At 38.5% G+C, this 272,749-nt stretch overlaps 41 protein-coding genes, 1 long non-coding RNA gene and 1 pseudogene across 54 annotated transcripts in view; 25 read left to right on the forward strand and 18 right to left on the reverse strand.

Moving 5' to 3' along the window:
- Nucleotides 1-1,707: 1,707 nt before the first annotated feature.
- Nucleotides 1,708-7,044, forward strand: LOC126785378 (glycine dehydrogenase (decarboxylating), mitochondrial). The gene is made up of 15 exons (XM_050511048.1): nt 1,708-3,057; nt 3,252-3,497; nt 3,600-3,677; nt 3,768-3,868; nt 3,948-4,143; nt 4,252-4,377; nt 4,529-4,714; nt 4,800-4,913; nt 5,142-5,294; nt 5,479-5,667; nt 5,783-5,860; nt 5,944-6,069; nt 6,139-6,237; nt 6,378-6,495; nt 6,614-7,044. The coding sequence occupies exons 1-15, from the start codon at nt 1,810-1,812 to the stop codon at nt 6,700-6,702; spliced, it is 3,147 nt and encodes a 1,048-aa protein (XP_050367005.1). The 5' UTR covers nt 1,708-1,809; the 3' UTR covers nt 6,703-7,044.
- Nucleotides 7,045-11,004: 3,960 nt separating this feature from the next.
- Nucleotides 11,005-16,854, forward strand: LOC126782291 (serine/threonine-protein kinase EDR1). 3 transcript variants are annotated; one of them, XM_050507511.1, is made up of 14 exons: nt 11,007-11,708; nt 12,162-12,602; nt 12,813-12,922; nt 13,226-13,761; nt 13,876-14,250; nt 14,330-14,370; nt 14,747-14,815; nt 14,934-15,034; nt 15,225-15,303; nt 15,399-15,497; nt 15,638-15,706; nt 15,845-15,894; nt 15,976-16,152; nt 16,281-16,854. In XM_050507511.1, the coding sequence occupies exons 1-14, from the start codon at nt 11,265-11,267 to the stop codon at nt 16,381-16,383; spliced, it is 2,694 nt and encodes an 897-aa protein (XP_050363468.1). In that variant the 5' UTR covers nt 11,007-11,264; the 3' UTR covers nt 16,384-16,854. The 3 variants fall into 3 exon arrangements, with proteins under 3 accessions (XP_050363469.1, XP_050363468.1, XP_050363467.1); XM_050507510.1 differs by having other exon boundaries at nt 13,226-14,250; XM_050507512.1 differs by lacking the exon at nt 16,281-16,854 and having other exon boundaries at nt 11,005-11,708; nt 13,226-14,250; nt 15,960-16,113.
- A 5,799-nt stretch (nt 16,855-22,653) lies between these two features.
- LOC126784251 (uncharacterized) lies at nt 22,654-26,352 on the reverse strand. The gene has a single exon (XM_050509730.1). The coding sequence runs from the start codon at nt 26,350-26,352 to the stop codon at nt 22,654-22,656; it is 3,699 nt and encodes a 1,232-aa protein (XP_050365687.1).
- A 2,906-nt stretch (nt 26,353-29,258) lies between these two features.
- On the forward strand, nt 29,259-30,555 carry LOC126783716 (uncharacterized protein ycf36). The gene is made up of 4 exons (XM_050509231.1): nt 29,259-29,736; nt 29,819-29,847; nt 29,958-30,014; nt 30,221-30,555. Exons 1-4 carry the CDS (start codon nt 29,274-29,276, stop codon nt 30,425-30,427), a joined length of 756 nt encoding a protein of 251 aa, XP_050365188.1. The 5' UTR covers nt 29,259-29,273; the 3' UTR covers nt 30,428-30,555.
- An 879-nt stretch (nt 30,556-31,434) lies between these two features.
- Nucleotides 31,435-33,189, forward strand: LOC126783578 (protein REVERSION-TO-ETHYLENE SENSITIVITY1). 2 transcript variants are annotated; one of them, XM_050509071.1, is made up of 3 exons: nt 31,435-31,646; nt 32,118-32,499; nt 32,661-33,189. In XM_050509071.1, the coding sequence occupies exons 2-3, from the start codon at nt 32,191-32,193 to the stop codon at nt 33,081-33,083; spliced, it is 732 nt and encodes a 243-aa protein (XP_050365028.1). In that variant the 5' UTR covers nt 31,435-31,646; nt 32,118-32,190; the 3' UTR covers nt 33,084-33,189. The 2 variants fall into 2 exon arrangements, with proteins under 2 accessions (XP_050365028.1, XP_050365029.1); XM_050509072.1 differs by lacking the exon at nt 31,435-31,646 and adding an exon at nt 31,800-31,985.
- A 309-nt stretch (nt 33,190-33,498) lies between these two features.
- On the reverse strand, nt 33,499-36,739 carry LOC126782124 (uncharacterized). 2 transcript variants are annotated; one of them, XM_050507293.1, is made up of 7 exons: nt 36,611-36,739; nt 36,237-36,503; nt 36,079-36,156; nt 35,934-35,986; nt 35,328-35,832; nt 35,156-35,248; nt 33,499-33,833 (listed from the first exon to the last, which is right to left on the reverse strand). In XM_050507293.1, exons 2-7 carry the CDS (start codon nt 36,486-36,488, stop codon nt 33,747-33,749), a joined length of 1,068 nt encoding a protein of 355 aa, XP_050363250.1. In that variant the 5' UTR covers nt 36,489-36,503; nt 36,611-36,739; the 3' UTR covers nt 33,499-33,746. The 2 variants fall into 2 exon arrangements, with proteins under 2 accessions (XP_050363250.1, XP_050363249.1); XM_050507292.1 differs by lacking the exon at nt 36,611-36,739 and having other exon boundaries at nt 36,079-36,149; nt 36,347-36,579.
- A 61-nt stretch (nt 36,740-36,800) lies between these two features.
- On the forward strand, nt 36,801-42,070 carry LOC126782123 (glutamate receptor 2.8-like). Of its 2 annotated transcripts, XM_050507291.1 has the most exons (6): nt 36,801-36,896; nt 38,588-38,796; nt 39,018-40,336; nt 40,467-40,782; nt 40,922-41,328; nt 41,422-42,070. In XM_050507291.1, the coding sequence occupies exons 2-6, from the start codon at nt 38,694-38,696 to the stop codon at nt 41,914-41,916; spliced, it is 2,640 nt and encodes an 879-aa protein (XP_050363248.1). In that variant the 5' UTR covers nt 36,801-36,896; nt 38,588-38,693; the 3' UTR covers nt 41,917-42,070. The 2 variants fall into 2 exon arrangements, with proteins under 2 accessions (XP_050363248.1, XP_050363247.1); XM_050507290.1 differs by lacking the exon at nt 36,801-36,896 and having other exon boundaries at nt 38,021-38,796.
- Nucleotides 42,071-43,736: 1,666 nt separating this feature from the next.
- LOC126782122 (glutamate receptor 2.8-like) lies at nt 43,737-48,957 on the forward strand. The gene is made up of 5 exons (XM_050507288.1): nt 43,737-43,992; nt 45,585-46,918; nt 47,008-47,323; nt 47,635-48,041; nt 48,125-48,957. The coding sequence occupies exons 1-5, from the start codon at nt 43,737-43,739 to the stop codon at nt 48,668-48,670; spliced, it is 2,859 nt and encodes a 952-aa protein (XP_050363245.1). The 3' UTR covers nt 48,671-48,957.
- Nucleotides 48,958-49,472: 515 nt separating this feature from the next.
- Nucleotides 49,473-51,686, reverse strand: LOC126785196 (calcineurin B-like protein 10). The gene is made up of 9 exons (XM_050510810.1): nt 51,254-51,686; nt 50,996-51,167; nt 50,812-50,894; nt 50,669-50,728; nt 50,474-50,582; nt 50,335-50,387; nt 50,151-50,231; nt 49,943-50,055; nt 49,473-49,814 (listed from the first exon to the last, which is right to left on the reverse strand). The coding sequence occupies exons 1-9, from the start codon at nt 51,266-51,268 to the stop codon at nt 49,760-49,762; spliced, it is 741 nt and encodes a 246-aa protein (XP_050366767.1). The 5' UTR covers nt 51,269-51,686; the 3' UTR covers nt 49,473-49,759.
- A 1,992-nt stretch (nt 51,687-53,678) lies between these two features.
- LOC126784252 (histone deacetylase 2) lies at nt 53,679-54,508 on the forward strand (the record flags this gene model as incomplete). The annotated part of the gene is made up of 4 exons (XM_050509731.1): nt 53,679-53,756; nt 53,866-53,952; nt 54,090-54,177; nt 54,398-54,508. Coding segments are annotated over 4 exons (354 nt in total), but the record flags the coding sequence as incomplete, so codon positions are not given.
- A 1,446-nt stretch (nt 54,509-55,954) lies between these two features.
- On the forward strand, nt 55,955-62,559 carry LOC126785195 (K(+) efflux antiporter 6). Its single transcript, XM_050510809.1, has 20 exons — nt 55,955-56,308; nt 56,482-56,525; nt 56,819-56,877; nt 57,026-57,113; nt 57,197-57,258; nt 57,348-57,423; nt 57,532-57,606; nt 58,083-58,154; nt 58,239-58,322; nt 59,204-59,272; nt 59,394-59,471; nt 59,569-59,657; nt 60,026-60,122; nt 60,245-60,298; nt 60,607-60,702; nt 61,169-61,357; nt 61,439-61,516; nt 61,657-61,701; nt 61,804-61,893; nt 61,996-62,559. Exons 1-20 carry the CDS (start codon nt 56,086-56,088, stop codon nt 62,077-62,079), a joined length of 1,752 nt encoding a protein of 583 aa, XP_050366766.1. The 5' UTR covers nt 55,955-56,085; the 3' UTR covers nt 62,080-62,559.
- A 5,964-nt stretch (nt 62,560-68,523) lies between these two features.
- On the forward strand, nt 68,524-69,096 carry LOC126783770 (abscisic acid receptor PYL2). The gene has a single exon (XM_050509302.1). The coding sequence runs from the start codon at nt 68,524-68,526 to the stop codon at nt 69,094-69,096; it is 573 nt and encodes a 190-aa protein (XP_050365259.1).
- A 4,502-nt stretch (nt 69,097-73,598) lies between these two features.
- On the forward strand, nt 73,599-75,928 carry LOC126784553 (homeobox protein ATH1). The gene is made up of 4 exons (XM_050510017.1): nt 73,599-74,820; nt 74,991-75,340; nt 75,441-75,501; nt 75,598-75,928. The coding sequence occupies exons 1-4, from the start codon at nt 73,702-73,704 to the stop codon at nt 75,763-75,765; spliced, it is 1,698 nt and encodes a 565-aa protein (XP_050365974.1). The 5' UTR covers nt 73,599-73,701; the 3' UTR covers nt 75,766-75,928.
- Nucleotides 75,929-76,848: 920 nt separating this feature from the next.
- LOC126782716 (inorganic pyrophosphatase 2-like) lies at nt 76,849-78,379 on the forward strand. The gene is made up of 4 exons (XM_050508011.1): nt 76,849-77,150; nt 77,258-77,379; nt 77,454-77,655; nt 77,774-78,379. The coding sequence occupies exons 1-4, from the start codon at nt 77,013-77,015 to the stop codon at nt 78,155-78,157; spliced, it is 846 nt and encodes a 281-aa protein (XP_050363968.1). The 5' UTR covers nt 76,849-77,012; the 3' UTR covers nt 78,158-78,379.
- A 273-nt stretch (nt 78,380-78,652) lies between these two features.
- On the reverse strand, nt 78,653-82,123 carry LOC126782715 (protein NDL2). The gene is given in 12 exon segments (XM_050508010.1): nt 78,653-79,152; nt 79,154-79,179; nt 79,284-79,419; nt 79,666-79,721; nt 79,839-79,895; nt 79,981-80,058; nt 80,147-80,233; nt 80,325-80,385; nt 80,722-80,810; nt 80,932-81,029; nt 81,284-81,383; nt 81,947-82,123. Coding segments are annotated over 12 exon segments (1,050 nt in total). The 5' UTR covers nt 82,010-82,123; the 3' UTR covers nt 78,653-78,953.
- Nucleotides 82,124-89,330: 7,207 nt separating this feature from the next.
- LOC126785083 (serine/threonine protein phosphatase 2A 55 kDa regulatory subunit B beta isoform-like) lies at nt 89,331-94,993 on the forward strand. 3 transcript variants are annotated; one of them, XM_050510669.1, is made up of 14 exons: nt 89,331-89,691; nt 90,260-90,363; nt 90,481-90,579; nt 90,705-90,824; nt 91,117-91,317; nt 91,573-91,664; nt 91,964-92,082; nt 92,411-92,534; nt 92,688-92,811; nt 93,076-93,144; nt 93,260-93,351; nt 93,457-93,534; nt 93,648-93,715; nt 93,980-94,993. In XM_050510669.1, exons 1-14 carry the CDS (start codon nt 89,595-89,597, stop codon nt 94,114-94,116), a joined length of 1,524 nt encoding a protein of 507 aa, XP_050366626.1. In that variant the 5' UTR covers nt 89,331-89,594; the 3' UTR covers nt 94,117-94,993. The 3 variants fall into 3 exon arrangements, with proteins under 3 accessions (XP_050366626.1, XP_050366628.1, XP_050366627.1); XM_050510671.1 differs by having other exon boundaries at nt 93,986-94,993; XM_050510670.1 differs by having other exon boundaries at nt 91,117-91,314.
- A 544-nt stretch (nt 94,994-95,537) lies between these two features.
- On the forward strand, nt 95,538-97,513 carry LOC126782842 (NADH dehydrogenase [ubiquinone] iron-sulfur protein 7, mitochondrial). Its single transcript, XM_050508169.1, has 2 exons — nt 95,538-95,987; nt 96,836-97,513. The coding sequence occupies exons 1-2, from the start codon at nt 95,599-95,601 to the stop codon at nt 97,068-97,070; spliced, it is 624 nt and encodes a 207-aa protein (XP_050364126.1). The 5' UTR covers nt 95,538-95,598; the 3' UTR covers nt 97,071-97,513.
- Nucleotides 97,514-99,488: 1,975 nt separating this feature from the next.
- LOC126782418 (uncharacterized) lies at nt 99,489-104,177 on the reverse strand. The gene is made up of 6 exons (XM_050507659.1): nt 103,795-104,177; nt 103,431-103,708; nt 103,186-103,275; nt 103,039-103,110; nt 102,832-102,948; nt 99,489-100,872 (listed from the first exon to the last, which is right to left on the reverse strand). Exons 1-6 carry the CDS (start codon nt 104,120-104,122, stop codon nt 99,703-99,705), a joined length of 2,055 nt encoding a protein of 684 aa, XP_050363616.1. The 5' UTR covers nt 104,123-104,177; the 3' UTR covers nt 99,489-99,702.
- Nucleotides 104,178-104,541: 364 nt separating this feature from the next.
- On the reverse strand, nt 104,542-107,143 carry LOC126784253 (ferrochelatase-1, chloroplastic/mitochondrial-like; annotated as a pseudogene).
- LOC126785424 (ferrochelatase-1, chloroplastic/mitochondrial-like) lies at nt 106,842-110,802 on the reverse strand. Of its 3 annotated transcripts, XR_007671043.1 has the most exons (10): nt 110,596-110,798; nt 110,131-110,467; nt 109,885-110,028; nt 109,602-109,703; nt 109,338-109,441; nt 109,129-109,255; nt 108,843-108,995; nt 108,586-108,686; nt 107,436-108,462; nt 106,843-107,368 (listed from the first exon to the last, which is right to left on the reverse strand). XR_007671043.1 is itself a non-coding variant. In XM_050511117.1 (9 exons), exons 1-9 carry the CDS (start codon nt 110,667-110,669, stop codon nt 108,150-108,152), a joined length of 1,449 nt encoding a protein of 482 aa, XP_050367074.1. In that variant the 5' UTR covers nt 110,670-110,802; the 3' UTR covers nt 106,842-108,149. The 3 variants fall into 3 exon arrangements, 2 of the variants coding, with proteins under 2 accessions (XP_050367074.1, XP_050367073.1); XM_050511117.1 differs by having other exon boundaries at nt 106,842-108,462; nt 110,131-110,461; nt 110,596-110,802; XM_050511116.1 differs by having other exon boundaries at nt 106,843-108,462.
- A 2,059-nt stretch (nt 110,803-112,861) lies between these two features.
- On the reverse strand, nt 112,862-113,820 carry LOC126784686 (uncharacterized protein C6G9.01c). The gene is made up of 2 exons (XM_050510168.1): nt 113,730-113,820; nt 112,862-113,355 (listed from the first exon to the last, which is right to left on the reverse strand). The coding sequence occupies exon 2, from the start codon at nt 113,335-113,337 to the stop codon at nt 112,927-112,929; it is 411 nt and encodes a 136-aa protein (XP_050366125.1). The 5' UTR covers nt 113,338-113,355; nt 113,730-113,820; the 3' UTR covers nt 112,862-112,926.
- Nucleotides 113,821-114,033: 213 nt separating this feature from the next.
- LOC126783369 (uncharacterized) lies at nt 114,034-116,947 on the reverse strand. Its single transcript, XM_050508827.1, has 9 exons — nt 116,785-116,947; nt 116,280-116,360; nt 115,914-115,963; nt 115,341-115,418; nt 114,971-115,028; nt 114,835-114,884; nt 114,550-114,658; nt 114,412-114,473; nt 114,034-114,302 (listed from the first exon to the last, which is right to left on the reverse strand). Exons 1-9 carry the CDS (start codon nt 116,866-116,868, stop codon nt 114,263-114,265), a joined length of 612 nt encoding a protein of 203 aa, XP_050364784.1. The 5' UTR covers nt 116,869-116,947; the 3' UTR covers nt 114,034-114,262.
- A 3,158-nt stretch (nt 116,948-120,105) lies between these two features.
- Nucleotides 120,106-121,778, forward strand: LOC126783537 (uncharacterized). Its single transcript, XM_050509019.1, has 3 exons — nt 120,106-120,392; nt 120,972-121,130; nt 121,290-121,778. The coding sequence occupies exons 1-3, from the start codon at nt 120,135-120,137 to the stop codon at nt 121,641-121,643; spliced, it is 771 nt and encodes a 256-aa protein (XP_050364976.1). The 5' UTR covers nt 120,106-120,134; the 3' UTR covers nt 121,644-121,778.
- A 1,451-nt stretch (nt 121,779-123,229) lies between these two features.
- Nucleotides 123,230-124,684, forward strand: LOC126782341 (probable protein phosphatase 2C 72). Its single transcript, XM_050507565.1, has 4 exons — nt 123,230-123,440; nt 123,565-123,894; nt 123,976-124,090; nt 124,173-124,684. Exons 1-4 carry the CDS (start codon nt 123,270-123,272, stop codon nt 124,568-124,570), a joined length of 1,014 nt encoding a protein of 337 aa, XP_050363522.1. The 5' UTR covers nt 123,230-123,269; the 3' UTR covers nt 124,571-124,684.
- Nucleotides 124,685-124,818: 134 nt separating this feature from the next.
- LOC126782342 (uncharacterized) lies at nt 124,819-127,775 on the reverse strand. The gene is made up of 5 exons (XM_050507566.1): nt 127,682-127,775; nt 127,178-127,510; nt 126,968-127,073; nt 125,479-125,622; nt 124,819-125,281 (listed from the first exon to the last, which is right to left on the reverse strand). The coding sequence occupies exons 2-5, from the start codon at nt 127,474-127,476 to the stop codon at nt 125,006-125,008; spliced, it is 825 nt and encodes a 274-aa protein (XP_050363523.1). The 5' UTR covers nt 127,477-127,510; nt 127,682-127,775; the 3' UTR covers nt 124,819-125,005.
- Nucleotides 127,776-128,853: 1,078 nt separating this feature from the next.
- On the forward strand, nt 128,854-132,675 carry LOC126782340 (vacuolar-processing enzyme-like). Its single transcript, XM_050507564.1, has 9 exons — nt 128,854-129,103; nt 129,190-129,354; nt 129,449-129,605; nt 129,904-129,989; nt 130,061-130,260; nt 130,579-130,627; nt 130,879-131,088; nt 131,892-132,098; nt 132,238-132,675. The coding sequence occupies exons 1-9, from the start codon at nt 128,888-128,890 to the stop codon at nt 132,418-132,420; spliced, it is 1,473 nt and encodes a 490-aa protein (XP_050363521.1). The 5' UTR covers nt 128,854-128,887; the 3' UTR covers nt 132,421-132,675.
- A 2,282-nt stretch (nt 132,676-134,957) lies between these two features.
- LOC126782485 (uncharacterized) lies at nt 134,958-139,956 on the forward strand. The gene is made up of 7 exons (XM_050507744.1): nt 134,958-135,200; nt 135,286-135,411; nt 135,497-135,708; nt 136,631-136,976; nt 138,369-138,717; nt 139,556-139,633; nt 139,726-139,956. Exons 4-7 carry the CDS (start codon nt 136,645-136,647, stop codon nt 139,777-139,779), a joined length of 813 nt encoding a protein of 270 aa, XP_050363701.1. The 5' UTR covers nt 134,958-135,200; nt 135,286-135,411; nt 135,497-135,708; nt 136,631-136,644; the 3' UTR covers nt 139,780-139,956.
- Nucleotides 139,957-144,341: 4,385 nt separating this feature from the next.
- Nucleotides 144,342-147,499, reverse strand: LOC126782725 (glycosyltransferase BC10). The gene is made up of 2 exons (XM_050508032.1): nt 146,246-147,499; nt 144,342-145,140 (listed from the first exon to the last, which is right to left on the reverse strand). Exons 1-2 carry the CDS (start codon nt 146,774-146,776, stop codon nt 144,502-144,504), a joined length of 1,170 nt encoding a protein of 389 aa, XP_050363989.1. The 5' UTR covers nt 146,777-147,499; the 3' UTR covers nt 144,342-144,501.
- A 596-nt stretch (nt 147,500-148,095) lies between these two features.
- On the reverse strand, nt 148,096-150,267 carry LOC126783461 (uncharacterized). The gene is made up of 4 exons (XM_050508936.1): nt 150,134-150,267; nt 149,951-150,058; nt 149,564-149,731; nt 148,096-148,523 (listed from the first exon to the last, which is right to left on the reverse strand). Exons 1-4 carry the CDS (start codon nt 150,233-150,235, stop codon nt 148,398-148,400), a joined length of 504 nt encoding a protein of 167 aa, XP_050364893.1. The 5' UTR covers nt 150,236-150,267; the 3' UTR covers nt 148,096-148,397.
- Nucleotides 150,268-151,243: 976 nt separating this feature from the next.
- Nucleotides 151,244-153,085, forward strand: LOC126784254 (uncharacterized). Its single transcript, XM_050509733.1, has 6 exons — nt 151,244-151,408; nt 151,530-151,616; nt 151,735-152,070; nt 152,164-152,379; nt 152,467-152,613; nt 152,693-153,085. Exons 1-6 carry the CDS (start codon nt 151,244-151,246, stop codon nt 153,083-153,085), a joined length of 1,344 nt encoding a protein of 447 aa, XP_050365690.1.
- A 120-nt stretch (nt 153,086-153,205) lies between these two features.
- LOC126781979 (protein EARLY FLOWERING 3) lies at nt 153,206-157,303 on the reverse strand. The gene is made up of 4 exons (XM_050507117.1): nt 156,510-157,303; nt 155,378-156,234; nt 154,504-154,555; nt 153,206-154,390 (listed from the first exon to the last, which is right to left on the reverse strand). The coding sequence occupies exons 1-4, from the start codon at nt 156,726-156,728 to the stop codon at nt 153,398-153,400; spliced, it is 2,121 nt and encodes a 706-aa protein (XP_050363074.1). The 5' UTR covers nt 156,729-157,303; the 3' UTR covers nt 153,206-153,397.
- A 737-nt stretch (nt 157,304-158,040) lies between these two features.
- LOC126782797 (uncharacterized) lies at nt 158,041-161,210 on the forward strand. The gene is made up of 10 exons (XM_050508113.1): nt 158,041-158,149; nt 158,294-158,469; nt 158,789-158,920; nt 159,005-159,055; nt 159,234-159,330; nt 159,597-159,643; nt 159,928-160,144; nt 160,494-160,623; nt 160,737-160,779; nt 160,920-161,210. The coding sequence occupies exons 1-10, from the start codon at nt 158,113-158,115 to the stop codon at nt 160,995-160,997; spliced, it is 1,008 nt and encodes a 335-aa protein (XP_050364070.1). The 5' UTR covers nt 158,041-158,112; the 3' UTR covers nt 160,998-161,210.
- Nucleotides 161,211-161,308: 98 nt separating this feature from the next.
- LOC126782796 (clathrin interactor EPSIN 1) lies at nt 161,309-165,351 on the reverse strand. Its single transcript, XM_050508112.1, has 12 exons — nt 165,232-165,351; nt 165,093-165,141; nt 164,949-165,000; nt 164,428-164,507; nt 164,198-164,276; nt 163,999-164,082; nt 163,736-163,881; nt 163,401-163,661; nt 162,965-163,116; nt 162,574-162,872; nt 161,817-162,207; nt 161,309-161,707 (listed from the first exon to the last, which is right to left on the reverse strand). Exons 2-12 carry the CDS (start codon nt 165,131-165,133, stop codon nt 161,493-161,495), a joined length of 1,800 nt encoding a protein of 599 aa, XP_050364069.1. The 5' UTR covers nt 165,134-165,141; nt 165,232-165,351; the 3' UTR covers nt 161,309-161,492.
- A 2,610-nt stretch (nt 165,352-167,961) lies between these two features.
- On the forward strand, nt 167,962-170,771 carry LOC126782923 (vacuolar protein sorting-associated protein 32 homolog 2-like). Its single transcript, XM_050508277.1, has 8 exons — nt 167,962-168,063; nt 168,198-168,321; nt 168,532-168,631; nt 168,982-169,067; nt 169,152-169,243; nt 169,491-169,605; nt 169,725-169,941; nt 170,405-170,771. Exons 2-7 carry the CDS (start codon nt 168,250-168,252, stop codon nt 169,920-169,922), a joined length of 663 nt encoding a protein of 220 aa, XP_050364234.1. The 5' UTR covers nt 167,962-168,063; nt 168,198-168,249; the 3' UTR covers nt 169,923-169,941; nt 170,405-170,771.
- Nucleotides 170,772-171,166: 395 nt separating this feature from the next.
- On the reverse strand, nt 171,167-172,264 carry LOC126784255 (F-box protein At2g26160-like). Its single transcript, XM_050509734.1, has one exon. It carries the CDS (start codon nt 172,262-172,264, stop codon nt 171,167-171,169), a length of 1,098 nt encoding a protein of 365 aa, XP_050365691.1.
- Nucleotides 172,265-178,143: 5,879 nt separating this feature from the next.
- Nucleotides 178,144-179,400, reverse strand: LOC126783624 (transcription factor RAX3-like). Its single transcript, XM_050509128.1, has 3 exons — nt 179,218-179,400; nt 178,983-179,112; nt 178,144-178,890 (listed from the first exon to the last, which is right to left on the reverse strand). The coding sequence occupies exons 1-3, from the start codon at nt 179,351-179,353 to the stop codon at nt 178,335-178,337; spliced, it is 822 nt and encodes a 273-aa protein (XP_050365085.1). The 5' UTR covers nt 179,354-179,400; the 3' UTR covers nt 178,144-178,334.
- Nucleotides 179,401-196,705: 17,305 nt separating this feature from the next.
- Nucleotides 196,706-198,107, reverse strand: LOC126782054 (zinc finger CCCH domain-containing protein 20-like). 2 transcript variants are annotated; one of them, XM_050507207.1, is made up of 2 exons: nt 197,083-198,107; nt 196,706-196,973 (listed from the first exon to the last, which is right to left on the reverse strand). In XM_050507207.1, the coding sequence occupies exons 1-2, from the start codon at nt 198,043-198,045 to the stop codon at nt 196,929-196,931; spliced, it is 1,008 nt and encodes a 335-aa protein (XP_050363164.1). In that variant the 5' UTR covers nt 198,046-198,107; the 3' UTR covers nt 196,706-196,928. The 2 variants fall into 2 exon arrangements, with proteins under 2 accessions (XP_050363164.1, XP_050363165.1); XM_050507208.1 differs by having other exon boundaries at nt 197,052-198,106.
- A 7,948-nt stretch (nt 198,108-206,055) lies between these two features.
- On the forward strand, nt 206,056-210,059 carry LOC126782187 (endo-1,4-beta-xylanase 1-like). Of its 2 annotated transcripts, none has more exons than XM_050507384.1 (8): nt 206,056-206,297; nt 206,401-206,457; nt 206,602-206,957; nt 207,043-207,202; nt 207,426-207,769; nt 207,897-208,074; nt 208,164-208,700; nt 208,807-210,059. In XM_050507384.1, the coding sequence occupies exons 1-8, from the start codon at nt 206,220-206,222 to the stop codon at nt 209,920-209,922; spliced, it is 2,826 nt and encodes a 941-aa protein (XP_050363341.1). In that variant the 5' UTR covers nt 206,056-206,219; the 3' UTR covers nt 209,923-210,059. The 2 variants fall into 2 exon arrangements, with proteins under 2 accessions (XP_050363341.1, XP_050363342.1); XM_050507385.1 differs by having other exon boundaries at nt 207,429-207,769.
- A 6,761-nt stretch (nt 210,060-216,820) lies between these two features.
- Nucleotides 216,821-221,524, forward strand: LOC126782359 (homeobox protein knotted-1-like 2). The gene is made up of 5 exons (XM_050507588.1): nt 216,821-217,763; nt 217,867-217,992; nt 218,090-218,246; nt 220,675-220,925; nt 221,018-221,524. The coding sequence occupies exons 1-5, from the start codon at nt 217,332-217,334 to the stop codon at nt 221,222-221,224; spliced, it is 1,173 nt and encodes a 390-aa protein (XP_050363545.1). The 5' UTR covers nt 216,821-217,331; the 3' UTR covers nt 221,225-221,524.
- Nucleotides 221,525-237,183: 15,659 nt separating this feature from the next.
- On the reverse strand, nt 237,184-238,333 carry LOC126782260 (homeobox-leucine zipper protein HAT9-like). Its single transcript, XM_050507476.1, has 3 exons — nt 237,819-238,333; nt 237,661-237,740; nt 237,184-237,578 (listed from the first exon to the last, which is right to left on the reverse strand). Exons 1-3 carry the CDS (start codon nt 238,212-238,214, stop codon nt 237,287-237,289), a joined length of 768 nt encoding a protein of 255 aa, XP_050363433.1. The 5' UTR covers nt 238,215-238,333; the 3' UTR covers nt 237,184-237,286.
- Nucleotides 238,334-242,583: 4,250 nt separating this feature from the next.
- Nucleotides 242,584-247,770, forward strand: LOC126784256 (branched-chain-amino-acid aminotransferase 5, chloroplastic-like). Its single transcript, XM_050509735.1, has 9 exons — nt 242,584-242,706; nt 242,967-242,989; nt 243,031-243,151; nt 243,248-243,379; nt 244,058-244,174; nt 246,880-246,988; nt 247,089-247,141; nt 247,471-247,583; nt 247,653-247,770. Exons 1-9 carry the CDS (start codon nt 242,584-242,586, stop codon nt 247,768-247,770), a joined length of 909 nt encoding a protein of 302 aa, XP_050365692.1.
- A 15,891-nt stretch (nt 247,771-263,661) lies between these two features.
- On the forward strand, nt 263,662-266,411 carry LOC126784380 (uncharacterized). Of its 2 annotated transcripts, XR_007670913.1 has the most exons (7): nt 263,662-263,822; nt 263,928-264,172; nt 264,424-264,556; nt 264,708-264,811; nt 265,047-265,142; nt 266,010-266,157; nt 266,300-266,411. It is a non-coding gene; the product is annotated as an uncharacterized LOC126784380 (long non-coding RNA). The 2 variants fall into 2 exon arrangements; XR_007670914.1 differs by lacking the exon at nt 263,928-264,172.
- Nucleotides 266,412-271,698: 5,287 nt separating this feature from the next.
- The window catches only part of LOC126784374 (transcription factor MYB87-like), a 1,648-nt gene continuing 597 nt past the window's right edge, over nt 271,699-272,749 (forward strand). The window contains exons 1-3 of the mRNA XM_050509835.1: nt 271,699-271,886; nt 271,996-272,125; nt 272,241-272,749. The exon at nt 272,241-272,749 is cut by the window's right edge and continues 597 nt beyond it. Of these exons, the coding sequence (XP_050365792.1) occupies nt 271,751-271,886; nt 271,996-272,125; nt 272,241-272,749 (775 nt within the window). The 5' untranslated portion in view covers nt 271,699-271,750. The remainder of the gene's footprint in view (nt 271,887-271,995; nt 272,126-272,240) is intronic.

A 272,749-nucleotide genomic window follows, 5' to 3' on the forward strand; every position in this document is an offset into this window, starting at 1 on the left:
GCTTGCATGAGAAGAAACTGAGCTCGCACCAAGCCCGTGAATATCAGTGAAACTTGGTGCGCAGTTTCTTTCTTCTTGGTTAATTCACTTAATTGTATGACTTTATCACTGTCATGGACTATAGAACGTCATGGCCCATGAGAGTATGAGAGTGACTTTCTAGTTTTTCTGAGGAGTTTATTAAACTCGAGCTAACATTTTAATAAAATCATATGATGGATGCTCTATGTTCTTAGTTTCGATCCTTAAATTTTCTCTCGAGGACACCTTTATGATAACGTGGAATTCTTTAGCATCAAAAAGGACATATATTATGATAAAGTAGTTTCATATTAGCATTGGGTTAACAACAAAAAAACCATCGTAGTTCTCGACTTAAATCTTAATCTAAACTCATCTTTCCTCTTATCCCGAATGACTAAATAACCAGCTAATCTTGAATTTGAGATACAATAACATCGTTGGTGCCAAATGTGAAGCAAACCTTCATTGGCAATGATGGTGTCACCACGGGTCTTCTAAAGATCTCAAGGCGGAAAAGCCTAATGGTAAAGTGATTCCTTAGAGACTCATGGTTATGTCGCCTAAAATCGACCTCAATCTTCTCGTAATATGCTCGTTTTCCAATCATTTTGATCTAATTTGAGAAAACAAACATCTGGAGTATACATAAGTGTGTGGCATCCAAAGTTCCAAACTCCAAAGGCATTTTAGACTATAGTCCTATACCTAAATTGAAGTCACCATACTCGTAGAAATGTAGAATCAAATAAAAGATTTTGTCACCCCCTTTTCTCTCAAAAGTTATTGCCTTTCCATTCTGGATTCCCGGTCATCAAGTCACCTCTAGTCTCCTTGATTGGTGCCCCAAAAAACTGTGGTCAATCACTAACCGTTTATTCTACTTGATCAAAATAGTTTGACATATCCTTTTTTTTTTTTTGACAAATTCTTCAGTCATAATATAGTTCCTCCAGGTCAAAACCCAGAAACAACCTCAGCCTGACAAACGCCAGCTGCTGAGTCATAACCATATCATTATGTCAGCCACAGCACATCTCATCTCTCAAGGACGATCCTTCCCACTCTTCCCCAGATTTACCACACCAACTATGGAAACCTAAATCAATCACTACCCTAATTTCCCAATGTGATCTAGAATTCTAAGATCTGGCTCTCTGAGTTCTATCCCACTTTTGTCACAAATATCAACCCTCAAGAAGAATTATTTTCTCTCTTCTTTGTACTTATTGTCTTTGAGGTGAGACATGGAGGTAAGCATATTGTGATAGAGAATCTGCCACCAAAATTAAGAAAAGATTCTCACTACTACTATAAAATCAACAAACCAGATAATTCAAGAGCCTCATTTCCCTCCCTTGAATGAGATTTCAGAAGCCATTCAGATCCACTGAAACTCAATCCCCTTTGCTTCAACACCTTCCATACATTCATGATTCATAAACACCCCAAAACTTGCAAATAGCCTCTAAAACCCAACAAAAAAAACCTGTCTTTTTCTCTCTTGGTGCGCAGAGACACCCACCACCCACCTCCAGATCTTGAATCTGCTTCACTGTTATATAATTATCTTCACACTTATATATAGACAAATCCGCATTTGAGGTTAGTGCGTGCTATCACAAACCCACCACCCCAACTCTCTCTCTCTCTCTCTCACTCCAATGGAATAGCTCGCTCAAAAAAAGAACCAACCTTTCATAAAAAAGAACACATCTTTGAGTTCTTTCACCAACCTCTCTCTGTTTTCACCAAAACAGAGTCCGGTTGTCTTCTCCAACTATTCCAATGGAGCGTGCTCGGAGATTGGCCAACCGGGCTTTCGTGAAGCGCTTGGTTTCAGAAGCCAAGCAGTTTCGCCAGAATGAACCCTCCTCTGCTCTGCTGGGTTCCTCCTCCCCTGTTATGTTCACACCTTCAAGGTACGTTTCTTCATTGTCTTCATTCATCCGCACAAATCCCAGATCAGATTCATTGCTCGTCAACAAACCCGGCATTTCCGGGTCTCAACAGACCCGGTCCATTGCCGTTGAGGCCTTGAAGAACAGTGACACCTTCGCTCGCCGACATAACTCGGCCACCCCAGAAGAGCAGACCAAAATGGCTGAGCTTTGTGGGTTCGACAGCCTCGACTCTCTTATCGACGCCACCGTGCCCAAATCGATTCGTCTGGAGTCGATGAAGTTCTCCAAGTTCGATGAGGGGCTGACAGAGAGCCAAATGCTTGAGCACATGAAGATGTTGGATTCCAAGAACAAGGTGTTTAAGTCTCACATTGGGATGGGGTACTACAACACTTATGTTCCTCCTGTTATTTTGAGGAACATAATGGAGAATCCAGCTTGGTATACCCAGTACACTCCTTACCAGGCTGAGATTTCTCAGGGGAGGCTTGAGTCTTTGCTCAACTTCCAGACACTGATCACTGACCTCACTGGTCTTCCCATGTCTAATGCTTCATTACTTGACGAGGGAACTGCTGCTGCTGAGGCAATGGCCATGTGTAACAATATTCAAAAGGGGAAGAAGAAGACTTTTGTTATTGCTAACAACTGTCATCCCCAGACTATTGATATTTGCAAGACGAGAGCTGATGGTTTCGATCTTAAGGTGGTGACTGCTGATCTTAAGGACATTGATTACAAGGGTGGAGATGTTTGTGGTGTGCTTGTTCAGTATCCGGGGACTGAGGGGGAGGTGTTGGACTATGGGGAGTTCATTAAGAATGCTCATGCTAATGGTGTGAAGGTTGTGATGGCGTCTGATTTGTTGGCATTGACACTTTTGAAGCCGCCGGGGGAGTTGGGGGCCGATATTGTGGTGGGTTCTGCTCAGAGGTTTGGCGTGCCGATGGGGTATGGAGGTCCTCATGCAGCATTCCTGGCCACTTCTCAGGAGTACAAGAGGATGATGCCTGGAAGAATTATTGGTGTTAGTGTTGATTCTTCGGGGAAGCCTGCGCTGCGTATGGCTATGCAGACAAGGGAGCAACATATCCGAAGGGACAAGGCTACCAGCAACATTTGCACTGCTCAGGTACAATATTACTTTGGCTCGAACTTGTTTTATTGATCTTTTATTAGTAATGAGTTGATTTGGAGTATACAATTAGGCAATAAGCTAGTAGAATTCTTAGCATGAGTTTTGTGTTATTTGTTGTAAGCTCACTAATGTTATTGGCAACAGTTTAGCATTTTGTATTTATATTGGAATATTTGTGTATTTTATAGGCGTTACTTGCAAACATGGCTGCTATGTATGCTGTTTATCATGGACCTGAAGGCCTTAAGACCATCTCCCAAAGGGTGCATGGTCTTGCTGGGGCCTTTGCTGTTGGATTGAAGAAACTTGGGACAGTGGAAGTTCAGAGCCTTCCCTTCTTTGACACTGTAAAGGTGACGGTTGGTGATGCACATGCAATTGCTGATGCTGCTGCTAAGAATGGAATGAACTTGAGAGTAGTAGACTCGAAAACTGTAAGTTTGTTTGTACTTTTTGCATCATATAATTAGTTGAGAGGTCTCCAGGGTTTAATAGTCTTCTGGATGAGATTGCTGAAATACTTAACTGCCTTTCAGATCACTGTTTCATTTGATGAAACAACTACCTTGGAGGATGTCGATCAACTTTTCAAAGTTTTTGCTTTGGGAAAGCCTGTGAGTATATTCAGGCTATTATAGACAGAAGGTCTTTGCTATGGTTATAACCTGCATCTATTGAAGTAATAACGTCCTTTGTACTATCAGGTCTCTTTTAGTGCCGCATCTCTTGCACCAGAAGTTCAGACCGCTATCCCTTCTGGGCTAGCAAGGGAGACCCCATATCTCACTCACCCAATTTTCAACTCGTATGTTCCTTACCAGCTATCTGAATTCTCAGAATTTACTATTTGTAAACTCCCCTGATTTTCAATTGCTCTCTATCAGGTATCATACTGAGCATGAGTTGCTACGATACATTCACAAGCTGCAGTCCAAGGATCTTTCATTGTGCCACAGTATGATTCCATTGGGTTCCTGTACGATGAAATTGAATGCAACAACTGAAATGATGCCAGTTACATGGCCTAACTTCACAGACCTTCATCCTTTTGCCCCCACAGAACAAGCTGAGGGTTATCAGGTGGTTAACAGTATTTACTTGCTAAGACGCAACTACTTATATTGTGTTAAATTCTTTCATGCAATTAAATTATTGATATTGTATCTTGTCCAACGATAAAACACACAGGAAATGTTCAAAAATTTGGGTGATCTCTTGTGTATCATCACTGGCTTTGACTCCTTCTCGTTGCAACCTAATGCCGGAGCTGCTGGAGAGTATGCTGGACTGATGGTTATCCGGGCATATCATTTTGTAGGGGATACTGTTCCTTCATATTTCCCTCTTTCTAATATCTATCAGCAAGCATGTGTTATCAAGTAAAATAAGCTCTTTAACTTAAGGGCTTTGAGGCTATGGCCTAAAGTTTATTCTCCTAACTAATCACCCACTAATACTGCTGTAGGCAAGAGGAGATCACCACCGCAATGTGTGTATCATACCTGTTTCTGCACACGGTACAAATCCTGCTAGTGCTGCCATGTGTGGAATGAAAATTGTCACTATTGGAACTGATGCTAAGGGAAACATCAACATTGCTGAGCTGAAGAAGGCTGCTGAAGCAAACAAGGACAACCTATCAGCTCTTATGGTAAGTATCCTAGTCAGCAAGAGGTTTATAAGGATAGAAAAATTATGTAACGTCAACAGGTGTTTGATCATAATTCAAATTCCAGGTGACGTATCCTTCAACTCATGGAGTGTATGAAGAAGGCATTGATGAGATCTGTAAGATAATTCATGACAATGGAGGTCAAGTATACATGGATGGAGCTAACATGAATGCACAGGTCTGTATGCATCTAGTTCTCTCTAAATGTTATTTTGTGGTTGATTTTAGTCAGCTAAGTGAAAATCTTTTGGTGTAAAATGTATGACACATGGTTGGACTAGACCTTGCAGATCTAAATACACATAGCTAAACACATACAAGAACTTTCTCCACGCAACAATTGTTGTATTAGACTGAATTTTTGACATTGTTTATGGTTAATTAAGCAGTGATTTCGTTGTTATAGGTGGGACTGACAAGCCCAGGTTTTATTGGAGCTGATGTCTGCCATCTCAACCTCCACAAGACATTCTGCATTCCACACGGAGGCGGTGGTCCTGGCATGGGTCCTATTGGTGTGAAGGCTCACTTGGCACCATACTTGCCCTCTCATCCTGTGGTATAATTCTCTTTACATATAAAATATTTCATGCAATTCATCCTCACGATGTGTTCATGAATTTATGGGGCATATTACCTGCATTCCTTTCGCAAGTTCATGCACACATCTGGTTGTTGTTGTTGGCTGGGAATGTTCATCGGTGAATAATTATATTTCTAACCGCTCTGCAATGATAATGAAGGTATCTACTGGTGGAATTCCTGCCCCTGCAAATGCTCAGCCACTTGGTACCATCGCCGCAGCACCTTGGGGATCTGCACTTATTTTGCCAATTTCATATACTTATATTGCTATGATGGGCTCCAAGGGACTCACTGATGCATCAAAGATAGCAATTCTGAGTGCAAATTACATGGCAAAGCGCTTGGAGGTACATGCTTGTTACTTCACAATTTTTTTTCTAGTATTTGAAGGCCAAAAAGAGAACTTCTAGCTGGGTTATGTTTGTCCTGCTTGCTCATTTTGTATCTTTTATTTACTTACAGAACTATTACCCCATTCTTTTCCGTGGTGTCAATGGAACCGTTGCCCATGAGTTCATTGTTGACTTGAGAGGCTTTAAGGTATGTATAATATTAAGGTATGCTTCAATTCGCTCATGCAATTCATCTTTCATGTATCTGAACTTTGCCTTTTTCATTTGCAGAACACTGCTGGAATAGAGCCTGAAGATATTGCCAAGCGTCTGATGGACTACGGGTTTCATGGACCAACAATGTCATGGCCAGTTCCTGGCACTCTCATGATTGAACCAACAGAAAGTGAAAGCAAGGTATACGCCAGAAGATAGAGATTCTCTGCTTATTCTTATGGATTATTCTAACTTGAATGTTACTTGCAGGCTGAGTTGGATAGGTTTTGCGATGCTCTTATCTCCATCAGAGAAGAAATCCGCCAGATTGAGAAAGGGCAAGCTGATGTTAACAACAACGTCCTGAAGGTGAGAAATTAACACTCATTTCTTCTACAAGGCTATGTACATATTGGAAACTACATTTTGACTTAGGCTGAACAGCCTGAACTGGTACCACATTGGTGCTTCAACATATAAAGCAAAAACACTAAAACGTTTGAATGCAGGGAGCTCCACACCCTCCATCGCTCCTCATGGGAGACATATGGTCGAAGCCATATACCCGGGAATATGCCGCCTTCCCAGCTTCATGGCTCCGTTCTTCCAAGTTCTGGCCAACCACAGGTATGCATTTTATACAGAAAAAACTTCTAAGCTTGTATGGAAGCTAGCAACCATGAACTTTTATTTTGCCTTGACCCACAATCCGAATGACGCTGAATCTTGTTGACTATCATATCAGGACGCGTTGACAATGTGTATGGTGACCGCAACCTCATCTGCACTCTTCAACCAGAGCCTGTGGAGGAAGCAAAAGCAGCCACTGCTTAGTGTTCAGCTCGATCCATTGCTCGTCGTCGCCACCAAAGTCTGGTCATGGATAGCACCAAATGAATTCCACATCTTCCCTTCCCTTTACAAAGAAAAGAAATCATCGTCTCCTTCTTCCACATATTCTCACATTGTATATACTTTTCTCCATATCTAAATACACAAACAGCTCGCCATAGCTGGTGACATTCATTTCGTTATTATGATGATGACGATTACCTTTTCTAATAACAGCTGCTGTTGCTATTTTGGAACTCAGATGTTGTAACTATAATTTCGCTTATTTTTGTTTCGTCAAAAAGAAAAAGAAAAAAGAAAGACAGATACACATCTTACCTATGATTTTCAACTTTTCATAACCTTGGAATAATCTGCAAGCCTTTGTTTTGGATCATCAAGTTGGTCTCGGATAAGAGAGAATAGTCCCACCTGCACCACTAGGATTAACTAACAATTTTTTTTGAGAAGTATGATTAATTAACAATTGAGAAATTTTATATACACTCTACTAATCATCTTAATTTTATATATGATAATTTAAATACGTGAAATGTATTAAGAGATTAGTGGAGTGTATATAAAATTTCTCTTAAGAATTTAAGAGAAATTTTAAATACATACCACAAATCTCTTAATACACATTCATACTTAATACGCTACCTATTTCAATTATCATTCCAATATTTTTACTAAATACACTACATAAAAAACCTAAAATACCCTTGAATTAAAAAAAATCACAAAATACATCATTATTTGGATGTATAAGGCTACTTTTTACAGTGATTAGTATATTAATATATATATATATATATATATTAACATCTTATAGATGTTTATATCGATTCTTATTTGTTCTTACAAATTATTATAGATTGCAATTGTTTTTTTTTCAAATTATTTAACCATAACAAATATATATATATATATATATATATATACAGTCCCTATCCAGAGTGAAGCTTCACTCTGAAATTTCAGAGTGAAGTTCCAATTTTAGCACACTTTTTGGTCAAATTTTTTCAGCATAATCGATTTAATATTTAGGTATGCTATTCAAGATCATCTCTACAAAATTTCATCTAATTCGGACATCGTTAAGGTATTGAAATTAGATTAAATCAATGAATGAATTAAAACTGTTCAACGTGAACCGTTCGTGTAAATATCAATTTTGAAAGCTCAAATCACTGTCAAATTTGATGAAATTTTGTATATATGATCTTGAATAACATACCTAAATATTGAATCACTTATGTTGAAAACATTTGACCGAAAAATGTGCCAAAATTGGAACTTCACTCTTAAATTTCAGAGTGAAGCTTCACTCTGGATATATATAAGAGAAAGGGATGAATTGATTGTTTGAAGAAGATGGACATTTCTTTGTTAAGAATGTATGAAGATGAAATTTAATGAAGGATAAAAAATCATAATTTTTTTTTCATGAATTACCTTGTTTGGGACTCTAAAAATATAAATGATATTTTTCGGTGAAAATTAAGGAATGAATTGATTGTGTGAATCTCCCACTTAATTTTCCATCAAAATATATACTGATTTAAATTTCCCTGTAAATTTTCTTATTTTAGTTGTTTCTAAAAATAAATTCTTAGTTTTGATAATTTAATTTGTTTTTAATTTTCTGAATTATTACATGTACCTATTTTAGTCATTCAATATACATGCAAAATGTTATTTGATTTAATGAATGATAGAGGTGTGTATCAAGAGTTTATGGGTGTGTATTTAAAACTTCTCCAATTTAATTAGTTAAAGATGATGTACTATAATTACAACTAAGTTTGTGTAAAATTTTAAAGGCATAAATGCCGATTTGCACTTCAAATTTGGCTGAAATTGTCAATTTACACCCCGAACTTGCATTTGAGTCAATTTACCTCCTAAACTTGGTAAAAATTGCCGATTTACACCCCGAACTTGTATTTGAGTCAATTTACCTCCTAAACTTGGTAAAAATTGCCGATTTGCACCACATCCGTTAAATTGAATTGTTTTTATCCAATTTTGCGCCACATGTCATGCACATGAGAGGTAATGTTGTCATTTTATATTTATGTTTTTCTTAAAAATAAATAAAAATATTCTTTAAAATGAGGATTATTTTGTTAATCAAATTATTTATTTACATCTTTTTTTTCTACCTACTTAACCCTACTTTGAATTATATATTCAATATACTCACCCATTCAGATATAGTGTGTTGTGTATAAATATATTTTTATATGTACACATTGTTAGAAGATGAACAAACGAGAATAATAACGACGTAATAGAACATAACGTAACCGGTTATTGATTGATAATGAGACCAATATATAGGCATTACATAACCACAATCCCTAGGATTCAGAGTCTTAATCTATTACAAAGATGCGAATCTATCTCTAACAGGAAACCTAATAAGGCTAAGACACACACAATGGTAGAATAATAATTCTCTCGGAACACACATTTATTTTTAATTTTCAATGTATTTATTTATTTATATTTTTTCTAATATCTTTTAACATACCATATCACATAAAATAATAAATATATAAATCAATAACATGTTTAAAAAAAAACAAACATTGTAGCAAGTGTTCATCTTAAGTAATTTTATTAATTTATTTCATTATTCAGTATGAATAAATATATAATGACAATATTACCCCTTAACATGCATGACATGTGACGCACAATTGGATAGAAACAGTTAAATTTAACGGATGAGGTGCAAATTGGCAATTTTTACCAAATTTAGGAGGTAAATTGACTCAAATACAAGTTCGGGGTGTAAATCGGCAATTTTTATCAAGTTTAGGTGTTAAATTGACTCAAATACAAATTCGAGGTGTAAATTGACAATTTCAGCCAAATTTGAGGTGCAAATCGGCATTTATGCCAATTTTAAAAGACGTATGGAGGAGGAATCTATGGTGAAAGTCAATTTTAAACTTTTAAGTTGTTTTTCTATAATTTACAAAAAGGGGGAAATATAGTGTCTATCATAAATTACTTATGATAAATTATTTATCATTTATGAGCATGGGATACATAGGAAATTAGGTAGTGGTCCACTACAACAGGAGTAAAGTCTTATGATGCACCCTGCTTCCCATTTCCCTACATTGTGTATGAATTTCAACATCAGGGTTTGACTATGTCATTGCTCCATAATCCATGTGGTGACTTTGGGACATACCATGGATCACAATCATCGCACAGCGACGTATTTACGAATATTAGCATTCTACTTGTGTCCTCTTTCTATCCGTCTTACTCTACTAATGGTTATTAATTAGGGATTAAAAATGAACAAGGATAAGATGGGTGACTAGGTTCAAAGGAGAAGTTAATCGTGTATACTGCCACTAGTAACTAAGAAGTCACCAAGTGACTCATATTTTATCATTTATGAAGTACAGTTTATCTGATCATTTATAAATTAGCATGTGTTATTGTTATCTAACATTGAATCTTACCGTATAAGAGTTGCGTCATTCATTTTTTTATATTTTGAATCTAATCATATATGTATTATCGTTTTTTTCGTATTTATTACATATTTCACCAACATGTATAAGTACTATTGTCATCGAACATTTAATCTCATCATAAAAAAGTTGTGTGATTATCAATTTTATTATGAATCACATCACTATATGCATTGTCCATCTTTAAATTTCATAGGTCATTGTCATTGAACATTGAATCAAAAGTTAAAGAATGACCAAATCCTCAATGCATTACAATCGCATCGCATACACCTTCTTCATTTTCATGACTTTTCATTGTAATTTTAGGTAGAACATTCATAATTAAGAATCAAAAGCTTGACGAATCAACTCTTTGATTTACTCATGTCACACCTCATCTTCACTAAAACGCTCAAAACTTCAATTACGTGCTACCATTGACAAACTAACTTTCCGATTGTCGACTTTCAAAATCTCCCTGCCATCTCATCGTATCCACATACCATAACTACAACATCAACACACTAAACCCCATCCAAAATCTTCCTGTCCCTATAAATCACACTAAAAAAACCCATTCAAAATGAAGCATCGAGCCTCCTCTAGTTCGCCTAGGCAACAAGCTAGCCCCCAACCACTCGATCATCCCCATCACATCACCCACAGCGGTCCACGATCCAAAAGTGTCCAGGAGCCCACGGGAAGAGAGTGAGGAGGAGCACAGCAGAGTAGAGGGTAGTGGGAGAGAGGAGAGAGTCCTTGACTTGTAGGGGCATTAGTTTAATGGCTTAAATCACAGGGGGTGGTTTTATACCGAGAGAGAAACAGAGTTCGGGTTGGAGGGAATGGGCAAACGGAAAGAGAGAAGAGTTTAATTTAACCCAAGTCCTCTGTTCTCTCTCTCTCTCTCTCTAAAGTGGTGTGGGAGTAGCTTGACGAAGAAGGGTGCGCAGGTTAAGCGAATCTGCTTTGTTTCTTGTGGGCACCGCTTAAGCGCTCAAGTTTAATCACACACAAAATATTCACACCAAGTTTTTCAGTTTTTTTTTTTTCAATTTTCTAAAAGATTGATGATCTTCGATGTCGAAGATGAAGCACCTGCTAAGAAAGCTCCACATCGGCGGTGGTCTCAACGAGCACCAGCGCCTGCCGGAGACCGCCGCCGCCGCCTCGGCGCCGAGTCCTGTAGCGAATCTCAACCGGACCGCGTCGTCTCCGGCGTCTTCTTCGTCGGGGTCCGCGACAATGGGGAGAATCGCTGCGGCGGTGGAGTCGATGAGTGATCGGGCGTCTGGCGATGGAGGTGGCAGCGGAGGAGGAGGAGGAGGGGTGGATTTCAATTTCTTGGAGGAGGAGTTTCAGGTACAGTTGGCCCTGGCTATTAGCGCCTCCGATCCAGATTCCCGCGACGACCCCGAGACAGCTCAGATCAACGCCGCCAAGCGGATTAGCCTCGGCTGCGCCGCCACGTCGTCCCGAGCCGACGCTCAAGCTCCTTTTCAGATGCTTTCGCTTCGCTACTGGGTACGCTCTTCTCCGATGAATCCAATTTTTCAGGGTTCGTGTATTTGATGCATTTCACGACTTCATATTTGACAATTGGAGTGGATTAGGTTTTGATCATCAACTTTCTTTACTATTTATTTGTATTTCGTAGGCTTAGTTAACAATGGTGTTAGGATTCTGTCGCAATGGAGTTGCATACCTGAATTGTGGATATAGGTTCTATTTTTAGCTATGAATATACTGATTCAAACATTTAGGTGTGTGCATGGTGTTAATTTCGGCATCTATGTTGTTAGAAAGTCGAAAATGAGTCTTGTGGATAGAAGATAATTGCATTGCAGACCAGTACAACCGAGGAGGTTCATTAATCGTGGAAGGTTTAGAGTGTGTTTGTGATGTCTCCTGTTATTTAGTGTTTTGTTAATTATGTGGCAGAAGGGCTGTTGATTTCATTTATGTGTTATGATGCAGAGCCATAATGTAGTCGACTATAATGAAAAAGTGGTGGATGGATTTTACGATGTGTATGGAATTACCTCAGATTCGTTTAGACAAGGGAAGATGCCGTTGTTGGAGGAATTTAAAGCCGTGTCGGTTTCAGATAATGTCGACTACGATGTCATAGTAGTTAACCGGTCGGTTGATGCTGAACTGCAGCAGCTTGAGAATCGAGCATATACTGCATCTCTAGAGTCGGGAATTTCTCAGCATGGTCTACTTTTAAGTGGCTTGATTCAGAAGATTGCTGATATTGTTGTTGATAGAATGGGTGGCCCAGTTGGAGATGCGGATGAAATTCTAAGAAGGTGGAAGGTAAGGAGGCATGAGTTACGGAGTTCGATGAACACTATCATTCTTCCCCTCGGACTAATTGATGTTGGACTTTCACGCCACAGGGCCCTGCTCTTTAAGGTTGTGGCAGTTTCTAAACTTAACTATATGCCGTGCAATTTATGTAGCATGTTGACTGCGTTTTGTCAAATCAAAATCTGATTACAGTCTCATTGTGTTCCATTAGCTAATATGGTCATTGCCATGTGCTCTAGAAGAATTTTATGAAGGATTTTTAAGCCATTGCAAGAAGTTTTTCTGTAGTTAATATTTTCTTACCTCTGATTTTAGGTACTAGCTGATAAGATAAATCTTCCATGTATGCTGGTCAAAGGAAGCTACTACACTGGTACTGATGATGGAGCTGTGAACTTGATTAAAATTGATGGTGGAATTGGAAGGTAATGTTTAACTCTAAATATCTCTTTTATGCAAAATTTTCTAGTATGTTTGGATTCTGTAGTTTTCTGGTATACTTTGTATTCTCTGCATTATTGTTCACATTAACTCCGAATCTCCTATGTAGTTAGAAGCTATTAAGATTTACTATCTATCATGTTAAAGGATATTAGAATCGAAGGTGCTTGCACTTTGTTTCTGCCTTGCTTGTACGATTCCATTTACATTTCCATTAGATTAAGGTGATTGTTGCATGCTTTAAGATTTTCTGTACAAGGTGTGAACGTGTTTGCCATACTATGCAGTGAATACATCATTGATCTGATGGGTGCTCCTGGAACACTAATTCCTGCTGAGGTACCTACTAGTCAGCTCCCAAATTCTTTTTTTGCTATAAGGAGCTTTCAAGATCCCACAGAAATGCCCACAGAGATTCCCAAAGATATGTATTTACTACAAGCTGAGGGAACTGGAACATTGGCAGCTCCACCCGGTCTCAAAAGAGCAGCCACATTTGGCAGCTCCAGATCAGAAGAAGCATCATATGCAGGTGGTCACACGAAGGATGACCAAAGAAGCGTCACAGAAGAAAATCAAATTGAGATTTTGAAAAGTGACCTTGAGGTTCCTCCTAAAAGTAAATCATGTGAAAGTTCATCAGGGGCATCTGGGAAAGCTACATCTGCACAGAAAAGGAAAGTGAAAAATGTATCCAAGTATGTAATCAGTGCCGCAAAGAATCCAGAATTTGCACAGAAATTACATGCTGTCTTGTTGGAGAGTGGTGCTTCACCTCCTCCCGACTTATTTTCAGATATGAATCCTCAATATCTAAATGAAGGTAAATTGCTTGGACAAATAAATGCAAATGGGGAGCTTGTAGGTGATGGGGTTCATGATTACCTGGTTAAACTATTATCAAGCAGTGACCAATCTTCTGCCGTGGATGTTACAGAGCAACGAAATCAGTGGCAGACCAATTCTATTCCCTCTGATAATGTTGATGAGAGCTTTGTGATGGTTTCTGGCAGAAATAGTGAAAGAACTCAGATCGGTGCTATTGATCCAGATCATGCTCTTGGTAATCCCCCAAGGATGAATTTAGAAGCTTTTTATCAGGAGAAAATTAATGATCTATCTATGATCTCTGGAACAACTTCTGCTAATACTCAATTTGGCAAAGAATCTGTTGCTCAATCAACAGAAACTGCAAATAGCAGGCTGTGTGCTGCTTGGGATAGTCACGTTGATAGGTACCCACCACTGGGAGAAGTTGCTGAGTGGGAAATACTATGGGAGGATCTTCAGATTGGAGAGCGCATTGGAATTGGTAAGAACCCCCGTGCAATTGTGCATAAATCTCAGAATCGTTCTAAGAAATGGGCTCACATGAATTTCTTGTTGTATAGGTTCATACGGTGAGGTTTATCATGCGGATTGGAATGGCACTGTAAGTATTCTTTCTAATGCTCTTTTTAAATCTTATTCCTTGTTACTGGTTACACGAGGTACATTAACGGGGCAATATTATGTTAACTCTTTGATCACAACACAAATGCTCAAAATTTGCAACACTCTTTTTTTCCGAATATTAACAATAATAGTAATAGTAATAGCAATAATTATAATAATAATATCCAAAGAAAAGAAATTTTTATAGTGGTAGTAATGCCGAACTTTTTTATTCATAGTTTGCTTGCTAGTTTTCTTTTTGAACAAGAACTGGTGTTGGCATTACCACATGGGCTCGGTTTTTTTTTAGCATATGGCAATTGTTCTTTTATTTGATACTTGTTTATGGTTCTGTGTTGACTTTTGAATTACAGGAAGTAGCTGTGAAGAAATTTTTGGATCAAGATTTTTCGGGCGATGCATTGGTTCAGTTTAGATGTGAAGTAAGCAACAGCCCTAAAATAAAAGCAGCAAACCTTGACATTTTCTATATCATATTGATTTATATGAATCTAAGATAGAAGTCAATTTCATGTCAGTGTTTCCTACTTGTTTCTGCAGGTCGAGATCATGTTAAGACTTAGACATCCAAATGTTGTCCTTTTCATGGGTGCTGTTACACGCCCACCCCATTTCTCCATCTTGACAGAGTTTCTTCCCAGGTTGTTTTTTAATTTTGATATATATATATATATATATATATTTATTTAAACTAAAAGGAAAATACTATTGACATGTAAGATAATTCTAACTTATTTTTTTTTACTATGAGCATGAGAATCGTTGCCGAGTCCCTTCAATACTTGAATTGTCTATTCTCTTGTCTTTACGCTTAAATATCTACTGGTGCAGGGGCAGTTTATACAGATTACTGCATCGCCCGAATTCTCAACTTGATGAAAGGAGGCGAATGCGAATGGCTCATGATGTGGTAAATACCTTCATTTGTTTATCTATTTGTCATTAGTTTTCATTATTCTGGTCTGGTTATGATTTCTTAAGCAAATCCCCCTATATGTATGGCAGGCCAAGGGAATGAATTACCTCCACACCAGCAATCCTACTGTTGTGCATCGAGACCTGAAGTCTCCAAATCTTCTTGTTGATAAGAATTGGAATGTGAAGGTCAATGTCAAAACAAATGCTTACATTCTCAAGTTTTTTCAGTTTCTATGCTTTCTTCTTTCAATCTAGATAGAATTAAATATCTACCTACAGCACAATAGTTCACCTCACTCCTAAATATCTTGTTTCTTTCACTGCAGGTTTGTGATTTTGGGTTGTCACGTACGAAGCACCACACTTATCTTTCCTCAAAGTCCACTGCTGGAACGGTAATAATTGTTAAAAGTGAACATTAAACAATATCCATATTCTAACCCCCCACATGTAGGCATAACCATTTTGATGGTCTCTCTGGTTATAGATGCATTTTTGTTTTATATGCTGATTGTGTACTGTTGGGAGTGCAGCCGGAATGGATGGCACCAGAAGTTCTAAGGAATGAACGAGCTAATGAGAAGTAAGTTGCTTGAAGATGGTTTAGCTGGACATTTTATAATCTTCAACCCTCATAATTACAATCAGCTTTGCTTGTTTGCAGGTGTGATGTGTACAGTTTTGGTGTGATACTATGGGAATTGACTACTTGCAGTATCCCATGGAAAGGATTGAACCCAATGCAGGTTGTTGGAGCTGTTGGATTCCAAAATAGGCGTCTTGAAATTCCTGATGATGTTGACCCAATGGTTGCTGAGATAATACGTGATTGTTGGCATACGTAAGTTATACAAAATATATATACAAATAATGGGGTTGGGAAAGACTGGATCTCTGGCCAACTTATAAGTCATGGACATCAAAAACCGTGTGAAGTCTAATTACCTGTTTTGCATTTTTTTTTTGCAGAGAGCCAAATCTACGGCCTTCTTTCTCGCAGCTCATGGTCCGACTCAAGCGTCTTCAACAGCTTGTTGGAAGAACAAACTCTGCAAATCAAGTGACTCAATAACCCAAAAAAAAAAAATTACTTGTGAAAATAATTGAAATTGTTCCTTGTCTCGAAGAGCCAGGGCAGTAGGAGTTTTTTTCTCTTCGATGCAATGGTAAAAGAGAATGCTGGATTGGGGAAGTGTTGGCTCAGTCGAAGTGGGGGCTCAGCACAGCGAAGAAGAAGATCAGTCTTTATTGAACAGAGTGGATATCCTCCTAATTGAAACTGCATAAGGGCAGTGGAGGGTGTGCCATTGAAGACCAGTCTTCTTCGGTAGTGTTAGTAAGGTCTGTATCTGCCAAATTGTAAGAAATTTCCTGAAAAAAAAAAGTAGGAGGAAACCAACTTAAAAGAAAGTAAGAAAGAAATTAATAATTCTTAATTGTATTACTGTAGAGATCCTATCTCTGCATGTTATTGTCAAAAGAGCAAGTACATTCGGAAAAAGAGAAAAAAAAATAGAAGTATATATGTGCACTGTTATTGTTCCGGTTCAAGGTGTTGGGAATCATCAATCGATGTATGAAGTATTACTTTGATTCAGAAGTAACAGATTTGTCAAATAGACTAGACACGCCTATACTCTAAATTGTTGGAAATCATCAAATGGTTTATCAATGTATGAAGCATATCGATTCGATCTATAAATAGACCGATTGTAATGAAACATACTAGCACGATCTAAAGTTAAAAGATATATCAAAGAGACTAGTTATTCGATGTGGCAAACTAGTTTGATTGATAAATAGAGTATTAGCCACCACAAATAGTCGAGTTGTTAAGAGTTTCCGGTACAATTTAATTTTAGTTTGATGTTGAATTTTACTTATTAGTTTTGTCGATATCTATTTTGAAATTGTGACATTCTATTATGGGAGAATTTAACAAACATTATTTCAATATTTGTCATTTTAACTTTTAGTATTTCACATTTGAAAATTATTACATTGGTACCTCAAGTTTCTATTTTACCCTAATTTTAGTTCATTATGTCAATTAACACAGTTAGTGGCTTCATCTCCCACCAATTTTTAGGGGCATTTTGTCACTTCATTTCCCTCTAATTTCATTTTTCATTTTCCTCCAATTTCTATTTCTATTTAAAAAGTTGATTAATTCATATCATTTAATTATAAAATTAATAAGCATCCTTCATTTATAACAACTATTACAAATAAGCTAAAATTCACAATTATAAAATAAACTAGCATATACTTTGTTGATGCTGTGATTATACTTGATTCAGTACGCCGTGCTTCCCGCGTACGTAGTACGCCGTACTCCTGGTCACTTCTCTGTCACAGGCAACACACGTCGTTAGAGCAGAGACCACGGCGGCGTGGTCTTCGACTCTCCGACGCTCAAGTCAGGGTAATGATAATTTGTGCAGAGTGATGGTAGGAAGTTCAGTGTACTTACCTTGTAAGGTCAAGAGTTTGACCTTTTATTGTTGAGTTGAAGTGGATCGTTTACTTGCCATTCGATGTGGGACGACGTCCGATTAAGGTGCTCTCTGGAGCCTTCTTTGAGATGCGCGTGAGGGCACGTCCGTAGTCGGTTTGGGCCGTGGGGAGGCCCGTTGTGTAGTTAGCGCGGCTGACTTGCTGTTAGTGTTGTAGGATTGTGCTATACGTTAGCTTTAATGCGCTGGTAGTTGTGCTGATTATGGCGGGCATAAGCCTATGCCAACAAGTCCCCCCAAGTTCCCAGTCTAGGGAGGTAATTTCTTGACTGGGGAGTTAATAATTGAGCGTCTTGCCATGATCAGCAATGGGTCTTGCGGACCCTCTCGTAGTCCCCCCACTCCCCGGTTAAGGAATGCCGAGTTTTTGTTTAGTATGTTTGATCGCTTCTCTCTGTTGGGGACTTCTTATATCGCTACTTTTGAGCATAGTGCGTCTTTCATGGCGTAGTAAGTTCTTACGCGTAGGACGTCTTATCGCTGTCTTTGAGCGTAGTGCGTCCGTCATAGCGTAGTAAGTTCTTACGCGTAGGATGTCTTACCGCTGTCTTTGAGCGTAGTGCGTCCGTCATAGCGTAGTAAGTTCTTACGCGTAGGACGTCTTACCGCTGTCTTTGAGCGTAGTGCGTCCGTCATAGCGTAGTAAGTTCTTACGCGTGGGACGTCTTATCGCTGTCTTTGAGCGTAGTGCGTCCGTCATAGCGTAGTAAGTTCTTACGCGTGGGACGTCTTATCGCTGTCTTTGAGCGTAGTGCGTCCGTCATAGCGTAGTAAGTTCTTACGCGTGGGACGTCTTATCGCTGTCTTTGAGCGTAGTGCGTCCGTCATAGCGTAGTAAGTTCTTACGCGTGGGACGTCTTATCGCTGTCTTTGAGCGTAGTGCGTCCGTCATAGCGTAGTAAGTTCTTACGCGTGGGACGTCTTATCGCTGTCTTTGAGCGTGGTGTGTGTAGGTTGGGATCAGCGCCATTCTTGCTGTGGGGGGCACGTGTCATACATGCATTGGGTGGATGTTTCGTGAACGTTTTGAATTCGTGGGGTGACGTTATCCGAGAAGACAGTTATTGCGTGTAATTAAGGCGTGTGTAACCGAAACGTTGCCTCGGTAACTCAGGCCACGTGGCGAGATCTGGAGCGATGCCTCTTGGGTCGACGACTAGGATGCGAGTAACGGTTTCCTGAATCTGACGGTTAAGGATCGCTGCTGAAGGATCAACGGGCAGGATGTGAGGTGGAGTTTACTACAAAAGGGTGAAAGGGACAGAATGGCTGTCATTATCGACAGACCCAAGTTTTCGAAATCCAAATTCTCTCATTCCCTCTCTTTTGCTCTTGTCTGTTTCCTTTCCTTCCAAGCGTAAACTCATCGGGATTTTGGCGTGAATCGGCTTTTTGAGGTATGTTTTCTGGTCGGATCCTTCTTTATTCGGTTTGTGGCTTGTTGTTTGTTGGTAGATTTGTGTTCGTAGGGTAAATCGGTGGCCTTGGGTTTTGGGTCTTTCCGGCAGATATGTGGGTTTTGGGTCCCTTTGATCTTTAGATGATTATTTTCCGGCAAGGTGGGGTGTTTATATGGGCGGTGCGGATGGGTTTTCGCCGTTAACTGGGCTTGGTGTTTTTCATGTTCTTCGTGTTCTTCGTGTTCTTCATATTCTTCAAACTTGTTCTTGCGAGGTTCGTAGGATAGATCTGACTTTACTTTTTGACTTCTAGTTTTAGGTTGTTCGCCTTTGACTTCGGTGTTGCTTGCTGCGGCGTAATGTCTAGGATAATTATACTAACTGATAGCGATTCCGCGTCTGCAGAAGGAAGTTGGTCCGCGTCGTCATCCGCTTGGTCGTGGACAAGTGAATTAGAGACCAACTACTTGGACTTGGTGCGGCGTAGTGGTGGAAACGATTTGCATCGCGAAGATCGTTCTACTGTCTTTGCTAGGGTGTTAGCGAACTGGGATACGAGTGAGTCGTCAAGCACCATGGAGTCGCAACGTGAAGAGACTGGAGAAAGTGAAGGAGTATCTGAGCGGATTATAAGTGCTTCGGGGACTAGCACTTCAGGCCCAACGCTGAGCCCAGCGCCTGTAAGGCGCTGGTTAGATGGTGGTGTGCAGAGGTCGGAAGTGGAGGAGGCATATGGAGCCGACTCTGCCGCAGTGAGTGGTTATGTCGAGGAATTTAAGTTACCTGGGACTATCCTCGCCCGTGCGATTCGGCGTGATGAATTTGGTTCAATGTTGCCAAACGGGCATGCGTTGGTGAGCCCCTCCGTATTACGACTTGGGGTGGAGTTGCCGTTAGACCCTCGTCTGCAATGTCTTGTGGCGGAGTTCGGCTTGGCCTTTGGCCAGGTGAGTTATAACATGTGGCGGGTTCTTCTCGGTCTCTGTTCATTATTCTACCTGTCGGGGTGTTCGGCTCCTACTGCGGCGGAGGTTCTCCATTTCTTCAAAGTGGATTACAACCAGCGTAATGGTAATGGGGGGACCGCGCGGTTTGTGAGGCGGGATGAGCGCAGTGAGTACCAGGTTTTAGAGAACTGGCCCACCTCGGAGGCGAACTGGAGAAAAAACAGCTTCGTGGTGGAGGACGGGTGGGAGTATGGGCGCATTAACGGGGTGGAGTACATCCCAAGAAAACGTATTCCCTCGCGGTTCCGGGCTATTAACTGTAGGTTTCAATGCTTTACTAACTTTTGTTACTACAGAATGATTGTTTGCTGATGCCACCTTCGCTCTGTTTTTGTTTATGTAGCTGGAAGGAGATTGGTTTTGTCCGAGCGAGAGGTTGAACGGGTGAATCGTGTAACTTATCTTTGGAGGTGTCAAGGTGAAGACTTGGTTCACGATTTAAAGGTATTGACGAACCCGTACCTCCTGTTCGAGCAAGGATTACTCCGCCGTCATCGTAAGTAGAAGTGCTCTGTTTTTTTTTTTTTTTTTTTTTTTTTTTTTTTGTGGCGTATTAATCTGTTGTTATATGTGCAGCTACTACACTCTCGGTGAACAGGAATTTCGAAAAGTCAGAGCGCGTCTGCTACGCCCGGTTTCTGCAGCAGGAAGATCCTGACGTTACGCCGGATACTGAAGGGCTAGCTATCACGATGTTGCGACGCGTCATGTCTAAGAAGGCGGCAGCCTCTACAAAGAAAGTAAACGTCGCAGCGCAGCGAGTCGAGGATTCGTCCGCGGTTGTGGACCTGTCCATTCCCCTGCACGCGAACCTGCCGAATGAGCAGGGATTACCACGCCGCAGTGATGCGGAAGGAGTTGGCCGTATCGATGCCGATCCGCATCTGGCTGATCCGGCGGTGTCGCTTGAGACTGGTAGGAAGAAGAAGCCGCAGAAGGCGAGCGCGTCTTCGAAAAGAGCAAAGTCATCTGCTGCCCCCGAGGATGTGGAGGATGCGGCAGTGGAGGCTCCGCCTCCTAAAAGACAGAGGACTACGCAGCTGGCGCCACTCACCTTCACGGAGTCTCGGGTTTTCGAGGATCTGTCCGCCTTGGACCGCAGTCCTCTGAGTCAGCTAGGAGCTCCGGAACTGGAGAAGCTGGTGTTGTTAAGCCAGCGCGCCGGGCTCGGGGGTTTGAGGCGACCTGAAGGATCTGGTCTGGACCTGCGGAGTCCCCTCGGTCTTGCTGCCACGAGGGCAGCGAAGATGGTTTTTAATTTGCTTGATGCGGAGCGGGATGCTCTGGAGGCACAGCGCCACCTCGCCGAAGTGGTTGAACGAGACAGCACCCGTGAGACAAGGGTGTTGCTGCTGGAAAATGACTTGGCCAATGCTAGGGCCAAGTTGGAAAATGCGGCGAACCTCCAGGAGGACCTTCGGCAGGAGGTTGCCCGTCGAGAGGTAGCGGAGTCACTTGCCCGAGAAACGGCGGCGGAGAGGGATGCGGCGCAGTCTGCCCTTGCGGATGCAGAGGAGCTTGTTAGGAGGATGAGCGAGGAGGCAGAAGCTGAGAAGGCCCGCGTAGCAGAGGAGGCTGCGTCTAGCGCCGTGACTGCCTTCAAATCATCTATGGAGATGACTAAGTACTTGGAAGGGTACTATGTCACGGCTGTGGGTGACATGATAGCGCAGTTCCAGGAGCTGGAGATGCTGGATCCTGCGGACTACGAGGTCCGTCTGTCGGAGAAGGGTTTGGAACCGCCGCCCATGCCACATGAAGTGACTCCGCCCTTTTCGCAGCCTACTTCTACTGCGGAGGCTGAAGGTGGTAAGGAAATTTCTAACTCTTCTTCGTCTGGTTTTTCTTGTGATAATGACAGGTCTGATTCTAATCCGGAGACTCCCTCTCCTACTCCTCCTTCTCAGAGCATCAGGATGCACAACCGCCGCAAGGCGAATCGGGGGAAGCGGCGGGGCTAGAAGCTGCGAGTACCGACGATGCGGTCTGAGCAATGCTGGCGTACTAAGTTGCGGGGGAGGAGTAGGATAGGGTGATAAGATCGTTGTAATGCGTCCCCTGTCGCTGTAGTCTTTATGTTTCTGTAATTTTTGTAACGGCCTTTGTGCCGAACTTGCTATCTTTTGATGAATAGAAGTTCTTTTGAGCCGTGTTTTTTTTTTATATTATTGCCGTAGTAATATTGTGATTGTTGTTTTGTGCTTTTGGCTGTATGCTTAATTCTATCTTCGTTGTGCGCACAATGAAATTGTCTGTCGAAGGAATTTAATTGCCATAGTACGCTAGCGTAGTAAGGATCAATGGTTTGAAAAATTCCTCATTTCATTGATAGCCTGGCCGTAGCCATTTTGTACAAAGATAGCTAAAGCAGCGCGCCAAAAGCACTCAAACAGTTGGTCCTTGTGCTACGGATGGACTCTTACTTGTAATAGTACTTGAGTTGTTCCATGTTCCAAGGATGGGCTAATTTTTCTCCGTACTTGTCTTCTAGGCAGTACGTGTTTGGGGCTATGATTTGGACGACTTTATATGGTCCATCCCATTTCGGGCGTAGTCCAGTGACCTTTGTTTGGATCCTCTTTAGAACCCAGTCGCCTACTTGTAGTGTCCTGCTTTTGACCCTCGAGTTATAGAAGCGTGCCACGCGCTGTTTGTTCTGGATGTTATGGCGATGCGCTGTGATGCGTTTCTCTTCCAAGAGATCTTTATCAAGGTGTATACTGTCCGAATTGGTTTCGGGGTCAAATAGTGAAACCCGTTGTGTTGGCTGAATTACTTCGATGGGTAGAACTGCTTCCGTGCCATACATTAAGCAAAAAGGAGTTTCGCCTGTGGCTTCTGTTGGTGTGGTACGGATTGCCCATACTACCTCGTCAAGTTTTTCTGGCCAAAGTCCTTTAGCTTCACCCAGCTTTTTCCGAAGAAGGCTTTTAATCAATTTGTTGGCGGCTTCTACTTGCCCATTGGTTTTTGGATGTGCTACGGATGCGAATTTGAGCTTAGTTCCTCTTGCCTTGCACCAGGTGATGAGGTACTCGTTGTTGAACTGCGTGCCGTTATCTGTGATGATAGACTCCGGCGTACCGTGGCGGTAGAAGATGTTGCGTTGCAGGAAGTTTTGAACCTTCTCGGTTGTTATGGCCGTCAGGGGCGCAGCTTCAATCCATTTGGAATGATAATCGATACATACAATGACCCATTTGAATTGACATTTCCCGACGGGTAATGGGCCAATCAGATCCATTCCCCAAAGGCAGTTGATCCACGGGCTGACTATGTAGGATAGTGGTTCGGAGGGTAGGCGTGGTATGGGTCCATGGATTTGACATTTGTGGCAAGACCTGGCGAGCTCCTGTGCATCGGAGGCTAATGTGGGCCAATAATATCCTGTGCGGAGTGTTTTTGCGGCCAATGCGCGGCTGCCGTAATGGTTGCCACAATCACCGCTGTGGATTTCGTTCAAGATCTGCTTGCCTTCTTTGGTTGTGACGCACTTGAGGTCAGCATTCAGCAGACCTTGGCGATAGAGTGTGTTGTTCCGCAGGTAATATCTTACCGCCCGTCTCCTTAGTTGTTTTGCCATGGTCTCGTCCTCTGGTAGTTTGCCGTTGCACTTGAATGCTACTATCTCATCCATCCATGAGGCTTGGTCGCGCTCTATCTGGCATATCTGTTGCAAGGTCTGGTGAATGGAGGGATGGTGGAGAATTTCGACCCTGGTATCCTTGTGGCATTGGTGGGGTTGCGCCGTGGCGAGTCGTGCTAAGGAGTCCGCTCTTGCGTTGTTGGCCCTCGGTATTTGATTGATGTGGTAGAATTCGAACCGCTTTAATAATGTTGTGGCATACGCCAGGTAGGCTGCTAGTTGCTCATCCTTAGCAGTGAAGGACCCGGTGATTTGATTGACTACGAGCTGAGAATCACTGAACACATTAATGCTAGTGGCGCCCGTGCTTAGGGCTAATTGTAGTCCTGCAATCAGTGCTTCGTACTCCGCTACATTGTTGGAGGCAGCAAAGTTGAATTTTAAAGCATACTCGAGTTCGAGTCCCCCCGGTCCGCTCAAGATGATCCCCGCTCCGCTAGATTTTGCGCAGCTAGAGCCATCTACGTGCAAATTCCATGGTGAAATACTGACGGGGTTGATGACATTATCTGGTTCCACTTCCGCCGTATCTCGGGGAATCATTTCTGCTATGAAATCGGCTACAGCCTGTCCTTTTATGGCGGGTCGTGGCCTGTATTCGATGTCGAATTCTGTCAGCTCGATAGCCCATTTGCTGAGTCGCCCGGAGTGTTCTGGATTCTGTAGTACTTGTTTGAGAGGTTGATTTGTGAGTACGTGGATGCTGTGGGCTTGGAAATAGTGGCGCAGTCGTCTGGCTGCTACGATGAGCGCGAGGGCTAATTGCTCCAATGTTGGGTATCTTGTCTCTGGGCCGTTCATAGCTCGTCCTGCGTAAAAAACTGGTAGCTCTTTAGTTCCATCACGGCGAACTAAGGCACTGCTGACCGCAGTTGTGGATACTGCGAGGTAAAGGTACAGGGGTTCACCCGGCTGCGGGGTTGACAGTAATGGTACTGCGGCGATGTAATCTTTTAATCCCTGAAAGGCCACTTGGCAGTCTGGTGTCCATTCGATCAGTTTACTCTTAGAACGTCTCAACAATCTGAAGAACGGCTCACACTTGTCAGTCAGTCTTGATATGAATCTAGATAATGCCACGAGCCTGCCTTGGAGGGCTTCTACATCCTTCTTGAGTGTTGGCTGCGCCATATCTAGGATGGCCTGTATCTTTTCGGGATTCGCCTCTATGCCGCGTTGACTGACGATGTAGCCCAGGAACTTGCTTGTTGTTACGCCGAAAAAACATTTCTCCGGGTTTAATCTCATCTTGTACTTTTTGAGCACATTGAAGATGGTTCGGAGGTTGGTTACATGGTCTTCTGCTTTTATGCTTTTGGCCAGCATGTCATCGACGTACACCTCGATTTCCCGACCGATGTGTTGGTCAAACATTTGTGTGACGCACCGCACATACGTAGCACCCGCATTTTTTAATCCGAAGGGCATTACGTTGTAGCAGTACATGCCCCTATCAGTGACGAAGGTCGTAGCTTCTTGATCCGCCGGGTTCATGCGTATCTGATTGTACCCGGAGTAGGCGTCCATCATACTGAGCAACTCGTGACCTGCCGTGGCATCGATGAGCTGGTCAATTCTGGGTAGGGGGAAACTGTCTTTTGGGCATGCTTTGTTTACGTTCTTGTAATCCACACACATACGCCATTTACCGTTGGCTTTGCGTACCATAACACAGTTTGAGATCCACTCAGGGTACTGTACTTCCCGGACGAACTTCATGCCTCTTAATTTGTCAACTTCCTGGCGTATTGCCGTGCTTTTTTCGTCGTCGAAGCTTCGGCGCTTTTGCTTAATTGGGTGTGCGGAAGGTTTGATGTGCAATTCATGCATGATGATGTTGGGCGAGATGCCAGGCATGTCTTCATAAGACCATGCGAAGACTTCCATGTTGTCGCCCAAGAAACTTGTTAAATCTCTCTCAACAGTGGGATTGAGAGTTGCCCCGATTTTGATCCTGCGCTCCGGATGACTTGCGAATGGCGTAATGCTTTTCAATGAGGATTCGGGGTTTGCCGGGATTTTTGTCTCGTATGGCGTAGCCTTCTGCTTGCTCTTTCCCTTCGACGTTTCGTCATCTCGTGCGTCGACAACTTTGTCAGTTAAGTTTACTGTGGCGTGTACTGCCAGGATTTCGTGTCGGTTGCGCGTTTGTCGAATTGCACGTGTCTGGCAATCTTTTGCCACGGACTGTGAACCCCGGACCTGTCCTGTTCCGTGCGGAGTTGGGAATTTTATGATCATCATGTGTCCTGCGATAAAGGTTCTCATCCGGTTAAGTGTAGGTCGGCCGATGATCCCGTTGTATGAGCTGTAGGCATCGACTATGATGAATTCAGCTTCGACGCAAACTGTGCATGGTGCAGTCCCAATACACACCGTCATATAATCCGAACCTAGGGGTTGGGTTATGTCACCAGAGAAGCTGACTAGCGGTTCGTGGTCTTGTACCAATTTCTTGCCGCTACGCTCCATTTTTTCGTAGCAGCCCTTAAATAGGACGTTGACTGCAGATCCCGTGTCGATCATCATCTTCCCTACATCCCATTGTCCGCCCAGGATTGCGTCTATGAGGAAAGCGTCGTCATTGGGTAAGGAGATGCCAATTTCCTCGTCCTCAGTGAAGGTGATCGGTTTCCATCCTTCTCTGTCGTTTAACGTTTCCTCCTGTGATGGCATACACCTGTCTTGGGTGATTATTGCGGTCGAGGCGCTTTTTTGCTCGGTTGGACAAGTTGGTCTTCGGGGCTCCTCCCTCTATAACGTTGATGCGGCGTAGGGTCTCGACTGCGGCAACCACATTCTGTTGTACCCTCTGTTGCGCCGGGCGAATTCCCGTGTCGCCATTGGTTCTTAATATGCGGAGGGTGCGGCAATCGTTCGTGTTATGACTTCCATTTTCGTGGAATCTGCACCATTTACCAGTTTCCGCTTCGGTTTGGGGGCGTAGCGGTCTTGCTGGTTTCCTCAACGTGTCCTGATGTGCGTGAAAAAAGTCCTCCAGGGTCTCTTCCCTAGGCAGTGTGTGGTCACTACGGCGTCCCATCGCGTTAACTTGGCGGGGGTCTCTGTTGTCGCGACGTTCCTGGTCAAGTCTTCTGTTCCTGTCCCGGCCCCTGTGCCGATCGTTGTTACGCGCATCACGGTGATTGGCTTGATGCCACTCTCTCTTCCTGCCTTTGCTATGGTCTGCTGTGTTTGGGAAGAGCTCGCGCTGGAGGGGGACTGTGTGTACAGATGTCTGCGGCGTAGTAGTTTTGTCTGATGGTACTGGGGTTCGCTTCTCTCCGTATGTGACGTATTCTGCCTGAGCGTATCGTACTGCTTCAGTCATGATGTCATCGTATGTGGCGCCGCGCATTCGAGGGTCCACATTAATGTGGAACAAGAAGTTCTCTGACCGTAGTCCTTCCTTAAAAGCAGCCAGGGCGAGCGTTTTGTTCAGGTTCCGGCATCTGGATGCTGCCGTCTGCCATCGCATGACGAAGGTGCCCAATGTTTCCCTGCTCTCTTGTTTTACTTGAAATAGGCCATCAGTTGTGTGGGCGGCCCCGGCCATGAGTATAAACCGATTCAGAAATGCTGTGGTTAACTGCGCGAAGGAATCCATGGAGTTCGCTGGTTGTTCAAAGAACCAATTCATGGCGTCCCCATCTAAGGTTTCGCTGAATAGGTGGCATAAGGTGGCGTCGTCGAATTCTCTACTGGCAGTGACTTTTTTGAAGTTATCAATGTGCCGGAATGGATCGCCTTCACCTGTGTACGGCGTGATTTTTGGGCTCTTGGATTGAGAAGGACGCACGGTGTTCATTATCCTCGTAGTGAATGGGCCTGGCCTGGCGGCGAACACTGGTTGGCACCGTGGATTGGCATCCCGTTGTTCTATCGCTGTTAGCCGCTGCAAGATCAGGGCTAGCGTGGCAGACTCGCTGTTGTGAGCAGCTGTGGGGGGTCTGGAGCGAGAGGTGACGCTTGTGCTTCCTTCCTCACGGTTATGGATACGCCGTGGTGATGGTGGCCGTTTCTTGGCGAGTTCGGAGGGGGTCAAGCTGATACTTAAGCGAACTTGTTCTCGTCCTCTTGTTTGCGCGCTGCCCTCGCGATTTGACTCCTCATGTAAATGACTGCGCTCAGCCCGTTCAAGCTGTGTCCGTATCCTGTCAAGTTCGCTCTGGAGAGCTGCTGCTTTCTCACGTTCCAGTACCTCGCGCTGCTGGCACTCGGCTAGGTCGCGAGCCATGCTTTCCATTCTTGCGGCGGTTGCCGGATCTGTAGTCGCATTGGTACTAACGACTGTTCCGGGTGTGGGTGTGAGGATGAAAGGGTCGTTGGCGGAGGGTAGAGGGTGGTTGAGGCTAAGGTCTGTGACGTCTCCGATGTGACCACCTGCCGGAGTAGAGGGGGACGGATTCGTAGTGCTCATGTCGAAGTGTAGTTGTTTGGCTAGGTGTTGCATGGGATGTTTTTTTTTTGTTTGACTTTTTGTTGCGGTTTCCCACAGACGGCGCCAATGTTGATGCTGTGATTATACTTGATTCAGTACGCCGTGCTTCCCGCGTACGTAGTACGCCGTACTCCTGGTCACTTCTCTGTCACAGGCAACACACGTCGTTAGAGCAGAGACCACGGCGGCGTGGTCTTCGACTCTCCGACGCTCAAGTCAGGGTAATGATAATTTGTGCAGAGTGATGGTAGGAAGTTCAGTGTACTTACCTTGTAAGGTCAAGAGTTTGACCTTTTATTGTTGAGTTGAAGTGGATCGTTTACTTGCCATTCGATGTGGGACGACGTCCGATTAAGGTGCTCTCTGGAGCCTTCTTTGAGATGCGCGTGAGGGCACGTCCGTAGTCGGTTTGGGCCGTGGGGAGGCCCGTTGTGTAGTTAGCGCGGCTGACTTGCTGTTAGTGTTGTAGGATTGTGCTATACGTTAGCTTTAATGCGCTGGTAGTTGTGCTGATTATGGCGGGCATAAGCCTATGCCAACATACTTCATATTGTATATGTCCATCAACTAACGACCATATTGTTATAATAATATGCTTTAAAACTCTATCATAGACATTTAAATGTTTTAAAAGTAAAAAACAGTATATATATATATATATAACAATTGGTTTGAATAGTAGAAAATGCATATAAACTAAGTGATATCCGTGAGAAATAAAATGATGAAAATATCTTTAAAAATTGGTGGAAAATAAAGTCACTAATTATGTTAATTGACAGAGGAACTAAAATTAACTTGAAATATAAACTTTAGATACAATGTGATAATTTTTAAATATGAGAAATCACCGATTGTTAGGGACTCGTCCGGCGTTTTATTATCAGAACAAGTTGCTAAAAATATCTGAAAATTGGATAAAGATAGAGAACAAGTGGAGAATGAGGCCAACATGGCCACTACACTTCTACACACAACCCCAACTTTCCTCTCCCCAATTCCTCCGACACCAACCCCTCTACTCCGCCGCCGCCGCCGCTACCGAAGCAGAATACTTAAAGCACCCTTATCGTCTTCATTCCGTAACGGTGGGCCAGCAGAGACAGAGTGCCCTGTTCCAGTGGAGCAGCAGCCCATAAACGAGTACCAGAACCTGTCCACGTCCTTCCCCTTCTCGTGGGCCTCCGGCGACCTCGTGGAGTACTGCTCTCGCCTGATCGCCACCGGCGCCTCCTTCTCTCTGTTTGTGGGCCTCCCCGTCGCCTCCTTCGGCGTCTTCGGCGCCCAGTCGGAGCCCCTCAAGCAGTCTCTCTACGCTGTTTCCAGTGGCTTTTTGGTCGTCACTCTCGCCGTCGTCAGGATGTACCTCGGTTGGGCTTACGTCGGCAACCGCCTGCTTAGTGCCACTGTTGAATGTAATCCTTTAATTACTTTGCTCCTGTTAATTTCGATTATGCGATCATGAATTATATAATTGATTTGCTTATTGAATTACAGACGAAGAGACTGGGTGGTATGACGGTCAGGTGCGTAGACGTCACGAGTTTAGCTTTCCTCTTTGGCTTGGGAAAGCTTGTTATATTTTTTTAGAATTAAAATTTCTTTCGAGAAGGCCTGATTATAGATTTGTTAGCAGATATGGGTCAAGACTGCTGAGGTTTTGGCGCGCGATCGGCTTCTTGGTTCATTTTCTGTGAGTGACAGATAATTTCATACCCAACAGTTGCATAATTCGCATTTCTTGCAATACAAATGAGCCCCATACTTAGAGTCGCCTTCAATTGAGAAAATGATGAAAAATGAAATAGTGTTATTTCACAAATAGCTGCTTGTTATGTATGGATTTTGTTTGGATCATCACAGGGATCGATTGTTTCTTATTTGAATTTGGTTGAACAGGTGAAGCCGGTACTGAGCAGATTGAAGGTAACGCTGGTGACCCTTGCAGCATCAATACTTGTATGTGTTGTTGTCCTCCTGTACATCGATGGAGGCCAAATTCAAGAAGCTGAGAATCGGGTTATACGTGGAGTTTACAACGATGATTCTGCAAGATCATTCGAGCCAGATGCGTTTTGTGGGGGTGATTCTGGTCCTCCCCAATAACAATGTCTCAGGCAATGTGCCTAAGTACTAGTATATAACCCTCTGGCTGTACATGAAATATAAATGGCTTCCTCAAGTTGTACTTTTGATTCATATTCTAATGATAAAAAGATTCATACATTATGAAATGAGAGTTTTCCCATGTGGTATTCTAGCTTCAAGCGTTTATTGTGCCCAGCTAGGTATATATTAAACTAAAAAGAGGTATAGATTAAGTCATTAAACGCAACGCTTCGATACACACACCAGCAAAGAAAGCAAGGCGTTCAAGGCGTTCATGGTTCAATGGATTGGTCATCAGTGTATGGATAATTGACATGGGTTTTCGTCACTTAAAGTGAAATATGCAGATTGGCTTCCAAAAGTTCACAAGAATCAAATTTTATGGTAGATTTGAGTTTTGACCATCACAATCTCAACATTGTTGCTCAAGAATGCTCCTTTCCCCTTTATGTGATGTTTTGCAACTCATTATCACTGATTCATCACTCTATTTGGGTGTAATATGTAAATCAAATTATTTCAATGACTTAAATCTCGAGATTTAAAACAAGAATCTCTAAATAAAGAACATTAATTAAGGATGCGACTATGAGTGTATGACTAAACCGCCAATCCTCTTTCAATTTCTTTTTTGAGAAGAAAATCTTTCATTCAATTAAAATCGTCGTATTTTTGATATTTTTTTCAAACTGAAATGAACAAAAGAGTCATTCGCATGAGTTTATAAACTTAAATGTACAGTAGTAAAGAAGTTTTGGACTCATGATTCACATGAACTCTATCTTCTCAAAGAGAAACACAGTACTTCTAGTTCTAGGTGAGCTTGATGTAACAAGCAACAAAAGCAAAACAAATTTGGAAGAGGAAATGAGAGGGAAGAAGAAAAAAATTAAAGGCAAAGAAAATTAATTAAAGGCAATGGTTGGCCCACCGGGGGTCTGAATCTCTGAGAGGTTCATGCACCTTCTCCCTTTTCCTTCTCACCCTGATTCAGTTCCGAAACCAGAAAAAGAAAAAACCTCCAGAAAAAAAATTAAAGCTTTTAAAGGAATCAAATTCATTGAATTTTTCAGTCAAAATATATATAAATTAACCAGCTTGACTAGGATGAATAACAACAAGACTTGGCTTCTTGTCCTCTTTTCTCCTTCCTTAAACCAACATTTACTTCAGTTGTTCCTCTCAAAATCTGATCAGCTATCACCAATCTGTACAGGTCAGTAGCCTTCGAATCTTTTCTTAAAGCATCAATCTTTGATTGCCCAAATGCCTTTACTTATGGTTTTGATCTTGTTTCTCTTTACTGTATCTGATAAATTACATGGTAAACTCATTTGAGGTATTGTTTTGGTTGGCAAAATGAACTTTGTAAATGCATCAAAATTGAAAGTTTAAGCCTCCCATTTGCTGTATTCAAGCATGGTTGATGTCATTGATGTTTCCCAGCTTAAATTTACATTGCTGGAAGCTGGTTTCTTATGCTCAGTTAAATTCCAATACTTGGCAAATTTGGGGGACGCAATGCACTGCTAAAGATCGAACCTTCAATATTGATGTTAGATTTTGAACAGTTTCCATACCCTCTTTGAAATTGTTGTGCTCTAGTACCTTCTGATTTGGTTTTCGTGCATACTAGATTAAGATTTTTGTGTTGGTTTGATAAGCATTTGTATTATGTTTATGGCAGAATGAACGGAGTTGCTTATTGTTCAGTGTGAGTCACATTGTGATGTTTCTCCAGAAAAGATTAGGGAAAGCTTATGCATCATAGTAGAGTTCCTGTAATGGAGATCAATAAAGCTTATGATGCTGAACAAATGCGCTCGGCGCAGAATATTCGGCATGAGTTGTGGCCTCTTGATGACATTGATACAAAGAAGGGAAAGTTCCCCTGTTGTTTGGTTTGGACTCCACTCCCTGTCGTCTCTTGGTTGGCACCTTTCATTGGACATGTTGGCATTTGCAGAGAGGATGGTGCTATTTTAGATTTTGCAGGCTCCAATTTTGTGAATGTGGATGATTTTGCATTTGGTGCTGTTGCTAGATATCTTCAACTTGATAGAAAACAGGTATTGTCTGATATGCCACTTCGTTACAAATATTAAGTACAATTAATTGAAGATGGCAGAAAATCATGCATATGTTTCAGAATACATGTGCTTGTTGTGGAAGAGAGAATTAGGATTCGACTTGCTAACCAAATGTTTCTTTTTGTCCATACTGAAAACAGTGCTGTTTTACTCCAAATCTGGGTGGCCATACTTGCAAGCATGGCTACAAGCATGCAGAGTTTGGGACTGCAATCACCTGGGACGATGCCTTGCAATCGAGCACGCGCTACATTGAGCACAAAACCTACAACCTTTTTACTTGCAACTGCCACTCATTTGTAGCAAACTTTCTGAATCGGATATGCTATGGTGGATCAATGCATTGGAACATGGTAAATGTGGCGGCTTTAGTACTGCTAAAGGGGCACTGGGTTGATGTCTTGTCTGTCTTGAAGTCATTCCTCCCTTTTTTACTTGTGCTCTCTGTTGGTGTTTTCATGGTTGGGTGGCCATTTGCAGTGGCGCTTTTCTCCTTCTCTTCTCTCCTTTTGCTGTGGTTTGTACTTGGCTCTTATTGTTTTAAGAACTTGTTAGAGTGCTAGTTCCTACAATGTTGGATTCATTCAACTCAAAAGAAATGTATATGACAGATGAATTAGACATTGGCTTTGGACTATTTCTAGTTATGATTATGAACTTTGGTTTGGATCTTGCAGCTAGCCACATCAGGTTTAAAAATGAGTACACTTTTTTTTGAATAAAAGAGTACACCTTCAATCCGACGATTTTTCTAAAGACGTAGAAATAAGTCAGAATCATATGGTCCGGACCTTTGGTTATCTTGTTCATTTCTCGTTTGGGAGTTCAGTTTTAGCATTTACTTTTGCTATAATTAATGAAGATGCATCAAGTCATGGAAAACGGAGTGTTGCAAGTAAACCGTCCATATGATGTAACTGAAGAACAGAATCTACAAACTTTTTTAATGGACAGAAGCTACAAACTTGTCCGCTCAGCAACCCAGATAAACAAAATGTTATATCAACGCTGGAGAGAAAGAAAATATATCAAAAGAACACATTCCATCAAAATTGTACACTGTCAAGCATGTACTGTAATTATAATGTTATGGGAAAGTTAAGTTTTACATTGAAAAGCTTTAGTACAGCATATTAGATCAGCAAAGAGCAGCTCTGCCCTTCGCGTTTATCTCCAGTGTTCATATTGAGTATTCATGCACACCATGGTCTGTAAGAAATTTATAATTATGCTCCATATTTAGGGGCCTTCCAAAGTTTGAAGGCTACTTCGTGCAAAAATCTATCCGCCGGTATTACAAGATTTCCGCCATGCTGCATACAAAAGAACAAAAGTTTCACACATAAAGATGGATCAAGCTTTTGTTACTTCAGTGAATCCAAAATGTTTAACTTATTTCCAGAAGTGAAAGCACACATACATTTACATTCTACATTAAGCAATCTTATGATTCAGAGTAATCTTTCTTTTTAACATGTAAAGTGCAGGTTGATTTTTGCACACAGGAAATAACTAGATTATGAACTTTGATAGAAACCGATCATTTTATTCATTCTTAACTATTACATTCATAAAAGTGAGCAATGAAGATAGAAGAAGCAAACTAGACGCTAAAACATAGCAAGAACCAGACAAAGCTTTATTATGTATCAGGAGGCACGTCCATGATGATTTAGAAATAAAACCAAATTCCTCAAGGAATCCACTTCTCCAAAGGAAGTTCTCGACCAGTGGGTGGTGATGGAGTATTTTGAACTTGTTCAGCTCCATTGCAATATCCTTTCAGTATATCAGTCTCTTGTGTGGTAAACCCAAGAGAACCTAGCAAGGCAGGCCAACACTGGCGCTCAATTGTCTTAATGGCTTCACAACAGCCATGACCTAAGTACGTCTCACCATTGACGAAGAACAATATAACCTCACCAGTACATGCTTGGAGCTGAAACAACGAGTCCCAGCAGTTGAATGAAGAATCATCCAACTTTAACCTCGCGGCGAAGTTCGAGTTTGAGAGAATTGGGTAATTAATTACAGGTCGAGCTGTGGCCTTGAAAGGCATGGTCAAAGCTAGAAGAGCTGTGAGAAGGAAGATAGTAGAAGTGTAAGCCATTTTCTGATTGTAAATGTGTGGGAAAAGGAGAAAGCTACTGTTTATATAGAGGATAAGGCTTTAAAGGTAAGTAACTGTTACAACATGGGAGGTGAAGAGGCTCCTGACAATAATATGGATATAAATAATCTGTTAACAACGAGAAGTTGATGGGTTTCCCGCAGAGATTATCAGGTAGAAATTAGTGGTAGTTAATAAATAAGTAATTCCACCACTTACACAAATTCTACAACTAGATAAAATATAATTGATAGTCATCTGATGTTTTGTTTGCTTACTGGAGTTATTTCTTTTATCATAGTTTTAAATCATTTTGAATTATTCAAAACATAGATTTGCATAAAACCCACAAGACTTGTCCTTCTGGAAAGGGTGGCAACACATGTACAAGCTCCTAGCCTGGTAAGTTTAGTTTGTGGCAAATTATATTTATATTACTTTATCTTTTTTGCTTATCATTTTCCAAATCAGTTGTTGACATGATATGCTAAAACATGAAAAAATTCAGGAAACTACTAAAAATACCTCCTTGATATCTTTGAAAGCGAATGTCTCAACCATGTCCTTGCGGGTCACAGCATGCTGCCACTGGGCCAGTAACATTGGAGAATGGTGCCTGTTCACCAAAGTATACCTAAATTATATACTTTATATAAGGTCTTTGGACGCGGTACAGCAAATTACCAAGTTCTCACTAAACATCCTTCCGAGGAAGTTCTCCTTTCATGGTATAACTTTGATGAGGAACGAGCTTTGAAAGTTTAGAGTTGTTACTATCTTTACTGACTGAAAATGAAAAGTTGACATCATCTTCTTCTGAAGTACCCCCATAGCTCATCACAGCAGACAAGTGCAAACGAAGACTGATTTCAGTTCCAGGTTTGGCTATGTTCATTATAGCACCAAACAAAGCATTGGGATATTCCACATCATCAGCAATAGCCTTGTCATTCTTAACATTCACCTCACCAGCCCCAACATGCACAAACACTAAATCATATTGACTCGACTCCAGTGTCTTTCCTTCTTGGAATCCAAGCAACTTGAGCAATTCTGATGCCATATAATCAACTGAAAGCTCGCCTTGGGGCTCACTGCTTTTGCTAAAACCATCATTTGGCAACACGCTGAAACCAAGTTTGGTACCAAAAGACTTCAAGCTGGCATTGTTTGTAACCAAAGCAGCTTTCATCCCCATGAACCTGAAGCATTCAATAAGGGCAACTCAGTTGTGTCGAATTCAGCTACTAGCATTTTTCTACCAATTGAAATCACAACTAGCAAAACCCGAAATTAATTTTACCTTTTAGATATGTTAGTTTCCTCCCCACTATCTTCTTTAGTGGTACTACCACTCTGCCAAACCAATTCAGAAAACCTGCTTAGTATGTGCATACTATAAAATATGAACTAGACCTTTGTAAGAGTATAAAGAAAGTGGTTCTCACTGTATTAGTGTGAGCTTCAAATGCATCAACCAGTACTGCAAACTCCCTAACTATTCTTTCATCCTCGCTTTCTGCAATCTAAACCCAAGTCAATCCCAATGCTAATAATTTTACTAAAAGCAAGCAAATTTTGATTATCAACAAAACAAACTTCATACCAAGAATATTATTTCATCACGTTGAGCATGATAAAAAAGAAAACTTGATTGAACCCACAAGCTAGAATTGGAAGCCACAATCAGAAAGAGAATAAGGAGAGAAAAATAACCAGAGGGAGGAGCATTGGGGAGGCTCAAGAATCCGCAGGAAGCTTTGGAAGCGAGAGAGTGGAAATGGGTGTTTGACGGATTGACGAAACGAGCCAACCCATCTCCGTACAAAACCAGAGCTCGGCTTGGCCTCTCCGCCATTCTATGAATCAAAGCCTGCAGCTTTCGGATAGAGAAAATAGTTCTGGGCTTCAGAAAAGCGTAGTGGAGTGTGAGATGAGATGTTGTGCACGTGGCATGCTTTGGAGATAGATAGACAATACCAACAGCAACTCAGCAAGTGACTCCCAAGTTCAAGTGGAGATTGTGAACGACAATCAAAACGTTTAACGACAATAAATAAACTCAAGGTTTCAGAGTTCACCCAAATTCTGAGTTCTCACCCTAAAGTTCGTCTCTGAAAATGGGGAAGTCTTGTCTGCATGTTTTGGATGCCCAAAAGAATCGGAGAAATCTTCAACGAGTCTTTCACTTTGAGTTTGGGTAAGCTCTTTAAGATTCGCTGCGGAATCAACAAAGTCCATATCTTTGGGTGATTTGTGTATAGAGGTACGCACTGAAATATCCCAGTTTGATTGTGGCTTTGATGTGGTTGTCTTTTCAACCATTCATACTGTATATTGTGTGGTGGACATTGAATAGGAATCACTTTGTTAATACTCTATTGCTTCATAACATGTTGTGTTAGATTCAAATGCCAAGTATGGTAGATTGTAGAACTTTTGCATTCCAGTTTGATTCGAACTTTGACCTGGCTTTCAAGTCTTCATATTCTGTTGGGTGCAAACTGTAATTGAAATTGAAATTAAATGAGAGAAATAGCTTAAATTTCAAATAATTCATTTCATGCCTCTCAAAGACCGACTGTGTTGAATGTAGTAGCTGAAGAAAATATCTATTATTTACTCTTTTAATTCATAGTCACGGTTACTTTACTTCTCTATAATAATCCGGATGAGCATTTCCTGTGTATAAAGTAGTATTCTTTTGAAAGTCTACCACCCATCATGATATGAATAAGCTTGTTTTTCCTAGCTCCTGTCCAAGAGGCTCAGACACTAGGCAAACCATCTTTGCCATTATGAAGCTTATGAATGCATCCAGTTTTATTAAAGCTTTGAAGTTGTTGTCATCTCATCTTTTCAACTTGTGTATTGAAATGGGAACTTAGTTGCCATGAACATTCCTAAACAAGTAATGCATATTAAATGGCTGTGGACTTGTGGCTTATTAGTTTTTTTTTATTGAAGTAGAAAGTCTTGATTCATTCCTAACCTATGTAGCACCGACACTGACATGGCAAATCTAAAAAAAACTAGATTCCGACACGGCGATTTATATATAATTTAATATATTTATTAATGCAAAAAAAATATAACACATAAAATAATGCATAAAAGATTCAAATTCATTCAATTGCATAACAATTCAAAAGAAATAAATCTAAGAAAGAATAAAGGAAAAACGATGGGGCTGAAATAAAATTTGGGTTAATTCTGTTTTTTTTAATGTTTTTTTAATCTAAAATGATGATGTGGCGTGTTGGTCAATGTATTGGAGAAGTGTTGGAAAAGTCAATATTATTGACACGCCACGTGGCGTGTCGGAGTGTCGGGAAGTATCGGACACTCCGACACTCTGGCCTTAGAAGTGTCGGTGCTACATAGTTCCCAAGTCTCCTTTTAGAATAGATCTAATGGTATTCAAAGTCAAAGCGTGACCGTCATGTATGAATCGCTAGTCAGGAATCTATTCAAGAAAAGAAGATTAAGTAGTGAAACAAAGAAGTTGAGATGTTACTGATCTTGAGAGCTGCATTTCTGAGCAAGACTATATATGTAGGTGGCTCAGTACTTTGTCAAACCAGTACTTAGCAAAAACCAGACTTATTTCTATCATTTAATAAGGTGCATGAAATCTAATATGCTGATTCCTTTCCTAAATCCCAAAGAACCAAGCAAAGCTTATTTTTTTTAGGAATGAAAAGGAAAGTTACTTCTAGTATCCACATAAGAAGTCAGCAGTTAGGGGAAACTTCTTCCTTGCTCCAGTGAAGAGGAACAGGAAACTTCCTCTTTTCTCCTCACGGCTGGGTTGCCAAGAATTCTTCAATTTGAAAACTCATCTGACATCATATATAAGGACCATCTTGATGCCATGCAATGGGAACATTTAACTTTAATCATGATCAGGAATAATCCTACCAATCGTGTTTTTCTGCTCTTTTTCCTGTTCTTCAGGATTAATTTCTTGGCCACGACACAAATTACTACTATTCCAATAAATGTGGGAGTAATTCTTGACTTGGATACCTGGTATGGGAAATTGGGGCTGAGCTGCATCGACATGGCCCTTTCCGACTTTTATGCCTCTCATGCTTACTACCATACCAGGCTGGTTCTACACAAAAGGGACTCTGCAAATGATGTTGTTGATGCAGCTGGTGCAGGTTCTTTCACCATCTCTCTTCCTCGATCTTTTTTTCTATTAATTTATTTCTATTAACTGTGATATCTTAAGACAAGCCAGCTTGATTTTTGCTTTCCCATTTTTATCCGGTTTTGTTCTGACTGTCAGACTTTAACTGAGGCTAATAACTATAGAATTGTGGTTTATAGGCTTTTCATATATGACCCTTTAATTTCATGATTTCATGCACCTTTGAAACAGCTCTAGACTTGATAAACAATGTTAAAGTGCAAGCCATCATAGGGCCAGATTCATCAATGCAAGCAACTTTTGTGATTGAACTTGGAAATAAAGCTGAGGTTCCCATAATCTCGTTTTCAGCAACAAGCCCTTCCCTTGGGAATTCGTACTTTATCCGAATAGCACAAATTGACACATCTCAGGTGAAAGTCATAAGTGCCATCATCCAGGCCTTTCATTGGAGTGAAGCAGTTCCCATCAGCGTTAACGACGAGTTTGGAAAGGGAGTAATACCATATCTGACTACTGCTTTGCAAGCGATTGGGGCTCGCATCCCTTACTGGGTTGTGATTCCTTCCACGGCAACTGATAATCAAATAGATGTAGAGCTGGCCAAGCTGATGAAAATGAAAACCAGGGTCTTCATAGTACACATGTTACCTTCTCTTGGCTCTCGACTTTTTTCTAGGGCAAATGCAATGGGAATGATGGAAAAAGGCTTTTCTTGGATAGTGACAAATGGCATGACTAGCTTCTTTAGTTCCTTAAATTATTCTGTCATAGATGACATGCAAGGGGTGTTGGGTTTAAGAACCTATGTTCCAAATACAGAGCGGCTTAAAATTTTTACAGGTAGATGGCGAAGGAAATTCCAACAAGACAATCCAACTCTCCTCGATGTTAAATTGGATATTTTCGGACTGTGGGCTTATGATGCGGCCTGGGCACTTGCCATGGCAGTTGAGAATGTACAGACTACAAACTCCCGTTCCAGCACGATGAACATCTCTGGTAGTTCCACTGGTTTACAAGGGTTGGAGATCTCTCAGAGTGGTCCTGAACTTGTCCGAGAACTACGGGATATGAGATTTTCTGGACTTTCAGGAGATATCAGTCTTATTGATGGAGAACTACAATCATCAACTTTCCAGGTTGTTAATGTGAATGATAATGGGGAAAGAGGGGTAGGATATTGGACACCCCAGAATGGACTTGTAAGAAACTTAGACTTAAAAAACACACGCAGGTATGCTAATTCTAATGCCAGTCTTGGAACTATCATATGGCCTGGTGACACCACCTCAGATCCGCAGGGTTGGCAGATTCCTATGAGTGGAACAAAACTAAAAGTTCTAGTCCCAGTGAAGAGTATTTTTAAAGAATTTGTAGATATATCATATGATAGTATCACTAACACGAGTGATGCCACTGGATACTGTATAGACGTCTTTAAAGCTGTAATAGAATCATTGCCGTATACAGTCCCTTACGAGTTTTATCCCTTTGCAAGATCTGAGGCCGAGACTTACAATAATTTGATTGACCAAGTGTTTCTTGGGGTAAATTCTTTTCCCAGCTCTCTTCTTTATGACTTGTTCCCTGTATAAAAGTCTTTGTTTTCTTTCTGATTTCACATTATATTGTAGCAAAAGTATACAATCTACTTACTGTGGCATTTTTACTTGACAGAACTATGATGCTGCAGTTGGCGATATTACCATTAGAGCAAATAGATCCTTGTATGTCGACTTCACATTGCCATACACAGAATCTGGTTTATCAATGATCGTGCCTATCAGAGATAAAAATGATGCTAAAAGCACATGGGTGTTCTTAAAGCCTTTGACTTGGGATCTTTGGGTAGCAATTGGTTGTTTTTTTGTATTCACGGGCTTGGTGGTCTTGGTTCTTGAGCATCCGATAAATAAAGACTTCCGAGGACCTCCATTGCATCAAATTGGCACAAGCTTATGGTTCTCATTCTCAACCATGGTTTTTGCACAAAGTAAGTTCTGTATTGCTTAACTATTCTACAGTGTCAATGACTCCTCACCCTCTCTCATGAATCATAGAATGTTAAATATATGAGCTTTCTTTGCGGATTCTATGGCTGACCTTCCATTTCTGTCTAATGTTTGTAACAGGGGAGCGAGTACTGACAAACTTGGCTAGGTTTGTTGTGATAGTATGGTGCTTTGTTGTTCTCATACTAACTCAAAGTTATACTGCTAGTTTTAGTTCAATATTAACAGTTCAACAGCTTCAACCAGTCATTACTGATGTAAACCTGTTATTGAAAAACGGGGACAATGTTGGCTATCAGGCAGGTTCTTTTATCTATTGGATACTAAAGCAAGCAGGATTTCAAGACGCAAATCTTTGGACATACGAGTCTCCAGAAGAAATGAATGAACTCCTTCAAAATGGGAACAAAAATCATGGCATTTCTGCTGCTTTTGATGAAACCCCGTACATGAAACTTTTTCTTGCAACTTATTGTTCAAAATATACCATGGTTGAGCCGACATTTAAAACTGATGGTTTTGCCTTTGTGAGTTCAGTTTTCCTTTTTCTTCTTGCCTCTGGTTTTCTCTCACGTACAAATTTCTCACTTGGGATTTTCTTTTTGGGTGATCACTTGCAGGTCTTTCAAAAAGGCTCAATTCTTACTCGTGATGTTTCAATGGCAATCACTAGTTTCCATGAGGGAGCTGAGATGGAGAAAATCGACCAGAAGTGGTTCAAGAACAAAAAAACTTGTTCAGACTCCAGCACCACAAGTTCTTCCAATGATCTGACTCTTAGCCTTGATAACTTTCGCGGCCTCTTCATTGTTGCTGGGGTTGCTTCATCATTAGCTCTCCTCATATGTGCAGCCATTTTCTTCCATGAACACAGGCACACTTTCAGGAGCTTTGATCCAGGAACCTCATTATGGAGTAGAATTCGTGTCATATTGAGATTATATGACCAAAAGGACCCCAAATGGGATACCTATAACGGAAGACAGCAGCAATGTTCAGTTCATGGTATTATAGGCGGCATTGAAGGCTCACCAAGCACCAACTCTCCCCCAATGCCATCAAGCGACGACACTGAGTTAGGTTCCCCCAATGAAGAGAGACCGACAACTCATTAGAATACCCAAGAAAGCTATGGCCTTTGGCTGTGTGGTAGTACTACAATGCAAAGTATATGGTTTTGTTGGAAACACATAAGTTCTTGTGATATTCAAATGTGAATCCTATGTTCGTAATCTTTCAATCACTCACTGAATCTATGGCATGAACCATCCAATATTTGATCTTTGGTCTACTAGTAATTCTATTTTTTTTATTGGATAGATAACTCAGATATTACAGTAAATGGACCTTATAATGAGTTGACCTCACAACCTTCACGTATGTCTATACTACCGGTAAATCAGTAATCCTGAACTCAAAATCCTATGACATGCATTCTGAAATTGGAGCCCAGTATATTGGTATATTCGGGAGCTGATCTTCTATGACAATATTCATATATGATTCTTCTACCATGAGCAATACAGAAAACAACACACAAGGGCTTGTTGTAGATGAGTCATCAGTCGAGTCGAGGTTCCATATAGATCTATTATGGCCTCACGAGAGCTAGGATGGAAATGCAGAAGCATCTGCTTTTAATTTTTTTAATTTTTTAGCACAGTTTATTATTAACTTGCAGAAATGTTGACGGAGTCAAAGTAGCTGTTAGGTTGCTTGGGCGGCAGACCGCATGTTAAAAATTGATTAGGAAACATGGAAGAGAATAGGAAAATGGGAATAGAGGATTTTTTAGCACAGTATATTCTGCCATTTTTCTTCATTTTGATTTTGTTGTTGTGTATGTGGCGTGCTTTGATAGTGATGCTTCTGATTGTCGTTGGAAGTCCTAAACGACAACAATACAAGGATATCAACCCAAGTTCATCACCACGCAGTCGCAGCCGGAAGCTCCATCTGGGAGATGGGAAAGACTGCTAGTACTCTGCATGCTTTGGATGCCCGACAAAATCAGATGAATCTTCTACAATCCTTTCACTTTGAGTCTGGGTAGACTCTCATTAACCACTTCTGAATCAGTTTCAACTATTGGCCTCCCAAAGTTCATGTCTTTAGGATAATCATCTACTTCTGATTTCTGATCTAAGCATTTCATTCTGTCTTGAATAGATATCGTTTTCAGAGTATGTTTAGACAATCGATGAATTCATTTAGATGTTGCGCTGGCTTTATTTGTTGTTTACAGTAAGTAGAATTAAGAATTCTTTAGACCAAGTCTTCTGCTTCAGAGTTAAGACTTAAGAAGAGAGTTTACTGAATTAGAAGTCTAGGTTTGAATTCTGAAACTCCCACTTAAAAATTTAGTTTTGACTGTCCCCAGGTCTTCATTTTTGTTCTCTTATATCTATAATTCTTTTATTGAATATTTTCCATGACTACTTCAACAATCGATAGATGTTTGATGTTGCAAGCGGGATTTTGTACTCCTTTCATTGTAAGTACAAGGCTAATATATTTCGCGCTTTGACAGGAGTACTTATTGACATAATGCATGACGTACAGTGGCTCTTAGAATGCTGAGGTCTTAGTGATCTTGACAGTTTTAGTGGTAGCGTTGTAGCTTTGGCAAAAATACTACTATGGACTCACTGTGTCAACTATTAACTCATTTTCATTACTATACAGGTAGAGAAAATGATGCATTATTTCTCGTATAGTTTACTAGTTTTGCAATGAGGAGGAAACTTACTTACTTGTTACTGTTCCCTTCTCCACAGTCAGAGGACGGACGAAACCTCCTCGTTTCTTCTCCTCAGTTCTCCTCACTACAGAGAAGTATACTTCTTTCCAAATCCTATATCCTAGTTTCATATAAATAAGTTTCTGATTTGTCGATTCAATGCATAATTTTTGGAGCCATCCAAGAGACTTAAACATGATTAAGAATCCTACCAGCCCTGTTTTCCTTCTCTTATTTCTTAGAATCAATATCTTTGTCATGTCACAAAACACAACACTCCCGATAAATGTGGGTTTGATCCTTGATTTAGATACTATCTTTGGAAAAAGAGCCCTCAGCTGCATCGACATGTCTTTATCTGACTTCTATGCCTCACACGCTAACTATAATACTAGGCTGGTTCTGCACACAAGGGACTCCAGGGAAGATATTGTTGTTGCAGCTGGTGCAGGTTCTCTCTCTCTCTCTCTCTCTCATCCTTGTCATGTTTCATTTTTGTGTTTTCACCTATTGTTGGTGAATTATCAATTTTGTTTTTTGAGATAATTAGACATAAACCCAATTTTGAAACCCTCACTTAAATTTAAGCTCACACTCAAATTTTTTTTCAATCTAAAACCCAAATTAATTATTTTAACCTAATATTCTTATAACATATATTTTTCATTTATAATAGATTCACTTTTTTACCCTCTAAGTTGAGAAATTGAAACTTCTCCTTAAAATTAGCTTTGATCAACTTTCTAATTTAGTTAACATTTAATTGTATTTATCATAAATGAAAATTGCAATTTCATTTTAGAGAAATTTGAGAAAATCGGGCATCAACATTAATTTAAAGAAATTATAAAATATATATAAGAGTGAAACAGAGGTATGATTGAATGAATTTTGATTTTTTTTCTTATTTAAGTCGATTAATTGTTTGAATTTGTCATAATGAGCCTTAAATTTTGTCTTAGTTTATGTTTCTCCATCTCTTGACGTCTATTTAGCCTTCTATCACTTTATGTTATCAAAAAATTTTTTTCATATACTTGGAATATACTTTTTATTCTCCTACCTATTCAGCAGATTGAAAGCACCTATCATAAACCAAAACAACCATACACACTATAAACATTATGAAATCCCCATAATTGCCTAATTCTAACACTATGGATGCAGATCTCACTACCTACTAAACAATTATGCATTTTACGTATACATGTTAAACATATGCAAATCATGTTACCTACTAAGTAGATTTTAATGCTCTATAGAATAGAACTTCTTACCTCAACCTTAGATGCACAACAAAACCACACATACTCTACAGATACAAATCCAAACCAAATTGTGAAACTCACCTACTTAAAAAAATTATGAAACCTACAAATCTCAACCAATACACAAGTAACCATATGAATTCTCTCACATATTTAGCAGACTTAAGGAAAGACATACATATTTCATAGAATCACGTACTCCACTGAACAATAAGGATTATGCTTTTTACCAATTATATAGATTCTTCAGATTTAGCAAACACACACACACACTGAAAACATATAATAACAAAAATACATACTCTAAGGTAGTACTTGGGTAAGAGATTTGGTGGTGCCAATGAATTTCAAAAATGAAAGAATTTCAAAAAATGAAAGATTTTCAAAAATGAAGAGATTTCAAGATGAATGGATTATTATAAAGTGATGGGATATTTTAAATTTGAAGCTACAATTAAGCAATTCAAAAAACATATCAAATGTATTTGTACCAGTGGCAAAGAAAGTAATTTTCATCAAAAATAAGTTTTATTTCTTATGGCAAATAATTCTTTTTTTATTTGTTCAACCTAACTTAAAGAGTTTTAAGGGTGAGTTTAGATTAAAAAGGGTGTTGATTTTTGGGTCTATAATCAATTACCATTTTTTTAAATATAAGCTAGTAGTTTGAAGGTGCCTTATTGAATTTTTTTCAGTTTGGAAGTATGGAATTATAGATTATTAAGTTTTCTTCACTATATAAGCATTTAATTTCTGGTTTTCATCTTTGAAACAGCTCTAGACTTGATAAACAATGTTAAAGTGCAAGCTATCATAGGGCCGGAATCATCACTGCAAGCCAACTTTGTACTTGAAGTTGGAACTAAAGCTAAGGTGCCTATAATCTCATTTTCTGCAACAAGCCCTTTCCTTCAGGGTTCATACTTTTTCCGAATTGCACAGAATGATTCAACTCAAATCAAGGCATTAGCCTCTATAATTCAAGCCTTTGGTTGGCATGACGCAGTTCCCATCACCGTGAATAACGAGTTGGGGGCAGGAATAATACCTTACATGACTACTGCCATGCACGCGATTGGTGTTGGTATACCCTATTGGAGTGCCATTAATCCAATGGCCTCTGATGACCAACTTGCTGAAGAGCTTTACAAGCTAATGACAATGCAAACCAGGGTCTTCATACTTCACGTGTTACCTTCTCTTGGCTCTCGGATTTTCGCAAAAGCAAAAGAGCTTGGGATGATGAATGCAGGCTATGTTTGGATAATGACAAATTCAGTAACAAACTACATCAGTTCCTCAAATTCTAATGTCATACATAGTATGCAAGGGGTGTTGGGTTTAAAGACATACGTTCCGAACACAAAAGAGCTTGAAAAGTTTAGAAATAGATGGCAAAGGAAATTCCAACAAGACAACCCACCTCTCCTTAATGCTAAATTGGATGCCTTTGGGCTGTGGGCTTATGATGCTGCATGGGCACTAGCGATGGCAGCGGAGAAGGTTGGAACTTCAAACTTCAGGTTGCAAGAGGTAAACATTTCTCATGATTCCTCTGATTTAGTAAGATTAGAGGTCTCTCAGATTGGTCCTCAACTTGCTCGAGAACTATCAGGTATAAAATTTAGAGGTCTTTCGGGAGACTTCAGTCTTGTCAATGGACAACTGCAATCATCAACTTATCAGGTGATCAATATGAACGAAAATGGGCAGAGAGGGATTGGCTATTGGAGACCCCAAGATGGACTTTTAAGGGAGTTAAGTTTGAGCAACAAAAGCACATATTCTACTTCTAATGCCAGCCTTGGACCTGTAATATGGCCCGGAGACACAACCTCCACCCCAAAAGGTTGGGAGATTCCTTCTACAACTGGAGGAAGGTTGAAGATTTTAGTTCCGGTGAATCCAGGGTTTAAAGAATTTGTAAATGTGACGCATGATCCTCGCACCAACACAAGCAAAGTCTCCGGTGGATACTGCATCGAAGTATTTGAGGCTGCAATAAAAGCATTACCATACCCTGTTCCATATGACTTTTATCCCTATGCAAAGCCTGATGGTGAGGTGGCCGGGAGTTACAATGATTTGGTTAATCAAGTGTTTCTTCAGGTAGAGCTCGTCGATCTCCTCTTTTATATCTCTTAGCTTGTTGACTTTCTCTTATTGCTTGCTGAAAAGTTGGCATTGTTACTTGACAGAATTATGATGCTGCAGTTGGAGATATAACCATTAGAGCAAACAGATCCTTGTATGTTGACTTTACGCTGCCATACACAGAATCTGGAATATCAGTAATTGTACATGTGAAAGACAACAATAGTACTAGAAACACATGGGTGTTCTTGAAGCCTTTGACCTGGGACCTTTGGATAACAAGTGCTTGTTTTTTCATTTTCATTGGTTTTGTGGTCTGGGTTCTTGAACATCGGATAAATGAAGACTTTCGTGGACCTCCACATCATCAAATTGGCACCAGTTTTTGGTTCTCCTTTTCAACTATGATCTTTGCACACCGTAAGTTATCTTCATGTTTCCGTATAGTGATCATTGATGCTTTGTGTAAACATTGATAGATTTTATCTGGAATCTAGTGCGGCAGACTATCAATTGCTAACCATAACCAAAAGATAGAAATGTGTTGTGAAAGAAAAGCAACTTAAATGCATCATGCTCCCATAAGAAAAAAAATGTGAAAAAATATATATATATCTCCCATCGCATTGTGCCTCTGAAAAGTATATTTGTCCGGTGTTGGAGAATCGAGGTGTGGAAGGATAGCTCACTCTGCAACTAATTTGTTTCCCTCCTCTGATTTTCTGTTACAGGTGAACGAGTGATGAGCAACTTGGCTAGGTTTGTAGTGATCATATGGTGCTTTGTTGTCCTCATACTGATTCAAAGTTATACAGCCAGTTTGACATCATTTTTAACAGTTCAACAACTCCAACCAACTGTTACTGATATAAGCTTGCTCGTGAAGAATGGGGACACTGTTGGCTACCAAGCAGGGTCTTTTGTTTATGGACTCTTGAAGAATCTAGGATTTCAAGATGAAAAACTCAAAACCTATAGTTCCACTGATGAATTGTATGAACTTTTTCAAAATAGCAGAGAAAATAATGGTATTTCTGCTGCTTTTGATGAAGCACCCTACATGAAACTTTTCCTTGCAAAGTATTGCTCAAACTATATCATGGTTGAGCCTACATTTAAAGCTGATGGCTTTGCCTTTGTAAGTAGACTAATTGCTATATGTCTCTGCTGTCTCTGATGCATGTATTTATTCTCATGTGTGCTTTCTTTGGTGATATATAGGTTTTCCATAAAGGTTCGCTTCTGGCGCGTGATGTTTCAAGGGCAATCACTTCTGTGCACGAGGGAGCTGACATGAAAAATATAGAGGACAAGTGGTTCAAAAAGGAAGCAAGTTGTTCAAGCCGCAGCACCACGGGTTCTACCCGTAGTCTAACTCTTAGCCTCTACAGCTTTTGGGGCCTCTTCCTCATTGCTGGTGTTGCTTCTTCATTAGCTCTGCTCATATTTGCAGCTGTGTTCCTCTATGAGCATAGGCACACGTTGACGAGCTTTGATCCAGAAACCTCATTTTGGAGAAGAATTTGTATCCTGTTTAGTATCTATGATCGAAGAGACATTACTCCTTATACCAGGAGACAACTACAAGATTCTGTTCATGGTAAATCAGATGCCGTTGAGTCTTTATCAAATGCCAACTCTTCCCCAAGGCCATCAAGCGAAGACAACAGTGAATCACACATTGTTATCCAGGAGCTGGGAACACCTTCTGACACCGATCAACTGGATTTGAATATCTGTGATCCGGCAACCCAAGAGATTGAATAGCAACTGGGTAGACTTCCCAAGTGAGGAGAGGCCAGTAACTCATTAGATTGTCCAAGGATCTAGAGTCACGTTATGCTATGCATAGGATTACTACGATTATGCAATGTGGTATTGAACTCATTAGATTGCCAGTGAGTTCAGTAACTCATTAGACTGCCCCCAAAAGCTACCGCTTTTCTGTATGTAATGTGCTTGTAGACCAGATGGCAACACCGTTCTTAGGTGGTTGTATTTTAGCCTTTCTTACTGCCTCACAAAGTTAAAAGATGAATATCGAAACAGGTCATTTTGCATCAATATTCTTGCTTAGACAACTGATGTCATCTCTCAAAGATTGGATTGCAGCTTTGGAATCTTTGGACTTGAAATGAGTTCTTGGCTATTTCAATTTGAGTCTTATGGGATTGCATGAAGATAGAAAAGAACAAAAATTGGAGTTGTGGCCTAGTTTCGCTAATTCGATACCAATAAAAAGGAAGAAGGGACATGACAAATTGGTTTCTTATGAGCTGGGTAAATGCCATCCTACTTAGGGTGGGCAGCAATTCTGTTTCCCCTTTGTTCTTGTATCTGATGCCTTTATATATTAGGCTTTGCTCTTTATGGCAGGTTGTAGTTACATGTGAAGAAATAAAAAGCAATGTTTTTCCATTTCTCAGTTCAATTTTTTCATGCAACATTAAATCCATGTCTCTTCCTTATCCAAAGAAGACAGCACCCACCACCTTATTACCATGGCTTTGTTTCTTCATTTTAGTTGATGATTATAATGTATCTATGGACAAGAAGCAGATCTAAAATATTTCACTTAATGAAATTCACTACAAAAATGATAACTATTCACTGTACAACAATGTATTTGAATCGATGGAGAGATACTGAACTAATTTTATGATACAACAGCAGCAGCAGCATACATAGCCTAGCCTAAATTCAGGTGCCTCCTATTTTCAGAAATGCTGCATTGTATCTACCAAAAGGTCATTCAAATGGCAATTGGTTGATTCTACCAAAAGGTCATTGTAGCAGGATAGTGAAGCTCCAGATTTTCTGTTAATGATCCTTTGAGGGAAAAGGGCCTTCAAATTTTCAATCTTCGACTTCTGAGTGAAAAATGAAACTCGGGAATACTGTAGTGATGTCCCTAGAGAATTTAATTGACGAAAAACGGTCAGTCAAACTCACCAATATTATTAAGGTAAAATTAGTGTTGCAGGTTGCAGAATAATGGAAATATAAATAAAGACAAGTCAAGAAGAGCAAGAAGAGTACTTGAGGTAAGGAAGAGTCATGTTTTTCAGTAGGGTTGGATGTCGAATTACAAAAGCCTTCCATTCTTCCTTATTGATTCTCCCATCCTTGTCAGCATCAGCATCAGCAAATGTCTGCGAGATATATAAAAGTTGTCATTAGTGCTATACTCTCACTGGCTTTGATTGATATCAATCAGCTCAGACCTGAGTAGCAGTTTCGTGCTTACCTTATCAATGATAGACTCCAGAAGATCATCTGATAGTTTCATATCAGACTCCAGCAATATGGCAATCACCATCTGCTTAACCTGAAAAAAAAATCAGAAGAACATGATCAAGTACCTCAAAGAACAGGTAGAAATTAGAAACTGCCTAGGAGGAGGTTTTGACATGGATAAAGTCAGTACTCACTTCTTCACGCTCAATGAAGCCAGTTTGTCTCAGATCATACAGCCTAAATGCAACTGCAAGAAATGAACAAGATGTCTTACACAGATATATGACCTTGTAATTGCACAAATTAACCACGTCGCTTGTAGCAGTCACTTACAATCAATCTTATCCTGTATAGGAGCATACGGATGAAACACATTGAGCGCGTGAATGAACTCATCGAATTCAATGACACCATTCTTCTTCTCATCAAACAAATCAAAAACCTACACAACAACGATGCAAAAATGTGACAGAGGGTTCCAAACAGCCGGTAATGAGTTCAAAACTGTTCCGAAGTAAACATACTTACTCGGTCAAGGAACAGATTTTCGCCATGGCGAGTTTGGAATAGTGCTAATTGAAGCTCCTCCTGCAACATAATCAGACTCCATTACATCAACTCTAGAAGAACATCGATCTCACAGTAATTCAAATTCATAACATCATTCTAACCTTGTGAATCAACCCGTCGTCGATAATTGAGCTACTCAACTTCTTAAACAGCTCATACAACGCCTCCAACTCATTAATACTAACTGCATCAAATCCAAATTCTCAGTTTCCACCTAATTTTCAATTCTCCAACAACCAAAATAACATAGGCCGGCCAATTGAGAATGTAATTAAGCTTACATACATCTGGTTTCCTCGGCCAGCTGGGTCATGTCGCCGAAAGCATAACCACGGTTGATGGGGCGAGGCCGGTAAGTGAAACAATCCGTCACGGCCAAAACCAACACCTCAATAATTGCCACAAACGGTATAAACGCCGCGCACAGCTTCTCCCCCAATGTCAAAGAGCTCGATCTCTTCTCCAATACACTCATTTTTATCAGCAGCAACAACAAAAAACAGAACAAATGGAATCACAATCACGATATGCTAATTGTTATACCGAGGGGTTGTCCATGGTTGAATGCAGCGGCGACGGCGAGGACTCATCAGAGACTGGGTTTGTGTTTCTCGATGCAATGCCTCCTCTTCCGCGATGTTGGTGACGTTGCTTTCTCTCTGTGCTGGCCTTGAAGTACACATGTATCTGTGATCTGGTTTAATAACTGCAGAGTTTTCAGGTACAGGACGCCGTGGTTGTTTTTGTCTTGAGCTGACCTGCCTGTGACAGGAGAGTAGGGTAATGCTGTGCTGTGATTGGTTTGTTCTCACCACCTTTCGCCAACGACATGTCAACCATGATATTAAACATCATGTGACCTCTGTTATGTGGACGGCGCGTTGTAATCCTGAAACGAACTATGAGACTCTCATAGTTCTTGCTATCCAAATCTCCTTTGCCGTCGCGCGTTCGATCTTATCTTCTCTTCTCTTCTCCTCTTCTTTCTCTGGTAAGTGATCCAAGAGAATTTTGAGAATTGATCAAATTCTTGACTTGATTGACCATACATATATCATACAAATATTCTTCATTTCACGCGTTTATCTTCATTTTGTCGTCTTTAAATAACTTGGGCCAACGAGTTACTTCATCTATAAGTTTTAATACTCAATTAAGATCACGTTTACCTCAAATAAAACGAGACGAGAAGAAACTAACCTAACAATTTACTCACTCAACCAACAAGTATTTATATTCAATGAATGTGGAATTCAAACATTATGAAACTCTTGAGTGTTTACAAAGACAACAAGCTGGAGCTATGAAAACGTCCTTCCGCTAAACAGCATCAAAGAAAGCAACTACTTGCATACAAAACTATGGTCATATGATTACTCAGTGTATAATTTATCTAAAGCTTATTGGCATGCATTTGAATATACGAAGTGACAAGGGAAATGAGCAACTCGTGTAGGATCGATTGATATGATTGATGTACGTTATTCTAAAGTTTTATTTGTGTCCTCTCAATAAATAAAGAAAAAAACAAAATTATCATGTGGACTGGGCTTTTGAGCTTGTTTGTCTGTCTCTCTGCTTGATCATAACCCACCCAATCCACTCTACCCATTTTGTAGATAGTGATTGTTTTGCCGAAAAACAAAGACCAACCAAACCGCCAAAAACATCATAGCCTCCACACGGGACACGTGTAGGTTTGTACCGCGTTTAAAACCTACCCGCCCAAATCGTGCCAAATTTACCATCCCCCAGCCGTCCGATCATGATCACTTCCTCAACTGTCCCTTAGCAATTTCTGCACCCAATCCCTCCTCTCCTTCCCAAGTTCCAAACGCATATGATATGAACATTTCAGTGTGGACCGCCGGTTCCCAATCTCTCAGCATTGTTTGACACTGGTTCTATAAGTTCTCAACCATTTTATTTTTAAATAACAGGCTCAGTCTATATCCTAAAAAATGTTCTAAATATCATATATATCGGTGATATATCAGTAATATTTAGAAAACGATACGATATCGGTTGAATATATCGGTTAACGGCCAAATATCAGTCAAATTCCGATATATCAGTCAAATTTTGATTTTTTTAAAAAAATTAATTTTTCAAATTTTTTTTAATTTTTAAATATTTCTTTCCTCTTTCTTTGAAAAACTTATATTTTTATTTTCATTTTCCATATATATTTTCAATATATATATATATATATATATATTTAAATATATATGATGAATTTTAAGTCTAAATAATTCTTCTTAAATAACTATTTTTATTATTAGTATCGTTCGTGTACTTTAATTGTCACAAAATCAAGTATTTATTTTCTTTAATTTACTTTGTACCGTTTTTTTAATTTATTTAGTACATATTGAAAAGTATAATTTTATAAATTTTATTGAAAATAAACAAATATGATGAAACTGATATATATATCGATATATCCTCGATATATCCTCGATATATCGGAGATATATCGTTTTACCGCTCAACCGATACGATACCGATAAGCGATATTTAGACCATTGATTCTAGATATGTACAACCCTAGCGTATATCCATTTGTAAGTTTTATGCCTTGAGCATCATACAATGGGTTTCCTTAAGAAACTCTTGATTTTATTCTGGTCTGTTATGAGATGCAAGTTGGTAATAGCTAAGTAGCTAGCTCTGCTGGTGCTAAGGTCTATGATGACAGGCCCATGTCTCCCGTTGTCGCCCTTTCTGTACATATTTAGTTCTAGCTCTTTTTTATTAATGAGCCTCAGTCTATAGTGTTTTATTTTGCATGTTTTATTAATGAACACACCTTTTCTCCCTTGATGGTCTCTTCTCTAGGATTATGAAGCAAGGAAATACATTGATCACAGGGTTGAAGTAATGAAGTAAAGGTGACCTTCAGTATCCCATCATTATATCAGTTTGTAGTTGTTTTGTCCATGGCTTTGTGTAACATATACATATTTTTAATATAAATATATACAAATTTGAACAGAGTGGCACTACAACAGCCGAGTACTTGAGAAAATTAGATGAAGCTCTTGAGGTATATATTTCCAAGTCAAGTTAACAGTTTTTCCATGAGAAACTATTTAGGTTGTTTGCTTATTTTGCAGTACTTCCATTTGGACTTAAGAACTTGATGTGCATGTTAGGTTGCTGCTCATAGTTTTGATCCTGAGTTAATAGTCTACAATGCTGGAACTGATATTCTGGATGGAGATCCTCTGGGCAGGTTGAAGGTAACATCTTTCTCTACGTTTTTCAGTCTTGGAGAATATCACTTGCAGTCATCATTATGATCTATGAATTGCAAATGGAGGCGTTACTTTTACTAGCTCTTTTGTGATACGTGTGTTTATGTGGCTTACTCATGTAGATCAGTCCTGATGGGATAACCCGTAGAGATGAGAAAGTCTTCAGGTTTGATCGCGAGAGGAATATTCCCATTTTCATGCTCACATCAGGTGCGATCATTTTGTCTCTGCTGTTAATACACCAACCAGTATTGGTCAATGATGATAATCACACAATGCAATTTGAAAGTGATCACGATAGCTATGGCATAATTTATAAGTTAATGCAGACTGAATGTTGTGACAACTCTAGATGACTGTAGCTGTGGTAAACTAGGTTGCATCATTTTCTATCTTACATATTACTTAATCCAAACACTTTATCTCTCAGGTGGTTGCATGAAGTCTAGTGCAAGAGTTATTGCAGACTCGATAACCAATCTCTCAAACAAATCCCTGATTGATACAGGGAGAAACACGGCTTCTACATGAGATGTCCCTCAACCTCTACCCCAGAGTCCGTGCCTTTGAAGAGATGGTCATCGGGGTTACTATATGCAACACCTTAAAATGACTACGCTGCTTCAGGTTGTAATTGATGTTGTATGATAGTAAATGTAATATTAGCAAGGATGTAGAGTAACTACATGAAGCGGGCAGAGATGGAACATTTTGCAGCCTGTGAGGATTCTCTGTTAAAAATGTACCATGGGTGCCAGCCGGTTAACTATAGAGAGCTCGAAATACAGGTAATCCTCTTGATGAAGTGACAGGATGGAAATGCTGCAAATGATCAAGCATGGGGTTAACTATTGAGGTAGTGTACGAGTACAGGACTATATTTCATAAATATGTGACTACGACTACACCCAAAGTGAATTGGGTACAAACCTGGATGGGGCTCATAGAAATAATAGAATGAGAGGCATCTCAGTCGAGGAAATCGACGAGAGTTGGATTCTACTTAAACTCTGTTGATTATCATTGTCCAGATTTATCGTACTTATGTCAAAGTGCAGTTGCTGGAACTAGAGGGCTGGGTTTACTTGGTCAACTACGGATGGCTTCGGCCTTCTAGATCATGTGATATCTTGCCTTCAGGTAACACGAGAACTTTCCACTGTCATTTTTAATGGGAGAGACCTATAACGTGTTCTTACTTTGACATATATGTTTGTTTTGTTTTACTTGGAAAGTAGCGTATCAACATATCTGACATAGTTTTTCATTTGGCCAAATAATAAGACTAAAGAATTAACCATGATGGGGTTCTTTCTTGAATTCTTCTCTCTGTGGTCGTCATGGCTGTTGTAATCACCTCAATAGTGGTTCTGGTAGCAAGTTGCGCATGGGGTCTATCTCAAACGGAGGAGAATTTTAGGCGTGCTTGCAATAATATAAGGTCATTGTCCTATGACAAATTGGCCATTGCAATGACTATTGAACTTAATTAGGAAGCAAATGACATAATTCATAGAGTTATGTTCCCGGTGTTCCATAAGAAAATTTGTTCGTACTACTCCCGCTTCCGTTTGGGACAATAGAATCTTCATTTCTTTCCAAATTTTTATCAAGGGTGCAAGTAATTTGACGCAAATGGTTTTTTGCTACGAATCAATCAAGATAACAAGTTCTAACTTTTTTTTATTGTTGCAAGAAAACTATCACTAATCAATCAAAACAAAATAAATGTCTTTTACCATAAAATACATATTCTTCATGTGTTCATGTTGTCATTGCTAATCTACCAGACAAAGTGTTTAATATATAAATTCCACAACGGTGCATTACCTAATTCACCAAAATCAGTCTGAATATTCGCCGCCGGCGACCGTTTCTAGATTCCCACCGACTTCCGGCGCGAATCCCACTCATAAACATATATTTGTTTTTTTGTATTATTTTGTTTAATTTTAGGCCACACTGTATGACTCCAAGTTGACCACAGTACCCCTAACTCTGGTTACTCCCTCTTCTTCTTCACTACTCCCACTCCCACCAAATTTCGATTCGCCAATCCGCCACCGTCGGCCTCCCGTCGCCATTTTCACCGTCTAATTCTCGCGGCGGGTTCCTGAAATGTTGAGAATAAGAAGACGAAGCCCTCTCGTGGTTCTGGTCTCAACTCTGGTACTGCTTCTGAGCTCCGATTTGGTCCTCGCCGCCGACTCAGATCCCCTACTGCTCAATCTCAACGCCACCGAGTCCAATGTCTCGCTCTCCAAGCCTAAAGAAGGCAGCTTTGCTGACATGATCGACAAGGCTCTCGAGAACGAGTTCAAGGAGAACGATCAGAACGAAGGTCCCTAGATCCCATTCCTTCTCTCTTCTCTTCTTTTTTTGAGGGCTGAGCTGATTCAGCTGAAGAGAATTTCAGTTGCTATAAGTACAGATCAAGGATGATGCTTGTGGTTGTGAATTTCGATTCTAGTCATAGTAATGTATGGTTTTGATTTGCTTGGTTTTTACTTGTAGCTACTGATCCTGGAAGCTTCAACAACAGCGTAGCCGGCCAGCAGGTTGGTGTTAATTTCATTTCTATAGTGGTTTACAACAGTAAGCAGTCATAAAATGGAGATCTGATTTAGTTTTATTAGCAAAGTTAGAGCATTTATTTGTTAAGATCTTTTACTAGAACCTTTATGGTATAATCTGTTTGGCTTGCATTGGTGTACATACTTGATTCAGTTTTCAAATTTGATGTGATTATAGTTCTTTTTACGTTCGAAGTTCGTGTTGATAAGGAATCTCTGTTGGCTGGAGTGTATGCTAAATGAATCTATACTTCCTTTTTTTTTTTTGTCTGGAACAGGCAACACTGGAAACAGTGGCCAGAGTTAAGTCGAAGAAAAATGAGACGAAAGAGGAGAAGTATATGCTTCTTTCTCATTTATGTTTCTGTACATCTCTTCTGATTGGTTGAAATTTCTGCCTGTTAGAGTAATGCGCTTCACTTTACCATAACCGTCTCTGTTATCTGGCGTGTGATTCTGGTTATTCCTTCTTCTTCTTTTTGTAGCTTAAATAGGTCGTTTCAGCTACATGATGTTTTTAATCTGGATAATGATAATGGAGCGGAAGAGACCCCGACACTGATAGATCGCAAGGTAAGATTGCTTCATAACTACTGCAGATATTTGTCACCGTGGGGTTATAAGTGAGTTGACTCCTTTTGTATTTATACTTTCAGGACAATGTCTTTATTATATCGAACTTTAAATCAAAATATCCAGTGCTGCAGCTAGACTTGAGGTAACTTTACTGTTGTGTGACAGTTCTATTGAATTCGTTGGTCATTCATTAAAAATGCTGATTTGAATATTCTGCTTGTTGGTTTGTAGACTGATATCAGATCTGGTTGTCGTTATTGTATCTGCAACCTGTGGTGGCATTGCTTTTGCTTGTGCTGGGCAACCGGTCTGTACATACACATAAACAGAAATAAATTTATATACTAATATATATAGAAATGTGACTATCATACTTAATGTTTCTTCTGTGGTACTTTGGTTTATGACTATGCAGGTCATATCCGGATACTTGCTAGCTGGATCTATAATTGGACCTGGAGGTTTCAACTTCGTCAGTGAAATGGTTCAAGTATGTTTACTGCACAAATTTGCCATTCGGAACTTTTTACTCGTTGTAGTGTGCTCTATATTCATATACAGTGGTGTCTATGTTATGAGATTCTAAGCCTAAATGTTTTGGTCCAATTGATCTAGTCACGTGTAAAGGTGATTGATAATTTGGAGGACAAAAAGTATTCAAAGTCATTTCATATTGGACTTCATTTACACTATTGAAAGAAAGCAAGAAACAACATTGCTCGTACTCTTTTGTGATAATACTAGAACTTTTCAAGCGCTCAGATACTGTATGTTGTCTTTTAGTATACTTGGTAAGGCATATTTGAGTATGCCTCATGTAAAAAACACTAACTGGGACTAAATCGTTCTATATGCAGAGATATAATTTGTTTGTCTTTTTTAGAATTTAGGTTGATAACAGGTCCCTCTTATTTAAGTTCGTTTTATGTGTCGTATTCATTTTTTCATTCTGGGTTATGGATGCAGGTTGAAACTGTAGCACAGTTTGGGGTGATTTTTCTTCTTTTTGCTTTGGGCTTAGAGTTCTCTACAACAAAGGTCTCTCTCTCTCTCTCTCTCTCTCCATTTTTGATGCTTTTATTATTAAATGCAAGTAGTGAAATTGATCCTTATTTATTTTAGCTTCGAGTTGTTCGAGCGGTTGCTGTTCCAGGAGGCCTGCTACAAATTTTCCTATTTATGTGCCTGTGCGGTATTACAGCCTCAGTATGTCTACTAATACTTAAAAGAACCGTCCTTGAAATGGATGCTTTCGTATTTTTATTTTACATTAGCAGCCTTTCTTCACCTGAAGTTTTGGCCATTGTGTGATATTGCAGGAATAGATTTTGCAATACATTAAAAAGTACCAGTTAGGATATAAGGCCTGGCATAGTAACATTGAAAAGAAATGAGTGAAAATTATCGGATGCGCTTTGAAATGAGTGTTGCAAGATTATACAGCTTCCGTTCTTTACGAACGAGTTTAATTTGGCACTTTAGTGTTTTCCTCTTAGTTCTTTATTCCTCCAACTACATTGACTCTGTGGGTTTACACTGAGTGACATTTAGAACATGCCACTGTAGGAAGTAGCATCTGAGTCCCTAAAACTGATGGGGTGAGAGTACCACTAGCTATTATTCTGTGTTGGAGGGTAACAGGTGCAATATTTGTTGTAGACATACGCTATCCACTATCCCGAGTCACCCTTTAATACATAGGCCTTAACTGAAGTTTATGGTAGTAGTGGAACTTCCACATAAAATTGGACTACTTTAGGCCAATTTGCCTTCTGCATGCATCCTTACCTTCTGAGTCTTTCTACGTCGTATCCTATTGTTCATTTGTATGTAGCCAGGAATAATATCAAATGAGTCGACTGGTATAGGACTATAGGCCTCTATTCTGCTCTTACATCTTGACATTTAGTTCTTCTAGTTGTGCACCCATGGGTACTTGGTTTTTATATGTTCAATTATTGGACTGGTGTGCTTAGGATAAATATTATTGACTTTGACTGTGAAGCCATAGCTTTTGCTAATGTAGACTGGATTATACAATGTTTCTTAATCTCAATGCTGCAGTTCTGATTGGATGCTGTTTGCAGTTATGTGGTGGTAAAATTTCTGAGGGCGTATTTGTTGGCGTGTTTCTTTCTATGTCTTCAACAGCAGTGGTAAACTAACATAACCATATCTACATCCATGAAGATTTGCACCCACATTTACTCTTTGTTTTTTGGAAGCATGTTGTTTTCACGCTAAGTCTTCTTTTTATTTTTTATTTTTTGGCTCCAGGTGTTAAAATTTTTGATGGAGAAAAACTCCACTAATGCACTTCATGGTCAAGTCACCATTGGCATCCTTATTCTGCAGGTCTGTTAGTTTTAAATATTCTTTATGTGGTCAACCGCTACTTTTTAGCACTTGCATATCACAACTGTATATTCATTGACAAGATTTTGCTTTGCAGGATTGTGCTGTGGGTTTACTGTTTGCTTTGCTTCCAGTTCTGGGAGGGACTTCTGGCATCCTTCAAGGAGTGATGTCTATGGCTAAGCTGTGAGTCTGTGTCTGTCTATTCAAGTTCTCTTCATCCTCATCCATATGTAATAGTATTGAAGTTCAATGTTATATATTTGTTTCATATGAGTGGTAATTTATTTGTTACAAAGCATTTTCGACCAGTTGAAATCTCCCCATGCACAAAAATAAACTTATAGTTTTGCCTTCCGTTATGCTTCCTCATACAGAAGTGGTTGGACACCTTTTCATTTTGTGAACATTCCATCTTTCCCTATAAATGGAGTGGATAGTAACTAAGCTCTTCGTAGAATTATGATATTTGCAAAGTTTCCTGTTATTTTCTATAGAATAACGAAATTCTGGTGACCATGAGTTTTTGACATCTTATTTCTTCATTTATCCAGGATGGTGATGTTGATCACATTTTTGGCTGTTCTTTCTATATCATCTCGTACTTGTGTTCCCTGGTTACTTAAACTGATGATAAGTTTATCTTCACAGGTACCATTGTCTTTTCTTTGATCTAGAGGCCTGCTGGATGTGTTTAAAGTTATTAGATCTTTTCTTTGTTCTAGAGGCCTGCTGGATGTGTTCTAGAGTCTAATTTAAGTTTATATTTGCAGACCAATGAACTCTACCAGTTGGCATCAGTCGCATTCTGCTTGCTTGTAGCCTGGGTATGTTTCCCCTGATATAGTATCTGGCTTTAGTCCTCCACTTGAGAGCTGTATGCATCTTTCATTACTGCCAAGTTTAAATTGTTCGGAAAGATCTTCAACTTTAACCTGTATATCTTGTTATACTCATACCCAGCAGTGCATCATCAAACATAAATCTGTCCATTCACATTTGCTTATGAACAGTTATCAAGCATTTGGTTAACAGTTATGTCCTCATGCATCTCATCACTCGGTCAAATTGATGTGAAATACAATTTGCAGGCATGCATGTCTGATGCTAGTCCTGAATCTTTTTAAAATTTCAGTGTAGTGACAAGCTGGGGTTAAGTCTGGAACTGGGTTCCTTTGCCGCAGGAGTTATGATATCAACAACTGATCTTGCTCAACATACACTAGAACAAGTAAGGCTCTGTACTCTATAAGTTCATGCAGATGATGGAATATGTACCTAATTAAAGCTCAAGAAACATGCATGTGACCAGAAGAGTTTATTATTTTTTTACTTGTGTTAGATATCTTCAGCTACAGACTTTTATTTAGGGAGAAGGCATTTTTTTACAAGTGTAATTTTAGAAAATTTGGTGGTTTTTAGTTGATTTTGTTGGTGGAATTCAACCAGATAAGCTGTTATCAATTTTACACTAGAATGTCCCAAGACAATATTATAAATTTAGAACAATATTGAACCCTGTCTCTTTGTGCTCCATTTGATTTTATGATTCGACATAGATATAGTTAATTCTACCATTGGATGTTGTTCAATCTAAAGTATCAGAATGATTACATCAAATCACTTTTCTCGTTCTTGTATGCATGGTATATTCTTTCTAAAAAAGTTGAAAGTACTCAAGTTTGTTAGTTTTGCAGATTGAACCCATTCGCAACCTTTTTGCCGCTCTTTTCCTTGCCAGCATCGGGATGCTGATCCATGTTCAATTTCTCTGGAATCATGTTGACATACTACTTGCTTCTGTCATCTTAGTTATCACCATAAAAACGATTATAATAGCCATGGTTGTCAAGGGATTCGGATACAACAACAAAACAGCATTCCTAGTAAGTTGGATTTGCAGTCGCACTGATATCACTTATTTTTAGTAATTCAATTGTTGACTTGTTAATTGTGTATATCTATAGGTTGGAATATCTCTAGCACAGATAGGCGAATTCGCTTTTGTTCTTTTAAGTCGTGCCTCTAATCTCCACCTAGTCGAGGTTAGTGCTACCATATAAGTTTTTGACTTATTCTCCTACAGTTTATGGTCACAGTATCTCCAAAATTTTCAATTATCTACCTTGGAGCAGCATATAAGATTATTATGACAAGTTGTACTGAAACTTTAGACTGCTTTCAGGGGAAATTATATCTTCTGCTGCTCGGGACCACAGCACTCAGTCTGGTATAATAAAATCTTCCATTCATTAGCCTGTGTGTGTTCTGTTATGTACCCATCTCTCCTGACGTTTTCAAGCTGAAACATTAACTGAATTTGTTTTTGCAGGTGACGACTCCTTTTCTATTTAAGCTAATCCCTGGTTTAGTGCATCTTGGCGTACTATTAAGGTGGTTTCCTCTGGACGGTGCTGTTGAGGTAAATAATTTAGGATGTTCTCATTGAGATTAGGAACCCCTTTGCTACCCTTGTATTGCTGGCCTTGCCTTGAGTTATCTAATATATATCTATTGACTACAGATTGGATTTAAGGGAGACACCCTGCGTACAGATAGTGGCAAACAGCGAGTTATTTTGATGGTCCGGGAATCACATGATTCATGATCCATGTATAAAGCTGTAGAGGCGATCTCCAGCTTACCCAACATCTAAGCCACGTTTGGGAGTGTGGTGCTACTGGCATTGATAAAAGGAGTAAACTATTTTCTCTACTTCTCACACAAAGCTATTCCGGAGTGATTTGTGTCTAACATTACTGACCTAATCAACAGTTCCAATCGATTCTCAGTAATGGAAGATCAGGAAAGAGGTCATCTAATTGCGGAAAGAAGTGACATGATGCTTTACCTATAAGAACCCCATTCTTTGCCACTGTGACTTGATTCTTTGGAGTTGTATCATAGTTTTCTGTTTTGTAGTTTGAACTGAGATTGTAATTCGTGTTGTCTGTTCAACTCGTGAAGTGTATAATTTTGAGTATATCAGGTAATGCCCTGTATTATATATACCCCGCCTCCTCGCCTTTTACTCAGAATGCTCAAATTGTAAAGATTCAGCACATACCAAGTAGGTTTTCTTTCAAAAGATCTCTTCATGGCAATTTACAGTATCTCTTGATTCTCTTCATTCTTTCATTCAAATGATGAAATGATAACAAAGATAAAGCCAATGGTGATGGTCACTTGTGAAGCAGCAGCTTCATTTTGTTTTTATCCTTTTTATGAGAATTTTGTTACTCTCTTTCTTTTGAACAAGCACAATGGTTATAATGAATTGGTAAGTCATCAGCTAATCAAGAATGCGTGTTAGTCAGGTCGGTTTCTTCGCTCCCACCGCGGAACCCTTACCGGTTTGTAATTGAGAGGAAGCTAATCAAGAATGCATTAATGCAGAATTCAGAAATAATTACATATTAGCATAGATCGATGCTCATCAAGTAGCTAGCCAGCTAATTAGAAGACCTCTGGTTTAGTCTCCAGGTAGAACGGTAGATCCCCTGGATTCTCCGAAGTGGTAGTATACTTGACCTATAGCAACTTGCTTGAAGGAAATTTGATTAGTGCAAGAATAATTAATTATCGAGTTAAGCTAATTGACTATTGGACACTTAAGCTTGAGTTATCCCAACCACATGCATACTCTCTGGTTCAGTGGTTCTCCTAATGAATTGAAATGAACAGTACTTCAGAATCACTAATGTAGTAATTAATCAGAAATAATACATCAGTGCATTAATTAATTGAAACACCTGCATCACGTACTAGCTAAAGTAGCAGTCGACGTACGGTTGCTTATCAAGTAAAGTAGATAGCTAGCGAAATTAAAGGTCTGCTGGTTTAGTCGATCTGCTAGCTAGGGCATGGTTTAGCCCGTTGATCATTGGTCTGACCCCAACGGCATTATGCTCGCTGTAAGCTTTAGTTCTAAGTCAAGTACGGTCCTAGCTTCTCCTTCTCTTGCTGATGCTGCCGCGCGCAGTCGGAGATGATGAGTTCTTCAAATTAACTCGGAGTCTCAGAGAATGATATTCTATCTATATGGGGAAAGGGTAAGATGTTTGAAAAAACCTCTATCCAGCCAAGTACGTATATTGCTGGGTCTGTTATACGTACTTGTCAACTTCATGGATCATGTATCTAATGCCCGAGTCGCTCTCCCATCACAGACTCACAGTTAACAATTCAGTCTCCCAGAAACCATAGACTCGATTAATCTTCGATAAAGTAATAACTTGCGGTTCAATGGTGCCGCAGTGTTGCCTTGTTTTGATTTCATATATATATGATATGCATATGTATAGCTAAGGCCAATCTCACAAGTCACAAGTACGATAGAGCTCTCAACCAATCTCGAGATATAAAATATCAGAAGTACGTACGGTAGCTACAACCAATCTCAACCACTCATTAAGCTAGAAAAGATTTCAAATGGAAGATATCAATACCAATAACATTTCAGGTTATTGACAACAATAAACATGATCGATGACATATATAATTGTGTATATACATGTATACAGGGTCTTCCACTAAGGGATTTCTTTTTTGAGTTTTTTAAAATAATAGGTTTCGTGACTAACTCCTCTGAACATCTCCTTTCAACATTTAGATTCTAATGTATAGATCATTCTGTAAAATTTCAGCCAAAATGGAGGTGTTTAAGAATTCAAAACTAAGATTTAAACTTATAAGCATGAACGATTCTGGTTTGACAGATTTGGTGCGTCCATTGCTTTCACCAAATTTGATACCTCAACGGTCACCATTTTGGTTAAAATTTTACAAATGTGATCTACACATAAAACCATAAAAGTTTAGCGATGTAGATGTGAAAAAGTCAATGAAAAGTTGATGAATAAACTATCCCTTTAAAATACCAAAAAAAATCATTTAGTAGAAGGGCTCTCTATGTATATTAGGTATATGTATATACCAGACATTCAACGACGCCATACGTAGGTATTATACAGCGAGCTAGCCATGCAGTATACAATATAGTCATAGAGATTTAGTGATATATATATATATATATAAACTTTCTTGGCTGCGGAGGTCCGCACAAATGGTTTTGATGCGGATTTTTATTTTTTCACTACTTTTTGATTAAATTTCATCATCTCCACCGTTTAATATCTAGATAATATTGTGTAGATCATCTTTGCAAATTTTCAACCAATTCGGTAATCGTTAAGGCTCTCAAAATTAAAATTTTTCTATTAAAAACATGAACGGTTCATGTTTGACATAATTCAGTCCGTCCATTTGTTTTTTGAGTTTTAAAGTCTTAACGATTACCAAATTGGCTTAAATTTTGCATAAATGATCTACACAATATTATCTAAATACTAGACGGTGTAGATAAGAAAATTCGATCAAAAAGTGATGCAAAAATGGAAATCCACACTTGAGAAAAATTATATATATATATATGAGAGGATCGAGAGCGAACGTCCGCAAGTGCAGACGATGGCGATTTTCGGGGACCGGCGACGCGCAACGACAGTGCGGATAGTGCCAGCCCTGCTCCCCCCCTCCCAACACTCTTGTCTGTGCCGGCCAGAGCTCCAGCGTCGACCCATAGCGACCGAAATTGGTAAATTTATGTAAATTTCAAGTTTTCTAAAAATTTACCGATTCTGGCCGCCGTGGACTGTGATGAAACTCCGGTCGGTACATACATAAGCACCGGGAGGAGGGAGCACAGTCGACACCATTCACACCATGGTTGCGGGTCGCCGGAATCGCTGACATCCGCACTTTTGGAGAGTTGCAGACGTCCATTCTTGATATATATATATATATATATATATATATATATATATATATATATATATACAGTCCCTATCCAGAGTGAAACTTCACTCTGAAATTACATAGTGAAGTTCCAATTTTGGCACATTTCTCGGTCAATTTTTTTCACCATAAGCTATTTAATATTTAGGTATGCTATTCAAGATCATCTATACAAAATTTCACATAATTCGGACATTGTTAAGGTATTGAAATTAGATTAAATCAATGAATGAATCAAAACTGTTAAACGTGAACCGTTCGCGTAAATCTCAATTTTGAAAGCTCAAACCATTGTCAAATTGGATGAAACTTTGTAAAGATGATCTTGAATAACATACTTAAATATTGAATCGCTTATGGTGAAAAAATTTGATCGAAAAGTGTGTCAAAATTGAAACTTCACTATGTAATTTTCAGAGTGAAGTTTCACTATGGATAGAAACTATGGAGCTTTTCAGGTGCGGAGGTCCGTACCTTAAGCTAAGGTACGGATTTTCATTTTTTATCAACTTTTCGATCGATTTTTCACATCTCCACCGTCAAATATCTAGGTTATAATGTATAGATCATCTCCACAAAATTTCAGCCGATTTCATGATCGTAAGGTATCAAACTAATCAAAACCAATGGACGGATTAAATTTGCCGAACTTGAACCGTTCATATTTTGAGTAGAAAATCGAAGTTATGAGTACCTTAACGGTGATGGAATCATGTGAAATTTTGTAGAGATGATCTATACGTTATAGCCTAGATATTGGACGGTGGGAGGCTTTTCAGGTAAGGAGGCCCTTATCTTAGCTTAAGGTACGGATTTTCAATTTTTACCAACTTTTCGATCGAGTTTTCACATCTGGACCTCCGCACCTGAAAAGCTCCGCGTGTGTGTGTATATATATAGCTGTGTATTATCTGTTTCTTGCTGCTCTTTTTCTCAACTTTGCGTGAAACCAAAGACCCATATAAACAGGACGACCTAGCTAGGCACCTAGCTTAGCTGAAACTGCATGGCCAATCCTTTGAATAATGATTCAGTAGGAGTAGTTCGTTGAACCAAATTGTATTATTCAGCAGCCATGTATATGGATAAATTAAATAAATGTATAAGTTGAATCAAGATTTCAGAACAATATCACGTAGGTGATATCGCTTTTAGAATGAAACAAATCCAGAACCACACGATTGGATCATAATTCTGGCACCACACGAGAAGCTAATAGCTTCTAAAGACCAAAGCAAAAAGTGTGCGATCCTTTTCTACAAATGCAAAAATGTGGCTAGGGCTGAATATTCACCATTGCTTTATTTCACATCAAATTTTATCACGCAATTGTATGATGGGGTTGAGTTTCAGAGACTGGAGATATTGGAGATGAATGATGTATGGCAAAATCATGTCAATTCACGCGGGAGTTTGTTAGAGTTAATGAGTTATCACATGAATTATCCACGAATCGAACTCCAGCTTTTCAAGGATTGCGACTACTCCTTTCATACACATTACTAGCTTCCTCAGTTCCTCCTTTTTAGTCTTCTCCGGCCTCTTTCCTCTTTCACACTCTCTAGTCTCTACCCCTCTCATTTCTCGGTTTGATTACCATCCATATCCCTCGATCTTGGTTAATTAGTTCATCAAGATTATCACATTTATACTAGCTCATTCATACGCTGTCTTAGGATTTGAGATATAAACAAATGAAATTCCATAAAATATATCGAGGATGTGGGATTTTCTCCTTCTCATTTTCATGTCTCATATTAGTACATACGCTATTGTGAATCAGCTATTATGAAATTTAATAGTATGTATTGGTATACGTACTTATAGATAAATTAATAATATAATTAATAATTGTACTCATCATGTAATGTATTTCAAACGTTTGCATGTTCGCTATTTTAATATTGTTGCCAAATAAACTGACAATATATACAGTCATCATATAACATACTTGACCACAAATTTAACATAATATATGGAGCAAACCGATAGTTTATGCAATCATCATGTAACATATTTCAAAGTTTGTGTGATCATTATTTTAGTATAATTTTTTGACAAAAAAAACCAATAATATCTTGTAACGTACATATTTCAAATGCTTGCACATTTTCAAAATTAAGAATAATAGGCTTAAAAATCATTAAGATGGCAAGGTCGATGATCACGCTTAAACCTTTGGAAGAGAATACAAATTACTTGTTTTCTTTTTTCGTTTTTCCAAATGGAACAAATACCTACTAGCCTCACGTTACCTGATGACCTTGGGATTTTATTCTAGCTTTAACAACTCACTCATCATTAAGCAATATATATGTGTGTGGTCAACTTGTATGAGAAACATGATCACTCTGGACTCGCCTATGCAACTTGTGTTTGTTTCCTAATAATATTGTAACCACTTTGGATAAAAGTATTCACTCATTATATATATATATATATATAATTCATAATCATAATGAAGTTTCACTCTAAAATTAAAGAATGAAGTTCCAACTTTAGCACACTTTTCGGTCAAATTTTTTCACTATAAGCAATTCAATATTTAGGTATATTATTCAAGATCATCTCTACAAAATTTCATCCAATTCGGACATCGTCAAGTTATTGAAATAAGATTAAATCAATGAATGAATTAAAACTGTTCAACATGAACCGTTCGTGTAAATCTCAATTTCAAAAACTCAAACCATTTTATAATTAGATGAAACTGTGTAGAGATGATTTTAAATAGCATATCTAAATATTAAATCACTTATAGTGAAAAAAAATTTACCGAAAAATGTGCCAAAATTAAAATTTTATTATGTAATTTTAAAGTGAAGTTTTGGACATGAACTATATATATAAACAATCACGAAAAAAGCACCTCACATTCATCTCCTTTCCAACACTGGCTAGCTATTTGTGACATCCACTTTTCGTCTCTGCGCATTTGCTTTTGTCGCATTGCCACAACAAGATTGAGCTAAAGAATTAAGACCTTCCCAAAATAGTTAAGATATGCTCCACCACTCTAATTCCCTCAATTTGGAACTAAGCACACTTCTTAATCATAAACGGACTTGTACAATAAAATGTCCCAGGGGTATGATTGTCATGATCATAATATGTCTAGGAATATTAACCCTCATGCGCGCGTATTCATATATAACATCAAAGATACAAGCAACTGAAGCAAGGACCAAAGCCAGAGCCAGTGCCAGCCTCGTTCTTATTCTTGTTCCTTTTGTTCTTGCTCTAGTTCAAGTTTTCGATGGAGTTGAGCCGAAGTGAACCTCCTCAGGGGCTAACCTCCGAGGAACTTTCCGAGCTTGAGCCCCTTATTGGCACCTACCACAAATTCGAGCCGTCCCCCAGCAAATGCACGTCGCTAATTACGCAACGAATCGAAGCTCCGACCGGGCTCGTCTGGCCCTTAGTCCGGAGCTTCGACAACCCCCAAAGGTACAAGCATTTCATCAAGAGCTGCAACATGACCGGGGATGGTAGCGTCGGTAGCATAAGGGAGGTCACCGTGGTCTCGGGCCTCCCGGCGTCCACGAGCACTGAGAGGCTAGAGATATTGGACGACGAGAAGCACGTGCTGAGCTTTCGGGTCGTCGGAGGCGAGCACAGGCTCAACAACTACAAGTCGGTTACTTCGGTGAACGAGTTCGAGAAAGAGGGCAAGGTTTACTCGGTGGTTTTGGAGTCGTATGTGGTTGATATACCGGAAGGGAATACCGTAGAGGATACGAAGATGTTTGTGGACACTGTGATCAAATTGAACCTGCAAAAGCTTTCTGTGGTGGCCATGGCTAATCTGCATGGGGGTGGACAAGAATAGTTTGATGCCAATAGTGGTCAACTTTTAGTGGTTACTTTGCAAGTTTGATTTCTCATTTCTGTTTCTTCTTTCTTTTTTCTTCTTCCATCTTTTCTTATTTCACTTATTGATACAGTTGGGAATTGATTAATACATTGGGACATTGGGTGTCGAGTTGTCGACCCAGACTATTTTCAAGTTAATAATATTGTCATTGAGCAATGGTTTTATATATGTGTTGCAACTTGTCATTCAATTTCTCTTCAATAAAACGGAGAAAAGAAAAGGCTTCCATTTGGTTTTAATGGTTTAATACGTATGAACTATGGGAAACGGATTGTATGCACCACGCACCCTCAAATCTCAACCGTCCGTACGTCCCCGTCAAATCTCAAATCTCAACCGTACTTTTGTACCCTATCAAATCTCAACCGTATATTTGCACGTCAACAACCGTCTCGTTCAAGTTTGTGAGTTACGTGAGTAAAGAAAAAACAACAACGATAGTCAGATTTTTCAGTTCTTTACTCCTCATCTTTTTTGCAGTTGTTTTGTAAAATAACATCAATTGAACTTTTAGTATGGATGATCGAGTTTATGATGATTATACATAAGTTATTGTTTTTTTCATCATTTATCTGTGTTTTTTTATTTGATTGTTAATTACTTCACACTTTATCATTTTATAATTTCGACAGTTTTATCCTCTGACATATCATCAACATGATTATGAGATCGAAACTGAGAAAATATATGTTTCTTTCATGAGTAATTAAGATCGTCTGCATATTTGCTTACTAGTACAGTAGTCTAGTACTATAACTAAACTCTATGTTCATTGGATATCCATGTTCATTTATTCTTATAGTTTATGTACAATATTACAAATTCAACAATGTACGCACCCTATTTTTTGCAATTCACGGTTTGAGTGTCAAAAATTCTCACTAAGCAAAGTATGCACTGATTTGAGTAATTAATTTCTAAATTTAATATAGGTGCGTCACCTCTTCTTCAACATTATGTAAATTTCTCACAAAATTCGTTACAACTCATAACGTAATTATTCATCCAATCACATTAGTAAACTCTTGTTACGATGATGACAACATGACTCCATTCATCATTGTTTAATTGTTAGACCGACTGCTCAAGTGAGCAGCCGTAGCAACATTAAAATGGAAATACCACTGATCAAGTAAAAAACATTTTGAATTTAGCATGAATTTGATCTAACCTTGTTTCGTACACTAGTCATCATTGAGTATTTATAGTTTTATATGGTTCTGCAATCTAAATAATGCATATACCATTAAGAACAGCATATGGTTTCAATCATCTATTCATTGCCCTATGCTTGTAGTGGTTCGCCCACACCCGAAATGAACTCGAACATATACACTGTCTTTCAATGTTTGCCCTATGTATGCGTTTAATCTGTAACACAATTAGTCCCCATCTATTATCGGTATTTTGTCAAACAGTTTTCGTGCACTCTTGCAAATAAAATGGACGTAGTCATAGAGCTCTAATCCGGCAGATAAATTGATGGGTTTTGCCTTGTGTCCGTCACAATTTAAGTTGTATTGGAGGAAAGAATGCCATCGAGATCGAATTAATCAAAAAGAGTGGCTAGCTAGCTACTTACTCACTATCCACTCTTTGATTAAATTGGTGATGATTTTTTTCGTGTGGCTAAAATACCAACCCTGATTTTAAGGGCAAAGGCACAAGAAAAGGAAGTTCAATTGTTCATGGTGACTTTTGAGCAAACCTAATTAGGGCACATGTGATCATCACGAACCAGTCTTCGGTGGCCTAGTATACATCTCCAAATTTTATTTTGATCGACATTGATCTACCTCATGGGAAGGAGCTCTCTCCATAAATGCTTTAGGGCTCATGTGATAGAGTCTAGAGAGTAACACAAATAAGTGAATCTCTTCACGATTCTTACAATCGAAGAATGTGGTACATAAAAGTTTGAAGACTTGAGAAAATTGTGACCTAGAAAACTAGAATTCTAGAAAGTTTGGACATTTAGTGCAAGGGAAGAAGCTAAGAACTTATCTATTATAACCATGGATCCCTATACTATAAGAGAAGGTTTTCATTGACAAATGTAGTTTAGTTTGCTACATTTAGTACTTTAGATTGATGCTTAGGTTAATCTAGGTGAATTATTCATCGACAGAATGACAGTTGTGCATCCATATGGGCTTTCTGGGATTTAACTAACAAGCTTGGCCCAATAACTGTTCAGGACATTGGCCCAATAACTGTTCAGGACATTGATTGATGCAATGGGAAGTTGGGAACGACCGGGTCTTGCAATGAAACCCGATCCGGATCCAAACAAAAGCTTCTTTGTTTCGGTCGACCTACGGACTTGTCTTTACTTCAGACAGACATGCATTAGCAGCATTACTGATGAATACCTTTCAAAAGCCAATGATTTGATGGCAATCCCAAATTGCACACTGTAAATTAATTTTCCAAAAGAAAATAATAAAAGGGCAAGTCTGTGAGCGGTTCTGTTCTTAAGTTTTGTTGGTTTGTTTTTGCTGTACAAAAAACACAGAAAATTATTGAAGACTTGGCTTGCTTCACATGGTTGCTCTCTACTCGTCTACTTGCTGAGTTGCAGTGGCTGATGACTTGTATTTATTTGGTTTTCAAATCATGCAATGTACTGCCACAAATGGCCACAAAATCTGCAAAAGAGAGGCATTGCAGTTTGCATGTACTGTCACATCAGAAACCAAAATTTTTTGCTTCATCTACTGTAAAAACCCTTATTTAATTTGCCATGAAATCATTGATCCCAAGAATTAAACTTAGAGGAAGATCACTAAGTAGATTGCCTCTGTTTCATCATTATTTTTGAACCTGACCTTATTCTCACGCTAACCCTCTAATACCTAATGCAACCTATAATCTTTACTCTCTTTAGCCAACACAGACAAGTAGTTAGAGGTTTCTTAATTGCATGTCCTCATAAATTGTGAGAGATCTCCCCACAAGATTTTCTGAATCAAATTTTGGGGGTTCTCTTCTGCTTGCATCATCATTGTAATGAGTACACTGCTGCAACAGTGCCTCTCTTTTCACCTTTTAATTTCAATAAGGGTTGGTGTAGCTTCAAAAGTTTGAGACCCTCTCCGCTACATTTAACTCTGATCTTTCTCAATCAAGCTTGACTAATTAGGGTAAAAAAAGAAATGGCAAGAAAGCAGAGGTCTTTTTCACTCATCACTGAGCAAAAATGGGGTTTGAAGGGACCGGGCAGCTGCAACAGTGAGAGAGAATCCAGATTTTTAGAGAGTGCAGAGACTGAAGCAGAAGATAATGAGAGGAGGACAAAAGAGATCAGAGAAATATCAATGGGCCCTTCAAAGCCTGTAAGAAAAATGAGTGCCACACTGCCACTGGCGCCATTTCAGTAATGTGTTTTCTTCTCTCTTCTCTCTGTGTGTGGTTCTCCTCTAGAGCTCTGCTCTTTTATCTTGGATTTTAATTATTGGGTCCTATTCATATTCAAGCATTCTCATTTCTGTGATGAACGTGTTTTGATTTTTCTTGTCTTTGTATTTATACATAAACTCTCTCTTTCTTCCCTTTATTGGGTTCTCTGAGACTTGGCTGCCTTTAAACTTGTGGCTATGGCAAGAGAAGAAAGGAAAGAGTAAATGATGAAACTTGATGGGTCCCCATTATTGCTGAAGCTCTGAATCTCAGTTTCTTGGGGTTTGGTTTCTTATAAAGAACCAACCTTTTCTGGTCATTCTTCATAAAAATACAAACTTTATGTGTGTGCTTTAAGTTCATGGGTGGATGCATGAGAGCTCATCGTTTAGCTTTTTCTCTTTGTTAAAAAGAAAAGGAACAAACAATTTTACCGCGGCATTCTGGCTTCACTGTGCTCCTTTAAGGGACAAGTGAGAATCATAGCTTGTGAACTTTCACTTCATTGGCTTGTTTCTCTGGGAATTTATACATATATAGGTTCAATCCTTATCTCAGGTACAGGAAATTCTATCTTTCAACTTAATGTAGATTTATATTTCGATTTGGGGAATCCCATGAATCTCCTCTAAATTTTCTGATACCATTTTTTTTTGCCATGTAGAAGCTTTGCTGCTGCATTCTCGGTAGAAGTGTTTGCTGGAGGGTTATATATGCTCTTCAAGTTAAGAATTAGGTTGGTGACCTTACCATTTGCCTTTGTTAGTTGTGATAATTCACATTTCTGTTCAATGTTTGCATTTCTGTAATCCTATTTATGTATTATCATGCTGATTTCCCTTTGTCATTTTCTTGCTTTACTAGTGTGATATTTTGTTCAATCATAATGCTAGGCTGATGTTTTGCTTTACTTCCTACCTCTGCATTTTCCCAGAAATTAGAATGCTAAAAGTTGTGTCTTTCAGTGCTCTTGTGTCTTTGAATTAAAGATATTAACTTCAGGTTTGAATTTATTCAGGCTGAGGTAGTAGATATTGGTAATCAGTTCATCAGAGCTGAGAAAGTGACTGTTCATCTCGCCTGATTTTGAAGTTTCTTAATGTCCTTTTGTCCAAACCTCTTGTTGATGTCCAATGCAATCTGAGATTTGTGTCCTGAGATATGATGGATAATCAGATGTTCAATGTCCCCACGGATGCGACCGCCCGAAATGCTGCTGTGGAAGATGGGATTGGACCACATAACACCATGAACTCTTTTGTTCAGTCGTATAACCTCAACGACCAAAATCATTTCATTTCTGTACTGCCTATGCTTCCAGCCATTGATGGGAATTCTGTCCTTGGATGCCATTCTGATTATCTTCGTGACACAAATAGTGCTGAATCATATGCATTTGATACATCTCAAAGAAGGAACAATCTGAGGGAACCCTCATTTGGTAGTTCAAGTTTCTATGATCATTCTGTGTTTCATGGAATACCAAACACTGCTGCTTCTTTTTCTACCCTTTTCCCTGCAAGTTGTAATCTTCAAGAAGATCTCAACAACTTGGCAATCTCAGCAACTCCCCTGCATTCTTCGGAAATTTATGTTTCAAATGCCTGCCCTGGCATACCATTGTCTTTGTTGGAAACCAACGTAAATTATGGATATGATGAAATACTTGGTAGCATAAATAGTCAACAATGGGAGCTCAACAAGTATGCGGCAGCTCCGTCTGAACCTGGAGAGAAATCTTCAGTAGGAACAACAGGGGTTCAATCATATTCACCGTCTTTAGGAAGTCTGGATCCAAATGGATGGTCATCATCAAATGGAGCTAGTTATGAGATGACATATCCTTCTTACAGTTCCACTAAGTCAAGCAACGATCTTGCTTTAACTCTTGCTACATCGAGGCCTTTAAATGGGATGAATATCCGGGATCAGTGTTCAGACATCGATTGTTCTGGGACTGTTCAGCCTTGTCTGAATCAAACAAGGTTTGGATCAGATCAGCAGGCTTCTTGCAGTAGTGAGGAGCCTTCTCCAAGTTTTGGCTCTAGCAAACCACCCCGATTATCCCAAATAATATGTGGATCAAGATACTTTCATGTGATTCAAGAAATACTTACCCAGATTGCAAGCTATTCACTAGAAAATCTAGACCGGTCAAGTTTTTCATCTGTGGGGTTCAATGCTGCTTCAGATAGTAGATTTGAAGTGAAAAACGAGCCTGCACTGCAAAGACGAGAAATCGAAACAAAGAAAGCCAGTCTTCTGGCCTTATTGCAAATGGTATGCCCTTCCTTTCTGCTGTTAATTACTCTTAAATTATCGGCTTTGGTCAGAGTTGATCGAGTACATGTTGCACAAGCTGCAGATGAAATAATGTTAATTTTGAAGTGCGACTTTAATTAACTGTCTTTCTAGACTCTAGAAACTGATTTATGATGTGCACAATGCAGCTTGATGACTGCTACAACCAATGTGTGGATGAGATTCATACAGTTGTATCGGCATTCCATGCTGCTACAGATACAGATCCTTCTATACATGCTCGTTTTGCTCTTAAAACGATCTCCATGTTTTACAAAAGTCTGAGGGAAAGAATTAGCACCTATTGCCTTTCAATGAGTGAACAATTCAACCCTGAAAGTCCCAGTGAGAGTGAAACCCCTTTTGATGAAATCCAAAAGCAGTTGGCTCTTCAGCATATGAAAAAAAAAGAACATCAAATCTGGAGACCACAGAGAGGCTTGCCGGAAAAATCTGTCTCAGTTTTGAGGGCTTGGATGTTTCAAAACTTCCTTCATCCGTAAGCTCTCTGACTTACGTCTTGATTTGAAATTTAGTGCTTTAGAGAAATGAGATATCAACAATTCTAAAGAATGTACCATCTGTTTGATTGATTTCAGGTACCCAAAAGATGCAGAAAAGCATCTCCTTGCAGTAAAAAGTGGATTAACAAGAAGCCAGGTATATGATCAATCGGTTTATAAACCTCAACTTCATTTAACTATAATTTGATTTGCAATTAATTTAGAAGTAGTTCTCATTTTGTCTTTATATCAGGTATCGAATTGGTTCATAAATGCTAGGGTTCGGCTATGGAAACCTATGATTGAGGAGATGTACGCGGATATGAACAGAAGAAAGGCTAGGCAAAATGAGAACACTGAGAGATCTCACAGAAGCCTTCACCACATAGGCATCAACGGTAAAAAATTTCATGTGAACTGAAGGTTTTGGAGGGTACATAAAAGACGGAAATGTGCATTTGTGGATGATTCTGTGGGAAAAAGAATACGCTCCCATCCACAACATTGTTACAATTAAGCTGTATATAGTCCTCTCATCTGTTGAAGCTTAAAAATTGAGTACCTCTCTGCAACTACCAATGCATGCCTAGCCCTTGTGAACTTCTCTCATGATGCAGAATCTGATATGGCAATATTGCAGCTAGCTAGCTAGCTTTTGTTCTTGTAATCACTACAATTTGCAATCAATTTGGTACAACATTTTTCACAAATAAAATTGCGCCCCACATTATCCAAGACACACAGTGGCTTTGATTCCTTCAAGACGCTGATAATTCCATCCAACATTGACAAGAGTCACTCGATGATCAACGATATCCACAAGAACCATCGTGGAGAGTTGGAATCAAACTATCAATCAACCATGACCCATGTCGATGAGACTCTTCGACGAAGGTGACCCGTCCAAGTAGAGTTGCGGGGAGCATTACATGGACAATCCAAATTCCATTGCAATATCTTTGTTTGCTGGCAATCTACTTGCTATTGCAAATGAAGAAATTGCCACTTTTTCGGATCATATGATCATGCATTACGGCACGCACTTAAACATGACCTTGGATTTTAGTGAGTTTAAAGTATAAAAATGCTCCTAATTTGATACAAACCCGAGACATTGCGAAAATCAACTATGCGTCCACACGCGTGTTGGTTTGTAATTGTAAGATAGTTCAATCCTATTGTACAATTACAAACCACCATGCATCTTTATTTGGGCTAATTTAAATATTTAATCGAATCCCATAGTACATGTTTTTTTCTACAATATTCCATTTTCGCCTATCGTTGAACTTGAACCAAAATTAACCATCATAAACAACAAAAAATTAAATTACCACAAAAAAATGTCAAAACCCTTGAAACGGTGGCTTAATAGTCCTTAATTATCGAGGTTTAACGCATTTCAAACGGTCGCACCTTGTTAACAACTGTCAAGGAGTAATGGACACCGAATATGCCTATACGTTTCTATATAGTTGTTCACCGTGTGACGCAAGTCATCCAAAAGTACCCACTAGATCACGTACATTATCCCCTAAACCCTTTTCCTCCCATGAGTGCTTGCTACGCTGTTATCGATTTGCTTCCACAAACAAACCCCTATACATATTATACTCGATCAGCCAACCTCTGTAAACTGGAGTCTCTCTAGCTCTCTAATTCTTATCAATGGCGAAGGTCGTCGTCATTTTCGATTTCGACAAGACGATCATCGACTGTGACAGCGACAACTGGGTTGTGGAAGAGTTGGGTATGAACCATTTGTTCACTCAGCTCCTCCAAAATTTGCCTTGGAACTCTCTTATGGTTAGTCGACATTATAAGTTCCATTGTTCATTTGTTCTGGTTGTTTGAGTTTGGTTTTATATCATTCTGAACTGATGCTTTTGATCATGTATATGGCTATTTTTCAGGATAGGATGATGACAGAACTTCACAATAGGGGAAAGAAGATTGAGGACATTGAAGAGTGTTTGAAGAAGGTTCCACTGCATCCCAGCATTGCCTCCGCAATCAAATCAGCCCATGCTTTTGGGTATTTCATGTCCACATGTTCTCTGATCACTAATTCATCGTTATGGTTCTAATCGATCATGCATGTATATGTAGGTGTGATTTGAGGGTTGTGAGTGATGCAAATATGTTTTTCATAGAGACAGTCTTGAAACATCATGGACTACTGGACTATTTTTCGGAAATCAACACCAACCCTAGCCTTGTTGATGAACAAGGCAGGCTCAGAATCTTCCCCTACCATGATTTCAACTCGTCATCTCATGGCTGCAGGATATGCCCTTCCAATATGTGCAAGGTGATTTAGTTAGAGAACGGTGTTGTGTTGTCAGATTGTCTGACTTGTTCTTATTACAATAACGTACTAGATATCAGACAAGAGAACATTACATCTTTCTGGGTTTATTTTCTTACAGGGGCTGGTGATGGAGAAGATCCGAGCTTTGGTTTTGGCAGAAAAGAAGCAGTTGATCTATGTTGGCGATGGAGCTCCTGATTTTTGTGCAGGCCTGAAACTTAACGAAGGGGATGTCCTGATGCCAAGGAAGAACTTTCCCATCTATGATTTAATATCTGCCAATCCATTGCTTATCGAGGCAAAAATTCATGAATGGAGCGACTGGGACGAGCTTGGTACTAATTTGCTAAACACACTGAACAATTCCCTTATTGATAAGTCTAGCAATGCGGAAACTGATCAGTTGGTTCCACTCGACTGCAAGCACCAAAACACTTCGATATCTGCTAGTAGTGCCCATGAAGCGCCTAAAAAAGCTCTCCCAGTCTCACCTCCCCACTAGTTGAGATTTTTATCTCAGCTAAGTTGAGCAATGGATTTCCCTGCTCATTGGCTGCAATGGTTGTCGTTACCATTAGTGCTCGATAATAGTTACATCTGCACTATGATAGTATGACGAATGAAATCGTATTGCCGTTGTCATTTGCTAAACTCTTCAACTAATAGCAATACTTGACAGAGTTAAATATGTACTAGGATGAATCTCACTTGCTGTTTAACACCTTATCGTGCAAGTCATGCCAGGCTCCACCAATCGATCCTTGGCTGCCGGGAGATGATCTATTGAACTATACTGGTGTGCCATCATCATCAACAAAAGAAGCAGAAAGTAGTAGAATAAGATTGCACTTTCACTTGGTCTATAATCAACTGAGAAAGACTAAACTCTGCTGACACATGAGCCACCATGAAAGTTGAAAACTGAGTTTCTTTTCCCACAAGAAAGTATAGAATATCTAAATTGATAGATATAGGTCATCTAATTTGAAACAGAAGAAATCAAATCATCATGCAACTTTATATCATTATTTCTAATCGTCCTTTGTTTATACTTGAATAATTCTGAAAATATACAAACTACCATCCCTTTCCCTTCTCAACAAACATTACAGACAACAATTGAAAGAATGATATCTGCTGCTTTCCTTATGAACTTTTACCTCGTATCTTTCACTCTCTTTCTATATCTACAGAACCGCTAACAATGCCCTCTACCTTTTTAATCCCCCAACCAATCAAGAGAAAATTTCAAGCCCATCAAGTAGATTACAAGAGGCGAATTTTCATACCCTTTGGTCTCAACAACTTCTATCATAAGGAATCCGAGTCTTTATTGGTTTCAACTTCAACCCCATGCTTTCTGGTGAAAGAAGCTCTGGTGCAATGCATGACGGACTCAAGGGGCTTCTCGGGCTGACATTTGACTGAGAGGGCCTGTATAAGCCATAACCCATGAGGAAGTACTCCAACGGTATCAACATTGCATGAGGCTGCTCCTGTCACCATTGATCCACATGCCTGAACCTGCAGGTCCCCCACACCAGTAATAAGCTTGCGTAACATTCATATAAAGATGCAACAAACACATGGTACGATACTGTCATAGGTTCCAGGCCTGTATCACATACCTCTACCAAGGCACTATATCGCCTATCTAATTTTGATGTCATGTAGAGAGCTTCTGAGTGAAAGGGTGAGTTCTCGCCAATAAATATTAAGGAACGACATTGTAACTTACGCAATCCATCAGAAATGTCGGGTCTCCTGAAAGAAGATATGGCTAGTCAGGGTTCAAATAGAGATTCCAAAAGTACAAAGGTGTTCCAATTTATGCGGCAGTACCCTTGATTATCTATTTTTATATTGGTTGCACTATCACACTTTTGCAATGCAAGTGAACATGATTCCAAAAACAAGGGGAACCAGTACATGCATCACTATTCACTTTAATAGATAGTGGTGAATGAGAGTAAACTGCAAAGAGAAACTAATATTGGGAACAGAATATACCCATTGATTGCTTCAAGAAACCGCCAAACATTTGAACTCCGCCTTTCATCAAGCGACTGTCATAAGCGAGAAACCAAACATGCAATCAGCACTCTAAAACATCATTTTGGATGTACACGACTCAGGAACATAGTATAAGTAACAGACAGAATGACAAAGGTTGGATGACTAACTCTTCTGCAAGCCTGAACTATATCTGATTCTGGTACTTGAACACCGCCACGAACTTCCTGCCACCAGGATTTAAAATGTTAACATGAAACTAGATACGTAGAAAGATGGATATTAGTGCCTCCAACAAGAAAAACGGCAGACCTTGCTGAAGTAGCGCTTAAGCAATATCTCCTTTACCACACCACACATGCCATAGAAGTAAAGTAAGTTTGACATCACCTGAAAAGAATATAAAAAGTTAAAACATGCAACCATTTGCACAATATTTGAAACAGAAGAGTTGATAGGAGGGGGAAAAAGGTCAAACCTTATTATACAACCATTCTGTCCAGCATGGTGCTTTGCATATTGGAGAAACGAGTATCAACCCCATGACACGGGATCTGTATTTCATCTGTTCCCAAGATTATGGAAAGATAATCAGTAAAAGTCTGCCATATGGCAACAAGTAGTACTAAAGTGTTCACTGAGGATAGAGATCTTACAGCAAATTGGGTAAGAACGTAAGCTCCAGCTGTAACCCCCATGCACATCACTGCACCAAGTCTACGGGAGAAAGATAAAGAAATCAGGAACTTGTACTTCCCTTATATTCTCAATCCATCAATTACAGAATAATGATCTCTTAACGAGAAAACAAAAGGCTTAACTAGCCTTGTGTATATTATGTATTACTTGAGTTGAGATCCCATCCCGATCATTATTTTTAACATCAATTCGTATCTAGAGTGGGTAAGTGCATCAAGAAACCTTTTCCAGACAATAAAAACATTAAAACGAGAAGCCTTATAACCCCTAGAAAATTTGATTGTAGAAAATATCTGATAATTCTAAGAAAGCTGCTGATTAACATCAATTAATGCGTCATCAAAATTTGATTACCCAAAAAAGTTGAGAACCTCGTCAATCTGATCAACTAAATCATCAGTGGAATATGCAGTATCATCAAGGCTAATCGCAGAAGCTCCAAACTGAAATTGTTCTTGAAGAAAGCATAACATAAGATTAATGTGAATAAAAGAAAACTGCGACAATATACGCATGAAGATCAAGCAGTAACAATAAACGTAGTTAAGTTATTGAATCACAGACCTCGTGGCCGGGAGGACTAATATGGTATATGCAAAAGTTGTGGAGCAGCAAGGAACATGCATCTGGACAAAAGAATAATCCTTGAAAGCAGGACATATCTGAAAATCCACATAACAAGACAAACGTTAAGTTGGAAAATACAAGTACATGGCAGTATCATAAAAGATTGGCCAAAGTCAGTAAGTCACCATTCTCTAATATACCACATGTTATTCATTTTCACTAGATACAAATATATTTAGCTGAAACAAAGTTCCATTAGAATTTTCAAAGAATCATTTGGTACAATGGCATCTTGGATCCGAGTGGGGAAATCAATCAAGCTGCCGATATTTCTTCCGGAAATACTTACAATTTAACCCTAAATCAGGATAAGTGACAAGAGCTGGTTTGTCCTGATCTCCCAATACGGAGACAGACACATAACCATGCCTAGTTTGTACAAGATGCTCCTGCAAACAGATTCCATCATAAGATACAAATTAGTCCCACTAAATCAAATTGCGAAACTAACAGCACAGTTCTGAAAACAGAATACTGACTAAAAGCTTGTAATAATTGCAAGAACATAAGCATTCAACCGGGCACTAACAAGTCGAACCACTTTTTCGAGCCATTAACCCAAGGAAATGAGACTACCAACCAACAGTACCATACCAAAGTACACCATCAAACACAACGTGAACGCTTTCTAATAAGATTAACACTAAAGTAGAGACCAAACTATTTGTGGAGCAAATTTTCAAAAACTCAACAATAGCTGAAGTTTCATCCTTGATTCCAATACACAATCAAATAGCAATAACAGACTTAATTTGCTAACGAAATCAACTAGCTTAAGCGTTTGACGTGATAAAATCAATTCATATATTTTACACAAGCTGCATTCAGCAAAGAAACCAATGGCAGACCGCGTAATTCAAAGGCCAATTAGAACACCAAAAAATCAGCTTCATTTCGAAGCAGCATTGACCGCAAAATCAACAAACCGACGGCGGAGAATAACAGACAGTACCTTTCCGCAGAGAGAAGCCCCCTCCATATCCACCGACACTGAATCGCCACTAGAATCCCCCATTTGTGAGTTTTTCCCTCTCTAAATCTATATTTGGTTTTGAAATGGGGTGAGGAGGGCAATGGGGTTGGCTTCCATGGCGGTTTTAAATACAATGCTCTTCTCTCTCTCTCTCTCTCTCTCTCTCTCTCTCTCTCTCTCTCTCTCTCTCTCTCCGGTTCTTATAAATGTTGACTCGCTCTGAACTCGTGTAAAACGAGTCACCGACGCTTAATCGCAGAGGAGGGGCTTACGAGCGGTCCGTATATACCAACGCCCTCCACTTCTAACCCCACACCCTGGTTTCGTTTAACCACGGTTATGCCACACGAGCCGACAGTTTTTGCTGATTTTACTAAACTACCCCCTCAGTTTCATACGAACTTGGAACTCATTCGGTCAAAAAAAAAAGTATTAATTTGTCTGTAATTAGCTTCTGTATTTGGATTTCAGGGTGAGTTTGTTACCAACTGCAGATTGTTGGGTGCAATATGAAATGAGCAAATAAATAAACATATCACGTACATCATGAACTTGCATTTCAACCTTGTAGTATTCTAGTATTTCTATGATCAACGATTCAACATTCATACATGAATATTATGTGTATATATATATATATATGGTGTGTGAATATGATACATACATAACTGAAATGCGTATCTAAATAACTGAAATTTGATCATATGCATGGATTCTATAGTTGATACGGAGAAGATACAAAAAGATTGGGACAAGAAAATTTGATTTTTGGCTTGCACGGTAGGCTCACGCTATCAACAAGATGATTGTGTAGTTGAAACATCATATATATGACTTATAAAATAGTCCAACAAGCGATACGTACCTTACCACTACTAAACAGTCTAAACCTGTTATAAGTTGGTATATGTCATCAGCACTCGCCAGGCCTCAATTATAAATGTTAGATTTTGATTTTGACAAACCTCATTTCGATCAGTCCTTTTAATAGAAACATTTTTTTAAAAAAAAGTGGAGGATAGATAATTAGTGATATTTGAATTGGCAGACAAACTGAACGAGACAGGCTTTGAATGCATCTATTTCACAATTCTCAAACGAAAACATTTTCTTCTCAATTAGTTTTGCTTATAATTTTAAGCATAATTAATTACCAAATTTAACAACTGATTGTCATGCCGTTTGTTTTCTCTCGTATAAATCCAATCGATTACTTAAAGTAATTAGATTTTTTTATGAAAGTTAAGCAATGATTATCACCGAATCACATATGATGGTGATGATCAACCTATAGAAAATTTTCAAACTACAAACATGCACACATACAACTTTAATTACATTTCCTCTCTCTATCTCCCAAAACTGTACCTATATCCTCTCCATGCATAGTTGCATACGTTATGACGTTCATGCATGCTGATATAGGTTGATCGATTATTAATCCACACGAACAATTCGCTATTCACAGTAGCTGACAAGGTATCTATGAGAGGCTCCTGTCAAATTAAAATATAGCTCTATCGGCCGTCCATAGCGATCTATGACATTTTACCAACTCCACACTATGCCTTGTCTTCAATAGCATTCAAACCAATCAACTAGCAAATGGTATGACGCCCAATGTGTAATCTATATTGTTTTTGGAACTACTTATCCTTAAGTTATACTCTTGTAAAAAGGTTATATATTAATCCAGAATCTTTGATCTGTAACGTAACTCTTAGATTGTTCCTAAACAATTTCCTACCACCAAACTGGTATTGCATGTAGCTAGCTATTGGCACTGTAAATTGGTCACATTATTTTCATCGCAGGGGATTATATTGTCGAGCAGTTTAACTTACATCCAGCTGCTGGATTCCAGCATATACATAGACAATATAATAAACAATACCGATCGATGTACTCGATCATGTACATTAGTCATTGCCAAGTGTAGTTGTGAGACCACCGACACCTCCAAAAATCTAGCTCCTATTGAGTTGGGGTTCTCTATTAGTTTTCAACAAGATCCAGAAGTTGTGTCGGTCACAGGTCACCTCGCAGCTTCTGAAACCCAGGGAGATGATTATTTCTATGGCCCCAGAGTAATATTTTAATTCGTAATGAAACCCTTAATTTTAGGTATACTAATTCGTACTTAATTAGATCTATGTTATCAGTAGTATGTATCGAGCTTATGAAGTTACATCACTTACATGTGAGGGAAAAGTTCTGGTTGTTGAGATTTCATCATCTATGATTTCACATCAATGTTATGACCTTCCGTCTCTCTCAATCAATTAATCTCTATACCCCTTGCTGTAATTGGTTCTATTTTTCCTTGTGCTAATCCCAAATAAGGATTTGCATCAACTTTGACAGTGATATGCGTCTTGTGCCAAGCAGAGTGTTATTAATGCGCTCGTTGCTTATTGATTAGCCTTAACAATTGCCCAAACCAATACCTAATCGAACACGGTTTGTGAATGTTCTATTATTACCAGAACTTTATTACGTGTATAAACTTCACACTAATTTAGTAAATATTGAGGATTGTAACACTTACGTACGAAATATCATTCTCATCTAATTTTTGTTCTTTCAAGAAAATGAAGCATTCTTCGTATGCGATTGGTTTTTAAATTTGCTGATGATTGATATTTTTTTGCAAATGAGGCAAAATTATGACAAAGTGTGTGATGAAATGGTTCGAGCAAATATATATAAGCAACTTAATGTCGATGTATAGAATGGACACACCCTTTTTAATGCGAGGAAAGCTGGAGTGCATGGTAGACTTGTGACTTATTCTTGTCGCTAGATTTATTGGATCATTGACCTAACACCAATAAATTACACGTGACCAATGAAGTGTCACCACTACTCACTCCTTGTCACTCTATCTCACTCCCATACTATCCAATGACTAAAATATGGAGGTGTTTTTAGCAGGCTGTTATTCCATTTTGGGCCCAAGGGTCACAAGCCGCTGTATTTGGAAGCCCTTATAAGTCTCCAGCGCATGCAAGCTCAGCGTGTCTAATGGGCTTTACACAGGGTTGTGTGCCGATTTGTACGACCAGGCGACCCGTCCGACTCACTAATCGAAAATATAAACTTCCATATCGAGATGTTTAGAAAGCCACCTTCAACATCCTTTGTATTTTAGTATCGGTGCACTTGTCGCCACCCGATTATAAGCTTGGAGAATCTAAGTGATTGGATAACCACACGCAACAATCTGCCTAGAGTATGATTTATATGATTGCATGAATTTTCAGAGCATGTAGATACTGGATTCAAAATAATGTGAATTAATAGTAGTTGTTTCCTTTTGCGATTAAAGAGTGATTAAAGAGGGCGATATTTAAGGAGGAGTTTTTGAATATTTTTTTAAAAAAAAACTATCGTGAAACCTAGCCGCTCTGTTAGGTTCCACGACCAAAATTCCCAAAATTTCCACATATCCGACCTCCCTTTCCGATGGCTCATCGTCAGAGCTTCTCCAGCGCCCTGCGATCCGGCCAGACGGGTGCTTCGTCGTTGGCTTCTTTTTCTAGAATGCGACTTGGGGTGGCGGGGCAGGCATATCTATGTGATCCCTTCTACTACCTAGTTGGGCGTCTCCTTGGCCTGAGAAACAGATTCCCAGGATTCAAGGGAACCATCCCAACGATTTGGCGAACGAGGAAGGGTTTGTCAATCCATGATGCAAGTGACCGATTTCTTTTTCAATTCTCCTCTTAGGGTGATCGTATGCAAGCCCTAAATGGAGGTCCTTGGTATTACAAAAATACTATGTTGGTTATGAATGAATATGATGGTGCAAGTCCGGTGGAGGAAGTGTCATTGTTCTTGATGGAAACTTGGGTAGGTGTTCGCGGCTTACCGTTTAATCTCCGGAACAAAGCGACTTTGCATGCTATCGAAGCCACGCTAGGTCGGGTCGTGGATTTGGACCATGCTGCTATATATCGTAAGGAGATGGATCAGCATATTCTCCTAGTCTTTGATGTTCGTCATCAGGTACGTACATGGATGATTTTCGATTTTTTTGATACTGTGTCTATTGAAATTGATTTGGTGTATGCGAATGTTAAAGGATTTTGTCGGGAGTGTGGTATGTTCATGCATGAAGCGAGAGATTGTGATGAACTTTTGGTACATAAGAAAAGATATCTGCTTAATGGTTCCAATTTTGCAAATCTTTTGATCTCGAATATGGGAACGGAGGTAGTTGTGCCATCGAGTCGACCCTCGTCACCATCAGTTGTGGTGGGTGGATCCAGTTCTAGTACTAGAATTATTGACTGTATGGTGGACGATACCCTATACACTATGGTTTTTACCGGTGATTGGTGAGATGGTCTCATATGAGCCTGCTTCTGCCCAGCGCTCGGCTTCTTTGGATGAGACATGTACCTTGGTTGTTACAAAACCAGTGTTGCATCTTGCTTCTATGGGGTCAGCATTGGCAAAATTGCTTGCTTCAGGTCCAAAAGCGACTGATCAGTTTGGCTTTCTCTCTGCGGCTAAACCATTTGTGAACCATTTGAAATGAAAGGCCACAATTGATCTCAAAAGGCCTTGGAATAAGTATATTCAAGGTTTCTCTCCATCTAAGGGAGAATTTACTATGGTGGTGCAACATAAGGATGGGAAGGTGATTATATCTCCTACTAAGAAAAAGTTTGGTGATCCCAAGGGTAGTAAGAACAAACAAAGGACTCATTGACTGTTGAAAGGCCTAAAAAGACTAAAATAGCTTGTATAAGAAACCAGTCTATGGGGAGAAAAAGTAAGGGAAATGAAAGAAGGGTGAGCCTGGTAAGGATATAGTGGTTGCTGCTCCTAGGGAGGAGTTGGTAGAAACAACTATTGTGCTAGATGAGGTGAGGCTTGATAACCCACATGTCAACTTGACTTGATTGAGTTCGGTCACGGTGCTTATAAGATATGGTTGGACCCTTTATTTAGCTTTTATGTCTTACTAAGTACCAAATCCTTTGTGATATAAACGGTTCTTAAAATGTGTGCATTATTGACACTTTAAGTCTAGTTCTCTAGGTTTGAAGAGTCATAGAGATAACTCTTATTATCGGCATGATTAGGGTGTGTATTCTTTTTGTTGCTTACTGAATAAAATCTTGCATGGCTTCGTACTAAAAAAAAAGAGGGCGATATTTTATTTTAGAGTTATGTTATTAACACACCTCAAATTGCTATTCACACCCCCATTTCATTATTCTATCACTGGAAATTAGTTGAATTATAAATTGATCCATAAAATGAGTTATATGATTGACTCTTATCACAAAAGAGGTGTGTGAATAATAATTTAGAGTGTGTTAATAGCACAACTCATATTTTAAACTAAATGACATGTAACAATGACCTCAACTATTGAAAATTGAGCTTCTATTCATACTTTTAAAAACGGTATTTAGTTCTCTTTACTCAGTAGACATTCATTTTGCTTTTATAAATACCTAAAATACTATTTAGACCTCCAATTTTTTTCTAAAATGCTAATTATCTAATTTGATATATCAAATCATACTACTATCTATTAATTTATTTCATACTCCATTTCAAATTTATTTATTATATGCAACTCGAAAAATGCATAATAATCAAACAAATATTTTCAAATTAATTCGATCACACAAATTAAAGTTTATACATTAAATTGTCCACATTAAATTTGTATCAACTATAGTAAATTTTTGACTAATGATGTTTATCAAAAAGGAAGGTAATCAATTAAATCATTTAATATAATTTGATATCCCATTTTGAATTGTCTACCAATAAATATAAAAGATAATTATCTACATTTGTATTTTATAATAGATAAATAAGGAATTATTTCACTTCTTGTATTTTTATTGTTATATGTTTTTTTAACAAATTACTAAAAAGTACCAAACAACAGTTTAGTTTACAAATAACTCACTACTTAATTTGATAAAATAAATAAGGACCAAATGATGACAAATTGCCACATGTCATAAAATATTTTACTTTTTTTTACCCCTTTGACCCATAGTGTTTCAATGAAGATGTTATCTGCTATTGTCGACTATAAAAACTAACTGTTATTGTCGAGTTAAAAACTAACTGCTATTGTCGACTTGAAAGACACCTGCTACTGTCGACTTGGAAGATACATGCTACTGTCGACTTGGAAGATACATGTTACTGTCGACTATGAATCTAACTGCTACTGTCGACTTGAAAAGTACTTGCTATTGTCGACTATAAGTCTAGCTGCTACTGTCGACTGAGAAACTAACTGCTACTGTGGTTTTTGGCGAGCAAAATTCAAAATTTTAAAATTTCTCAAAACATATGCAATATAGTACTTAAATGAAATCACATGACACACGAAATAACTTTGTTTATTAGCTCACCTCCAAATTGCCAGTGGTTTGGCCGAAAAACTTAAATTTATCGGAAAAAAACTAAAAAATGAGGAGAGAGAAATTTGTTAGATCTAGGAGTGACATTTGGTAATTTTCACGAAAATAAAGGTATTTTGGAGATTTTTGCATTAATTAATTAATTAGTTTTGTTTTACTTATTTTTTAGGCTTGAGCTTGTGTCATAATTTGTATAAGAAATATGAAAAGTGAGTTTTTAGTTAATTCAAATGTGATCTAGTATTACTAAGTAATTTTATATATGTTTTTTTGATAATTTCATATGCATTGACTAAGTCAAAATTATCAAAGAAAAAAATTAAAGTCCAAATGTCATTTTATGAAATATGAATAGAAACTCCCATTAAAAAAAGAAAGAAAATAACAAAAATGTGGAGGCAAAGTCAGCAACACGTACCCAACACCAACTTTGGTATGAAACACACACACAAGGGACACAACATCTTAAAAACACCTAAAGTAGTCCTCAAGCACACTGATGGAGTAGTGATGGATCAGGCAGCTCCTCCCACCACCGTTAAACTCTCTAACGTCGGCCAACCGCCGCCGTCGGATGAAGGAAACCCAGTGCATTGTAATCTACGCCGAGAGGCAGTCGACCACATCCCAAAAGCCGAGTGAGAGCACGCAAATTACACAAAACGCATCTCAACTATATATAAAATATATTAGGGGTCCCTTTCAGTAGTTATCACATCTGAAATTCTAACATATCACCACCACCTTTTCTCCCCTCTAATTATTCCTCTTCTTTTTACCAGGATCAAATATTCAATTATATAAATAAAAAAATTTAAAACCATAACATAAAAGAGAGTCGGGCCATAATTTAGATGTTCACGACAAAACGAGCTCAAAAGCTACGTTCCGCTGCGTCATTCTCTTCCCCTCTATTTTCAGCAACCCAAACCCAAAAAAAAAAAAAAAGGTAAAAAGAAGGGATCAGAGAGAGAGAGAGAGAGAGAGAGAGAGAGAGAGAGTGGAAATTCCAATCCGTACGCGTCAGGCTTGGAATGGAAGAAGAACAAGGAAGAGACACTCTTGCATTGAAGATTGCTCCCTAAATCCATCCACCGTGAGATTCACGCTACAATCCCCCCCCCTCTTCCCCTGACTTTTCACCGTTTTCAGATCGACGGCGCATGATTGATTTCTGATTTTCACGATTCGGCCAATTCGACTGTGGTAGCGGTGGTGGAGAAATGAACGGCGGCGGAGAGGAGCGCGCGGCGACGCCGCTCGACTGGAAGTTTTCTCAGGTTTTCGGAGAACGCACTGCCGGCGAGGAAGTACAGGAAGGTACTGTATTCTGTTCTGGATTATATCTGCTTTCGTTTTCGGTGATTTCACTCCTGCTTGTCACTCTCGTTCTCATTAATACTAGCAATCTCAATTATTATTGGATTATTAGATTTAAAATTGATTTAGTTGAGTAGTTATTCATGTGTTAAGAAGTGTAGTACTGCAATTGAAATTAAGATGAATTAGAGTACGGTTTAGGTAGTTTGATTATCGACGGAAACACTAGGAGCTGTAGTCTGCAGGGTTTATCACGAGGATGGCTTAGTTAGCTTAAATCATCGATGGACATTTGGAGTATTTTACTTGTGTTTGTGTCTGGTGCATGCCTATCTGCTTAGGAAGAAAACGCAGCTGCATTTTGATTGATAAGTGCGGTAAAGGAACTAAATTCCTGATAAATTAATTGATATAGCGATTAGGATATCTCCTTGAAGCAATGGTTTCACCTGAATGGCTAGTTTTTAATGCTAGGGAAAGTGAGTTAAGGCGTTTGAGGCAAGTGTGTGTTGCTTACATTACAAATGCTAATAGACTTACTTTAGCTACCTTCTGACTGGTTTTGCAGTTGATATAATATCTGCAATAGAATTCGATAGAACCGGAGACCACCTCGCCACTGGAGATCGTGGAGGGCGAGTGGTATTATTTGAAAGGACTGATGCCAGGGAGGTAAGGACTTCTGATGGGGGTGGATGTGTGCTTTCTTTATATTCATTTGATTCAGTTTCTCTTTCTGCCACACTGTTTTGACTGTTCTATTTCTATGGTCTGAACTTATGAACATAGAATGGCGCACAACGGATAGATCTGGAGAGAATGGATTATACCATGAGTAAGCATCCTGAGTTTCGATACAAAACTGAGTTTCAGAGTCATGAACCTGAGGTATCACTTTCCATCTGTTTTGTTCATGATTTGTGAAAAGTTTCATATTAACTTGCTAGGATTTCGTCTTTGCCGGCTTCTGAATTTTGTCTAACTTTCTATCTTCTTGGTCATATTAATCTCAGTTTGATTATCTAAAGAGCTTGGAAATCGAGGAAAAAATCAATAAAATTCGATGGTGTCAGACAGCTAATGGTGCACTGTTCCTTCTCTCGACTAATGACAAAACCATCAAATTCTGGAAGGTACCAATGACCACAACCATTTACAACTTTTCGATAGTTTTCTTCCACATATTCCTTCAATTACTTTAAGGGCATTAGTTGCGCCTTCTAAAGTTGTAGCTTGTTTAGAACAAAAGATGACAAATGTCCTACCATTTCACTTCTATTCCTCATTCTCTTCTCGAACTCTGTGTCCAGTGTAGTGACGTACTTATCATATCTTCCTATAGGTCGTTCAAGTTGAAATGTAATTCTTCTTACATTGTTCTCATAATGTAAGACACTTCCTAATTTATACTTTAATGCTGAGCAGGTCCGAGAGAAGAAGGTAAAGAAATTATCTGAGATGAATGTGGATCAGTCTAAATCTCTGAGCAATGGTCCAGTTGTTGACAATACGCCAGAAATTTCAAAACCGTATCTTGCAAATGGAGTATGCAAAGATAAAGGATTTCCAAGCAATGATATTTCAATTCCATCAGGATGTTTCCCATCTCTGCGAATGCCTGTGGTAGTTGTACTCAACCTTATTTGTTTGTTTTCTGAAAGCATATGGTTCTAGTGCGAAAAAAATTATGTTCAACTCGCCTGTGAAACTTGTTCTCAACCTTATCTGTTTGTTTTCTGAAAGCATATGGTTTAGTGCGAAAAAATATTTTGTTTTCAACTTTCTACTTTTGCTTAAACAATCAGCACTTGCATATGTAAATGTTTGCGATAGAATTTACTGTTATTCAGCTCTAACACTGAAAAAATCTGTTGCATTCAGGTGACCAGTCTTGAGACGAGTCTTCTGGCGAGATGTCGAAGAGTCTATGCCCATGCCCACGATTATCATATTAATTCCATTTCAAATAACAGGTACATTTGCTTTTTAAATTTTGAATTGTATACCTCCTCCTTACTTTTTAATCTTGAAACAATTGTGTATATTCATTGTCTTGGTGTTTTTAATTGAAGTTGCACTTACTTTAGTATCTTGATCATAGAAGAGAACAATGTACTTGTTTACCTTTCCCATTTCCCCCTCAGAGCAAAAGATTGATTCACAGTTTTGAGTTTAAATTTTTTCTTATACACACTTTGGTATTGTTTTTCTGGCTATTATTGTGCCCAGTATTTGCTATCCACTAATATTACCTTTATTTTTGGTCTTGTAGTGATGGTGAAACTTTTATATCGGCCGATGATTTGCGTATTAACCTATGGAACTTGGAGATCAGCAGTCAAAGTTTTAATATTGTTGATGTAAAACCAACAAACATGGAAGATCTAACTGGTAGAACCCTGAGACACTACATTAAAATTTTCTTACCAATAGATTTCACTTGCTTTTATTGTTTGTCTTTGTGTAAAGATACTTTTTATAAAGGAATAGGTTGATGAGTAGATCCTTTCCAGAATCAGGGTAGCTTGCATGAATTCGGGTCTTTCATTCTGTCATATTGCCAGACATTTTTCCACTCAAGAAACATGTTGTCTTATCTTCCACTGATGACTGAGATTTATGTATAAAACTAAATCTAAAATGAAGCCTTAGTTCTGATGTTTCTCTTATGCTTGCTTGTAACCTTTCTCATTGATGTACATGTGGTTAATGTGTGCAGAGGTGATAACTTCAGCAGAATTCCACCCTACTCACTGTAACACGTTGGCATACAGTAGCTCAAAAGGCTCAATTCGTCTTATTGATCTGCGGCAGTCAGCTTTATGTGACAATCATAGCAAATTGTGAGTCATCGTTCATTTTCTTGCTTATGGTTAGTTAGTTTTTTCTACTTCTGCATCTATCAAAGATAAATTTAGTATGGCATCCTTTTACCAAATTAGCCTTCCTGGTTCTTTTCTTTCCTTTTGTGCTAATTATGTTTTATAATCGTACAGGTTTGAAGAACAAGAAGCACCCGGTTCAAGATCATTTTTTACTGAGATAATAGCCTCAATTTCAGATATCAAGTTTGCTAAGAATGGAAGACATATGCTTAGTCGTGATTATATGACTCTCAAGGTTCATATATCTTAATTTCATATGTTAAGCTTCAGATATCCTCATTCTAGGAACTCGTTGTCCTTCCCAAATTAAAACTTGTGTTTTCTTGTAGAAGGTGGATATAAGAGTTGTCCCATACCCCTATGAGTATATGGGTCATGCAAATCATACTAGTCAATATTGTGCTTGCATGGATTTTGGGGCATTATAGCCTGTGGGCTTCTTAGTTTCTTATTCTTTACTTTGACTTCACTTATTGTTTTGTTCTTTCTGGGGTCTCAGCTGTGGGACATCAATATGGATTCTGGCCCAGTGGCGAGTTATCAGGTTCATGAATATCTAAGACCTAAGGTGATGTATTCTTTAAAAAAGCCATATGTAATATTGATGACTTTAAACAAAGATATTTCGAGTTTAAGGATAGTACCATAACCTGCAATCTATTTTTGTATGTTGCCTTCCTCAGCTGTGTGATTTGTATGAGAATGATTCTATCTTTGATAAATTTGAGTGCTGTCTAAGTGGAGATGGAGCTAGAGTGGCAACAGGGTCTTACAGGTTAGTTTATGGCTTTGTGCGTACTTGCTTGGTGTTTAGTTAAATTCCGGAACTATACTGCTGTGTGGCTTAACTTGAGAATCAATGTATGTTTGGTGATTCCAGCAATCTGTTTCGAGTCTTTGGATGTTCTGAAGGGAGCACAGAGGCAACGACATTAGAAGCCAGCAAAAATCCTATGAGGTAAATTAAAAGATGTATATGTGCTTGATACGTGTGCGATCTAATGAGTAAAATAAACTATCTTTTTCACCATTATTTCTGTCGGATGCTTACTTATATATCTTGGAATTTAGGAGACAAGTCCAAACACCATCCAGGCCTGCTAGATCTTTGGGAAATCTTCCCCGTGTTCTGAGGCGAGGTATTTTGTTTACTTACAATGTGATTCTTGTATGTTCGTAGTTGGATATCTGAAACTTTCGGGTGGTAGAGTTTATAGATCACATTATTTGTTTTAACTCAGTCTTAAGTAAACTTATTCTGGGCATAGGCTTTGACATTTGATCAAGTTAGTTTTGATGTGTTATTACTCAAGTAAGTCGGCATATAATTTGTATTAATGTTTCCGTTGTTGTCTTTTTGACAATTTGACTAACCAGTGACTCTTTCCTTTAAATTATGAAAGGCGCAGATAACTCTGGGGCTGATGCAAATGGAAATGGATTTGATTTCACGACAAAGTTGCTACATCTTGCATGGCATCCTACTGAGAATTCACTTGCTTGTGCTGCTTCAAATAGCCTTTACATGTATTATGCGTAAAAATGGTATGGGGAGTTGTACTTATTGGCGAGCACGGTCTTCTGATTGCTATTGACAAAGGCTGACAAAGGTTGACAAAGGTTGCTTTCCCTTCTTTCCCAGCTAGTGATGTGGAGCTGCACCCTTACTTATAACATCTGCAAACCATTACCTAATTGTGCGACATCAGAAAACCTTTCTGTTGATACAAAAAATTTCAAGAAGAAATAGTCTCTCAAACTAGGTGGACACTGCTGTTAATGCGATATCATAAAGCCGATGGTTTGTCCAAATTGTGTATCGTTAGTGGAAGAGATGTGACATTAGCTCATCTGCCTACTGTGAAAAAGCACCGGGTTGATATTTTGTTGCTACAGTGGAAAGCAATCAGGTCCTATAGTGAAGCTATGATGGTTGTGTTGCATCAATGTCTCATTGATACCTTGGCCCCCAATCTGTATTATTTAAATTAGAGTAAAAAAAAGGCTTGTGAATTTCATCCTCGTTTTTTCTCCTAACCATTCTTTCCCCTTTCAGAATCTGCTGATTTTCTGATATCTTTAGCAAGTATTCCACCTTTGGATTGAAGCCCCCCATGCAAGACATTGTTTCAGCAGTTTCACTTGGATTAGCAGTTGTGTGGGTCTCAATTTATCTGGTTTTTCTGGTGTTATTGTTTAGGTTATGTTTCTACTGTACTCAACTGATCATCTTCATAAAAAAGAAGTGTCAGAGAATATTGAATCATCAAGTAACAGAATATTACTTTTGTTGAATTAGGTTGCTTTGCTTATGTAGATTTGTGCTGAAAGTAGGACTCCTCGAGTCCTTGTGGCTAGGAACTGTAACCAATCTTTTGTTTTTCCCTTTTACTATTTATAAAGTACAATTTAGTAAATACCCTTGATCCTCGGTTTTGAATCATTTTCGTATATAGTTTTCTGATATGAATGGTTAGCTCCTCTAAATACTACACATTACGTTCCTGTGAAGACATGATGGGACACCTACCTGCCTCTAGATGAACTAAAAAGCTTTTATTGCGCGACGCATTGTGGCCATGGCAATGAACTTTCTTCTGATGGTCGTAATCTTGCCACATTCCCCATTTATATTTTCATTTAGTTGGTTCTACAACTTTTACTCTACATGAAGTTTTTCTTGGCTTTAAGTATTTTACATCATGTACTTGTAATATTGTACATATAAGAGTTTGGAACTACTAAACGTAAATGTTATCGATCGATGTTCTATTTTCCGACGACGGTAAAAGAAAAGACAAAAAAGCAAAAAATCAAATTCTGAAAAACAAATTGTAGGAAAACCAACTAAACCGGCACTTCATGTAGATCGGGACAGGTGGAGTGAGCATGGAGCGCTACGCCGACCTATAATGGTCATTTACCCAGCTGATGCAAAAAAATTGGAGAGTAACGAACGAACGAACGAACCTCGGGGCCTTTAGAGACGCTCCTCTGCTTCTTCTCTGTCTCTCTCAGAGCCATGGCTTTGCTGACTCGCGTCCCGCGCGTGCCGCTCCAGCTCGGCGCCCTCGCCCTCCACACCACCCCATCTCTCTACTCCTCCGCCACCTCCTCCCCCGCCACCTACGACCGCCCTCCCCCGCCGTCCACCTCTTCACCGGCCGGGCTCTCCAAGGCGGCGGAGTTCGTGATCTCCAAAGTCGACGATCTGATGAACTGGGCCCGGCGCGGCTCCATCTGGCCCATGACCTTCGGCCTGGCTTGCTGCGCCGTGGAGATGATGCACACCGGAGCTGCCCGCTACGATTTGGACCGCTTCGGTATCATTTTCCGGCCCAGTCCACGTCAGTCGGATTGTATGATCGTCGCCGGTACTCTCACCAATAAGATGGCCCCCGCTCTCCGCAAGTAAGCCTTCTCCTTCCTCCCTCTTTCCAGTTGTTGCTTCAGTTTCAATTTCCGGATGTTAGGGTTTTAAATTGGATCTAGAAACCGGTGTATGAGATTGGGAAGAAAATTGGACTCTGTTTAGGTTTGTGCTCAAATTGACTTTACATATTCTGCTACTTATAGAATCGTCAACTTATAATTGAGTGGTTTTCACAGTGGATGGCAAGCACTAGCTAGGATTTATTCACAATTGTGTTTTGGAATTTTGAGGGTCTGTAGTTTCCTTAATCTTGGGAAGCTCTTAGCTCTTCCATCCGAGTCGGCTTGAGACAGGGAGTAATGAGCAATTGTTATTATCTGAGGAAGCCTTTTATTATTATGTTGAACACCAGTTGAACATAAGCTAAACATTCCTGCATTATAATGGTAACTGCGCTTGTATAAGCTCAACTCAATTTGACTAAACAGGATTGGTTTCCTAGGGTTTTGTGAATCCCACTCTAGGGAAAGAACATGTCAACCCTGATCTGATAAGTGCAAAACTTCAGTTATGCTGATTGTCCACCCTAGGGCCTAGGTGTTGGCTGTTAGTTAATATTACACATGATCGCTGACTCAAGCTTGTTGCCGTGCCTACTTTTCATGTATTAATATCCTAAACTCTCGCCTTCCCATGCCAAGCATGTATTAATACATTTGTTCCTCGCTTTTATTCTCAATGTTTCTTCGTTTAATAAAATTATAACTTGTTCCTATCTCTCTGGCTCTTCCACTTGTTCAGTCGTTTTGCTTTTCCAGTCGTTTTGCTTTGCACAAGTAAACAAGGGAATAGTGGTTTTGATCTCTATATTGGAATTTTCGTGCAGGGTTTATGACCAAATGCCTGAACCAAGATGGGTCATCTCTATGGGTAGCTGTGCCAATGGGGGTGGTTACTACCATTACTCGTATTCTGTTGTTAGGGGATGTGACCGGATTGTCCCTGTTGATATCTATGTTCCGGGCTGCCCTCCCACTGCTGAGGCCCTACTCTATGGCCTTCTCCAGTTGCAGAAGAAAATCAACCGGCGCAAAGATTTCCTACTTTGGTGGACCAAGTGAAGGGTGTTCATGTTGCGAGTTGGGCAGCTTTGGTTATATCCTATCAAATAAAAAGTCAATTGGGGATGGTCTCGCCTGGCCAAGCACCATGTAAAGGGATATATTGCATTGGCCTGTCTCAGGATGTCCATTGTTGTGCTTTGCTACTTTTTCTTTTGGCAGAACCTTCTTTCTGTTTCTAAACTTGTTTCCTGACCTATCTGCCCTTCTTCATCTACTTGAATGATTGTTGAACGTTGCATACAGTTTTCGCTTAACCTGGGATTGAGTAAGCCCGTATTTTGTAGGCGGTGTTGTTTGTTCAAGACTTTAATGTTGCGTTGTAGTTGCTGGTTGCGACTATGTTTCAATACGTTTGTCCACCTTGCTCCTTGACCGTGCATAAGTCCTGAATGTGTAGCACCTAAACAAAATAATGAGTGTCACCTTGCTTTTTTCGTGTTTCTTCTTTCTTTTCATACATAAATGGCAGTTCGGGTGAAGGTTCGGAATGTTCCGAACCTTGTGTTTGTACTCTCACTGAAGATTGCTTTGAAGTAGATCATGATCACCAATTACGAAAGGTTGTTCCTTTTGTTAAGCAATTGACGAGTTAGTGAAATAGTGAAGGGTTATGCTTACTGTTAAAGTTTGGGACAACAGGATATATAGGATTTTCGATATTTGATCAACCTATGATATCAACAATAATGTAACCGTATCTCATAAAAATTCTGAAATTAAGCTCGTGCTTGGTCGAGTACGTTTAGTATGATGGGTGAGCTTTCTATACATCGTGTTCCTCTCTTTCTTTTAAGCCATTCACACAATTTAGGCGCTATTTTCAGGTCTAAAGAGTGGCACACGTGACGGCCAATTTGGTAAAGAATGGCAACGGAATTGCGTTGAAGAAGAAGAAGATCCAAGGCGTTCATTGTGTTCTTCTCCTCCACTCATGTTCACCGTGCAGAAAACGACACTGAAATTGTTGACGATCCGGTCAACACCGACTTTATGGTGGATACAAACACCTTCCAATGTTTTAAAAGATTAAGGCGCAGCCGAAGTGTTTTTGGATGAGCCTCACCAAGAACCGTGCTCGCTCGTGTATATAGTTTTCTCGCTTACTATAGCTGCGGCAATGTTCTTAATTAATTCTATTACTAATTATGAGTCACACATTAAACATATACACATGACAGTTTACCATACAATCTTTGTATAAATACAGGTATACACAAATGTGTGCAATTTCCAAGTGTCCTCATCAAATAAATGAAATTCATCATTATAGTAAACGTATTAATCATCTAATGTAAGAGCTCGAATGAGTCATTAACTCATTTTGTGCATTTTCATACTGCGGTTGTGATGGTTACAGAGAGATACAATTGAATAGAATATTCAGTAATTTATTCAATTAAGATGGGCAAAAACACTCACTGTTCTTCGTTTTTTTGTTCCACTCTTTTAGAATAAGTTTCCTTAGATCATTGCCAAGCCGGTGTAGAAAGTGAGGCACAATGTTTTTTACGTAATTGTCATTCCGATAGCTCTCGAGGGAATGAAAGTAAAAAGAGTTTTCTTGTCAGTTCGTAATTTGATGATACTATTCCGCAACCAGTTAGTTCTAATGGAGTCACAAAATACGACCTCGCAACCTTTAGGTCCGTGGTAACCCCCCTCCAGTTTCTCCAAAATCATCACCCTTAGTGTGTCTTGGTTCCAAAATTTGGCGTCATATATTGAAGAGCTTCTATTATCATATGAAAGTAAAATGGACCAGATGGAGCAACATCATCTCAGATTTTAGCTTCAATGGTGGAGAAGACCCGTTTTGCAAAATTGCTACCGCATTATTTCAAACAACATATGTAAATAAAACTAAGAATGTTCGTCCACAGCATTGAACTAGAAATTCTGTGTTCCATGATTGCCTCGATCATCAAGTCTACTTCGAATGCTAAAGCAATGATGTGAATTTTTATGCTTGTCACATGCTATTCACAGGATTGAATCTACCAACAAGAGCCACAGGAAGCAATTCTAAAACCCAAAAGATGGTTAAGAGCAGCATACCATAACTTACCCTTATATACCATGAATTGTTTAGGGGCTGATCATCTAGGCTGAAAGGAAAGACTGAAAGTGAGCGTTGGGGTCAAATCGAATGGGGAGGAAGAGCGTGGTTAATGATGAAAAAATGATTACAGGAGAACTCGACTAAAACATCGTTAGATTCTATAGAACAAGTTTATTAGATTCAGAACAAGCGTCACAGCAAACTATTTAACGCGGGCGTCAAACGATAAAGTAGCTGTGTTCTTTAGAAATTGTTACATCTTAGACAATTTGTTGTACAAGTACGGTTTATGGACGAGTCACGCCACGAAACAACCTCATCAAGCATATATATATCCATAAATCAAACATTTCCAATAAAAAGAGAAACAAGAAATTTAAGAACATGTATCAAATTATTCCAATCTATAGGATTCATAGGCATTAAAAGAAGCATAGCAAACACGAAATTAAAGAACTAACAGTAACAGATAGTTGTAATCATACAAACCCAAACAAAGTCCCATAAAACACTAACCTAACTAAGCCTTACTACAGAAATACAATAAAACACGACCAAAAGTACCCACACTTAACTCTGTGGGGAAGTTTTGGCAACTCCACTTTGTGGGGCAGCCTGTGGAGCAGGAGCTCCAGCACCAGCAGCATCATAAGCTCCACGAGTGTTTCCATTCGCTCCTTCAGCAGAAAATGCAGGAGGCTGTGTGTATCCCGCACCCCCATAAGATGTATTGTAGGGAGGCGCCTGCCCATAACCTGGCTGACTGGATGGCGGTGCACCATAAGATGGGGGGCCACCATAGCCTGCCTGAGCTGCTGTGGAACCATAACCGGATGGTGGGACACGTGCACCAGAATCAGGCTGAGCATATCCAGAAGGTGGAGGCTGAGAATGGGGATAGCCTGGATGCGCAGCTGGTGGTTGACCATAGCCACTAGGAGTGGTGGGTGACTGAGCAGGAGGTTTTTGCGCTTGAGGTGGTGCTCCATATCCAGGTCCATATGCAGATTGAGCAGGTGGTTGAGTCCCATAACCAGTTTGAGAAGTTGGGGGCATTCCATAACCTTGTTGAGTAGACACTTGCGGAGGGTAACTTGCAGGGCTCGGGCTAGGCTGTTGACTGGCAGTGTATGCTTGCTGACCCCCTGGAGCAGGCTGCACAGGAGGTGCTTGTGCCGAATCCCCCTGAGATCCATACGAGGAAGTATGGCTATCTGGAGCTGGGTTGCTCGCATTACCATAATTAGCTGCAGGATAACCATGTTGATCATAAGCTGGTGGCTGGCCATACCCAGATTGAGCCGGTGCCTGATATCCACCATAACCATCTTGAGGATAACCTTGTCCTTGCTGATTATAGCCTGAAACAGGTGGCTGGCCATAATTGTAACCAGCATTATCAGCTGGCACGGCAGGACCACCAGGGTTTTGCTGTTGGTGTGCGGGTTGCTGGGAATAGTAATCGTAGCTACCTGCCTGGGAGGTCTGCTGAGCTGGTGCAGCAGCTGATTGATCCCAATTGGTGGGATATCCGCCAGATGCCGGTTGAGGGGGGTAGCCAGGATAAGAAGGCTGAGATGCATTATATTGAGGTGTTGCACCAGAATATGCTCCAGACTGTCCATATCCATAACCAGGTTGTTGCATTGGAGGACCACTTGGAGCCCAGCCAGTGGGAGGACGTGATTGATAACCTTGCTGTGAATATCCTCCAGCCATTGCTGGATTTCTAACACGATTCTGCAACAAAATTTATCTCACAAATAACCATGGCGAACTTTCCATGATGCTGGATATGGAGGAATATATATACATATACATGCAAACTATGTATGATAGCAAACATTGAAAAGATACAGAAATGTCTAATGATATAACGAACACATATATAGAAAAGAGAAAATAATTTATCCATACAGCGGATAACATGTTTCACATTGTATTAGGAAGAGGTGTAAACGCCTACATACCGTACTGATGGTTGTAATAATTTGAGTTACTCCAGCAGAAGCACCCTCTCCCTATTTGAAGCGAATAGGTACAGAAAAACACAATACTATACAAGTTTTCCAAAGCAAACAAGCATACAGGCCCTAATTTGCATAGCAACGTGCATTTTTATGTTGTAGCCTTGTAGGTACCTACACCATACTGGTCGTTGTATTACTTGAGTTCTCCAGAAGAAGCCCACACCATATTGAAGCAAAAAAGGAAAAACGGTGCAGCACCAATACTACTGTAAAAGCTTCTAAAGCAAATAAACATACATGAACCTAAGAGTTTTCAACAGGTAAGATGGACTACGTTCTAAGAGCATAGGGTCAAGAGTAGACCACACTAAGAGTAGAATCACTTCAAAAATAATATCAAGAAGATCCAAATAAAGAACCTTCAACATAAGTGAACCAAAGTATTCAGTAGAGAACAGTATCAGTCTCATTGAATTAAAACAGAATCTGCGTACGTGATTATAGAAAAGGACTCAAAAGTTTTATAGTTATTAGCCTTCAAACTATCATCAGAAAGCTTCTCTCTGATATATCATTACTAAACACCGGAAAATGGGATTTAGAACCATACCAGAGTTATGCTGAGGGAACACCAACATAAAGAATTCCATGTTGGTGTCACCAATGGTCCAATACAATCTAACCCTACAATAGTCTCAATAAGAATATCAGTCATGGTACAAGAGTAATAAGCATATTTGATGGTAGAACAAGCTGATATCCCGATAATATTTGCTCACTGAACAACTGACAACATGACTAAATGACCTACGATCGATTTATAACACCTCTCTCCACAGGCTAAATTTTTCAATGAGCTGTTACGATAGTTCAAACAATCTAACCCTACACACTGTCTGCATCTTAAAGTCAAGTTAACACTATCTGCATCAACAGAAACTAATTGCAGATATGTATGATATCTATTTAACAATACAAAAGAGTTGCAGTTTCTATATATAAATATTTTAGAGCTTAATCCAGATAAGATCCAAATGGGTTTTTGGCAATGATTACCATGCCAGTGAGTTCCTCAACTGATATTATAAACCAGTATAGGATTTGATATTCAATGCAGCCTGCTCCGTCCTGTGTTAACATTTTAGACTAGACCGCTTGGCCATATACACTGCAACTACATCGGGGAATACACGACTTCTGGATCACACGCAGAGGCCCTTCAGGACCATGAACTTGTCCAATCTTCATAACCACATAACCATTGACTCCGAAAGAAATTCAACACAATGTTGTGCATCAACAAAGTAAAGGAAGTCATGTAGCTCAAGTGACATTGATAACTACACCTTTTACTATTCAAAGCATAGAAAGCACAAAGGAGCAGAAAACTATGCTAGACTAGGACATACAAGATCTTTTATGTTTGGTAAGAATATCACATCATAAAAACCCAAAACATTCCATGCACAGTATTGAATATATGTATATATAATGAATAAAAAATTACAGCAACCACACTTTAATGCACCATCAAAAGACAAAGGGAATCCAAAAGCAAGTTATATGCGTGTGAATACACATAGTTATATATGATTTAAAAAAAAAACTTATGGCAAGAAAATAGCTTCTACTTAAGAAAGACATCTACCATCCTACTCTAGCTTCTTAAAGTACCAAGAATACAAAGCACACAGTACCCAATATGCAGATAAATACCAAGTAGACATACCTCGCTAGTAACTTCATTCACCAACTGTTTAGCAGCTTCAATTTGTTCACTAGTTCCATCAATTTGTACTGTCCTTTCAAGTGAGGTGTCACCAGGGGGAAGATGCAGAGGAATCACCTACATATAACAGGAAATTTAAATTCCAATACCAATTGTTAAATATGGGCAATAAACAGGAAAAAGCAACATAAAGAGGCAAAAACAAACCTGAATACGAGCACCAGTACTAGCTTGCATATTTTTAATAGTCTCCCCTCTTTTACCAATTACAAGACCAACCTGAAAATTACAAGAGTCACAAACTGTTGAAAACCAAAACACCACAGTGTTGATGATGTAGAAAGACAAATCTACCTTGTTGTTGGGAATTTTCATTGAAAAAGTTTCCGCTCCAGCTTGTCCAGTTGATCTTCGAGAAACAACGGCGGGACCGCCTGATTCAGCCTGGTATAAGCACACATTTGTAAGTCCCAAGTTTCATTACCATTACTGACAATTTCAAACTTAAAAAAAGATAGACCTACTACCAGAGCCCAATATATCACTACAACTAGTATTTCAGATATAAATACCAACATACATGATACTCAGATCATTACCTCGGCAAGAACCTCATTGATCAAGTGCTCAGCTTTTGAGATTTGCTCCGGAGTTCCCATGATCTCCACCTCCCTAGTGGGACAATTGAGGTCGGCGTCGGCGTCTCGAGTAACTTGAATCTTGGCTCCTCCAGATTGAGCCTGCAGATACTTAATAGTCTCTCCCAGCTTGCCAATAATCACACCAACCCTGCCATTGGGAACAGCAATCTTCTTGCTCCCTCCCTGGAATCCATACGAAACCGGAATCGATGAAGGAGCCGAGTAAGGCTTCGCATCTGTATCACACAATCAAAACTCTCAGTGAATCGTATCAAATCGAACATCAACCAAAGAGAGTAGAGAGTCAAATAGAAAGACGAACCAGATGGAACAGAGCTGAAGCCTCTGTCACCGGAATCGAAGCCACCGCCGTTGTCGACTCTAGGGCGCTTGGTTTCGAGGCCACCGGCGCCGGCGCCGCTGGCGTTGTTGAACAAGCGAGCGGCGATCTCCTGGGCGCGCTGCTTGGCGAGCTGGATGTCGTCGACGGGAGGAGGGACGCTGCTGTAGGAGGTGGGGACAGAGTCGGGGGAGGAGGAAGCGAGGATGGGGGCGGAGAAGCCGGTGACACGGCGGGTGGTAGGCTCCTCGTATTTACGCTTATTGCTGCCGGAATCGGGGCCGGAGGAGTATTGGGCTTCGTCGGCCATCGTCTTAGCTCCAACAGAAACAAACCCTAGAAGAAGAGGAGGAGGAAGAAGAAGAGAGATAGAGAACGAGTGAGTGAGATGAGGCACGGGTGGGCAAGAATTATATACGGGACTTTTACGTCTGCACGTGGGAACTAATTTTTGTTTTTCTTTTTCCAATTTTACCCACCAAGCCCCTATTTATTTTATTTTTACAGAAAACACTCCAGCTTGTATGGCATTGGTAGTGAACTATTGTAATGTAAAATGTAGAGAGGCAATCTTAAGTTCATCTATAACAATGGTCCATGACTAAATAGCCATACAGAAGTCAATAGGGAGTGGCTGTGGAAATGTTGATAATGGAAATGTATATTGGCTTGTTCAAAAGAAAAAAAGAAGACAAGCATTTTTCCTTAAACCAGGCTCAATATTGCCTACTAAATCAATTAACATTATTTGAAAAGGGGAAAAACATACACATTTTTGAAACCATGCTTAAATACAAAACTTCTCCCCCAAGGGCTGCAATCATGTACTGTGTATGTCAAACGGTCAAGTGCAGTACTCTTCTACACTGATTCACCTGTAGTTATTTGCAGGAGCAGCTTCTATGATAATTGGTAGTAGATGTACTATTGTAACGTTCCCTCAAATCAGGTTGTTCCTGAATGCCACCAGCATCTTTGATGAAAAGAAGAAAATAATGTAGCAATGAACCAAAGAACACATTGATAGTCCATCTCAATGGGTCATGATCAAGTGCCGACAGTCTCTGGGGTAGCAGTGGCTGCTATTATTGGTAGAGCTTCTATAACTGGATCAGCCAGAGTTGTTATACATGAAGGGGTAAGGCTGAGGGCAGGGACTCGACCCAAAATTCTCAATGCCGGATTCGAGGGCCAACTCCTTGTACTCCATATCTATCTCTTCAAGACCTTCAATGTGCTCACTCACATATCTGGTTGGAAAGAAATGCAAAGACAATGCAGAATTGTAAGAATTTTGAAACTGTTCAACATACTGCATAGCTCTACAACAGACTAGGACAAAGCAGACATTTTTTACGTGACAGGGTGGATACCTGACTGGAACAGCAAGGAGACGTTGAGCTCCCTTCTTGCCGAGCTCAACAAGAACTTCATCAGTGTATGGCTTCAACCATTGCACAGGACCAACTCAGCTCAGTTCACCAGACAAACAGAAATGAAGGGAAAACAAGACATCAGAACCATAAGAACTAGACATTACCAAATTTAGTGCCGTGAGCAAAAACACAAAATTTATAACTAAGACTCATATAATAAGGTTTTCATTATTTATTTATCTTAGCTTTTAAATCTTTCATTTAGAATTTACACCCCTCTTATTCTTTGTATCTTTCACATAACTGAGTGGTACCCCACGAGCACTGAAGAATATCATGACCTAATGTGCATACAATATATATGTAAAGTTCATTGACTTACCATACCAACATATTTTTATATTACATATGTTAATCTTGTTGTCTGATCAGACAAGAAGAGTCAATCGCATCTAAATAGCATTTCAAAGATCATCCACAATTAAATCAAACAAACCGGTGCAGGCTCGGAAAAACTCTCTAGCTCTTTTGAGATCAAGTCAGCCATTGAGTCACGTTGATACCATGACTTTATGACTGAAACAGGTAACCTTGATAGATTGTATCGTTCCCAAAATGTGCTAGTGTTCAGAACAATTGACCTATGCAAACCAAACATAACGGTTTATATGAACTTGCAACAAACTGAAACCTGACATTCTTTTGGAGAACTCGAACGCTTGATCCAGTTGTAGGGATAGAGAATTGAGGATTTATGCAGGAGAGGAAGACAGGCCTGGTTATTTTGTCCCTCTTAATCTGGCCAAAAAAGTTGAGCAAAATATTAATCATTTCATTCAAGTTGACAAAATACAGATAGAATGACTATTTTTTCACATCCTTCACATAAACAGGACCTCAGAACACTGCTGAATTTCCTTCCTCAGTGTGGCATGTCTTAAATTCCAAATCCAGTTTTAGTGCATTTTCCTGTAATATCACACAGTAAACAAGATTTATGCGAAATTTCATGACGAAACCAGCAAAAAACCTATCCAAATATATTCATTATTGTAGAACAATACAGACCAGGAAAACAAAAGTTAACTGAATCATTTGAACAATATCTACCAGCTCATCTGTTATCTTACACAGCGGCAGATCAACTATTATAGAGGAATACCCTTCTTTGCTCTTAGCAGCTAGAAGCACAGAAACCAACTTCACGAGTGGAATCTGAAGAAATTGAAACAGCCTCGGTAGACGTATGATATCTTATCAAACAGCATTGCAATTTTATAGAAAAAAAGGAAAATGCACATATAAATGAATTCCTAATATTTGCTTCTGAAGTTGCTTCATTCATTGAGCTTATTGAGTTAGCTTATCCAATTAGAAAATCAAATGAAATCCATTTTGACTGAGAATTTGCAGGTCACAGCTGGACGGCCAAACCACCTCGACCCAACTACTAATGTATGAACCAAAGAACTTGTAGAGCAAGAATCCAAGTTTTATTCTCACAAAAACAACAACAACAAAATCTGGAAAATCAACCGGCCAAAACATCAAGACCATAAATTTACAGATCATAAAGGAAGTAGACAAGTAGTAGAAATAAAAATAGTGTAGTTTCATATATCATAGAAATTTTGCAGAGTTAAGAGTACATTTCCATCACCAAAACACAAAAAAAAAAAAAAAAAACCAACAGAGTAAAAGGCAGGCCATGGAATCCCAATGGGCGGCACATGACCTTGTGGGCTGAGAAGAAGTAACATTGCGTCTGCGCGCCGGCTCTCTGACGTCGTACTCCTTCCCTCACGGCCCATGCGAGCTGATTGAGGTTGGGGTCGACGACAATCCTGATCAGGATGCTGTGCACAGCTTTGAATCCCACCAAGAGGCGAGGCGGCAGTAGGTAGTACTGATATGTAATGCAGCGTCAGGGGGCTACGCAGACACAAATACTCCATTTCCAACTTTCAAATTCCTTGATACACACCCTGCAGTTGAGGTATTTGGTTGGCAAATTTACTCACAAACATCTCCAACAACTGACTTTCAACACCACCCGACGCAAGCTGGGGTTCTCCTCGTCTCCGATGATTTTTGGGCGGCCAAATTGAAGAAGAGCACTAAACCTTGGGCCGGGGTTGGGGGCTCAGCCACCGTCCTCATTTGCTAGGGTTAAAATTTACCTGGGTAATGGCCAGGGTAAGAAATAGGTTAAATAGAAAAATGTTACTATGTCTTTTTCAAGTTCACCTCTCCGTAAATTGCTGTTTCATTTTTCATCTGAATCATAAAATCGAATAATCGCCGACTAATGAGTACTTGAGTAGTGACGATCAGGCACCATGAGGTGTGAAGCTACAAAATTATAGATCAAAGCAAAGGTGTTAAACATTGTGATTTCGGTGAATGTATTGAACCACATGAGTTCTAATTAAATTTCACTCGAACTCCAAGATCTTCGTAATTTCTAGCCTATTTTCATTATCAAAACACGAAACAATAGTTCTGTTTATCCAAAATTGATTGTGTCTGAGACTCTGAGTAAGTTGAATTCTCGTATTAATTTTTTTTGTTTTTTATCATTCTTTATCACCAAAGGCAGTTTTTGCTTTGCAGAGCGATAGTTAGACAGAAAGATGCCAGACATGTATCCTATTCCGGCCGTTCCCAAACTTGTGCCATGTTTCAGGGAACGGCCAGGCCATACAGAGAACTGGTGTGGTTGACATGATAGGTTTCCAGTGGGATGTACTGAACAACTAAAGTGAGTGAGCAACTGAAACTTCTATAAAGCCAATAAAAATTGTCGAGCACGCTCTGCTAAAATCAGTTCGAAATAATTCAACTGTAGCCATGTATCTTGTCTGAGTCACCTGGATGCGGTATTCTTTAGTGGTGATCACCTATTGTAATATGTTGGAGCAGCTTATATGACATTTGGTAGTATGCTATTGTAATGTTCCCTCAGATCAGGTTGTTCCTAAATGCCACTAGCATCTTTGGTGAAAAGAAAAAAATGAATGCTAGAAACGAGCCAAAGAACATTTTGATAACCCATCTCATTGGGTTGTGATCAACTCTTGGGGCAGTCTTTGGGGTTGCAGTAGCTGCTGCCAGTGGTAGAGCTTCTATAACTGCATCTGCCAGGTCAGTTATAAATGACGGGGTAAGGCCGAGGGCAGGGACTCGGCCCCAATTCTCAATGCCAGATTCGAGGGCCAACTCTTTGTACTCGATATCAATTTCTTCAAGAGTTTCTATGTGCTCACTCACAAAGCTGGTATGGAAAGAAATGCAACAACAATGCATTATTGTAAGAAACTAGACGCTATTCTACATACTGCATAATTCTATAAAAGACATAAACATAATCGAGTTTTTACATGACAGAGAAAAATACCTGACTGGAACAGCTAGGAGACTTTTTACTCCTTTCTTGCCAAGGTCAACAAGAACTTCATCAGTGTATGGCTTCAACCATTGTACAGGACCAACTCGGCTCTGTTCACCAGCCAACAGAGACGAAGGGAAAAATATTTCAGAAACCTTATCAAAGTTGTAGCCATAAACACTAGCCAGCAAGCATTTTCAGTTCCAGGAGCCAAGGAAATCACAAAATTGATAGCCTCGACTTTAGAAGGCATAGTTTTAACTCACCTGGTAGGCAAGAGTATGTTCATTACTGATTCCTCTAGCTTTCAACTCTTTCATTATTAAGTAGATACACTCCTCCATTTGATCCCTGTACGGATCACCAGAGTCCTTCACATAACTGAGTGGTACTCCGTGGGCACTGAAGAATATCATAACCTACAGTGCATACAAGATACAAGACAATGAGTTACCCTACGGTCTATACCAACAGATTTTAAATGACCAAATGGAAGATTAAATGGCATCAAAATAACATTTTCAGATCAGTTCACGAATCAAACAAACACACCTGTGCAGGCTCAGAAAACTTCTCTAGCTCTTTTGAGATCAAGTCAGCCATGGACTTAATATACCCTTCACGTTGATACCATGAATTTATAACTGAAACAGGCAACATTGATAGATATGGATCGTTCCTGCAAGGCACGCTCAAGTTCAGAACAATTGAACTATGCACAGAAAAAATAGCATTTACATGAACTTGCAATAAACTGTAACCTGAAAATATTCTGGAGCACACGGACACTTGATCCAGTTGTAGAGATAGAGAACTGAGGATACAGAGGCAAGACAACAAGCCTGGTTATTCTGTCCCTCTTAATCTGGCACACATAATTGAGATGAATAAAAATAATTATTTAAATCATTCAAGTTGACAGAAAACATAAACAGTGACATTCTAATTTCTCACATCCGCACATAGACAGGAACAACCACCCTAGCTATTACACATAATGTCTACAAGGATCTTAGAACACTCACCTGCTGAACTGCTTCCTCAGTGAATGGGAACCAGTACCGCATTCCCACATAGACATTCACTGGCATGTCCTTTGATTCCAAAGCCATTTTCAGTGCATTGGCCTGTAATATCACACGGTAAATACTCTTTTTTCCCCAAAGTTTATGAACAGAATAAAACTAGAAAACCAGCATTAATTGTATACAAGTACATTCATTATTGTAGAACAATCTGTCTATGCAAAAGTTGCGAACAAAAGTTCAATGAACAAATTCAACAAGAATAAAGCTGCACTATCTCTACCTGCTCATCCGTTATCTTACGCAACGGCGAACCACCTCCTATAGAAGCGTACCCTTCTTTGCTCTTAGGAGCTCGAACCACAGAAATCAACTTGGCCAGTGGCTTCTGGAGAAACCGAAACAGCCTCGGTAGACGTATGATATCCTAGCAAACAGCATTGTAATTCATCATCAGCTAAAGTGCCAAACCACACGAAAACAACAGAATTACACACAGACTCATCCAAGGCATAAAGACAAAACATACCGGGTCAGCAAACAGATTAAACAGAAAGGGCTGCACATCATCAAGCGTTTCGGGCCCTCCAAGATTCAGGAGCAGCACTCCAACCTTGTCTTCCGCCGCGTGCGAGTAATGTGACTCCTCAGAAGTCCCACCATAAGTGCATACACCCGCAACAGCGCACAATCTCTTCCCAGAAAGGCTTCTCTTCTCACAATGTGAGCCCCCAAACACCATTTCACTCCTCGCATCATCCCTCAACGCAGTGCAAAGGAATTCAAGCCTTTTCGGAACGATTCGCAATCCCTTGTTGCAAGAGAGAGCCCCAATCGCCCTAGAGTAAGAGCACGACGACCTACCACTAACACAATCCCAACATGAACATCCATTTTCTCTTAAAAATATTAGACGTCACCCTATATTAATATGCAACAGTCAACAGTCAGCTTTACCGATCGGGCATCTAAAATCCACGATCGGAATACTTACATCGGGAATCCATGATTCGAGCGGGAGAAGTTCAGTTTGGGAAGGACACCGGAGCTTGAGACGGCGGCGTCCATGGCGGTCTTGATTCGTTAAGCTTGAAATCTTCAACCACTTTTTGTATAGAGAGATTGACTTTCTCTCTGCCCCAACCCAACAACTACGACGAGCTGCTTTATTCTATTCCAAATTTTGATTTTGAAGACTTCAACCGCTACGTCGGCAGTTTCAGAGAAAGGGCGGTTTCCGCTGCCATTCTTTACCAACTTTCGCGGAACACGTGCTCGTCACGCGCGTCGCTCAGTTGGGAATATTTTTGGGCCTGAGGCCCAATTTTTATGGACTCGCGCCGTACATTAGGGTTAGGTTTCAGCAGCTATAAAAACGCAAACCAAACCAGCTGCTTGCTCAGATGCTCTGCTCCTCTGTTAGAGACTGGAAGGCCGGGCACGCCTCCTGATCATGAAACCCGTGGATCTGAACCAGAGGGGGTTCCTGATCAGGACGCTGTTCTTCGTCTTCAGCTTCTTGTCGACCTTGGCGAACATGAACACACAAATGCTACTTATCATTAGCGTAACTCTGTTCCTTCTATTTTCTTGCAGCTTTCACCTAAGAGCTTGAAGCTTGGTGTTTCGCATTTGAATCTGCATTTCAGTCTTGATAATTAGTCTCGTATAGATTTTTTTGTGTGTTTGTTTTTCGGATTTGGGATCTGAGGCATTTATCTCTGGGTTTTCTGGGTTTTTTTTTTTTTTTAGAGTAGAGGCTAGGATATAGTGTCAATAGAAGGCTCTATATACACGAGTCAACAGCAGGCGCCTGATTTGTGGTGACCCGACTGCCGCTTAGAGCCAATATTGAGTTTAGTGGGTGAAGATCCTTGAAACTAATATGACCATTTGTTTCGAGACACAATATCCACTCTACATTTTCCCCATGTTCTGACTTAATATTTGGATCTTTCAATTTATAATTGGATTTTTCATTGTTGGATTGGCACTCCAGTCAGACACGGGTGTTTGTTGATCAATCCCATAACAAGCCACCTTTTGCATGGTGCCTAGACATAGCTACTATCACGATTGGAGTGAGCTATTTTCTAGCTTTCCTCCAAATTCTAAGCAGCTAAATCACTCAAATTTTAGTCTGGACTTTCCGAAGTTTGAATCTTTTTAAGCAACAAAAGGATTGAATCTCTGTTATGTTTGTTTACTTGTGTGTACATTGGAATTGGGTTAAATGCTTTTGAATTTAAAGAGAATGTTGATAACTTTAAATATGTGATGCTTATTTGTAAAATTGACTGGATCATGATCTTGGAAGAAACCCTGAATTGAATATTGTGATTGATGAGACTGGAAATGTTTTATGGCTCTATACATACGAGTCAACAGCAGGAGCCATTTCAGTGGTGCCTTGACTGCCGCTTGGAGCCAATATTGATTTGCTAATAGAAGATAGCTTGAAATGACATATGGTTTCATGCTACAATATTTGGCTACATTTTACTACGCCACCACCCCTATTTCAAAATGTTTAATGAAATTGTGGTTGTTTCGGAACTGTTGCAATTTGAAGGACAAAGTTTGCATTGGAAGGTTGAGTTTAAGTTCAGCTTCTGTAATTTCAGGGACATGGTTGTGAATTTATTGGACTTTAACTTGACAGACTGCATATGTGGTGAAGACTTGAAGAACATTCTCTTCCGGACTGAACTTGAGAGCATTCTCTACCGTTCCAGACTGATTTTGACATAAGAACTCTATGCAAACAACGAATCTGGTTAAAAAGTATTGACATGCAAAATCGATTGGACAATTTGAGCTTCAATCTTTGTTTCTCTTAGATTGATTTGAATACTTGATCGAGTTTGTCTTGATAATGCGGTCTGCCAGTTCCAGAACATGAAATTGAGCTGTACGTGAGGGTGCATATCAAATTGTATGACAATATCAAACTAAAGGAAGGCTCAGGGATATGCAGTTTTGTATTTGCTTATGGGAATTGAACATCCATCATCATAGCATCATACCCCATATATTTCCCATTACACAGCTAATGTTAACATGAACAACTGAACAAGAATTGACCAGATTTGCTCACAAGACTGACTATAGCATATAATCACATCATACCAAGTCAGCTGCAGGCGAATGAGAATAGTGAGAAACCAAAAGGAATTTCTTTCATAAGATACACTGACTCAAATAACCATGAGCCCTGTAGTCAGGTTCTAGAGAACATGAAAACCAAACCTCCACACTCAGCTATCCTGGAATCATCGGAACAACAAAATCTTTAAGCATAATCTTCAGTGAGTTGTAAGGAGCCTCAGAAGCAACAATCGCAATCAAATGGACAAAGAGGAGTGCTTCCAGCATCGGCTTTGTTAATACCCAACTCTTCTTCTGTGTAGATAGCAAGGCCCTCGTTTGTTCTCTTTTTTGGTCCAGAAGCATCATCCACAAATGCACCATCTTTAAATCCTAAATCTCTTTTCTTCTTTCTCTTAGGCTTGTTTGATTTTTCACTCGCCTCTTCATCTTTCTTTTTGGCCTTTTCGCCTTCGGCTTTCTTCCTCTTCTGTCCGGCGAATATCTCATCAATCACAGAAGCAGGCTTCTTTGCAGAAGTAGCCTTTTTTGCAGAAGATGTAGGCTTCTCTTCTTCCACAACCGGCTTCCGTACAACACTATTTTCTTTAACCTCTTTAGGAGACTTTGATTTACTCTTCTTGCCCATCTTATGGGGATTCAAAATCTGCACCATTCAAATTACATCACTAACAATCCACAACAGCAAATTTGAAAATGAAAAATGGAATGCAAAGCTCAAACAATAAGACTCAAGAACTGGTTATGCATAATGAAGCTTGATACAAATATTAAACTAAACTAAGTGAATCGTAATATGAAAGATGCAGAAGAACACAAAAACCAAATTGAATTACAACACCCATTTCCTTTAGGAGTTTTAGTAAGGTGAAGGAAGAATTTATCCAAAGCAATAAGGCCCCAACACACTTTGGGAGCTTCAGCACTTGTAAACCATTTCCAAACGAACTCAAAGGAACAAAAACTGCAAATTGAAAGATATACGGAGAGCAAAGAGAACTGGCGATTGAAAGACTTAACCTTTTGGATTGGCAGTAGACTGCGGAGGCTTAAACCCTAGTTGATGTGTCTGCAGAATTCGGGTTGAGTCTGTTTAACTAGCTGGATTAACTTCCAGAGTAGAGCACTAGAGTGAGTAGAGTCGGGAGTTTAAACTTTTGTCGGGAGTATTGAACTTTACTCTCATTCGCTTCAATTTTCAACTTTTCACTCTCATGAGCAATTGATGTAGGCCTCAGATAAAAGTAAAATTCATTATTACTGCATTTGTTAAGTATTTGTCATTTGCCTTCGATATTTATCAACAAAACCAACATCTTCCATATTGTCTGAAGTACATGCAAGGCGAAACATCTTCCATATTGTCTAAACATCAAAATAGAGTATGGAATGCTGTCCCGTAAAAGGATTGCAGCACTGCCTGAAGTATTTTCTGGTGCTTCTCTATCACTATACAAGAGTAAATTAGTTCTTAAAGAAGCGCTGAAGGTTACATTAAGCATGATATCTATTCTTTTTCCAACTCCAGCTCTAGTACAGCAAGCACTGCTGTCTCATTCCACATGTGAAAGCCCCCCACCTTCAGCCTTTGTCCTACAAACAACCACAATATCGCTTATCAGCAGACATACATTACATCAGTTCATTTTAACACTGCCACAGTGGGCTGTTTTATTATTCTACAAGGATAAAGAAAGCTTACTTGTGATCAGACGGATTTGGCCTCAGTTCATATACAATGGTAGCAACAACATCCCTCTTCAACTGTTCATCATATTAACAGTCATCAGTTATTTGCGGAATTAAAGCAGCAAAATCTACTATAAATGTTCAAAATTACCTGTGTAGCTTCGCCTTTAAAGCCAATATACTCAATCTTGGTTATATCGCCGCCAAAACTATCAGGGAAGTGCAGTGTGATACTGCCCACGTTTTGAAATTTGGAGTATCTGATTGTGTGGTGAATAAATAAAATTAGAAAAAAATGATAGCAGATACAACTACTTCTAAATATAAGACTTAAGCTCTGTCGATTCATATAAATAAAATACCACTTATAAAGATTTCATCTTCTCGAACAGTATGCAACATATATGAAGTGGTGTGGAGGGTAAGGAATAAGTACCTTGTCTGGTACTCCAGCACTCCTTGGAAATTTTCCACCAAATCCCACTCCTTGATTCAACAAAAGCACATGTTTAGAAAAGTAAATTTTGAATTCATCAACTAACTCTCTGACAGACTTGATATGAAAGCAGTACCTGAATGGCTTGCATTCCTTGAGCATCTGAAAAGTCGATGCCTTCTCGGTTAATGAACCTACAGTAAGCAAAGAAGTCTTGTTATTACATTTTCGAAGTGTAAATGAAGTGGGAATGACCAAGAGAAAAAGGAAGTCTTGTTATCAGAGACTAGTTTATGATGAAAAAGAAAGAAACTTATAAATGCTTATAGAAGGAGACCCCTAATCATGATTGGTCAATGCAATGACAGGTACTACATAATTGGACGCCCCTGAGTTTATTTGAATAAATCATTCTCCTCATTTCCCCAAAAGCTTCTTGCCTTAATGGCTCAATGTCAATTACACAGTATATGAATCCCAAAGAAGATCTGAAAGGTTAAACTTACGCCCTCATCTTGGAAGGACTTGTTCCGTCAGCACCACCCACAATTGATATGCTCCTGATCTTCACATCTGATGTGAACCTATCATAAACAAAACATCCCACTCAGTTCAAATGCAAAGTACTGGCATAAAGAGAAGACCTTTATTTTATATAATGGTTCCAAATGATAGATCCTAAGATGCAATCATCTCTGAAGATGCCAACATACAGTAGATAGTATATACAGATCTGTTAAAAATCAAATATTACCAAAAACAAGCAATGCAGATCAATCTGCTTCATACGTAAACTCAACTATGTTCATAGAGAATAGGATAAGAGACAAAGCAATCACTATTAATGCACAAATTAAAAGTAACGTTATAGGTGAGACCCAAGATACTACTACAGTTGAACAGACCATAAAAATCTACTGAATTGTAACATAATTCCCATTGAAAACTGAATGAAAGATGGGGGATTGGAGAAACTAAGGCAATGATTCTACAAGTCTTTAAGAATGGACTCTGCATGTGCCATTTTACGTTCCTTGTTTATGAGAATATTATGGACAACTCGTGCTATTGCCACTTACGGAATGAAAATAAGTAATTCAGGATCACCCTCATTGCTCTCCAGATGTCCCTGTTGAAGAGAAGAAGATGAAATAAGGTTTCATATGCTTCACAGCTAAAATATAAATTACAATAAAAACATTTGGTATATACTTGAACTAAATCTCAATTATAAACCCTATGTGCTGCCCTGATCTCTTAAACTAGCGCCGATGCATTATTCATCCAATGTTATTTATTTACAAATTTTGGCTTATAACTTCAACAGTACAGTCACTAGCATTGTTGATTGCCAAATATCTATGTTTCACTTGAAGAAAATTGTTGAACAAACCACTCGTCATATCAAAAAAGTAAAACAGAAAAGTGAACGAAGGGAACATTACCCCAGATGAATTCAGCCGCTCCTCCCAGGCTTTGAACACAGACTTAACACTCCCTGCAACTGCCTCATTTAAAGCAGAAACCTACAAACACAAAATAGCATTCTCTAAATAACAAAGATATATGGATCACAAGATATTTCAATGGAGGTAGAATCAAGTAGATTATACAATATAGGCCTATACATTCCGTTCAAGCATAGCAATAGAATCAATCACCCCACATCAAAAATAACCAGTTCCACCTCATATACCAAAACGACAACCAAAGTTCCAATACCACAATCCACCAACACTCAGCGACAAAATGCGTGTGAAAATAAACATCTGAACTGAAGGGTTTAAGTGGATCACTCAGTTTCATCTGGGCACTCTCAGAAAAACCCAACAACATCAAAAGTCAAACTGTACTCTAAGTAAACAAACGAAACAAACTACCAGTAGCTTAATAACAAACACAGCAAGAACAAAACCAAACTCAGCCAAGCAGAAAAAAAAATTGAAAAACCTTGGGGAGGTCAATATGCTTGTAGAGAGACCAATCAGATGAGCAATCATGTTCTTCGCAGCTATGATCATGCAAGCAAGCCATCACCTTTTTTCCCAGTCTAATTTCCAAAGCACAAGATCAATGGAAGCCACCAGAATTTAGGGAGCCCCTTTACACTCTCTACTACTAGGGCTCGTCAACGGGCCGGGCTCGGCCCGGCCCGGCCCATGAGTGACGGGTCCGGACCGGGCCGGGCCGGGCCTTAATAAATTTAAATAAGTGGCGGGCCGGGCCGGACCGGGTATTTTTAAAAATACGAAAATCCAAGCCCACCCACCTAAGGCGGGCCTTGCGGGCTTTTGCGGGCCGGGCCTTGCGGGCTTTTACGGGCTGGGCCTTACGGGCTTGTATTAGAAAAACAATATAATACTCTAATTTAAAGGTTTGAAATAATAAAAGAATTGTTAGAAAACATTCTAAAATAAAAGTCACAAATAAATTCTAGTTTCGAAATATTGTCGATCGACACCAATAGATGTGATCGATATATATATTTAGGAACCGTGTAAAAATTTCATCCAATTCGGACCTCGTTTAACCGTCGGAATTTTCGGTTAACAACAAAAAGTGGCGTTTTCACATAATAAAATCTCATTGACCGGGGCTTTACCAAATAGATTTTTTCAATTCGACCGCGCACGATAGGTAACAAAAATTAGATGATTTTAAATATGTAAACAAATTTCCACATTCGCATCTTGGTAATTGGTCCCCCCTTAGGGCATATTAGTGTTGTTTTTGGTTTACCGGAAATTCCGACGGTTAAACGAGGTCCGAATTGCATGAAATTTTAAAATGATCATTAAATATATATATTGATCACATCGGATGGTGTCGATCAATTCCGATAAGTTTTATTCATATAGTCGCTTCATAATGTGATAGTTTTATTATAAACCTAATATAAGGTTATAATACATTAGTGGACACTTCGGCGATCGACAACTCAAATTCAAAATATGGTCGATCGACACCAGTAGATGTTATCAGTATATATATTTAGGGAACCCGTAAAAATTTCGTCCGTTTTGAACATGGTTTGACCGTTCGTACAAACGGTCAACTAAAAAAGAGGCGTTTTGACATATTTAAACCTCATTGACCGGGACTTTGCCAACTAGATTTCTTCAGTTTGACCGCGCACGATAGGTAACAAAAATTAGGTGATTTTAAATATGTAAACAAATTTCCACATTCGCATCTTGGTAATTGGTCCCCCCTTAGGGCATATTAGTGTTGTTTTTGGTTTACCGGAAATTCCGACGGTTAAACGAGGTCCGAATTGCATGAAATTTTAAAATGATCATTAAATATATATATTGATCACATCGGATGGTGTCGATCGATTCCGAGAAGTTTTATTCATATAGTCGCTTCATAATGTGATAGTTTTATTATAAACCTAATATAAGGTTATAATACATTAGTGGACACTTCGGCGATCGACAACTCAAATTCAAAATATGGTCGATCGACACCAGTAGATGTTATCAGTATATATATTTAGGGAACCCGTAAAAATTTCGTCCGTTTTGAACATGGTTTGACCGTTCGTACAAACGGTCAACTAAAAAAGAGGCGTTTTGACATATTTAAACCTCATTGACCGGGACTTTGCCAACTATATTTCTTCAGTTCGACCGCGCACGATAGGTAACAAAAATTAGGTGATTTTAAATATGTAAACAAATTTCCACATTCGCATCTTGGTAATTGGTCCCCCCTTAGGGCATATTAGTGTTGTTTTGGTTTACCGGAAATTCGGACGGTTAAACGAGGTCCGAATTGCATGAAATTTTAAAATGATCATTAAATATATATATTGATCACATCGGATGGTGTCGATCGATTCCGAGAAGTTTCCTTCATATAGTCGCTTCATAATGTGATAGTTTTATTATAAACCTAATATAAGGTTATAATACATTAGTGGACACTTCGGGAATCGACAACTCAAATTCAAAATATGGTCGATCGACACCAGTAGATGTGATCGGTATATATATTTAGGGAAACCGTAAAAATTTCGTCCGTTTTGGACATGGTTTGACCGTTCGTACTAACGGTCAACTAAAAAAGAGGCGTTTTGACATATTTAAACCTCATTGACCGGGACTTTGCCAACTAGATTTCTTCAGTTCGACCGCGCATGATAGGTAACAAAAATTAGGTGATTTTAAATATGTAAACAAATTTCCACATTCGCATCTTGGTAATTGGTCCCCCCTTAGGGCATATTAGTGTTGTTTTGGTTTACCGGAAATTCCGACGGTTAAACGAGGTCCGAATTGCATGAAATTTTAAAATGATCATTAAATATATATATTGATCACATCGGATGGTGTCGATCGATTCCGAGAAGTTTCCTTCATATAGTCGCTTCATAATGTGATAGTTTTATTATAAACCTAATATAATGTTATAATACATTAGTGGACACTTCGGGGATCGACAACTCAAATTCAAAATATGGTCGATCGACACCAGTAGATGTGATCGGTATATATATTTAGGGAAACCGTAAAAATTTCGTCCGTTTTGGACATGGTTTGACCGTTCGTACTAACGGTCAACTAAAAAAGAGGCGTTTTGACATATTTAAACCTCATTGACCGGGGCTTTGCCAAATAGATTTCTTCAGTTTGACCGTGCACGATAGGTAACAAAAATTAGGTGATTTCAAATATGTAAACAAATTTCCACATTCGCATCTTGGTAATTGGTCCCCCTTAGGGCATATTAGTGTTGTTTTTGGTTTACCGGAAATTCCGACGGTTAAACGAGGTCCGAATTGCATGAAATTTTAAAATGATCATTAAATATATATATTGATCACATCGGATGGTGTCGATCGATTCCGAGAAGTTTTATTCATATAGTCGCTTCATAATGCAATAGTTTTATTCTAAACCTAATAAAATATGTATGTATAATATTTTATTATTTGGCGGGCTTTCACGGGCCGGGCCTTGCGGGCTTTTGGCGGGCTGGGCCTCACGGGCCTTGCGGGCTTTTGGCGGGCCGGGCCCACGGGCCGGGCCGGGTTTCACACCTCTAATTTAAGCCCGGCCCTCTACCCACGGAAGCGGGCTTTGGCGGGCTTTCTCGCGGGCCGGGCCGGGTAAAAGCCCGTCGGGCTTACGGGCCTCCGCGGGCTTTTCGGGTCCGCGGGCTAAATGATGAGGCCTATCTACTACCACCCCCCCCAAAAGACCAAACTGCCCCGTTTATCAAAACGCACCGTTTTATGAAACTACTGAAAGCTTTTAGTTCTGTAACAAAGGTGGGAGCTTTGTAGAGTGAGAGAGATGGAGGGAGGTGAGAGGGAGGGATCGGGTGGGGCGAGGTACACGCTAAGGCCGGAGAGGATAGCCAACGAGGACATACTGTTCTGCGTGGATGTCGACCCGGAGTGTATGTCGGAGATGAAACCCGGCCCAAATGGCCGAGCTTTGACCCGATTGGACGCTATCAAGCAAGCCATTCTTATCTTCATCCACGCCAAGCTCACCATCAATCCTGAACACCGCTTCGCCTTCTCCGTTCTCGGCAAGTCTGCTTCTTGGGTCTGTTTCTCAGTCTCTTGTTACTTTTGGGCTTCTGTTTTCTCACTCAAGATTCAATTTTTAGTTGTGATTTGCGAGTTGGCTGAGGAAATGTGTGAAGTTTTGATTACAAAGTGTGAAAGGTTGTTCCTTTTGTTAAGCAGTGGAACAGTTGGTGAAAAACTGAAGGGTTTTAGTTAATGTTGAAGAAGTTTGGGACCTTGATTTGATTAGATACTAGACTATAGGATAGGATATTCGATATTGGATCAGCCTAGCATTGTGTTGAGTTTCGTGTGATGCAATTACTTCATTGGATGGAAGCATAATGAATTCGAAATTAATAATCGGCTGTTGTGACTATGAAATGTTTTTCTCTTTTTTCTTAGGCGTATTTTGTTTGGTGCTGCTCTACTAATCTATAGTGTGTTGTAATATAGTGTTTCTGATGGACAGCACTGTTAATCAGTCTGCCAAGTATGAATATGAAAGCATTGTGAACGATGTGCTGTTGTTATCACTTGATTTTCTCTTTTGTCTGATTTTTGATACTTTGGTTTAGCTGTATAGATTGGTATGATACTGTTATCCTCTGTGTAGATTCGTAAAGAGTTTAGCAGTGATGTTGAGTCTGCTAAGGCTGCATTTCGAACGCTGTATGCTACTTCATCATCTGGGAATGCAGATCTAACGAGTCTATTTCGAATAGCAGCTCATGAAGCAAGGAAATCTCGCGAGCAGAAAAGAATATTGAGGGTGGTGAGTAGTTGAGTATTATGTTTTACATGTTTTCATAGACCTATACCATAATGCAAATTTGGAAAACTACCATATGAGAAATATTATCTTGTTGTTTCCATATATTCAAGTTTCTTTTGTGATTGGACAACGTTTGAAACCTGACTTGCTTGCCGTCAGATTCTTATCTACTGCCGATCATCGATTCAACCACATCATCAGTGGCCTGTTAATCAGAAAATCTTCACTATGGATGTGGTTTACCTTCATGACAAGCCTGGACCTGAAAACTGCCCCCAGCTGGTGTATGATAAACTTGTGGAAGCCCTTGAACATGTTACTGAATTTGAGGGCTACATCTTGGAGAGCGGTCAGGGGTTATCACGAACTCTTTTCCGTCTCCTCTGTATCCTGCTGTCACAACCTCAGCAGCGTTGCTCGCAAGATTACCTGGACATTCCCAAGTCTCTCGCAAAAAGGTTACCATCAGACTTGGCTCCCGGCGATGATAGTATAACTGTATCCAGCCAATAAGAACATCAGCAATCAGGTTTCTGAGGTCTTGTAGCTTCCCAAGTCATAAGTCTTAATGTGTGTAGTTGCACTGAAACATTTTTGAACATCTTGTATGTATCTGACAGTTTGTAATGAATTTTTCTTATGAGTCTATATTCTTATATTTCTGTCATAAGTTGTAGAATTACAATTTTAAACAAGTTCAGGTATGACAATTCTACTATATTAACTAAGTTTATGAGATTTCTCATATAAACAACCTAATATGAGCCATGCAAGTGGATACAAAAAATAAGTGTAGGAACTAATTCTTGAGAACTGTTTTTTTTTCTTTTTCCAGTCTGGAATTTGAGGATAGGCAGCTGGACCTCATATAGCTGCCAAATTCTTGATATGCAGCTACTCTCACCTTGTGACATTTGGCCTAATTGTAAGCCTTATCATTTTGGAATTGCTACTAGAATGCAACAGAGAAATGGAAGACACTTGATGACAGTATACAGATTAGATAAATGTTTCCGATTACAATTCAGATTAGATAATGGTTTCATTTGCGTAGTGATAAGTTTAGAAGTTCCTGCCCTTTGGAGCGTGGCTAAAGTTTTTTCCCTTATAAAACTAGTCAGGGGATTACCATTCGCCACCTCCCAAGCCTCTGGAGTCAACAAATTGGATATGCACAGCAAAAGAAAAAATAGAAGAGGGGTGGAAGTCAAAATACTGGTTTTGCTAAATGAACTGCAGAATCCCCAGAATTTGGAATAGGAACCCAAATCCATCATCAGCCATGCATGAATTAAGTAGAAGTCAACTAGAAAATGGATGATCACAATCACCCTATTTCTTTTTATTATCTCTAGAATTTTCTTTTGGTGGAATTATGTGTCTATGATTAGTTTCATACTGATAATAAACTCTTCAGCTGAAGAAACCTTAAAGAACTCTGCCGGCATGAGGTATTACGTGGGTCCTTTTCCACTTGTGCATCTTGAACAATTATAAAGTATAAATCATGATTCCAACTCTATACAACTTCATACTAAATTATTTTGCTTATTGTCTTCTTTGTAATGTTTGACCCCCAACTGTCTTGATCTTCATCAAAAATGAAACTGTCTTGAACTCTTGATCTTCCTTTTATCAACTTTTTACTACTTTAGGTTCATCTCTAAAGTATCAAGTTGGCCTGAGTGAAATCTTCATTCTATCTTTTTTACTGTTGATGGTGCACAAAAGATGGTTAAAAACTTTGCTTCTGTGATCTCCTCCTCCTTACCTAGCATTGCGTCTGTGCCTTGTGAGTCAAGCATGACTCATCTGAGAAGGACCATGTAAAAGCAAAGTAAAACCCTATAACCCACCGTGATAGGACGATAGGTTATCCAAAAGTCTAATCCAAACGGTGTATGAACAAGCAACCAATAAGATATAGTTGGTAGTTATTCTTGAATCTCCTTTCAGCTCTCTGATGAGGCGCTTTGAATATGCTCCAATAATTATAATATAGTAAAATCATTGTTTTGCAAACACGCTCCTCCATATTCTGGTCCTTTATATATATGGTGAAAGAGGCGACTTGAATGATATTCGGTTTAATATAGAAGAGTAGCTTGAAGAAATAAGAGAACCTCATTTCTAGGGTCAATGGGAATCTGCATATCCTGCTCTGCTTCAGCTCGAAAGATTCAAGATGGCAATGAAAATGCAATGTTCTTTGGAAAGAACATCGATCTCTCTGGGGTTCAGAGCTTTGGTTCTCTTTATTCCAAGGCAGGAAGCAAAGGACTAAACCAAGACAGTGCCATTCTTTACCAGGTATATTTTTGTGGTGGTTCACCAAAGCATGATATCTTTCTCTTGTTTTATTTATAATCTTCATGTCCTGTCCTATATAGCATGTTGATTATACCTAACACATTTGTTCTTATCATTTCAATAGGGCTATGGAGTCGGAGATGCATCTCTCTGTGGAGTTTTTGACGGGCATGGAAAGAATGGTCACATAGTGAGTGAGATGGTGAAGAATCACCTACCAGCACTACTACAAAGCCAAATGCAAGCTCTCGAACAATTCACTCTAGTAACAAAATCAGATGGTGAGAAGAATTACGACGACAAAACTGATACAGAATCAAAACCAAGCAAGAATTTTAAGAAGTGGGAAGATGCACTTTGTAATGCCTTCAGAGTCATGGACAAGGAAATTAAGCTGCAACAGGATTTGGACTGCTCTTGTAGTGGAACCACTGCTGTTATTGCTTTAAGACAGGTAAAAAAGAATACTACAACTCAACACAAAATTGTTATTCTTTCTTATTTTTCTTGGGACTTATTCTTATGGATCAAACAGGGGAAGGACCTTTATATAGCTAATCTGGGTGACTCAAGAGCCATCCTGGGAACAATGACTGAGAATGGAATTAAAGGCATTCAATTAACCACTGATCTAAAGCCTGGTGTACCAAGTAAGAAGTTAATCCTATCTAGCCTGGTTTACTCCAACATATTTATAAGTTGTTATGTGACTAATTCTCCCTTTTAATGCAGGTGAATCTGAACGAATAAGAGCATGCAATGGTCGAGTGTTTGCACTGGAGCAAGAAAAGCACATCCAGAGAGTGTGGTTGCCCCATGAACTCCTTCCAGGTCTAGCCATGTCACGAGCTTTCGGGGACTTTGTGCTCAAAGATCATGGCATCATTGCCGTCCCGGATGTCTCCCATCGCTGCCTGACCTCCGAAGATCAGTTCATTGTTCTTGCAACTGATGGGGTATGGGATGTGCTTACCAACAATGAAGTTGCATCTATTGTGTGGGAAGCCAAGACTGCAGAGGAAGCTGCTAGGACAGTGACTGAGACGGCTATAGCAACATGGAAAACGAAGTACCCAGCTTCTAAGATAGACGACTGCACTGTGGTCTGTCTCTTTTTTAGTTCATTGTAATACTGTATAGACCTTGAAGAAGTTGGCGAGCCTCTTTTGAGCAAGCCATTTTGATCCAGTCGATCTGTAACTGTAACTCACACACGTTTAATACAGCACTTAAAGATTTGAGAAGACCACCTCCAAGTTCTTGTTATACAAGTTGCAGAAATTGCATCCAAATTTGGGCAATAAAATATCAAAGAGCATAACTAATTCTTAACTAAAAGAGTTTTGAATCATTTAGAATCCAATGAACTTCTGGACATTTCCCATGGATAATCAATTGAAATAAGACTGCCCATAGTGGCAAAAGTACTTCTATATTCATCGAAATTTCTCATTAAACACAAGTTCATAATCCCGACATACTCCCTATATGTAAAAACAAAAAACAATTAAACTCCATCGATGAATAAAGTCAATGCCGACCCTCTGATCAAACATTTAGGAAGATCAAAGTGCATTTTCTTTGTGTTCTTCTGCTAGCAGCTCATCATCATATGAAACAGGTACCCTCAACCTATCACGAACAGAAACGTGTTTACTTTGAGGATTTGACTGATTGTCTCGAGTCTGCTCAGGAATTTTAGTCATTTCAGTTACATGCTGCAAATCATTTGAAACTTTGACTGGAGTCCCATCCTTTGATGAAGGGTCAACTACTTGGGATAATTCTACTTTACTTTGGCTTGTCGGTGCCTGTCTACTATAAGGTCCCTTGAATTGCTTCTGCAGAAAGATAGAAAAGATAAAGAAGAGTGATTAAGAAAGAATACTATATCTGGGCAATTAGATAACAGAATTTATGTAGATCAGTAGCCTAATTTAAACACCAAGGAAAGACAAGTAAAAGCAAATTATGCTGCAGCTCAAGTATAAGGCCGAACTTTTTTTCCTTTATGATAAAATATAGGTTCATAACACACCTCAAATTCCTTTGCTTTCTTCATGATCTCTTTATAGGCCTTTGGATCTCGTGCTTTGATGATATTCCACAGCAGACCACCACCCGTCTTCAAACGTCTGCCATTAGCAGTCATCTGACCTCCACATGCCTGGATTGCATTCACCTGAAAAATGGTCCTTGTTTCAGTATGGATGTTTCTAGACGATAGTTACTATTCCCTAAATCCTCTCTGGATTACAAGAATGAATAAACTCATAAACAAGATATATAGGAACACATATAACAAGAACACAATAAATTCAGACATTAAGAAGGAGATAATTGATGGAAGGCCATATATTTATCACAGAATTTTCTCTCAACATCTTGGAACAGAGCTTCAGGTAATCCAAAATGCCCAGGGCTTATGGCTTTTGCATTTGAATCATGGATGACTTTTTTTTACCACTATTTGTGCCTATTAAATCTGAACTAATCTCACTAGTGTTAAGATGCAAGTACTCGGCTATTGAATCTCATAGGCAAAAAATATCAACATACATGAGTATCACATAAACAAGTTTTCAGCAAATACATGAAAGCTCAAAGCACAGTTTGGGAAGGAGCTTAATGGCTTCAACAAGATAAATCTGAAGTGGTAGGAAACAACACCGAGAATCAGAAACAATGAAAGGTGGCGTTGCCAAATTCACGGATGAGAAATGTCAGCTAGTTGATAAGGACTATTTTACCAAGAATCTCACAATCATTTGTAAAAAAAAAAAAAGTTGAATCCTTCAAGTTCACTGTCCAAACAGGATATCCCTACTTCCCTTAAAGCTATATTATGGAAGGGTCTAAAATCGAGACAGATGGCTATGGATAAAGAAAACCTTAATTGTAACCGCAAAGCACTTCCAAGTACATAATCCATAACTTTTTCCAAATAAAATGAGTGTTCAAGAAGGTAGATGATTGAAATAAGAGTGGTCTAATATTAATATGGAGTTATGGACAATGCTAAAGGCAGTTTTTCTGCACTAGCAGCAAGGTTAGATCATCTTAAAGCTAAGAGGTGAAGGGGACTAAAGAGGAGACATATGTCTCAGTAGGTAAAGGCAACCTTAAGAGAAACCATAAAGCACATCCATGAACATAACTCATTGACCTGATAACAGGATTCCCATTAGCAAAAAAAACCAAGAGTTCTCAAAGAAGGTATAGAATAGAATTGATTGACATACATTATAGATGATCTTCAATTGAGAAAATCACTGATATTCCAGCTCAAAGGTATTGAGTGCAAAGTGCATCATAACACTAGCAGCATGGTCGGATCATCTCAAATAAGGCACACATTAATGAAGATAAACATGTACCATATTTTACGACCAGTTGCTAATGGTATCTGTCAAGGAGGAAGATCATTACAATACAAACAGTATAAGAAGAAAACAATCCAAAGTTGTATAAGATACTCTCACACCCTTTTACACAATGAAAAAAAATCTACCAGTTCTATAAATTACCTCTTTGATGAGATCACACAATGCAGCAACTCCCAGACAAGCAACAGCAGTGTACACCATGTAGGATTTATTCTCTCCCAGATTTCTACACGTCTGCGAAACAAACCTGGCAATAAGGAAAGTCAAAATAGTGTCAGAAACTGCAATGGAACCCTGAAAATCCAGAATACAAGTAATTAGTTTCAATTTGCAAACGAGACAGGATGTAACCTGTCTAAGTCAAATACATTAGTCCTCGGGCCGGCGGCGCTGTTCTTTCTCCTATTTCTCCTCTTCTTCCTCTTATTCTTGCTACCCTTGCTCTGATGCTCTTGGTTTGCTCCACTCTCATCATTCCCACCGCTTCCCTGTACCGAGCCATTCTGTGATTCAAGATCCACACCACTCCCCTTTACGGTTCCATTTAGTGATTCAAGCTCCACAAGCTCTCCTTCTTCGACATCGAGCATTTCGACATCCTCACCATCATCATCATATAGTGAATCCAATATGCTATCTTCTCCTTCCATATAAACTCTCTCTAACCACAAATTTTCCCACTACCTACAGAAACCAAAACCAGAACTCCACAATAAGTCTTATAAAACCCTAACTTTTATCGTAAGTCGGAGTAAAATTTCAAAACCCTAGATGATGAAGAAGGTAGATATAGAGTATACAACCGTATGAATTGCGGTGTGTAAAGTTACTGAATTAGTTTTGGGAGATGAGAACCTGCAAAGAGAGCGATGGCGACTCTGAGATGAGCTTCCTGTGATTTCGAAGCTTTGATAACGGTGGCGTTTCGGGTTTACCTCCGAGGGCCATGGCGCCTGGTTAACTTTTAAGGGTGCCCTTTGGGCTCCCTCGATCACAGACGGCCCAACAATATTTTGAGAAACCACTCCGAAGTCCAAACCTATTAGCCCAATGTCTAGTCTACAACTCAAAAGCCGCAGACATTAAAAATAATTTATATTCGTGACTTACTATGTATGTATATGATTTTCTCTAATTTATATTATTCACATGGTACGTGAAAATGCACGTCGTGTACTAAAAATACTATTTGTTTTATGCTTCGTATAATCACAAATCGTTCAATTCATCGACAATCCAACATGATAACATATCAAATTCATTCATGAGAAGCCTAAAGCATGAACACCCTCTGGTTATACAATGAAAATGTCATAGAATCTCATAGTCGCACATATTGGCGGTAGATTCATTGAATCTGTTGACAATCGATGATAGATGTACGAACAAAATCTAGAACAACGTAAACTGATGTGCTAGTTTTGAGTCTGAAAACAAGAGCAAGCAAGAGCAAGAAAGATTGTCACTCCAAAAAACCCCCCACAATCAAACATATTAATTATGTAGGAGCCCCTTCATCATGACAGCATCACTTGTCTGGCACGGAACCACGCCATTTTGTCATGCAATCCATAACCTCCAAATGCAATTACCTATTGTGAAATAATTTTTTTGATTTACGAGTTTGAATTCGAAGATCCTATTTACAATAATTGGTTAACGTGATAGAATCATTTGAAGAACTCAACTGTTCTACAAAACTAGAAGGAAAAGAATCTGAGATTGGGATGTTTTAACCGTATACTTCAAAATAGAAGGTTTCTCGTTAGACCGAATTCACATCCGTAGTAAAATCCAGATGAAACACTCGTAATTCCAGCAATATTTACTGCGCTGCTGACCCGCGAAAAATAAAGCGGGTACCCACCATCATCATCCTACGTGTTCACCCCACATTGAACGCTCTCCTTCGTAGCGGGACCCACAGATCTATCATGAGTGTCGTAACGAAAAAGAAACCCATGTGATCCGCCACCAATAAATATACACCAACACTTCGCGACCTTCTTCACAATCACAGCTACCAATCAAATTTCAATTCCCAGTTCGCCGGAAACTGCCATGACTCGCTTGGCCGCCGTCCTCCTCCTCTTCCTCGTCTCCCTCTCTTCTTCCGCCACCAGCACCCGCGACCTCACCGGAGGCGTCTTGCGTTTGCCGTCGGAAACCTCGAGATTTTTCCGGCCCGGCGACGATCAGCAGGGCGAAGGCACCGTCGGCACGCGGTGGGCCGTTTTGATCGCCGGTTCCAATGGATACTGGAATTACAGGCATCAGGTGATCAATTTCTCCCTGGCTTAATTAAATTACGAGGTCGAATTAGCGATCGAGGCTTGTAATTGCTCGTAATCTGAAATTTGCAGGCTGATATATGCCACGCGTATCAATTATTGAAGAAAGGTGGGCTGAAAGATGAGAATATAATTGTGTTTATGTATGATGATATTGCTTACAATGAAGAAAACCCTAGGCAAGGAGTCATCATCAACAGTCCTCATGGTGATGATGTTTATAAAGGAGTCCCCAAGGTCTGTGATCCTTTACTTTGAGGTGTTGACTTAATCTTGAAAGGTTGGATTTGTAGGTCTTTCTTATGCGGTTTAATTTTGATTGTGGCTGCAGGATTACACTGGTGAAGAGGTTACTGTTAATAACTTCTTTGCTGCAATTCTTGGAAATAAAAGTGCTATTGCAGGGGGTAGTGGGAAGGTCGTGGACAGTGGTCCGAATGATCATATCTTCATATATTATTCCGATCATGGCGGTCCTGGAGTTCTTGGTGAGTAGCTCTTGAGTAGTAACTTACACGAATCGATTTGTTCTTGTTTAGTTGTTGTGTAAGAGTTAAATTGGTTGAATGGTTATTGCCATTCGAGTTGAGCAAATGGTGATATATATGTTGTGAATAGTGGTTTTGAATGATGGTAGTAATATATGGAATTTGAGAAATAGGTAAAATTCTTTGTTGTTCTCGAGTCTTTCTGTGTTATTTCGTTGATATATCAAGTTTGTATGTTATGGTATTGGAAAGTTGTTGCCTTATTCTTCGTAACCAAACTTTTTGCTTTTCTCTCCAGGGATGCCTACCAGTCCTTATATTTATGCTGACAGCCTCATAGAAGTCCTGAAGAAGAAGCATGCTGCAGGAACATATGAAAGCTTGGTAAGTTTTTAGTTGAACTGTGCATGCATCATGCATACACCAATGGAGTTGGGCTAATTATTGAAGTGCAGGTATTTTATCTTGAAGCTTGTGAATCCGGAAGTATCTTTGAGGGTCTTCTTCCTGAAGGTTTGAATATCTTTGCAACCACAGCATCAAATGCAGAAGAGAGCAGTTGGGGGACTTACTGCCCAGGAGAGTATCCTAGTCCTCCCCCAGAATATGAAACCTGTTTGGGTGACTTGTATAGTGTTGCTTGGATGGAAGATAGGTATGCATAATATTTCCCTACAGTTTAGCTATCCTATTCAAGTATACTATTTCTTGATTACATTTTCAGATCTTAATTTCTTTTAAAATAGGAGAATATATGATTAAATAGAAACATCAAATTATGATGCATATCCAAAACAAGTTAAATTCTTTATCATTTCCCGCCTTTTTTCCTTTTTTTTTTTTTTGATCTTGTTCTGCTTGTGTGTGCTTGGATTGTCTTAATCTTTATGAAAAAAAATGTAATCAGTCTTTCTGTCTCTCTCTCTCTCACATTGAAGATAGATTCTTATTTTTCATTTTTATCTTGTGACAGTGACATTCACAACCTGAGGTCAGAGACTTTACACCAGCAGTATGAATTGGTAAGAACCTGTTGCACTGCTTTGTTATAGGAAAAGTAACCTCAACAAAAAAAACAAGGATCAGTTAGGTAGAATAATTGTTTATGGTACAATTTAAGGAAATGATAAAGAGTGTTTGTACTCTAAGAAAGGTGGGGCACAATCATTAAAGTATATTGAGGTCTGATCGATATATATTTAGATTACCCTACTTTAGATGTCTTCCTTTCGGTCTCTAATGACAATTATATGATCTCGTGATGCTGGCCCAGGTCAAATCAAGGACTGCAAGTGAGAATTCTGCTTATGGATCTCATGTCATGCAATATGGTGATATACCGCTTAGCAAGAACAACCTCTTTGTGTATATGGGGACAAATCCTGCAAATGATAACTACACTTTCATGCCTCAGAACTTCCTGAGGCCATCTTCAAAAGCTGTCAACCAGAGGGATGCTGATCTTGTCCACTTCTGGCATAAGGTTTATATCTTATATTTCTCTCTTCCATAATACTCTTCTGTTGGGTTTTCTTAAATTCATGTTAATCATCTTGTTGTATACATATAGCAATGTTCTAAAAATCCCCGCCTCGGACCACCTAGGCGGCGCCTAGGCGCCCGGAGACCCTTGGCCGCCTCGATTTTAGGCCGATTAATCCCCAATTAATCCGATTAATCCCCAATTAATCATCTGGGCGCTGGTTTTTAGCTCTCCGCCCGATTAACGCCTAGCGTTTTTTAGAACCTTGACATATAGTTGGAAGTTTGTCTTTTTATATCTATAAGTTATATGATTAAGGGTTAAAAAGTGGGGAAGGATATCACTAATGGTGAAGCAAAACACATCATCTATATCACATACTTTGAAAAGGTTTGGAACGGTTAGGGAAGTTTGAAACTATCCTAGATCTGTGCTATCTTATTAAGCTCCAAAAGAGGCGGTTTAAACCTCTGCCTGGTAATAATAATTTTGGAGTGCTAATATGTACTGAATAAAAACTATAAAATTTGGTTGGTAATTTGGGAGGTGTAACAAGTTTAAGTTTATATAATTGACATGATCAGGGAAAGTTAGATCTACAGGAGTTGACTGCTAAGTAGAGAGAGTATACATAGTCTGATGCCTTGAAAGTTGAAACATGGTTCTTTATTTGATATAATTAATAATTGCCTTTCTTTATATGAGATTCTAGTGGTGTACTCTAAATAAAAAAAATATCATTCTTTGAAGATCCAAGCCTCTTTGGCATCTTTTCTTATTTTTCCTTTCCTTTATATATGCAGTATCGCAAGGCTCCTGAAGGCTCACCAAGGAAAGCTCAAGCCCAAAAAGAATTTCTCGAAGCAATGTCTCACAGAATGCATATAGATGAAAGCATGAAACTTATTGGAAAACTTCTGTTTGGAATAAAAAAAGGTCCAGAGGTCCTCAGCGCTGTACGACCTGCTGGACAGCCACTTGTTGATGACTGGGACTGCCTTAAGACAATGGTAATTCTCCTTCTGTTCAATGTGTCCTTGGTTCTGCTAATAACTGAAAATTTTCTGACGCTGATTTGTGGATGGTATGGACTTGAAGAGAAGTGTTTTCTCCAGGTACATGAATCCTAATGTATGAACATTTGTGCAGGTGAGGAATTTTGAGACATATTGCGGATCTTTATCTCAATACGGGATGAAACACATGCGGTCATTGGCAAACATCTGCAATGCTGGAATGACAAAGGAGCAGATGACCGAGGCTTCAGCACAAGCCTGTGTCAATGTTCCTTCTGGCCGATGGAGCTCTCTGCACAGGGGATTCAGTGCATAATTTCATCCAAAATCTGGAATACGAATTACCAGTATCTGGTGGTCGTTCTATATACAAACCTGTCTCGGGACGCAGTTCCAATGATTGTGATTGCGATTACATGGTGAAGTCTCTGTGAATATGACTCAAGCTCCAGTCCTAATTCCTAAAGGCATTGTATATATGAAGCTTGCCTACAATTAGAACTTCTGTTTGTGTATGAAAATCACCGTATGTCCCAGTATTTGGTTATAAAAGTTTGGCTTGTTGATTCCATTTCTTTTGTCCGCCTCATTTCTTGTCTTTTAATTTGAATAGTTGCTTACACAAAGCGGAAGCAATTTGCATTGTGTGGGTCCAATTTATCTTTCAATCGTGTGATATATATTATGTATATTATATAGTTCATACGCAACACGTTACCAATAATTGATCGCATCTCACCAACATATGATTATTTAAGATGCTAGTTTTAAAACTTTGATGAAAACAAATTGGATTATAATTTCAAAACAAAATGCTGCTCTAAAAAATGTGATTAAGCAGATATGGTGCGATATGATTGATGTTACTATCGATTTATATTCCCTTTGGATTACAAACATTGGGTGCTAACTTTGGTTTATGTCACTAACACAACGTACTTGGATGATAACAAGATTCGTGAGACATGAATGGAGCCAGTTTGTGGGACGGTATGGCCCGATTGTGCGCAACTGCGCATAGATGTTTTGCCACTTAAGCTCGGACTGATCTTAGCAGAGGTTGCTAAAGCCCACAGCCACGTGTAGTTAGGGTTGGATCCGGTCGAAATGTCTTGCGCAACTACGACTAACCACTTTAAAACAGATGGTTGTCGTTTACATCAAAATCTCCCCTAATTGATTGGAACATATTAATGATCGGGCTAGATCAAAACAATGAACTTTGATCGTTACGCTCTAGTTTAGATCGAATATAAGTCTCTCTTTATAAAATATCTTAAACTCCATATGTGACGATATAGCATTCTTAGGGGGTGTATTCAACTTTGATTTCAAATGATTATGATTGATTTATTATAATCAATGGATTCTGAAAATCCATAGATTATTTCAACTCCACATAGATTCAGCCAGATTTCATTGTATTGTATTTACCAGATTTGTCTTGATTTGCTTGGATTTAACAAGTGCATGTATGATTTTTATATTATTATTAAATAATAAAATATAGAACATGGAGAATTAATAAGTTGGTTTTCTTTTTTAACAGTCTGCATACTCATCCATTCCAACCTCATTGTCATCATAGTCTTCATGATCCCTCTCATTCGCATTGTCCTCATTACTTTCATTCGCATTGTCCTCATTACTTTCATTCGCATTGCCTTCAATATCATTGTTATCTTTTTGACTTTCATTATCACCATTTTGTGGTCTATCTTCCCACATAGCTTCAGCAATATTAAGTCTCCAAGTATTAGCCTCTGCTCTTTGTTGTAGTTGACTTTGAGAAAGTAGTTCAAGATTCTCGTCTTCCATATCAAGTTCTTCATCATTTTCTATTTCATGAGCAAATTCATCGGAACGACATTCTTTATGCATACATGTTAAGCAATAACAAACATTCCTATGTATTGATTTGAGCAATTAAAATATAAAACACATGATTAAGAACATAAAAATTTTCGGTCTTATTAAGAGAGAGAGAGAATACATCAAAATCTCATGTCTAGATGCTTGATTTCTAACAAGCATGATATAGTGTAAAAATACTTCAAAATCCAACAAAATCAACTAATAAATGAAATCATTCAAAATCAATTGATTTTTGAATACCACCATAATTCATAGGAGTTTTTGAAATCTTAATTGAATACCTTGAGATTTCAATGGATTGTTTAAAATCTTAATTAAATACCACAAGATTTCAAAAAATTCTTCAAATACAAGAAAATCATATAGAATCCTAATTGAATACACCCCCCTTAGAGTAAAAATCACTCTAAGTTGTAACTCGTCGTCCCAACTTTAAATGACATAAATTTCACTATTTATTGCTCGCAACTGTGGTCAACAATGAACAATCAATCTGGTCAGCCCGGTGCTCGCAGAATTTAAGCTTCTTTTTCATACCGGTGAATAATTGATCAGACAAATCACACACTAATAAATTTATTTGATAACGTTAAACCCAAGAGGCTGGTTTAAGCTTACCATAGTTAGTTCACACAATGACTACATGAACTAATGAACCTGACGCCATCGAACCGGTTCACCAGAAAATGCTAAATAAAAAAAAATTAATCAGGTTAATGCAAATAATTGGATCTTAACGCCGTAGAAGATTCTGTTAGATTCATGAACGGCGTGAAGGGATTAGAACGCAGTAAGTCGTAACTGGGGTACAAAGAAACGGAGCTGACAGTTAAGGAGCAGAAGGCTTGATGACCGTTTGATTAGAAATCATAGGTCGAGAATGCTCGGTGTTACGGTTAGAAGTTACGGAGACTAGGGAGGGGTGGTATAAAGCCTGGGTTTGAAAGGTGATACTGCATTTCGTTTCCATTAGAAACATCAAGAAGAGAAGGAAGAATAAGAAGAAAAGGAGAAAGAGAAAGCTTTCTCTCTCTCTCGCTCTCTAGTCTTGGCCTTCGTCTTTGAGGCCTCTACGATTTTTCTTCTGCTCTGTTTGTGTTTGGAATTGAAAAGGCATTTAAGGCAAAGGATTCATAGAGTTTAACTGTGTGTAATGTCAAGGATCTAATCCCAAACTTCCTCTCTCTGTTCGTGTTTAGACAAAACTCGAAGCTCGGAAAGGTTCTTAACATAGATTCCAGCTTGATTTGTGTTGTTTTCGTTCTTAAAAATTATGTTTCATTTGACATGGGCTTCGGTTTTGCAGATACATTCGAGGAGTTACGGAACGTGTTCAAACTGGAATCAGCTCGATTGACTCTGATAATTGCGGTTTCCGATCTCAATTGTCTGAAATTTAAAAGAGAGCTGGTCAAAAATTTGAAGCTTAGAGGTGAGGGTAGTTGGATTTGCTGCGTTTTGTGAACGATTTGTGTCTTGTGCTGATTCATCGGTTTGGTTTGATCTTGGTTCCACAGGCACTTATCGACAGATTTCATCGGTTTGTTGAAGAATCCGTAGTGATTCAACCATTGCTGATTCATGAGTGTCAGGCGCGTCCGCTCTGAATTGGATACATTTGGTTGTTTTTCGGCCGCAGATTTGCGTTCTGTATAGTTCTGGTGCCCAGCCGACCAGGTTTTGTGACAGGACGGAGTTGGCTCTGCGAGTTTAATCTCAGTTTATACAGGTGAGGATTCGTGATTCCGACTCACAGATCGGAAAAAACAGCTGCCCTTTGCTGCTGGATTTGGTTTCATTTTCTTGTTCTGATTCTTTAAACTTGACATCGTTTTACTCCCTTTGTTTCAAAAGGACTCAATTTCCCTTTTTCTTTTCTTTGTTCTGGTGAAATTGGGGCAAGGCAGACCAAACTGTTTTGTGGTCTTGATGTTCGGTTTTGATTTTCAAAGGGGGCCAGTTTTTTCTCAGAGGCAATGCGCTGATTGCCTTCACTTGGGTCTGAGGCGGCGCAGGATATGGATCCATCGTTGGCCTGAAATCTTTGTTCCTTTCATGTTAGTTTCAGATTTGTGAACTGGACCTTCATTTTGGGGAAAACTCTCTTTTCTTCTTCTTTCTTCTCTATCCTCTTTTAGTTTTTCTGCATTATTTCAGGTCCAGCATTTGAAAATAGTAGTCTATGTTCTTGACAACATCTCCTTTTTTTTATATGAATTATATATATGTTTGGATTGGAGCTATTTGCTCGAAAGTTCGTATTGTTTTTATTAGTTCTTCTGGAATTTGAAAACACCGCCACCAACCGTGTTGTGTTTGGTTTCCCAAATTCTGAAGGAGGAACAAGAATAATGATGGATTCGAACTCACCGAGTTTCTCTGCTCTTTCGTCTCTGTGTAATTTTCCAGAAGCAGAAGTCAAAATTTTCAATCCTCATCTTCTTCCTCTATCTGGATAGACCTTTGCTTTTTTAGTTGAATTCTGTTCGGGCGACTTTGCTGTTGCAGAGACCCACAATTTAATCTCCAGATTCTCCTTTTTTTTTCATCTTCTTCATCTTCCGGACTTTTTTACTCTAATTGCGGGAGTTAATCTCGGTTAAAAATGTCAAATTCTGTTTAACCAACCCGCTGTGATTTCTGGTGGACAGGTGTACAAAAGGAGATGGAAAAAGACTGTTTGAGGCACACCAATATTAACGACCCCAAGAATATTAGAGAGAGAACCGGAGGGGATAGCTCACTTCTGTTGAGATCTAGTCCTGATAAAACGACGACGTCCGAGTTCGTTTTGCAGTGGGGGAATCGTAAGCGGCTCCGGTGCATGAAGATTCAGGTTAAGGATGACTCCAGCGGTGTCCCGGTTACCCGAACCACTGTTCGGGTCGACCGCCGGGTCATCCGATCCGACAAGGACTCGTCAACCACCAACGGGTATTTAAATCTCCGTCAACGACCGTCATCGCCGCAACAACCGCCACTTCAGCGTGTCCTCAGGTGACCACTTGCTCTTCCCTGCCCTTTTGCTTTTGTCTGTACGCGATTTTAGCCGCGTTTGAAATTGACGCTCCGCTTAAACGGAGTCATGTTTGGTGCGTTTTCTCTTCTTTTTCATTTTCGATGGTAGTTGTGGTTGGTGTTGCGTTTAAATTAGTGGCGCGTGAGCGTGGTTCTCTTGTCGTTTTGTTTTGGGGATAATGTGCCTTACTAATTTGTGATGGTCCACATTTGATCGGATATTAGGTTCAGAGTATGAATAAATTTGTATCACAAAAGAAAAAGGAAACAAGTTTGTTAGTTGCTATCTGATTTACTCTGTTTATTAAGTTTAATCAACTTTAGTATAGTGTTTCCATCAAAAAAAACTTTACTAGTGTTTTTGGGAATTGGTGGTTATGTAATGATTTTGGGCTTGAACATCTACACCTCTCAATTGGCAAGTGGATGCTAATGATAGGGTACAAAGGCAAGTATAATTGAAGTAGGTTGTAAGGCAAGTATAAAACAGTACGGTATTTTCATCGTAAATGAAAAACCGTATCTACGGTGAAAGTCCATGCCGTGTGTATGATACCGATGAACAATAGAAGCTCTCCGGTGACATAGAAAATCGCGGTAGGCGTCCTAAAAGTCACTTGGGTTCTTCAGCTGAACCTTTGCATCTTTGCGCTTATATTTCTTACCTTATTGAGCGTTGCAATTTCTTCATTACATTGAGCCATTTTTTGTTTGGAAGGAGAATGTGTATCTTTTATAGGCCCTTGAGCACACCCGATTGAAGCTCTCCTATAATGCATGTTGGGCATGATGTTAGCATCTGATCCATAAAGACCCGATTCCATGCTCCTGTTGTAAAACATGGACCTGGACCTACCACGTGTCCACTTAAATCCTACTTTCTACCGTCTGATACCTGATGCATTAGGCCACCGGGCCCACATGTCCCTATTAGATCTGGACACGTACCCGAGCAGCCGTAGAAACAGCTGTCACCTTATACAGTGTACCACATCCACATCGCAACATCCCCTTCTGCTTAATATCTTTCCAATAAAGAACAAGAAATAAACAGACTTGCTTCTCCTCCTTAAAAAACCGAGAGAGTACAAAGGTCCCCCAAAGAAGCCAAAATCCACGCTCATTTTCTACGCAGAGCCCCTAGTTGTTACAATCCCTGATCTCCTCTCTCTCTCTCTCTCTCTCTCTCTCTCTCTCTCTCTTCCTACACACGCTGATCTAGATCGCCCGGAGGTCAAACCCGTAAATTCCACACCAGAATAGAGACTTTATTCTAAAAATTTTAATTAAATTACAGCTTTTCATTTGAGATTTGATTCGATGATTATGTGTTGGTTCCTCATCTCTGTGTTGGTTATTATTGCTCTGCAGAAACTCGGAGACTTCAAGTGCAGCTATGAGAGCCCATCAGAGCAACGGAGGAGCTGTTAGGGGAATTGCTTCGCCTGACAGGGCCGGTGATAAGAAAGGTACAGCTAACAACCACCACAACTATCACCATAATGACAATCACCACAAGTCGGCCGCGTCTTCCGATAGCAAGAAGGGTGGCTCGTCATCGGGGAGCGGCGACGCGGCTGCACCGCCGGTGGTGTGGCCGCCCAAGTTCGTGATTGCCTTGACCAACAAAGAGAAGGAAGAGGATTTCATGGCCATTAAGGGATCCAAGCTTCCTCAGAGACCCAAAAAGAGAGCAAAGTTCATCCAACGCACTGTCAATGTAAGCTGATCAAATTAACCTCTTCCTTCATTTTGTTACTGGCTTTCATAATTTAAATTACTAAGGTCAACTTGTCACAGTGAGCTAGAACTACACGAAAGGGTCTAGTTCCAATTCCTTTTTGGATCTCATATGTTGCATTACATGAAAGAATTGAACGTTGTTTTGTATTTACGTAATTGTGGTTGTCACAAAATGTGGCTTGGCTTATGGATTAGACTGAAGAAATTAGATGCTGGGGTTAAACTTCTAGTAGCTGTAGTTGGTGGGGTTTGAAATAAACTCGGGTATTATTCTGGCTTTTAAGCCAAAGAAGAGGGTGTTACAGTGACAGCCAGGCCGAACATACACGTGTCCGCCAAAACTACCCAATATTTTTTTGAAATAACTACCCAATAATTTATGCCTAAAAGTTTGTTCGCTGTCTCGAGCGAACGACATCGTTTTTGGTTCCACGGGTTTTTTTTTAACTCGGTGGGCCTTTTACTGTGGCTTAACCATATAAAAGAGCATGTAAGGTCCACCGTTACTGGGCCTTTGATTACCCGATTCTGTAATATCTTTCTATCTTGGGGGTATAATAGGGGATTTAAGTTATGATAACGTTGATGGTAGCTGCGTGGACGTGACTGGTGTCTGGCTTGGACCGCACTGGCAACTAAAGAGGACAAACCAAAAGCACATGGCTTTGGGATTATTTGCTCTTTATTTTCCCATTTTCTATAACCATCTTGCCTTATATTATTATCTTGCTTTACTTCCAAGTTATACAAATTTGCATTAAAAAAAAACATATTTGAAGTTGAAAATGTGACTGATATAAGCTTGTTGATTATAGCTGGTAACCCCGGGTGCATGGTTGTGTGATCTGACTCTAGAACGGTACGAGGTCAGAGAGAAGAAGATCTCCAAGAAGGTACTGAATGCTACTTCAATTTATATGTTTGTTGGGTTTCCTTTGATTTTATTTTTATTATCGAGGGGTTTAGACAATTTTGTGTGATGCAGAGACCGAGAGGATTGAAGGCGATGGGTACCATGGTTGAGTCGGACTCGGAATAGAGGCGGCTGTTAGTGTAAGTAGAGTGTTATAGTGTATTATAGGATTGTCTTGATGAGGACAAAAGAACTTCTGATCTGATGGATCTAGTTTTGTTTAGGGTTTTTTATCATAAAAACTCGCAGAAGTGTGTAAATTCTTTCAATAACGAACCGATTCGTTTTTGGTCTTGTATACAAGTTTTCCTTACTAATTTGTTTGACGTTAGATCATTTCAAACCATTTGACAGTCATATGAGACTCCCTGCTAATTAAGAACTCAATTCGACGCCTCCCATTGTGTATACACGGAACTACTTCAGGTTGATGTAACTTAATTCTGTACGTTCAGTGACATAATTTGAATAGGTTGTCCCTGGGAGTGATCGACGTGCTTTCTGAATTGCTTTGCAGTATAGAGTTTGAGCTAGGTTTAGTGTTTGGTATCGATGGAATTGACAATAGTGCATGCTCTACTGGCGGATAAGCAAATTGGTTGTCATGCGTATGATTGTTTACTACTCTGGAGTCATGGAAATGGCATTTTACATCACACCCATGACATTTTAATATCTTATTATTGCCGAGTCAATAATTAATCTCCTTGAAAGATGCAGGCGTAGCTAGGCTTGCACAAATGATCTCATTTGGACCTGTGATTGCTCGTGAAAATAGACCAGATCAGTGGCGCTGAGAATGTACAATACCAACAACGAAGGCTTAGCACCAGTTGATAGTTAAAACTTCCTTCGTCAAATTAAATCATTGAACTTTGTTATAAGTCTTTGCTCAGAGCATTTCGAAAATAAGAATCGAAGTTAGAACTTGGAACCATATAAACGAACAATTTGGATAGTAGTAAGTTTTGACCACAAGCGGAAGGCAAACACAAGGTCGAGAAAGACGGTAAGAAAGAACAGATCAATTTATCGAATGAATGAACTATTTATTGATCTTACTCATAGTAATAATCAATTTCACGTTAAACAAGTAGCAATTCAAGATACGACGTACCACAGAGACTCATATATCACATAAACCCCCATATAGATTCATCCATAACAGTTATTATAAAACGTAACAGAAAAGCAAACCCTCCACACAACCCGTAGGAGCACCCATGCCAGTTCAAACCATGAGAGCAGATCCGAAGACGAGAGCAACTGCAGCGGCGATGAACGCAGAAACGAACGACGGAGATATGGTGGCTGCAAACGATTGAGATTCGGGGGAGCTAGCTGGAGCATGAACATGGCCTTCGTGGGCCTGAGCGACGCCGGCGAGAGAGATGACCATGATGAGCACTGCCGCAAGAGCCATCAATGGAGCTTTAGTGCCTGCCATTGTCTTTGTTGATAATGAAAATGCTAACTGATGCTAGCTGCAGAGAGACTGAATTTTACAACTGATATTGGGAAGTGACCATCGTGAAGGTATTTATAGCAAGCTAGCTCGATGGAGTTTGGACAACAGGTAAGGGCAGCTGCCCGCTTCTACCAGCTGACTTAGGGTTCATGAACTGGCATGATCTAGGTCAGAGAGAAGAAAGGTTCCACGAAGGTAGGCGTAGTTTTGTATAAAATTATGTGATAAATAGCTAGTACAACTCTCTAAAGTTGTATACAATTATACAATAAATAGCTAGTACAACTCTCTAAAGCTTGTATGTACTATTGTACGTACGTTGAAATCTTCCATCTAGATATACATTTTCGTCCTTCTATTATGTTTGCTTAGTTGGAAAAACACGAATCAAAATAATTTCGAATTCGTTGACGAAGTATTATAACACTGTTCATCCATCTTCCCCAATACAGGTCACTTCTTAAGATTAGTATAACAAAATAAGGGAACCTTGTCGGATTCGATTAGTGTTTCTTTGCCATCAATTAATTGACAATAATGAAACGAACCCGGAAGTATGAGACCCTAAAATAGTGCTCCATGTGAGATGACTTGCCTCCTCAGCTCTTTAAGGTATAGGTTTAAGTTTTGAGAGTCGAATAGAGACAATATCGACATTCTAAAATGGTGTGGATCATATCAAAGCTTTGGTGGAATCATATTGGAAATTATGATGGATCGTTCTATGACTTATGAGTCATGGACGATCAGGAAGGGAAAACTTAGTGGGACTCCATGGCTAAGATGTGGAAGCTGAAAACTACAAGTAACTATATTGACTCCTTAAATGAGACTATAGTTTAGGCCGTGACTACTAACGATAAACAAACCAGGACCCCTCTTTAGCTGACGCACCATTGACAAATTCTTCATCTTCGTAGTCGTGGTAGTTTTAGTTTCTCTTTTTATCTCATTGCGGCTGTTGAGATTGAGAATATGACAAGTAAAATATCAAACTTTTATACACCCAAAGCAAATTGAAAAGGGCCACGTTTAAGTTTAATTCCCCCAATGGCCGATATTTGATGTGATGCGCGTGTAACATGATAAATATATTGTTCCTCAACGTCATTGCCGTTACAATGTGAACGTTGCATCGCATCAACTTAAGACTAAAGTCACTAAACTATTGCAATTTGCAAAGAAGAAAACGCATGAGTCCAGCAGCTGGATGACAAAACAGAATTGAAATGCATAATGTGTCGATTTCAAAAGACCCTCATCATTGACAATTTGAGGTCTACTAACTATGGTTTAATCGAAATCCAAGCTTACAAGAAGGTTCGCCATACGAATGTTGTAGGCTGATTAGATGGAGAATGAAAAACACACTTAAAAAACGTCTCTTTGGTTAAAATTTCGACTTCAAGAGGTTCAGAAGTTGCTTAATGGTGATGAAAATGGTCGGCATCAAAGTTACAATTTCGATTACAAGAGGTGCATTGATGTCGCTGTTTATTTCAATGGGTTCGAGAATGTGCATTTTAACCTAAAATTCCTTGTAATACAATTTTCCCCAACCAAGTGGGGTTGCTCTCATTAAGCAAATCTATCAAACGCGAAGAGAAGAGCAAAAGAAGCCACAAAAGGGTAGCAAATTGTATAATGCAGTGATGGACATATTCGTCATACAGCACTCAAATGATGAGCTGGGATTTCATAAACCACATGCTCCGGTCGGTGATAATCACCTTCGTATCAAAACTAAAACCAACTTTCGTATTCTGCAAATGTTACTTTGGTTTCCGAGTTCAATTACCGGTTGGAATTTCAGATCTGAATGAATTTGACAATTTGGATAGCAAGAATTGTTACCATATACTAAACACAAAAATTAGAGATAGAAAGAACACAAGAGATTAAAATGAATGAAGTATTTACTCATAATAATAGTGAAAATCCACATAAAGCCAGTAGTACTAGTAGTGCATTATAGAAGTGTATGCACCACAGAAACTAGAATAATCTCTCAAATCCCTATAGATCCAAACCGTCACAAACTCCTAATAATCAAACCGCTAATAAATTAAAATGAACCAGTAAGAAAAATCCAAACCCCTCTACAGCACCCCCATCAGCTGAGCCGAGAACTCAAACCCTCAGAGCAGATCCGAACACAAGAGCGACGGCTGCGGCAACGAGTCCGGACACAAATGACGGCGAGATGGATGCGGCGGGGGCGTCCGGGCTGGGAGCAGGGGCCTCAGCAGCCTGAGCCACTCCGAGGGAGACGACGACTGCGAACACAGCCATGAGAGCCATCACTGAAGCTTTTGAGGCGGCCATTGTCTTCGCGGAGGTGAATAGGTTTGAGATCTGTGAGTCTAGGGTTTTTGATTCGCAGAGGCTGAGGGAGATTCGGAAATGATAAGAGAGGTACTGTGAATCTGGCCGCAGTGATGCTATTTATAGCCCCAGCTCAGGGTTTCTTCGGGCAGCACGGGCAGCTGCCCGGGGCCACAGGCTGCCTATTGGTTCGCTAACAGCTCACAAGCTGTACCAGTTTTGCGGCGGGGACCACCCGGACTTTGGGGTAACAAACGCTCGCTTGCTCAACGATGCCGTTTTAGAGACGTGCCTTAACAAGAGGGGTTTTGCTGTTTGAGAATAAAAAATTATTCCGCGGGAATTTAGCTCCGGACGCGCTTTAATTTTACGCGCGAATCAGAATCCGTGGATACACGCCGTGGAAGCCACGCGGTTGGTGTTTTCGGGGTTCTTGGTTATCCTTTTGCATTAAACAATATTAAAAGAAAAGACCCGCCTACAATGGGCAATCAGGGGTGGCTACAGCGCACCAGAACCAGCGGGGTTGCGTGACTTTTTGTGATTATGGGCTTAGGGCCCAAAGGGAGGTAGACACGTGGAGAGTGGGAATAGGACAGGCTGTTTAATTTTGTCTGATATTTCCTCTCTCTCTCGTTGTTGGTTCCAGAACATTCGCTTTGGCATCCTCTGTTGTTGGGTCTTCGAACCAAAACATGAGTTTGAGGGGCGCACATGCATCACTCCATGTTACCATAATGCCCTAATGTGGCGCTATATATTACTATTGTAAGTCTTTTTTATTACTCCGCGGTAAACATTACAGTGTCAAAGTAACAACAGAGGTAGTAAAATTGATCACACTCAATAATGATGTATATTATACCAAAATTCAATACAAAAAAGTGATGCTTGAGTCATTTGGGGTGGACAGTGGAATCCACAGGTATATATATATATATATGCGTAGGAAAGTGAAACCCAACTAATAAATCTCACAGCAGGGGGTTGATTTTTTTTTGGGTGTGAGCTTGTTCAACACTGGGTTGGAGATGATGATTCTGGCTCTGTATTGGTTAGAAGCCCAAAAACTTTGGTGCTAAATGTAAGAGAGGTTCCAGGGCACTTGGAGCAAATTTTCTGGCAAAGAGAAAGCACATTGTAGAGTTCCGGCTGTTGTAGGTGCAACGATGACTCGAGAGCATCCGCTTCATGAACTCCTCAGTGATATCTCCATTGCCGAAGGTAGCTGGGTGAGGTCCGCCCCTTGACCAATCCACCCAAGTGATGCTTCTATTTGCTATCATATTTCCTGCTTGAATGGTTAGCATGGTGGGGAAGTAGTGTTCATCGACATAACATGCTGGTCTGCAGAACTCTTTGAATTTTGGGTAAAATGTTGTATCTTCAACTATGGCGATGGCAAGCTTCCGGTTAACTTCAAACCACTGGGATCCCTTACGCCACTGGGTAATATTGACTTCAGGAGCCATGTTATCGTTGTAGCGTCCTCTGCCAAACGGGCCGGGGTCATCAAAAGCACCTATGTAGCTGTACTTAGACTTCCTCATGTACTCATACGCAACAGTGAAGTTATAGAGAGGAATGCATGACTCTGAAAGAAGAATGAACCATTCGTTGGATATGTCAAGCAATGCATTAGCAAGAAGTCTCCTCTCTGCCTCACACATACTCATCCTTCCCCATTCAGCAACCTGCTTAGGACAAAAACTAAAATTGTTCACATATTTATTTACAGATTTGAACAGCAAAAAATGACCACGTCACTAAGTCGAGCAATTAAAAAGTTTTAACAAACTCATTTGGTTTTTTTAATCTTGGTGCTATTGTCACATTGCTAACCGCAAGAATTTCCTGCGTAATCTATGAACCATGACCCTTTTTGTTCCAGAACACCAACCAACTTTTAAGAGAAGAGTAAATACAAGCAGGAAATAAACAGACCGTGATGCATCTGAAAATACTTAAATATAGCCTTCAAGTTCAGCAAACATCATTTCTCTTTACAAGCCTCAGCTCTATCATCCAACATCGTTCACATAAACAGTAAACTCAATCTTCTGACTCGGACAGTCTTTAAACTTTCTGACTATCAGAGTTGTTAATTTTGAACGATCCTAAATCTGCTACAGCCCTGAGGTAAGGAATTGTTCTGAAAGAGCAAGTATCTACGAAATAAGAAGGTAGATAAAGACTTCTGAAAACTTGCAGAGTGAAGAGTGCTTTACATTAATTTTAAAACAGGGTACTAAATGCATTAAGGTTATGTGCTCTTCCAGTTATAAAAAAATTGTTGTAAACATTTTAGATTTCGCCCAATACAATCTAGAATAAAAGTAAGAAGAAAAAAAAGATAGAGAGGGCCTGGTGATGTTTGCCATGCACTTCTAATTCATAGATTTGTAAGACAAACCCATTGATTAAATTGAATTTGCAATTAATATAACTTTCCATTGATCGAATAGGGTTCCTGCATTAGTCAAAACTTTAGATTCTATTCTACGTTGCTATAGTCTCAGTACTCCTTTGTACCCAATATTCATTTTATTAATCACTCAAAATCATCAGCTCTTGAAAAGAATCATTCCGCATTTCATTACGTTTCAAGCTTCACATACACAGAACAAGTTTTTAAATGAAAGCAACTGGATTCAAATGCTCACCAGAGTATGACAGATCAATATGTGCAAAAGTAATTAGAGAAACTAATGGTACAGTAAATTGATACTCATTTAAACAATGCTCAGTACAACATGCAATCTCATAAAAGGAATGATTATAACATAGATTGCTACATACCTGGCTGGGAATATGCCTCCGATAAAACACTGAAGAAGGTTGAAACTTTGGTTGAAATGATGGCAGTGAATGAACATAAATTGAATAGAATCCTTCATGCCCCTTGAGAAACCTCTCCCAAATTGGTGCAAGAGGCATAGGCCCCTTAGTCAAGAACATGAATGCAATCTTGGGAACCCTTTCAAAAGGATACTTCTTTTTCCTAGGCGTCAAAGAAGCCCTCCACAACAGTTCATTGTCATTCATGGTATGCATCAGATTCGACGGCGGCTTAATCCATCTATCCAAACCAGTTGATTCCTCAAAACACGGCTGGATGGAGGAAGTGACTGAAGTCATCACATTACTAATCCCAAAATGCCGAATGGTGTACATACTAATAACTGAGAAAGTAATACAGAAAGCCAGAAACATCACAAATAACTGAAGCATCCGAATCGGCAACGCCTTGGTTTGGCTTGTCCTGCTACTACTAACTCCCGGATCCTTGCCTTCCTCCAACGGCACAACCCTAGATTGCAACACTTGCATCTTGAATTAAAAACACAAACTTAACACCAAAAACCAACTGAATTCTGCAAAGTAAGTCCTACTTGGTGTAGTTCAAGATCGAATCTTGCAACACAAACAGTAAAGTTGACTCGAACTCAACCATGTTGGCATCTGAATCTCATAGTATTCTACAAACTTGAAAGCCAGCAAATATAAAGGAACTGGGGATATATCTGAAACGAATCCTACAGTAGCCCAAATCTGGTTCTAGCACATGCGTTCTTCCCAAAACAGAGAGAACTTGAAGAATCTAAGCTACGATGTCGGATTCATATGGTTTTGCTTGGCTGATGAAAAGTATGACATACCACATACCGTGTGAGTTTGAAAGTGAAGGGCAAGATGCTGAACTGGTGAAGACTTTGGAGTCCTTGAGAGCTTGAATTACGCCAACAAGTACGAGAATAGAATAGGATTGCGTCACGCAGAGAAGACTTGGGAGAGTGTAGAGGAGAGAGGTGCGTGACGAATGAGCTCAAATGATGAGCATGGAGTGTTTTGTGTGACGAGTGAGTACGAATTACATGTGGGGATTTGATTTGATTATTGTTTGTGGAATCTGAATCTGGGGAGATTTAAGGTGAGGATGTTACGGGATGCCGAGGAGTGAGGAGGAGAAAGGGGGCTGGCTTTGTCCGGAAGTGTCTATTGCGCCGTGAAATGTAGGCAAAGGCGAAGGCCGGTAAATTGGGAATGCAAGTTACGATACAACATACACAGTTATTATGTTACTATGAGTTTACAAATTAATTGTACGTTTAACCTCTTTTTTGGAAAAACTACAGAACCGTCTGAACACAATAACTGTTGTTGTTGTATCGTATCGTGTCCGTTATAGATATACATTGAATAAGGCTTGAATTCAATTCATCGCCAAGAAGGGCCAAAGTCAATTAGAAAAAAAAATGAATGAGTGGATAAAATGAGAAGATGAAGATGAGAAAGGACAATCGGTGCCAACAAGATAAGACGAATGAATACCGTTCGTTCAAATCTTACCTGTGTCTGTTACTGTAAGTTTACCATACTGTGTATGGTGGTACTAGGGCACTACTCTGCATTTGTGGCTGAATTGAAGAAGAAGAAGATTACTACAAAAACCTGCTCATGATGAGATTAACTAATCATTGTTTATCAGCAACAACATTCCACAGAAAAATTAAGCAAACAGTATATGAGCACATCTTGCACTGACGATGCAAAAAGGGCGTAGCTAAGAGTTTCCTTCCTGAACCAAATAAGCGCACAAATCAATGAGTTCAACTTGGCGTTCAACCTCAAACATTAGGACATTGCTCTTACAACAGATCTGTCGTTCTTACTTGGTATCTGGAGAAATTAGGAAAGCAGAGAAACTGATGTCTCAGTACATGTTATTAGTTGATACACAACATGTTTTCAGGCTCGTTCAAAGCATTGTTTAGCAAAGAGGCGTACATGGAACAATTTTCAACGTGACATCAAAATAACAAATTCAGATACCAATATTACCACGTTGCTACAACAAATCTTCTGCCCACAGTACACGGGATATGTATGATTCTATCTTATTCACAAAAGACCAGCTAGCCCCATGTATTAAAACTCTCTGCACTCAGCTCTAGTTTTTCAGCACAACAAAAGAAGAACAGTGCTTGGAGATCATAACTGGGCACTCACCCTTCTCATCGTACTCAGCAAACTCCTCCTCCGACAGGTCAACATTGTCAAAGGTTGTCCCAGCCAACTACAATAACAAATAACAGTTTAAGTCAACATAAAGATACAGTTTGGTACTAATGTAAATTGCATCGAGAAATAAAACTATTACAAAGCTGAACTTTCAATGAAACTAATTCCATGTTTCCAGAGCTCCACAAAAAGATGATTTTAAATACATGATTCATCAGAGTGGAATCTACTCGTTTGCTTTCCTTTTCTTCATTCTGACCTTCATTCTCAACCCAGAATCATTATCTACTCTACTTAAGGAGGAAGGTATTAGAGGCAGGAGCTTAGATTAATGATTTCACAAGCTTCCTTGTGGAAAGGATAATGAAATTTAGTGGCACCTTTTCTGGTCCAGTCAAGTGAGTCAACATGGGAAGTATCTGTTATAGCTTTAATATGAATGAAGGATGGTTTCAAATCAGGGAACAGTGGGAAAACACTACTTTCTGGGATTTCAGAAGGTTATAATTTTAGACTGAGGCCTATTCTCACACGTACAAACTCAGAAAAAAAAATTCATGTTCCAGAAAGTCTTTTTAAAATTTCCCTAAATTCATGTTTTAGTTCCTCATCAAGTGTGCTACACATAATGCATCTAGGCACTCCTTGATAATGCCCAAAGATAAAAAAACAAAACCGAACTAGAGTGTTTTAGCCGGATTAATTTCTTTGAAAAAACAAACATTTAAACTACAAGAATCCCGAATGTGGGAAAGAAGTACAAATAAAAAAGCTCCAGTAGAAATTTGTTGAACATAGAGCCAACAGTTGAAATAAAACAGTAATGTGGCTCTTGCAACATAACATTCACAAGTCAAATGGAAACAAAAAAAAAGCATTGTAGGTTTCAGCACATTATAGGAGAGATAAACAAGGAAGATTGACAAATAAAAAGAGGAGAAGAAAGAAGTAACATAATCTAATGCAAGCCGATATTCATTGAGCTCATTCAGCTCAGCAATCAATAGCGATTTATAAGTAAGACGAAATGTTCAAACACTCCACAAGCAATACATATGCATAATAGAAAGTGTCATGTCAAGAAAAGAAACTTACCGATCGAACCTTCCACCCGCCAGCAAATACATAATCCACAGGCTCATAACCCCTGCATTCAAATGCCATCAAGGGTGCAGACTTCCCAGCTTCACTGAACTCCTGAGTCAATGGCCGACCCCGACCAGGCACCATGGTTATACTTCCTTCCCTGCCACAGAACTTGCACTGCAAAGCGGAAAAAGAGATTTGCAAATCACCACACACAACTACAGCAGAACCAAGTAAACCGATATCGATACACTGGCATCATCATCTAGTGAATACATTACAGCAACCAAAATTGATAAATGCACATAAATGACGAACCAATTCAAATGAAGATAGAACATCAACATCTGTAATGAACAAACATTTAATAAACTCAAGGAAGCAGAGGGGGATTACCTTCTGAATGAGATTAGTGGTTCCCTTGCCCACAGGAAGAGGAACAGACTCGCTCAAACTCAAAGCAGTTTCCTTCTGAGTCAGCTCACCACAGCTCTGGCATCTCAACTAGAAACAATATTACATGAAAAAACAAAATCAGTAAAATCCAACAGCAGAATTTGTAAACGAGAAGGATGATACCTTGAAGAGATAGGTGAAGTCGGGATCGTCGCAGCCGTTTTGGGGCTGAAGGTCAGTCAGGTTTTCGAGCTCCGCCGTTATCTGTAGCGCCAGGAGCACCATTTCTTTTTCTTTTCCCGATTCAGGTCAATCTCAAAACTCCCAAAACTTCTACAGACTCGATTTTGGGCTTGGGCTTTCATTATTCCAACGGGCTAACTTGTGATCCTAACTTTGGGAGTGGACAGTTTCCTGATCTCTTTGGGAAATGAAAGCACACTCAAATTCCCGGAATTAAGTCCCAACCCTACAGATGAGCATAACGATCATGAATTTATGATGTTTGATTATGTTTCTGACCATCTTGATGATTCCGATCGAGTTCTACTATGGAGGGCACGGCCATAATCCAAAGTTCCCCTAATCACTACTGAAGCTAGCTTAGTTATCTACCAAGACCATGGAACTGACTTGAGAAAACCTTATGTGGAAATTTATCTTCTCCTTTTATAATATAATAATACTGTTGATCTTGTTCTCCTCTACCACGATTTCCTGATTTTCCTCTCTCGGACAATTTACCATTTAAACTTTTGGATATCGATTTTGTTTACTTTTTTAGTGTATATATATTAGGTTAAAACCATCATAAAATCTTCAGAGATTCCTAATGCAAAACCAGAATCGATTCGAACGAATTTAGCTAAGGCAGTCAAACTACGATACTTCTAATAAGGAAACCAAAATTATAAAATTGTTAACATTTTCATATTCACCTAATTCATGTTCATTTGACTAAAATTCATTTTATGAATTGTCACTATTCATGGGATTACTGGGTGAGAATTATCTGCTTTCCATACATTGCATTTGCAATAAAGCCTTAGAGAAAGCTACAAGGAACAGACGAAGACACTATATAACTGAAAATGAATAACATCTATAGCTTATTCTGACACAAAATCAGATTTCATTAAGAACCAAATTAATATACATGAACTGTTTGAAATGCATGTACTGGAAATTTGACATGTGGATGATCAAAGACATTATATAACTGACGTATTTTCATCACCTTCTTTCCTCATCTGGTTTCAATTTTCATGATTCTAGACTAAGGGAGGAAGAAAGATGGAACAGAGGTCTGGAATGCTTTTGCTAGCAATCATGTGTTTGATTGTGTTTAGTCGTAGTGAAACAGTAGATGTAGATGTGAATTTTAAAGCTAAGAAGTATTCTTTGGAAATCAATAACAAGTTGAAGCTTCTCAATAAGCGCGGAGTGAAGAATATTAAGGTACATGGCTTTTCTCTGCCATTTTAGCATTCTGTCATCTCAGTAATTAAGGTTTGATTTGATTTACATTATCAGGCTTATTTTCTGATACTTTGAGCTTTGGGGTTCACCTTTCTTGTAGAGTGAGAATGGAGACATTGTGGACTGTGTTGACATCTACAAACAGCCTGCTTTTGATCATCCAGCATTGCAGAACCACAAAATTCAGGTCTATTTTAAACTTCAACATATCATTCCAAATTTATTTTCAATTGTTCAATTACCAGAAAACAATAATTGATTGTGTTCCTAATTTTGATGAACTACATGATGTCCTTATAATGCAGACGCAACCCAGTTTTCAGTTTGCATCACAGGCTCCTAGTCCCAGTCCTAGCCATAGTCCTAGTCCTAGTCCCATTCCCAGTCCTATCAGGAGTCCTGTACAAAATGATCATAATTCATCTCAGATAATCTCTCAATATTGGCAAAGGAGTGGAAGCTGTCCGGATGGAACCATTCCCATTCGGAGAATCCGAAGGCGAGACTTATTAAGAGCTGCTTCATTTGAACGGTTTGGAATGAAAAACGCTGCACCAAATTCCTACTCAACCAATGATGACATAGGGACTGTGTACATTAACAAAACAAGAGTGGATCTTGGTCCTCAAATCAATCGTTCTGTGAGTGTGATTATTAACATTGTTAAAAGTGATTATAATTCTTGAAGTACTAATGCAATTATGATCTCTATTGCTATATGAAAACGCCTGCAGGCTGCGATTCTTGTGACTACTGGATACAGTTACATTGGAGCTCAGGGAGATATAAACATTTGGAATCCAAAAGTCGAGTCACCGGATGAGTACACTACTGCTCAAATCTGGCTTAGGAATGGACCTGGAAATGACTTTGAAAGTGTTGAATCAGGCTGGATGGTTAACCCAAAGTTGTATGGTGATTCAGCTACTCGACTTTTTGTATATTGGACAGTAAGTACAACATGAGTATAATTTTAACATTACAATATGTAGTGTCATGGTCACCAAGCAGGTCCTAATTCTATCTCTATCTGTCAGGTGGACTCGTACAAATCAACAGGATGCTTCGATCTAACTTGCTCAGGATTTGTGCAAACTAACAAAGACATAGCCCTTGGTATGCCCCTAGGACCTGTATCAAGTGAAGCAGGACCCCAATACCAAACCACTTTCAGCATCAACAAGGTTTGAGTTTTTCTTAGGTCTATGCATTCTCTTCATAGTGATAACTGACTTGTGTAACCAATTTATTTCAATGTTGTAGGATGTAAACACAGGCAATTGGTGGCTACGTTTGGGTCAAAACGTTGCGGTAGGTTATTGGCCGCCAGGTCTCTTCTCCTATATGAAGCAAGGTCCTGCAACATTGGTTGAATGGGGTGGGGAGGTGTATAGCTCCAAGGTGAAGAATAACCGTCCACACACTGCCACTGCTATGGGAAGTGGGAACTTCGCTTCAGGCTTAGATGGATATGCTTGTTACGTGAAGCAAGTGAGGATTGTGGACTATTCGATGCAACTCAAGTACCCAGAATGGGTGGGCTCTTTTGTTGATGAAGGGAATTGCTACTCTGCACAGAACTATGCGCAGTCACTTGCTTATGAACCAACATTTTACTTTGGAGGACCTGGTCGTTACTATAATTATTGCCCCTGAAAGATGAATAATAGAATTTCTTGCATGCATTTGAAAAATAATGTTCTATGCAACCTCATTAGCTTTGTTTTGTTGATATTATATCTTCTAATTTAAGAATGATGAGATTCAAAAGCGTGACTATGATTGCCAGATATCGCAGGAAGATGTGTAAGTAATATCATACATTTAGATTACACTGGTCTGTATCTATACATATGAATATAATATCAAAAGATCAAAAGATATGAAAGAACAAAACAGCTGCAGAATATCATACCCACAAAAGGGTAAAGAGCAAATGATGAAGGCCGCACCAACTAAGACGTTTGGTCACTGTTTCCTCTCTTCTTGTATAGACTGGAAAATTCGAGCAGCTGATGCAGTAGCAGATCTAGGATTGTGCGGGACTACTCGTATCACTCGTGTTGCCTGGTTTGTATCATGAGGTTGGGGAACTCGCTCAGGAACCGCTGGAACGGTAGGGAAAAGTTGAAGTGCGTCACTTTCACCAGCGGTTTGATCTGTAATTGTTGCTCTGTCACCAGGACTATTACCAGTACTTCCTTGTAACTCACTGTGGTTTGATGCTCGAGACTTCATGGTATGAGGAATAGCAGCATAATTGGGTTTTGGCTTATTACAAGAGCTTTGATGCTGCAAATTAGAGTTTCCAGACAACTGATCGGTCGAACCATGCAAACCAGGTCCAGCGAACCAATTCATTTGCTCAACAGATGAACTTGACATTGTGGGATTCATGACAGACATGCCGTATGGAGGAAAGTAAGTAGGATGAGGAACAGGGAGAACCCCCATTCCTTGATGATGAGATCCCGGAACCCCATATGCTGGTTTAATGAAGTTACCAGTAATGGGACTTGAGCCAAAAGGTCCACAACTACCACAAGCTGCTCCCACAAAACCAGGTACATTGTATGGCTTGTACACGAGTCCTTCAGAAGGAGACATTACAGGAATTAAATACTGCTGCCCAGGTGGTTGATGGAAGCACCAAGGAGCTGCTTTATTGTCAGCAGGAGCAGGCACAGGTGCTGGACAGGGTGGATTTCCTACATGTGGCCCGTAATGTGAAGGCTGATTACCATTTTTCACGGAGGAATGAGGAGATTTCCCAACTGCATTTTCAGCAGAACATTCCATTTTGTTATTTGGCTTCTCTGACTCATGCTTGCGCTTTAGCATTCGTGGTTTTACAACATAATCTGCTGGGAGTTTCTTTGCAGGAGAAACCCTCAAGGATGTGCCTAGGAAAGCACTATCTTCAAGCAAAAGATGTGGAGATCCAGCAATCAGTCGTTGGACCTGTTTCAAAAGAAAAAGGAAACTAAATTTACTATTTAATAGATGGTAGATTTCATAACCAACCCAGTAGCAGCAAAGCACGAGAAAAATTAAAGACCATCACAGATTTTTACCTTAATGAGTCTATGCAACTCAAATACTTGCACTGCAAACAATCGTTGCTGACTGTAAATAAGTAATAGGAGTGAGTCAGAACAAAATTGCACAATACATAACAAAAGAAGATATAAGAATCGCAATTTCTAGACAACTGAGGCTTAAAAGAATGCAGTGCAAAATTGAAACATCGAAAGTATACATAGTGGAAACTATCACACAGCTAGTCTTCATTTCTCCATGTGGCATTGGAAAAACAACAAAAAATTTGATAACAAAATGAAAAAGGAAATGAAGATATTCTATAAAGCACATGAAAAGACAACAGAATCCCAACCCAGAAAATTTTTCCAGCATAGGATAACAAAATACTATAGATGAGATGTGATCCTCCTCACCACCACGTCCACCACCAATTCCACATTGTGAACTATTCTCCAAGTCCACCCAATGTAGTCCCACGATTTTATGACCTGTTCTCAGAGCCCTCAAGTGTCCACAAAAGAAAGACTTCCCCAGTGGTTAGGGGAAACCCCAAGCATTACCCAACCGAGACAGGAACACCAGACAGGTAGATACAAAAGAGCAATGAACAATGAGATAATAAGCTGTCTCGGAGGTTGCCTTGCAGAAGGTATACTAATATGTCGTAAATTTCCCTGCTATAACATTATCCATATCCACTGTCAAAATGTTATCAGAGGGTTTAGAAAAAATAAAAATTTCAGTAGATTGGGATCCCGGGACTGCACTTTTTTCTTTTTAAAAGTCAAAAAAGTTTCACCACAGAAACTACTACACAAGAAAATTAACATGAAGAGTCTTACATGCTTCACCAAATCACAAAGGAACAATCAAATGGAGCAGATGATTAAAAAAATAAAGACTTACTTGACAATGGCCTTTCTTGCCTTCCAGAAATGTTTTTGACCTATTATTCCTACTACATCATCAGGAGAGATGTCCATGCCAGATATAGAATCCACCATGGATGTCTCTGAGACATCATCACCTTTGTCTGCATTTCCCGTTGGTGGTGAACAAGTATTGTCTCCATGGTATTCACTGTCATTATCAGGTTCAGTGGGACTGCTAGGATTTTCCCCATAATGAGAAACACTTCTTGCCTGTGAAACCGTTCCCTTCTCTACATCCCTTGTGGAATCAAGAAGACCATCGCCTTGTCCAGTGTTGTTTACTTGAGACCCAGATCTAGAGTCTTGTTGTAAGCAAGCATCATTATTACAAGACCTGTTGAACGTAGGAACCGGATGGCCTTCATACTCTTGATTTGGAGAAGCATTAACATTTGTAGGAACATTAACCCTTTCTCTTGTGGATATACTCGTGGAAGCTCTTACTGAACGGTCCTTAGCTGGGCTACAATCGTTGAGATCCTCTGCTGTCTCACTTCTAAATTCTCGTCTTAGATTGAGACTGGGGGAGCTACTTTGTTTCTGATCCTTCTTAGAAGCACTTCTGGACATTATCGCACGGTCAGAATGAGACTGGCTCAAGGGAGTAAGTTTCACTTTAGCACCACCATTTTGAGTTCCACTTTGACATTGACCCATCCTCGATTGAAATACAGGAACCATAAAATCATCTTCATCTCCTCCCCTCTTCCTCGGATGCGGTTGTCCTGAAGAAACGTTAACAGTCACTCCATCAGACTGGCCAGAGTGACGAGTAGGTGTAGATGGACGAACATGAATTGGAAAAGGCAAATTTCTTTCAGAACCATTTCCCTGCAAACATGAATTTCTACCGAATCAGATATCCATGATCACATTCTCCATATACTACACAAACTCCACATTATGTTCAAGAATAAACCAATTATACTTCCCCTCTTAATTGCAGACAGTTTGCCAATGTTCACTATATAGGTATTAAAAGACAACAGTCAAGCATGGTTTTAATCGAAGCTACTTGATATAACTTGATAAATCACACTATACAGTTGACCACTGTAACAACATATATCCACAACAAAGCATAACTAAAACCAAGTTACAATTACCTGATTTGATCGAGATGGGGATCCCATACTGCTATTGCTGTTTTGATTGAGTGGCATAACTCCATTGTTGAACCTCTGAGAAGGTATGCTCAGCTGTTCATATAAAGCCATCTTGTTCCTTGGAGGCGCCCTTGGCCCTCCTTTATCAGCATCATTCACATGGAGCCTTGGGAACATAGGCCCCATGACCTTGTCATCATCTCTACCTCCTCTCTTCATCTCTCAACTACAAAAACAGAACACAGCCTCGTCTATTCCACCGACAACATAATCCAAAAACACCCAAGTAGCTGAAGTAACAGAATTGGCAAAAGGAAAGATTGATAAAGAGATCTAAAGAGTTGTTGTTGTTGTTGTTGTTGTTGAAGCAGAGAGAGAGAGAGAGAGAGAGAGAGAGAGAGAGAGAGAGAGATCAAATATCAGAGACAAGAAGAGAAGTCAAAGCTGAATCTTTGAGGGGAGAAAGAGAGATTTGGGGAAGTGGGTGTGAAAAGAGAGGTACTTTCGGAGCTGAAACTGAAGGAGGAACAGATGTAAGAGCGTGAAACAAGGGCAACAAGGGATTGGAGGAACAGCAGAAAGAAGAGAAAGAGAACCTCTTTGGAATATGAGAGGGTGAGAAGTCTTTTAGGGATTCTGAGCTTTGTAATGAGACGGACGACTGAGATAGAAGAAAAACTAAGGGGAAAAGGGGAGAAAAAGTGCTGAGATGTTGGGCCCTCTTTGGAATTTGGTTAGAACTTGACGCAGAAGAGAACCTCTTCTTCTTCCTCCATTAACCCTTAAACAAATGAACTTTGGCCCCCATTGCCAACTTGGTTTTATCTCTTTTTGGTCTTGTGGGAGATATTATATTGTTGCTGATCAGCTTCACATTCTTATTTCATTTTTACTTTTGTCTGTTCATTATTGGACTGCAATCACAGTCTCACTCACCCACTAGACCAGGGAATGGAGTTAGAAATCAATTACCCTTACCCTTATCTAGTTTCATGGTCAAACAAACAAAATTAAGATTCGGAGTTCACCAAATATCTGCATATAGATAAGATATTTACCACTCACTACATTTGTTGCTCTCAGCTTTTCATTATCTTGGAATATATTTCAAAAGGCAGAAAACACAAATCCCCTCCATAAACGACGCACGTGTACCAATCTCGGCCATTTACGTTCCACCCTTGCACTTTTCCGATCCTACGTGCACCTCCCAAAGCCCGCCACGTGGAAATAAAAAGCTCTAGAAAAATGGTGAACAGCTCATCAAAGCATATCGGAGCGAAAAAGCGCGGATCCAGTAAAAAAATCCGCAGTCGTCACACCTCACCATTTCGATAATTCCCACGATTCATTTTCCGTCTGGGGCCCGCCTCCCAGATACTTTATTGCTGATATTCAGCGGATCTGTCGACCCGGAAAGGCAAACGGGTTTGCGGGCAGATTTTTTACCAAATCGGATAGAAGCAATAAATCAAGAAATTAATTTCGGTTTTTTTTCTTTTTTTTTGCATAAAAACGAAAAAGAAGGGGAAACAAAAATGAAGTGAGAGGTTTTGGTATCAGAGAGAGAGAGAGAGAGGGAGGGCGTGGACGGTCTGATCACATGGCTTCTTTACACGTTCCTCTTTCGCCGGACCCAGGTCCGATCCGATTCAAGATCCTTTTGAACTTTCAGTCTTTGATTTATTTCATTCTGTTTTGGTTTGCAATTTTTTTCAGGAGATTGATTGATATGATTGTGTAGCATCTGTTGAGTCCTAGTGAATGTTAATATTGTGGTGTAGGTGAAAGACCCGTGATTCATGAAACCCAGTTTCCATGGGTGCCTGTTCAGATAGTGACTCATGTGTCTCAGCTTCCTGCTGAGTTTCTGGAGCCTTGTGCTGAAAGGCCATTGGTGATTGGGTTTGACTGTGAGGGAGTCGACCTGTGTCGAAATGGAACACTCTGTATCATGCAGGTATCATGCTACTTTTTAGTTGGATCATGCTTTCTGTCTGGTTTTAGGAGTAGTAAATGTTGAAACCAACCCTATTTATTAGTTGCATGTCTAGTCTGAATTCTAAACTTGGCTACCTGCATTGCTGCTATGAACAGAAAAAATTACTAAAAGAAGCGCTAAAGTTTTGTTCTTTCCCGAATTGGGTGCTGTTTTGTTTTTTGATTGGATTTCTTGCATTTTGATCTTGTTATATGTAACTTGTGATCTTGATGTTGTTGTTTGGTATGATTTTCCTGCTAGAATGCTAAAGTGTTCTTGTTTTTTTTATATATGCCAGCTTGCATTTCCAGATGTTATATATCTGGTGGATGCCATTCAGGGAGGTAAGATGCTTATACAAGCCTGTAAGCCTGCACTTGAGTCTAGCCACGTAACAAAAGTTATTCACGACTGCAAGCGAGACAGTGAGGTTCTTATCTGCCTCCTAGCATGTAGTGTATTGTAGTAATTACCTCCATTGCGTTTTTATTGAGTTGTTGGTCCTATTCTGTAGGCCTTGTATTTTCAGTTCGGCATCAGGTTGAACAATGTTGTAGATACCCAGGTGAGTACCATTCATTCTTGGCCATAACTTTTGAAGGATTATTATATGACATTCCTTTGTACAGGGGTTTGCTCTTTATTCGCTTCTACAGTCATGGTAGTTCGGAAAGTAGATGCTATGAGTGCAGAATTAATGCTCTTATGCCAAGTTTATTGAAATAGCCTTTTCTGGTGTTCAGATCGCTTATTCGCTGATAGAAGAGCAAGAAGGTCGGAAAAAATTACCAGATGATTACATATCATTCGTTGGCCTCCTTGCTGATCCACGTTATTGTGGTACTATTTCGTGGTATCTATTTTTGTTTTCTGTTTTGATCTGTATTCATATTGTATTAGAGAGTTTCCACTTTAATATATAGAAGCAATTGATGAGAACTTTATGTTTGAAGTATCGGTTCCTCATGTTATGTTCTGCCATGGTAAATGTTTTTGCTTTTCTGGAAACTTGATACTTAGGAGGCTTGGGTGCATGTGCAGTGTACTCTTAAAGTTTGATTTATTCACTGTCGCTTCAATTTTTCACTTTGATCGTTTTAATGTAGGAGTATCTTATCTCGAGAAGGAAGAAGTTCGTTTTCTTCTTAGGCAGGTTAGTATAAGTTTTTCGTAGCAGCTGATACTATACTTCTGAGAATACAACCTGAAGAAAACCATATTTAGAATAATTTTATGGTGGTTTTGCGCTTTGAGGATTATTCACAAGGCATCAACCAGATAATTTAAGTATGTATATTTGGTTGACCTTAACACCTTATGTCTTGCAGTCATTTAATTATAGATAAATTTGAATCTACACCTATAATCAGGCTGTGGTTACATTGTTTGAACTAGGTATGTCTGTCAAATGACATTCATATAATATGTACCATACAGGACCCCAACTTCTGGACATTTAGACCTTTATCTGAACAGATGGTTCGTGCAGCTGCGGATGATGTCCGCTTTCTTCCATACATCTATCACAGGATGATGGGAAAATTGAATCAACAGTCATTATGGTATCTGGCAGTTCGTGGTGCACTTTATTGTCGATGTTTTTGCATCTCCAATAATGATTTTTCTAGCTGGCCACCTCTCCCTACCATTCCAGGTCTTAAAATACTCCTTTTGACTGTATAAAGTATGCTAAGACTTCAAAAAGACTTTGTACTTGTTTACATGCATATTTCCCAGTAGAATGTACAGAACTCTAGTTCAATTAACTTAAACTGAGTGTGTCTTCTTGCCAACCATCACTCTTTTTAAGCTGATTGACAGAATCGAATCATCTGAAGTAGCATTGACAGATTTCTAGCCCGCCAAACTAATTGCGTTCTGGCTGTATATGACAGTAGACTAATTACCCAGACTTGCATTGTAGCCTGCTAAATCATATTTCACATTTTCGCACTTTGGATTCTGCATTTAGTTGATACTGGTCTGTTGTTTTCTTCCTGCAGATAACCTACTAGTGGAGGGCAGTGCACCCGAGGAAGAAATTCTTTCTGTTCTTGATGTTCCCCCAGGAAAAATGGGACGAGTGATTGGAAAAAAAGGGGCTTCCATTCTGTCAATAAAACAATCTTGCGAGTAAATATCTATCTTAATTGAGTGTCTGAACGAGTGTTTGTTTTATTTCTTGTTTGTGTTGGGATTTAAATGTACCATTCCTGCTTATATACTTCATTGAATCACTTTTACAGTGCGGAAATCTTCATGGGAGGTGATAAGGGCCCACCAGACAAGGTTAGTTCGTTATTAACAGTTCCACAAATACAGATAGTACATCAAAGTTGGTTGGCTTTTACCTCGATCAACCTGGAAGTGAAAAATGAACAACTCGATCCAACTTAGTTATCCATTAAAGTGATTTGATTTTGGTGTAGGTGTTCATCATAGGACCAGGGAAGCAGGTGAGGAAAGCAGAAGCCATGTTAAGGGGAAGGATGATGGACATGTACTAAGAACACACAATCAGTCAATTGTCCTGATCAACCTTTTCTTAAAAATAAATAATAAAAAAGATTGAGAAGTTGGGATGTTTCTCTTGTTTGGTTAAGAGTTTTGAAATTAGAAAACCATTGTGTTCCCTTTGCGTAGTAGAACTGGTTGGACTAATAACAAATTTGTGAAGCACGTAAGCTTGAGCCAATAGATATGATGCTTAAATCGCAGTATTCAGATGTGATTTAATGATCAAACTGAGGACGGCGAAAGGGGTTGCACAACTCCCCAGTGGACCATCTTTGTTGATATAACAAATTACATATTTTTATGCAATCCGCTGAAATTTATACTGGAAAGGTATCAACATCTTCATCCGTGATTAGTACATCCCTCAAATCAAAACATCCGTTGATTGAGGGTTAATTAACACAATCAGAACACACCAAAAGACGAGAATATTTTGGCCCTGGTAGAAGGATATGCTCCAAAAATGTGTTGCGCCCCGACCGCTCCTACTTTTGGAAACCACCGTATGAATATTGTTGACCACTACTGAGACTTGAGAAGAAGTCATCATCTCCAGCTCCATGATATCCAGATGTTCCAAGGCCCGTCCCTGATCCCATTGATCTACCCATGTTAAATGTTGGGGGTCCTTTCTCCCTTTCATCTGCTCCATCACTCAATCCACCTACAATCCCCACACCCGCCAGATTCACCTTCTTGGCTGCAAGAACATGAAGTGAAGAGGAAATTATAGGAGCAGCTCAACAAGCATGAAGGTAAAACAAACAATGATAAATCATGCTGCGTACAGGTGATATGGATATACTTACGACCAGTAATATTAAGATCAATCAGTCCGCGGCTAAGTGAATCAGCCCAAATTCCAGACTTCACTTGGAAATTATCCTTTTTGGGCGTTGTCTTTGAATCGACCGAAGATTTTCTGTCCAAATTACAAAAGCTGGCATCACTGATAGAACTTTGGGAAGGCTCTGAAAATGTTGAACCAGAGTGAGAGGTGAATCCACCCAAGAAATCAGATCCATCAAAACTGTTCAGTGGAACAGCAGCAAAGGGATCAACAATGTTGGAGTTTGTTGGTGCAGGACTTGTGGCCTTGGTTTCTGGCTGCATAACTGAGACAGGACTCGCAAAAAGGTCAACTGGTGAAGAAGCCGACTGAGAAATAGTTGGTTGGGAAGCAAATAGATCAACACCATTCTGTTAAAAAATGGTAAATAGTAGAATATGTTAGCACAAAAGTATAGACGCAGTTTATGAAATACAAACGTTTTAAGTAACAACCTCTGCAATCAGATGTGTTAAAATTCAAAATCATGTGAAACATTTTCATACTGCTTAATCAATACTATCAAGCTCTGATATATCAAATCTTCCCTCACTACGTTTACCTATTGCCCATACCCTTTTTGTTATTAACATATATACACAACTACCTCAAAAATATAACAGCTGCACCATTCCACACAATTTGGATACATAACTCCTATCAAAATTCAAGCACTAAATTGACCCAAAGACATTTTTTTATAACCTTAATTGACGATTAGTTAAAAAGCGTCTGACCTGAGTTTGATAACTTGCTCCGGTCACTTTCTGGGGTGGTGCTGATACAAAAGTTGCATCTGCAAATGCTCCAGTTTCTGCCTCAGTTGTTGCTGATACAAAAGTCGCATCTGCAAATGCTTCAGTGTCTACCTGTGGTGGTGCTGATACAAAATCTGCATCTGCAAAAAGATCAACCTCTGACGAACCACTATTCATGTCAGGCTTCTCTTCATGAAAAGATGCTGGAGCATCCATTAGATCACCAATCAAACTATCTCCAAACAGATCCACTTGGTTCGAGCTTCTGGCAGCAGTCTCTGTTGAAAGTAAAAACGGAAATTGTTTATATCACCAACCAAGAGTCTAATCGACAGCTAACAAGTGCACCACATAATTCAAATATACATACTCGTGGTAGAACTCCCTCGTGGATCAAAATCATCCTCATTATCATCAGATAGTACACTTGCAGTCTGACTGGGATTTGTACTATACTTATCAGAGTCATTTGTCTTATATGATGACTTTTTCACACTAGAAGAAACATTATCCTGATCCTTCCTGCAAGTCAAGCATTCTGAATAAGTATATTTGTGAAAGCAACCAAGCCACTGGGACAACCCAGATCAAATTCGGTCTCTCTATAAACATCTGAGCACAAAAAATATGTGTGTGTGTGTGTGAGAGAGAGAGAGAGAGAGAGCTTAGTTGGAATTCCTATCAGTAATGAAAAGCCATCACTAATCCAGCATACCCTTGGTTGGGTTTTGAGTCATATGGTGTGCACCTAACCTTTTTCTAGTCTAAGAACTTACAACCTATCATGATCAGTAATAATTGGATACCTGCTGCCATATCCTTTCTTCGAGGAGCTCTCTCGATTCTCACTTGTAACCCCACGGTGTGACCTACTGGAGCTTTTCTTCTCAAACTTATCTTCATCATATGGATCACTTTCCTTATAGCTATCCCCGAACCTATCACCAGATCCTACTCCACTTGAACCTCCATAGCGATTGCTACTTTGATAGCTACCACCACTAAACGAGGATGAAGTCGCTGAACCTGACTTGTATGAGATTCCGGTAGATGAAAGTCCAACATACCTAAGTTGGCAAAGTGCTAACAGATTATTAGATGACAATTACATCAAAAATCTAGTCATCAGAAATAGACTTACTTGTCCCGGTTAGCAGCAGCTTTATTTCTGATTTCCTGTATTTTATCTTTATTATTCAAAAGGGCCACAATGTTTTCAGCCTTCTTCCTCACATTAATTCCCATATCTTTCCCACTTGGCTCAACATATTCAAAATTTGAGAGTGACTGTACAAGCAAAAAACAAAGAAGAAGAAAGTGAAGATTTGAGCAAAGCCAGCAAACTCAACCATTTCCCTGACCTAGTGTCTACTACTTTGCAAGATACATGAAAAAGGTTCTTACCGAGATCTGGAATGTGTGTTCTATGATATCATCAACAGCGCGTTCCGATCCATGTGACACCAGATACTCTATGACAGCCAATGACTGATACCAAAATGATTCAAACGATTACATACGACCATGAACCAACGGAACCAGATAATAGAATTCACATAAATCATCAAGCATCACATTTGAACAGTGCCAGTCAGTTTCTTACCTTATAGACAAGACGCCAGTCCTTGCCTGTCTCCCCCAATCTTGTCCATAATACATTCATAACCATCTGACATTCCGAACTGAAAGATGGGACAGTATCCATAAAGTATAAATACAGTGAACATGTCGTTTCTTAATTATAAGAAAAAAGGTACTTAAAAAATAAAAAAATAAAAAACCATCACACAAGACTATACACAAACTAATCCAAAATATGGACTTAACACTTACAATTTTTTAGTGGCCTGTGCGATCTCCGCCAATGCAGAGCCATGAGGACCCCAAGGTTCATTATCCGTTGCATCCAACACCTGTATTACATCATTAAACAACACAACTTCACATAACCATGATAAAATTCACAAACCGAATATGGTACAATTCATACAGTCGACAGTTGATCACTTGTAACATCAAGAGAGTGGAAAAAGACGAGTATAACTCCATGACAGCAAGGTTAGCTCATATATGCAAAGTACATGCAACATCAAGAAAGCATATCAACACAAAAGGAGTTCGAAATTGGACAACTTTTTTCCAGTGACGTCTCATAAGTCATAAATCTTAGACTCCCTGTCTAAATGTATAATCAGATTATAAAAAATGTGAAAAGTTACAGCAGCTATACATTACACAAAGTAAAGAACACTACTAAGTGCTTGTATACAACAATTCGATCTCGGATCTTTCTTCTCTAAATGAAATTCGAACCAAAAAACAAGGTGATTGAATGCAGTAAATCAAGTAATTACCTTCTGTTCCATCTCCGGGACCTTTAAGACCTTCAAATTCACCTCCCTCTTTCTACACATTGATAAACAAAGTGCAACGTCAGATTCAACTCCAACTAAAATCCGGTACCAATCAAACTGCAAAGGCAAGGATCAGAAGCTTACATTTCCCGGACAGTTTGATCGAACACCTTCATGAAATCCATGATGGAATCTGCAACAGAGAATTGCGACGGATCTGATCGAATTGCAGAAATTGAAGTTTGATGTAAACACAGAGAAGAAAAGGAGAAGGAAGAAGCACCTTTTGAGTAGGAATGGAAGGATGCAGATCTTGATTGGCGTGCGTTGTAGAGAAGAAGAGGATGCAGACTCAGGTGTATGTTTGTGGTTTTAAATCTGTATAAAAGATGGAGAAGAAGAAGAAGAAGAAGAAGAAGAAGAGGGGGTTAATTAAACCGGGTAAAGACAACGATGCTGTGCGGTGGTGTTTTGGGTTAAAACTATTTTCTTACCAAAAGACAGAGAGTTACAAGATATTTTTTGGAAACTTTAATTAAGGGCACAAGTGCGCACCATCATCAACATTATGATGATAACAATATAGTGCTGGAAGAAAATGTGATGATGATGATTCAATGCTTAAGCAAGGACAATTATATATAAGTTAAAAGGCAATGTGAAGTAAGAGAAATTGTGAAATCAGTACAATTTATAGATAAGTTTAATATATAACACATTCTTCTTTTTTATTACAAAAGTCAGTAAGATTTAATTCATTAAAAGTACAAAAAGATAACTCACTCATAAGGACCAACAATAAGAGTTATCATATCTGGTCATCCAAATCTAGAAAAATAATAAGTTTACAAAGCTAAAAACATACACATATCATGAATATCATTTACAACGTTATTATTTCAGTGTCTAACAAGACTTAGAATATTGAATAAATAATACAACAAAGTCTCCTAAACAAAGTCTCCTAAACACTATGACTGGACTGAATTAATCCATTTTAATAGTAGAAGAAAAGGACTTCTCCACAACTAGTTAGGCCTGCCACAAGGCCAAAAACACCCAATCCAACCAGACCTAACACAATGCAAAAGCCCAAACCAACTTGAGCCCATACCTAAGAGCCCACTCCAGCCCTTGCTCAGCATGGAGCCATGACGCTGCCAACCTTCCTCTGTCTTCGCCGTCGACATCCCATGCGTCTTCAAACTTGAGATGCTTCAATTTAGGCACTCCCACTGCCAAAACAGGGTCATCCACCTTCAAACTAACAGCTTCTCTGCCATGACAACATAACCTGCATTACTACCAAACCAGCCTACACCGCCATCTTCAAGATCCAAGGGCATATGCCACTGATCCCAACCCTGCCAGACAAAGCAATCATGGGTATCGATTGGGAAAAAGATATCAAATCCATGCCCTGATACCAGTGTCGGCCTTGGGCCAAGAGTCAATAGGCCCAAGACTAGGGCCCCAAAATTTTAAGAGTCTTAAAAAAAATTCAGCTCCTTACCAAATAAATAAATTAAAACATATTAAAAGAAAGATTTACACGTATGTTGCTATTCTTTCTAATGAACCCATGTTTCCTTCATTTTCTTCTCTTGCTCTCTTTTCTTTCTCAACGTAATCATAAAAAGTATGAATCACATGATATTTTAATCTTTATCTATTATTCAAGCTTATTTTTTTTATGAATTTGTTTCCATGTTTGATTTTAGGGTTTAACTGTTTAACATTTTTCATGTTTCAGTTTTATTTTTTGTTTCGTAACGTTATTTGTTTGAGACTTTGTATATGATACTACCTAAGATTTATCTGTTAAAATTGTTAGATTGGTGATTGGCTTTAAGTTGTTCATGGTTTAGCCATGATATCCATCGAAATGGATATTGTTGAATAACTTGATTATTCATATTTAATTAGTACTTTTGCATCTAAAAATGCAAGACGAGTCATATTTAAGTGATACAATGGAATTTTTTCTATAATGTTTTAACTTTTTCTATTTAAGTTTATGTTTAGGGGCCTTGTAATTTTTTCCCGCCTTGAGCCTATTTTCCCACAGGGTTGGCCCTGCCTGATACATTCGCCATCACAAGCTCGACTCGACATCGAGTCCGCCACCCAACACCACCAAATAGGAGAGAAGAAAAATCTAAAGGGCAAGCCCAACGCCCATTACTAGCCCGTCAGATAAGGAAGAGTATGAAAACATTTCATCTTAGCCGAGGATTCACCAAAACCGATCAATTTTCAATCAGCCGCCGCCGTTGAGGTTTGGTTGCTCAAACCCTAGCAAAAGCCAAAAAGCGATAGGTATACCTTAGTTAATCGAATATAAAATTTATAGTCTCAACACAAAATGGCACATGTACACATATATGATAACACGAATGACACTCTAATCAAATCACATAAGTAAAGATAAATAAAACATTTTACATTCTTTTTGAGAATTTAATTACATGAGTAGGTATGCAAGATAATTTCATAGTACTTTCACAATAAGTAAAAGTAATCTCTAAAGCGTACTTTCACGTATAGAAAAGTATTAGTCATGCCTCATTGGCTCGCGATCTGTAAATTCTCCTACGAAAATTCATACATGAGTGTTGTGTGACATGTACGTGTTCGTCATAAGTCCTTCAAGATTAAAGTTGATATGTCCTGATAATGATGGTGTAGCGTAACCAAACTCTCACCAAAACTTTTTTGTAACCAAAAAAAGAAAAGCATTAGTGTTGTAAATCAGAATGCTTTTTTATTTTCTTATTTTTTGAGAATGCATAGCAAAAGAAATTTAACGGTATGGTTAACCTAGTGAAAATATATTTGCGCGAGGCGCGCAGGTCAATACACCGCAATCGAGTAACTGAAGCGCCACACCACCAGTCCCTTTTCTCCACACGACGAACGAATGCAATCAAAGTAAAGTCGTCGCTCACTCGTCTGTCACTTACTCTTTCGTCACAGCTCGGTCCGTACTCCCCTTCTCGTTTTTATAAAAAGGGGAAAACTACCAACATTTCCGGTAAACTTGAGAAACTACCGATCTAGTCTTTACCAGTCCACCTTCTCAGACGAAACCGCCGACCCGATACTGAAATCTCCGGCAAGCCTTTTTGCTTCATCAATCTGTTTTTATATTTCATGAAGCTTTGAAATTTTGACCGGTTCTTGTTTTGTTTCAACGCTTCCATGGCTGCGGGTCAAAGTCGCTGATCAACTGTTTGATTTCTTCTGCAGGGTTTATAAATCTTGTGATTTTCTTGTTTTGATATATCAAATTAAAGCGAAAATGTTTCGCAAGGTGTTTGGGAAAACTAAGCAGGAAGCGAATCCCCTGCCGACCTTGCACAAATTAAACGAGGTTTATTTTCTGCTGCCATCTCTTTTTCTTAACATGTTAATTTCTTGGTTGAAGGTTGTGTATTTAATTATGAAATGTATTTTATTCTTGTGATGAATTGATCAAAAGGCCCTGATGTTATCCTTATTATATATATTTTTGTTTAAAATTTAGTTTAGGCGATCATTAAATCCAATATGGTTTTTGTTGCAAAATTGTTTGTATGTTTAGACACTTGAGATGCTGGAGAAGAAGGAGAAGCTCCTTGGTAAGAAGGCAGCTGCCGAGGTCGAGAAGGCCAAGCAGTTTACTAAAGCAAAAAATCGAAGTTGTAAGTTCCCTATGTCTTGATTGTTTTGTTTTCTATGAGTTATGGATCATATGCATTTGTTTCGGATATAATCTGTAAGAGGTATGATAGACAGTTCGGTATTAAAAAAAACAGCTACTCTTGTGAGATTTTAATTAAAGTTCCGATTCTTGCTATTTTCGGTGGAGGGTCATGTAAAACGTTATGGCTGAGAAGTAATGGAATTAGTCATCGACTGTTTTGAGCCTAAATTTTACCATAATGAGTAAGGTTGGCCGGTTGGGGATCAGGATCTTGATATGTGATTCTCTAGATTACGAATGTTGTTGTAAAGTAATTAATGAGTTGTCCGCCCTGTTGCCATTATACAGCTGCAATAAAGTGTTTAAAGAGGAAGAAGCTTTATGAGCAGCAAATCGAACAACTTGGAAATTTCCAACTGCGCATTCATGATCAGGTACCATTGAATTGCTTTGAATTTTGATGGAAGTAATATGTTTCAGACTCCAGCATGGATGCTTATATTGTACTGGGTTTGTAGATGATAATGCTGGAAAGTGCAAACGCTACAACTGAAACTGTTGATGCATTGAGAAGTGGAACAGCTGTAATGAAGGCCATGAACAAGGCAACGTAAGTTACATTAGCCTGCGTCCATTCAATCTATGGCATATGTGGTCATCATTGCCATACTAATCCACACATTTTGAATTTAAATACATTGTAGTGTTCTACAAAAATTATTCTTCCGATTAATTGCAGTCACATAACATTAGAGCTTTGGTTGTTGTTTGTGTTTGGACTTTGGACATACTTTCTGATCAAGCACTGGATGTCAATAATTTGAATTCTGTTTCTCAGCTTTATCCTTTATGTACAGAAACATTGATGATTTGGAGAGAACAATGGATGAGATCAATGACCAAACTGAAAGCATGAAACAGATTCAGGAGGCACTGTCGGCGCCTGTTGGTGCTGCAGCTGATTTTGATGAAGTAATGCATTTAAAACTAAATAAGTATTTTTCTTTGATTATATGCATTTATGTAAACCAATAGGCCAACACTATGCTATTTTTTTTTTTAAATCAACATTGTGCAAATTTCTTTTTCAGGATGAATTGGAAGCAGAGCTTGAAGAACTGGATGAAGCTGAATTGGAGGATGAGCTTTTTCAACCCGCCACCACTGCTCCTGCAACTTCAGTTAGTGTAGATATCCCAGTTGGCAGGCAGCCTGCCAAACCAGCTCCTCAGAGAATTAACCGTGAGGAAGATGAGCTTGCTGCATTACAGGCGGAGATGGCTCTTTGAGAGGTCATTCCATGTCCAGGTGATCATTTGTCTGGAAAATTAAACCCTTGTAGTTAATCATTTAACTATCACTCCAAAAAAAATTAAAAATGATCATTGAACTTAAGATGAAATTCTGATCCTTTCCAACTGTCATTGAATGGAGTAGTGTTTCCTTGGTCATTTTGAAAATATGGGACTATCTTTAACTTAAACCTTGCTAAGAATCATTCCACAGTATGAAGCTTGTTTCTAGAAAATGATGGTGTCTCACTTGTCTGCAGGTTGACTACCAACCTTTCTTCAAGTTAATAAAAGTTTGTGGAATGAGTTGCTTTTCGATATTGCTCTCCGTACCCTTAATTTTTTTAGGATTTCTCCACAAATCATACTGTTTGTGCTTATAGTTGGAACACCTACTTGTAGTGTTGGAATTTGATGAAAATTCTGTAGTTCATATGTTATGTCATTTGATCTGATATGTTCTGTTGCTTTATTTGCAGTTTTAGCATACAGTGGGAGAAGGTGAATAAATTGAGTTACTGAGGATGACACTGTACCACTTCGACTCCGCAGCCTAATCAGAGAAGTTTTACAACCACATCATTATGTGATGGTCAGGACGCATTGTATAGAACTATAGATCACATTTAACTTGTAACGTCATTTAAACTGTGTACTTGTAAATTACTTGGTCAAATAGTACTCGATGACCAAGTACTGAATACTCCTATGAGTTATGAGTTGAGGTTGCCCTTTTTAAATAGCTAGTATTCACTATTCAGAGTTGGGAACCTCTTGTCCTCAACTATTAGTTCAAAATGGTGCAGAATATTATGGTTTAGTTTTGATTATCATCTTTGAAATGCCGAGTTCTGTCTATCATCTATATATGTCGAGGAATCAATATGGATATCCAATTAGTCGATCAGATTATTGAGCCATGTATTGACCGGGTAACATGCATGCAAGTTAGTCGTGTGGTGATATGTAGTTATGTACTGAAAGATCCAATGTCACAGCTATAATGAACATGGTGTTTGTGTATCTGGAATTGTCATCATCAAACCATTCAAACGCATAAGATGCGTGTGAACTGTGAAGTGTGAACCATGCTTGCAAATTGTCAATATGCTCAACTGTAATAAACCAAACCATAAAATTGAAGTCTCCTATAGACTATAGTGGCTCAGTCCAAAATGTGAATAAACCTTGAGCTTGGAGTAGTACAACGGATTTGAGTTTAAAGTTTTGGAACCAATACATCAACATGTAGGAATAAACCAAAAGGGTTTCAGACTAGGATAATATCCACTTCTAACATCACAACTGGCATGGTCGATGATCGGGAAGTCATAAACTGAGTATTCTTCGCACCCTGAGATATCTAACCTAAGCAATGAAATCGCTTTTTTTTGTATCACAAACAACACTTGGTCACTTAGAGTTTCCACTGTCTCCCACCTTACATGACTTGTATCTAGCTTTTGCACCAAAACCCTGGGTTTCTTGTTGTCATCGAGTTTCACCACTCGCAAAACCTCACCCGTTATGGACTTCGCCAAATAAGAACGATGAATTTTTCCCTCAGGAATAGAACCTTTAAAACGCATGGATGTAACTGGAGGCCATTTCCTGCAGTCCCAAACAGCAAGAGACGATCCCTTTGAGGTTAGTGAATAGAGATGGTCATTATGAAACATAATTTCCGTAAAGCGATAGCTATTTTCCAACTCAGTCCATGCTTTTACATTATGCTTATAGAATAGAATGTCTCCTCCAACTACAAGAGCCACAACGAAGTTCTTGTTGCTAGACGGATCAAAGGAAACAATAGCTTTAAGAGGACTACTACAATATCGAATTCTTGAGAGTTCACGAAAAAATGGGAGTCGGAACCGAGCTCTTGAAATCGGATTATAGAGACCTACAATACAGCTTGATTCGTTAAAAAAGAGCAGCCACCCATATGATGAACCCATGCAGCGTGAAAAAGGAAAACAACTGAACACGGTCCTGAGTTGGTAAACCGTGTTTCCTATAGGATCATAAACACATGAGCGGTATCTGCGGTGCCATATCTCGTCATCTTTAACTTTCATTAGAAACATTATGCATGGATTCTGAGGCGGGCTGTGATATGGGGAAGAGGTATATGATTTCGCAGTGGACCTCCAAGGAGAACAAACAGCTTTGATGCGCATGATGTCCATGATTGTAGGAAGCTTCTTCAAGACTAACTCTATGAGGTCGGTTGGGAGCTGAGACCACTTAGAAGACTTGCCTCGGCTCGAGCATCTCCTTTTGCTCCCAGGGTGCACTACTTGTCTTCCCATTGTTGTATCATCAAGATCAGGACGCATGTTCGAATTGTGAGTTTCAGTCGAAACTAAAGCTTTGAAAATAAACTAACTGATTATTGTTGGAGGAGGTATACATATACACCTTAAGGCTTAATATTCCGCCCCCCATTCTCCGTCGGTGTTGTTCTTGTTCGGGTTCTTCGCTATGTTCTTTGGTTCCATCTCTGCAATCATGGTTTCTTCTTGATTTGGGTGTCGATGGAGGAGGGACTGATTTTGTTTTGAGGGTTTATCCTCCTTTGGTTGGTACATTACAGATCTGTGCCTTCAGATTCTATAGGCATCGGACCTTAAATACAGAACTTGACGTTGGTATGCTTCCGGCTGTGCTTCGACGGCGCTGGATTGTTGTAATAGCTAGGGTTTTTGTTGAGACTCATAGGGTATTACTCAGTCAGGCCCAAGAGACTATAGTCCATTTCCTATCTATGTCCGTATTGTCCAAGTAGGGACCTATATATATTTTGCTATGTATTTCACTTGAGACATGAATGAGAATTATCAAGTTATTTTCTATATTTCTGTATTTATCTTTCTCTGCATTTATATTCCAATTCTGCAAAATAGCTCAAATCCTCAATTATCTCTCAAATCCAAACCCAGATTCAATCCCTGATTTATGAGCCTCAACAGTGTCTGTATGGGGCTCAATTTAAACATATAGTTTCAGGATTTTAAGGCTTAATATTTTGTTACTAGTTCTTTGTCCAAATCTAATGGAATTTAAGTTTCCTTTTAATTATTAGTTCGTATGGGCTTATCCATCGGACTTCTGCTGTAGTTCTATTTTCAGCCTTGTGGGCACGCTTGGCCGTCTTGGGGGCCGAATACCAAAAAAAATACACCTTAAACTTAGATACCTCAACCAGTCAACCTTTAACACATCAAACCAAGATTACTCCTATTCCTATTAGCAAAAGGCCTCAAACCAACAAGTTTGAAATAATTTTTGGTTATCATACATCTTTGGCATGCCAAGTTTTGATAAATCTATGTCAAGGAATTGATATTCAACTGAAAGTTTAATCAGATGCACACAAGCGCAAATGTCCCAAAGTTTATCATCATTGAGCCATATATTGATTGGGTAACATGCATGGAGGTAGAGGCACGGCGTACGCTGTTCATATATCATATAATTAATTATCATGTGTAGAAAGATTCAATGTCACAGCTATAGAGGGCTTTCGTATAAGTCGAAATTGTCAACATCAAAAGCATAAGATGCGTGTGCAGTGTGAATCATGCATGCAAATTGTCAATATGCCCTACTTCGATCGGAGCTTCTTCATTTTTCTATTGTTAACAGATCTTGTACTATACACACTAAATATTTGTCAATAAAGAAATGTTTGTCAAACTAAAATTGACGAATACATAGTTGTGGTTGTGCCACGTAAGTTCAGGTGAACCTTCAATGGGTGGAGGGAAGAATTTTCGTACTTAGATGTAGATAAAATCATAGGGTACTTTAGTGGCTCGATCAGTCCATCCATTTTTAAGTATAGAATGAGGAAGAAAACAAAAACTGTCAGCGTGAGTCATAAAATATAATTTATGAATGTAAATCATATAGTTAGTACTTCCTTATTATGTATATGATAGTACGTAGTACGCATGGTTGACGTACAATGTATTCACTATATGTAGCTTCTAGTGTGAGAAATAGATATCAGAAAATTCGTTCTCTAAAATACGTCTTATTCATTTTTTTTCCTCTAGTTTTTCAAACTAGTTACTGGCTTTAGATTTTTACTTTTAACTAGTAAAAGATCTGATATTCATAATGTGTATCTGTTTCTTGGACTGGGAGCAACTCCTGTCTGTCATAAGAAGAATCTGAAGTGTCCCTTGGTTAATTACGTGGGAATGTTACTTTCCTTTTCTGTTCTTCAGGTTGCCATTGTTCAATGGAAGTCTAAAAATGGGTTTTAGATGTTACTGAATGTGACATGTGAATTATTATGCAGTGATGCTCAAACTGTAAAATGGGGTAGAATGGGACTGGTAGAATCTTATTGTTGGAGAGGGACATGTTCAATCGCAGAGCTTTGAATTCTGCCATGAAAATTTCATGACTCCTGTGAAGCTGAATCCTTACAGAAAAAGGCAAAAACATGCCGAGTCCATCCCCCCGCCCCCCCCCCCCCCCCCCCCCCAATGTCCATTTTTTGCTACAAAATCAAATAAACCCGAAATGGCAAAACCTGTTCCAAAACATTCACAGATACACAGTAAAGGAGGAAGGGCCCCCAAAGGAGGATCAAGTGATCATGATCATAACATGTAGTATACTCCCCATTTTCTTTCACTATCAATTTGTCGAAGATACACATTTTCATTCAGTCTCTGCGTCTAGCATATAGTATTATCAGCATGTAGTAAACCATTGTCAATTGCAGCTATTGAAGAAGAAATTCCCCAAAATGTGAATAAACCTTGAGCTTGGAGTAGTACAATGTTTGGGTTTATCGTTTTGGAACCAATACATCAACATGTAGGAATAAACCAAAAGGGTTTTATTCTACTACAAGATAAATTTCGGCAGTATTCAGAAGGGAATGAACCTCATCGGGTGTTTCCTCTCTTACAACTTCTGTCACCTTTAAAGTCATGTAGTCCAACTTCACAAGTAGCGTAGTCTGCGAGCATCTCAATGTTCTCGTTCGCGAAGTCGTAAACTGAGTATTCTTCGCACCCTGAGATGCTTCGGTTAGATAATGAAATTGCCTCTTTTTGTAGCACAAGTAGCACTTGGTCATTTAGAGTTTCCACGTTCTCCCACTTTATGTGACATGTACCAGTTGTATCTAGCTTTTGCACCAAAAACCTGTGTTTCTTGTTGTCATTGACTTTCACCACTCGCAAAACCTCACCCATTTTGGACTTCGCCAAATAAGAATGATGAATTGATTCCTCAGGAATAGAACCTTCAAAACTCATGGACGTAACTGGAGGCCATTCCCTGCAGTCCCAAATATCAAGCTTTGATCCTTTCGAGGTTAATGCGTAGAGATGGTCATTATGAAACATGATCTCCTTAATTATTGTATAGCCATAGATTGTACCTTGCAAATTAGTCCATGCTTTTTCATTATGCTTATATAATAGAATGCTTCTTCCAAATAGAAGAACTACAAGAAAGTTCTTGTTGCTAGACGGATTAGAGGAAACAATAGCTTTAAGAGTTCTAGATCTCCGAATTCTTGAAAGTTCACCAGAAATAATTGGGAGTTGGAACCCAGCTCTTGAAATCGGATTATAGAGACATACAATACGGTTTCTTAACGATAAAAAGACCAGCCACCCATATGATGAACCAATACAGAATGAATCAGGAAAACACTCGAACACGTTCTTGAGTTGGTAAACCCCGGCCTCTTTTCTATAGGATCATAGAGACATGAGCCGTATTCTATCTTGGGAACTCGGACGAATAGATTCACTTGAAACATAAGACATGGATTCTGGGAAGAGCTATAGCAGCGGATCTCCAAGGAGAACAAACAGCATTGAAGAGCATGATTGTAGGAAGCTTTTTCAAGATCACCTCTAGGAGGTCAGTTGGGAGTTGAGACCACTTAGAATACTCGTCTCGGCGCGAGCATCTCCTTTTGCTCCCAGGGTGCACTACGTACTTGTCTTCCCATTAATGCTGTTTCATCACGATCACGACTCATGATTTGTGATTTTAAGTTGAAACTTTCGGAAAGTAACTGATCATTGTTCGAGGAGGTTTACATACACACGTAACGTTAATTACCTGAACCAGCTAGGAGAAGCAAACATACGGTGAATACAACAAAGATATATACTCCTATTCCTAACAACAACTTCTGAAATACACTAGGATTCCTCCAAGAAGCACTATGATCATTATTGTGATTTGTACTTCTTTCTCCTAAATTCTTCACTCGATCATCCTTAGGATGACTCCAAAAACTGAAAAAGGAACTAGATATGCACTTCCGTAGTCCAATCATATTGAGAAATGAGAACCTCTTTTTTTTTTGTAAATAGCTAGTTCAAACAGCGGAATTCATGGTGTAGTTTTTAGAGACATTGGCAAGCCCAGTTACAAAAAAGTTTATATATACGTCAAGAAATCAAACATTGTCATCTACGTCAAGAAATCAATTGATATTCAAAAAGTTTATGAATGCATACAAGCGCAAATGTCTCATGAAATAGTCACACACGTATAATTTTTATTTTTGGCTGAAATATATAAACAGATCATTGAGCTATGTATTGACTGGGTAACATGCAGAAGATAGATTCACGCGGTTGTGATATCACATATTTATCATTTATTGAAGGATTCAATGTAAAACAATGAGCACGGTGTTTGTATATGTCGAATTTGTCATCATCAAAAGCATAAGATGTGTATGAAGCGTGACCCTCTTTGCAAATATTGTCAATATGCTCTACTTAATAGAGCAAACCATAGAAGTAGAGGGGACCTCAGTCCTTCAAGTTATGAGTCTACAAGGAAGGAAAACATCAAAACAAGAAATTTAGCATTTCTTTTCTAGTAATGCAAAACGAGTTACTGGTTTTAGTTTTCACTTTCTGACTAGCAAAAGAATTCATATTCATATTCCTCCTCTATTTCTTTGACCGGGAGTAAAACCATAAGAAGAATATGAAGTGATCACTGGTCACTAAAATGGTAGTGTTTTGTTAATTGTTTCCTATCATTTACCATTCCTTCTAGTTTGATTACAGCCGAAAGAAGAAAGCGAGTATTTCGTTTTTGTTGCTGATAGGAACTTAACATCTTACAGCCAGAAATTTCCATGAACTTGCTCTCCCTGAAATAGATGTGAAAAAGAAGAACCTCTGTGTGGAAATCCAAAGAGCTTGCTCTTTCTATTGAAAGCAATATTCATTCCTGTATTACATTATGCCACATCAGTGTCGTGCAATCTCTTCACCTTTCTTTAATTTTGTTTGCATACAAGTCTTGATTAAGAAAACACTTGATTAGGCCAGTAGTTGTTATCTGACAATTAAGGTTATTCACCAACTAAGGACGTTCATGGCAGTAGTTCCAAATATACTAGAGTTCTTACTTCTTAAAGCTTATGAACTCAATAATGCAAGTAACTAAGTCCTATATGCTTCATAAAAGAACTTTGTGCTGTTGATGAGCATCCTAATTATTTTATAAGCCTGGCCTAAAATCATTTCTTCATTACATAAACTTAGTCAACTAATTAAAACCATACAATTGCCTCTTGATTATTGAAGGGACAGAGTTCTGGAAGAAGATTAAAAATAAGGCACAGAGTACTTGACCGTACAACATCCAAGTCCATATTTTATTCCGGCTGCAGCATACAAAATAGTGACATTTGACAATAGACTTGCTAAATGCACAGGAACGTTCACAATTGGCTACGCGTTTAGTTATGTAATGAAGATAATAGGATGAAAACTACCATGATATTTCCAAATTCTTTGTGTTTTTTTTTTGTTATTGCAGATTGTCATAGAACATTAGTAGTATAAGACTGGGTTTACATGTCGCTGAATGTGACCTGTGTATTATAATGCAGTGATGATCAACTCAAAACTTTAAAATGGTGTGAAATGAGACAGCTCGAATCTTTTACGGTTAATATCTGAGAGGGACATGTTCAATCTCAGAGCTTTGAATTCTTCCATGAAACTTTCATGACCCCTGTGAAGCTGTGACCCGTAGAGAAGAAGGCAAAATGCTGATGCCATCTGCACCCCACAAATCCCACAAGTTTGATCATGTTCATTTTTGGGGCTCTTCATTTTTTGCAACAAGATCAAATTGCCCCAATTTCAGAGAACCCAAAATGGCAATCTGTTACAAAATCTTTCACAGGACACAAAGCAAAGGATTGTAAACATAGTCACATTAGTACTAGTCATTCATGGAAATCTGATTTACATTATGGTCAACAGAATGAAAGAAAACTAAATAAAATAAAAGGTTAAACAAGTCCTTAGCTAGCTGATTAGTTTACTCCATATTTTTTTCACAATCAAATATTGGTTGAAGATAACCATTTTGATTCAGCAGAAAAAGAAATCACCATCCAAAGTCCAAACTTGTGGAGCAAGTTGGGGGAACCATTTCATTGGCTTTTTCTCCAAACCACATCTGATTGACAACATCATAAGGCAATCCTCCAAATCCAAAATCCATTGATATCCCGGCTGCGTCCTCATCCATGATGCTATTTCCATGTGGTAAACCATTGTCAACTGCAGCAATTGAAGAAGAATCTGAAATACTTGAACCATCTTGAGACATTGAGACAGAAGTTGCACCAAATTGTGAATAACCCATGACCTTGGAGTTGTATGATGGATTTGGGTTTAAGCTCAAGCTTTGATCATATGCCTCCAATCCAGAATTAGAATCAGATAACAACAATGTCTGAGGAATTTGGGTTTTAAACTCAACATTGGTTTCAAGTTTTGGAACACAAGGCAGTGTGTGTGAGGCATTTGGGTGTTTGCTCTCATTTGCTGTAAGACTTGGTTTTGCAGGCAGAAAATACCTCTTCTTCAGTTTGGTATTCCAATAGTTCTTCACATCATTGTCTGTTCTTCCAGGCATTTGAGTAGCTATGTATGACCATCTAAAACGATACAAAATCCTAATTTTCAATACAAATGCTTCAGAATTTAAGCGACCTGGCTATAAAACTGACATCGATTTCGAAAAACTTACCGGCTTCCCATTTGGGTGTAGAGGTTACAGATAACATTGTCCTCCTCTTCAGTGAAGTGTCCATGTTTGATGTCTGGCCTGAGATAATTCAACCACCTTAAACGGCAGCTCTTCCCACATCTCCTAAGGCCTACATGAACAGGGGCCAAATGTTATAGGCAGACTCTTCACTCTTATAATGGAAATTAGCTGAAGAAAATGAACAAAACAAGAAAGACCCTTTAAACAAATTTACCAGCTTTCTGAGGCAGATGAATCCAGCTGCCACCAGTTCCATGGGACTCAAGGTAAGTTTTGAGAGCTTCATCTTCCTCAGGAGACCACTGCCCTCTCTTGACATTAGCTTTGTCACAACATGGAGCTCTTCCCATGGTGAACTAATTACTCTACTGTCTTCACTCTTAGAAAAGCAGAGAGACGAAGAAGATGGAAGAATATGCAGACACGCAAATGGTGCTCCCAAAATTAAAGCAGTGCAGGGGCTTCTGGTGTTAAGGACAGGGTTTTATAAAGAGCGTGACAAAACCATTTTAATAGATTAATATAAAAACAATTGACCTTCGTACGGTCACCTCCAATATTCAATTTCCTTTTATTTCTTCTTGTTTTCTTGTCTTTTAAGTTTCAAAAAGATCTCCACAGGCCTTGAGCAAGGAGTTTAACCCATTTGGTGGGGCTAGCTTGTTCCAAAACGGTAGTGGTGGTGGTGTTGCATCGCCATCCTCTGCCGATCCCCAATTGTATTTCTCTTTGCCGGGAATGACAACAGCGGAGTTGGCAGCCCAGTTGGCTCGTATATTACCTCAGCCGAAGGTTGTGGAGGTCCCAGAGGTAGTCACATTGCCGGTGGAGGCTTTGACCGTGGAGAAGTACCAAGAGAGGTAATAGTGGAGAGGTGGATGGCTTCTGCAAACGGTCGAAGATGCTTGAGCAGGGTATGGCCATTGTTCTTTTTTAGGTTCCGTTTGATGCTAATCTTGCTTTGTTGTGGTGAATGATAGTTTGGTAGTTTCCCCGGCTAAGAAGAGTGTGGAGAAGAGGAGGCCAGGTCGCCCTAAAGGCTCTACTAATAAGGCTAAGAAGGAGGGTGAAGGTCTTGTTGGGCCTCAGAACGCCAAGCGCTTAGATAAGAAGAAGTATCGACGTACTTTGGTTGTTGATGATTTGCCAGAAGTGCTTGGTGATACTAGAACAAGCAAGGATGGTGATTCCAGCGTCTCTGTGGTCACTGGGGAAGAGTCCCCCGCGGTGTAGTGCGGTATTGGATTGTCTAATCTTACTAGGTTACTTCCTCTGAGTATGATGAACCTAGTGAGATATAAGTGAGTAGCCTCACACTTGGTTGGTTTGGTTATGTGGTTTTGGTTACTTGTGCTTACTCATCGAGGTTTGATAGCATAGGATTAGATAGGATTCTCTTATTTGGCGCACATGGTTCTATTGTTTCAAAACTCTAGAGGTGTTCCATGTTCATGTTACGTATAATATATATATATGACTCCATTGTCGTTTCTCAAAAAAAGTTTCAAAAAAATTGGGAGAGGCTCGGTCAACTTTTCACTGTAGTTTTTCATTACTTGTACATCATGGTTGATTTTTCTTGGTGCAACTAGGATTATATTTTGGTTTAGTCTTCTGATTGACCTCTAATCGTACGACTTTGTGTGCATCTAATATTCATATAATTCGATTTGTGTAATCATACCCGGCCTCTTCAAAGTTCAAATTGATCGATGGTCCAATTGTTTTTGTTAATTGCTGGCTCTCTTCAGAAATGTATGGAATTGATCCACTGCCTGATGATCATTAGTAGGGATCAGCTATTTACTGCAGTAATAATTTGTATTTTCTAACAAAAATGAACTTTACAAAGCTTAAACCTCTGCTAGGGCAATCACTGTCAAAAAATAAACCTCTTAAGAGACCCTATCAACTTAACTTGATCAGTTGGATGAATAATTCGACTTAACTTTCCAATTTAAACTTTATTAATCATGTTGCTGGAAATGGTTAAAACATCTTTGTAATTTTGAAAGATTCAAAAAGCTACGCTTATTTTCCTTCTAATCTCTCACCTCTTCTTGTCACTATGATTGTTTTACCTTCCTTTGTGTGGTGTGAACAACTGAAACATTCATAGCGCTCCAATTACTTTCAGGCCCAATTCTTATTCTGAGCCGGGCTCCACTAAGCTATAGTTAGGCCTAATCAGATGGGAATCAGAAAAGAAAATGAAAATAATTGAAGAAATCAAAAAAGAAATTCATTAATCCAATATGAAACAGTTATTTTCCAATAGCAAGAATGTCTGCATATGCATCCAAATGCTAGCTGAAGTTTTTCTCTTTCGAAATGAATGCTAGATAAAGTATCAACTGTTGCATCCTTATTTTCTTTCAAAGAAAAATTATATAAGTTAATTAATTTAATATCAAATATCGATCTTCTAATTTTATCATTGTAGATCGATAGTTGATGTTATTTTACCGATATATAATTTTATGGGGATGAGCTTTCATGTTAGGCTCGATTCCAAACTCCTTTTAAAAAAAATACCTAATAATTTTACCATCTTAGATCATAGTCTATTGTGATTTAAATTCAGAATTAATTTCAGTTTACCCCCCTAAATTTTAAATTTTTGTCATTTTTGATGTCATTTGAAAGTATAAGGGGTGAATTGATTAAAATAAAATTTTAAGGGGCAAACTGATTTAGGTGTAAAATTTATGAGAATAAACTGAAATTAATTCAAGTAAGTTAATGTATGAGTGATACAATATTAAAGTCATTAGACTAACGCACGAGATTCTTACATTATATAATTATTTGAGGCAAAAATGTCAATTTACACCCTAAGTTTGGCAATAATTATCAGTTGCGCCCCGAATTTACATTTGAGTCAATTTACTTCATAAACTTGATAAAAATTGCCGATTTACACCTCAAACGTTAAATTTAATGTTTTACATCCAATTTTAAGTCACATGTCATGCATTTGAGGTAAAACTTGTCAACGGACTGGGCCTTGCGGGCTTGTATTAGAAAAAAATATAATACTCTAATTTAATGGTTTGAAACAATAAAAAAATTATTTGAAAACATTCTAAAAAAAGTCACAAATAAATTCTAGTTTCGAAATATTGTCGATGACACCAATAAATATGATCGATATATATATATATATATATATTTAGGGACCATATAAAAATTTCATCTGTTTTGAACATGGTTTAACCGTCCGTACTTACGGTCAACCAAAAAAGAGGTATTTCCACATAATAAAACATCATTGACCGAGGCTTTGTCAAATGAGTTTCCTCGTTGCGACCACGCACTATCTATGAAAAAAATTAGGTGATTTCAAATGTGTAAACAGTTTTCTGCATTCGCATCTTGGTAATGGGTCCCCCTTTAGGGCATATTAGTGTTGTTTTTAGTTTACCGGAAATTCCGACGGTCAAACGAGGTTTGAATTGAATTAAATTTTAAAATGATCGCTAAATATATATACCGATCACATCGGATGGTATCGATCGATTCTGAGAAATTTCATTCATATAGTCGTTTCATAATGTGATAGTTTTATTATAAAGGTTATGATACATTAGTGGATACTTCAGCGATCGACAACTCCAGTTCGAAATATGGTCAATCGATACCAGTAGATGTGATCGGTATATATATTTAGCCCGTAAAAAATTAGTCCATTTTGAACATGGTTTGACCGTTCGTACCAACGGTTAACTAAAAAAAGAGGCGTTTTGACATATTGAAATATCATTGACCGGGGCTTTGCCAAATAGATTTACCAAGTTTAAGAGGTAAATTAACTAAAATGAAAGTTTGGAATATAAATTGACAATTTCAACCAAATTTGAGGTGTATTTTGATAATTTTGCCTTTATTTGAACAAATAATCCTACCCAAAAGGTTCTACCTCTTTTACAAATAAACACGTTATAGGAGCACTTTATGCGACGTTCTTAACATGTTTTTACCTCCATTGGTACTTTACTTAGCCCTTATTGTTGTACTATTGAGTCATCGAGTCGTAGTAAGAGTCTTGGACGGTATTGAATGCATTTATATACTTACATGAGTTAAAAATGCAGAATTGGTCTAGAGTCCTAGTTTGAGTAGGAATCCTTGTAGGACTAGGAAACCTAGTTGGAGTAGGAGTCTTCATATTTATACGTTTTGGTCGCATTAGTGATACTTTGAGAGTCTTTCTTGCACTAGGAATCCTTGTTAAACTAGGAAACGTATCATTTGGGAAAGTCCTACTTGAACTGAAACTCTTTTTGCGAAACTTTCCTAAATGAACTTTCATGTTCTAATAACTTACTTGTTCTAGTAATTTTTCTTTTTGCAAATTATAAACTAATTAGAAACTTTCATAATCTAGCTGAGCTCATATATTACATGTGTCTTTTTAAGACAACAATTGTCTAGATTATGACATAATTTTCTAAACTAATTATCTCTTACTTCTGATTTTATTTTCTTATTTTCAGATTGGATTTCAGAGATAATACTAGAGAAAATAAAGGAGAAGTCATGCACATGGAGTCATATCATCAACAAGTCATGCAACAATTATATAGAAGATGATCATTAAGGGAATAAAACATAGCATGATGTGAGAGAATTAAGAAATGGTGTCTTTGCTGTGGGCAGAAGAAAAGAATAAGAAAGAAATAAATGTGAAGATTAATTAAGGGAAAAAAAGATAGATGGAGTCATGCATATGCAACCTAAAAGGTAGAAGATGATCATTAAAAAAATAAAACATGACATGATTTAGAAAATAAAACATGACATGATTTAGGGAATAAATCATGGCATTATAATAGGAAAAATGAGGCAACATCAAAGAGGAGACTGTGCATCATACCCTCCCTCTTCCCTCTATATATATACATGGTTTCACATCTCAAATAGATGACTTCTCCTTTGCATTTAAGAGCCAAAACTCTAACAAAATACTACCTCAAACATTCTTCACCAAAAACAACAAGTCGTTCTCCCCCCTATACAAACTCCATTTCCACCGAAATCACCATTGACAACATGTGATTCTCGCAACTCATCTCCATGGCTTTGTTTGTTTTTGATTTTCTACAATACTTTGTCTATGAAGATTGTAGTATGATGTTTGTGTGAGATTATTGTTTTGTATTCAGAATCAAAATTTTATATTGTTTTATTGGATTTTTGGTTCTTTGCCGAATTAATGGTTTCCTATAATTATTAAGTTTGTATTTATATTCTTGTGTTATAATCATCTTTCCCATACTTTTAGATAGTTTTCAAATATGTGCATATGAATTTAGTGCTTGGATATAGTCCCTAAGATTGTGTTTGAGTGCTAGATTCATCAACCATTTGACACAAATCGAATCATGCCCTAAGTAAGTTCGGTTTGTGTTGATTAAAGTGGTAAAAATTCTATAAATTTGCATGTGAAACCATGGTGGGTGACGCCATACATGAAACATGTCTCCAACAAAGATGTGGTGCTTAAATGTAATCTTGTTTGATTTATACTCTAAGTGTTATTGAATTCGATTGCATGCAAATTTAGATTAGGGTCTAAGTCAATCTAAATGTTAATTGAAATCTTGTATGATTAGATGATCCCCTAAAGTTCTAATTGTATTGGTGTCTAAAAAGTATGTAATTTGTCAAATTAGAATGCATGATAGGTTCAAACTTGTAATTATGTGGTGTAATGGTAAATTTGGTTTAGGTTTGTTAAAGAGAAGTCGATCATGTAAATAGTAATTTATGATTTATTTTCTGTAGTAGTTTTATAATCCAACTCAAATCCCTCTATAACATGATAAGTGTTAAGGCCATTTTGATTCCCCGGACTGAACGATTCCTGCTTATTTTATACTAACGATGATGTTTTATAGAGTTGATTATAGCCGTTTTAATTAACTACCTATCAACACTGCAACACATATGAATAACAAGCAAATAACTTATGTAACCTTAAACTAAATGGAGTGTGCATTCATTACCTTTGCTTGAGTGGCATTATATACTACATATTTCAACTAGATTGTTTATTAACTTTGATGATGTTGATCTACGGCCAATAACAGTGGTAGATCCAGGATTGCATCATTGTAAATGCTTGAACTTAACTATAAAAAGATAGTGAAGAATCTCGACGGTGCTAAAGAATTTTACTAATTAAAATCAAAATCGATCTACCTATTAAGTGAATGTAACGAGGCTTACTCTTCTAATGCATATATACAAATAACATAAACTAACTAAATAAATATTCATGTAGCACATCGTAATCCATAATCATTTACAATAACATTCTATTAACAGTTCGAAAGGTTAATAAATGATCAATAGAAACTAAATTAAAGATCGTAGTTGATCAATAAAGATTAAAAAAGATAAGAAATGAATATAATTTAGATATAGTCTTGTAAACGGGACATTTCATTGAAACCATGAAGCAAATTTGTTTTTTCGAACTCTTTGGTTTGGACTCAAATTTGTTATTTTATTCTAATAGACACTTATAACCATTGAAAAAGAATACTCATATATATCAGACAAAACAACGTACATAGTCAAAATATAACACAAATACACATTTAAATAAATAAGCAACGTACTAGCTAGCAATTAACCTAGCTAACGTTTTAGAAGAATATATACATGGCTCAGGACACGCTATTGAGGAAAAAGAGTAAAGTTTGGAAGGGAAATAAATGAGTAAAGTTGGTTATTTGAGAGTGTTGGCTAAGGAGAATCCAAAAAACAAAGGATTTAAAATCTAATATATTTTTTTCTTGTCTTGAACTTGGCGATGCTTGAGTCACCCTAGCTATATAGTGGATTTGCCCATGGCCCTACGTTGAACGGAAACGCGGGGAAGAGTGTGGTTCCCGCTTCTGAAGCGAAATCACTACGGAACCACGCCGGAAATGTACTGATTCGCGATTCTAGGAAAATGGGGTTTTGGAAGCCCGCGTTTCCGATAAATTAAGGGTTTGAATCAAATTTTGGGCTCGGCGAATCGAACAAAAATAAGGTTTAGAAATAAAATGGTGACCGAGGGATTACAATTTAGAAGAAAGAATCGCACCGGAGTCCAAAACCTCGTCGAAGACTCGTCAACTGTCGTACTGCTCGATTTTGAACTCGCCGGAAGGTGGCTCGAATCCGACATGCAAGGACTGGGTCTCGAAGAGCTTAAGGAGAGGAAGAAAATGGAGGTGGTGCGCCGGCCAGAGGTGGCTGGACGGCGTCGGCACAGCCGGTCAAAGGCGGCTGCGTTTCTGGGTTTCAGAGGATGAAACAAAGAGAAGAAAAGAGTCAGGGAGAGAGAAAGAGAAGAAACGAATAAGAGAAGGAAGAAAAAGAAAGAAAAAGGAAAATGAGCTGGGTTCCTATCAAGTGGACCAACGGTCTTAAACGATGGAAAATCAACGGCCACGATTTAAAAATGGGAATTTATTTTTTAGAAATGAAAGGGATATATATATATCTATTATTTTATTTTGACGTTTCCAAAACACTTTCTAAAAATTTAAAAAAAAAACGCTTCTACGTACATGTACCCGATTCAATGCAACCTAGTCATGGCCAGTAAGGCAGTAAGTAATGATAATAACATGTATTCTACGCTAACAACCAACTTTGGCACGTACCAAACTCTTTTAGTTTATGATTTGGACTATAGAGATATGGATAATCATGTTTTGTAGATAAGTACTCAACTTGTAAGTCCCGTCACTTTGTGCTGCAATTCCTCCCTCCACGATCGCCCTATAATTATTATATGTCACGAGTGGAGCAACAATTGTGCCAAAGATTGGCATATAAATTGCGAACCAAATCCAGATAGCGACTATGTATCCTCAATTGAAAACTTGGGGGTCCATTTTCTGGGTTTACTTCCATATTCCTCCATGCTACGAGTCATTTTGATTTGCACGGTGTCAAGAAGTGTGAAGACAATTATTATGGATAAAGAGTTTCCTTATTATTGCACCGTAAATCTGAATGTTCAAACAAAAATTATATCTTGTTACAAATTGTGTCTTGAGTTTAAACTTTCATCTTCAAGAATGAGTAGATTTTAATCCAGGATTTTGTAAAAGATCAAAGCACATTGTATAGTTACAATCCTTGTAGATTATTATCTTGGGTGGAACTTATGAAGTATGATATGCAATGTAAATTACTCTATATAAAACAATAAATCACGTCTTTCAACACAGGATTAAAGAAAGAAATTACCTATTGACAATAGGCTATTGTTCACCATGAATATGACGCAAATTAGAGACTTGAAGTTCTTGCCCTGGTTGGACCAAAAAAAAAAAGTTCTTGCCCTGGATTTAACCCAAGTCCCAAGACATGAAAATAAAAGACAGAGGCAAATGGCACAGCTGACATAACCCCTGACAAGGGCCTCTGTGACGGAGGCTTAACTCTTGATGGTGACAGGCAGACCCACCGACTGTGAGGACGAGCACGCCGGTATGTACCGGATTATTCCTCCCACCTTCCTCCAAAGTAAAGTTCCGAGACGACGACAAACTCAACCAAACCCTTTGAATCATCGTCCACTTTACCCCCCGCTCTCCATTTTTTTTTAATAATTACTCATCTAATCCTATCTTTTTTGTTCTTAATTCTTAATAAAAACCCAATCTCAGGTATAATCATCCTAAGCATATAAGCCCTTCATAAGCCATATCGGTTTAACCTCTTTTGAAGAATTATTATTATTGTTTTTTATTTGTATTAATATTTTATATATAAATTATTCTAACTAACTACCAAAGTGTGTTGTATTTATGTTTATGTTTTTATCATATATAATCAAAAGAGGATGTCCAAACTTGGAAATAAATTTGTTGATCACATTTTATTTGACAATCTTGTGCTCATCATTCTAAACTCATGTCATGTGTCTTTTTTCAATTTAAAGTTAGATAATAATTGAGCAATTGGACACATGACATGAGTTTAGAAGTGTGAGAAAAAAATGGACAAATAAAAAGTGGTCGGCAAATTTATTTCCTCTAAACTTCGACATAGTTCGAACGGTCGCTTAGAACAACTATGACGGCGACAATCGTGGTGTTGGTCCATATTGAGCTTCTTTGGCTAGCAGACTCGTCAGTGATCAATTTCAAAATCGAGATAAAGGTGGTTCAAGTTTATGTTGAGCTCCTAGTGTTCATCTTTGAACACCTTGGGCATCACCTTGACCTCGGCCATTCTTAGGGCGGCCATGTACGTCTTTGGGGAAGAACACAGACCTTCCATGAGCACTTGCCAAAATGAAGTTGTTTAGAACAGGGGTCCGCACTTTAACATAGATACGCACGCCCTCTCATGAACGACGCTCTTTATATTCATAATATCTTCTAATAATATAAAGGATTTCTCCATGCTATCAAACCCGTTATCATATTTAGTGCAAGTATGCAACAATACGTTGAATCTTCATAAAAAAACAAAATACGTTGAATCCATCCATGAAGCCTCACCTAAATTACACATATTATTGATGGTCCCTTCTTGGCTGCTTATGCTCGACCGTAGTATGTTTCATCAACTAGTGCCTAGAATCTAGATCATAGTATGTCTCGTCGAAACCTTCACATCAAAAATAATGATTTTGCAAATCAAGATAATGATTTTGCAGATAAAACCGTAAATTGTCAAACACAAGTGGCACGATGTTGGATGGATTAAAAGATTTGAAATGGATAAGAACTAGCGCTATCAGCTCCACAGCCACGTCACTAAACTAATCTCAATGGCGGGGTGGTGGATTTTAATTATCTCTCTAAAACAGACTTTGCTGGCTGAAACATAATTTTTTTACTAAAATAATTTTAATATATTAAAATACTTTACGATAGTTCTGATCAACGTAATTAAAATAGTAATTTAATAATAAAAAAGGTGGTTATTCAAGAGTTTTTTCCAACTACTCTGTACGTTTGTAACTTCTCTTCACATGTAAGATGTAGGGTGTGGGGTTGCTTAGGGTGTGAAGATAAATTTTTCAGTGCTATCTATCCGTGGCAATGTACAGTGATTTATCATTTTAATCAAAATTTAATATGTAATATTTAATTCAAAAATATATATTTAAGCTATTTTATTAAATATTATTTTGGATTTTTGTCTAAAACCATACATTGTACACTTTAATATCATAAACCTTAAACCCTAAAATCTTACACCATAAACTATAAACTTTAAATTCTAAACTCTAAACCCAAAATCTTAATTCAAACTCATTGATACTCATAAAGCTCATTTTATAAATAATAAAAATATGTTAAATTATAATTTTAGTTTAATAAATTCACATGTCGAAATATAACATTGTCACGTTGTACTACGATAATATATAAAAATTTCTCATGTGTGAAACTGTTAGGACTAAGTTCATACTCTAAGCCCATAATCTGCTATTAGCTCTCTAAGTAGATGACTCAGTATGTTTGAGAAAATAGGACAATTACAACTATCTCTATTGTATTCTACCCGGTGGTCCTTGGACACTTGTCTTCTCCTAGTATAATGGCTATGGCTAAGGCCTTATATTCTTGTATGTGCAGCTCTTCTGATATCTATTAATGAATATGAAATATGATTAATTAATTTCTTTAATTCAATTTCCTTTACTTTAGTTATTCAATCTTCGTCATCGATTATAATTTATTTTCGAAATATTAGCGATATCGCCGATATATCCCCGATATATCGCTGATATTTCGAATCCGATACGATAAGAGCATATCGGTCAACGCAAAAATGATGGTCAACGGTCAAATATCGGTCAAACTTTGATTTTTTAATTATTTTTTCAATTTTTGTTTAAGTTTTTAATATTTATTTCCTCTTTTAAAAAAACTTATATTTTTTTTCATTTTTTCATATATATTTTTAATTTATATATATTTAAATATATATGATTAATTTCAAGTCTAAATAATCATTATTAAATACTTATTTTTATTATTAGATATCGTTCGTGTATTTTAATTGTTATTACATCAAGTATTTATTTATTTTAGTTTACTTAGTACCGTTTTTTTAGTTTATTTGGTACATATTGAAATATAATTTTATAAATTTTATTGAAGATAAGCAAATCCGATAAAACTGATATATCCCCAGATATATCATTTTACCTCTCGACCGATACGATACCGAAAATAATATTTAGACGATTGATTATAATCCTATTATCTAGTAGGAGACCTTCAATACCTACTGGCAAAGTGTTTCTTCAACCGACGGCAGCACATGATTGCATCACTTCGTTTGTTGCTCTAACATGCAAAGTACCGAGGTTTAAGTTACCAACATACAATCTCAACCGGTCATTTTGATATTACTTTTTTCTTCACTCACGCCAATACTAACACTGTTAAGATCAATTTTTATTTATTTAAGTCTGGTCAAACACTAACATCAAAGCCAATGAATATTTAGTTCATCAAATTAACCCACGGTAAATATTCATCAAACTGCAAGCGGAAAAAACAAACTCAGTCGAGAATTTTGGGTCATGGACGCACAATCTGGATTTATAAGCAGATGATTGACTAACGAATCCAATGGATTAAAAAGACACTGTGTTTTGTAGGAGATGCAATGGGAAACGAGTATCCAATAGAACAATTGCCTACAACAAATAAACAAGAATCAACCAAGAAAACTGGAGAGAGATAATCCACAAGTGATTAATATCAACGGTCAGGGAGTCTAATTAGAAAGGAAAATTAATGTCCTGATTGAGGAGGTTCTATGGGCTCGATCTAATCGGGATCAATGTGTAAAGGGAAGGATGAAACTAAAATCTTTAGTCTTTCAGCTTATCTCTCCCGGTATTCAAGCGCCGGTGCTCATACTCTACCGGCGTCACCTTGCTGGGCACTATTATTTCCATGGACGCCGGAAAACAAAAGATCCAACCCTTTCGAATTCCACTGATACGGTGGTTGTTGAATCTGAAATTTGTGGTGAGTTTTGACAAGCAAAGGGAACAACTGGAAAGTTTGTTCATTGAAATTTCTTGAATTCGATGGGTGAAAGTTGGAAAGGAAGAAGACGCACAAAAATCTAGTTACATTACGGCAGCGGCAGATCCAGGATCCAGTACCTGTCTAGGCTAGTTAGAAGTCTTTCTATTTTTTTACAATTTCTTGTTGCATACAAGACTCATCCAATGTTTCACAAAATTAATATACAAGAAATTTTAATATTTTTTTAAAGCTCGACGATATTGTTATTCAATAAAATTCAAGAAAGAGAAAATAATACAATGACCTAATCATTTTCAATGTTGATACCGAATGAAAGGGAATTTTTTTTTGAAAAGGAAGGTGAAGAAAAAGAGAATGAAAAAAAAATCTTGCATGTTAACAAAACTTTAAAGGAAAAAAAATATGAAAATGAGAAAGAAAAAAATCTTGTATGTATTAAACTTTAAAGAAATATGAAAACTAAAAAATTCAGTGTAGGGAGAATCGAACCTCAATCACACGGAGGAAGATAAATCAGTCACTTAACCAATTGAACCAAATCTACATTTTTTACCCAAATATACTTAAATTTTATATATAGGAAATTTTTGTTTAGGCTTGAGCCCAAACAACCTACCACTTAAATTCGCCTCTGATTCACGGAAAAAAAAATCTAGTTACGAAAAAATTTATGGAATTCGATTCGTTGATCAAAGAAACTTCGGTTTTTGTGTCTGGATTTTACTGCCATTATTCTTATTTTTTACTAACGGTTTTGTTAGGTCACGTGACTTGCTACATAACAGGTGCAAGTGGGAGAAAATCTTCTGTCTCCAAATTCCTGTCTCTTTCCCTGTCCCATTATTAATTTTCGACATGTGGCCTGCCACCTCATACATTTAACCGCAGTTAACTTCGTTTAGCTTTTTTTCATTTTGTCTTTTTCGTCTTGCAATGGAAAATAGAGTTTGAAACAAAACAAAAGGTATATAATATTTTAAATTTACTGATCAATAATCGTAAACCATAACTGGCTATTTGGGCATACCCATCAAATCTTATTAGCTACAAAGAGAGATTTCCAGATTTAGTTCAAGATCAGACTCTCGTTAAAATCTAAATTGATATAGGTAACAGGTAGGTTGGGCTCGTCAACGGGCCGGGCTCGGTCCGGCCCGGCCCATGAGTGACGGGCCGGGGCCGGATCAGGCCGGGCCTTAATAAATTTAAATAAGTGGCGGGCCGGGCCGAGTATTTTCAAAAATACGAAGATCCAAGCCCGCCCACCTAAGGCGGGCCTTGCGGGCTTTTACGGGCCGGGCCTTACGGGCTTGTATTAGAAAAATAATATAATACTCTAATTTAAGGGTTTGAAACAATAAAAGAATTGTTAGAAAACATTCTAAAACAAAAGTCACAAATAAATTCTGGTTTCGAAATATTGTCGATCAACACCAATAGATGTGATCGATATATATATTTAGGGACCGTGTAAAAATTTCATCCAATTCGGACCTCGTTTAACCGTCGGAATTTTCGGTCAACAAAAAAAAGTGGCGTTTTCACATAATAAAATCTCATTGACCGGGGCTTTGTCAAATAGATTTCTTCAGTTCAACCATGCACGATAGGTAACAAAAATTAGGTGATTTCAAATATGTAAACAAATTTCCACATTCACATCTTGGTAATTGGTCATCCCTTAGGGCATATTAGTGTTGTTTTTAGTTTACCGGAAATTCCGACGGTTAAACGAGGTCCGAATTGCATGAAATTTTAAAATGATTATTAAATATATAAATTGATCACATCAGATGGTGTCGATCGATTCCAAGAAGTTTCATTCATATAGTCGCTTCATAATGTGATAGTTTTATTATAAACCTAATATAAGGTTATAATACATTAGTGGACACTTCGGCGATCGACAAGTCAAATTCAAAATATGGTCGATCAACACCAGTAGATGTGATCGGTATATATATTTAGGGAACCCGTAAAAATTTCGTCCGTTTTGGACATGGTTTGACCGTTCATACCAACGGTCAACTAAAAAAGAGGCGTTTTGACATATTTAAATCTCATTGACCGGGACTTTGCCAAATAGATTTCTTCAGTTCGACCGCGCACGATAGGTAAAAAAAATTAGGTGATTTCAAATATGTAAACAAATTTATACATTCCCATCTTGGTAATTGGTCCCCCCTTAGGGCATATTAGTGTTGTTTTTTGTTTACCGGAAATTCCGACGGTTAAACGAGGTCCGAATTGCATGAAATTTTAAAATGATCATTAAATATATATATTGATCGCATCGGATGGTGTCGAACGATTCCGAGAAGTTTCCTTCATATAGTCGCTTCATAATGTGATAGTTTTATTATAAACCTAATATAAGGTTATAATACATTAGTGGACACTTCGGCGATCGACAACTCAAATTCAAAATATGGTCGATCGACACCAGTAAATGTGATCGGTATATATATTTAGGGAACCCGTAAAAATTTCGTCCGTTTTGGACATGGTTTGACCGTTCGTACAAACGGTCAACTAAAAAAGAGGCGTTTTGACATATTTAAACCTCATTGACCGGGGCTTTGCCAAATAGATTTCTTCAGTTTGACCGCGCACGATAGGTAATAAAAATTAGGTGATTTCAAATATGTAAACAAATTTATACATTCCCATCTTGGTAATTGGTCCCCCCTTGGGACATATTAGTGTTGTTTTTTGTTTACCGGAAATTCCGACGGTTAAACGAGGTCCGAATTGCATGAAATTTTAAAATGATCATTAAATATATATATTAATCACATCGGATGGTGTCGATCGATTCCGAGAAGTTTCCTTCATATAGTCTCTTCATAATGTGATAGTTTTATTATAAACCTAATATAAGGTTATAATACATTAGTGGACACTTCGGCGATCGACTACTCAAATTCAAAATATGGTCGATCGACACCAGTAGGTGTGATCGGTATATATATTTAGGGAACCCGTAAAAATTTCGTCCGTTTTGGACATGGTTTGACCGTTCGTACCAACAGTCAACTAAAAAAGTGGCGTTTTGACATATTTAAACCTCATTGACTGGGGCTTTGCCAAATAGATTTCTTCAGTTCGACCGCGCACGATAGGTAATAAAAATTAGGTGATTTCAAATATGTAAACAAATTTATACATTCGCATCTTGGTAATTGGTCCCCCCTTAGGGCATATTAGTGTTGTTTTTTGTTTACCGGAAATTCCGACGGTTAAACGAGGTCCGAATTGCATGAAATTTTAAAATGATAATTAAATATATATATTGATCACATCGGATGGTGTCGATCGATTCCGAGAAGTTTTCTTCATATAGTCGCTTCATAATGTGATAGTTTTATTATAAACCTAATATAAGGTTATAATACATTAGTGGACACTTCGGCGATCGACAACTCAAATTCAAAATATAGTCGATCGACACCAGTAGATGTGATCGGTATATATATTTAGGGAACCCGTAAAAATTTCATTCGTTTTGGACATGGTTTGATCGTTCGTACCTACGGTTAACAAAAAAATGCGTTTTAACCTATTAAAATCCTTATTGACCGGGGCTTTCCCAAATTGGTTTCCTTGGTGCGACCACACACAATCGGTGACAAAAATTATGTGATTTCATATATGCAAACGGCTTTTAGCATTCGCGTATTTGTAATAGGTCCTCCCTTAGGGTATAATAGTGGTGTTTTCGATTTACCAAATATTATGACGGTCAAACAAAGTCCGAATTGGATGAAATTTTTACAGGGTCACTAAATATATATACCAATCACATCAGCTCGTGTCGATCGATCCCGACAAGTTTCTTTCATATAGTCGCTTCATAATGTGATAGTTTTATTATAAACCTAATATATGGTTATAATACATTAGTGGACACTTCGGCGATCGACAACTCAAATTCCAAATATGGTCGATCGACACCAGTAGATGTGATCGGTATATATATTTAGGGAACCCGTAAAAATTTCATCCGTTTTGGACATTGTTTAACCGTCCGTACTTACGATCAACAAAGAAAAAGGCGTTTTGACATATTAAAATCCTCATTGACTGGGGCTTTGCCAAATTGGTTTCCTTGGTGCGACCACACACAATCGGTGACAAAAATTAGGTGATTTCAGATATGCAAACGACTTTTGGTGTTCGCATTTTGGTAATGGGTCTTCCCTTATGACATATTAGTGTTGTTTTCGGTTTACCGGAAATTCTGACAGTCAAACGAGTTCCGAATTGGATGAAATTTTTACAGGGTCACTAAATATATATACTGACCATATCTACTGGTGTCGATTGATCCCAAGAAGTTTCCTTAATATAGTTGCTTCATAATGTAATAGTTTTATTCTAAACCTAATAAAATATGTATGTATAATATTTTATTATTTGGCGGGCTTTTACGGGCCGGGCCTTACGGGCTTTTGGCGGGCCGGGTCTCACGGGCCTTGCGGGCTTTTGGCGGGCCGGGCCCACGGGCCGGGCTGGGTTTCACACCTCTAATTTAAGCCCGGCCCTCTACCCACGGAAGCGGGCTTTCTCGCGGGCCGGGCCGGGTAAAAGCCCGTCGGGCTTGCGGGCTTTTCGGGTCCGCGGGCTAAATGATGAGGCCTACAGGTAGTTGTAGAGATTTGTGAAGAACACCCCTAGAGTAGTATTGCTTAATTTCCACAATATGAACCCTTATTTTGATACGAACCCAGATTCCAACATGAACTGAGATTTCACCATGAACTCATATTCCAACTTGAATCAAGATTTTCATTCTCAAAAAAATCAAAAAAATTGACCAAGATCCAACAATAGCCCAAACTTTATACCGATCCATTAGCAAATCAAACAAATAATTTAAAAATATAGTGATTCATTTTTAGAACAATAACACTGAAAACAACCGGGATGATTGATCTATCCCTTTGGGTCTGAACTAGAATTTGAGCACAGCCAAAAACTCCACCTTATAAGAAGCAAAACCAGATTGACCCGTACAAAAAGAAATGAGAAATGAAGAAAAAAAAAACATTCCTACAAATTTTCTTTTTCTAGTGAGTATAGCTTCCTGAATTCTAGTATTGAGAAGTCTCTAGTTCTCTTTTTGCTTTTTGCATAATTAATTGGATTTTGTTTTAAGGAATAATCGCATTAACAGAGTTAATATGATTATGAACTGACTTGGCATGAAATGACACATGTCAAAAACTGATAAGGAAACAGGGAAGGGGACATGAATTTGGAGATAGAAGATTTTCTGCCGGTGCGTGCGTGAATAAGGGCGGGTGTGTGTTGTGCTAGGATCTAATTAACCACACTTAAATTAAGTTATCATTTACTGACACTTAAATTAAGTTATCTGTTGCAACTTAATTAAGCGAAAACTGAAGGATCCAAAACGAAATCCATGAGCGACGATTCAAACAGACGATCATCCCATTGTTCTGGATAAGATTGCTTCTCAATTTCATAATCCCTTTAAAAATTAAAAAGACTCCAAGAATCAGGAAGGATTCTCTTCAAGACAAAACACTACTTTATTTGGATTTTGGAATTATGATCAGACTGAATTTCAGAGTTTCCTTAAATGGATATAAGCATTCAGTTAGGATAAAATGAACCAAGAACAGACAGGAACAAAAGACGATGAAGAACAACTTATTCAAACAAGAAATTAGAACAGGAAAATTCTATTACAATTCATAGATACAAAAATAAGCATCAAAGCAACCGCTAACAAATTCATCGGCAGCCCCAACAAATCCATCTTCTTCCTTTTTCTTTTTTACCTGTACATGCTACAAAACACAAAATTTCCAAGTTCTTTTGTTGGGTTTCTTACTTTGTTCTTCCTTGATCACAGTTTGGTTCAAATCAACCATTTGCAAAATGAACCACAATTACAAAATGAAACCTGCAAATATATCCACAGCAAAAGTCAGAAGAATCAAAGATCGCCGCATTAGCCAAAAAAATGGATCCACAAACACACCAACTCCAGTCAGGTCTCAGCCCTCACTCACTAGCTCCGAAACCCAGTCTACATAAGGACCCGAAACCCCCGCCGGGTCAACACGACCCATCGAGTTCTCCTTACTCAGCTTCGCATACATTCTCGCCCTCAGGTCCCTTCCTGACTCCACCCTCTCCATTTCCGGCTCCTCCGCCAGCGAGTGCTCCCACAGATCAAACGGGCCGGGCCCCCGGGTCGGAGTGGAGGGCAGGCTGAAGAAATCGGGTCGGATCAGAGGTCCGCGGGGAGATCCGACCCAGGATGGCGGGCTCATTTGCATCTTGGCCAGCTTAAACCCCCGCATGGACGCCACGAGTTCATTCACAGAGCTGAGGCGGAGTTGCGGGCTGTCCGGCGACATTGGCGGAGATATCGGAGGCGACGTGGCCGAATCGAAGAAGCCCTGATGGCCGTGAGTCCTGGGGCTGTGACCGGGCAGGACCCGAAGCTGTTCGGGCGTGTGGGCGAAGAAGCAGACCCGGCGGTGACAGCCCAGCCCGTCCTTGCATGGCTGAGTCCGATACCTCGCCGGATGTAGCCAGCACTCGAAAACGCCGTGAGCGAACTCGCACGAGTCGCCTTTAGCGCAACTGCCCTTGCGGAAGTCGGGGCAGGCCGAACCCGAGTAGTGGTACTTCCTCGGGTCGCGGCGGCGGGCCTTCTCGCCCGGATGAGCATACGGGCACTCGGTCCAGTCATGTGACCTGCCACGTGCGCAGCGCCTAACCTTGAACTCGAACATGCGGAACTGGTCGCAGGAGACGAGAGAAGGCATGTCCGGGTCGTCGCTCAGTGAGTCGGAAGCGTTCGACGGCAGGTAGCGGTGGAGGGCCGAGAGAGAGTCGAGGAAGCCGGCATTGGCAGAAGGGCTGCAAACGGAGAAAGGAGAGCCGAGGGTGTTGGGGTCGTCGAATGGATCCCATGGAGCGACCTTGAGGGTGGGAGCGAGTCGGGTCCGTTCTCCGAGCATCATTTTTTTTTTTGGAGGTATAGGAGAGGAGAGAGAGAGTTGAAGTGCGAGAAAGGATTGAAGGCGAGGTTGTGATATATAAACTGGTTTGGAAGAGAGACAGAGAGAGAAAGAGAGAGTACTCGCCAGGTAGGCCACATAGTGACATGGTGGTGGGTTGGAATTTGACTGTGGTGGAGTTAATATTACGGTAACTGCGATTAATTAACTCTTGATAAATATCTTTTTTTTGGAAATGACTCTTGATAAATATCTAAGTCTACCAACAAGTGGAAGAAGCTGAAGAAGATGAGATCAGACGAAAAGAAAAGCTTTTTCCGGTGTTAAGGACACGTCCAAAGAGTTTAGAACATTGTTTTGGGCAGGATGCTGTAACTGTGACACCAAAGGGGGAGGCAATAGGCTAAATTGGTTCCTACTCTGCCTTCAAATATAGCAAAATCAGCTGTTGCTTGGAAGCAACTAACCAGCTGCTATTTGTAGATGTAATCCGCTAGAATGCAAGAGTCATGATATTTTTTTGAAAGATTCCAAATATAAATGGTTTTGAGAAAAGATCAATAAAAATAGGACCGTATTGGGGACTCATGTCACTATTCAGCAGATTGTTATGTTTTTTGGTTCATAATTTTATAGGAAAGCTAGAGTTTGAGTGGGGGAGGGGATAAACTCGGTGATCAACAAGAGGAATATAATATAAAGCAATGGGAATTGAGAGACCATAAAAGACTAGAACTAGTTGGATTACGACATATTTTAACATTGATGCTAAACATCTTAAGATATGAAAGGAATGTGGGTGGCAATGGTTTTAAGAACTTACGGGCACCTGAATCAATATTGTTAGGGACTCGGGGCAGATTGGGTTTAACAGGTTGGGTTGAAACTTGATGAAATTGAATAAGGAGAACGAGCCTGACAAGTCGGCAAAATCCGATATGTAGGACCCGGATCCATAATCACAGTGGGGAATGGTAAAATGGTACGTGTGATCTCAAAAACCAACAACGTATCTGTACGGACAGCACATGTAGACTCCTCTTGCGATGCGTACACGTAGATTGCTGGCTAGCCATCAAGGTGGCGCTACCGCACAGTCCGAGTGAAGTCCGTGTAGGGCTACAAAGGAACATAGCTGAAAAAATATGGATACACTCGTCAGAGTCTCAACTAATCTCACAAATAGCAATGAAGATGTGTTGTAATGACTACCTCATTGTAAATTAGAGTTTCTAAATAATTAGTCCTAGGACTGGACCCTATGATACTGAAAAAATCGAAACCGGCTATAATCAAACCGCGTTGAAAATGAGAAACGGGAACTGGACGGAACCATTGCTTCGTTGTTGGAACCGAACTAAACCGAGCAGTTAATGTCGGTTATCGATTATATGCTTTCTGAAAACTGATGGAAACCGAACCAAACCGAGAATTGGAAGCTAAGGTTATAGTTTGTATTTGGTGAACATGTATAATCGGGTGCTTATGCAAAGAATATATTTAATAATAAATATATACATACAGAGATATGTGATTTTAATTTTTCTATGTGTATAATCATGCATGCATAGATATAATGTAATGTTTGGAGGTTTTGTCAACTATCCATCATATTAAGACAAGTCTGGACGTCTAATGATTAGGCTCAATATGTTTAATGTGTTTTTTGGTTAACTTGTGTTTCAACGAAGTATAATAATTTTATTTAGTTAATATTTGAGTTCTGAATTATTCATTTGGTGAATGTAACTCAATTGAAGTATTGAACTTGTAGCTTACTCCTTCACTTTTAATCTTTTTATTTTCATTAGTCAAGAACAAAATGTCAATAAAGATATTAAGTATTGTAACTGAAATGAAACCGAAACCGAGCCGAATTATAGGTTAACTGCGGTTGCAGTTTTTATATATATATTTCGGTTTTGGTTTTGAAAAATATGAAACCGAGAGTTTGGTGTCGAATTTCGGTTAGTGGTCATAAACCGAACAGTTGACACCGAGTCCAGCACTAATTAGTTTGATCACTCCGGTGTTTTGGATTTTTTGGTATTCTCTCTTTTCTCCTTTGTAAGTGAAAACATGTGTGTTCAAGTTGTAATAGATCAGTGTAACATTTGACGTGAAAGTCTAATAAAATTAATGAAAAAATTGGTGATGTTATTAAAACACCCTTTTTTGTTATTAACACACTTTTTATACATGAAATAGTCACAGCATGACATTATCTTTTTTAAAAATCATGTGAAGATTGGTGTATTAATAGTAAAAAGGGGTGTGTTAATATTATCACACAAAAAACCTAAAATGTGTTTTAGTTAATAGAGATACCTAAACCATGGGAGCTATTGTATACGTAGCATTTGCGACCACAATATTTGTTTTGAATAAAAGCAACATAGAAATAGCAGGGTGTATAATATTGTGAGAAGCACTACACATTGCCCATTGATTAGTTATAATCAAAACCGGGATCAAATCGCACCCATTCTTTGTTTAATTTAACATTTAGAAAAGGCCATGCTTTTGGAACTATTGAGTGATGTTTACTTGCATAGGTGGATGATCATTTCCTTAATCTCATCCATTTCCCTTTGGTGCAAATTGCAACTAAGATAGTAGGTTACTAGATAATTGTGATTTAAGTGGGGTTTATAAAAGACAAATCTCATCGGGCCGTGTTTTAGGGCCTCGTGTTTAGTCCATGTCACTGTTGTATGTAGCATAATCTTATATAATAGCTCCAAAGATAAAGCAAAGGATTAGTGTACAAGTTTTGTTAATAATATTTAGTCGTCAAAAGCCTCCTGTTAAAAAAGCCTCTTGTTATTAAACTTGAATTACGTACGACTTGTTAAAGTTTGCAAAGAAATCAAAGCTACCCCACATGAGATAATTCAGATTGCAGGGTCATGACTCATGAGTCGGTCCTCAAGATTAAGCAGTGCAGCAACCGCATGTTAGTCTATACTCTATAACTATAATCGTGTCATGTCCCTTGCGTGAGTTCTAAGTTGATCTTTTGTTAAATATCTTATCTGAGGATAGATGTTGATGATTTGCTTTAGGCTTATTGAATCTTAGGGCTGGTGGAGGGGTTTTGGTTTCTGATGCTAGGCCTCATCAATTAGTTTGCGGATCCGCAAAGCCCGTTAAGCTCCGCAAGTTCGACAGGCTTTTACCCGGTCCGGTTTGCGAGAAAGCCCGCCAAAACTCTTTTCCGTAGTACAGGGCCGGGCTTAAATTAGAGGTGTGAAACTCGGCTCGGCCCGTGGCACCGTCCCGTAAAAGTCCGTCAAATAATAAAATATTATACATACATATTTTATTAAGTTTAGAATAAAACTATCGCATTATGAAGCAACTATATGAAAGAAACTTCTCAGGATCGATCGACACCAGTCGATATGATCAGTATATATATTTAATGACACAGTACAAATTTCATCCAATTCGGACCTCGTTTAACTGCCGGAATATCCAGTAAACCGAAAACAACACTAATATGTCATAAGGGAAGACCCATTACCAAAATGCCAACACCGAAAATCGTTTGCATATCTGAAATCACCTAATTTTTGTCACTGATTGTGTGTGGTCGCACAAAAAAAACTCATTTGGCAAAGCCCAAGTCAATTAGGATTTTAATATGTCAAAACGCCTTTTTTTTTGTTGACGGTAGGTACGGACGGTCAAACAATATCCAAAATGGACGAAATTTTTACAGGTTCCCTAAATATATATACTGATCACATATGCTGGTGTCGATCGACCATATTTCGAACTTAAGTTATTGATCGCCGAAGCGTCCACTAATGTACCATAACCTTTGTATTATGTTTATAATAAAAATATCACATTATAAAGCAACTATATGAAATAAACTTATCAGGATCGATCGAAATCAACCGATGTGATTGACTGATTGGTATATATATTTAGTGACCCTGTAAAATTTTTATCCAATTTGGACTTCATTTAACCGTCGAAATTTTAAGTAAATCGAAAACACCACTAATATGTCCTAAAGGAGGACCTATTACAAATATGCGAATGCCGAAAGTCATTTGCATATAAGAAATCACCTAATTTTTGTTACCTATCGTGCGCAGTTGAATTAAATAAATATATTTGGAAAAACCTCGGTCAATGGGTTTCAATATGTTAAAACGCCTATTTTTTTAGTTGACCGTTGGTACGAACGGTCAAACCATGTCCAAAACGGACAAATTTTTTATGGATTCCCTAAATATATATACCGATCACATCTACTAGAGTCGATCGACCAAATTTCGAACTGGAGTTGTCGATCGCCGAAGTGTCCACTAATGTATTATAACTTTTTATATTAGGTTTATAATAAATCTATCCCATTATGAAGCAACTATATGAAGAAAATTTTTCGAAATCGATCAACACCATCATATGTGATCAGTATATATATTCAGTGATCATTTTAAAATTTAATCCAATTCGGACATCGTTTAACCGTTATAATTTTCGGTAAATCGAAAACACCACTAATATGCCCTAATGGAGGACCTATTATAAATATGCGAACGCCGGAAGCCGTTTACATATATGAAAATTACATAATTTTTGTTACCTATCGTGGTTGGTTGCACTAAATAAATCTATTTGGCAAAGCCTCGGTCAATGAGGTTTCAATATGTTAAAACACATCTTTTTTAATTGACCGTTGGTATGAACGGTTAAATCATGTCCAAAACGGACGAAATGTTTAGGGATTCCCTAAATATATATACCGATCACATCTACTGGTGTCGATCGACCATATTTTGAATTAAAGTTGTCGATTGCCGAAGTGTCCACTAATGTATTATAATATTTATATTAGGTTTATAATAAATCTATCACATTATGAAGCGACTATATGAAGGAAACTTCTCGGAATCGATCAACACCATCCGATGTGATCAGTATATATATTTAGTATTTATTTTAAAATTTCATCCAATTCAGACCTCGTTTAACCGTCAGAATATTTGGTCAATCGAAAACACCACTAAGAGGACTTATTACAAATATGCCATAAGGGAGTACCTATTACAAATATGCCATAAGGGAGTACCTATTACAAATATGCTAACGCCGAAAGGTGTTTACATATCTGAAATCACCTAATTTTTTTTACCTATCGTGCGTGGTCGCACTGAAGAAATCTATTTGGTAAAGCATTGGTCAATGAGGTTTCAATATGTCAAATCGCCTCTTTGTTAGTTGACCGTTGGTACGAACGGTTAAATAATGTCCAAAACGGATGGAATTTTTACGGGTTCCCTAAATATATATATCGATCACATCTACTGGTTTCGATCGACTATATTTTGAATTGGAGTTGTCGATCGCCGAATTGTCAACTAATGCATTATAACTTTTATATTAGGTTTATAATAAAACTATCACATTATGAGGCGACTATATGAAGCAAACTTCTCGGAATCAATCGATACCATCCGATGTGATCAATATATATATTTAATGATCATTTTAAAATTTCATCCAATTCGAACTTCGTTTCACCGTCGGAATTTCCGATAAACAAAAAACAACACTAATATGCCATAAGGGGAGATCCATTATCAAGATGCGAATGCGGAAAACTGTTTACATATTTTAAATCATCTAATTTTTGTCACCGATCATGCGTGGTCGTAACGAGAAAACCCATTTGGCAAAGCCCGGTCAATGATGATTTATTATGTGAAAACGCTTCTTTTTTTGGTTGACCTAAAATTCTGACGGTTAAACGAGGTATGAATTGGATGAAATTTTTACAGGGTCCCTAAATATATATATCGATCACAACTATTGGTGTCGATCGACAATATTTTCAAAACTAGAATTTATTTGTGACTTTTTTTAGAATGTTTTCTAATAATTATTTTATTGTTTCAAACCCTTAAATTAGAGTATTATATTTTTTTTCTGATATAAGCCCGCAAGGCCCGTTTTAGGTTGGTGGGTTTGGATCTTCGTATTCGTGAAAATACTCGGCCCGTTGACGAGCCCTATCTGATGCAATGAAGCAACTATGCAGGTTGTTAACGTTGTGGGGTGAGTGATGCGCTCATATTATCTTATATTTTTATGCATCAAATTCTTAGTTATCTGATTTATGTTTTTTTAGTGTGTTTATAGGTTTGTGTCAAAGAGAAGAAAATAAGCTAAAATGAGCTAATACATATTAAATAACAATTATAAACTTCATTGTCAGTATCTTCCAGTGAAGAAGATCCAACTTTGCCGAGCTATTGTAGGCGTTGCAGATCGAATTAGACCATAAGCCATATATCATTAGAAAGACACAAAAGTCTATTTTATATAGGATTTTATGGATCTTTATTTGGATACTTTTAGAGGAAGTTATGAGGTCAAAACTGAAATATACTCAAGTTTGTTAATTTTCATGGAGAAGTCAAGTTGCGTTGCTAAGTGCTTTCAATTTCAATGCATCAAAGTCAATGATTCAGATGAGGATCTAAAGAGTACAAGATTCCTACTTTTACAAATTAAATGTAAAAGTTTCCCATTCCATATCAAGATAAGAGTCTGAAACCAAGTCTTACAAGGAAATTGAAGTCAAAGATGAGCAAGAATATTTACTATATAAGAGAGTACAAATTTCATATGAGAAGAAGTCTCCGGAGCACAATGTAGATGGCAAGGGAACATAGACCATTCATCCATCTTTACTATTTCATTCTTTTATGATTTTCTTAGTTGTAGTTTGTTAAACATTTTTCTAGGGTTAGGATGATGCTCTATATTGATTGTTTTTGTGATCATAAATTAGATTAATTAAGTTAGAATTTAGATCTATTTTAGATCTCTAGTTAGAACGACCTCGTATTTATGCACTATATTAACAACAATTCGTATGCTTGCGAGTTTTAATTAAAATTTCGCAACAATAAAGGTGAGTCTAATTCACTTAATTAATTATTTGTGAGTGTTATCTTATGGGTGTGGCTATTGCCACTCCACAATATTCTTTGTTCACCCTACAATCATATTTTAATTTAAATATTTTCATTTTTACCCTTGAATATTTTTTATTATACTTTGATATATTAATAACGTGCTAAATTAATAATTTTTGCAAGTCGTGAGCTATTAGGCAAGTAGGCTTTGATTATACAAGTAGAATGGTTGAATTCTTTCTTAGTGGGATGGAGTATCTCTTTTATAGGCCGTTAAGAAAGTCCATCTCCTCTACATTTTCTTCAATGTAGGACAAACTTCCTTATTCTAGTCTTCAAGGATTGTTGTGAAATTATCTTAGTGAGGCCAGAAATGTGACTTTCATGTAATGTCTTCGCGATTTCCGATCATCATTCAATAACTTGTATAATGAGGAACGCTATACATGTCATGGTTGTGACTTATAGAGAATTATACTTACGCTTGGTGGCATGGTATACAAGCATGCTAGTGGTGCGGTGGCGGTATACCAATACGGGTATGCGTGAATTTTTTCGTTTTGCATCCATTAATAACGAAAATTCCTTTATGCGAGTTGAAGAAATGCACACAACAATTGGGCTATTCGGCTGGGTTCAACTTTTGGGAACAGAAATTGGGCTAGCCCTCCTTGGGGTATCTCCATCGAGAAGAAGCCCAAATGGTCTCATACCTTGAACTCGGAAACAACTTCACGCAGAATATTCACCGGGAAAAGTTAAATTCAGAGCTCTCTTTTCTGACTCGTTGTTGAGACAAAATTCAGAGTTGGATACGCGTTCCTTATAAATACTAGGTAGCGATACCGCCCAGTCTCACCTAATTCCCAAGAATCCTATAACATCATCTGTCTTACAATCTAAGTCTACAAAGCAAGGAATCATAAACTAAACTTGTAGAGCGTCCATTCCAATTCAAGCATTACCTAATTCCCCAATCTGCAAAACAAAGCAAAACCCAAACACAAAGCTTGGAGCTTTGTCAGTTTGTCATTCCCACTTGCCCAGAAACAAGGAACACAAACATTCTGTGATCAATACTGGCGTAGGTTGTCAATTGCTTTTAAGGATTAACAAGAGTTTGAGAGTGGGTGGATTGGTTAGTTGGGTGGCCCCGTCCTTTTCGTGTACTTCACTTGTTAAAAAATTTCAGTTGGGGTTTTAAGTGGTACAAGTGATAGATGGTCGTGTTTATAAATGAGGAGGGTCTTAGCTTTGTGCTGCAATCGTCTTAAGCATAAGCAAAACCAAACCCAGAAGGAGAACAATCCTCAGGTACTTTACTTATTCGCTTCTCTTTTTCTATGTTATTGAGCATAATGTAGTCTCTATGATTAACATTCTCATTTTGTTTTTGTGGGTTTTGGGGTTGGGTTAGAGATCAGAAGAAGCCATGGAGAACTTGAAGATTGAAAATGCCGCCGACGATTCAAAGGTTGGTTCTTTTTTTTGGAACTGAATTTAATTTTGTTTGGATGTGTGTTAATTTTGGTTTTGCTTACTGGTGTTTTAAAGAGCTTGAAATGATAATCAGGGGTTTTATGAAACCAAAAACCTAAACTTGTGCTTTTGCATGCAGAATGTGAACCGAGATATGGTAAATTCTAGTAGTCAAGGTACAAATATCATAGTGAACCATGATTTCTGTGGAGGGTTGCAATCCTGGCACCCCAATTGCTGTGAGGGCTATGTAGTTTCAGCTGATTCTGTCCACCAACAAGCAAATTCGGGTGGAAACTACGCGGTTGTTACCAATCGGAAAGAATGCTGGCAGGGATTGGAGCAGAATATCACTGGGAGAGTGTCCCCTGGTTCGACTTACTTGGTTTCGGCTTCTGTTGGGGTCTCGGGACCTCTCCAGGGATGTGTTGATGTTCTGGCAACAGTGAAAATGGAATGCAAAGGTTCTGAAACTAAGTATTCTCTGGTGGGGAGGTAAAGGTGTTTTTGTTCTTTTAGTTGGATTTTGTGTTCTTTATGAGAGAGTGAACTAGTTTTTAACAGTTGTAATTACCTGCAGAAGTTCTGTATCAACTGGGAAATGGGAAAAGTTGGAAGGCAAATTTACACTGTCAACAATGCCTGACAAGGCTGTGTTTTACTTGGAAGGGCCTTCTCCTGAAATTGACTTGCTTATACAATCTGTAGTGATATCTTGTTCTAGTCCAAAGGAACGGCGGGTACTACTTCAACTCCCAATCTTTTTTCCTTGGAATGACTTTGGTCTATTGTAGCATGATAAAAGAGTAGTGTAGCTATAAGCAAGAATCTGCAGCTAGAGTTATGTAGTTTTATTGATAAGCAATTTAATTTCTTCTTTGCCTCTCCTTATATCTAATGTCTACTAGTTAATGATTGATTTTGGAATGTTTATTTTCCTATCTAATTTCTTCCCATAATCAGCAGGGAAATGTTAGTCCTGGAGATGAAGATGTAGTCCTAAACCCAAACTTTGAGGATGGCTTGAGTAATTGGACCGGAAGAAGCTGCAAAGTTGTTTTACATGACTCGATGGGAGATGGAAAAATCGTCCCTCAGTCTGGAAAAGTTTTTGCTGCTGCAACAGAACGCACACAGAATTGGAATGGCATTCAGCAGGATATTACTGGGAGAGTGCAGCGCAAGCTAGCTTACGAGGCTACCGCTGTTGTCCGCATATTTGGTAACAATGTGACTAGTTCTGTTGTGCGTGCTACCTTATGGGTGCAGTCACCGAATGGTCGTGAACAGTATATTGGCATTTCTAAGTAATTGACTCTCTCTGATCAAATTCTTATATACTTGCTTTTCAGTAATCATAGAATTGTGCTGTTAGTACTATCTCAAATTACAGTACACATCCCTTCCCTTAATAGAAGTTGGTTTGCTCTAAAGTATACAGGCAACAGACAAGGATTGGGCACAGTTGAAGGGGAAATTTCTCTTAAACGGATCCCCATCCAAAGTAGTCATATATTTAGAAGGTCCACCAGCAGGAACCGATATTCTTGTCAACAGTATCGTTGTCAAGCACGCAGAGAAAGCCCCTCCTTCCTCTCCACCAGATATCGAGGTTAGTAGGATAACTAAATTTTATGTGAATGTTTCTTGGAGCTGAGTAAGTAGTACGTAAACGTGAAATATATGTTTCTGCTTTTGTAGAATCCTGGTTTTGGAGTAAATATAATTGATAACAGCAATCTAAGTAATGGCACCAATGGGTGGTTTCCTCTTGGTAATTGCACTTTGAGTGTGGGAACTGGTTCACCACATATACTTCCTCCAATGGCGAGAGACAGCCTTGGTGCACATGAACCTTTAAGTGGTCGCTACATACTTGTAACCAAGCGCACGCAGACTTGGATGGGTCCTGCTCAGATGATTGGTGACAAATTGAAACTCTTTTTGACATATCAAGTATCTGCTTGGGTTCGGATTGGTGCTGGAGCAACTGGTCCACAAAATGTAAACATTGCACTTGGTGTGGACAATCAGTGGGTGAATGGAGGCCAAGCTGAGGTGGGTGACAACAGATGGCATGAAATTGGTGGTTCCTTTAGAATTGAGAAACAGCCGGCCAAAGTGATGGTGTATATCCAAGGTCCTGCTCCAGGTGTAGACTTGATGGTTGCTGGAGTGCAGATATTTGCTGTTGACAGACATGCAAGATTTAGACACTTGAAGAAGCAGACTGAGATGGTAAACATTATATGATTTGCATCAGCAAACTTGTCTTGCTAAATATAGACGATTTTTGGATATTCGTGAGTTAGTTCTTATATATTAATTGTTTGTTTCAATGCAGATCCGTAAGCGCGATGTTGTCTTAAAATTTTCAGGATTAGACTTGAGCAGTGGATATGGCTTCGTAAAAATTAAACAATCACAAAACAGTTTTCCATTTGGGACGTGCATAAGCAGGACGAATATTGACAATGAAGATTTTGTTGATTTCTTCGTGAAAAACTTCAACTGGTCTGTATTTGGAAATGAACTGAAATGGTATTGGACTGAACCTCAAAAGGGAAATTTCAATTATAAAGATGCTGATGAGATGGTGGATTTGTGCATGAGTCACAACATTGATTTGCGTGGCCATTGTATCTATTGGGAAGTGGTGGACACAGTCCAGCAATGGATCCGTTCGTTGAGCCAAAATGACTTGTCAACTGCTGTCCAAAGTCGAGTAACAGACCTTCTCACCCGATACAAAGGGAAGTTCAGGCACTATGATGTCAATAATGAAATGCTGCATGGTTCATTTTATCAGGACAAATTGGGTAAAAATATCAGAGCCAACATGTTCAAGACGGCAAACCAACTGGATCCATCTGCACTCCTATTTGTGAATGATTATCACGTCGAGGATGGTTGTGATACCAGATCATCACCAGAAAAGTACATTGAACAGATCCTTGATTTGCAACTACAAGGTGCTCCAGTTGGTGGGATTGGAATTCAAGGACATATTGATAGTCCAGTAGGTCCAATTGTTTGTTCTGCTCTTGATAAATTGGGCATCCTTGGCCTTCCGATCTGGTTCACAGAACTTGACGTCTCATCCAGCAACGAATGTGTTCGTGCAGATGACTTGGAGGTAATGCTTAGAGAAGCATTTGCCAATCCCTCAGTAGAAGGCGTAGTCATGTGGGGTTTCTGGGAGCTGTTCATGAGCCGTGAAAATTCGCATCTAGTGAATGCCGAAGGGGACATCAACGAAGCTGGAAAGCGTTACTTGCAACTCAAGCAAGAGTGGCTCTCCCATGCTCATGGACACATTGACGAACAGGGACAGTTCAGGTTTAGAGGCTTCCATGGAACATACACTATAGAGATCGTTACCGCGTCTAAGAAAGTTCAAAAGACATTTGTGGTCGACAAGGGCGATGACTCCCCATTTGAGGTCTCCATTGCTCTATAACTCTGCTGCTTCAATCTCTTCCATTCTTTTCAAGCAAGGGTTGCATCAATACACTACCTCATTCACTTGTATGTATATTTCCGATCACTGAAATAATACCATATCTTTTGAATTACTATGGGCCAAGCCCACCAAGGTCTGTTTCCACAAATACTTACAAAAATAGAAAAGCGTCAGATCAACATCAACGGATTACATTAAACTAGGTATATTTTCCTCATGATTTAAAGGCAATGATTTGGGAGTCCAAATGATAATCAAGGGCCCAAATCCAAAATGCCTTTACGGAAAGAAATGACCCACCACAATCACATCGAGCTGAAACTCCCACCATCTGCTGCCGGTACTACTAGACTAAGAGAGCTATGACTATGACTACTTAGTTGGAGACTTGAAGAGTTTTCCCCTTTTATTTTCTCTCCATTGGTATCATGATGCTGGTAACAGGACCCCAAACACAGTCCCATTCCTGTCCCTAAATACCTGGTTACTCTGGGCCCCATATCCCACGTGGGAGCACAGCATGCCTTTCCGTGGTTTACATTCACCGCTGTTCTTATGCCCCAACATGATCTTCCCCAAACCACTAAGCCTTGGTTTTCCTTGCTGTGACGGTGTGTGAGTTAATTTAATTTGGTCCAATCACACAATTTCTACTAATTAACTAGATGAAACTAAAACAAGAATCTATGTCTTTAACTCATAATCTATGTCACAAAATTTGGGTAGACTGTATTGAAACCCAAGACAACGTTCTTTAGTAATTTTTAGCCTTATGCTCATTGTCTGTTTCAGTTTGCTCATGAAGGATATGCATATGGAAAATTTAGTTGTTGAATGTTAGCACGGAGATTCTAATAGTGTTTTGCATATTTCTTTTCCTCCAGTTCGAATATCACCATAAAAAATAACTTCAAATAGTAGAGTCAAGAGTGCCATTACTTTTACAACCAATGCTGCATCTATATGTATATTTTCTCACCTAAAAAAAATGTATATTTTCATGAGATCAGATGGGAAGAGATCACACTCTGAGATATGGTGGTCACCATCAGTAGAGTTAACGTTTGATATGATGGGGAGTGCTGGGTGGGTCGCAGACTTATCAGAAAGTTGACAGAAAACTAGTTCTTTTCTCTTCTCAATAATTTCAAGGGAAGAAAAATATAAAGAAATTAAATAGAAAATATATTTAAAACTGAGTGAACGGTGGAGTTGCTGAGAAGGGTAAGTGGGACAATGGCAGAGCTGTTATCATGCCTCCGAAACACTACTGCATCGGGAAACAACTCCCGCGCTGTTTTAGCGCGCCCTTCTCCCAAAGGCCCAAACGACAGCGTTTGCAGGCCCCATCTTCCACCCACCAGCTCTCTCTCTCTCTCTCTCTCGGTGAACTAATCTCAGTGAGACTTATTATCCAAAAAAAAAAATCTCAGTGAGACTGAGAAAGAATCCCCCGCCCGATACCACGTCCTGTCTGTAATTATCCAACACTTGCTTACCCTGGTTTTTCCCAAGTCTCCCAGTTATAAACTTTAGGAGTAACTGTGATGGTTTAGATTAGTATGAGCTTAATTATTGGGTAGATCGAGAACACCGCAAATTAGGCCTGGAGTTTCTGTGCTCTAATATATTTATGCTAGCTCTCCGAAGTATATATCAATTCAAAATTGTCGTTTCATGTTCTGTTATAGAGTCCTGTTTTTTTTAATCTGATGGATTAATCTCATCTCTAATGATTATGATCCGAATTCGTTGTAATTCATCTCAAATAAATGAATTAATCTTTGATAAAAAACATTTCTTTTGATAAGAATGCATGTCAGTTCAACTTTTTACATGCACTGTTTATTTACCATATTCTGCAGTTGTTTCACTATTTTTCGTTGGAAATCTGTGTTACCAATCTGTTCATCTTTTGATAGCTAGGTATTCAGTCTACTGGTGTATATTTTCTCGGAAGTGATCAATCAAGCTACAACTAGTCTTATCTAGCCCTAGCTACTACGTACCATACATTATAATTAATAGCGGGCTACCCCCCTCCATTAATAACAAAAACTCCTCCTACGGTTGATAACATTGACTGTAACTTGTCTTGTCTGCTGTTATGTACTCAGCAAATGGTAGTTTAATTAGTTTTGATTTACAGCTACCGCTCAAACAAGAACTAGCTACATTAGGCCAGCTACTGCTACATTTTGAGGATCATCAGGACTAGTGCGTACACGTACATACAACAGGCAGGAGTCCTCCTGAGAGAGGATTTAATTTGTCATCACTATCAATATGATTCTTCTGTGAAATTGTTAGGGTTTTAGTAGTGATCAACTGATCATGTTATTCTTTAGTAGTGAATGTGTTAATCACCAATTTTTCCTGTTAGGCATGTATTAGTTACTTAAATAAAGTCAGGTGATTAATTAAAGTAAGCCTTTAACTGTCAAAATTATTATTAGATATTTTATTGGTAATAAGTTTCTAAATTTAAAATTAGAAAGTTTGTTCGGAAAAGAGGCTGCTAAATTTAATGGCATATGCACACAAAGAAAGTTGCTCCGCAAAGGAAAAGGTCCATGTACCAACATATTCGTACCAATCAGCAATAGAATGCAAGATCATATTGGATTTTAATAGAATGGAAATTGGAAGTTGATTCGTTTCATGGCATAAAAAAAGAGGAGAACGAGATCGGATATGTTCCTATAAATAATTCGATCAACTCTGAGTCTTTGTGTTTACGCTAACCCTCATTCTCTCTTGACATCAATCAAATCCGATTCTTAAAAGCTTAATTTAATCAGACAATCAATACTTTATTCATAACATATAGTCAAATAAGCTCATTTCTAGCTTAGTGTTAGTGGTCGTAGCTGTGCGCTGATTGAAACCTCCATCTAAATATGTTCTTTACCCTTAAACAAAAAGACAGAACTTTCATTGACTCGTTGCTTGCGACTCCTCAACCGATCTTTACCTTCATAATTGTAATTAGAGGCAAATAAAAGTGGGAATAATTTGCCCGCTGGCTTTCTAGCTCGCTAATCAAGCAAAGCAAATGATAATTGTGTTTACTGTGCTTTCTTAACACTTTGTGCTAAGCAGCTGGGTGGGGACTAATTATCCCAGATAGGTACCACTAATCAAACTTAATGTGGACGCTGTCTTTCCACGTACAGCTTGTTAGTTTGGAATCTTAGCCAAATCAGGGTGCATACATTATCTCTTTGGATGTCCTGCAAAGAGTTTGATTGGTTGATTAACGAAGCATATATCAAACTTCCAAATTAGCCAAACTAGGGTGCATATATTCTTTCTTTTTTCCCATGCGTTCATCGGTGGTGTATCTAATTGTGGCTAGATTAAGGACGACATAGCACGAAGATAAAGAGTTTGGATTTTGTTATATAAGGTGTATGATTAATTATGAACCAAGCTTAAGTAAAATTTCGTTTGTTGGGTATGATCTTTAATTTCCTTCATCTACCATAGGTACTCTATCATAAATTACGTGCATTCTTAAGGCAAAGGATTGTTGTAATTATGTGTGTTATGTGTTTGTATATGTATATTTATTTTTATATGAATACAGTGGATCCCTGCGATTCAAATTTGTGTGAGGTTTCCATCGAAAAAAAAAAATTGTGTGAGGTGAGTGAGTTGACAGGAACAGCTAGCTCATTCATATGATGATGAGAAGATGCGATGTGATAGGGAAAAGGCAGGCACCAATAATAGACACGGAGAAAACTATACAGCAAATGCATATGCAAATCTTATTCGGTACCTTTGGCATAATCTAATCTTAGACTTAACTACTTAATTAACCACGGCCTCAAATGAATATCTTAATTAGTACACTCGACACCAATTAATCTGGTAATGGTAGAGTCCAAAAAGAATAGAAAAGAAAAAAAATGCAATGACGCACTAATTTGTTGAAAAAATTTATGAATTTGGAAAATTATCAGTTAAGTATCTAAACTCATATAATTATTAAAAAATGTGTCATCATATACTATTTTCTTGTTCTGTCATCCTCGAATTTTCCATTTTTCGTCAAGACTAGAATATGTTAATCTTAAGTTCGAACTCTTCTAAATGAGACAGTCGAACGCCGACCTCTCTCGTTCTTCAAGTGGTACGTGATCATCACCAACAATATAATTTGGTGACGAAGATAGTGTTGTTGGCCATCTGTGAGGCATATGGGAAGAAGAGAATAGCGAAGATCGAAGAAGCGAAGAAAATGAAAATGTAGAGAGTTGGTAGTCAAGATTTAACTTCAAATATCAAAATTAGAAATGAAAAAAGATTGTTGAGATGTGAAAAAGTCTTGTTTCAGTTGTAAAATAACTTTTGTCTTCATTAACATTAAGGTTATTTTACTAATTACATTTATTAAGAACACAACGACACATGACCATAAAAAAAGCTTTGTAATAGAAAGTGGTATTCGGCGTCATAATAATAGAGAATTGTGAGTTTGTATACTATTTTGACATTACCTTAAAATTTTGGGGACTAATGATGAAATTGTTTTGTTAAAACAATTTAAGTAATTACTTAAAAAAATACGTGTGGCGAGAGACGTGACCAAAATGACAGTATTGTGACATAAAATAGTCTCAAATGTCATGTTGATAACAAAATTTGAGATTATTTACTATATTGGTAGTTTTATGAGTGTCGGTATTATATTGACTTTGACACTATAATTTAAAATGCATAATTTTTTTCTAATTTGTTTTAGGACGAGAATTTGCCACAACACACAACGAATTTGAGGTATGAGTAATTATTTTGTGTACCCGTCATACCACGTGACACTACTATGTGGTGTACTTAAGTAATCATATTACGTCATGGTATAATTAACATATATGCGGTGAAAATGAAAAGAGTTTATTTACATATAAGAACTAATAAGTAACTGTCGTAATAAAAAATAAACTTGAGTTATTAATCAAATTGTGGTGTTACTAATTTAAATTAATTGTCCTTTTGAAGTTGGACTTAATTATTATGAGACTTGGTGCGTAAGCTTTAACTTGAGTTGCATATTCTGCAGGGGATTTACTGTACTCATTTACCAGAAAGCCAAGAAAAATTACGAAGTCTAGCTATTTAGATAAGATTAATTATCAGATGAGTGTGAGATATTCTGTGAATATGTAGGAGAAGAAACAAGAACAAGCTGACAGCAGATATGGTCAACATTGTTTGGGAGCGTCTGAGTTACTGAGTATATCAAAGTGCGAGTACTGGTGACACTGGTGTATGGGGAAGAAGCAAGGAGCAGTGGTGGGTGGGTGAGACTGTGAGTGAGTGAGCACAGTAACAGTGAAACAGTAATAGCTCAAGTAGTGGTACTCTACAGTTGAGCAAAACACCCGGATACTGGAGTACCAGAGTAGTACAGTCTCTCTGTGTCTGGGTGAGACGTCCAATCCGGCATTCAGATTTATCTGGGAAGAGAAAGCTAAAATCAAGGACAGGTGGACATGGCCCCCAAGTACTAGTAGCGCGCATCTTTCGGGGGTATTCTAACCTAATAGAAAAATCCAGGACCATGCAGTAGGGTCTCTCTCTCTCTCTCTCTCTCTCTCTCTCTCTCTCTCTCTCTCAGAGTTTAAAAGTTAATTATCTGGCCGCGCGCGTCGTGCTCATCTTAATCGGCGATCGTCGCCGCCTGCTATTTTCTGCTCTTCCTCCCTCAAGCGATTAGAGTTCGCATGAAATCGGAAATCCTCACCTATTCTTATCTGAAGTGAAGTATTTATACCCCATATATAATTGTTGCATTTTCTTAATTTCCTGCTCGATTCTTGGCTTCTTTGGTTTTTAGTCTCTTCTTGTCGTGCTCGCTTGGTCATCCCTCTTCTATCTTAATTCTTTGCATTCGCTGCATGCGTCACTCGAAATCAGTCATATCGTACACACATGCTTGATTTTCCTGCAATTCAATCTGCACATTACTTTAGTACATTACAGTAGATGAGTAGAACCGTACCTCACGTCTTAATTTACTCCAGCAAAGGTAAATTATTGTTTAAATTACGTTCATAAATCATTATAAGATTCCTCGATGAGCTTGTTCCTGAGGGATGATTACTCCGTACTTTCGCAGATAAGCAATCAATTAACAAGAAAGGACACTGCTTATCTTCGGAAGTTTGAGAAAGCTAATATTCGAATTCGATACTTCTCATCTAGTTTATGCTTAATATCGACACAATAATTAAGGGACAACAAGTCGATCAAATGTCTTTTCATTATAAATTCTTTCAAAGACGTGTCGATTTGTCATCAGAGCTGCTGAGATTTCTTACTGGCCGGGATTGGTTCGATGACTTCGATCGCCTCCATGGGGAATATTAAGGATATGGTTCATTATTAGTTCATGTTCGTATATTGCGACTGTACTTCAGTTGTAATCTGATTTAATCATGTAATCAGGCAATGATAAGTGTTCGAATTAACAACTAACTAATTATTGGCTTGTGATCTTACCATTCGGATAACATACTATAGGGCAGAGTGAAAGATTTGATATTCACAAATTAATTAGTACCCTAAAATTGCGCCAGTCATTAATCTGCTTTGGTTAATGAGACAAGGTTGAGGGGGCTACTCCTAATTAACGACAGGTGCGTCCATAGTTTTATTATAACATAAAAGATAGTAGCCTGATTTGAACTTGAAAGCACAACAAGTAGAGATGAATTTTGATCATCTATAGAAGATTGATATGTTGCACCAATAGTTAATAGAGAGATCGACAGAAAAGGGATAACATATTGAATTGAGAATGAAAAGGCCAGCAAGCAAATAAAAGAGTCAAAAATCTTGATAGATCCGTGAAACAAAGGTAAATCAAACACTGAGAAGGAAGAGAGAAACATGGAAGAAAAAACGAATCTTCAATATAATTTAATCTAATGTCTCGCCTTATCGCTTAGCTAGGTCTTCTATAGCGATCGTCATAGCTTGCTTTCCACCATTTTCATATACTTCTTTTTCTTGCAAAAAAGAAAACTAGACTCTTTTTCAGCCACGTCTCCACCCCCCAGAAACGGAGCTAGCCGCTGCTGCCGGTTCGACCCGCCCCCCATCGGCCAATTCCACCCCTTCATCTTGATCAGACTTCTTGTCAGTATGCAAAGGAAATTCTTTGACGGTCAGAACATCCCTTATTCTTGCCTAGTTTTCACCTCCCTAGTTCCATGCTTCAATTGCACATAAATATTATTGATTCCCATTTACCTTAACTAAACCATATTATTGCTATGCTTTAGAACTTAGGGTTTCATTTTCTTGCATCATTTCTAGTTTGGTCTGATTTGCTTAGGGGTTTCCTGCGTAAATTATAGCTGAAACAATTAGTCGGTAGGTTGTTTGAGTTGGAAATGGAGGAATACATTAACAATAATGAAATGGATCATGAGAGTCAAGGCACTCCCAGAGGAAATTTCCTCTACGCTTCCCCAAATCTTAGAGGTAACTATGGTAGAGCGTCTGCCAGTGATCATAATCAGCAGATCAGCACCTTTCATCTTCAATCAAGCGGGGGCGAGTGTTTTCCGTCAACACAGCGAACTGTGAAGACCGAAGCAGCCGGTAGTACTTCCCAGCATGCTCATCAGCACCACCACCACAAATTTCATCATCCTCAATTTCCTTCCCCTTCATTAGTATTGTCAAGAGGGCACAACGATCAGCTTACGGCTCAGCAGCAGCAGAACATAGAAAACGATAATGAAGTGGAGGCCATCAAAGCTAAGATTATCGCCCACCCTCACTACTCTAACCTCTTACAAGCTTACATGGATTGCCAAAGGGTATATAACAATACATGATTCTATCTAGCAGCTAGTTCAAACTAAAGCTTGTTTCTAATATCTATTCGTGCATCTTACTGGATGTATCATTAATTATACTTAGGTGGGAGCTCCGTCTGAAGTTGTGGCTCGTCTCTCAGTTGCGCGCCAAGAGTTTGAAGTACGACAGCGATCTGCAGTCAGTTCAAGAGATGCTTCTTCAAAAGACCCAGAACTCGATCAGTTTATGGTGATTACGATCCGGATGTCTTCTGTTTTTCACCTTCATTTTTATCTCTTTCTTCTTACCTCGATTATAATTTGGATAACTAAACTTGGTCAAACAGGAAGCTTATTATGATATGCTGGTAAAGTATCGCGAGGAACTAACAAGGCCCATACAAGAAGCAATGGATTTCATGAGGAAGATTGAAACTCAGCTTAACATGCTTGGCAATGATAGCAACAGTACTCCTCTACGCATCTTCTCGGCCTGTGCACTAGGTAATTAAGTAGTTAAGGATTGAATTGCATCAGACACTAGATCTTAATTAATCACTATCAGACCAACATCTGATCTGATCTTGATTCTTGAAATGGTAGTTTCGTTAATATAGTCGAACTGTTTGTTTTGTCTTCCTTGAGTACCGTAAACTAAACCTGTCAGACATTTCGTTCATCCACAACTTGGTGTCAAATCTGGTGTTAAAATTTACGAAGAGGAAGAAGATCAAGCCACAGCCACCTTAGTGTACGTGTATCTACTAGTTTAAAATATTAATATGGATATATATATATATATCTATTTTTTTAAAGAGAATATCGACAATAAATATCATTCATATTCTTAAATTATTTATTTTTATTAAATTACATATAAATACATGTGTATAAAATTAATTTTTTTACATATTTTATTGTATATATTATATACATTAACGATATTTTATGTTATTCGAAAAATATCTCAGATACAGAGAAAATAAGATATTTATTCTTAAAATATATCGGTAATTTAAGAAATTTAAAATATCTTAAATATATCAGAAATAACAGGTATATTTTAAGCCTTATTGATATACCGTACGTAATCACGAGCTGAACAGTGATTAGTTTAGTTTTAATTAATCATTAGCCTAATCATATTATAAGATTTCATTAAAATATTTGTATGTCCACATTCGGAAAGAAAGGAGTAGCAGGTTAAGACAAACGCACTTGGATCGAGTATTATACTAAATACTGTACCATATATAAGTGGGTCAATCTGGTTAGATTCACGGCACCAGTGTGACAAATCTCGATCATTCTTACTTGAGTTACTTCTCTTGTTAGGGTTTTGTTTCTCTAGGGTTTGTGGGATTTACATATACCATGTTTGCCTAGAGGTGGAAATTGCATTATCCTTGTGTTCATTCCCATTCCTTTCTGCCTACATAAAAAATCTATCTCTCTCATTTTCGAGTTCATCATCCTATGTTTTCCATTGGATATACTTAAAATGGTATTTTTCTTACATTAAGTTTCTCTTGGTATGCTATTTTTATTACACAAACTTATGAATCAACACAACATTGCATCCCTATAGGAACTATATATAATGTAATGAAGAACATAGGATTCTGTTTCAATCAGATGCACCTTGTAGCTAGACGAAAGCCAGCACGGACATGTATGTCAGCATTCTGCATTCATTCTGCATTCATTTGAGAATTAATACCACCTTCATTTGAGAATTAATACCACCTTCAGATTTGACATCTCTTACCCTAAAGAGAAAAGGTACAATAGGAAAAAAAAAACAACTCTTGCCAATTTGCTGAGGAAACTACTCCATCTGTTAATCTCAATTGGTAGTGTGTTCAACTGGTTTAAACCTTGCAAATCATATGCACATTTTTTTTTTCGATGATTATTTTGTAATTTTTTCTACTTCCATGTCCATCATTGTTTAATTAGCTAGTACTGATCCAGTTGCTTAATTAGTTACTATATATGCTGGCTAGCACGGATAGTAGTCAAGTAATTCTTAGTAATTTGGTAATAGCTTCTGTTTGTTAGACATTTAAACCTACAGTCTTCATATCAATTTCATTAACCGGCTTAATCCTTGGTCGACAATATAAGTAATGGATGTCGTGGGCACTTGTAGCCCTAGTGGTGTTTTGGCCTCTCCCATTTAAAAATCAACCTCTTTTGATTTTACAAGGAGGGAGAAACTTTGTGAGGAGCTAAACGCATGTACTAACTGGGACTAAATTCCAATTTCCGAGATCTATCTTCTGAGACTGTTTTGAGTCTTTAAATCAACTGATCACTTCTTTTGCCCATCTCGACTTTACTCTGCTTGTGTCTTACAACCTCATATTTCAGAATTCTCTTATCTTTCTTTGGCATATAGAATTTGGGATCGTCTACAATATCTTGAGGTATAGAATACCCTCAATTACAACTTTTTGAACTAAAATTATAATTTTATTGAATTAAACTTACAACATGTGTTTTTTATATTTACAAATAACTATACAAATTTACTACATTGACAACTATTTGTTCATAAATGTTATAAAAATATTATAGGTGAAATAATTATAACTAAGAAAACTATATTTTCCAAAATATCAACCTGATTGCCACAACGACGTGATATTGGTAAATAGGAGTATCACATACATTGAGGTACCTATTAGATCGATGAATTTGAGTGATCGACATGTCCAAATCAAATCAACCAAAGATATAAATTTTAGTTATCTTACTAATCTTTTTGGGTTTATTTTGTTCTATAGATCGATTAAAAATAGGTTTGATTATGCATTTTGTTATGTATACGTACGTAGGAGTGGAAGATGTGGCTTGATTATATAATTAATGCTACCAGTCTCTTCTTGGTACTTGGTTTAAGATTTACATATTATATGAGCGTACACAGATAAGTGTGACGGAAATGTTTCGTCTGAAGAGGAGCAAGACAACAGCGGTGGAGAGACAGAAGTAGCCGAGATTGATCCAAGAGCTGAAGACAGGGAGCTTAAGAACCACCTTTTGAGAAAGTATAGTGGTTACTTGAGTAGCCTCAAGCAAGAACTTTCCAAGAAAAAGAAGAAAGGTAAATTGCCCAAAGACGCCAGGCAGAAGCTTCTCAGTTGGTGGGAGTTACATTACAAATGGCCATATCCTTCGGTACCTTGCTCTTCGACTACCCTTTAACAGTCTTTTTATTATTGTAGGTTATGTTGTCAGACTAGTAATTAGCTCATTCATGTACAATGCAGGAGTCGGAGAAGGTTGCGTTGGCCGAGTCGACAGGTTTGGATCAGAAGCAGATAAACAACTGGTTCATAAATCAAAGGAAGAGGCACTGGAAACCATCGGAGGACATGCAGTTCATGGTGATGGATGGCTTGCACCCACAGAACGCAGCAGCCCTCTTTATGGATGGCCACTACATCGGAGATGGTCATTTCCGGCTTGGTCCCTAATCCCTCGCATTACACATTAATTAAGTTAATAGCCTGCCTGTTGTTGGATTACTTATTCATGTGTCTGCTCAAGCAGTACGTGAAATTAAGCGAGTTGGGCGGGCTTAATTATATAGTTTTGTATCGGAAGACTAAAGCAACTGCAAAGTCCGCAAGTCATAGTTTGTGATTGCCATCGCTACAGTTGGTGTTGGGTTGGTAATGTTCAACTTCCATTGTGATAAGAGGAGTGATATAGGGTCTTATAAATTTTGGTTTTAAGGTCTCATAAATATTGCTCTTACAGCCCTTAAGGCTTAATCCTATGTGTCAAACCTAATTACATGGATATATTATATCATTTTTAAATTTATGCAATATTATTGTGAAGTAAAAAGATATTAAATTCACTCTAAATCTAATGGTTTTTAAATATCTAAATGTTATAATTTGTTCTCAAATCTATTTTTTTTCTAAAATATATACTTATTTTTCTTTTATTTAAAAAATAAACAAAATAAACTCCGGTAAAAAAAATAAAAAATATGTACTTTTTTAACGCATATTTATTAGAATATGTGAATATATATATAGTGAACACATTTGATATATGAGTGTCGTCTTAGCGTGGGCGTGTTTCTTTCAAAATGAGTATTTTTTAATTATTATTTAAGTATTTTTTCAATTTTCGTTTAATTATCATTTTGTGTTTGCTTTCTGATACGTCTTTTGATTTCTGAGTGTTATTCTATTGTGGGCGTGTGTTTCTTTCAAACTGAGTATCTTTCTAATGTAAGTATTTTTTCAATTCCTACTTGAGTATCTTTACAATTCTAATATGAGTATCTTTTTGTGGTTGTTTTCTGATGTAAGTGTCTTTTTAATTTCTGAGTGTCATTTTATTATGGGCGTGTGTTTCTTTCAAACTGAATATCTTTCTAAAATTTCTAATTATATATATATATAAGGGCGCGACCCTATATATAATTCATCGCCAAAATATATAATTTGTATTAAATATATTGTGTAATTCTAACAAAATTTATATTGAGTTGATGATCAGCAGTAAGCCGTATGATTGTGATTTTCTTTTGATCTCTCAATAGTACTATCTATAGCTAGTATGTAATCATCCTATTATTCATGGGACTGAGATCCTCTTCTAATACCATTTCTCCTAATATTGCCTAATAAACAAATCTTAACCATTCATTATTAATTAATGGCTAAGATGAGTCCAGTGGTTCATAAATGTCTCCTACCCTATCACAGCCAATTCTCTCTCTCTCTCTCTCTCATATCCCAAATACTCTGTTCGATCGTGTGCTTTCCTTTTAGTGTGGGATTATGACGGATTCTATAATTGATGTTCCTAGGAGCTGAGAAATGATGCTCCAAATTATATGGCCTCGATTGTTTTGTAAATGATAGAAACCGAGCAGAAGTTGCAGTAGGCCAACACAACCGTGAAGTAATTTGATACTGAAAAACCAGTGTAATAGCCATGTCATGGTATCCCGAACACTATCGAACCAATAGTTGGGTCATTATAATCAATCAAGTATAAGTGAATGCTGCATCTTTATGACTGGCCACCAATCCATGCCTTTGGTTATATGATGTAGAGAGTGATATTGTTTAGATGACCAGAAAAACACCAGAGAGATTGTAAAAAGTTTTTTCGCCAGGAATCGAACTCGGGTCTCCAGGTTTATGGGCAGAAAAACCAAATATCCTAATTGCAGATGATGCCGGAGACGAGGGTTTATGGGCGGCGGCAGATGTCCATCTCGGCGTCCCAATTTATTTTTTCTTTCAGTACGTTGTCGAAGAGTTGAGGATGAGAGAGAGAGAACTGGCTGTGATATGGTTGGAGACACTTATTAACCACTGGGCTTATCTTGACCATTAATTAATAATAGATGGTCAAGATTTGTTTATCAGACAATATTAGGAGAAATAGTATTAGGAGAGAATCTCAGTCCATTATTCATGGTGGTGGAAAATCTATGATTTTACGTTTGAAGATATATGTTTATATACTATGTATCTTGGTGTTGCGTTGGTAATGCTCTACTTCCATTGTGAATGATTATAACACTTTTTTTTGTTATTTAATAGCATGCCTATTTTGGAAAAAACCTTGTTAGAATAAAAAAGGACCGGCATATTATTTATATTATTATAAGGGAGCTTCTATTCATACCTCTTAAAATGGCATTTAGACCTCCATTTTTTTTAGATAGTTTTGACTTAGTCAATACATATGAAATTACCAAAAAAACATATAACAATAAAAATACAAGAAGGGAAATAATTCATTACTTGACTATTATAAAATATAAATGTAGATAATTATCTTTTATATTTATTGCTAGACAATCCAAAATAGGATATCAAATTGCATTAAATGATTTAATTGATTACCTTCTTTTTTTATAAACATTATTAGTCAAAAATTTAATATAGTTGATAAACATCAAATTGAATGTGGACGATTTAATGTGAGCCAAAAAAATAAAACTCGTTCATTAGAGGTTAAAATATTTCATATACATTGATGAACAAAACTCGTTAATTAGAGGTTAAAATATTTCATATACGTTGATGTTACTATCAATAAATGAAAAATATAGTTTACCAATTTATTATGAATTTAGAAAACGAGTGGAAGAGTGATTGAATTAATTCGAGAAAATAAGTTGTGTGATTATTATGTATTTTTCGAGTTGTATATAATAAATGAATTTGAAATAGAGTAGGAAATAAATTAATAGATAGTAGTATGATTTGATATATGAAATTAAATAAGGGGCATTTTAGGAAAACTTTGGAGGTCTAAATAGTATTTTAGGTATCTATAAGAGTAAAATTGAGGTCTACTGAGTAAGGAGGTCTAAATACCGTTTTTAGAGGTATGAATAGAAGCTCCCTATCCAAAGTTATGTGAAGTTACAGATAAATCATTGCATCATATACTAATTCAAAATTGAAAAAAAATATAAATAAGGGATAAAAATGTAAAAATAAAAATAAAAACAGAATAAGAAAAATTATTTTCTCTTCCAATAACTTCCATGTATTGCAACCACCCCACTATCTCCACTATTATTAGTAAAATCTCTATTTAAAAAAAATAAAAGTTTATCACACTCATCGAATATGTGTTGTTCTAGTTTAGATTAAAAACCTCGTTACATTTACTCCCAGCCACGGAGTATTATTTATATCCTAATATTTCTATTTTTTTCATGTTTTACCATATTATCCCTCTTGTATTTTTTTTTCATTCAAATATTTTTACTTGCGCATAGGCAGTTTAAGAAAATTAAATTTTTAGTGAAATTGTTGATACTAAAACAACGCTTTCGAGTTATAGTAGTAGAGATTAAACGAAAAGCCTATATGCTATCACATTAGTGACATATTTTAATATGTATATGAACTGAGGCGTTGGGTTTGGAGGTTAAAAGGAAAATATCTCAATTTAAGCAGAAAATTGATTGTCTCAATAACCTTGCTTGTAAACTAATTTTCAATAACCCAAAATTCACCAGGCGCATAAGTCCCCACTCCCCCATGGCTAGTGTAATAACCCTCGTTTTCAAACAATATTTGAAATTGAATTTAATTTTATTAAGTTGTGAAATTTAATTAGAATGGATGTGATTGGTTACGACGTTATGAAACGAGTAACGGATACGTTATCGGAACGTTTAATTCGAAAAAAAACGTTACGTTTCCGAACGTTTATATCGACTTTTAATCCGTTGCTCGGTTTCGAAAACTTTCTTCACGGAAGTTGTAGAGCTCGTCGATACGAGTTCGTGAGTATGTGACACGTTCGAAACGGACATCGTACGTAAAAGTTATTAACGTCGGAAGTTAGTTTCCGATTTGGAAACTAGTATAAATAGAACATTTATGAGATTAGGGTTTCCATAATTGGAAACCCCTCATTCGGCCCGCCTCCCTTCTCTCTCTCTCTCCCTCTCTCGCTCTCTCTCACTCACCCCGAGCCCTCCCTCTCTCCGAAAATCCTCTCACCGATCTGCCTCCTTCCGAGGCACCGTGAAGTACACCGCCCAGCCTAGCATCGCCGCAAGGACTCCCTCAGCCACCCTCGAGCTCGCCACACCTCCCCGCGTCGGCGTGAGTCCCTCCGCATCAACCCGAGGCCTGCAGATTTCATCGCCGCTGGCATACATCCCTCCGACGATCACCGGTGACTCCAAGGCGTGGTTTAGGTAAGGGTGAGTTGATTTAGTCGATTGTTTGATTGTTTGGTGTGGTTTTGTTGGATTGGGAAGGTTTGGTTGCAGATCGGGGACGGAGGAAGGAGGAGGGGGACACCGCCGCCTTAAGCGGCGCGTGTGAGGGTGTGGATAGTCTAGGGGCGGCGTGAGGCCGTGGCGGAGAAGAGAGGAGAAAAAGGGAGAGAAATGGGGCGGCGGTGGCGTGTTACGCGCCGTCCCAGGGCTCGGCGCGTGTGCCCCACGCGCGGCCTGCCGGCGGGTGGCGCGTGTACCCCACGCGCCGCCACGTGCGGTGGTGCGACAGTGTTTTCCGATAGGGGTATTTTGGTAATTTACTGAAATGTAAATGTAAATTTTATTTACCACGGTAAATGTAATTAATTTTTACCCTCGGTAAATGTAATTATAAATTACTTTCAGTAAATGTAAAAAGTAATTTGTAAAAGGGTAATTTAGTAAATTTTATTTACTGAGTTTGTATTTACATTTAAATCGTACGTATACGTACAGAAATACGTATTAATATTTTTACGTACAAAAATACGTATTAATATTTATATGTACAGAAATACGTATTAATATTTATACGTACAGAAAATACGTATTAATATTTATACGTACAGAAATACGTATTAATATTTATACGTACAGAAATACGTATTATTATTTATACGTACAGAAATACGTATTAATTGAGTATTGCACAGTAACCGTGAATAGTGAACCGTGAACAGTAATTTCGTAAAACCGAAAATTGCTGAACAGTAACCAATTAATACTGTTACGGCATTTAAAGGTTTACGAAACGATTCTAAATTCTTTTCTTATTCTTTTAAGGTGATCATTAATCGAGGAAAGGAATTATCATCGGGAATTGAGGATTTACGCTCGAGTCGATAAGGTGAGTAAAATCTCACTGAATTACGAATCTACCCTCGTGGTGATTCAACATTTTTGCAAGTGTGTTTATCAAATGAATTACAACATGTATATAATTTAGTGGACTACATATATACAGTATAATGGTAATAAGTACATATTATATATATAGTTCATTAAATTACGTATTGTTATTAATTCATTAAAAATAGTCATTTCGATGACGGAAGTGAGAAATGAGCATGTGTAGTGAAATATGACATGTATAAGATATAATGGATTATATATTTATTGTATAAATGGTAAATAAGTACGAATATATATAGTTTGCTATATAATATACTGTTATGATTTTATTGAGATTATATTGAGCATGTGATTTGAATTGTACAATATGATGTGGGATTATTGTACGTGATTTTTAACATTAAGATTGTTAAAATGTGAATTGTCTTCGGACCTGATTTTTGGTACAATATGATGTGAGATTATTGTACGTGTTTGGCAAGTCGAAACCTAGCCTTTGGCCGGGCGAAAGTTACGATACAGTTAGAGCTCTAGTCTGTCTGCCTTAGTACTGCATGCGAGGTAACGGGTGGTTATCTGCTCATGGGTACTCGGTGTATTTTGGATGTTGGGTAGCGGGTGGCTATCCAATATCAACGGTGTATTACGAGAGGGGTAACAGATGTGTACCAGCGTTCTTGGTACCCGTATTATAAATGCATTGGGTAACCAGAAGGGTTACTTAATTTCCTCATGAGCCTTTTATTTCATATTTCTTTGGGTCAACCAGATGGGCTGACTATTGGCTCATGGGGGCATTTATATTTGTTGTTTTGTGATTTTTCGTATATATTGATATGCGAACTGTATGGTGATTTTACTCATACGAGCTATAAGCTTACCGGGTTTGTGTTTACAATCCCGGTGCACCAATTCGATGGTGTAGGGGATAATTCTGCAGGTGCTGATTAGTGGAGGTTGAGTGACGACTACAGAGGCTCGAAGTCGTCCGGATCCTACTTGTGGTGAGATTTTAGCATGGATTCGTGTGTGAGGATTTGTGTATTTTCATTTGTGAGATTTGTGAGTGATTTGTGAGAATTATTACATTTCCATTTGTGTATGGATTATAATTTGGGTTGTAATAATTGGTTGTCTGAGTTGTATTGAGAACTCAGAATTGATCCGCTGTTACACTTAAATAACTTCGATTTATTTGAGATTATTTGTGTTTAACGACTTTAGAATTTTGAGTTTTTAGGCTCGAAATTTTCGGGTTGTTACAGCTAGGACCGGCAATGATTCGTTGTCTCCACCACTGGAGACCTGCAAAATTTAAGCATTATGCATACTCTTGGGGTCTATGATCGCCATAATAGTAAGACACCAAGCTAGCTAGCTAGGTAACTACATATTATGAGCTAGCTATAGAATACACACACATCTGGATGGATGCATGAGTACTGTTGTAATTTTCTAAGTGATATGTGCTACAAACATGGATTATTGGATTATTGGAAGGAAAGGCAGAAAAAGCTGTAAATTTACTTTGTGTTCGATCTCTTAGGTGGAGGGATCGAATACATCATAAAATATATATATATATATATATATAGTCCCAATCCATAGTGAATTTTCACTCGGAAATTACAGAGTGAATTCTAATTTAGGACATTTTTTCAGTCAGTTTTTTTCATCACAAATAATTCAATATGTATGTATGTTATTCAAGATCATCTCTGCAAAGTTTTATCTAATTCGATTATCGTTAAGTTATTGAAATTAGATTAAATTAATAAATAAAATAAATATATTCCACGTAAACCGTTCCTGTAAATATCAATTTTGAAAGTTCAAACCATTGTCAAATTGAATGAAACTTTGCATAGATGATATTGAATAGCATACCTAAATATTGAATCACTTGTGATGAAAAAAATTGACCTAAAAATTTGCTAAAATTGAAACTTCACTATGCAATTTCAAAGTGAATGTTCACTCCGGATAGGAACTGTATATATATATATATATATATATATATATATATATATATCCAGAGTGAAACTTCATTATGAAATTATAGAGTGAAGTTTTAATTTTAGCACACTTTTCGGTCAAACCTTTTCACCATAAGTGATTCAATATTTAGGTATGCTATTCAAGATCATATATGCAAATTTTCATGTATTTCGACAATGTTTCGAGTTTTTAAAATTGATATTTACACGAACGGTTCATGTTGAACATTTTTAATTCATTCATTGATTTAATCTAATTTCAATACCTTAACAATGTCTAAACTAGATGAAATTTTGTTGAGATTATCTTGAATAACATATCTAAATATTGAATTACTTCTGGTGAAAAATTTTAACTGAAAAGTGTGCCAAAATTGAAACTTCACTATGGATCCACCTCTATATATATATATATATATATATATATATATATATATATATATAGGCCTCTTCTGGTGCGGACGTCCCGATTCCGGTAACGACATGTCGCAACAGCGCGACAGACAAGTAGAACCGCACTACCCATCTCCCGGAGATCCCGTCTGTGCCGGTCGGAACTCCGGCGACCCACAGCGGCCGAAATCTGCAAAAATCAAGTTTCTTGGCAGATTCCGATGATTTCGCGATTCCGGCCGCCGTGAGTCGCCTATGCCTCATAATTTAGCCCGCGGACCCGAAAAGCCCGCAAGCCCGACGAGCTTTTACCCGGTCCGGCCCGCGAGAAAGCCCGCTTCCGTGGGTAGAAAGCCGGGCTTAAATTAGAGGTGTGAAACCCGGCCCGGCCTGTGGGCCCGGCCCGCCAAAAGCCCGCAAGGCCCGGCCCGTAAAAACCCGCCAAATAATACAATATTATACATACATATGTTATTAGGTTTAGAATAAAACTATTACATTATGAAGCAACTATATTAAGGAAACTTTTTGGGATCGATCGACACCAGTAGATATGATCGGTATATATATTTAGTGACCCTGTAAAAATTTTATCCAATTCGGAACTCGTTTGACCATCGGAATTTCCGGTAAACCGAAAACAACACTTATATGTCATAAGGGAAGACCCATTACCAAAATGCGAACACCAAAAGTCGATTGCATATCTAAAATCACCTAATTTTTGTCACCGATTGTGTGTGGTCGCACCAAGGAAACCAATTTGGCAAAGCCCCGGTCAAAGAGGATTTTAATATGTCAAAATGCCTTTTTCTTTATTAACCGTAGGTACGGACGGTCAAACAATATCCAAAACGGACGAGATTTTTACGGGTTCCCTAAATATATATACCGATCACATCTACTGGTGTCGATCGACCATATTTTGAACTAGAGTTATTGATCGCCGAAGCGTCAACTAATGTATCATACCCTTTATATTAGGTTTATATTAAAACTAACGCATTATGAAGCGACTATATGAAAGAAACTTGTCGGGATAGATCGACACCAGCCGATGTGATTGGTATATATATTTAGTGACCTTGTAAAAATTTCATCCAATTCTGACTTCGTTTGACCGTCGGAATTTTTGGTAAATCTAAAACGCCACTATTATGCCCTAAGGGAGGATTTATTACAAATATGTGAATGCTGAAAGCCGTTTGCATATATGAAATCACCTAATTTTTTTTACCTATCGTGTGCGGTCGAACTGAAGAAATCTATTTGGCAAAGCCCTGGTCAATGAGGTTTAAATATGTCAAAACGCCTCTTTTTTAGTTGACCGTTGGTACGAACGGTCAAACCATGTCCAAAACTGACTAAATTTTTACAGGTTCCCTAAATATATATACCGATCACATCTACTGGTGTCGATCGACCATATTTTGAATTTGAGTTGTCGATCGCCGAAGTGTCCACTAATGTATTATAACCTTATATTAGGTTTATAATAAAACTATCACATTATGAAGCGACTATGTGAAGGAAACTTCTCGGAATCGATCGACACCATCCGATGTGATCAATATATATATATTTAATGATCATTTTAAAATTTCATGCAATTCGGACCTCGTTTAACCGTCGGAATTTCCGGTAAACCAAAAACAACACTAATATGCCCTAAGGGGGGACCAATTACCAAGATGCGAATGTGGAAATTTGTTTACATATTTGAAATCACCTAATTTTTGTTACCTATCGTGCGCGGTCTAACTGAAGAAATCTAGTTGGCAAAGCCCCGGTCAATGAGGTTTAAATATATCAAAACGCCTCTTTTTTAGTTGACCGTTGGTACGAACGGTTAAGCCATGTCCAAAACGGACGAAATTTTTACGGGTTCCCTAAATATATATACCGATCACATCTAGTGGTGTCAATCGACTATTTTTTGAATTGGAGTTGTCGATCGCCGAAGTGTCCACTAATGTATTATAATCTTATATTAGGTTTATAATACAACTATCACATTATGAAGCGACTATATGAAGGAAACTTCTCGGTATCGATCGACACCATCCAATGTGATCAATATATATATTTAATGATTATTTTCAAATTTCATGCAATTCGGACCTCGTTTAACCGTCGGAATTTCTGGTAAACCAAAAACAACACTAATATGCCCTAAGGAGGGACCAATTACCAAGATGTGAATGTGGAATTTTGTTTACATATTTGAAATCACCTAATTTTTGTTACCTATCGTGCGCGGTCTAACTGAAGAAATCTAGTTGGCAAAGCCCCGGTCAATGAGGTTTAAATATGTCAAAACGCCTCTTTTTTAGTTGACCGTTGGTGCGAACGGTTAAACCATGTCCAAAACGGACGAAATTTTTACGGGTTCCCTAAATATATATACCGATCACATCTAATGGTGTCGATCGACTATTTTTTAAATTGGAGTTGTCGATCGCCGAAGTGTCCACTAATGTATTATAACCTTATATTAGGTTTATAATACAACTATCACATTATGAAGCGACTATATGAAGGAAACTTATCGGAATCGATCGACACCATCCTATGTGATCAATATATATATTTAATGATCATTTTAAAATTTTATACAATTCGGACCTCGTTTAACCGTCGGTATTTCCGGTAAACCAAAAACAACACTAATATGCCCTAAGGGGGGATTAATTACCAAGATGCGAATGTGAAAATTTGTTTACATATTTGAAATCACCTAATTTTTGTTACCTATCGTGCGCGGTCGAAATGAAGAAATCTATTTGGCAAAGCCCCGGTCAATGAGATTTTATTATGTGAAAACGCATCTTTTTTTTGGTGCCTGAAAATTCCGACGATTAAACGAGGTCCGAATTGGATGAAATTTTTACACGGTCCCTAAATATATATATCGATCACATCTATTGGTGTCGATCGATAATATTTCGAAACTAGAATTTATTTGTGACTTTTGTTTTAGAATATTTTCTAACAATTCTTTTATTGTTTCAAACCCTTAGATTAGAGTATTATATTGTTTTTTTAATACAAGCCCGTAAGGCCCGGCCCGCAAAAGCCCGCAAGGCCCGCCTTAGGTGGGCGGGCTTGGATCTTCATATTTTTGAAAATACCCAGCCCGGTCTGGCCCGCCACTTATTTAAATTTATTAAGGCCCGGCCCGGCCCGTTGACGAGCCCTAGGGTCGCCGATGGAGCTCCGACCGGCACAGACGGGACCCGTGAGAGGTGGTGAGTGCGGCTGTCGTGGTCCGCCCCGCCGTTGTGGCCTACCATCGCTGAAATTGGCGAATCCGTACCTTGCGTAAGATACATACGTCTGCATATGAAAAGTCTCATATATATATATATATAGTTTCTATCCAGAGTGAACATTCACTCTGAAATTATAGTTTGAAGTTCTAATGTTGACTCACTTTTTTTTTCACCATAAGTCATTCAATATTTAGGTATGCTATTCAAGATTATCTCTACAAAATTTCATCTAATTCGGACATTGTTAAGGTATTGAAATTAGATTATATCAATGAACGAATTAAAGTTGTTCAACGTGAACCGTTCTTGTAAATCTCGATTTTGAAAGCTCAAACCATTGTCAAATTGGATGAAATTTTGTAGGAGATGATCTTGAATAACATACCTAAATATTGAATGACTTATGGTGGAAAACAAATGTGTCAAAATTAGAACTTCACTATGTAATTTCAGAGTGAATGTTCACTATGGATAGAACTATATATGTATATATATATATATATATATATATATATATATATATATATATAATCTTTATAGATTATCAGGAAATTTCAACGAATAGTTACCCTTGCAATATATTTGCTACAATGTTAATAATCTGATTCACCAACTTCGAGCTTTTAGTCATGCATCAAGGCCCTGAGTTCTTTTGCGTTCTGAACATGCACGACACGTACGGTCCTCTCTCATTTTGGAGAAATCAATAGCCCAATCGATCAACAAGCAATTGGATCCGTGAAGTCATACTGTGAGAAAGGGTTCATAAAGTGCTTTTCTTGCGGGGGAATTTTGTGTTTCTTTTTCAGCGAACCTTTCCAAATGGATTGTCCAGTTGAGGGCAAGTCCAACGGTGGCTTCATAATTCAGGACTGGTTTTATAATTAAAAACATTCATCTCCAACAGCCAAAAGAGGGGTGCTAGTCCTAAATTATAAGACTTAGCTCCATTTTTTAGTTCTATATTTAGCCAAACTCCTAGACCAAGACCTAAACAGTACACGCCGCCTGCACAGTTGGTTGGGCCAGCTACAATGACCACGTGTGACGCACTAAATTAGAGAAAAAGGGTGGCACGCGCTTTACAGGGCTGGTACGTGTAGAACGCGCCTTAATGCAACTGAAATTGTTGTTGGGTTTGGGTGGGCTTTGCTGACGCAGCACGTCTCCCATATTTGGCAAAAAATAGACTTACATGGGTAATTCTAAACAAATAAATATATTTACCTAAATAATTAGAAAAATAATTCCACCCATTAGAACAGCTTTACCAACAATTCTAAACATTTTAACAAAATATATATTGTATGATAAGAGCAATTTTTAAATATTATGATAAAATTAAACATCTTTATTTAACTAAAATAACATATTTGTATTACAATATTCATAACTATTGTACTCATATTATATTTAACCAACATTAGTAAATACAACACCTCTATATATAAAACTAACGGTTGGAGATAGGAATTATATGACTCATGAATAGTGAAACAAAGAGGTGTTAAAATGAAAATGGAACCCCCAAATGAGACTTATTGTTCATCGGTGAACTTAATAAGAGCTTATTTAGGACATCAAGGTTTATTTGCACAACCCACGTGCAACTCACATGCCTTAACAGCTCTGTTAAACACCGGTTTGTGTTATAAAAACAAATTTAACTACAGTACAAATCAGAAAACCTCTCTTCATCTTCTCCAAATGCTTCTCTTGTCTACAATTACTCAACACCCAACATTCCACTTCAACCCTCTTCCTCCAATGGCCACCCAGACCCCATCTCCATGGTCCCCTCCGCCTCCACTGCCGCCCTTGTCATCCACTCACTGAAGGTATCAGAGCGTGACTGCCGAAGAGATGAAGCGGGTGCAGGTCATGGTCTCTGGTCAACGGGTTTGCAACTAGATTGATTCGACGTCAACTCAGAATGCAACGCTGTTTTGACGAGTTCAAGTCCAAGCTCGATATCTTCCTCATCCTCCTCTTCGAAAAATTCTTTGCCTTTTATTTCAATACGATCAGATTAAGTGGTGGTGGTGTGAGTGATGGACTGATGGGTATAATTCTCAATGCCTATAACACTAGTTTGACAATCTAAGCTTGGTGGTGGTTTTCACTGGTTTGATACCCGTGAGCTGGTTCTAGAACATGAAGAAAAAAAATTTGTAAATACCCATCGAGAAGAAGAAGAATTCAGTATTCGCCTTGGTTTAATTTGATTGATAGTAATTTTTGGTGTTCTTACCATTTAGGGTAATTTTTTTTTCAATTCTCTGAACGGTGTTAACATCGGTGGTGTTAGTGCCGTTAATATTTTCAGATTAGGTGAATGCTTGAGATTGTATTATGAGTGTTGGTGCAAGTAGAACTTAGTGCCATGAATAAGTTTCGAAAATTAATTACCGTATGAAATGTGTGTTTGAAATTATATATAACGGAAAACTAAGCAAGACAAACGATTATAAGCTGAAGTGATAATATGAGGTTGTATCAGTACCTTTGTTGGAACTTGGAAGACACACTATAGTCGCAGATAGGGAAATTCTTCTTCTTTTGAATCAGGAGAGTAGAGGTTTTGGTGGAGATATTGACCGTTGCTGAAGCTTTGGAATTTACAGTGAAATTGGCGCAAAGAAGGTTCGCGCCGTATGAAATGTGTGTTTGAAATTATATATAACGGAAAACTAGGCAAGACAAACGATTATAAGCTGAAGAGATAATATGAGGTTGTTTCAGTACCTTTGTTGGAACTTGGAAGACACACTATAGTCGCAGATAGGGAAATTCTTCTTCTTCTGAATCAGGAGAGTAGAGGTTTTGGTGGAGATATTGACCGTTGCTGAAGCTTTGGAATTTACAGTGAAATTGGCGCAAAGAAGGTTCGCGCGGGAAATGTTAAATGGGTGCTTACTTCTGTCGGCCCAACGATGGTTTAGACCAGCTTATTTTTTTATGGGCCGTTTTGTTTAATTTTACGTACCATTTTGTGTATGGTTTCCGCGTTAAAGACGTTTGGAAATAAGATTTATTTCTTCTAAAAAAAAAAAAACTTATTTTGAGCACAACCCTTCAAGCTTAATTTACATTTGATCACGCCGGACATCATTGATTGGCTACTTGGATGTGAACAAAATAGGTGGTTCTTTCTGTAACTGATCCCTTATAGCTGATTGATATATTGCAGCATCAGAACATCAGATACTGATATAGCTACTCAAGTCATTGTCCAATAAGCCAATTAGCTAGCTACAAGAGCTGCATACCACGACCCTCATGCATGCATCCTTATATGAAATTATGAATAAACCACATATATGTGTGTGCGCGCGCGCGCGCGCTATGATAATTAAGGTCCCATATCCCATGCTAGCTATCTGTGCTGTAATTGATATATTTTCCCGACTAACCTATCTTCTGGTTAATGAATAAAACTAGGATATGTATAAGTACCCTTCCAGAGACAGATAGGAAAAGAATATCTTTTTCCCAGATTACGAATTAGATTTTGTCTCCTTCATTCAACCTAACACGGAACAACGTACCCAGCACTAGCTTAGCTGAATTGAATCAGCAATCATATCCCATCCCTTCCCGGCTCACATTCTATCGTTGTACATAATCATGTATATGCATGGTGATAGGCCTAATCCAAAATCTAGTTGTATCTATTCCACTTTCTCATTTTGTCCCAAAAGTGTTGCAGATATATGTTATCTAATTATCTAATCATTACCTAGATCGAGTCGGATATCATTTGCCCTAATGTTGACTGTTGAGCAAAACCCTAATTGGTGCGACGGCTACTTAATTAACCAGTTAACTACGTACGTACCATCATCATCGACTCGTTCTAAACCTCAACTTGTTCACCAGCAAGATGATTGGTTTCTACGTACTCCTGCACTTAAACTCTTTAAGGTCTTTCTGATAAATTATTACTAACAGAAGGACAAGATTATGACACGGACATATGATCGATTAACATTATTAACGCGACGCTACTTAACCTTTGATTGCCTTGTCAAGTTGTCATTGTTCAAAATTATTTTAGCTAAGCGCTAGCTTTCTCACTCATGCATGTCTTTGGTTTATTGTCTTTGTTCTGTCTTTTACGTAAATTATACATCACTATTATAGTACTTCCAAATATATCATTGTCATATTACGAAAATGAAATGAATAGTCGGTTGTTGGAGTTGGACATATTTTTTTCTTCATGTTCTTTCTTGCATTTTCTTTATTAGAAACGATTAACTTTACTTTCTACCCTTTACTTTGTACCTGGAAGAGTACAAGATACAATGTTGCATACGTCAAGAGGATGACTTTGGAGTATTTTGAATTATCTCATAACAATTTGATGATAAATATGTAAAATTCAACGATTATATATATGCATATACATGCATCTATCTTCGCCTTTTCTTATAACTGGATTTTTGTTTTTGCTTTTGGTGTTTTCCTTAAAGAACTCGTGTCTTCTGGACGTGATAATCAGGAAAATCATGTCGACATCGTGAATTTAACCAACCCTGAATCTTCTTTTTCTTTTCAAACCGCACATAACAGCATACGACGTACATGCATAGCCGTGCTAGCTAGATAGTATTGTAACTCGATCTTACTATGAATATTAAGGAATCAAGCAAAAAGTTAAGCAAGTCTTGTAAGCATGCAGATAAGTATTTTTGTGTTGTTGGCCCTCGTAGGTTAATTGAGAAATAGTCTAACAAACAGGAAAGCGCAGTGGCATTACGAAATTGGTAAAACTTGGCTAGAGTTCTCATACGTAGTAATATAATAACCCAGACTTTGTAAACCAAAACGCCAATGAAATTACATTAATATCCTCTCACTATAAGTTAAATAAAAACATATTTTAATATATGAATTATATAATCTTAAAAGTTAAATTAATAAGTTATAAAAAAAATCAAAAAAAGAAAAGATAAGGAAGTTATTATACATATCCAACTTCTCTCTACAATAACTGTTCATTACCGTTAATTTCCCAACACATGTTTGTGTGTGGGCTGATGCTAGTTAATAATTAATGAAAGCAAAACCTACCGTATGTAGATTTGTGACTTGATTGATTATTGATACGTAAATATTTACAAACACATAACTAATTAAGACGAAAGAGAAAATGATTTCATCTGCGTACGCGCAGTAGCATTTCATGTCTCTACAATTACTTTGAACTAATTAAACGATCATCTTTGATCGTTGTACGTAGGTTGCCTCAATTAGCTAGCAAGCCGTAGACGGATGGGTAAAGGGGTTGAAAAGGTGAGGCTTCAACTTTTTATGATGATGATCACCAGCAATAGGGCAACTTGTATCGTTGCCAATTCTCTCACTGCAGGAAGGACACGCCGTAAGGGTGGCTGTCGGAAACTGTATGTAGAACGGGGCCGTTTGTGTTTCTTTCATTAACTGGAGCTCTTGCAGCTCCTTGTGTAGCCTCCTGTTCTCTTCTTTGAGAGTCTCGCAGCACTTCTTTAACAGCTCGCAATCCGCTTCAGTTTGTTTCAACTTAGTCCTGCACATAACCCATGGAAATAATTAACTAATCAGACAAATCTTTCATGCATTATTATGTTTTGTCCAATGAAATAACGCACCTAGCCCTTCTGTTCTGGAACCACACTTCTACCTGTCGCGGCCGTAGATTTAGATTCTTGGCCAGCTCTAGTTTTTGTTTCTGATCATTGTAATTCATGTCATAAATATAAACTGAGACGATTAATTAATAAGTAAGATGGATAATTATATTACGTACAGGATTGAGAGTGGTGTGTTGTTTAAAGCTGTCTTCTAATGTGGCAGATTGATCTTTTGTAAGTCTGAGTTTCTTTCTGGGACTTCCTGCCTGATCTTCATATGGTTCTTCGCTAACTCTTTCTGTTTCTTCACCAGAACCGGTTATATCTCTGTCTGCCCTCTTTAAACTGGATGAGTTGGAAAACGATGAAACAGCTCCACTTGGAGAAGAAGAATTAGACCCTCTTGGTTCTGCCTCATCTGATGGGCCTAGCGTGAGATCAAACGACAGTAGTGGGTCGTATTTCAAGTGTGATTTTTTCTGATTTCCCTGAAGATCATGATCGTAATTGGCTGGCTTGTCATGGCAGCCTAGGCTGAGACCAAGCTCAGCGGTAACATCATCGAAAACCATATTCGAGCTAAAGATATTGAAGAGTGGGGATCGGAGTAGTACGTAGCAGAAGGTCTGCGGGAATGGGATTATTTAAGCGAAGGAAATGATGAGTGACGAAACATGTAAAATGGTTTGTGGGAATTATAACAATTATTCTCCCATGTCTCTTTGTCCTCATAGGTTGACTATGTTTGACAATTCAACAAACAAATTAGTTCTCTACTAGTCTATGATAAATAGTTGCCTATGCATGTCTCTATACAACGGGTACCGGAACGTAATATAAAGCATGCGTGGAATCACATGGAATGTGGGTATACACAAGAACGCATAATCAAGAGCATGATTCTGGATTTGTTCCTTTTCATATATCCACTCTTTTTTTTTTACTTGATTTTCACTTTGTATATCTATACGTACGTAAGAGAAGTGTTTGCAACAAAATTTGAAGAGCGATTTAACGAGCTTTTGGTATATGCACAGCTTAAAATCACACACATTTTCATGTGAGAATACGTGACAAGTAAAATAATCTCGTCCTAAAGCTAGTTTAATGTCAACAACCAGTGGCGGATGCTTGAAGAGACCAGAAGGGGTTGTGGCCCCTGCGGAAGAAATTTTTTCCCCTCTACATTATAGTATAATTATAATATTATTGCTATAAATGAGGTGTAGCTGATATAATTTTGGTATAATTACATATAGTTATGGTATAATTGTCTTCTATTTATGGTATAATTGTGTATAAATTAATATTTAATTATATACTTTGATATATATTGGCCCATCCGAAAATTTATTTCAAAATTCGCCACTGTCAACAACGATCCATATATTATGCATAGAAGGATCATTCTACAACTAATACTCAAGCTAGCTAGTACATAAATACTATATATATATATATTATTTCATTAGCATTATTAATCATCATATCAAATCGATTTCAAGTATCAACTATCTGTATATATGAGGCAAATGAAGGGCAGTGCTAATTGTTGCTGATGGTAAAAGATCATATAGCAGAATAGCAGATAAACCACCATAGATACTTGCACTGTCATGGGACTCATGCCCTAGCAAAGTAGCAATATATCTGACTTTGTTAAAGAACTTGAAGAGCATCTTTTGTGAAGATGACTGATGAAAAAATGATATCAAGTTGTACGGTTAATCCACCGACGAATCTATAAGTGCAATTCCATCTTCTGTATGTTATAATTCAAAGCATGTTAATAGTATCCTGATGAGACATTTAACCGTCAGGAGTGATGACCTTTTTACCTCACTTTTCTCTATTTTATTTTTGGCTTTTAAACAGTGGTTTTGTTCTTGAGCATCTTTTTGCTATATCCTTCATTGACAAATTTTTTAGCTAGTGCGATCGAGAAGGAGCAGATCAGATAGGCATATCCCCATGTTGACCTTAACACAGTGGACAATCAATTAACGTTCTGGTACATAAAACATGATTGGGAATATTGTGATTACGTTAACAAATTGTTCCTTAATCAGTATAATTCTACAATCCTAGTTGCCACGAATCTTTCATGTGTGTTCACGAATCAATCCCTGAAGCCAACACGAACAAAGGCGGCAATAGCAGGCTAGTGGAATCCGCGCGCCAATGATCTTGCATGATGAAGCATTTGAATTGATTCTAGAGAAATGATGGATGTCAATTGTGTGAACTAAAGAAGAAGCTGAAGAACTGGAAGTACGTCTAATTATTTATAAGGCCCGGGTTCGCTGCAGATCTGAACTGATGTGTTTAAGAAGAATCTTCACTATGTTATAAAAATACAAGCTGGTCCACTTTAACTCTGTGAACTGTGGGTGAAAATTTACGATATATTAGGTTGAAACTAAGATTACAGTTGTTTTTTCTTGATGACCGATACTATAAACTAGAAAAACTCGTGCAGGTATAAACGTTTTACTTACATTAATTACTGGTATATAGTTGATGAAATTTTAAATCGACTATAAAACAAACTACTGGTGTATGAAAGCAAACCAGCTCAAAGAGTATATACCAGACAAGAGAAAAGTAGGGCAATGATGGGGTGATGGATGGATGCGAGTGAGTGAGCTGGAGATAAGGTTTCAGATGTGTTGCGTCCGGGAATTAAGGCCAGCCGACCAGTCAGAGTGTGGGATGGTACTTCTTGTTTGGCTTTTCCACATATCCTCGATCCCTTTTCTTTCCTTCCATATTTCCCACACCAATTAACCTTCCCATGTCAATGAAACCTCCAGAGTCCAGCCCTCCACCACTTTTGTCTCCATTTCTCTCCTACACCACCTTTTGATTCTAATCTGCGTAATCGCTGGTTCACTGATCATGATTAGCCAGCGAGTTGCTATCTAGCAACATATGCTATACAAGGGCGGATCGCCATGCAAGATTTTTCATCCCAATTTTTTTACCACGTGTATATTAGTGTTAGCCAAAAAAAAATATTTATATATGTATAGAATTAGATTTTATATATGTATTTCTCCTACATGACTTTATTCTTCTTCTTAAATTATTTAAAATTATTAAGTATAATTCTTCTAATATTCTTGTTAGTTGTTACTCTATATATTAAATTTGAAATTACAAGTATGAGTTATTACGTTTCAATCGAATCATTTTGCGAACAAAATTTGTTCGAGTATTTTAATTTGTCATTGATTTTAAGAATATTGTCCTACATTCATTTACACTTATTTTTAATTTTAAAGACTCACCGATGTCTACAGTTTGCATGATTATATATTTGTATTGGCAAATTTTTTTTTTCGTTCGGCCAATTTCAAGCCCACCCAACATTCGGATTCTAGATCCGCCCTTGATGCTATAATGCTAAGGATTAATGGATTAGTATTAGCTGTTACGTGACTCAGTTCATAACAAATTAATCTTCGTGATCATATGTATAAAATTGAGTGAAACATATAAAAATTTGGTATCTATGTATCACTTCATATATAACTCATGAATTGCAGGCTTGCATGCAGCAGCATTACGTACGGGTGAAACCAGCTTCTACTACCAGTTTTGCTTATATATGAAACAGAATTTAAAAGAGTATAACCAGTGACGGTAGAAATTGTGATTTACTAGCCATTATAATCGTTCGTAGTGACTAGCTGGCAAAGTAGTTACCGATCGAACTTTTCACGCACGTAAATCATCATACTTTTTCTTGAACTAATTCCATCCCATTCTATCATATAAAGGCCGGGAAAGTATATATTGAAAGAATTCGACGTTGATGCTTATGATCTACGATGAATTGAACCATTATCTAAATACGAGCGAGGTTACAATTAATAACAACGGGACATAGATGCTAATAATATGGTAATGTCAAATCTATTGGACATTAAGCTATATATAGGGAACAAATTAGGAGTGGGATGGGACAACAAGAGTCTGACTCATTCATTTCCATGAATCATGAATGATCACCACGAGATGGAGAGCATCAACAAATCCAACAGATTTTTCCGAAAGCACAACCGTTGTTTGCCGCTTTACCCCACACTCGCATGAGTCGTGTTGCTTATTGAAGGCAACACGACTGCTAATTAATCATATATAGGGCTGGGGCGAGATTATTGTTTTTGAACTGAAATCTTTTATATAACTTGGTCGAACACGATCGATGGTTTTTTGAAGGCACATGAACCATGCATGCACGGAACCTACGTTTATCTTGGAGGGTTTTGGCAGAGGGAGACCATCACGGGTCCACACTAATATCGTAACGTAGTAGCATGTGTGCATGTTATCTAGGGGTTGTCAGTTGCTGGGTTAGGGTTTCCATGGAATGGAAGACATGTCCGTGTTGAATTTAGAGACGTAATCGATCAAATACATGTACGGGGATCCAAATCGAAGCAGGCAGCTAACGTGTGGGTGCCCCCGTCGGTCTTCATCTCAAATTAAGGACTTTGACATGGATATATGAAATACCAGATGGGTACGTGAGGGTTTATATAGTTAATTGCTGGCTATATTTGGGCTTCAATGCGATGAACTTGGTCATAGGTACGAGCTCCTTGTTGGTACAAATGATCCTACCATCATTATTGATCATCTATGTATTACGAAGGATATAGTTAAAATTACAGAATTATTCGAAACAAAATGATTGAATACCTGCTTGAACAAGGAGAATAGGAGATTTTGCGCTGCTCGGTTTTGGGGCAGTTGGGGTACCCATACGCTGAGGCAATGAAGCCCAAAATCAGCGCTGGCCCGGACCAATAGAACAACGCTTGACACGCGCTTTTCACGCGAGTCTTTCCCAACCTAAACGGAAAACATGTCGTGTCAAACGAGGAGACGTCTACTTGTCGCCGAAGTTGGGACAATGTTGGCTTCAACAATCCTATGACTACTGATTACATGTTTACTATGAAGTGTTCTGAAGACGGCACCTTTTCCGATGGTGGGTTACATCGGTTTGGTAAAATTGAGATGCATCCAGCTGCCTGTGTTCTGAACTATGGCCAGGTAGGGTAGTTGTTACTCTTTTATGTTATCAATCATGTTGACTTTAGTCCCCAAATTTCAATTTTTGTGCTTGACTGCCTGCTATGAAAAATTTGGCACAATGTAGCTGATCAGATACTGAAATTTCACTTTTAATTTTGATGCTTCTGCTGTTTAGTGAGATACAAGTATTTGCTCTACATTTTCTCTGAGCCTGTGGTTGGTTCAAAATTTTCAACCACAGTGAAGACTAGTTTCTTCTGTTTTTTTTTCTAATTCAGGGAGTAATTGAGGAACTGAAAACGTACAAGAAGCTGGATAATTCGACAGTGCTGTTTCGTTTAGAGGAACATGCACTGAGGATGAGAATGGGAGCAGAGCGCATGTGTATGCCTGCACCAAGCCACCAACTGTTGAGCAGTTTGTGGAAGCTGTAAAACTTACTGTATTGGGAAATAGACGTTGGGTAAATTTCTGACATTCTTATGTGATATCACAAGCATGAAGTGAGATTCCAAGTCTAGGTATAAGTTTATAACTCTTTATGCCTTACTTGCTATAGGTTCCCCCACCAAATAAAGGTTATCTACTTATCAAACCACTACTCATTGGGAATGGACCTGTTCTTAGTGTTAAACCAGCTCCAGAACTCACCTTTCTCATATTTGCTGCTTCGATGGGAAACAACTTTAAGGTAAGTTGTTATTAATTATAACCTATCTATATTTTCATACTTTCTTTGACACTAGCTGTGCATAGGGTACAAAATGTCATTTACTTTTTTGTATTTGAAAAGGACTTTCTTAGAAGGTACTTAATTCAGTAGAGCTTATGTGTTTTCTTCCTCTCTTATGGTAACAGGGGGACTGGAACCAATCAACTTAATGGTTGAAAACTTAATCCATCGTGCAGTTCCCGGTGGAGCTGGAAGTGTTAATGCCATAGGAAATTATACTCCGGTAAACTCACACTTAGATAACATTTAGTTTCTTTTCTTAATTTGTTTTCACCATGTTGGTCTGCCTATTGCTGCCCTATGGTGAATCTACATTCTGACTGTTATTCATTAAGTTAGCTGCATTCTCAACATATAGTTTGTTCGAGTGTTTTCTTATTCCAGATAGAGAAAATATGTGTTTGCTTGGAGCTGGAATAGATGCAGTATAGTAGACAACTATATAGCTGGTTGTTCGAAATACAGTGATTGATCAGGATTTAAGGTTTATAGTGTCTAATTCTACACTCACATAATTTTTTTTTATCACGAAGATTTTGAAGGCACAGGAGGAAGCAAAACAGGATTAAAGATTTAAAGTGTCCAAGGCTACACTCACATAAAATTTATTATTTTTTTATTTTTTTTATCATGAAGATTTTGAAGGCACAGGAGGAAGCAAAAGCAGGTGGCTTTTCTGATGTTTTATACCTTGGTTCTGTTCACAACAGATATGTTGAACAGACTTCGGTGGCTAACATCTTTGTAGTGAAGGTACATGAGTTGAACTGTTGAAGTAGTATATGGTTGAAGAATGTAACGACCTTAAAATTTTGAGCATAAAAACTCAAAATATTAAAGTCGTACAACACTAAAACAATTTCAACGAATCGAAATCGTTTAAATGCACAGCGGATCATTACTGAGTTCACAATACAACTCAGACAACCAATTATTACAAACCCAATTTATAATTTAACATTACATAAAATGGAAATGTATAATCCTCACAAGAAAGTCGCACAAAATCCTCACACAAGCTGGAAGTAAATATCTTCAAGTCATCTGAGCGGTCCGTCAATTCCCGCTAATCCACACCTGCGGAGTATCCACTACACCATCGAATTGGTGCACCGGGATTGTAAACACAAAACCGGTAAGCTTTACAGCTCGTATGAGTAAAAACAACAATAAAACTCGCATATCAATATATACGGAAATTCACAAAAACATCAAATATAAATGCACTCATGAGTCGATGGACGGCCCGTCTGGTTGTCCAAAATATGAAAACGAAAGTGCTCATGAGAAATTGGGCAACCCTTATGGTTACCCAAATGCATTTATAATACGGGTACTAATGAACGCTGGTACACATCTGTTACCCCTCACGTAGTACACCGCCGATATTGGGCAACCACCTGCTACCCAACATCCAAAAATATGAGTACTCATGAGCCGATAACCACCTGTTACCTCACATGCAGTATTCCGGCAGACAGACTAGAGCCCTAACTGTATCGTAACTTTCGCCCGGCCAAAGGCTAGGTTTCGACTTGCCAAACACGTACAATAATCTCACATCATATTGTACAAAAATCAAGTCCGAAGACAAATTAACATTTTAACAATCTCCATGTTAAAATCACGTACAATAATCTCACATCATATTGTACAAAAATCAAGTCCGAAGACAAATCAACATTTTAACAATTTCCATGTTAAAATCAGGTACAATAATCACACATCATATTGTACAAATCAAAATCACATGCTCGATATACAATCTCGTCATCAAAATGACATCATCACTTAAATCATAACAGTATATTATATAGCAAACTATATATATATGTACCTATTTACCATTTATACAATATATATATATATATAATCCGCTATATCATATACATGTCATATTTCATAAACACGTCCGAAGATAAAACATTTTAACAAACACCATGTTAAAACCACGTACAATAATCACACCTCATATTGTACAAATTAAATCACATGCTCAATATTTAATTCTCGTCATCGAAATGACAAATTCCAATGAATTCATAACAGTATATAATATAGCAAACTATATATATATATATACTTATTACCATTTATACAATATATATGTAATCCACTATATCGTATACATGTCGTAATAAAATATTAAAAACTCTTGCAACATCTTGAATCTCCACAAGGGTAGATTCGTAAATATGTGAGATTTTACTCACCTTCCTTCCTGCGTGTAACTTCCACGACACTGAAAGTAATTTCCTCACTCGTTTCGTCAGTCACCTAATAGCATGATAAATGCTTAGAAAATGATACTTAAAATATCAGGTGACGATTTCAGCACAGTTAAATGTTGTTCATAAAACATTGTTCACAGAACACTGTTCATGTTTTACTAATCACTGTTTTTACTAAACCACTGTTCACAGGTACTGTTTACCATATCACTGTTCACATATACTGTTTAGCCGAATCACTGTTCACATTTACTGTTACATATCACTATTCACAGGACTATTCATGCGTCGTTACTGTTCACCGACCGCCACCAATCATCACCAAATTTTACCACCACAACCTAAACAACATTTCCAACAACTTTCTAGTTGACACCAAGGTCTAAATCCAAGCCTAAACAGTCTAAACGACGAAGAACATAAATTCGGCACTTTTCACAAACCCTAGAAATTGAAATTCTTGATTCGGGTACTTACACTTCGATTTGACTCGATCCCTTTTGTGGGAATGTTGCTGGGACTTAGACAAGCAAAAACCCCCAAGAATCTCGAGCTATGGTGGCCGGAGGAGGCGGCGCCAACACAACAGAAACTTCCGGCAGTTGCTGCACCGTGTGTGGTTGTCGCCGGAGTGCAAGGCGTAGCCCAAAAGATGGAGATCGTCGAGCCCGTCAGTTTGATAGGTGACACGACACGAGGCGACGTCGGATGGTGGAGAAATCGGCCGGAGAAGATTTTTGGGTCGGGGGAACAGTACCCGAGATTTTTTTGGAAAAAAAAACTGATTTTCTGATTTCTAATCTCCTCTCATTCCTTTTATACTATTTCCAAAATCGGAACCAAACTTCTGTTACTAACAACTTCCACATACGACATCCGATTAAAGCGTGCTGCGCGTCTACGAATTAGTATTGACGAATTCTACGACATTCGTGAAGGAAGTTTCCTGAAAAGAGTGACGAATTAAAAGTCGACTCTTGGGTCAAATGAACTTAATCAAATAACACACCTTTGGCTCTTGAAACCAATTTCTACTTCGAACAACGACAAAATAAAAGGCGTAAAATGTGAATTTAATCAAATTATCATTCCCTTAATTTCTGATAAATTAAAAGAAATGATATTAAAAATTTGGGTTATTACAAGGAACTTGTGAGACTATCATCTATTTGATTGTATACAGGTTGATTAATGTTATTCTTTTTCTTAAAATGAACTCTTATACAGGACAAAATTATCTCCACTCCAGCATTGGAAGGGACAGTTTTACCTGGCGTGACACGCAAAAGCATAATTGAAATTGCTCACAGCCAAGGGTACCCTGTATGTGTTCCAGGTGACAATCGTAGATGAGTGGTTGACAATTAAGATTCTCAAAAAGTCCATTCTAGCGAGGTCTCTGCTGCTAGATACTTCTTGTCCTCATATTTCCTTAGTTCTATTTAGTCATCAATCTGCAGCTAGTTCAGCTGGAATACTTGAACCACAGGTTTATAGTTCCAGCTTAGTTATAAATTGTATGGTTCCTGTATACCTCAATAGACTTGTCTTAGTTGGCTGCACTGTGTGATTGGTACATTTATGTTGTTTTTTGTTCCTTTTGGATGATCATTTGAGTATGATCAACAGATGAAGTATTTTATTTTATGTTTTGTTTTGGGGTTAATCAGCAATACTATTGATTGCTGATATTTGTTAAATCATAATACAAGGAAAACAAATATGATTATCTAAGTAGAATACTTGGAGTATAGTACGAGATTTTGGCCACGGGCAAGTTCAAATTATGAGTTTTTCTTTACATGCATCCAAAACCAGGTTGAGGAGCGCCCTTTGTCGATTGAAGAAATGCTAGAAGCTGAAGAAGTGTTATGTACCGGCAGTGCTGTCTGTTTATCACCTATAGGCAGCATAGCTTACTTGGGCAAAAGGTGATCTTCTCAAACTGGTTCCCTAATGGACGAAATTATTGTAGAGCTAATAAACTCTTCGTTTTGCAGGGTACATTACAAAGAACCCGGACCAGGTGGAGTTTTTGAGCAACTGTATCAGGCTCTTTCAAATATACAGATGGGTCTTGCAGACGACGATAGGGGTTGGACAGTAACCTTGAAGTAGCCAAATTACCGTGATAAACTGTACACAAAAACTTCCATTTGTAAACAATGAATAGACGTTTCTGTAGTCAATGTAGCCATCTATGTGAAGATTCTGCGATGGAAAAATGTTAGGTGGCTCTTTCATATAGGTGTGGCTTATGTTATAGCTTCATCATGTGGCCGCCAACCACGTCGTACTATGAACGGCATCCTCCTCCCAAGGTCAAGGAGTATCAGTTTGGAAGGCGTCAACGTCGACTACCAATTACCGCTACTTTATTTCAAGTTTTCAACCACGGTGACCTTACGTATGTGGAGGACTTCGAGCTCATGAAGTTTCAACTTTCAACTACAAAATTAATTGGTCTGTTCTTTTCCTCATCGTTCATGTGACTTGGCAATTGCATCCTCATCGTTCCAAACTGTCATAGTGTTGAATTTGTGACAGGAAAATGAAGAACAAGAATGAGAAGTTGAGATGGATTTTCTCTCATATGTTTTATAAATGAAGCAAAGCTACACCTATATATACACAAAAACGAGAAGGTTACAATTACTCCAAGATTAAGCAGCACACAAATGTGGACTATACAACACAGATATTAAACACCACCTTATCTTCAATCACTCCCAACTGCATTAACATACACAACTCTTTCAACACTCCCCCTCAAGCTGAATCAAGTGACAAACTTAATCCAAGTTTGCACAACAATCTATCAAACTGAGTTGATGGCAAAATCTTGATAAAAATATCATCTAGCTGATCGTGGGAACGAACATAAATTGTTTCCAAGACCTTTGATTGAACCTGATTGCGCACAAAATGACAATCAACTTCAATGTGCTTGGTTCTTTCATGGAACACAGGATTGGCAGTAATGTGCATGACTGCTTGATTGTCACAATGCAACTTAACATGCTTAAAATACTTGATCCCTAAATCAACAAGCAATGTCTTCAGCCATAATAACTCACAAGCTGTGTAGGCCATAGATCTATATTCAGCTTCTGCACTTGACCTAGCTACAACATATTGCTTCTTACTCTTCCAAGTAACCAAGTTGACATCCACAAATGTACAAAAACCAATAGTAGATTTTCTATCGATTGAATTTCCAACCCAATCAGAATCACAATAACCTTTCAAATTGAAGTGGTTATGTTTGTGCATGAGAATTCCTCTAGTAATAGTACCTTTGAGATATCTCAAAATTCTCTTAACCAACTGAAGATGATGAGTGTTTGGAGCATGCATAAATTGGCTAACTAGAGTCACAACATAAGTAATGTCAGGTCTAGCTATTGTAAGATAAATTAACTTACCAACTAGCCTTTGATAAACAGAGATGTCACTGAAAGCATTGCCAACAACTTCAATGTCCAAATTGCTTGTAAATGGGTTTTTGCAATGCTACTATGTTGCATGTTTGCTTCTTCTAATAGATCAGTGATATATTTTCTTTGATTTAGAAATAGACCTTTGGAAGAATGATTCATCTCAATTCGAAGAAAATATCTCAATTGTCCTAAATCTTTGATGGCAAATGTAGCATGAAGACTTGGGCTTTTGAATTTCCTCTTCATTGTCACATGTGATAATCATATTATCAACATACACAAGTACAATAAGCCTTCCAATCTTACAATTTCTCACAAACATTGAGGAATCTCCATGACTTCTCTGAAAATCAGAATCAATGAGCACAGAGCTAAGTTTGGAATACCAATCTCTTGGGGATTGTTTTAAACCATAAATTGCCTTATGTAACTTGCAGACTATTCCAGTCTCATTTTCTTGAGCATGGCCAGGAGGCAACTTCATGTACACATCTTTTTCTAACTCTCCATGTAAAAAAACATTCTTGACATCCATCTGAAACAAACTCCAACCATAGTTAACTTCCACCGATAATAACACTCTAACAGTGTTCATTTTGGCAACATGAGCAAATGTCTCTTTGTAATTAACCTCAAATATTTGAGTAAACCCTCTAGCCACTAACCGAGCTTTGTATCTCTCAATATCTCCATTTGAGTGAAATTTGATTTTATAAATCCAGCGTGCTCCTACCACCTTATGCCCTGCAGGTAGTTGCACCACACTCTAAGTTTTGTTTTCATTTAATGCTTGAAGTTCATCTGCCATAGCTTTTCTCCATACTTCTAACTTGCTAGCTTCATCAAAATTCATTGGTTCATAAGTTTCACAAAACTTGTTGAGAAAAACACTATGAGATAAAGAGACATTGTTCAACACTGCAAGATTCCCAATAGGGTGTTTGGGAGCATCAGATTCATATCCTTTAAGCAAAACAGAATGGCTCCTATCTCGACTAAGATATCTCATAGTTTCTTGTTGAGCTGGTTGTTCCACAATTTGATCATGTTGTTGCTGAGGTTGGTCCACAATTTGGGAATCAGGAGTCATTATGAATGTAAGTATTAATGACTGTAGAATTTTGCTGAGGAGCGATGGGCGGAGAATTTTCAAATGGTATCCGAACAATAGGATTATCAGACATTAATGGCTCATAAAATATATGAGTTGGATTTACATCAAATAATTCTCCTTGCAGGAGTTGCAACTCCCCCTGAAGGTCATATTCATGCTTCTGGAAAAAAAAAATTTGATTCATCAAATCTGACATCTCTTGACACATATGCTTTTCTTGCTACAAGATCATAGCATTTATAGCCTTCTGAGAAGTAGAATACCCCAGAAACACACACTTAACTGCTCTAGATTCAAACTTGTCTCTTTGCTTAGCTTGCAGATGAACGTAGCAGATGCAGCCAAAAATTCTCAAATGACTAACATCAATATCTCTGGCCTTAAAAACTTGAAATGGTGACTTGAACTCCAAAACACTGCTAGGTAAACGATTAATCAAATATGCAGCAGTATGAATAGTATAAGATCAGAATCGTTTTGGAACATTAGCCTGTAACATGAGAGATCTGGTTTTTTCAAGTAGATCTCTATTCTTCCTCTCAAATATTCAATTTTGCTGAGGTGTTCCAACACAAGATGTTTGATGATAAATGCCATGATCACTGAGATATTGAGTAATTTTTTTTGAAGTTTACTCTGTGCCATTATTTGATCTTAATGTGCAGATATTAGAAGAAAAAATGATTTTTAACCAGATTATGAAAGTCTTGGAAGCATCTGGCAACTTCAGTCTTAGATTTCAAGTACACAAATGTTTTTCTAGAAAAATCATCAATAAAAGTCACATAATATTTATAGCCATCAACTTATACAATTTTTTTGCAGGTCCCCAAATGTCAGAGTGTATCAATTCAAAATTCTTGGAAGCTCTAGACATAGAACTGGAAAATGGCAAATGCGTTGGCTTTGACTTTTGACAAATCTCACAAATGTGAGAGTGTTTACATAATTCAGGAAAGATAAAAAATATGACTTGAGATGAAGGATGAGATAATCACATGTGCCACATATCATGCTGATGAGAGGTGGTGTTTGATTCTATAAGAAGAAACTTGGAAAAGTTTGCATATGAAGAAATGTAGTACATACCATTTAGAAAAAATCTTTCACCACTCTTTTTCTTCGAGACCCGATCTTGGAAGATCACACTTGTAGTTGAGAATGTGATTAGACAATCTAAAACATAAGTCTTTCAACAAAAAGAAGCTTAAATGGAAAAGAATGAACAAACATTACGTTTGAATTTTTATGTTCAAAGAACAACTTTAGGTTTCCCTTTCCCAAAATATGAACTTTTTCCCTATTTGCAATAGATACTTGTGATGATTTTTCAAACAATATAAAATTAGATAATGAAGATGCATCATTAAGCATATAATCAGAGGCACCAGAGTCAACTATCCAAAAATCATGATTTTTACTCAATTCTAAACATGTAGAAATTGCACAAATGATACCTGGAATCTCTCATTCGTCCACTGCATCAATCTTAGCAAGAAAGCCTATGAATTTTCCAAGCATATCAGTATAATTACTACTCTTGTTTCCTCCTTGTTGTTGTTGGATGAAGCTTGCAAAAGCATTAATCAAATTAATGAGATTTGCAGTAAAATCCATCATGCCTTCTGATGAACTGCTGCTAGCAATATTGGCCTTTGGTGGATAAACATACTTGGACTGGTTCCTTGAGTTCTTGTCTTTATGAAACTTAGCTTTGAGCTCAGGGTGAAGAATCCAACAAGTCTCTTTCTGATGACCAACACTAGACCTACCAATCTTCTCACAATGAGAACATTTTAGATTTGGTCTTTTGCCTTTGTAGGGTCTATTATTACTCATAAAAGCCCTAGCCTCTGACACTTGTGTCAGGTTGAGGAGCGTCCAATTCCAGTGGATGAATTGAGTGAAGCTGACGAAGTGTTTTGCACAGGAACTGCAATTGGTGTTGCTCCTGTGGGAAACATTACATATAAAGATAAAAGGTACCATTCTATGATCCTCCTTACTTTAATTACTTTCATTATGAATTAATGAAGGAAAATCAAGTTCAAACCGATTAATGGCTTCATCCTTTTTGTATGGCAAATCTCATTATTGTACTTGCATAGTAGCTCATGCAATTGACTCATAGTTATATGTATGCAGGATGGAATACATAACAGGTGCCAAAACTGTATGTCCAAAGCTCAATTCAACTCTCGTAGGAATTCAAACGGGCCTTATTGAGGATAAAAAAGGCTGGATTCTCGAAATTGAATAATAATTGTATCAAAGTGAATGGAATAGATGTACATTGATCATGTATTCTGAGTTTATCACTATTTTCAAATGAGGTTATTCCACCATTGTCTTACGCTTAGTTTCATAGTGAGGTTTTCGTTAAATAAAATATTATAATTTACCACTATGACTTTATAAGGTTGGTTGATATATAATTGGTTAAGAAAAATCTCTTGAGAATCAGAATTGGATACAAATATTGATGAAAATCTAGTAACCATTCATTAGTCATTCACTCATGGCATATTTACTTCACGAGAATGAAATTATATTCCTTCGGAATCGATTTCATATTCAATTGTATTCCTCCGGAATCGATTTCATATTCAATTGCAGTGTCTAATTGTGGTGGGGCCCACCTTCTAAATCTGGAATGATTCCAGGATAAATCCGGATTTAATAAATTATAAACCTACCCAACCGCAAAACTACCAACTCCAAGAGTAATTTAGTAATAAGCTAGATTTTAACTCTAACTCTTTATTGTAAGTAAATAACAACAATCGTAATTAGTTTTATTCCCATTCCCCCCATATTATTTTATTCCGTCTCTCATTCTTTTTTATTCCATTCCAGATGAATTTCATTCTAAGTAAGTAAACGTGCCAATGAAATAAAACAAATGAATGAATTGATGTCCCCAAAAGACTCATCACTCGATCACCTGTACAATATTTTTTGGTTTGTTCTGTCACACACATCGTGAGCCAAATTTAAAAGGAATAAACAAACGACAATAAAAAGAACCGGGCTGCATGGGCCTTCGGCAACATGAAGCAAGTCATTATGATTCAAAATCCAATATCATCTGCATCATCATGTCCGTTGATGACAATTATACGTTAGGATTCATAGCAAGAGTTCAAAGTTCTTGAGGTTGTTAATTGATTGGCAGTTTGGCAGATCAAGAAAGACAGTTCTGTTTAATGTTTAAACGAGCTCCGTCGACGTCATTTGATGATCGACTATTAGTCTGCTTCTTATTGCTTTTGGTTCTAATGTTTTTCATTCTTTCATGATGAATTCTCATTTCTCATGAGATCTTTTCTTACCCTGACCCTCAGGCCTCATGCTAACCATGCAGCCCCCTGGAAATCCATATACAATAGCTGATTATAAGTGGAAACCCCTACGCTTATTATGCACATACAAAATTAATTTAGTTTTATTATTATGTACATGAGTGGGTATTGTACATACGCAGGGCCACTTCTGAACATACAAGAGCCTAGTGCGAAACTTAAATTGAGGGTTATATAGAAATAACTACAAATAAAGGTATGTAATCGTCATCAAATCAACTCATATAATGTCAATGAACACCTCAAACATCACATATAAGGTGGATAATCTTGGCATTCAATCATTCATCATCAAAATCACAGGAAAACTAAAACTAAAATAAAAACCTACATGTACTTTTCTATCAATTCGCTTATGAACTTTCTGACAATCTTCGCTAAATTTTAAGAATTTAACTATTACACTACAAAAAATATGAGGAAAGGACACATTCATTTGTGGCTAAAATGTGACATGTAATGGTGTGGTCTTTCTCCAAAATCTCACAAAACCTCCCAAAAATGTGGCTTTTTAATTACTATTTGTTCCGGAAGAATTACTATTCTACCCTTATGTGTGTCTTAGCCTAATAGGTTTCCTGTTAGGAGATAGATTAGCATCTCCGTAATAGATTAGGACTTCGAATCCTACGGGATTGTGGTTTTGTAAATGTCTATATATAGGCCACCATATCATTCAATAATACACAATTATTTCATCATGCATCACGTTATCACGCACTTTGCCCTAAAACCCTGAACTTTTAGAGCCCTATTTTTTTTCTCTATCTTCTCCTCCGCCGGCCGCCGTCGATTCCACGTTCTGGCCTCTCCTCGCCGGTGCACCTCCTGCTCGCCGCCGCACCTCCAGCCATGCAGCCCCTGCACGCATCCCCGCAGCCCCTGCCCGCAGCCCTGCACACAGCCCCGCAGCCCCTGCACGCAGCCTCGCAGCCCCTGCACGCAGCCCCGCAGCCCCTGCACGCAGCCCCGCAGCACCGCAGGCTCTCCTCCGCAAAAACATCTTTTTGCCCCGCAAGTCCCCGCATCAAAGCCTTCAAAATTGCTCCTCCCGCATATTCACGCAAGAGACGTGAAATTCACAAGCAAGGACTTCGCTCAAGAGAAGCTACTCCCGTATACTACAAACCTTCAAAGGTAAATTTTTCATAAACGTTCCCGCTTTTGAACGTATAGATATATTATATCGGGCGCTATTAGCCTTCTTCTTGTCTTAATTCCGGCCTTTCTTATAACGCCGATGAGACTATAGAGGGATGAGTTTCCCCTCTTGGTCGATGTTTTCTGTGTGACGGTCCTGGGGGAGTCACGATTGTTTTGAAAGGGAAGTTAATCGATTTTCGTGTGGTCGCCTGAGTGCACCGCTATTTTGGGTGCGATCATGAGTATCGCCGCTTGCATCGATTTTTCTTGTGACCATATACGTCACCCCTTCTAATTCCTATTATACTTAAATCTAATCGATTCCGTATTCGTTTTGTAGATGTCATCGCCATCTCGACCGGAATTTGGCCTTCTTGATCTAGAAGGAAAGGAATACCACCGCTGGGTTTCCGACATGGAACTCACTTTTGAGAGCCGAGGGATTGAAGGCATGTTTGCCGACCCTCCTGCTGATTTCCCACCCATGGCTAAGACTTAGACTCTCATCTTCATGAGACGTCACATCAATGCAACTCTCAAGAGGCAATACTTAAACGTAAAAGATCCTAAAGAATTATGGGACAAACTACGCTTGCGGTACAACAACGTTCATGATAAGCTTCTTCCTGAATTGACCGTTAGATGGGATAACATCCGTCTATTGGACTATAAGAGAGTGGATGATTTCAATCAGGATATGCTATGCTTGCAATCCGATCTTGGCACCGTTGGTGTCATCAAGACCGACCTAGATCTTCTCAATAAGACATTGGACACGTTTCCAATCAACTATGAGGTTCAAGCTCATACGTACCGCACTCATGTAGAGGAAGGGAAGATCCGGTCTTTTGCCGACTTAATGGCACTCTTGGCTAAGAAGGAGAGACATTCTGAGATTCTCCTCAACAACAACAATAGACCTGTTGGCACTAAAAGAATTTCTACGCCACAGTCTAACTATGGGAAAACTCCTAAGCAAAAGAATCAATCAAGGAACGCTCTATATCAGCACCAAAATAACAACTCTCGTGGTGGGAGGCAACAAGGCCGATCTCGGCCTCGGTCCAATACATGGAACGTGATGGTGGCGGCGCCGCACCCTCTGGGGGAGGCCGTCCCCGTCCCAAACTCCAAGGAGGCCGTGCGCCTCCTAATGCCTCCACTTCCGGTAATGGCAAGTCTCCATGCTTAAAATGTGGCTCCTTCAAGCACTTTAATCGCGATTGTCGCGCTAGCAAAGAGATGATCAAGGCTTACTCCGCCTACAAGAAGTTTCTACAACCCGAATCGAATCATGTGGATGAGGACCATGAGAACGAGACTCACCATATCTCCATGAAACCCGAGCCCCTTGCTTCTAAGGCTAGACCTCCGGTTGCTACCATGGATACTCCCGACTTTGATTAGTTGTTTTAGCTTCTTTAGCTTTATGATTCAAGTATTGTTATGGCCGACCGCCATTGTTATTTTCATTGACTTTGTAATAGTCTTTTGATTTTGGAATTAGAAGTTTATGTGTGATGTATTAAAGATTGGCATTCAATAAAATTTCTCATTTCTTGCTTACAAGATGATCTCTTTGAGAATTTTATTTATCTGACACTTAGCATGATGATCAACGTGTGCAACTCACGTGGTTTTTAAATTAGACGCTTTTTGGGTCACATGAGACCCCAATAGCACTACATTGTGAATTTGGAACTTAAAATTCGGAAAACGAACCTCGGAACGTCGAAAACGACGTCGTTTTGCCTTGGCCGGACCCGGTTACTATTCAGGCGTTTCCGGCACGTTTTGCCGGCGTATTCGCCGTCTTCCGGCCATTTCCCGGCGCCACACGGTTCCTGCCGGCGTCCCCTGTCGGACCTGAAGTTCCGGCAATCGGTGCCGCCGGTTTTCCAACGAGTTTTTCGACGATTTGTTCCGTCGTTTCTCGTCATTTTTCCGGCATATTGCAGCACTCCCTGCTGCCACGTTTTCCCCATCCAAAATTCACCCGGTTTTGAGTTCTTTTGACATGGTTTTCCGGTTTGTTTTCCGGTTTTCTCCAAGTCCGTTATATGCACTCACCGGTACTCTTTGTGTGCGTTTTCCACACCATTTTTGGATGGTTTATACCACCCTAGTTTACTGTTTGGTATTTCACTGCTTCAATACCATGATTTCCAACTCTTTAGTTGAAGAATGTAGTACTATTGCCATGTGATACATTCGATGGGATCGACCTTTGTTCCGATTCCCATTTTTACAATATCCTACGGCGTATTGTATAGAATTGTTCCCGTGTCGCTGACTCTCTTAATTGTCATTTTGTAGATGTCCCGCAGTGAAATCGAATGTCTAGCTGATTGCGGAACCACCCACACTGTCCTACAGCACAGGCAGTTGTTCACGGATCTAGTGTTTTCGACTTCTTCGATGACTACAACGATTGGCTCGAAATCCATCATTCAAGGAAGAGGCACTGCTTCTTTCATGTTGCCTAATGGTACGACTCTTAACGTCGTAGACGCTCTTTATGCGCCGAAGTCTCCCCGCACCTTGCTAAGTTTTAAGGACATACGTGGCAATGGTTTTCACCTCGATACTTATGTTGAGAATGGAGAGGAATATCTTTGTGTTACCTCTGAGAAAGCAGGCCATCGCCGCATCTTAGAGAAGATGAAGAGTCTTGGGAATGGTTTATATCTTACTTCCATTCGAATCTTTGAATCATATGCGGTTGAACGCAACTTTTGTGATTCGGACTCTTATATGCTTTGGCATGCCCGTCTCGGGCACCCTACACGTGATATGATGATTAGAATTCTTAAGAATTCACATGGTCATCCATTTTTCAAGTCCCGGAAGCGATTGGAGGATCACCTCACCCGTGCTCCGCACGGTGAGGCCGTGCCTACCCATGCACCGCATGGTGTGGCCGAGCATGCCCCACTCGGCAGCTCCATGGCTTTCATGCCGTCGGTGGCGGCATCCCCTCCTTCACAGGAGCTTGTGATGCCTCCCGTGCTTTCAAATGCCTCCATGGCAATTTCTGATGCCCATCGCTCGTTTTGCAAAGCTTGTTCTCTTGCTAAATTTCAAGGAAGTCCTTCTTTTGCTAAGGCTTCAACCGAGAACATTCCATTCTTACAACGTATCCAATGTGACATTTGTGGACCTATTCAACTAGAATGCGGACCTTTTCTATATTTTATGGTATTGGTTGATGCATCGACGCGTTGGTCACACGTCGCTTTGCTATCCACAAGGAATGCTGCATTTGCTAAGTTATTAGCTGAGATCATCAAACTTCGGGCTCACCACCCCGATTATCCTATCAAATCCATTCGTTTGGATAATGCTGGAGAATTCACCTCCAAAACTTTTGATGATTACTGCATGTCTATTGGGATCGAAGTTGAACATCCCGTTCCTCATGTTCATTCACAGAACGGTCTAGTAGAGGCTACCATCAAGCGTATTCAGCTTGTTGCTCGGGCAATGGTTATGGGTACTAACCTGCCGGTCTCTGCGTGGGGATATGCAGTGTTGCATGCAGCGACACTTATTCGTTTCCGACCCGCGGCTAACCAAGCGTTTAGTGCGTACCAGATGGTAACTGGTTACGAACCCAATATTTCACACTTACGCATCTTTGGTTACGCCGTTTATGTGCCTATTACGCCTCCGCTGCGTACTAAGATGGGTCCTCAGAGACGATTAGGTATCTATGTTGGCTATAATTCCCCAACGATTGTCCGCTACTTAGAACCAACCACCGGAGATCTCTTTACTGCAAGATTTGCGGATTGTCGCTTTGATGAGACATGCTTCCCGTCGTTAGGGGGAGATGGAAATGTTATCATTCCAAATGAACGTCAGGAATTGACGTGGTGTGTCTCCACTATGTCTCATTATGATCCCCGCACTGCTCAAAGCGAGTTAGGAGTGCAACGCATTATCGACCTCTAGAGTGTCGCGGATTCGATGCCCGATGGCTTTGTAGATATTGCTAAAGTGACGAGATCAAACATACCCGCTGCGAACGTACCGGCACGGTTGGATGTCCCGAAATACGGGCGTGGAAGACAAGCTCCTGGACCTAGCAACGTTGGCACCGCCCTTGACAGTGGGACGGAGGCCGGCGGCGGCACCACCGTACGCTGTGGTGTTGCCGGCGCCCCTTGTGGCAACGATGCCGAGATGGCCCGGCATGGAGAAGCTTCAGCCTCGGCTCCTCAAAGAAAAAAAGGGAGACCGATAAACTCTAGGGATTCAAAACCTAGAAAGAAGCGAATGACTAAGGCACATCGCGTCATCAACGATGAATCACCATCGTATGAAGTTGTCTCTGATTACAGCTATGTCCATGAATCAACTCAAGTGTTACCGTGGGACGCTATGGAACCTTGTTTGATGCCAGAGAACAACGAAATCTCAGTAAACTACACAAGTGAGCAGTCGGTCCGAAACCGAGCCACTACATGCATTGATGACGTTTTCGCTTATTCCGTCGCACATGAGATCATATCTGAAGACGACGTTGAACCTCGATATGTAGCTGAATGTGAACGCAGAGCAGATTGGCCGAAGTGGAAGGAAGCAATTCAAGCAGAACTTGACTCATTAGCGAAGCGAGAAGTCTTCGGAAAGGTTGAATTGACTCTAAGAGATGTCAAACCTGTTGGACATAAATGGGTCTTCGTTCGTAAGCGTAATGAGATGAACGAGATCGTGCGATATAAGGCAAGACTCGTGGAGCAAGGATTCTCACAACGACCTGGTATTGACTATGAAGAGACTTATTCTCCTGTTGTGGACATCATTACCTTCTGCTACCTCATTAGTCTGGTAGTGTCCGAAAGACTAAACATGCAGCTTATGGATGTGGTCACAGCTTATCTCTATGGGGATCTTGACACAGAGATATACATGAAAGCTCCAGAGGGACTACCTTTACCTCCATCAAGTGCCTTCAGACCACGGAGTGCTCATGCAGTCAGATTACGTCGTTCATTGTACGGGTTAAAGCAATCCGGAAGAATGTGGTACAATCGGTTGCATCAATACTTGGTGAGGAGGGGTTACAAGAATGATGAACTATGCCCATGTGTGTTCATACGAAAGACAAATTCCGGATTCGTCATCGTTGCGGTCTACGTTGATGACATGAACATAATCGGTACTCTTGATGAGATTGAAGAGACCGTGTCTTATTTGAAGTCGGAATTTGAGATGAAAGACCTAGGGAGGACGAAATTCTGTCTCGGCCTTGAGCTTGTGCATAGGGCCGACGACATCTTAGTGCATCAGTCAAATTACATGCAGAAGATGCTTCGACGTTTCAATATGGATCTATGCAGTCCATTGTCTACTCCCATGGTCGTCCGAAGTCTAGATATCAAGAAGGATCCCTTCCGTCCTAAAGAGGATGACGAAGAAGTTCTTGGTCTTGAAGTTCCATACCTTAGTGCGATTGGGGCACTATTGTATCTTGCTCAATGCACTAGACCGGACATATCTTTCGCAGTGAACTTATTAGCTAGATTTAGCTCCGCGCCTGCGCTACGTCATTGGAATAGAATCAAGCATTTATTTCGATACTTGAAAGGTTCCCTTGACATGGGATTGTTCTACCCCTATTGCAGAGAGAACACCGCCACGGTATCTCCCCACACCACCGCCGTCGCCGACCCCGGCCTTGCCGCCGTACGCCGCAGCGACGCCGCCGACCGCCATGGCCTGGAGACCGTGCGCGGTGCCGAGAGCAGCAACCGGTCCCGTGCAGCTCTTTCCCCCGATGCAAAGACTCCAAACAACTAGTTAGATGGTTATGCCGACGCATGGTACCTCTCTGACCCTCACAAGGCTCGTTCTCAAACCGGTTATGTGTTTACCATTGGGAATACGGCGATATCTTGGAGATCCACAAAGCAAACTCTTGTTGCTACTTCTTCGAATCACGCGGAGATCATCGCTCTCCATGAAGCAGTTAAAGAATGTGTTTGGCTACGATCACTTGTTCGCCATATTCGTGATTCTTGTAGATTAGTCTCTACAACTGATCAACCTACGTGCATTTATGAAGATAATGTTGTTTGCATAGAGCAGACAAAGTTAGGTTTCATCAAGGGAGACAACACCAAGCATATTTTGCCTAAGTTCTTCTACAACGTTCAACAACAGAAGTTTTTGAATGTTCAGATCAATCAAGTGAGTTCAGAATCCAATGTTGCGGATTTGTTCACCAAGTCTTTGCCTAAATTTACTTTTGTGAAACATGTGAAGAGCATTGGCATGCGTCGTTTATCGGAACACTAGAGTTTGGTAGACTTCAGGGGGAGTCTACATCACATGTTAAGATCCTTAAGTAGTTGGTGCGTTGTGCTCTTTTTCCCTTCGATCAAGCTTTTGTTTTACCCAAGAGGTTTTTGTTTTGCTTGACAAGGTTTTTACCGAGGCAACGATATGTGCACCATGCAACCTAGGCATGCGACACAAGGGGGAGTGTTCCGGGAGAATTACTATTCTACCATTATGTGTGTCTTAGCCTAATAGGTTTCCTGTTAGGGGATAGATTAGCATCTCCGTAATAGATTAGGACTCTGAATCCTACGGGATTGTGGTTTTGTAAATGCTTATATATAGGCCACCATATCATTCAATAATACACAATTATTTCATCCTGCATCACTATTATATTTAAAAGCCACATTTGTGGTGGATTTGTGGGATTTTGAGAAAAGGCCACACCATTAAAAGCCACATTTGAGCCACAAATGATTTGTGCATGTTTCTCATATTTTTTGTAGTGTTACTAAACCTTACCAAGAGATAACATAACAACCATTGGAATATTATTTTGTAATTCACAAAAGAATAATGGTTTTGGGAATCTGGGTTTGAGGCAGAGGTTAGAAATTAAAAATATAAATGTTGGTTAACAATAAAGATTAGGGATTGTAAATATAAAAATGTTGGTTAAAAAATAATGGAAAGACTGGGTTTTGAACCCAAAACATGTGTGCCATGTTAACTAAGAAAACAAACCATACCAACTAAAGTAAAGTACATAATATGTGTAATTGGTTTTAAAAATTAATTAGTAGTAGTTTTTTTTAACAATCTAAGTTTTGGGGCCTTGTCAAATGAGAGGGCCTTATTTGACCGCACCACCGGCACTTCCCATAGCCAGCCCTATACGTATGTGATAATAAGAACACACATCACTAAATCTGGTGAGTTTTGATCAGGGTTCCTATTTGATGATCATGAAAACCCAAACATATACACATGTGAAAGGGTTTGAGAGTTGTAATCGAAATGAAGTATCGATGAGAACAACAATAGCGCTAATTAGAAAGAAGTCGCCTTGAGGTAATTAGTTTTATGAGTAATTATTTTGTGTACCTACCACACCACGTGACAATGACATGTGGTGTACTCAGTCATCTTATTATATTATGGTATAATTAATATGTATGCGGTAAAAATAATAAAAAAATTATTTACATATAAATAATAAATAAGAAATAAATATAATAAAATATTAACTAATAACAAGAAGATACACATATATATAATAAATTCTCGTAACTTTACGTGCACATTGAAAAAACCACTTTAGATTTATATATACCGACAGTCATTGTTCAAACATGTCGGTCCGTTAGTTAGGAATTCATTGAATATCGAATATCGAGATAAGTAATTGAGTGATACAGTATGTTGATCGTGACTTACTGAACATGCAACTTTATAATCTGTAATGGTTGTTCAACGCATACAAAAGGGAATTAATTATATGAACTAGAAAATGAATGGTTTTGAATTTTTGATTATTAAATTACAAAAATCTCAAATATAAGGAAGTCGTGTTTTGACCATGAGCTAATTAACTAGCTAGCCAACTAACTATGACCTTTATCTGGAAAAAAACTCAAAAGAGAGGCAGCGCAGACAATTTAAGCACTACTTCTTGGGATTTCTTGCGACCTTGCTTGGTTGCTCAATATTTATGGATGCGAGATTTATGCACGACTGTCAAGCGCGGCAGCGAGCACTAGCAAGTAGCGAAACACAGACAGAAGAGAAAGATCGGAGATTGACGAGCAACAAAGCAATAATGGTCAGGCAAGGGACACCAGAATTTGACACTAGCAAGCTGAGCTAGGCAGCTAGCTACCGATTTGATATATACATTGCAATGATTGCATCTTAGTAATATATAGTACTATCAGAGGATGTCCTGAATTTGCTTTTATCACAAGGGAAAAAAGGGTGAATTTTGCATAGATATATGGTACGTACTTACATACACTCATGATTCGTACGTACGTACTTTTGCTATATATATAGCGACAAACAGGATTTTTCAAGTAAGAAAGTCATTATTTTAACTTAAAGTACATATTTTCATTTTTGACCAACTTTTAGATCGATTTTTCACATCTCCACCGTCCAATATCTAGGTTATAACGTATAGATCATCTCCACAAAATTTCAGCCGATTTCATGATCGTTAAGTTATTGAACTAATCAAAACCAATAGACGTATTGAATTTGCCGAACCTGAACCGTTTATATTTTGAGTAGAAAATCGAAGTTATGAGTACGGAGAGTACATTAACGGTTATGGAATCGGCTGAAATTTTGTGGAGATGATCTAAACATTATTACCTAGATATTGGGCGGTGGAGATGTGACAAATCGATTGAAAAGTTGGTCAAAAATGAAAATCCGTACCTTAAGCTAAGATAATGACCTCCTTACCTGAAAAGCGTTGTAGCTACAAATTTACTATATACTATTTTTGAGTTGGTCGGTGCCCTGTAGCTAAGCACTGTTCCCAGCTCGTGTGGCAATTACGGTTCTGTCCTCGGTTTTCTGTCATTTGCGTTCCTGCCATTCACGTCTGTATGAAAGTCGGAGGGTGTACACGTGTCATAACTCTCACCTCCTCGCAAACGTCTCTGATTCCTGAGGCTTCTAATCCATTCTCCATCAGTCTCAGTTGGTTCCTCCTCCATCCAATCCATTGGAAATCTTTCTCAGATTTAGGCTTTTTTCTGGGGATCTAGAGACAGAGATTGAGGTCATAGGGCGACAGAAGAAGCGATCTTCTTTTGAGTATGTTCAATGTTCACTTCTGCTACGTTCTTGATTTTGAGTTTGCATTTGGTGGTTGGTCCGTTCTTTTTCTTTTCTCAAAGTTTCTTCTTACTCTTTGGGTAGGTCTATTTATGCAAATAGTGATTTTGGCGCATCATGGATTGATACGGAACCTGAAAGTTGTGCTATGAATGTCTTTTTTTTTAATTTCTTAATGGAAGGAATTAAGACTTCACTATTGGAGTTCATGAAAACATTCCCTGATGCTAGAGAAGAATGACCAAGCACCCCAGAGCTCGATCGATACTACCATTAGTTATCTTTTATCAAATGAACCTCGGCTATTCATTTGCTGTTTTGGACTGTTGGTTTGTTTTTTGCTTTCCCACTTTGGCTTGCTAATATTTATCTTTATCTGTTTTAGATATGTTGTTACAATTTGTTACTCTCATCACTCTAAAGCTTCATTCAATAAAATATAAATGCAATTTACGGTTGGGTTTCTGGATGGTGATCTAGAGTCTGGGTTTATGGTAATTGCATTTTGGTGATTGGTCTTCTTTGGGTGATTGATTTTTATGCTGTGATTTATTGACTTATGCGTTGGTGGTTGTTTCAGGTGCGATTTGGTTATTGGGATCTGGGTTTGATCGTTTATCTTCCATACTGAGGTATTTGATTGGCCTCTGTTGAATGGGTTTCTGTTGGATGAACTCATAAATTGGTTTTCATTGGCTATGGCTTGCCTGCAGGTATATATATCTGGGTCTATTTAATAGTGAGATTGAAGCTGCAAGGTTTTTACGTTAATAAATAGGCACTATTTTATTAATGCATAAATTTGAGATCTTATGAACCATGTGATGCCATTAGTAAGTGAGTAGTGTTTTCCTTTGAAATCAGAGCATATGACCAGGCTGCCATCAATTGCCATGAAAGGGAAGCGCTCACCAACTTTAATCCAAGCTTATATGATGGGGAGATTGTGACTGAGTCCAGCAATGCAGGTACTTTTGTAACTAGAGAATCAATTATGATCTTTGTATGAAGTCTATCATCAAATCAATTGAGCTGGACATAAACTTCGTCCTTTGTTGATATTGCTATGTCATGCATTCAACTATTTATTGAACATGCGTTGATAATAATCTTGATATAAATTTGGGAATTGCTCCTCCCTTGGCTTCGGACTATCCAAATGAAAACAATGACATGAGCAGCTTTCCTTTTTCATCTTAGCAGCAATCACCTTCCTTTTCGCAATAAATTAAGGGAATTGGAGATGCAAACAACGAGTCGCGCTGTGTATGCTGTTAAAGCAATCCACCTCTGCAAAAGGTTAGAATCCATTTTAATTAGTAATATGTCTTTCTAATTTTTGGGTTTGGTCCCTTCTGTATTCCGAATGGAATCTGATTTTGAAGAATTTTAGTTTATGCTTAGTGATCAATTGTGCTGGTTTTAAGTGATATTGACTTCAATTGATTTGCTATTGAATTTAAAAGACTTTTTTTTGTCTAGATTTTTTTCTTCATTGTTATCTTTTCTTTTTACTGTGTTAAATATTGCATTACTTGCATGTTTGTTTCCGTGATATTTTTATTTGATTAATTGTGCAGGAAATAAAGAAGCATGATCTCAGTTAGAGTGATGGTTCAATTGATATTAAGTTTTTCTTTAAGAGACACAACAAATCACAACATCATTTTTTTATTACAATATAAATATCACAATAAAATTTTTTCCCTTATTGTTGGTTTCTGATAGATAAGAATGATATGTGTGCGGCAATCGCATGTAAGCTTTATAATTCCATTGTATCACATCTTCTTTTGGTTTGAAACTTTGAAAGGAATTATTACATAATCTAAATTATTTTTGCTGATGTTCTTCATTTTGGCTTTTTTGTTCCCCTTCCATATAGGTTTGTTTTTTCTTCTTCTTTTTTTATTTTTATTTTGTGATTCATTTTTTAATCAATTTATTATATGAAATTGTTTATATTAATGTTTATGTGATTATTTGACCTATTTCTATTGTTTGCTTTTCGTTACAAATATGAACTTTTCTAATTTGAAGAGCAGTTAGTTTTGTTCATAGGAGTTCTCTGTGAAGGCATTACTTATTTTAGATATTATATGTGGATCTTCCCTCATTTTTGGAACATAACAAAATTTTGGTTGAATTTCTTGGTTTCTGTTATAGATGGAAAGCTGAGGGATAAGATTACTATGTGAAAGAGGAGAACGAGTTTGTTGCGTGCTGAAGGTATTGAAGCATCAGCCTATGCTAGCTATTTGTCCTACAGCTACGCACGGGATACTACCTAGGGTTTTTACATGTTCCCCATTGGGTATATCTCTCCTTGCTTCTATTTTGTGCTTCAATAGTATTCTTAGCTTTTATTTTTGAATGCAGTAGTATTTTTATGAGATAATTATGATTTATAATGTCCGGGTTTATGTTTAGGGAAATGATTAAAACTACATTTGCAGTTTATTTTTTGAGACAATTTTCTGTTATGCGAACTATTAGTTGGTCTATTACGTGAAGTCGTGAAGTAAATTGCAAAATAGCCAAACCCGCTGCAACGCGCGGGCATTTTTTCTAGTATATATAGTTTTCCACTGGTCAGTTTAGAACAGATGCTTTCTATGCCTACCTAGTTCTTGATGTTGATCATACGTCACAGAAACTACCCATCATAATCGACCACCTAGTTGGTTTCTCTTTGGTTTGCGTTCTTTTTCTCTTGTTGGCCACTGCTGAAAAGGATCAACATACTGATCGATCTCGACTTTGTTTTCAATCTTAGCTAACAGGAGCAGCAACTGGTCATAGAACTAGCTAACTCTTTCACTTACAGTCCTAGCAGTTAGTGGCGGATCTCTTTGGAGACTTGAGGAGTCATGGCTCCTCCGGTGAACATTTATTCTCCCCCCTTAATTAGGTTTTAATTACACAATTAGTTATATATTTAGTATAAATTGCCCCTCCGACAGAATACTTATCTTTATTTCCTTACGAATATGTTATTCTCAATACTAAATGGTGATTATTTTTTCTTTCAAAAAAATTATAGTTTCCATATACATATCACATATGACATACTCATTAATAAATCATGATTATATTTAATTTAATAGAGTATTTAGAGGAAGAGGAAGAGGAAGAGGAAGAGGAAGAGTATTTTGGGGATGAGCCTCCTAGCTTGTCTAGGTTCTAAACCCAAAATAAAAAATAAAATAAAAATTGGCCCATTCGAAATTATTTTTCAAGTTCCGCCACTGTTAACAATGTATTACATCAGTACACCAACACATACGTATGTACTATTGCACTCTTAATTCTTTTGAAATTTTGATGTCCATATACGATATATATATATAGGAAATATCAAGAGCGGGCGTCCGCAAAGCAACAAAAATGTGGACGTCAGCACTTTCACCAAAATCCAGCCACCCCGACGACGATTCCATTGCCGAATTAAGCCTTGCATGTCAGTGGAGTCACCGGTTGCCGATTTGCAGTCGACATTGATCGAACATGATTTTTCCGGTGAGGTTGCTGCTCAGACCTTCGACGTCAACCTCTTTGGCCCTCATCTTCTTGGTGACGTCGTTAGGGATGGTCATGGACTTCGTTCAGGAAGATAAACGTCGTCGGGGATGATTGGATTCTAGTGAAAGCACTGACGTCGGTATGAAAAATGGAGAAAGCTTCGGTGTCCGATTGATAAAACTCAAAAGCGAGAAATGTAGGAAGTTTTGTCGAAAATTCATCAATGAAAAATGGAGAAGCTTCGTGTCCGATACAATCAATCACCTGCAACAAAGCTCATCCCATTGGCCAGAGGCATAAATCAAAGTAGAGAAATTTTATGTGAAGCATTATGAAATCTAGATCCTTCAAAAGGGATAGAAATTTCATCTTCATCGTGAAGACAAGGGTGGGACCCACATATTACTTGGTTGTGTTTGACAAGGAACAAAATCTTCCTGATATTTCCGATATATCCTCCGATATCCCCCTTTTTCAAAAAAACGATATATCTTAAGGGTAAATATCTTATTTTTTCCCGTATCTGCGATATTTCTCCGATAACATAAAATATCTCCAATATTTCTCCGATATTTACGATATATCCGATATATCTTCGATATTTTAGAGAAATATTTGAAAATTTTCACTTAAAAAAATTTAACTCAATTTGAGGATGTCTGAAACTCTCCTTGACCTGGATTTTCTGATTAATTAATCACCTCGAGCCTCGAGGGATATAAAAAATAAGACTAGAAGAGTAGTCTTTCAATCGGCTAATTTTCAATTTTTCGTAAAAGATATTGAGAAGATGAGTGAAAGTTCAAGTCTTAACTCTTAAAAGTCAAGCCATATCAGTGACTAGTACTCTCATTGACCTTCAGAGAATCCAAAATAAAGGGTCACAATATAGTCTCACACTCTCATGACGATCATAAGAGAATATCCAGAATTTTAGTAACAAATGTTCTCCTCGAGGAATATAGAAAGAGTAGTAATTTTTATCTTCTTGACGTCCTCTCAAAGGATATCTAGATAAAGAGTGTTCTCCTTGAGCACTATTGGGGAAAGTAAGAAAACATGGGTTACATTGTAGTCTTTGTCTCCTAGAAGTTCCCTCATACCTTCATAGATTGCTAGCAACCTGTGAACCTATCATGGAAGGATGATAATACTGAAATTTGACATGCGTATTTTAGCACAAACGGCTTCCTCTTCTGCTTGTGAAAGAAAGTGGAGTACTTTTGCTCTTATTCATACAAAGAAAATGAACCGTCTTGCATATCAAAAGTTGGAAAAACTCGTATATTACTACTATAACACGAAGTTACGACTACGTGATAAACGAGCAAAGGATAATGTGATCAATGAAAACAACTATATCGATCTACTTCATGTTGCTATGAACCACTTCAGAATGACATTGATCCTCTTCATGATTAGATTATGCATGTACACCTTGATGATGAAAATGACAACCCTCCTCCACATGTCGTAGAAAAGGCAACTGATTTTAGAATTGATGTAAACAAGGTATTATTTGATGAAGTTAGAGACCCGAGAGATGATTTTAATAATGCTAGTGTGTGGGGCGGTGTAGCAACTCTAGATAGTTCAGATAGTGATGATGATGATGGTGGTGGTGGTGGTAATGGTGATGGTAGTGGTGGAAGTCAACAAGGTGGTGGAGATATAAGGTTTGGATATGGACAATTTTATGTAGGTGAATAATTTGAGCAGTTTACTTGTGAAAGTAATTTTGATCATGCTACCCAAGATGAGAATCATGGATCTAGAGCAGGCGATCATGGTGCACAACAGAAAAATAGGTGCAGGAGGAGGACAAGAGGACCCATTGATGATCAAAATATTTCATCTGATGTTAGTTCAGTTGCCTTAAGTTTTGATTCTATCAGTTTAAGCACATAACACAGTGGGATGTCAAACGAATCACATGAAGTCAACTATCAATCTGGTCATCCTATTTACAATTATGGTCAGTTTGGAGACGTTTATGATCAATTTTCGAGTTTGGTTCATCCTTACTATCTCATTCTCGGAGAAACTATTAGTAACTCAAAAGAGATATATGACTATCATGTTAACCATTACTATTTGTACTATATGGCTCGTATGTCTTGGGCAAAGTATTGTAGTTTTGTTGACCAACGTGCATCTTTTCAAGAACCTAGATCTTCTTTCTAGTACTAGATAAAATTAATAATTGTATTTGTTTGTATGTAATTCAATAATAAATAAATAAATAATTTCGGAAGAGGAACGATATTTTTTTTCCAATATCCCCGATATATCTCCGATATATCCGATATCTCCCTTTTTCAAAAAAACGATATATCCCCCGATACCGATATTTTGAACCTTGGTGTTTGAGCCCAATTTAACGAAATGTTAAATTCTAAGCAATTTAATTAGCCCAAAAACCGATACTTGCGGTCAAAACTATTTTTATTATTTTTATTTGATAAGATATGCGGAATCCTACTTGCAAAAAGAAGTTGTTCGCTAAGATCACAAGTAATAATGAGCTGCCAAAGTCGGCAATGATGTGAGAATCCTAGTTGTAATCAGAATCAAACTCTTTACGGAAGGAAATCTATAATTCTTAGAGACGAAGGAATTGCTAAAACCATAATTTTATCACTATATAAATGGATGAAGAGCATAGAAGAATACATAACTCTCAACAAACAAATTAGTATGTCTGCTAAACAAGACACATCGGGCAAACCCTATTCAAGTCCTCATTGAGGCAAACCAGCGAACAACTACCAAACCACTAAAGACCTCATGTCCTTAGCAACCCAGTTTACCTATTAAATCTTTGCTTACTCACTCCGTAATGATTAAGTACCAATAATGACTCGTACTGAAATGCGAAAGAAGGTTTGGACAAACCAGGCGACCTACACGTTCGACCTAACGAAGGAAATTTTTTAACCTTCATCACATTCGCTGGCATTAAAAGTTAAGACAGCTTACTCACATACGACAAACTTTTGTACGCAAGTATTGACACGCCTACACATACACACACGCTCCAAATAGAGAACGTTCACCAATCCGAATACACAGGCATCACGAATAGGTTGACTCTCACCAATATGGGGCTGCCACCTGGTTTCGTCCACATTTTTCAAAATCATGAACGTGCCTCTCGATCGCCCCTATATATATAATGTAAAATCAGCTAAGAATAATAACTATTATACGTCTTATAAGCAAGTTAGTTTGGATGGAATTTAGGGAGGTGAAAGTATTAGTACGATCTCCTGAAAAGCTACAGACATAAAAACGTACTGAAAATGCTAGCATAGAATTCCCAGACCTAAATTCCTAACGAGACGACCAGTTAACCTATCTTTTCCTCGACTCTCTCTACATGTATATATAAGTAATAATGCATGATTTGATGTATAAATATAAAAATATATATTACAAGGCCAATAAGACATATGTCTCAGACAATATATATATATATAGTTTGTTTCCGGTAGGAGCGTCAGTACCGTAGTTTAAAGTACAGACTTCCATTTTTTGTTAATTTTATGATCGAGTTTTCACATCTCTATTGTCTAATCTTTAGGTAATAACCTAAATAACGTATTGATCATTTCTGCAATTTTTCATCAAATATGATAATTGTTAAGTAACTCAAAATTACGTTTTTCTATTATAAACATAAACAATTCAAATTCGGCATATTTAATCCGTTTATTGGTTTAATCTAGTTAAATACCTTAATGATTATCAAATTGGCTGAAATTTTACAAAAGTGATATATACGTTATTACCTAAAGATTAGACGGTGAAGATGTGAAAACTCGATTGGAACGTTCGCAAAAAATGGAAATCCATACCTTAGCTTACGGATTTCCACACCCAATACACACTCACACACAATATGGTTCCATTAATGTAAAATGTTCAAATTATTAAAGTATGTCATGTACAGAACTAGCTAGTCAGCCAAGGATGGATGGTGAGGATGAGCTTGTTGGACTTATAGTTCCAAGAGAAAAAAATTAATCAGGTGGTAGCAGCCCCTGAATATATATGATGATATAAATGAAAAGTGATATTCTACAGTAAGAAAGACAAGAAGAAAATCCTTAGCTTCTCCCATTCAGCCATTCTGGCACGCTCCTTTTCTCACAATTTTCTATTCAAAACACTCGACTTTCTCTTCTTCCTGCCACACCCTTTTCTAAATTCCATTTGGCCTCATTCCGGGAACCATGTTTATCCCCTTTATTTGATCACCATTTTATATATAATATCTCTCTATCTAGCTATCTGTTCCTCTCTCACATCATATGTTCATAACAGTATCTTGTGGGTTAGCTAATCTCTCTGGATTAAGCTTGATCTCTTAGAAGGATTCAAAGATGGGGAGAGCTCCTTGTTGTGACAAAGCGAACGTGAAGAGAGGGCCGTGGTCACCTGAAGAAGATTCCAAGCTCAAGTCGTATATTGACCTACACGGCACCGGTGGTAACTGGATCGCTTTGCCTCAAAAGATCGGTATATGCCTATTTTCTCAATCATAGTTTTATTTTGATGGAATTAAAGGTTATCTGACCTAGCTGTGACCTGAAAGTATTCAATTAAGCTTATTTTTCTTATAAATTAGGCCTTAAGAGATGTGGGAAGAGCTGCCGACTCAGATGGTTGAACTATCTGCGCCCAAACATCAAACATGGAGGATTTTCTGAAGAAGAAGACAACTTAATATGCAGCCTCTATATAAGTATTGGAAGCAGGTACATAATTACACAACTTCCTATTTGCTAGCCCTAGTTAATCATTCAAATATACCACAGATAGAACTATATTTGCCATTAATTTTAATTAACTGTTTGTGTACTGGGTATATAGGTGGTCTATAATTGCAGCACAACTGCCTGGAAGAACTGATAATGATATAAAGAACTACTGGAATACAAGGTTGAAGAAAAAACTTCTCGGAAAGCATCGCAAGGAACACCGGGCTGCTGCTCGTAGATCAAGTGCAAATCTAAAACAGCAAGAAATTATCAAAAGAGGTCTCATCATCAGTAGTGGGAATTCGAACAATAATTCGATGGTTAATTCAGTGGCGGCTGACAGCCAAAATCCTTACTGGCCAGACCTACCGGTACTCGAAGGATCATTGATACCCAATTACACATTACCAAACCAAGAAGTAGTAGTTCCTTCTTTCAACGACCATACGTCTATCAGAAAACTGCTAATCAAGCTCGGAGGAAGATTTCACTCAGATCATTACGACAATGTTGTTCAACCTAATGTCCAAGATTTGTACTCCTGTAATGCCAATATTCAACTGCCAGTTGATCAATTTCCCAGATCAACGCAACAGATCTATCATGAGGAGTATGCAGCCA

This window comes from Argentina anserina, chromosome 2 (genome assembly GCF_933775445.1).
Source record: "Argentina anserina chromosome 2, drPotAnse1.1, whole genome shotgun sequence".
In the NCBI taxonomy this organism is placed as follows: Eukaryota; Viridiplantae; Streptophyta; class Magnoliopsida; order Rosales; family Rosaceae; genus Argentina; species Argentina anserina.

What these genes read in the sequence shown, in the direction of transcription:
- LOC126783369 (XM_050508827.1), bottom strand. Translation starts at nt 116,868, where the DNA reads ATGGCTTGCTTGCATGATCATAGCTGCGAAGAACATGATTGCTCATCT. An exon ending in AGCGGCTGAATTCATCTGGG is followed by an intron (nt 115,964 to 116,279) that starts GTAATGTTCCCT and finishes TCTCTTCAACAG; the next exon opens with GGACATCTGGAGAGCAATGA. An exon ending in AAGGAATGCAAGCCATTCAG is followed by an intron (nt 114,885 to 114,970) that starts GTACTGCTTTCA and finishes TGTTGAATCAAG; the next exon opens with GAGTGGGATTTGGTGGAAAA.
- LOC126782122 (XM_050507288.1), top strand. Translation starts at nt 43,737, where the DNA reads ATGATTAAGAATCCTACCAGCCCTGTTTTCCTTCTCTTATTTCTTAGA. An exon ending in TGTTGTTGCAGCTGGTGCAG is followed by an intron (nt 43,993 to 45,584) that starts GTTCTCTCTCTC and finishes TCTTTGAAACAG; the next exon opens with CTCTAGACTTGATAAACAAT. An exon ending in AACTATGATCTTTGCACACC is followed by an intron (nt 47,324 to 47,634) that starts GTAAGTTATCTT and finishes TTTCTGTTACAG; the next exon opens with GTGAACGAGTGATGAGCAAC.
- LOC126782359 (XM_050507588.1), top strand. Translation starts at nt 217,332, where the DNA reads ATGGAGGAATACATTAACAATAATGAAATGGATCATGAGAGTCAAGGC. An exon ending in CAGAACTCGATCAGTTTATG is followed by an intron (nt 217,993 to 218,089) that starts GTGATTACGATC and finishes TTGGTCAAACAG; the next exon opens with GAAGCTTATTATGATATGCT. An exon ending in ACAAATGGCCATATCCTTCG is followed by an intron (nt 220,926 to 221,017) that starts GTACCTTGCTCT and finishes TGTACAATGCAG; the next exon opens with GAGTCGGAGAAGGTTGCGTT.
- LOC126782291 (XM_050507510.1), top strand. Translation starts at nt 11,265, where the DNA reads ATGTCGAAGATGAAGCACCTGCTAAGAAAGCTCCACATCGGCGGTGGT. An exon ending in TTGACAGAGTTTCTTCCCAG is followed by an intron (nt 15,035 to 15,224) that starts GTTGTTTTTTAA and finishes CTACTGGTGCAG; the next exon opens with GGGCAGTTTATACAGATTAC. An exon ending in ATAAGAATTGGAATGTGAAG is followed by an intron (nt 15,498 to 15,637) that starts GTCAATGTCAAA and finishes CTTTCACTGCAG; the next exon opens with GTTTGTGATTTTGGGTTGTC.
- LOC126782054 (XM_050507207.1), bottom strand. Translation starts at nt 198,045, where the DNA reads ATGATGCTCGGAGAACGGACCCGACTCGCTCCCACCCTCAAGGTCGCT. An exon ending in TAGACTGGGTTTCGGAGCTA is followed by an intron (nt 196,974 to 197,082) that starts GTGAGTGAGGGC and finishes ATATATTTGCAG; the next exon opens with GTTTCATTTTGTAATTGTGG.
- LOC126783624 (XM_050509128.1), bottom strand. Translation starts at nt 179,353, where the DNA reads ATGGGAAGAGCTCCATGTTGTGACAAAGCTAATGTCAAGAGAGGGCAG. An exon ending in TCATCTGCCTCAGAAAGCTG is followed by an intron (nt 179,113 to 179,217) that starts GTAAATTTGTTT and finishes CTGTTCATGTAG; the next exon opens with GCCTTAGGAGATGTGGGAAG. An exon ending in TACACCCAAATGGGAAGCCG is followed by an intron (nt 178,891 to 178,982) that starts GTAAGTTTTTCG and finishes GTATCGTTTTAG; the next exon opens with ATGGTCATACATAGCTACTC.
- LOC126782124 (XM_050507293.1), bottom strand. Translation starts at nt 36,488, where the DNA reads ATGGCGGAGAGGCCAAGCCGAGCTCTGGTTTTGTACGGAGATGGGTTG. An exon ending in TTGAAGCTCACACTAATACA is followed by an intron (nt 35,987 to 36,078) that starts GTGAGAACCACT and finishes TTGGTTTGGCAG; the next exon opens with AGTGGTAGTACCACTAAAGA. An exon ending in GAAACTAACATATCTAAAAG is followed by an intron (nt 35,833 to 35,933) that starts GTAAAATTAATT and finishes TGAATGCTTCAG; the next exon opens with GTTCATGGGGATGAAAGCTG.
- LOC126782716 (XM_050508011.1), top strand. Translation starts at nt 77,013, where the DNA reads ATGGCGAAGGTCGTCGTCATTTTCGATTTCGACAAGACGATCATCGAC. An exon ending in TGCCTTGGAACTCTCTTATG is followed by an intron (nt 77,151 to 77,257) that starts GTTAGTCGACAT and finishes GCTATTTTTCAG; the next exon opens with GATAGGATGATGACAGAACT. An exon ending in GCCCTTCCAATATGTGCAAG is followed by an intron (nt 77,656 to 77,773) that starts GTGATTTAGTTA and finishes ATTTTCTTACAG; the next exon opens with GGGCTGGTGATGGAGAAGAT.
- LOC126782341 (XM_050507565.1), top strand. Translation starts at nt 123,270, where the DNA reads ATGGGAATCTGCATATCCTGCTCTGCTTCAGCTCGAAAGATTCAAGAT. An exon ending in ACAGTGCCATTCTTTACCAG is followed by an intron (nt 123,441 to 123,564) that starts GTATATTTTTGT and finishes TCATTTCAATAG; the next exon opens with GGCTATGGAGTCGGAGATGC. An exon ending in CTGTTATTGCTTTAAGACAG is followed by an intron (nt 123,895 to 123,975) that starts GTAAAAAAGAAT and finishes TGGATCAAACAG; the next exon opens with GGGAAGGACCTTTATATAGC.
- LOC126782418 (XM_050507659.1), bottom strand. Translation starts at nt 104,122, where the DNA reads ATGGCCGACGAAGCCCAATACTCCTCCGGCCCCGATTCCGGCAGCAAT. An exon ending in TCAATGAGGTTCTTGCCGAG is followed by an intron (nt 103,276 to 103,430) that starts GTAATGATCTGA and finishes TGCTTATACCAG; the next exon opens with GCTGAATCAGGCGGTCCCGC. An exon ending in TGAAAATTCCCAACAACAAG is followed by an intron (nt 103,111 to 103,185) that starts GTAGATTTGTCT and finishes TGTAATTTTCAG; the next exon opens with GTTGGTCTTGTAATTGGTAA.
- LOC126785196 (XM_050510810.1), bottom strand. An exon ending in GCTGGCCGAGGAAACCAGAT is followed by an intron (nt 50,895 to 50,995) that starts GTATGTAAGCTT and finishes GATTTGATGCAG; the next exon opens with TTAGTATTAATGAGTTGGAG. An exon ending in AAAATCTGTTCCTTGACCGA is followed by an intron (nt 50,583 to 50,668) that starts GTAAGTATGTTT and finishes GTTGTTGTGTAG; the next exon opens with GTTTTTGATTTGTTTGATGA.
- LOC126782123 (XM_050507290.1), top strand. Translation starts at nt 38,505, where the DNA reads ATGCAATGGGAACATTTAACTTTAATCATGATCAGGAATAATCCTACC. An exon ending in TGTTGATGCAGCTGGTGCAG is followed by an intron (nt 38,797 to 39,017) that starts GTTCTTTCACCA and finishes CCTTTGAAACAG; the next exon opens with CTCTAGACTTGATAAACAAT. An exon ending in TTGACCAAGTGTTTCTTGGG is followed by an intron (nt 40,337 to 40,466) that starts GTAAATTCTTTT and finishes TTTACTTGACAG; the next exon opens with AACTATGATGCTGCAGTTGG.
- LOC126783461 (XM_050508936.1), bottom strand. Translation starts at nt 150,235, where the DNA reads ATGGTGCTCCTGGCGCTACAGATAACGGCGGAGCTCGAAAACCTGACT. An exon ending in ACTTCACCTATCTCTTCAAG is followed by an intron (nt 150,059 to 150,133) that starts GTATCATCCTTC and finishes TATTGTTTCTAG; the next exon opens with TTGAGATGCCAGAGCTGTGG. An exon ending in CCACTAATCTCATTCAGAAG is followed by an intron (nt 149,732 to 149,950) that starts GTAATCCCCCTC and finishes TCCGCTTTGCAG; the next exon opens with TGCAAGTTCTGTGGCAGGGA.
- LOC126783578 (XM_050509071.1), top strand. Translation starts at nt 32,191, where the DNA reads ATGCATCATAGTAGAGTTCCTGTAATGGAGATCAATAAAGCTTATGAT. An exon ending in TTCAACTTGATAGAAAACAG is followed by an intron (nt 32,500 to 32,660) that starts GTATTGTCTGAT and finishes TACTGAAAACAG; the next exon opens with TGCTGTTTTACTCCAAATCT.
- LOC126785083 (XM_050510669.1), top strand. Translation starts at nt 89,595, where the DNA reads ATGAACGGCGGCGGAGAGGAGCGCGCGGCGACGCCGCTCGACTGGAAG. An exon ending in CGGCGAGGAAGTACAGGAAG is followed by an intron (nt 89,692 to 90,259) that starts GTACTGTATTCT and finishes CTGGTTTTGCAG; the next exon opens with TTGATATAATATCTGCAATA. An exon ending in AAAGGACTGATGCCAGGGAG is followed by an intron (nt 90,364 to 90,480) that starts GTAAGGACTTCT and finishes TTATGAACATAG; the next exon opens with AATGGCGCACAACGGATAGA.
- LOC126783537 (XM_050509019.1), top strand. Translation starts at nt 120,135, where the DNA reads ATGGAGGGAGGTGAGAGGGAGGGATCGGGTGGGGCGAGGTACACGCTA. An exon ending in TCGGCAAGTCTGCTTCTTGG is followed by an intron (nt 120,393 to 120,971) that starts GTCTGTTTCTCA and finishes TCCTCTGTGTAG; the next exon opens with ATTCGTAAAGAGTTTAGCAG. An exon ending in AGAAAAGAATATTGAGGGTG is followed by an intron (nt 121,131 to 121,289) that starts GTGAGTAGTTGA and finishes GCTTGCCGTCAG; the next exon opens with ATTCTTATCTACTGCCGATC.
- LOC126784251 (XM_050509730.1), bottom strand. Translation starts at nt 26,352, where the DNA reads ATGGAGCGTAGCGGCAAGAAATTGGTACAAGACCACGAACCGCTAGTC.
- LOC126784255 (XM_050509734.1), bottom strand. Translation starts at nt 172,264, where the DNA reads ATGCGTCCTGATCTTGATGATACAACAATGGGAAGACAAGTAGTGCAC.
- LOC126783770 (XM_050509302.1), top strand. Translation starts at nt 68,524, where the DNA reads ATGGAGTTGAGCCGAAGTGAACCTCCTCAGGGGCTAACCTCCGAGGAA.
- LOC126782260 (XM_050507476.1), bottom strand. Translation starts at nt 238,214, where the DNA reads ATGGTTTTCGATGATGTTACCGCTGAGCTTGGTCTCAGCCTAGGCTGC. An exon ending in AACACACCACTCTCAATCCT is followed by an intron (nt 237,741 to 237,818) that starts GTACGTAATATA and finishes TACAATGATCAG; the next exon opens with AAACAAAAACTAGAGCTGGC. An exon ending in TTCCAGAACAGAAGGGCTAG is followed by an intron (nt 237,579 to 237,660) that starts GTGCGTTATTTC and finishes GGTTATGTGCAG; the next exon opens with GACTAAGTTGAAACAAACTG.
- LOC126781979 (XM_050507117.1), bottom strand. Translation starts at nt 156,728, where the DNA reads ATGAAGAGAGGAGGTAGAGATGATGACAAGGTCATGGGGCCTATGTTC. An exon ending in CCCCATCTCGATCAAATCAG is followed by an intron (nt 156,235 to 156,509) that starts GTAATTGTAACT and finishes TCATGTTTGCAG; the next exon opens with GGAAATGGTTCTGAAAGAAA. An exon ending in GCAAGAAAGGCCATTGTCAA is followed by an intron (nt 154,556 to 155,377) that starts GTAAGTCTTTAT and finishes ACTTATTTACAG; the next exon opens with TCAGCAACGATTGTTTGCAG.
- LOC126784254 (XM_050509733.1), top strand. Translation starts at nt 151,244, where the DNA reads ATGGAACAGAGGTCTGGAATGCTTTTGCTAGCAATCATGTGTTTGATT. An exon ending in TGCAGAACCACAAAATTCAG is followed by an intron (nt 151,617 to 151,734) that starts GTCTATTTTAAA and finishes CTTATAATGCAG; the next exon opens with ACGCAACCCAGTTTTCAGTT. An exon ending in CCACTTTCAGCATCAACAAG is followed by an intron (nt 152,614 to 152,692) that starts GTTTGAGTTTTT and finishes TCAATGTTGTAG; the next exon opens with GATGTAAACACAGGCAATTG.
- LOC126782187 (XM_050507384.1), top strand. Translation starts at nt 206,220, where the DNA reads ATGAGGAGGGTCTTAGCTTTGTGCTGCAATCGTCTTAAGCATAAGCAA. An exon ending in CCTCTCCACCAGATATCGAG is followed by an intron (nt 208,075 to 208,163) that starts GTTAGTAGGATA and finishes CTGCTTTTGTAG; the next exon opens with AATCCTGGTTTTGGAGTAAA. An exon ending in TGAAGAAGCAGACTGAGATG is followed by an intron (nt 208,701 to 208,806) that starts GTAAACATTATA and finishes GTTTCAATGCAG; the next exon opens with ATCCGTAAGCGCGATGTTGT.
- LOC126784553 (XM_050510017.1), top strand. Translation starts at nt 73,702, where the DNA reads ATGATGGATAATCAGATGTTCAATGTCCCCACGGATGCGACCGCCCGA. An exon ending in TTTCAAAACTTCCTTCATCC is followed by an intron (nt 75,341 to 75,440) that starts GTAAGCTCTCTG and finishes GATTGATTTCAG; the next exon opens with GTACCCAAAAGATGCAGAAA. An exon ending in GTGGATTAACAAGAAGCCAG is followed by an intron (nt 75,502 to 75,597) that starts GTATATGATCAA and finishes TCTTTATATCAG; the next exon opens with GTATCGAATTGGTTCATAAA.
- LOC126785378 (XM_050511048.1), top strand. Translation starts at nt 1,810, where the DNA reads ATGGAGCGTGCTCGGAGATTGGCCAACCGGGCTTTCGTGAAGCGCTTG. An exon ending in ACTTGCCCTCTCATCCTGTG is followed by an intron (nt 5,295 to 5,478) that starts GTATAATTCTCT and finishes ATGATAATGAAG; the next exon opens with GTATCTACTGGTGGAATTCC. An exon ending in CAAGTTCTGGCCAACCACAG is followed by an intron (nt 6,496 to 6,613) that starts GTATGCATTTTA and finishes CTATCATATCAG; the next exon opens with GACGCGTTGACAATGTGTAT.
- LOC126785195 (XM_050510809.1), top strand. Translation starts at nt 56,086, where the DNA reads ATGTTGAGAATAAGAAGACGAAGCCCTCTCGTGGTTCTGGTCTCAACT. An exon ending in ACAACAAAACAGCATTCCTA is followed by an intron (nt 61,358 to 61,438) that starts GTAAGTTGGATT and finishes GTATATCTATAG; the next exon opens with GTTGGAATATCTCTAGCACA. An exon ending in CTAATCTCCACCTAGTCGAG is followed by an intron (nt 61,517 to 61,656) that starts GTTAGTGCTACC and finishes GACTGCTTTCAG; the next exon opens with GGGAAATTATATCTTCTGCT.
- LOC126782923 (XM_050508277.1), top strand. Translation starts at nt 168,250, where the DNA reads ATGTTTCGCAAGGTGTTTGGGAAAACTAAGCAGGAAGCGAATCCCCTG. An exon ending in CCTTGCACAAATTAAACGAG is followed by an intron (nt 168,322 to 168,531) that starts GTTTATTTTCTG and finishes TTGTATGTTTAG; the next exon opens with ACACTTGAGATGCTGGAGAA. An exon ending in AACTGCGCATTCATGATCAG is followed by an intron (nt 169,068 to 169,151) that starts GTACCATTGAAT and finishes CTGGGTTTGTAG; the next exon opens with ATGATAATGCTGGAAAGTGC.
- LOC126783716 (XM_050509231.1), top strand. Translation starts at nt 29,274, where the DNA reads ATGGCCACTACACTTCTACACACAACCCCAACTTTCCTCTCCCCAATT. An exon ending in CTGGGTGGTATGACGGTCAG is followed by an intron (nt 29,848 to 29,957) that starts GTGCGTAGACGT and finishes ATTTGTTAGCAG; the next exon opens with ATATGGGTCAAGACTGCTGA. An exon ending in GGCTTCTTGGTTCATTTTCT is followed by an intron (nt 30,015 to 30,220) that starts GTGAGTGACAGA and finishes TTGGTTGAACAG; the next exon opens with GTGAAGCCGGTACTGAGCAG.
- LOC126782340 (XM_050507564.1), top strand. Translation starts at nt 128,888, where the DNA reads ATGACTCGCTTGGCCGCCGTCCTCCTCCTCTTCCTCGTCTCCCTCTCT. An exon ending in TGGCGGTCCTGGAGTTCTTG is followed by an intron (nt 129,606 to 129,903) that starts GTGAGTAGCTCT and finishes TTTTCTCTCCAG; the next exon opens with GGATGCCTACCAGTCCTTAT. An exon ending in GTTGCTTGGATGGAAGATAG is followed by an intron (nt 130,261 to 130,578) that starts GTATGCATAATA and finishes ATCTTGTGACAG; the next exon opens with TGACATTCACAACCTGAGGT.
- LOC126782842 (XM_050508169.1), top strand. Translation starts at nt 95,599, where the DNA reads ATGGCTTTGCTGACTCGCGTCCCGCGCGTGCCGCTCCAGCTCGGCGCC. An exon ending in ATGGCCCCCGCTCTCCGCAA is followed by an intron (nt 95,988 to 96,835) that starts GTAAGCCTTCTC and finishes ATTTTCGTGCAG; the next exon opens with GGTTTATGACCAAATGCCTG.
- LOC126782342 (XM_050507566.1), bottom strand. Translation starts at nt 127,476, where the DNA reads ATGGAAGGAGAAGATAGCATATTGGATTCACTATATGATGATGATGGT. An exon ending in AATGTATTTGACTTAGACAG is followed by an intron (nt 127,074 to 127,177) that starts GTTACATCCTGT and finishes CCTTATTGCCAG; the next exon opens with GTTTGTTTCGCAGACGTGTA. An exon ending in AGAAAGCAAAGGAATTTGAG is followed by an intron (nt 125,282 to 125,478) that starts GTGTGTTATGAA and finishes ATCTTTCTGCAG; the next exon opens with AAGCAATTCAAGGGACCTTA.
- LOC126782485 (XM_050507744.1), top strand. Translation starts at nt 136,645, where the DNA reads ATGGAAAAAGACTGTTTGAGGCACACCAATATTAACGACCCCAAGAAT. An exon ending in CCACTTCAGCGTGTCCTCAG is followed by an intron (nt 136,977 to 138,368) that starts GTGACCACTTGC and finishes ATTGCTCTGCAG; the next exon opens with AAACTCGGAGACTTCAAGTG. An exon ending in TCATCCAACGCACTGTCAAT is followed by an intron (nt 138,718 to 139,555) that starts GTAAGCTGATCA and finishes TGTTGATTATAG; the next exon opens with CTGGTAACCCCGGGTGCATG.
- LOC126785424 (XM_050511116.1), bottom strand. Translation starts at nt 110,669, where the DNA reads ATGGACGCCGCCGTCTCAAGCTCCGGTGTCCTTCCCAAACTGAACTTC. An exon ending in AACATACTCTTGCCTACCAG is followed by an intron (nt 108,687 to 108,842) that starts GTGAGTTAAAAC and finishes GCTGGTGAACAG; the next exon opens with AGCCGAGTTGGTCCTGTACA. An exon ending in CTCCTAGCTGTTCCAGTCAG is followed by an intron (nt 108,463 to 108,585) that starts GTATTTTTCTCT and finishes TTTCCATACCAG; the next exon opens with CTTTGTGAGTGAGCACATAG.
- LOC126782796 (XM_050508112.1), bottom strand. Translation starts at nt 165,133, where the DNA reads ATGGATTTCATGAAGGTGTTCGATCAAACTGTCCGGGAAAT. An exon ending in GATCAAACTGTCCGGGAAAT is followed by an intron (nt 165,001 to 165,092) that starts GTAAGCTTCTGA and finishes ATCAATGTGTAG; the next exon opens with AAAGAGGGAGGTGAATTTGA. An exon ending in ACTGGCGTCTTGTCTATAAG is followed by an intron (nt 164,083 to 164,197) that starts GTAAGAAACTGA and finishes TTTTGGTATCAG; the next exon opens with TCATTGGCTGTCATAGAGTA.
- LOC126782797 (XM_050508113.1), top strand. Translation starts at nt 158,113, where the DNA reads ATGGCTTCTTTACACGTTCCTCTTTCGCCGGACCCAG. An exon ending in ACTGCAAGCGAGACAGTGAG is followed by an intron (nt 158,921 to 159,004) that starts GTTCTTATCTGC and finishes CCTATTCTGTAG; the next exon opens with GCCTTGTATTTTCAGTTCGG. An exon ending in ACCTCTCCCTACCATTCCAG is followed by an intron (nt 160,145 to 160,493) that starts GTCTTAAAATAC and finishes TTCTTCCTGCAG; the next exon opens with ATAACCTACTAGTGGAGGGC.
- LOC126782725 (XM_050508032.1), bottom strand. Translation starts at nt 146,776, where the DNA reads ATGCAAGTGTTGCAATCTAGGGTTGTGCCGTTGGAGGAAGGCAAGGAT. An exon ending in GGAGGCATATTCCCAGCCAG is followed by an intron (nt 145,141 to 146,245) that starts GTATGTAGCAAT and finishes TGTCCTAAGCAG; the next exon opens with GTTGCTGAATGGGGAAGGAT.
- LOC126784686 (XM_050510168.1), bottom strand. Translation starts at nt 113,337, where the DNA reads ATGGGCAAGAAGAGTAAATCAAAGTCTCCTAAAGAGGTTAAAGAAAAT.
- LOC126784256 (XM_050509735.1), top strand. Translation starts at nt 242,584, where the DNA reads ATGACTACTGATTACATGTTTACTATGAAGTGTTCTGAAGACGGCACC. An exon ending in CTAACATCTTTGTAGTGAAG is followed by an intron (nt 244,175 to 246,879) that starts GTACATGAGTTG and finishes ACTCTTATACAG; the next exon opens with GACAAAATTATCTCCACTCC. An exon ending in GTACCCTGTATGTGTTCCAG is followed by an intron (nt 246,989 to 247,088) that starts GTGACAATCGTA and finishes ATATTTCCTTAG; the next exon opens with TTCTATTTAGTCATCAATCT.